The 288358-nt window shown below is 40.3% G+C and overlaps 8 protein-coding genes across 10 annotated transcripts; 6 read left to right on the forward strand and 2 right to left on the reverse strand.

Annotated features, from left to right (window-relative positions):
• Window positions 1-4793: 4793 nt before the first annotated feature.
• On the forward strand, window positions 4794-41445 carry LOC137287590 (transmembrane protein 145-like). The gene is made up of 13 exons (XM_067819965.1): window positions 4794-4944; window positions 13399-13473; window positions 17343-17417; window positions 20959-21174; window positions 30506-30596; window positions 31006-31077; window positions 31461-31610; window positions 33185-33357; window positions 34311-34483; window positions 35285-35405; window positions 35737-35796; window positions 36726-36902; window positions 37117-41445. Exons 1-13 carry the CDS (start codon window positions 4834-4836, stop codon window positions 37273-37275), a joined length of 1653 nt encoding a protein of 550 aa, XP_067676066.1. The 5' UTR covers window positions 4794-4833; the 3' UTR covers window positions 37276-41445.
• Window positions 41446-47335: 5890 nt separating this feature from the next.
• LOC137287676 (beta-1,3-galactosyltransferase 1-like) lies at window positions 47336-50576 on the forward strand. Its single transcript, XM_067820071.1, has 2 exons — window positions 47336-47359; window positions 48917-50576. The coding sequence occupies exon 2, from the start codon at window positions 48955-48957 to the stop codon at window positions 50332-50334; it is 1380 nt and encodes a 459-aa protein (XP_067676172.1). The 5' UTR covers window positions 47336-47359; window positions 48917-48954; the 3' UTR covers window positions 50335-50576.
• A 5441-nt stretch (window positions 50577-56017) lies between these two features.
• LOC137298946 (uncharacterized) lies at window positions 56018-62715 on the forward strand. Its single transcript, XM_067831385.1, has 4 exons — window positions 56018-56118; window positions 60325-60663; window positions 61962-62297; window positions 62705-62715. Exons 1-4 carry the CDS (start codon window positions 56055-56057, stop codon window positions 62713-62715), a joined length of 750 nt encoding a protein of 249 aa, XP_067687486.1. The 5' UTR covers window positions 56018-56054.
• Window positions 62716-94903: 32188 nt separating this feature from the next.
• LOC137287832 (uncharacterized) lies at window positions 94904-126921 on the forward strand. 3 transcript variants are annotated; one of them, XM_067820219.1, is made up of 9 exons: window positions 94948-95505; window positions 103264-103647; window positions 104220-104570; window positions 107551-107595; window positions 108005-108121; window positions 108357-108384; window positions 111465-111525; window positions 115335-115361; window positions 122413-126921. In XM_067820219.1, the coding sequence occupies exons 1-9, from the start codon at window positions 95448-95450 to the stop codon at window positions 122614-122616; spliced, it is 1275 nt and encodes a 424-aa protein (XP_067676320.1). In that variant the 5' UTR covers window positions 94948-95447; the 3' UTR covers window positions 122617-126921. The 3 variants fall into 3 exon arrangements, with proteins under 3 accessions (XP_067676333.1, XP_067676320.1, XP_067676327.1); XM_067820232.1 differs by lacking the exon at window positions 122413-126921 and having other exon boundaries at window positions 94904-95505; window positions 113555-119230; XM_067820226.1 differs by lacking the exon at window positions 115335-115361.
• An 819-nt stretch (window positions 126922-127740) lies between these two features.
• On the reverse strand, window positions 127741-197499 carry LOC137287698 (sortilin-related receptor-like). Its single transcript, XM_067820090.1, has 43 exons — window positions 197217-197499; window positions 193039-193263; window positions 192433-192597; window positions 192033-192100; window positions 191120-191309; window positions 190378-190473; window positions 189666-189835; window positions 188564-188756; window positions 188018-188047; window positions 186116-186301; window positions 184808-184896; window positions 184132-184307; window positions 183426-183615; window positions 182509-182634; window positions 181953-182035; window positions 181438-181610; window positions 180112-180338; window positions 179352-179622; window positions 177761-177902; window positions 176590-176793; window positions 175995-176105; window positions 175358-175474; window positions 174434-174559; window positions 172882-173115; window positions 172080-172226; window positions 171291-171437; window positions 169626-169751; window positions 167032-167166; window positions 164296-164448; window positions 163754-163862; window positions 163274-163443; window positions 161543-161655; window positions 161061-161195; window positions 160032-160275; window positions 158763-158864; window positions 157651-157742; window positions 156891-157086; window positions 147538-147647; window positions 146265-146451; window positions 143558-143670; window positions 139304-139475; window positions 138347-138574; window positions 127741-137162 (listed from the first exon to the last, which is right to left on the reverse strand). The coding sequence occupies exons 1-43, from the start codon at window positions 197481-197483 to the stop codon at window positions 137098-137100; spliced, it is 6603 nt and encodes a 2200-aa protein (XP_067676191.1). The 5' UTR covers window positions 197484-197499; the 3' UTR covers window positions 127741-137097.
• Window positions 197500-210823: 13324 nt separating this feature from the next.
• LOC137299009 (uncharacterized) lies at window positions 210824-216870 on the forward strand. The gene is made up of 6 exons (XM_067831509.1): window positions 210824-210875; window positions 212020-212205; window positions 212925-214177; window positions 215486-216077; window positions 216249-216380; window positions 216863-216870. The coding sequence occupies exons 1-6, from the start codon at window positions 210824-210826 to the stop codon at window positions 216868-216870; spliced, it is 2223 nt and encodes a 740-aa protein (XP_067687610.1).
• A 6711-nt stretch (window positions 216871-223581) lies between these two features.
• On the forward strand, window positions 223582-245402 carry LOC137287730 (uncharacterized). The gene is made up of 9 exons (XM_067820120.1): window positions 223582-223747; window positions 229029-229159; window positions 232232-233913; window positions 235857-235965; window positions 236771-236869; window positions 237827-237941; window positions 240071-240183; window positions 240575-240853; window positions 241067-245402. Exons 1-9 carry the CDS (start codon window positions 223693-223695, stop codon window positions 241112-241114), a joined length of 2631 nt encoding a protein of 876 aa, XP_067676221.1. The 5' UTR covers window positions 223582-223692; the 3' UTR covers window positions 241115-245402.
• Window positions 245403-253899: 8497 nt separating this feature from the next.
• On the reverse strand, window positions 253900-280469 carry LOC137287687 (mucin-2-like). The gene is made up of 7 exons (XM_067820080.1): window positions 280318-280469; window positions 272266-272359; window positions 270918-271047; window positions 270237-270333; window positions 269038-269121; window positions 265579-268640; window positions 253900-264807 (listed from the first exon to the last, which is right to left on the reverse strand). The coding sequence occupies exons 1-7, from the start codon at window positions 280394-280396 to the stop codon at window positions 260869-260871; spliced, it is 7485 nt and encodes a 2494-aa protein (XP_067676181.1). The 5' UTR covers window positions 280397-280469; the 3' UTR covers window positions 253900-260868.
• Window positions 280470-288358: the final 7889 nt, after the last annotated feature.

Here is a 288358-nt window from a genome sequence, read left to right on the forward strand (position 1 = left end):
TACGGATACCTCACAGGTACATAAAAGTCGAAGGACACGTTGAAAATAATTTTGTGATATATTGTAAAGATAATTTTATAAGGCTAAATAAAAAATTGAAATGTTTCTCGGGCATCGGCGCGTCACTTTGTGCGCTTAACAATTTTTTATTGCCATAAAATAAGATAATTTTGACTTGGCTGGGACTCAATCATCAGTTTGTCCACTATAAGAATGAGTGTCTGTAACGACGAGTGTGACTGAATCTACAATACATTAACACGTGGTAAACTTCCAAAGCTGTATCTCTGAGAGTAAAAATATAAAAATGTGTTCCTCCGGCGTCAGATTTTTCCTGTTAAAAATGTTAATAAAAGTGCTACCGCCCCCGTCACTTTTAAACAAAAATGTGCCCGAGAAGCATTTAATTTTTTAAGCAGCCTAAGAGATTCACCTTTGGGAGATATAGCCCGCCGCCTGAGGGAGATACAGTCCGACGTAATGGTCTGTCCTTACATCTCTTCGCAGATGACCTGCAATTATATCTTGCAGTCAAACCCATGCACCGACCAGATATCTATCAGCTCGGCTTTCAGTCGGATGACACCCTGTGCAGAGGACATTAAACACTGGATGGCTTGCCGCTTTTTAAAGCTGAACAGTGAGAAAACGGACTTAGGATCTATGATCTTTTTCCCAAATCTGCGCGACAGAAGTTGAGTCTTCCAGCATTTCACATTGGAGACCATGTCGTCAAACCAGCACAGAAGGCCAGGAATCTTGGCTTACAGCTGAATCATTCATCACCAAAATATGCCGCAGGACAAATGACAGTATCCGCAATATCAACCAAATAAGGAAGTTCATCACTACCAAAGCTGCTGTTTTGATGGTTCAATCATGTGTGGTCTCGTATCGGGACTATTGCAACCCTCTGATGTATGGTCAACCCAAGACCCTCATCAACAAGTTGCAGCTGATACAAAACTCGGTATCCAGAGCGGCGACGAGAACACGGAAATCGTTCTGAAGTGCCTTCGTTGGATGAAAGTGGAACAAAGGGTGAAATACCAAATACTGATGCTTGTGTTTAAGTCAAAACACAAACTTGCTCAACCTTATCCTCAAGATCTCATCACAGGTTATCAACCTTCAGAGCGTTGCGGTCAACTAGCGAGAATCTGGTTGATCCTCAATCTTCAAGGTCAGTAACCTATTGTAGCAGGGTGGTGGATATAACTCTGAGTTGTATCCACATAAATACCATCCTGTCATAATCCCCCACAGTTTCACCATATCCATAAACAATATATATACATATTGTCATACATATTGTCATTGTCATCATTTCATGCTATTTTATGTTGTCCTTGTCTACAGTTGAATGTGAGCCACTAACATCTTCAATCTCCAATACTCTTAGCAGCCTCTGATGTCTCCTGTTTCACCTGGACTTCCCCTTCTCTATTTTTAGAAACTTTCACCACCTGATATAACTTTCTAGCATCTGACATCCTTTTGCAAATATTTAAATAATGAATGAAATAATATTGTAAATAAATATGGGTTTTTTTTACAAGTATATAGCAGTGAGATACCCTCTAACTAAATAATGACGGTTTGCAGAACAAAGTATACAGAGGTAAGACTGTTGAAATCTTCCTCACCTGCAAAGAGAGAACCTCCCTCTTGTACGAGTTCATGCAGAATGCAAGAGGAGGGCAAGTGATGAAGGAAGTTAGACAAGAGGACCAAAAGGTTAATCAAAAGACAGGTAGCATCTGACAGGTGACCGTAGATCTGCAGCAGCAGGCCCAGCACTGTGTAACTCACTTCCAGGAAGCAGGCGATCTATTTCGTATCTGAATGATTTCAAGAATGTCATCAAGACTCACTTGTTCCAGGAGCCATACGAATAGGCACAAAATTATTCCTAGCATTTTATGTATATATATTGTTTATATCCATATGTTGTCAGACTCCAGCAGCGCTTTTGAGCAGTTGAGCTCAGCTGGTAAAAGCGCTATATAAATCTATTGATATTATCTAGAGATGGTTCATCTGCCTCGACGTAAACCCTGTCAACAGGAGAGGTTCTATAGGACCCAAGACAAAATCTTGGACCTTGATTTTGGACAGAATCTAATAGTTGTAAGTTGCCTTTGCGCTCTCCACCATAGAAGATGGAGCTATAACCAAGCATTGACTGGACCAGTGATCTGTATAGGTGGAGTAGCGTAGCTTGGTCTCCACCCCATTTAGAGTTGGAAGCAACTTTTAATAATTCCAGTGTCTCAAAGCATTTATTTTCTGGGCATTTATTATATAATATGATTGAATGTGAGTCGAAAGAAGAACTTTGGCCTCCTTTACAATTTTAATGGGTGTGCCATTTAGAAATAGTTCAGGGTCCTTATGTGGCTCATATTGTCTACAGAAGTGTTGACAATTAGTTTTCTTAGAACATTTAAAGCCGTTTTCGAGACACCATTTGTCTGTTTTGTTCAAACACAACTGCACCATTTTTACCACGACGAAAAATATTAAAATCATCCACGAAAAAGGACCCATCGAATCAACGAAAACCTTTGATCCGGGAAGAATGTGTGCTGAACTAGTGCGTTTGCCATAAGGCAACAATTTAAACATTTAATTTAATCACTCATTCGTATTAATGTCAGGTCAGGTGAAGTATGTTCACCAGCTGAGCGCAGAGGTAAGGCGAGCGTGTTCATCAGCTCAACCCAGGGGTAACTGAAATGTGCACCACTTGTTGTTTTAAGAGATTAGCGCGGTCTACCTGCCAGCAAACTGGGGCCACCCTGTGTATATTTCGGTGCCTTGACAAACTGGGGCCACCCTGTGTATATTTCGGTGCCTTGACAAACGATTTAATGAGCTATTGTTACCAATTTGGTTAATGAGACTGAAGGGCAACGTACGTTGTTCTGACCGTGGATTACGTCCTATTCATCTCAAACGTTGGTCTCCTGGTGTGTAGTTAAACAAAGTCCCCATAGTCGGACTGCTAATGCTGGAATTAGTCTAGGCTGATTACCAGAGCAATAGCTACTTGTTTACCCTTCAATAAAGTTTAACAAATCAGATTACATGTACATAAATTTGAAGAATTCGAAGGATGGGTGTGCCACGCATTTTTAATAATTAAATCACACCGAAACTCACTCATTTTGAAGTATTCACCAGTAATCCCTTATTTGAATTATTCACAAGGTCAATTTATTCAACTTTAATGTGAAACATATTTCACTATTAGCACTAACACGGCTAAAGCGTTAATATTTCACACAAGACAGAATATTATCTCATCATTCGGAATAGAATACAGATCACACATCTGGTGGAACGATGGGTGCGGAGACTTATTGGATGGGTGACCGTGTACGACAGCTTGCCTCTTGTGAGTCTCATGGACATGTACGAGGTACATGTGATACAGGTGGTGGACTGTCTTCAAAATTGCCTGTGTTCACCCAGAAGACCATGATTACGTGGTGAAATAGGTTGTGAGATCGTTAACCTGCTAGCTGCTAGCGCCTATCCCCTCTCTGGATGTGTGCCTTTACGTCAAATGTAAAATGTAGATAATGTTGTGACTTAAATGAGACAGACTAACACCATGTTACTGGACGCCAAGAGTTGGCACAGACACAATATCTCCAAAGACAATGGCGCCGCTCATTCTTATATTGTCGTCTATTACTGTGTTCATCATACATGTGGTGTGGTCCATCCATGAGTTTAGCTTTACGTCGATTTTAGCCATGTTCCAGCAATATCTCGGCGGGGAACACCCAAAAATGGGCTTCGCACATTGTACTAATTGACAAATGCAGGTCCACGGCGTCACCAGCGAATGCTTTAACCACTTGGCTACCTCACCGCCCCCGCAGTACCAGTCAGAATATGAGGAGAAGAAGAAAATTATTTTGTTTGTAGAGGACGTCATGGAAACTTTCAATTACAAATTCCTTGGAATAGGTTTCTACAGTCTAAGACAAAGAGATGTTTATGTTATGAAAGCAAGTTTATCTCAAATTTAGAATCAATTGAATAATCATGTACTGGCTATCAGTATTGGTGTAATTAAACGGAATTGAAGTAAAATTGTACTTAAATGCAATGACGATGAGCGTGTGGTGTACTGCATCTATAGAAATCTCTTTCCCACCCAAGACAGAATATAGTACATTATTAGTTCGCTATTGCTGCATAATATTCTTGTTCTATTTTGTCGACAGGTCGATAATGTAAGCACAATTTGTTCAAACATCGATCGCATTCAATGATGAGTTTTCATGCAAAGAGGTAGAATCGATAACTGTGTTTTGTTATGTTGAATATTTATGTTCTAACCTTGGCAGAAAAAGCGTTCATTCATTACGCCGAAGATCTGGGTTCGATTCCCCATCCGTGTACAATTGATGTGGAAATTTCAGATGTTCCCCGCCCTGCTGGAATACGGCGTAAAGTATACTCCCTCACTATATGGTAGGAAGATATATTTCGCAACAATCAATGTCAATGCATTAACGCTCCCTGGCTTTCCGTGTTCGGGACGAATCACTGTCAATTTAGCCTACTGGCGTTCTTGTCCCGTATCGGACCGTGATTGTTGAACGCTCTGTTTGTAATCTTCTGACCGGCTCGGGGTATTAAAACTCTATCTACCGCAGGATCACCGATGTGAATTAAGCCAGTGATCCGGGCTGTACGACGCATATAGCTTGTTAACAATAACGAGCACCTGTATATTTTGTTGCCATGGAAGCGATCACGTGACACTGTACACTGTCATGGCTGAAGATAGACTTCGTCGAGCGAACAGTTGACATGAGAAGAAAGATGGATTTACGAGTGTGTTTAGGAATTGTTTGTGTTCTCTCTGTGAGTTTTACATCCTCCGAGGCCAAATGGGTAGAAGGGGATTTACAGTCAAATAGTGTAAGTTATTCAAGATCATATTTCAGAACGAAAGCTCCACCAGGTTATTGGCGCGAGCGAATGTCATCAAGTTCAACGTCAAGAAAAAGCGTTTGTTTAGATCTGCCCAGTGCGTTGCAAGACTCTGTGTTTTCATATATATGTTTGTCAGGTGTGTGTAGGAGACTCACGTTAATTGCAAAGTGTAAACAGTTTACAGGTGAGGTATTTAGTCTAATGCCAGCTAGCAGTGTCGAAAATAGGCGAAATATTACAATCACTCGGCTTGCAGCCGAACCACTGATCACTGACTTCGACAAATTCTCACATTAATTGATTTTCACAAACCAGTGGATGATATAATCTTCGATGAAATAAATATCAAGAGGTGAATACATAATCTTATTACTCAAGATTTCACTGCATCACAAGGCAAACAAGACTTTCGATTTGACGACTCATCACAGGCAGGGGTGGATCGCAGAGATTCTAAACTCTTAAATAATGTGTTGTCTTTAGGATAAAGATCTTTGACAGTTTATTGACGTGTTTTACAATCAATAATCAAGACAACAAGGTATGTTTGAAAGGGGCTCATATATCCTACTGTTATTGCAGAATTTTACAGCCAAACAAAGATTTGTTTGTTGTTTCAAAACCGTTATCCGTCATGGGGTCAGGGGTTTATGACGATCTAAAGCAAAAACGTATTTTTTATCTTCAGTATTATTTAATGGTTTTTTATTTATTTTACTAGCCTTGAGTGATAAAGGATCTATTTCACACAATGATATCCAATGTTTCCTACAAGAATCACACTAGTACATGTACTAAGTTACATGGTCCACAGGCCTCCTATGCTGTTCAAGTCAAAGTAAATACAAGTAATCTTACCTTAATATCTTTTCCTGGGTTATGGAGCAATGGCATAATATGAAATGAGTCTATTGACTGTCAAAGGATTGTTGGTGTTTGCTCAAGTGTCTGATTGTATTATACTCTTATTACTTAGTGTGTAAATTTGCTTCTGCCATCATAACACATGAAATGCCAAGAACAGTCTCCTTTGAATTACAAAGTGCAAAAACCTGAGCACTCTTTCCTTTAGGGTCTGTAAGTATTTTATATGTCTTTGACACATACATATGGCAATAAATAATCCAGTTTGAAATCTCAATGAATTAGCCCCAAACTGGACAACAAAAACATCATTTATTGCAGAACTCCATGTGGTGAAAGGAAACCCATTGGCCCCTGATTCCACCTAATATGATTACCTTGATACTTCAAACAATCACAGGTTCCACCTCCTGCTCAACATATAATTACATGATCTACTAGTCATATGTATTTTTTGGGTTTTTTTTCACAACATCATGACAACTAAACTATTCTGGTATGATAATTTTAGATTACTTCATAAAATTTCATAACATGAAAAAAGTGTCTCTCTTTCTATCACTGTCCTAGCCAGTTTTGGTCATCAATCTGTTTCCCAGATGAAGTCTGTTTCACAAAAAATACGTTTTTGCTTTAGATCGTCATAAACCCCTGACCCCATGACGGATAACGGTTTTGAAACAACAAACAAATCTTTGTTTGGTGTGTGTGTAGGAGACTCACGTTAATTGCAAAGTGTAAACAGTTTACAGGTGAGGTATTTAGTCTAATGCCAGCTAGCAGTGTCGAAAATAGGCGAAATATTACAATCACTCGGCTTGCAGCCGAACCACTGATCACTGACTTCGACAAATTCTCACATTAATTGATTTTCACAAACCAGTGGATGATATAATCTTCGATGAAATAAATATCAAGAGGTGAATACATAATCTTATTACTCAAGATTTCACTGCATCACAAGGCAAACAAGACTTTCGATTTGACGACTCATCACAGGCAGGGGTGGATCGCAGAGATTCTAAACTCTTAAATAATGTGTTGTCTTTAGGATAAAGATCTTTGACAGTTTATTGACGTGTTTTACAATCAATAATCAAGACAACAAGGTATGTTTGAAAGGGGCTCATATATCCTACTGTTATTGCAGAATTTTACAGCCAAACAAAGATCTGTTTGTTGTTTCAAAACCGTTATCCGTCATGGGGTCAGGGGTTTATGACGATCTAAAGCAAAAACGTATTTTTTATCTTCAGTATTATTTAATGGTTTTTTATTTATTTTACTAGCCTTGAGTGATAAAGGATCTATTTCACACAATGATATCCAATGTTTCCTACAAGAATCACACTAGTACATGTACTAAGTTACATGGTCCACAGGCCTCCTATGCTGTTCAAGTCAAAGTAAATACAAGTAATCTTACCTTAATATCTTTTCCTGGGTTATGGAGCAATGGCATAATATGAAATGAGTCTATTGACTGTCAAAGGATTGTTGGTGTTTGCTCAAGTGTCTGATTGTATTATACTCTTATTACTTAGTGTGTAAATTTGCTTCTGCCATCATAAAACATGAAATGCCAAGAACAGTCTCCTTTGAATTACAAAGTGCAAAAACCTGAGCACTCTTTCCTTTAGGGTCTGTAAGTATTTTATATGTCTTTGACACATACATATGGCAATAAATAATCCAGTTTGAAATCTCAATGAATTAGCCCCAAACTGGACAACAAAAACATCATTTATTGCAGAACTCCATGTGGTGAAAGGAAACCCATTGGCCCCTGATTCCACCTAATATGATTACCTTGATACTTCAAACAATCACAGGTTCCACCTCCTGCTCAACATATAATTACATGATCTACTAGTCATATGTATTTTTTGGGGCTTTTTTCACAACATCATGACAACTAAACTATTCTGGTATGATAATTTTATATTACTTCATAAAATTTCATAACATGAAAAAAGTGTCTCTCTTTCTATCACTGTCCTAGCCAGATATGGTCATCAATCTGTTTCCCAGATGAAGTCTGTTTCACAAAAAATACGTTTTTGCTTTAGATCGTCATAAACCCCTGACCCCATGACGGATAACGGTTTTGAAACAACAAACATATCTTTGTTTGGCGTGTGTGTAGGAGACTCACGTTAATTGCAAAGTGTAAACAGTTTACAGGTGAGGTATTTAGTCTAATGCCAGCTAGCAGTGTCGAAAATAGGCGAAATATTACAATCACTCGGCTTGCAGCCGAACCACTGATCACTGACTTCGACAAATTCTCACATTAATTGATTTTCACAAACCAGTGGATGATATAATCTTCGATGAAATAAATATCAAGAGGTGAATACATAATCTTATTACTCAAGATTTCACTGCATCACAAGGCAAACAAGACTTTCGATTTGACGACTCATCACAGGCAGGGGTGGATCGCAGAGATTCTAAACTCTTAAATAATGTGTTGTCTTTAGGATAAAGATCTTTGACAGTTTATTGACGTGTTTTACAATCAATAATCAAGACAACAAGGTATGTTTGAAAGGGGCTCATATATCCTACTGTTATTGCAGAATTTTACAGCCAAACAAAGATTTGTTTGTTGTTTCAAAACCGTTATCCGTCATGGGGTCAGGGGTTTATGACGATCTAAAGCAAAAACATATTTTTATCTTCAGTATTATTTAATGGTTTTTTATTTATTTTACTAGCCTTGAGTGATAAAGGATCTATTTCACACAATGATATCCAATGTTTCCTACAAGAATCACACTAGTACATGTACTAAGTTACATGGTCCACAGGCCTCCTATGCTGTTCAAGTCAAAGTAAATACAAGTAATCTTGCCTTAATATCTTTTCCTGGGTTATGGAGCAATGGCATAATATGAAATGAGTCTATTGACTGTCAAAGGATTGTTGGTGTTTGCTCAAGTGTCTGATTGTATTATACTCTTATTACTTAGTGTGTAAATTTGCTTCTGCCATCATAAAACATGAAATGCCAAGAACAGTCTCCTTTGAATTACAAAGTGCAAAAACATGAGCACTCTTTCCTTTAGGGTCTGTAAGTATTTTATATGTCTTTGACACATACATATGGCAATAAATAATCCAGTTTGAAATCTCAATGAATTAGCCCCAAACTGGACAACAAAAACATCATTTATTGCAGAACTCCATGTGGTGAAAGGAAACCCATTGGCCCCTGATTCCACCTAATATGATTACCTTGATACTTCAAACAATCACAGGTTCCACCTCCTGCTCAACATATAATTACATGATCTACTAGTCATATGTATTTTTTGGGTTTTTTTTCACAACATCATGACAACTAAACTATTCTGGTATGATAATTTTAGATTACTTCATAAAATTTCATAACATGAAAAAAGTGTCTCTCTTTCTATCACTGTCCTAGCCAGATATGGTCATCAATCTGTTTCCCAGATGAAGTCTGTTTCACAAAAAATACGTTTTTGCTTTAGATCGTCATAAACCCCTGACCCCATGACGGATAACGGTTTTGAAACAACAAACAAATCTTTGTTTGGTGTGTGTGTAGGAGACTCACGTTAATTGCAAAGTGTAAACAGTTTACAGGTGAGGTATTTAGTCTAATGCCAGCTAGCAGTGTCGAAAATAGGCGAAATATTACAATCACTCGGCTTGCAGCCGAACCACTGATCACTGACTTCGACAAATTCTCACATTAATTGATTTTCACAAACCAGTGGATGATATAATCTTCGATGAAATAAATATCAAGAGGTGAATACATAATCTTATTACTCAAGATTTCACTGCATCACAAGGCAAACAAGACTTTCGATTTGACGACTCATCACAGGCAGGGGTGGATCGCAGAGATTCTAAACTCTTAAATAATGTGTTGTCTTTAGGATAAAGATCTTTGACAGTTTATTGACGTGTTTTACAATCAATAATCAAGACAACAAGGTATGTTTGAAAGGGGCTCATATATCCTACTGTTATTGCAGAATTTTACAGCCAAACAAAGATTTGTTTGTTGTTTCAAAACCGTTATCCGTCATGGGGTCAGGGGTTTATGACGATCTAAAGCAAAAACGTATTTTTTATCTTCAGTATTATTTAATGGTTTTTTATTTATTTTACTAGCCTTGAGTGATAAAGGATCTATTTCACACAATGATATCCAATGTTTCCTACAAGAATCACACTAGTACATGTACTAAGTTACATGGTCCACAGGCCTCCTATGCTGTTCAAGTCAAAGTAAATACAAGTAATCTTACCTTAATATCTTTTCCTGGGTTATGGAGCAATGGCATAATATGAAATGAGTCTATTGACTGTCAAAGGATTGTTGGTGTTTGCTCAAGTGTCTGATTGTATTATACTCTTATTACTTAGTGTGTAAATTTGCTTCTGCCATCATAACACATGAAATGCCAAGAACAGTCTCCTTTGAATTACAAAGTGCAAAAACCTGAGCACTCTTTCCTTTAGGGTCTGTAAGTATTTTATATGTCTTTGACACATACATATGGCAATAAATAATCCAGTTTGAAATCTCAATGAATTAGCCCCAAACTGGACAACAAAAACATCATTTATTGCAGAACTCCATGTGGTGAAAGGAAACCCATTGGCCCCTGATTCCACCTAATATGATTACCTTGATACTTCAAACAATCACAGGTTCCACCTCCTGCTCAACATATAATTACATGATCTACTAGTCATATGTATTTTTTGGGGTTTTTTTCACAACATCATGACAACTAAACTATTCTGGTATGATAATTTTATATTACTTCATAAAATTTCATAACATGAAAAAAGTGTCTCTCTTTCTATCACTGTCCTAGCCAGATATGGTCATCAATCTGTTTCCCAGATGAAGTCTGTTTCACAAAAAATACGTTTTTGCTTTAGATCGTCATAAACCCCTGACCCCATGACGGATAACGGTTTTGAAACAACAAACATATCTTTGTTTGGCGTGTGTGTAGGAGACTCACGTTAATTGCAAAGTGTAAACAGTTTACAGGTGAGGTATTTAGTCTAATGCCAGCTAGCAGTGTCGAAAATAGGCGAAATATTACAATCACTCGGCTTGCAGCCGAACCACTGATCACTGACTTCGACAAATTCTCACATTAATTGATTTTCACAAACCAGTGGATGATATAATCTTCGATGAAATAAATATCAAGAGGTGAATACATAATCTTATTACTCAAGATTTCACTGCATCACAAGGCAAACAAGACTTTCGATTTGACGACTCATCACAGGCAGGGGTGGATCGCAGAGATTCTAAACTCTTAAATAATGTGTTGTCTTTAGGATAAAGATCTTTGACAGTTTATTGACGTGTTTTACAATCAATAATCAAGACAACAAGGTATGTTTGAAAGGGGCTCATATATCCTACTGTTATTGCAGAATTTTACAGCCAAACAAAGATTTGTTTGTTGTTTCAAAACCGTTATCCGTCATGGGGTCAGGGGTTTATGATGATCTAAAGCAAAAACGTATTTTTATCTTCAGTATTATTTAATGGTTTTTTATTTATTTTACTAGCCTTGAGTGATAAAGGATCTATTTCACACAATGATATCCAATGTTTCCTACAAGAATCACACTAGTACATGTACTAAGTTACATGGTCCACAGGCCTCCTATGCTGTTCAAGTCAAAGTAAATACAAGTAATCTTGCCTTAATATCTTTTCCTGGGTTATGGAGCAATGGCATAATATGAAATGAGTCTATTGACTGTCAAAGGATTGTTGGTGTTTGCTCAAGTGTCTGATTGTATTATACTCTTATTACTTAGTGTGTAAATTTGCTTCTGCCATCATAAAACATGAAATGCCAAGAACAGTCTCCTTTGAATTACAAAGTGCAAAAACATGAGCACTCTTTCCTTTAGGGTCTGTAAGTATTTTATATGTCTTTGACACATACATATGGCAATAAATAATCCAGTTTGAAATCTCAATGAATTAGCCCCAAACTGGACAACAAAAACATCATTTATTGCAGAACTCCATGTGGTGAAAGGAAACCCATTGGCCCCTGATTCCACCTAATATGATTACCTTGATACTTCAAACAATCACAGGTTCCACCTCCTGCTCAACATATAATTGCACGATCTACTGCTCATATGTTTTTTTTTGTTGTTTTTTTCACAACATCATGACAACAAGCATTCTCAAACTATTCTGGTATGATAATTTTATATTACTTCATAAAATTTCATAACATGAAAAAAGTGTCTCTCTTTCTATCACTGTCCTAGCCAGTTTTGGTCATCAATCTGTTTCCCAGATGAAGTCTGTTTACATGGACAGTGTGCAAGTAGGTATAAATATCAGGTTACATTCTGCAGTTTTAGGTTGCACCAATGCAAAATCTAATTTTTAAATGGTCAGTCGAGCCATGCATTGAGACACTCAGTACTATAATTTTTCAAAACACACACAGGTCACACAGGTCACACAGGTCAAACAATGTGGAAAACTAGTATGTACAAGTAAAACCCTTAAAGCTCTGCTGAATTTTTCAATTTTGCCCAACCTGAAAAACAAAACAAGTGCTGTTTAGCTGTTTTGATGTCTAAAATAAATGCCGATTTAGAGTGAAATGCAATTACACAAATGATGGGTATTTTTTTGTCCAGTCATTCCAGTTTTTAAGAAATCCATTTACATTCTTACACTAGCTCTTGTTTCATCCATTTCTGCAAAAGGAAAAAGATTTCTTTAGTGACATGTTCAATAATCAAAATTGTCCCTTTTGGGACGATGGACACAGAACATATTATGTTATTGTAATGACATGCTGACATGTATTATCAGAGGTTCATTATTAAGTGAAGTGAAATTCAGGTTTACTTGCAGTTTGAAACCGTAAGTGGAAATTATCAAGAAACCAATGGAGAAGTAACATACCATTATTTGATTGCCCGAAATGGAAACTGACTTGACCCTGGAATCTTTGCAACTGTAATCTTTCCCTTGTTTTTTTTCCGTTATTATGGTTCCAGAATCATCCATGATCCATCATGTTAATCAAACTTAGATTCACTTCCTGGTATTTCAGCGCTTTGTGCATAGGAATGTGAACGCCAGTTATTAACTAATCGAAACGTCTCTCGGCACAACAGAGTTTAATAACTGATCTTGTAGAAACAATGTTGAACTGTATACAGTGTAGTCTATTTTGATTTTAAACAACTGGCAAATTAAAATATTGCAAACACTGTGTGATACCAATGACCAAATTAGACGATGCTGCACTTTTAAATTAAAAATCATAAATTTAAACAATATTTGTGTAATGATTATTATTGTTGGAAGGAGAGTCATGAACAGAGGGTTATAAAAATGGGGAAGGCATTTAAACCATACAGTCCAAAGATCAATTCCACCTCTACCCCTTATAGTATCTCAGCAGTCCCGAATGGTGATTTATTGCACATACTTTAAGCAAATACATATACACATGTTATTTGTAGCATTGAGAAACAACTTTCAGTGGAATCATTTCAAGTTTTATTCCATTTCAGGACTGGGAGTTTCTTGGCAGATTTTGCTTCCTGTCAGCAAAAGGTGCCCTTGTGTATAGTTTTATGTACCCAGTGGTAAGTAAGTTAGAAATGATCTTTAATAAAGCATGCTTGTTTCCCTGTGAAGATCAGGGTTAGAATTAATCTACTGGAAAGCATTCTTGTCTCCCCTGTGAAGATCTGAGTTGGAATTGATCTTCAGTAACCCATGCTTGTCATCAGTTTGGGATCGAGTGTTCAAGGTTTACACAAAAGAAACCATTCTTGAAAATGTTGCATTACTTTGAGTTGAATTCATGGCCATCATCCAGTGTAGACGAATAGATAAATTTGTGGAATTTGGATTTGAGTCTGATTTGAATGAATAATCCAAAGAAGAGCCATCAAAGTGGTTAATTCTTTTATGACCAGTCTCAACAGTACTTGACCTTTCTTGTTGTGTCCTGTCTAGGATGGGGGTGGTGGTTACCGTATTTGTCTGCATTCTTTGTGAAATGTCCAGAAATTACTTTTTCCAGCTAATAGTAATAATAATAGTGCATATATCATGCGCATTAGTCCATGCACAATGCATGCTCGAAGCGCCTAATCAAATCTGATTGTTATTACCCCGATTTAACCCAAGCAGCCTGTTAGGCATTAGAAGGTTAGTGGTTACGTGACTTATTCCACCGGGTACCCATTTTCTGCTGGGTGAACAGAGGCAATTTTGAACAAACTAACTTGCCTAAGGTGAGAGCACATGTGTTATGTACTTCTTTAAGGGGCTGGACCGAAGTCCCAGAAACTCTCAGGAATCAAGCTGACAAACACGGTCACCAATCCAAGGACTGTCCGAGCTCAATGGTGCTAAATTTCAACTGATTTGTGACCTGAGCTTTGCACACAGGACCACATGCCACCACAAAAGATAAAGATAATTTCTAACAGTTCTTTTTGATAAAACGTATCAAGTGATCACTCATACTAGACCATAATTTTGAAATTTTGTTTATGCTGCTCTGCTAAAGTAGTTTAATGTATTTTGCCAAATTTCTGCAGAAACTTCACAACTATCTGCAGACATTCCTCAATTTATGCAGAACCTCCCTAATCATCTGTAGAGATTCTACAATTATCTGCACATTCACTGTAGAAGTTAGATTTACTCAACAAATCAAACATATTTTAGTTGGTTTGAGAAAATGTTATGCAGAAACTGTTGAATGATTTTGTTTGGCCATATTGTAATTACCGCATCATTCTTCCTTGGGTCTGATAGCTGAAACTTTGAGAAGACACAATATCATGAGGACTGGAGATTGTTGAGTTACCTGCATGCTTTTTTTGGCTCTTATGACAAGCAAGACTGCTGAAGACTAGATCATCACAGAGTTTGTGCAAAACAGGACACAGTCTGTTGTCTTATAATGCTAGCAGTGCTTAAAGCTAAGAGACACCCTTTTGTCTCTCCTCTAACAGCACAAAAACAGGATGTACCATTGAATTTTAAGACACATTAACATTGCTGGGAAATTGACAAGATCCACTCTTTTACATCAGAGCACCCAATCACCTTTGATAAACTGTGTCTTTATACCCAATATATCCACAATCAACATCAGTACGTCATATCTACAAAATACACATTCAGACTGCAGATTTGCCCCAAGCAAGAAGTTAATTGCTTCATTGTGTCAGCCTTGTTTGTCGACACCTGCTGTTTGTTGGTTTGCTGCGCCAGAATGAAATGACTGAGACTTTAGATGTGTTTTATGCCGCATTCAGCAATATTCCAGCAAAATGGCAGCGGTCCGTAAAAAATCAGACAATCCAGTGCTCAACAGCATGAGCATCAATCTGGGCTATTAGGAACCAATGACATGTGTCAACCAAGTCAGTGAGCCTGACCACTCTACCTTATGACAAGCGTGTAGTTGCCTTTTGTGGCAAACATGGGTAGCTGAAGACTAGTTCTACCCCAGATCTTCCAGAGTCCAGAATGAAATGAAACATCATGATGTGAGTTGGGGATATAGTCTCCTGAATACATAAAGTCCACTGTTATGAGTGACAGCGTATGTTCAAGACTAAATTTAGTTAATATGGAGACAGTTTATGAAAGGTATTAGTTGCTCTGAATATGATTATTTGTTCAAGTTCTACAGATTTGATCTTCTGAGATAACCTTGTTTGATTGCTTCTTTGAGTGGCTTTTTTAGAAATTGGAGAATCAGGTAATAAGGACAAACTTTATGGATAGACAACTTCTTTATTCAACTGATACAGCATTCTGAGACATACCTACTTGCCAACGATGTAAGAATCTGTATCAAAACATTGCATCACTTGAATGAAGAAGTTGTTTATCCATAAAGTTTGCCCTTATCTTACAATCTTACAGTCGAGCCTGCCTGAACTCTAACACAAAATACACTTTGAAACAAGCACATTGACATAACATTCAAGTTAGGTTAAAAATTAAAGAATAGAATTATCCAACAAGTCGACTACCCCTTAAGCCACATTTGAATATGCTCTCAGATATTCAGATCAATGCACATGCGGTTGATCACTGGATTGTCAGGTGTAGATTTGACTATTTACAGAACACCACCATATAGCTGGAATTTTGCTGATTGTGTCATCTTAAACAACAAACAAAAGAAGCTAGAGCAGAGAGCTAGTCTGATCTTATGTGATCTCTTAAGGGAGATAATTACAATGTTTGCACCATACTCGTTCTAGGTAAACTTAGTTTTTGTACTTTTCGTTACACTCCACTACTGAGTCTAACAAAACCTTATGGGAGGTCACGTCAGTTAGCCTATGAGATTGACCAATCAGAACACAGCTTACCAAATCATGAAAGTGGACATTCGCACATACTTTTGGAACTTTTTATCCTGAAAAGGTTAGTACCCGAACCATTCTGAATGCTATTTAGCATACAATCACTTCTGGGTGATGCACATGGCGCACGTTACAACCATGACAACGGTAAGTAGTAGCCATTGTCTGATTGGTTAAATCTGTTTAACTGTCTCGCTATTGATTGGACGGTTATAGGTAGCTCAAAGGTTTACTTAGACTGGCACTATACTATGAATAATTTGAGAATAAGGTTACCATTTGCAATTTCATAACTTGCCTGAGAAAGCCCAATGATATTTTCAAACTTGTCAAGCGTTACATAATTTCATGGTTAGGCAAGTTGGTATATTAACATGACAGAGCAGAGTTGTGTCCCTTAGTTGCACCAGAAATCTATGGTCACTGGTATGAGTAACCCTGGTTTATTGTTGTAATGCTTCTGTTCATGCGTGTCGCCAAGGCAATCAATGTCAAAGACCTGAATCACTTCACGTTAGAACTGTAGTAAGAGTTTTTCAAGTGTTCAGCAAGTCAGTCAGTTGATCCAATATTTTGTCATGATAGTGATAAAAGTTTTACACAGCTTTTAGCAATATTCCAGCAATATATAGTGGCGACATCAGAAATGGGATTCACACACTGTATCTATATGGGGAATCGAATCCATTCTTCAGTGTGACAAGCGAACATGGACGAAGCCACCACTCTGCCCAATTGTAAGATTCAGTTGCAGGTTGATAGGAGTAAAGTGTGAACCTGTAATTTAGGTGTTCGTTTACAGATGCCATCAGCACACTGCTGGAATATTTCTGTCTGTGTGACAAAGTAACATCAACTCATAGACATACAAACCCATGTATCGTAAGAGGTGACTAACAGGTTAGGGGGGTCAGGCTTGCTGACTTGGTTGACACATTGTATCACAAATGATTGATGCTCATGCTGTTGATCACTGCATTGTCTGGTCCTGACTGGATTATTTACAGACACTCACAATATAGCTAGAATATTGTTGAGTACAGCGTAAAACCAAACGCAATAAGTCAGTCATAAACATGGAGAAAGAAATGATATATTCCCCTCTGTTGCAGGACTATGGAACACAGGAAGTGTTGCTCTATTATGATGCTGCTTCCCAGTGGGATGCTGTGTACAAGACAAATAAGGTAACAATCTCTTCATGTAAAGATATTTTTGAGTAAGGATCTGACTCTGTAAGGATCTCTCTGTGTAAGGATCTGACACTGTAATGATCTCTTTGTGTAAGGATCTGACTCTGTAAGGATCTGTTTGTCTAAGGATTCTGAAGACCCAGGATAGAATTATTCTTCTGTAACCCATGCTCCTCACAAGAGGCAACTAGCAGGATCACTTACTTCAGGTTGCACATTTCACTGTATCCCATTTATGTAGATTGATGTTCATGCTGTTGATCACAGGATCATCTAGTACAGACTTGATTGTTTACAGACCACTGTCATATGGCTGGGATATTAATGAGTGTGACGATAAACAACAAAACAGCACAAATATTTTGCCATAAAATTCCAAACACTTAAAACGATTAGCTTTCATCAGTCACTGGACAAGAAACCAGTCTAAACCAGTCTATTGATTTTTACTACGCACATGTGAAACGTGAATGACCATTGTGACACTTGTTAGAAATAGCTGGATAATATTGGAAGTATCCTTGTTAACCATGGCATGCAACTGCAACTGGTCGCAGTTCCTGTGATAAATGGAAATGATTTACCATCTGACTGTTCCCTGGATTTTATTGGGAACATTTTACAACACAGCACTTGGTCCTTCAGATACGTTACATTGTTGAAACACATCACCATGGATGTCATGTCAGTATTTTAGCCAAACAATAACAGCCATATGTTTTCGCTGTTTACAGACTTCCGAGACAGATGGTTTCAGATAGTGAGATTAATTAATTTCTGTTAATTTTGGGGTAAATGAGTGAGTATGTTTTTATGTCACTTTTAGCAATAACCAGAAATATCATGGCAGGGGACTCCAGAAATGGGCTTCACATATTGTACCCACATGGGGAATCACACTTGTGTCTTCAGCGTGAACATTAAGTGATTTCTTTAACCACTTGGCTACCCCATGGCTCATATTTTGGGTGAGGATACATGGATGCATTAAGTTAACATGGTGATAATTATACTAGAATGTTTAACTCATGTGTGGGATTTTCATCACAAAATGCCCTAATATGTAGAAGATCATGACAATCCACTGAAATGAATGTTGCCATTCACAGTACATACATACTTCCACCTCAAGACTCCGTAACGTAGGGTTGGTCAAAATAATGATGTGTGCAAAAGTTATATTAAGCTGAAGAGTAGTTCAAATTCTGAATGTAGTAGGTATTGCAATAACCTGTCTACATGGGTAAGCGAATTATACCAAGAGTTGTTATTTTGTATATCATTTGACCTAACTTCTTTACCAAAGTTTGTAACCTGTAATGTTCCTCTTCCAAACTGAAGGAAGGGTAGAGACCTATTCAGACTAATACATAAAATGCTGTTTGTTTGCATATAGTGTCCAGTGCCTTGCCTGGTCATTAACTAATGACCTTGACCCCATCCATGTACCTGCTGACCTGTGAAACAAATTGTTATTGCATTGTTACCATAGTGACACATCAATGATCATTCATATAACACAGGATTGGTCAGATTGTATCAAGTATAAACTGGTTTTCATCAGTCATGTTATCAATAAGGGGCTTTAGAAGGATCATTTACATCAGGTTTTGGCTTGGTTGATTTTCCCTGCTGTTGACTGAAAGGGAAGTAATTTATTGGAGCTTCCTTTCACATGCTTGACTGGTTGTATACAGTGTTTGAACTGCATGTTCGTATAATGCATGCAGTTTCAACTTTCAATAGCAATGTCGGGAAACAAATAATGAGTTTTTGATGCAAGTGTTATTTTAGTGGTGTATGCAACCAGTCAACCAGCCTATTGAAGCTGGGACAAGTATTGAACTCCTTGTTCAAGTGTTCACTAGTGTGACTATATTGTCACAGACAGGGTCTTAGCTCTTTACAGAGTGAGTGAGTGGTCTGTTATGCCTCTCGTAGCAATATTCCAGCATTATATCACGACAGGCCGTGTTCACCAAAAATACATACATTGTACACATGTGGGGAATCGAACCAAGCCCTTTCACGTTGATGAGCGAAGGATTTAACCGCCCTGGGACTCCACCACCCGCACTACAGAAGGAAAGGGATGTAATGAGATCACCAAGTTTGTTGTCAGAATTAAACATCTATCACTGTAAATATGTCACTCTATACACTCATTTCAAGATTAACACTTAGTTTATATATATCTATAATTTTGATAGTAATGAATAATCCCATTTAAATTGAAAATGAGCCCAGTGAGATGGGAGATTCAGAACCTGAGGGAATGTAGACTTGCTTCATCAAGGTCTTTAGCATTGTAGGGAGAGCTGGGCAGGAGGAATATATATTGTGGTTCAGTGACTGTGAGACAGACTAATTCTAAGTCTTTGAGTGACATTTAGAAGGCATATACTCCAAACCAATAGATTCAGCTACAACATGAGCCTTAGATGACAAAAATCAATCCTGACATTGATAGCAACTTCAGCAGCTTTGAATATTGTGACTTTGCGATTCGTAGTCAGAATTCAGACTCAGAGTTTGTACTGATACCTTATCCAATTTCTTGTTTATTTCTTGTTGTTTGCACAAGCACCTAAACATCGGCACTCCAATCATATGTCCAAAACTGAAAAATATTGTGGTTCTGATTACACCTGACCCATGAATGTCCACGGTAGAGTAGGCCTTTAGCAACCCATGCTTGCCATGAAAGGCTACTTTGCTAGTTGTAAGAGGCAACTCATGGGATCGGGTGGTCAGGCTTGCTGACTTGCTTGACACGTCATTGGTTCCGAAGTGCGCAGGTTGATGCTCATCAACTGGAATATTGCTGAATGCGGCGTAAAACCAAACTCACTCTGATTACAGTCCTCTTTAAAATTAAATTTGGGGTAGGTAAGTAGGATTTTGTTTTCTCTATTTTAGAAGTAAAGCACAAACTAATAACAGTTTATCAATGTGTGATTGTTTATTCAATCAAACTTGTGGTTATAATGTCAATCTTCTCTATCAGAATGACCATTGTCCATCATTGCAGGGAAAAAACATTGGTACTTGTATATGAAAGCTTATTTTCTTAATATTGCATGAAAAAAAATTGTAAGGTGCTAGAATTCAGGGGTGGGTCTGGTTATCAGAACCACAACATTTTTTTAGGCCTAATGCACAAAAACCTAACAGCACATATAGTCTTTGACCTATCCTTTTGTCTCTGATGACCTTGGCCTTGACCTCCATCCCACTGAGTGAACTGATTCCAGGATAAAGAAAATATATATGCTAAAGCATCGTATGACAGGATTATTTTCTGACAATCATCTGCTTGTGTTTACCCATGATAGTTCCAGTATTGGCTGTAGTCTGTCATTTCAGCCACTGAAACCCACATTTTGTAAAATTCTGTTTGATCTAATAAGCAGCTATGAATATGCATCCATGTAATAATACTAATCTATTAACAATTATTTTGGCCAGTATTATCAAACGTTTTGATCACAGACTGGTTTCCCTGATCGTTTACTGTTACATCTCTTCCTTGCAGAACTGCACTGCGAAAGTGTCTGTATTGAGGCCAGAGAATCACCAGATTATCGCCTTAAATACCAGTAACACTCTGACATCTCGGTACTCTGGCTGTCGCTTCACCCAGCGGGATGGCAAGAACTGGTACAACTGCACCGGGAGTCGAACCTTCAGGTCCATGCGAGAACGATGGTGGTACATTGCTGTGTCACGGTGTGGACGATCCAACGGAAACGTAAGTGGATCTATGTCTATAAATCACTGCAATCATACACTAACCAGTTATATTTCCTTGATTTCATGAAGCCTTTTTGTCTCCTTCACCCAACAAATACCCTCAAACTCGAACCCAATCCTTCTGGATGATATGGTTTAGAACTGGTCTTCAGTAATCCATACTTGTTGTTAGATGAATAACTAGACCAAGTAGTCAGGCTTGATGACTTGGTTGATGTGTGTCATCGTATCCCTGTTGTGTAGGTTGATGCTCTTAATCTGAATCACTGTATTGTCCGATCCACCCTTGATCATTTACAAATCTCCATTGTTGAAATATTGATTAATACAAACCAATACTGTCTGTTCTTTTTTAGTAAAAAATATGGCTTGAAGGTTCAAGAAAAAAAGCAAAATTGCTTTCCAAACAAAAATCTGTGGCCATTTATGTTACCTACTTTCTCCTTGTACAGCATTTTCCTGTTTGATAGACACGTTAAATTTTTAGGACAGAAATTTTATCATTTTAATTCAGACAAAGTCTTATTTTAGAGCAACAGAGCCAACTGACATTCAAAATATCTAACTTTATGTTTTTTAACAAAATGAGACAAAACGCAATCAAACCCTTGTTTAGTGACTCTGCCAAAGTGACTCTTCAGTCTGTCGTGCAGTATGGACATAAGAAAATGATACCTGATACTTGAGGCATGTCATAGATACTGTCAACATAACGTGTCAACACTCTTGCCTTCCCCAGTGTGTACATTAGCAGTGACAAGTATTTGACAACCACATAGCCATACATCTGACAGATTTGGTTTATTTTTTAATGTTCTATACTTGGTGACCATTATTTTTCTTGAAATTGCCTAATTGAGATGTGAATCTCAGGAAGCTGAGAATTAAAAGAGTGAACACTGCCCTAGAGTTGATATAAACTGAGTCAGTATGTCATGTTTTAAGGCATTTTTTTTAAGACTAAGTGTGAGTTGGTTGGGTTTTACACCTTTACAACACTGTACTCTTTTGGCAATACTTCAACAATATCATGGCCGATTACACCAGAAATGGGATTCGCACACTTTACCCATGTGTGCAGTCAAACCCAGGTGTTCAGATTGATGAGTGTACACTTTAACCTTTAGGCTGCATCACCTGGCCTTGAAAGATGGTGCCCTATTCTGATATCACTAGTCATTATTTTACGAGACTGGCCTAATTAACTTGGGAAGGGAGGGGGCTGGGAAGGCTGTGCTTGCCATATTTTGCTCACATCCCATTTAATATTTTCAAGATTCCAAGATTCCAGTTTGGTGTCACATTTTGTTACTTTCACAGAGTTAAAAATTGGGGTTTTTTTGGCAGTTATGTCTGGGGAAAATGCTTCAGGTTGATTTCTTCTGCAGATGAAAACATAAAAATAGCATTTGTACGGAACAAACTAACCTAATGGTAAGGCTTTTGATCATCATCTTGAAGACCCAGGCTCGATTCCAAAATTGGGTACAATATTATGGGGACATGTCTGGTGTTCTCTGCTGTGATATTGCTAGAATATTGCAAAAAGCAGCACAAAACCTTGCTCATTTACTGCCATCACCTCTCAAAGTAATTCTCTTCGCATTTTACAGCATACTTTTTCAGGATTTAGTTTCCTTACTGTTAGCATAATTAATGTATTTATTCGCAACGAAAATTAAATAGATTTCAAAAATCACTTTCGAATTATTTGTTTATATTTTTTTTAAACTGCCAGCTTGTAAAATATGTAAGTAAAGTGAGAGCTGTAATGTTTATGGTCACATTCTATGTTGTTTTTGTTTACACTGACAAGTTATATTGCACATGATGTTATCTGCACGCTTTGGTAAATAAATGTCTCGTCCATTGTGCTCATATGTCCCACCTAAGTGATAAACGTCTGAAAGCTGCATCAGTTCAGGCTGTTTAAGCGTCAGATTGACATGCAGAGATGAAAATGATATACCATCACACTCATTTTAAGGGGCAGTGGGGTAGCCCAGTGGAAAAGTATCTGCTCATGACACTGAAGTCATGGCTTCCATTCAAAACACGAGAAACTTCATTTTAGGTGTCCTGCTATGATATTTCTGGAATATATTAAAAACAATGTAAAACCATACTCACTCGCTGACTGATGTCAGCGATGACTCAATGACAAGAAATACTATAAATCAACAAAGTTCCCCATCGTCAGTGTTTTGCGAGATAAACAGCTCAGCCAGTCCTACATCTTGTTTGTGCACCTCTTAATGATAACAATACTCACTCACATGAATAATCTAATATAAACATGATCTTCATGCTTTAGTGTAGTGAATTGCATTAAACATGTCATGAATTGTTAAGTCCCTTCTTGCTACATGCTGCTGTTATATTAGCTGAAGCATTTGCTTGTCATGTCGAAGTAACAGGTTCATTTCCCTACATATCATTCTTGTGAAGCCTATTTCAGTTGCACCCTGCTGTGATATTGCTGGAGGTTTGCTCAAAGGAACATAAAACCTAACTTAGGTACAACCATAAATATTGTAATTTGGCCATGTACAATGACAGTCCATGCCAAACATTTTGAGTTTGTTGGCCTGAATGTGTTACTTATAATGAATTGAAGAAACTATATGGCTTTAAGCCGTTTTTACCAATATTTAGCAATATCACAGCATGGGACGCCAGAAGATCTTTTGGCCACCAGGCTACACCAGCACCCAAGTAAATATTTGCCATAGTATTTAGATCGGTTCATGCTGACCTAGGACATCAAGACAGTTACTTGACTACTAGAGGACTCATGCCTAGTGGATGTAGTTGCAGACTTCAGTTATTTACAAGAATCCCCAACCTCCCCAAAAGACCAATCAGTTCACTCGTCCAATACAGCCCTGCTTGATAGCAGGTCTCCAAAGTCTCGAATATAGCGCCAATATGTCAGACAGACTGACAGACATGATAGTGTATCAAGTCTCTACACACATCATTTCCTGGTAAAGATATGACAAAACTTCAGTGTTGCTTTGATGAGGAAGTTTTTATGACTCCCTCGGGGTTGCAGGTGCTTCTAAACCAACATTGAAAGTTAGATAATATCTGTCCCAGAAACCTGGTTGATATCCTTGATAACAACTCTCTCTGCGTACATACCCTGTGATTGTCAATGCCTAAAGGGCTTGTGTACACTACTCATAATATAGACACACATATGGAGTATTGTCATATTGCCTATATGAGTGACAGGGATATATTTCACATGCACATTTATGAGTGATTTATTCATAACTCCCAACAAAACCTGTAAGAGCATCTGACCTATCACAAAAACACTTCTGGGAACATATGTCCTGGTTCAAAAATATCCTGTGCAAACTTGACTGTGTGCAAACTTCATAACTATCTGTGTTATCTGTCTTCATTTCCTATGACCCAACATGACTGCTCCATCTCAAAAGTAGCCACTGTGAACTTTTGTCCTGTCTCAAATGAAACCTGTGTATGAACATCTGCTCTGTCTCAAAAGAAACTTCTGCAAACAAATATGTCCTGTCTCAAATGAAACCAGTGTTTGAAGGTCTGCTCTGTCTCAAAAGAAACGTCTGTAAATATCAGTTTCAAATGAAACCACTGTGAGCAAATGTCCTATCTGGAATGAAAGCTGTGCGAACCTATAACATTTCATGAGATTCTTTATGGTTCTTCGAAACAAAGGTAAAGCCAATAGGAAAAGACTACCAATGAATGATCAAATTGTCAGTATGATTCACATTGATACTAAGGAAGTTATCAGTCTCAGTGGAAAGTAAAGGACAACATAGTTTCATAATTGAGGTCACCGTGAAATGTCTATCCAACACATCAGTACACAGCCTTGTAATAAATGGCTTTGCTTTTCAAATTTCTTATCAGCGACAGACCTTATCTGTACATGAAAATGTTCATAATTTATATGTTCAAAGGGTTTCACCCTGCTTGCTGTGATTGAATTATTACTGGTGTTGTAGTTTGAAGCCATTGAGGGCGCTGGGCTGATCGCAAGTTATTGAGAAAAGGGGGGTGTTTTTCAGTCCCTGTGAAACATGGAACTAAGCATTCTGTTTGGGGGAGTTACATTTAATTGGGAGTTACGTCCAATACATGAACATTGGGATGCAAATTGAAAAGCATGTAGATCTCAGAGATCACATTTATGATTTGCCCCAGAACTTTGAAACATTGAAACCATTCAAACCATTGCTGTTAACAGATTTTTTTCATTTTTTTATGGTTTCCATGGAAACGATTTGAACTTAGCCTCAAAAGGAAGGAGTGACATTAGTTTCTGAGCACAGCTCGAAAACTGTTCAATGTCTTTCATCAGGACTTAAAAGATATATCCAACATGAGCTAAAGTGGTGTCTTTTGAGATTTGCCGGTATTTGGCCTTCTTATTTTCTGGGTTTCCTTAGTGGAAACGATTTGGACTTAGTTTCAAAAGGGAGGTGTTGGCTTCGTTTCCAGTTCACAACTCAAGAAATGTTAATTTCTGTCTACAAGACTTGACAGATATATCAAACACATTTCAAAGTAGCGCCATTTACTATTTGCAGACTATGTTTTTCATGATTCCATGGAAACGATATGAAACCAAGTAAAAAATTCAAGTTGGATATTACGTAACTGTCAGACATTAAGTAACTGTCTGATGATTTGTTCTTTCAAATTTAAGAGGGCCAGGGGAATTTGTCATCGTCTGATGACTCTTGTTATAGCTGACAATCACATGTCAACAAAGTGTTGTCACAGTGGGAACAGTGAGATCACATGAAACCACATTGGTGACAGGTCACATTGTTCCATTATGCAAATAATATCTGGCATATACACCAAAGTTGCATGACCATTTTATGACTGTAAATATTTTAAATTTAGAGGTCAAACCTGTTGTCTCTTGTTGGTTCACACACAAAGTGATATAAGGTCTTTTTCTTACCACCAGAAAAACAAGTTTGGTAAAAATGTAACCTGTAGATGAGCCAGACACTTTCTACAACCTTCCTTATTTGATCCTTAAATTTCAGCATATCTACAGCCATATACAGTACTTGTTAACAATGAACAGATGTGAGACTGAGTTTTAAGTAGTTAATCAAGCAAGGATGAGAATGTAAAAATAAATAATTACCAATAGAGTAGATCGTATGGTCTAGTTCATGAGAATCTTATTCTCCTAGCAAGCTAGTGGTAACCTGCAGAGCAGAGAGGGTCACAAGTGCTTTGCAAATGGATGTTGTGATCTTGCATAAAGACACTCGCTCGATCAGTATAACTGTAACACTATACTCTGTACAGTGTTCCACTAGTCAGACAGGTGATTATGAGGGGTATCACCAGTGATAGTATTGTCAGTGATGAGGGTTCTCCTTCATTATGTATAACCAAACGTTTGAGGTGATTAGTTTTCTATGAAAAAATATTTGTCTTTCTTGAATTATTTACAAGTTATTGATCATCGTCTTGCAACGAAAGTACCAGAGCACCTCTGACTGTTAAGGCGGCAGTGGGGTAGCCTAGTGTGACATGCCATTAAACCCACATGGGCACGATGTGTGATGCCCATTTCATGTGTCCCCGGCCATGGTATTGCTGGGATATTGCTAAAAGAAACATAAGACTAAACTCAATCAATCAATCAATTTGATCCTGAGTTATTCTTCCCAATGTTTCAGATATTTCTAGTATTAAGGTTTAAGACATTCAAACCATGTCCAAACTATATGTACAGTTTATATATATTATATTATTATGTTATTATGTTATTATGATTGCTGTAAGATGTGTGACACATGTTATGATGAGACAGGTACACAGTAGGCGAGGTGACAGTGGGGAATATAAAGTCATAACACACTGATAGAATGGATTGATCTACCTACATATTATCCCAGCTTCTATATATAACTGTTCAATAACCACCACTGAGAAAGGGGTCAAACATGTAGGTTTCATGAAAGGCTATTGAAATATATGGGTGTCGTAAGTGTACAAAGCATGTTTTGCCAGTGGGGGACTGGAGAGAGGCAGGGGTCTGATTTATAGGGTTTCTGTGTGGTAATTGTTCTATTGACAACTTGATTAGTCGGTGCGTCTGATTTTCAAGTTCTGGAAAAAACGTATATATGAGATGAATCTCTGGGTGTTTTGGCGACAGTAACCAAGGAGTACATGACTTAGATTCAGGTGTACAAGATGATTTTGTACATAACATGCAAGATGATTACCTACTTTGTACGCAACGTACAGACTTCTCCAGAACAATCATCATCATCCCTATTTGTATGTATGTCTCTTTTTCTGTCTATCTCTGTCTTCTTTCTGCTTTTCCTTGCTGCTTGCTTTTGTTCATATGCACAGCAATTGTAGCATTTTCATGCTGTCTCTCTCTCTCTGATCGAATGTCATCTCTGCTATGACAACCAGTGAGAATGAACAGAGAGAACCTTCTGGAACCAACGTCAGCCGGTCGCCTTCAACAAACAGATCAAGGCTGTCTCTGTAAATTTCCATCATTCCTCTCTCCAGGAAGCAGTTATCTGTGCATGTGTAGCAACACAAGAAATCCATCTTACCAGTACACTCTCATTATTTATTGGACAAAAGACCTATTCACTCTCACTTCTGATGGTGATTTCGTAAATAGATGTCTTAGTGAATATATAACCCAGGTCGATAGTTTCTGCCATCATGTTGGCTCAAGCGTCTAGCACAAAATCTTTATCGATTGTTTCCAAACAATGGCGACTTATGTTTGAATTCTTATGTTTGAATATCAGTTTTGTAGTCTTGCCATAAGCTTGCTTTTACAGTTCCATTTAATTGATTTCTTTAATGATTAATTTCCTGAATAATAGACACTGAAACATAAAACAATGAACAAATATAAGATAAATAATGGTAGTCCCCATTCAGGAAAACAAATACAGTGAAACCAGTTCATTAAGTGAGTCTGTCTGTCTGTCTGTCTGTCTGTCTGTCTGTCTGTCTGTCTGTCTGTCTCACAGTTATTTTCATGGAGGACGCTGTGGCTGACCAGGTTAGGCAGCTGACTTTGAGTGGGTTTGGTGCCCGGATGTCACTCAACCTAAACAAATTACTAGAATCTGCACTTTACTAGTGTTATCCCAAGTATAACATATATACTCTTCAAAAAAAGTAGGGGAACCTGAACTTTCAATTTATATAGGAAGTGTAAACTTTAAGAAATATTTCAAAGACAGACATCTTATGAATGCACCTCCATTTCCCTCTATTACCACTCCTAAACACAACACATGATATGCACGTGCACAAAGTAGTAGCTCCATACACGTGCATGGGGTCCCATTTTTTATTTTTACGTAAATAGGTCGAGAAATCACTTAGAACACTAATTTTTACTCTCATCTTGCATCACACATTTGTTAGTGTTTGTTTCTAGTCATTTGTTTTAAAATGAAAATCGTATACATGCAAATTACATGCCATACACCAATCATCTTTCAAAAGCGACTGCATTCCAAATAACTATGGTAGTAAGGAAGTGCAAATGGTGATGCGCTCTCAAAACATTCAGTAATATCATATCAACATTGATTGACGCCGATAAGTCTCCTAGTTTTAATTGTAAATAAAAAAATATCTAGTTCCCCAAATTTTTTTTTAAGAGTATATTACATCTGACATTGTTGTTTATACAACTCTACTGTAAATCCAGAGGGACCTCAGTCAGCAACAACTGGAGAGTCAGTCCACTGTCCTGAGATTTGATATACAAAGCGTGGTTTTACTTCAATTCACAAACTTGCAGGTACCGCAGACCCCTAATTAGTAGTTTTAAGGGTCCTTTGCTGCAATGATGAGAAGTATCTGCGTAGAGAACTATACCGTTTATATAATTCTTTCGGTGCCGGGAATGAATCATTGATTTTGTTAGTGAGGGCGGGAGTTTAGTTTTATGCTGCACTCAAGCTATATGGCAGCGGTCTGTAACTGAGTCGGAACCAGTCAGTCCAGTGATCAACAGTATGAGCATTGATTGATCATGTGAACTGATGGATGAAATGATGTACAGAACTAGACTGACAGAAACAGCCAAACAGCAAAGTCATCGATGTGTTGTGGGTGCAATAAATAATATTGTGCATCCCTCTGGACTCAGTGAATATTATTTTGCATCCATTGTCTACATTTGAGCTTACTGGATGTACATTTGTATGTCGCTTAAAACGTTGTAGCATTCCGAACCAGTATAACCCTATTGTGATCTTAAGAATGTCATAGTGCATTGAACTCTTTGTGAATCAGACATCAGACTGGTTGTGTTTCATGAGTTTGAATGTTGTGTTTACTCTTTACACGCTGTTATTTCCAAACTTATTGACTGAATATAGGCTGAATATGCAAACAGTATAATAGATTTCAGCCACTGGCTCTGCTTACCCAGATTTTGCAACCCTTGCTTACCTGACATGTTGCTTTACAATCAAATGTACACTCATTATTAAGTACCTGTCTCTCACACATTTTCTATTTGGTATAGGCAGACCTGTTTCATATTTTCAAGTGCCCATAGATATTTTCTTGTGTCCCAATGTCTTATGTGTTTAAGATGTCTTTATGTCTGTTCATTTGTCCGCCTCTCTGTATTTTTCTGTTATAAAGTGTTCAGAAATTCTACCATGTTAATAGCTTGAAAGTCAGGTCCTAGATTACGATCCATTGTTTCATAACCTGGTAGCCAATACGTTATTCATAATCTCCTGGGAATACATTCTGAGTGGAGCAGGATTTATCATTTATCCTGGAGATCTTCCAGGATGTAACCAGTGTAACACATGAATAACAAACAAACTGTCTGGTTCAATGTAAAATGTGGGTGAATGTGGATTGTTAGTCTGACTTCTGCCTTCATTGTTAGTAAAATTTGTGCTTGGAAAATATGAAAAAATCTTACATTGCATCATTAGATTTAGGTAGATACCCTTTTATGATATTTTAGAATGGTTATGGCAAAGTGTTGAGTTTCTTTAAGTAGTTTATATGGAGAACTTATGTTAACTGTTTGCAGTCATTTTTTTTTCACTAATGTACCCTTCATTAGGACTCCTATCAATCACTGTCAGTTTCTGGGAATCACAGTATACAGAAAACATAATTTACTTACGGTACACTACAAAAGATTAGAAAAATTTATATGCTAAGCTGTATAACTATCAGTTCATTGTATGTAACAAAACATTTTACTCACTGTACCCATATGCTGAACTGTATAGCCATGGAATGGCTGCCGTCAATGACTGATGCATGCTGGGTTGTAGGTGCCGGGTCTGAAGCTTGAGTATTCCATGCACATGACCAATGGAGAACCGGGCGACAAGCTCACATATGAGTTTTCTGCTGACGAATTTTGTAAGTAGCAGTATACTCCTGATTGTATATGTTTCATATACTCATAAGTCTAGTTGTCAGAGTGACAGTCTTGAGAGCTGGAGGTTGGGGTTTGATTCCACATTGGTGTTGTCTGTTTGTATCTTGTCTTCAAATGCTAAATTGCGCCTAGTATAGTGAACTGAGTGTCTGGCCAGAGAGCTGTAAAAGATTCAAACCCAGACCACTTCATGCGTGGATATTTCTATGCATAGTTATCTGTATGTTTGAGATTCAGATTTATATTGTTTAGAGAGTTGATATTTGGGAGATTTATGACGTTGATTGATTGATTGATTGATTGATTGATTGATTGATTGATTATGGCAATGATGATGATGATGATGATGATGATGATGATGATGATGATGATGATGATGATGTCTTCCAGATATTCTGCCCATCAACATCGCCTTCCTCCTAGCATACATCAGTCTGCTGTTTGTGTCCATTGTTTGTGCAGGTAAGCCAGGTTTCCTGGGATGGTGGGGTAGCCTAGTGGTTAGAGTGTTCACTTGTCACACAATAACCCAGGTTTGATTTCCCACATGGGTACAATCTGTTTTGTGGTTAATTGTTCATAATATTACTGGAATATTGATAAAATTGGATGAAACTATAATCAGTCACTCAATAACGTTTCTTTCTAATACTGATAAATCAGTGTTGAAATCATCATAAATACCCAATTAGTCCTCCGTACAAAGTGATGGAGAGACTGAGTGACATGGCAGGTTAAGTGTTTATTTGTTTACCTGACAATATGTGAAACCTATTTTTGCTGTTCCCAACCACATTTGATAGTAAAAACAGCAATAAAATCTAACTCTCACTTGATGTTGACAGTGGTACTACGGAACCGCCAGCTGTTCCACACGACATACAAGATGTACATGGTGGCTGTCGCGCTGTGGGTGTTTCACCTATTCCTGATGTGTATTGCCTATGGGAAGTATTCTGACACTGGCCGAGAGGAGAGAGGTACCAAAGTGACAGGTGAGCTTCAGAAAATATTACATCCTGTGCTCATGGCCTGACTTGTCATCGGCTGACTTTATACATTGTAAACCATGAATCATGATTTTCAGTAGCAGGGAAGATCCCGGTTAGAATTGGCCTTTAGTAACCCATGGGATCAGTGAAGATCCCGGTTAGAATTGGCCTTCAGTAACCCATGGGATCAGTGAAGATCCAGGTTAGAATTGGCCTTCAGTAACCCATGGGATCAGGTGGTGAGACTTGGTTAACTCTTTCAACACCAGCCAATCGGAGGCATATGCTGCCATGACATCAGTTCCCAGAGACTCTCAGGTCATAGATGAATATTATGTTTATCAAGGAAAATATCTGCTCATAAATCATTACTACTACATATCATACACCATTTGGAAGTAATACAACTACAACTTAAAAGGTTAACTTTTAACGAAAATGCAACTTACACATTTATAAGTCCAGATAAAAAATGAAGGAACCAAAACTGAGGCGATTTTTTTTCCATTTGTTAAAGTGACATGATATCCCCTTTCCATTTTCTTTTATATATTAATTTTTACTGAATCAGAAAATCATTGTAAGAAGATTTCTGAAATAATATGTATTGTCGCCTATTTCCCATTATCAGTGGCAGTCCACTCAGTAACATGAGGCAACAGCATGAAATACTTCCGTTTTCCAAGCTTTGTACGAATAACTTGTGAGGCCTTTGTTTGATGGCGGGTATCGTTCAATAGCTCTGAACATCAACAATATCACTGTACCTTTGCCAAGAGTATTTTCACAGTTGAAAGAAGCAATTTTATTGGATAAAGATTGGTTTCTAATGATGTTTATTTGCCTTATTCTTCTATGAGGATCGTGATTGGACAATATCAGACATGTGACCTAAGTCAAATAAGCAGTTTAGTGGAAGCTGTCAAAACTGGCATCTGTCCTGTCCGGCAAGGTGTCAACACCAGCATAAAATCTCAGTCCCGTCAGTGGCTTGAACATTTGTCATCAGTCCTACAATCCTGCACTTCTAAACTGGATTATTTCTTCAGTCCCAATGAGTACCGATTTAGACAGCTTCCACTGTAATTGATACTGTCCTCACAAACAAAAGCCTCTACATTCAGACAAAAGTTTTTACTTGTAATTGCTTTACATTTGTTTAATTACATCTTCAAAATATAGTAAATTTGCTCATTAAGAAGTCAGATGTCAACCCATTGCCAGTACATGTGTCCAAGAACCCTTGTTTTTCTTTTTTCTTTTTCAATAACATAGTGAAAAATTGTTTATAATTCTAATACTGTCGATAATGATATATTGTTTAATTACATTTCTAGTGTCTTCCTTGCATGCTTGCATTTCATAGCATGACAGTATTAGTGATATAAAACATTGATTAGAAAAAACCTGTGGAAAAACCCCTTAAAATTGGGGATTATAAAAAAATGTATGTATTTCGGTTATAATCATTGATCGTTCACCTTAAGTCCTCCAATAGTTGAAAGTGGATTTGCTTTCCAATTCCCAACACTAGTCATCTCCACCATCAGTCTAGGACATACATGTTTCCTCCACAGCGCGTGTGTTCTCATCAGCCAGCGACATTGTCTACTTGCTGATGTTGATCCTGATGGCCAAGGGGTACACCATCACCCGTGGCAGACTCAGCACGTCCGGAACCATCAAGCTCACAGTCTTTGTCTGCATCTATGCTGTTGTGTATGCCGTCCTCTTGATCTGGGAAGCTAATGTAGGTGTTCTTGGTGTGTTTTGTTATGATAAATGTTATGTATTCATAAAGATTATTTGATAAAGAGATTAGGTTATTTAACTAGGAAATCCGAGTTACATTTTATCTTCAGTTACACATGCTTGTTCTAAGAGACTTACAGGATCAGGTTGTCTGGCTCCCTGACTTGGTTGACACGTCATCATATCTGAATTTCATAGATCAGTGCTCATGCTATTGATCAGTGGATTTACAGACCGCAATCATATTGCTGGAACTATTGAGAATGGTTTTAAACAATAAACGAAATGAAGAACGTGAAGACCTGACCACCCGATCCTGTTAGTACCTTAGTATGATCAGCATGGATTGTGGAAGACCATTTCTAACCCAGTTGCATAGATTGATGCTCATACTGTTGATCACTGGATTACATTGTCCAGACTGGATTACTTACAGCTAGAATTATTATTTTGTAGCTAGAATATTTGCTAAGTGCTGTGGTAAACAACAAATAAATACTATTGCTTTTGTAAGAACAAGATTCTTTTCTTTTTCTGCAGTTCTTTTTATCCCAATATTGTTCATGTTTACATTGTATTTGTTTATTTTTTGATGTTTCAATGTTATTTTTGTTCTAGCATCTTCATTTTTATCCAAACTCCTCTGTATTACATTTTTTATAATTTTGTCATTACAATATTGCAAACAAATATCATGCTTTTGTAACAATATGCATATTTATAATGTGCCAAATCCTGACACTTAGTCAAAGCTCTATGTATTCACCCTGCCAACAGACCAGGGAGCACTCAGCACTCATTCTCAGTATGGAATATTCTGCTCATGCTGTCTGAAACCCCAGAATGTGACTAGTTACCGGGTACCCATTCAGTGACAAGTGAACAAATTCAGAGAAGTGTTACAATATTTAAAAAATATCATTTTACATTTCCATTCTTGTCCTGTTCCAGTTCTTTGACCCTGGCCTGGTTCTGTACATCTACGAGAGCCCCCCTGGATATGGTCTGGTTGCTATGCGTCTAATTGGATGGGGATGGTTCCTGTATTCTATTTTCTTTACCCTGAAGAATCATCCGGGCAAAGGACTGTTTTTCTACCCATTCCTCATTTTCTTCACGTTGTGGTACGTATTGAAATCATTCAACAAATCAGTTTTTACTGGTCAAGCAGTTTCTACATATTTTGTTGTCTGTTAGAATCATTCAATCGGTCAGTCAATCGCATTGTGGTGTTTTGGAAAATTTCAACCAATCATCCTCGATATCTACAGGATACATGTTCGGCCCAATAATTTTATTACCTCCCTATGCTGACTCTGCAGACTCTGCATTATCACAGTAGCCAGTCTGCGAAGCCACCACTACAAATGAACTTGCTAGTGTCAACAAACATTGCAGTCGCAGATCTAGCTAGATGTGAAGGTTTGTTCTCAGAAAATTTTACGGACAAATGGACAGGTCCTAAATTTTTTTAAAATACACGCAAGAACTCCTACTACCTATTTCAGAGAAACTCTGCATCGTTTGTGTTGCCAGTCTTAATTGAATACAGAATTTAAGAAGCAAAAGTGAGCTGTGACTGGTTCGCTCAACTTACCAGCATAGACACCTGATTGGATAAAAAGCCAACCAAGGGAGGTAATGAATTCTAATCAATTCATGGGGCTGAGCCGTAGATGCATCCAGGGTATAGTGGAGACTTCGGAGTATATACCCTGTAGATATCGAGGATGTCAACCAATCAGTTGATACTGATCTGGTTATGCATAAGAATGAATCAATCAGTCATGTTCTTGACTGGACCAATCATGATTCTTTTTGTGTTAAGCGATCCTGATTTTCTGTTGGTTATTTCAGATTCAGGGCTGGACCAGTTATGATCCTCATTGTGTTCTGTGACGCTGATATTCTGTTTGTAATTCCAGGTTCTGGGCTGGACCAATCGTAATCCTCATTGCCATGCATGTGATGAAACAGTGGACACGGGAAAAGACAGTGAACGGTGTCGAGCAATTCGTGTCGCTTGTCGGACACCTCTTTTTCTTGGTAGGCAATGCATTCATTATGTTGTACAGTAACTTTATGCCAAGATCCCATTGTTGCTGTAAGTGGTGTATGAATTTGCCTGTTCCATATGCTAATGCAAATAAGGAATTGATTGAAAATATTTAACTTATACAGAAGGACCCGTCTGGGAACTTAAAGTGTCAGACATTTTGAAAGGATACAAATAAATGTAGATGAAGCTAAATTTTTTCTCAGTGACACAAATATTTTATCTGATGATATTGAAAAACAATTTCATTTCTTCTGCATGTATTAAAGTAACATATTGAATATTTAGACTTGTTAATAATGATTCATGACTTGTTTCCAGATATTGACTCGTCCCTCTGCAGCCAATTCCAACTTCCCCTACCACATCCGGACATCCCAGGTCAGTATGTACTAGGAAAAGTTTATTGAGATAGTTTGATGTATTTGTTTGGCACCATATTTAATTTGTATTATATGGACTCAAGCCAGTGACCAAAACAGTTTCCAAATTTTGCACGCCAGACTAATATTTACCAGCCCTCAAAATATTCACTAGCCGAAATGTGAATGTGGAAACTAAGCAGAAGATTGCTAAAAATAGAATTTGACGATTTCACTATCAAACACTTCAGTTCCCAAGATATTGCAATATGTGTCTCATCACAGGTGTCTGAACTATGTATCGTAATACATGTCTCATTACAGGTGTCTGAGCTGCTTTGTATTGCAATACATGTCTCATCATAGGTGTCTGAACTGCTATGTATTGCAATACGTGTCTCATCACAGGTGCCTGAACTGCTATGTATTGCAATACGTGTCTCATCACAGGTGTCTGAACTGCTATGCATTGCAATACGTGTCTCATCACAGGTGTCTGAACTGCTATGCATTGCAATACGTGTCTCATCACAGGTGTCTGAACTGCTATGCATTGCAATATGTGTCTCATCACAGGTGTCTGAACTGCTTTGTATTGCAATACATGTCTCATCACAGGTGTCTGAACTGCTATGTATTGCAATATGTATCTCATCACAGGTGCCTGAACTGCTGTGTATTGCTATGTATACAATTCATTTGCTAATACACAGCCCTACACACCATGCCCATGCTCTTTCAAAGGCACGCACACATGCAGGCACACATGCACACACACGCTCACACAATCCCAGGTCCTGCCATGCCATACTCTGCCTTGCACATTGAGGTCCAGGGGTTCACCCAAATGCAAAATATCATCAGAGGCATAATGAATTGTTGTGATACACGTTGAGCATTTCGCTGTGAATGTTTAATATCTGTGCCCAAAAAATCGTCTACTTCTAGATTGGGATCTTGACTGGGGAGGAGGGTGAGACAGCATCTGGAGATGGGTCTGTCCCCATGGGTGGCACAGACAATGTTGGGGGTGGCTACCCCTATGCCACTGCATCCACCTACAATGGCACAGCGCCAGACTTTTCTGGACTTTTTATCGTATCACAGACACACTCAGAGAAGAGGGTCAGTATTTCACATTTCACTGTTTCTAATTTTGTGTCATGGAAATTCTGTAAGAAAAAATAAATATTTTTATGCACTATTATTCGCTCACCAATGACAAGCAATCAAGAAAGCTTCAAACATAAACCTTGAAATAAAAAAACAAATCATGATCCAATACAGCATACTCCTGACATATCCAAGCTTTGCAGACATTTGCTCCATTTTATTTCAGAATGGTCATCTCCCTCCCCTGCCTGCTGATGCTAAATCTTTGCCTCCTCTCGGGAGTAACCTAGGCAGGAATGAAACTCTGCCACCAATACAAGGAGCAAACGTCACACCCTCAGCACCACCTTCCTACGAAACCCTCTTCAGCGCTAACAATGCATAAATATGGATCAAGCTATTTGGGATATTTTTAAATTTGTGTCAACAGTTTCTTTTGAAATATCAGTATTTGGTTGTACCACTGGAATAAATTTTCATGTACGACAAATGTTTAAAAGGATGATATGAATGATGTGATGCTGTTACACACGAAGTCATGTGAAGAAGAGAAATGGGTTTTTTTTATTTAGTGGTCTGATATTTTTTTGTATTTTTGCCCCATGATTTATTTTGGAAATATGATGTAAAGTGATGTCTGTACTGTGAAACAATAACAGAATGTTCCATTTGAGTATTTCTTAAAGGCACACATACTATCACACCACACACATTTTCTAACAATCAATATTGCATGTCTGTTATTGATACAAACTTTCAGCAAAGCTACATTTATTTTGAAATAAAATTACATATTAAGATTGCAATATGAAATTAAAAAGGTTGAGTTAATGCAAAGTTGCATTAAATCGACTGTGTGTCCCAAAGTGTTATGTCCCTTGGAAAGCTCTTTTCAAACGTCCTTTAGTGTAACCTATGACTGAGACCAGTGCGTCATGCAACTGCATGCAACAGTTTTCAATGTACGGAGCAATCATTTACATTCCATATATGGCAAGTGTTATCTGTAGGAAGCTGTTCGCCTCAGAGTTTCAGTTATTGATTTCAGGCAAGTCACAGGGATAATAAGTCTATATATATATCATAGGCCAAAATGTTGCCTCAAAAAAATGTGACTTTGTGCCTTTGAGATTCTCAGTTATATGTGGAATAGTGTCCTCTGTCCCGTGCCTTCTGATTCTCAGATTAATGGATACAAATTTTAATGTAATGTTTTTATTGTTATTATGCTCTTCAGCAGTGTGATGGACATGCCTCCTTGGGTGCAAGTTTCAACAAGAATTGCTTTCTTGCTGTTTTAATGTGAGGTAAAATGTTACATTGTATTGTTTATTTACAATGAGAAAGCATGTGTCAGTGTAGTGGTAAATATTGAGAAATGTGATGAGGAACAATTTCAGAGGTGTATATATTCTGCAGCTGAGTTTAAAATTCAACTTGCCTATTTGTTCTAATCATGAATAGGGTGGTGGGATAGCCTTGCAGCCAAATCCTTTGCTTGTCACGCCAAAGACCTGGATTGAATTCCCCACATGTGTACAAACAAATTGTACTCCCTTATAACTTTTTGTGATGAAAAATAGGTTTTGTTGATGTATTTGTGTAACAAATAGATTTGCAAAAGGGCTTAATTCCCTTAGTTTAAACATGATGTATACCCTTTTGGTGTGTGGAAGTGGGTTTTGAGTGGTGTTAGGTATATATGTACTGGTGACAAAAAAACAAAATGAATTTTTTGGACTTTTGATTTTTAGTGTCAGTGTGGTATGTTTATGTTTTTGAAAACATATACTCGGCAGTATTCACACTTCATGATTGTGTTCTGTAAATAAGCGAACTTGGAACAGACAATACAGAGATTGACAGCACAAGGCTGAAGCCGTGTAATACAGAACATAATACAGACAAAATTTCGTGATCTATCTGCATTATTCAGTCTCTTTCAACCACCTCATGTGGCGACTTTTATTTACACCAAAGTCAACAAACAGGAAGATGACTCTTAAATCCCTTGACATCTCCTGTATTTTATTACAAGGGACAGCCAAGTGGTTAAAGCGTTTGCTTATCATGCTGAAGACCCTGGTTCAATTCCCTACATGGGTACAATGTGTGAAGCCCATTTCTTGTGTCCTCCGCTGTGATATTGCTGGAATATTGCTGAAAGTAGCTTGGGCTAAGTTCACTCCCTTGTTTCTTACTAGAACACTTTTTCAGTCTTATTTCATTACTTTTGAACCACCTGTATCGTAACCTTCAAATGATTATTGCAAGACAGATTACACTAACAGATTGTATGTCTTATTTGATACATTTATTTCACAATGATATTTCATTAATATGTGTTCATCTTTTTGTTGTATGCTGTTATTAATAAGGTTGTAACAAGCACAATAATCAAAGTCATCGCAGTGTTTTCCTTGTTGGAAATCGGTATTAGCCTGAAGTTCTCATAAAATCTCAAGCAGTTGTTGGCTTGGTATGGTTTCTCCTTACTAATTTGGCTGCTGTGTGATGGGTTTTGTGTAATGGTATCGGGTATGCTGATGTATTCTATGTTGATATGTTACAGATTTAAGATGATCAGCAAATAAATGGTGGGGTTTTATCCAATATCCATCCATGAACAGAGTTAGTTCCCTGTGGTGGGCCAGAATTTTATGATCAGTTGGGTTGAAGACCAGACTGAGATGAATATTGGCACCACTAGATTCAGTACTAGAGCAGCACCTATCTTGGACCTAATGGACCTAAAGCTGTTGTTAGATGTACTACGTACATTATCTTGATTTAGAATATAGAAAATAAACGTTGCGTCAGTTGCTTACTGCTTTCGTACATGCAGAATTAAGGTTTGTTTTAGATCAAAGCGTGATCCACTTATTTGATCAGATCTGTTTGATTGGCATGATTATCTGTAAGGTGCTGCAAGATTATCTGTAAGGTGCTGCAATTCCCTGTGCAGCAGTTACCTCCCTTCTTATCAGGATTCAATTCCTCTCAAATGAAGCAGATTCACAGTAATATGACCGGAATACACTTTAGTGCAGTAAAGCCAAAATTACCCACTGATAGATGTGAGTATACAAGTAACCCCCTTGTTATTGGTTGTTGTGTATTTGTTTTGCTGTAAATATGAAAATGAATATTTTAGCTAGATGGAACTTTTATGTGACATTATCATACCTGGTAACACGTGGAATATATGACTATTTTGTAATCGTTTACAGTGCTTTCTGAAGTCCAGTTGATAAGCATACATGTGATGAGCTATATGTGATGTGAGGTATGATAAGTATTAAAGTAGGCAATGCTGATTTCATCTTGTAATCATTAAATCAAAATAATTCAGGTCCAGGGATAATCAGTGATTGTCTCCATTCCAGCTGACAGCACTGATTTAAATTACAAGAGAAATATATTTAACTTGTTAAACATATTTTTTGTGATTTTTATAAATGTACATAAAAGCACTTTTACGAATTCCGTCCAACTTTTAATGTTAGAATTCAACAGTACATTGCTTTTTCTTCATTTCTTCAAGCATTTTATTTCAACTATTTTTGATAGTTTTAATCTTGTCCAAAATTATTTTGCTCTTATCTGTTTTTTCTTAATTTATTATTGACTTTGGCAGGTGTCTCTGTTAACAGTATGACAGCCTGTAGGGGAGGACCATAAAATAATACATATGGTCAGGGAGGGCCATAAAATAACATACATGTTCACAGAGGGACATAAAATAATATACATGTTCAGGGAGAGATGTTTATTACTAATATTATGATAATTAGTGATTATTTGCAGGAAACAGATGATCCTTACCATATTTTGAGTAGTATATTTTGTGATGTCTTGTATGAAGATAAAGGTGTAATGTGAAACCCCTAGTGTCTTTGACTTAATACTTTATAGCATACTAGACTATGGACACTGCTGAGGTCTGCCAGGCCGTGCACCCTGTATTTCAAAGTGCTGATAGATATTTCACTGTAAATACAATGGATGAAGTCCTTTACTTGTTTCATGCAAATTCAAAGTATTTGTACAGTGATTTATTAACAGTTGGTTTCTACCAAGTGACATGTTTCTTGTATTTCTTCTTTCTTTTTTTCAATTCAGGGATAGCAACAGGTGAAAGCGATTTCAGCTGAAAATCAGCTGGGGTTTGGGGACCATAGGCCCCCAACAGGGTCCAGGATTGATTGATTGCCACTTAGATAAGTAGATTTCCATGGATTCGCAGAAAATTGCCATTTGTGTTAAATTGATTAATTCTGTAATTCTTGATGTGAGGGACCAAAAGAGAGTACATGTATCTTCAGGAAAAACTGACATGTGTTAACTTCATACAGTCCTGTACGGAGACCGAGGAAATTATGATTCAAATTACAATTCTGTGTTGACTCGGAGCAGTGACGTATGTATTTTTGTGTCTTTTACTGCATAATTTGAAGAACATATTTTCTAATGCTATCTTTCTCCTCCCTGTCCGATACAATATGGTTCTGTACAGTTGTGTTATAAGAAATAAAGTTTGTATGAAGCAGTGAAACATTTGATGTATTTTATGTTAATGTCAGTCTCAATTTCTTGTCATGGATACCACCTTTGGTCTCTGAATGTAACAGGAAGTCCAAAAGTCCAACTCCTTTAAAATTGATCTTGTTCGGCTCAGTTTTGTTGTTTTATCACATATCACCAGTATTGCCGAGTGTATAAAGTCTAAAAGTCAAAATGGGCCTGCAGATTTCATTCAGGACCTGTAGATTTTAAAGTCTGCAGGCGCTAGCAGGCCCAGGTAGCCAACCGGGAAATTAAAGTATTGCAAACACTGATTACAGCTGGGGTATATGTGATGGCGAACAACTTACAAGTGGATACTGTAAACCAGAGAGGCTAAACCCTCACAAGGTGGTAATGTCTGCTTATCTGTTGCATGGTGTAAGCTGAGTCAGACAAGATGTAACACTGTCCTGTCGATAAACTGAGATACACGTGGAAACAGATGTCATAGCCGATGACACCAGACATGGGATTCACTGTTCACTACTGAGCACACACCACGCACCCTCTTCACTTTTCCTCTCAGCTTCTTTAACTCAGGGATTGTAGGGTGCTGGCTAAAGTACTCTCGTCTCGTCATGCCTAAACCTGGGTTCGATACCCGATACGTGTACAGTGTGAGAAGCCCATGTCTGCTGTTTCTATCATGTCATCCAAATTGATGTTACAAATAAATCTTTTTCTTGATTCCTTGTACCATTATATACTGGACAAAAATAGTTAGGGATAAATGTAGATTTTGAAATCATTAATAGTGATATATTTATTTATTGACACCGTGATAAGATATTGATCATAAACATACCAATATCCCTAAATTATTTGTCCAGTATACATTACATGTACATGGTACCCACGCCTTCCCTTCATCCTCATCCACTCTCTAAGATTTCATCATACCTCCCAGAAGTATGTGGCATACATTTTTTAATGATTGCCCCATTATAGATTACTTGTGCCTTGTACCTTCCTTAATCTGTCTCAAAGTCCCTGAACCACATTATTTTCCCAACTGCCAAGCCCCCTTACAAAGCTCCCATCCTCCAGATAATAGCTTTATCCACTACACCAAGGGAGAAGAACTGAGGGTCAAACCTGGCAATATAATACTGAAACGGTGGCTGACAAAAGTGGATTTAAAGACTGAAACAGTCAAAATACAGATGGAACTAAATGATAGCAAACTCAAATGCCACTAACATTCAGTCTATGCTTTATACAGTTTTATATAAAGAAAATACAGGTTTAGTCAGATGCGGGGTTCATATAAAAGCCAAGAATTACACATGTATTTATCCATTATATCTTAATCACATAAGAGACTCATGCATATATGGTCAACAATCCTCTTTGTTCCACTGGTAATATCCCCCCTCTAAGCGCAATGCTTTACTAGGGGGATCTACTAGTTCTAACAAACTTCTGTATTGTCCATGAATCTTGAACTGTGATTCCAGATATCCAGTTTCCAAGAAGCAATGTTTCAACATACCTTTCAACATTTTTTTCATCGACAAACATTTGTGACAACCACACGAAAACAATTATTTGTAATTTCACTAATCTGACTGATTATATTACTAGTTGTTTAGATAAGATTAAGCCAATCTACGTTGCTGATATATTTTCAGAATGTGGTTCTAGTAGGTTTCCATACTTTCTCTGGTCTCTCCACATGCAGCATTGTAACGGCCAGGGAAGAGCCGTACATTATATCATGGCCAGCTGTCCTAGAACGTGCCAGTTCTTGTTTCAAGGGAAGTACAGTGATGCAGACACATAGGATAGCCATATGTAGAATGAGGACTATGATTTATGGATATGCAACTTCTTTTATTCAATTAGTGCGTCGACATAGATACTAATGTATTTGCTGTTGTCAAGCATTTGCTTGACAACGAAAAATGCTTGACAACGAATGCTTGACAACATTAGTATCTATGTCGAAACGTCGCACTCACGGAATAAAAGAAGTTGTATATCCATAAATCATAGTTCTCATTCTTCATCTACTCAATTTCTAGAATGCCTCTCAAAGATAGCCATATGTAGTTAATACGGTGCATTTGTCATACTGGCTTTGCAGGCGTCATACGGTGGCGGCGGCGGTGCTGACGGAGTTGGCTGCAGCGGTGGTGCTGATGGTTTCGCTGTTGTAGATGCACATGTGTACTCCTGATACGAAACATGCTTTGACCCTGGAACATAACCCAGTTGGTGAGTGAGTGAGTGAGATTAATTCAGAACTTCGTTGTTTAATTCCCCACTCAACGGTATTCAGGCTACATGATAGGGGTCTGAAAAAATATGAAGTCCGGACCAGACAATCCGGTGATGACATCATGAGCATCATGAGTGTAATTTATCTGGATATGAATACAAAGACACATGTCTACCAAATCAGCATGTCTGACCACCCGATCCCGTAGGTCGCTTGTTACTGCAAGCACGGGTTGCTGAAGACGAGTTTTAACCCAGATCTTTACTAGAGAAACAGGCATAGGTCGCTGCGGACCATTTCTAACATAGATCTTCACGGGTATTTCTCTTCTGTTGAGATACTGGCTACAGAGCTCAACGTCTGTCACCTGTCTCCTACAGACTGACCTACGTACCTGTCTGCAGGTCTAGTTGGTTCTGGGTGACCATGTGGTCCTTCTCCCCATCGGGCTCCTGGCTGCAGCACACCCAGAATACGATCACCCCAATGAACATACTGAACATGACAAAGACCACAGTCACCGCTAGCAGGTTGTATCTGTCCAAGCCGGAACTACGGATAAACATGAGACTCATGCATTGTTCACATGAAATGGTTTGCCTCAAACAAATATCACACGCAAATAGCGGACTGACAGATATAACAACCTTGGCCCCAGTACTCAAAGCGACCGTAGCGCTACGACCATCTTAGCTCTACGATCGCTTTGAGTGATTAAAGGGGCCCTGGCCCCGATTTCTCGAAACAAACTTAAGTCTGAGTTTTGACTTATGTTCAAGTTTTTTGAGAAAATGCATTTTCCAGAATGAAAGGAAATTGGTATTCAGCTCAAACATAAAAGACAATCTGAATTTGATGGACAGATTTCTTTAGCTGTTTGGACTTCTTTAGTCTATAAAATGCAGTTGAGATAAAAAAATCAACTGTTTCAAATTGTCAAACTCAGTCTGAGATTTGAATTAAAACTTAAGTTTGTTTCGAGAAATCGGGCTCTGGTTTGGGTCACGGTCGCTCGCTGCATATTTTAGTTGCGGTTATAACAATAAAGTTAATGTGTTTTTGTTTGTTTTTTCATTTTATTTTAAAAAAAACAACAACAAACAAACAAACAAAAAAGAAATAATAAGCTAAAGACATTGGTTTGACAACTGCTTTCTTCCGAGTTATGTCTTGTTAATGTATGTAATATAGCGTTTAATTAAAGCCAGTATTCCAGCGTATACATTCGTTTACCCAGACGGATCATCATACAATGATACAACCATACAACCATACAATCATACAACCTCAGCATATACTCATAAGTGAAGTGACCATGTAATAACTTAACATGCACGCATCACGTTGTGTAAATAATTCTCAACAAACAAAATAATCTTTCAGTCACCCAACTACTTGGAATATCTTAAGGAAATGGGTTTACCTATCTTTACATCGCAACGATTTTATTTAAAAAGATTGTCAATAATTGATTAAAATACATACTCTGAATCATCTTGATAACGTGGCTCTGTATGGAGCTTGTCCATGAAGGTTCTTGCAACTATTTATTGCAAATCGGGGAGCATCGCTTTAAGAGAAACAACAATCTGAAAGTACCGTACCACTGCTCACCTTTCCAAAGGCCACAGAGACATGCTTATTTTACCTATATGTCACGTGAAACTCAAATGACTCAAGTCCCTACGGATATACCTACATGACACAATGGAATGCCCACAAGAAAAGAGTTCAGTATTGCGCAAACCCTTCTATATATGCCCCGGAACTTATTAATAAATCCCCGTAAATGAACACAATAAGCGTCATTGCCCGAGTGTTTCCATAAGTGTTTGCCTACAACGACAAGCAGAATCCCAAGGCTTACAATGACGTTATCATTCAATGTCATTCTTGTGCGTGCGTGCGTGCGTGCGTGCGTGCGTGCGTGTGTATTCCACGACAAGCAGGGTCGTGCGGCAAGATTCGCTGACTTGGTTGACACTTGTCATCGTATCCCAATTGCGCAGATCAATGCTCAAGATGATATTCACTGGATTGTCTGGACGAGACTATTATTTACAGACCGCTGCCATAGGGCTGGGATAATACTGAGTGCGGCGTTAAACAGCACGTCAGTGCGCATTGAAATAGTGTGTGAATGTTACCCAAGCTTACCTGCAATCCAGACACTACATAATTACACAAAATCCAAAAGATATACTCACATTGGGGAATACATCAGGTGATAACGACAGTCATCTTCCTCAACTTCAGCCTGCTGTATGCTGACTACGAAGTGAGTCAAATTTAATTGTTGCTACCTTTGTTGTTTATTACACTGACTTCAATAGATTACACCTCCGGTTGCACATTTCACAGCGAACAACGGTTCTCAAATCGATGATATATTTATGTGAGAAACAGCTGCAGTATATGACATCGAGTCAACAAAAGACTTTGGCCCCGAGATGATTCCTTTTGAAAAAAAAACTTTTTATTCTCACCACGCCGCACGGCGCACTTACAGCTACTACGCACGCACATGCGATTATACACGCGCGCGCACACACTCACCACACACACACATCACTTAAGTTTGATATTGCCTGTTAAAGGCTGTAGCTACATGTGGCGGCAGTCTGTAAGACAGAAAACTGAACCAGACAATCCAGTGATCAACAAATTGAGCATCGATCTCCGACTGAAGTTCGAAGGTCTATGGACACTCGTTGTACGGCCCGACAGAAACCAAATTTACTAAATTCCACAGACGCATACAAGTACATGCCAAGTCAATGTAGGTTATGATTCAGTAAAATGTTTTCATTCATCACTGGATAAACGAAACTTTGTGCTCAATGCTTTTCCCTTGTGTTATAATTGAACCGTGAAAATCCAGGTTAGAACTGGCAACCCATGGCTATCGTAAGAGACGGGATCGGGTGGTCAGATTCGACATCATATGCATCGATCCAAGCAATTTGCTAGTTTGTTTGTTCCTTTGTTGGTCAACACCTCATACAGTATTCCAGCTATACGACGGCAGTATAGGTGATCGAGTCTGGACCAGACAATCCAGTGAGTGACGTCATGAATGTCGATCAGCAAGTCAGGGTCCTGGATGCCGTTGCTCAAAGTGATCTTAACGCCAAGGTGGCCGTACCTCTCATGCTTTGCCATAGGTAGCCTTAGTGCTAAGGTTGTTTTGTATAACCGCACCCTAATCTACAAAGGGTTCGTAAGGTTACGAACGTGTCGTAACTCTATAGTTTATCACTGGCTTACGAATGTCTCACCGCTGCGAACGTTTTGTAGATCAAGGTCCTGACAACTCGATCCCGTTAGTCAACTCTTACAAGCATGGGTTGCTAAATATTTCTGTTCCAGATCTTCACGGGTGTCTACGTACTATGGACATATGGCGCACAACAAAGTCACTTGGAGCCAGTACCTTAATCGTTTAGTCCCTTCATATAGATATTTACCTACTTATTTCAAATCGACAATACCGTTAATACCTCCCGCTAATACAGGTACATGTATTTATGGCAGCCACAACCATCTGTTCCCGCACATGATCGCCGCAGGATCCGCTAAAGCGGCTTTGTAACACCTGGCAACATGAGCTACTGTTCACAACAGCACTTAAACCTGACTACAAGTCCACACAGGACGATGGTGTGCGCGGTGATTCGAAAAGGTTAGTCGATTTCAAACGATGCCATCTACGTTGTATATATACATGGACACTTTCTGCAAATTTGACATTTTTCTGTAAATTTGGTATCACCTGAAATGAATTATGTTTTATTAAGGGCAATAATTACGTTTCGGCTGATCTTTGCTATTTATCACACTGTCAGACTCTGGGATCTCGAAACTACCGACATTTTTATAACTTCGAGATATGCGGATATTCGAGATAGCAAGGCACGTACGACGACGGAGATCAAGTTACAGTATTATTTTCTCTGATCTTATATCAAACACTGATTTTACGTGCGCAGTAAAACAATATACATGTACTACTCAAAAGATGTTTAAGACGCCTATTGTTTCATTACAGCGTCACTACCACCTGAGGCTTATTCATGTTTACATTTATTCACTGTTTGGATATTGCGAGTAGCTTCGCACGGCTTTTAATCACATAATCCGACGTTGATTGTTTTGTAAAACAAGGAGAGTGAAGCCACATACTTACTTATGTCTGCCTACTCACATAGTTGGGGTGATGGGAATCAATAATATTGCCTTTATGACTGCATCAAAATTATTTGTCGATAAATCACATTCAACTGCACTGTTGGTACTCTTTTTGTGCTCTCAGTGAATACATTTGCACATTCCAAGGCAAATGCCAAATTATTATTTTGTAAAATACGTCAAACAATATCATGACGGGACACCAGAAATGGGCTTCACACAGAAATGAGTGAGTGAGTGAGTTTAGTTTTACGCCACACTCAGCAATATTCCAGCTATATGGCGGCGGTCTGTAAATAATCGAGTCTGCACCAGACAATCCAGTGATCAACAACATGAGCATCGACCTGCGCAATTGGAAACCGATGACATGCGTCAACCAAGTCAGCAAGCCTGACCACCCGATCCCGTTAGTCGCCTCTTACGACAAGCTGAGTCGCCTTTTATGGCAAGCTTGGGTTGCTGAAGGCCTATTCTACCCCGGGTGGACCTTCACGGGTCACACAGAAATGAGCTTTAACCACTAAACTACTCATCTCCCTCCGAGCTATTCGGGCCATAAAAAGAACTTATCTCAGCCAATGTGTCCAGGGTATGTAACATGGCATAACGGGGACAGTACAAAGTGGCTAATTGTTTTTCTGTGTTTGTTTTGGTTGTTGTTTGTTTGTTTGTTGCTTTTGTGCTTTTTTGTTGTTGTTTTCTTTTCTTTTCTTTTGTTTTTGTTTTGTGTTTTTGTTTTTGTTTTGTTTGTTTGTTTTTTGGGTGTTTTGTCTACATTTACTATCTCCCTGACTTCAGTACAACTGAAAGAGTCCTGACGATCATGTAGTCGTTTGTAACCGATCCCCACCAACGTTGTCCTTCACTGTGTCCGGGTTGGTGGGGTAACCAAGCGGTTAAAGCGTTCGCTCGTCACGCTGAAGACTCGCGTTCGATTCCCCATATGGGTACAATGTGTGAAGCCCGTTTCTGGTGTCCCCCAACCGTGATATTGCTAAATGATTGCTAAAAGGGGCGAAAAACTAAACTAAACTTTATCTGGTTCCAGGCTTCCTGTACGATGGCTTCCTTTTTGTCAAACGGAGGATGACGCGGCTTTACCGACACCGTTACATGATTGTCGTCGTTGTCGCCATCGTCACTATCAGTCTCGTGGTCATCCGACACTCCGTCCACAATGGGCAGTTGCGTAAACACGGATCCAGTCCGAATCCTGTCATAAAGGGTCAAGGTCAGCTGAAAATAGGTCAAGGTCAGTCGCTCAGTTTCGGTAGATTGCACAGTGATGAATTAAATTATCCGACTTCGAAAGTGATTAAAGGCAAAGAAGGTATTGAAAACAGAATTAATAAGACACTGCATGAAATACTTCAAAACCGTTTACCAAGTGGTTTCAAGGACGACATTCTTAATAAGACACGTGGGAATATCAAGTCCACATTTAGACACATGTTGGCACTGCAACTCCCGGACAAGGATCCTGAAGCTTGGCACAACAACGTCTCCGACTCCGTCTGGTTCGACTACTTCACACCAACGACTTCTGTGACCAACCCGCACAAGTTTGAATTCCTCCTGTCAGCAAAGTCAATGTGTGACAATGTACAGGAGATCGATGTCGTGGTCACCATCCACTCCAGACACCAGAACCGGAAGCGACGTGACGTCATCAGGAGTACATGGGGCGGAGAAGCCAGAAGGGGTCTTTGGATGAACGAAAGCCTTCCAGGAACAGCAAGAGTGGTATTTCTATTCGGGAAAAGCCGGAATAACACAGAAAATATTCTCCTTGAAAAGGAAAACAAGATCCATGGTGATATTGTTCAAGAAGACTTCACGGACGTGTATAGAAATCTGACACTGAAGAGTCTGATGGGGTTGCGTTGGGTGGCTCAATACTGTTCCTCTGCATTCTACATGCTGAAAACAGACGATGACGTGTTTGTGCATCTGTCTCGCCTGATTCGTTTTGTAAAGAAACTAAGATTCAATCAGGCCCCAGAGAAATATATTTACGGCCGACAAAATTATCCTATCCCTGCTCTGAGGTCGGGCCACTGGGGTGTAGACCGGAAGTTGTACCCTTTTAAACGTTTTCCCAAGTACGTAAGCGGCGGAGGGTATCTACTTCCGGTTTCAATGGCACATCCGCTGTTTAACATCTCAAAATATTTCCCACAATTCCCACTGGAGGATGTTGGAGTGACGGGAGTTTTGCGAAAGGCGCTTGGTTATCAGCTGCAGTACCTCCCCGCTCTTATAGAGAGGAGGTACCGGCATCATTCCGCAGTGTGTGATATGGCGAGGATTACAGACTACGTTCTCATTCATGCTGTTGACCCCTCGCTCATGCAAGGCATTTATAATACGTTGGCAATTAATGGGACAGGTTGCCCTGAGAACGTGAGAGTATTCCAACAGCTGAGACGCTATTTGGGGAAAGACCTGCCACTGCGTATTGTGTAAACAATGCCAGACACAGTTACCACATCTGTTTATCTGTATTCTCGGCCCTGTTTCACAAAACTATCTGAGAAATACGGTAGTCATACTGCCTAGATCGCTTTGTGAGACGCGACACTGGGTTGGAATCATCACCTTAACTATCTTATCTATGTGGGGAATCAAACCCGGGCCTTCAGGTAACTGTCAAGCCCTCACCCACTAGACTATCGGGATCGTCCCACATGGGTTCGAGACAATCAAAAGGGTTGTTATCTTCCTACATGGTGGCTGGCTTTGCTTTTGTGTGGGTATAAAACATTAATAACTGTTTCACGGTGTGACTGGACTACAAATGATATCATAAAATGTTTATTCAAGAACCTGTTGTGTTTTATTATCCAAAAATGGCTTCAACTTTAGAACACCTGAAGGAACAGAATTTGGCTGGGATTTTTATATTTTTTTTAAAAGAAATAGTTAATGTGTCAGGTGTCCTGAAAATAAGTTTTTTTACCTCTTTTCAAAGAATCATTATTCAAAGAAAATCTGCACGGTGACATATACTGTCTTTATCATCGATGGGTATTTTCTACCCTCATGTCCAAACATTTTCGGAAAAAGAATATTCCAGTGTTGTGTATTATGGTCACGTGTGACTTGAAATGTTGCAGTCTCTGGGTGACGATTGATGGATCACTTTCATATGTATAACTGTTACCCACGTCGTTGTCAACAAGCACACATGGTATTTTATCAGAGTCACGTGGACCAATCAAAACTCGACATTCTTTCATGAGGCTTCAATGAACCACACACCAAATGGCAATCCTCCCATTCAACAGGGGTACACCACTTAAAGGCACACTCACCGTTGTCTTCAGCCTATAGAAAAGTAAATGGTGCATTAAGTTAGTATCAACTGTCAGCTGATACCTAGAGTAAAGGTGACACTAATCTGACGTGAATATTATTTTGCATCAAATCAGCGTGCCGCACAATGTCGTACACATGGGTAAAGCCATTTCATTTAGCTTTTTTCACTTGTTGTTTATTACTTAGTGGGACCCGTGAAGATCCTGGGTAGAATAGGCCTTCAGCAACCCATGCTTGCAATAACAGACGACTATGCTTGTCGTAAGAGGCGACTAGCGGGATCGGGTGGTCAGGCTCGCTGACTTGGTTGACACATGTCATCGGTTCCCCACTGTGCAGATCGATGCTCATGTTGTTGATCTCTGGATTGTCTGGTCCAGACTCGATTATTTACAGACCGCCGCCATATAGCTGGAATTTATGTCAGTTTCATATACTTTCTCGTGGTACCATGACATCACATAGAAGAGAAACTGTCAATGGAAGTTCTTTCTCCCCTCGGTTATCATATGCTGTGCCTACATTCAGCCTAGTTGAGATGGGTACGACAGCTTAGCTGGTAAATATGACAACTAGCCGTCAACAAGTCGCGTGACCTGCACGGGTTCCATCGCGAAACATGTCCATAGTAAGACATCGTCAGAATTTGTCTTCGCCCAGGGCCGTGACTTACGAAGCTCTCTTAAATCTAAGATAGTCGTAAGTGCCATGCATTAATATTAACCTACGACTATCCTAGCGCTAAGAGAGCTTCGAAAACCTGGGCCCAGGTGTAGAGTCGGACGCTCAAGTCAAACATTCTGTATGTTACCGTAGTGTAACACGGACACCCTACTGAAACACAGTATACTGATTCCGAGCGGACCCATAATGGTGTGAGCAGTGGAGGGTTACGAGCTGAATGTTAGGAGAGAGTGAGTTTAGTTTTACGACGTTTTTATGAATATTCCAACAATAACAGGGCGACGAACACCACAATTGGGCTTCTCACATTGCAGCCATGTTGGGAATCGAACCCGGGTCTTCAGCGTGACGAGCAAACGCTCTTCCCACTAAGCTATGCCACTGCTCCAGTTGAATATTAGGACGTTTAAGACAGGGTAAGTGAAACGTACCACCGGTATCCATTAAAACAAACCCTGTCCACTTCACCATGGCTCCTCTCCATGTGAAAGTACGTCACGTGACGTAGCATAATATTTGAACCGTGACCAAGAGTTGTTAATTTTGATTTGGGGAAATAGATATGGTCTTTTCAAATTCAACACTGGCTAGTGCTGTAAATGATTGGATAAAGCACTGGAGCCGTTGAGTGGGCTGTTCCGGAGGCTGCTAATTCCATGCTGACATCATTTTAGCTTCAATGGAATTTTAAACTCAGTAGATCAGTGCTGGTGGTCATAACGTTGGTTTCTCGCGGAAACGAGATTCAACTTTTGCATGATAGGGTCACGTGCTGCTTTTCCTCATTGCTCGTCAGCGTCAGCCAACTCTGGACACAAAAATAACAGCAACGGCATATGAAGCGTTCGTAAAATATATGATTTGTCAACAGTCTTGTTTTCTGTGAATTTGCCCTAATAGGTTTCATTCGAGTGATAGAGCATTGAAAAAGTTTTTTTGCACCACACAAAACCCAGTCCCGTATCCTCTCAATAGGCATGAAATAACTCAGTACAACACACTGACATGAAATAACTCAGTTCAACATATAGACAGAATATAACTCAGTACAACATAGAGACAGGAAATAACTCAGTACAACATACAGGCATGGAATAACTCAGTTCAACACACAGGCATGAAATAACTAAGTACAACAATGAGACAGGAAATAACTCAATACAACATAGAGACAGGAAATAACTCAGTACAACATAGAGACAGGAAATAACTCAGTACAAAATAGAGACGGGAAATAACTCAATGGAAAGTAAACAGGTAAAATAGCTTAATACAGAATACGTGATTGTTAATAACTTGGTATCCCACAGTTATTTAAAAACTCATTACAATGCGAACCCATATACTACCTCAGTATAACAACGTATGTTGATTAAAGCTTTGATTCGTCATGTTGTATGTATACCCGGACTCAATTCAAGAGCCAGTACACCCTGTCGGTGTGACAAATATAGAAAAGAGAATATGGCACATGCTGGAAAATCATTATTTTTCTAATATTTATGCGAAACATAATGTTTTGTCTTGGCAAACATCTAGCATCCTTATCCTAACGTGCAGCATGTGCAATGAACAGTTTTCCTTTTTCTTTTAAAATGTTCTTTTTTTTTCAAAAATGTGTAAAAAAATTTAAGCGATAAATGTGTGTGTTTAGCAGCTGGTGAAAAACACGCAACTTTCAACAGTACAGAGTAATATACTAACAGATAACAGTTAAACTTAAGTCTTAACAAAGCCTTAGGGGATTCCTCAAAACAGTACCTGTTAATCGAACAATGAAACCTTTAATCTTCTTACAGGCAAATATTTATATTGATTTTGCTAATATTAACACCTCCTTTGAACATTGATCAGGAAACGCTCTTGCCATAGCCTTGATTCTCTTCAGAAAAGTGTCTTCAACTGGCGTTGTTAATCACACTGGGTTATTGACAGGTTGTTCTCTCCGACGTCCGCGCCTCAGGTTCATGTCCATGGTATAGACATGCTGTCGCTTGTGATATGGAGTCATGTGAGAAATCTCGCCTATTAGTGTTCGATTTCTTCGTTTGCTTCAAATCTTGCATCCACGCCAACAAAAGTTACCTCCCTTGATCACAGCTGATCTACCCATTTGGAACCCACAAAATATTAGTGCATCTATATGCATCACTTTTCTTTTTCAAACTTTTTAAGTTCGAGATTTCTGAAACAGCTGATTACTTGTGAAATGATTAAATGTATTAAACTATTTATGCAGTTAATAATATTTAATAAATAAATAAATAAATAAATAAATAAATAAATAATTGCAGACTTGGTTGGCAAATGTCATCGGTTACCCATTTCGCAGATCGATGCTCATGTCGTTGATCACTGGACTGTCTGGTCCAGACTCTATTATTTACAGACCGCCGCCATATAGTTGTAATATTGCTGAGTGTGGCGCAAAACTAAACTCACTCACTTACTCACTCACTCATTCAGTCCCATTAGTGACCACACCATCGTCTTGATAATCATCGCTGTCGTGGTAGTCATTTTAACATCGTCGTCGTCATCATCCAAGTCAACAACTGCAACAGTGCGTTAGTTTAGCCTCAGTGCCAACAGTGATGCATAATACTAATGACATTCTGAAGGACGCTGGTTTCGGGTTTGGCGCCCTTTGAAAAATAATGCCGTATAACTGGCCCGAGATTTACTGTCCTACGTTTGACTCATCCGTTGAGGATACAGGGTCAGAGACCCTGAAGATCCAGGTAAGAATTTGTCTTAAGTAATCCATGTTCGTCGTAAGAAGCGAGTAACAGATCGGGGTCTTTGACTTTGTTGGGGCATGTCATTGTATCCCAACTACGTAGATCGATGCTCATGACCTGTATATATTTGTCTGTATACATTTCCTGTGCATATTTTAAACGTATCTTATGTACCATTAGACTGGCTATAAAATGGATAGTTACAGTGTTCTGAGGATTGTATGAAGCAAACGCTGGTCAACAAAATACAAGACAGATAATGATAACAATGTATGTTTTACGCCTGCCGCTAAAGCGAAAGCGTTTGTAAACAAAACAAACACACAAATGTTTCGCGTGTACTAGCACGCCTGAAATATCCATACATGAAACGTAGTGCACGTGCGACAGTCGCTACGCGTGACAGTTTAGACGACATTGCATGGTTTCTAAACGAGGTCAGGTGACTTATATCACTCGTTATGTACAGACTGCAGTGCATTCGTTGGAGAGAATACTCCTGATTTCCGCTGTCATTGCTTGGGGATGTTTGGGAGATACATTGGTCGCCTATTCAACATGTGAAGTTCGCCATGCTCTTTGGGGTATTTAAACAACTTTGTGAATGAGTGAGTATTGTTTTACGACGCCTTTAGCAATATTCCCTCAATATCACGGCGGGTGACACCAGAAATTGGGTGGATTTACCGCTATATAAATTTTCAGTATTATTATTCATATTACTATTATCTTATACTGTGCTGTAAGAACAATGCTTATGCTGTAGAATTATTATATATTTCAATTCTTCAGCATAATCTGAATATACAATGCGGTTGAAATATACTCGCCATTTATGTACCACACAAGCTAACAATGTAATGTTCACTGGTTTTGATTATCAAGAAATTTTAAGTTTTTAAGGGCAAAGCAAGGCGTAGAAAGAAAACAAATTCAGCTCTGAGCATACAATGTATGAAGTCTGTTTCAGGTCTCAACCGCCGTGGTCAGGCTAAACCATTGCAAACAGCTGCTTACTCGCCCACTTTCCCGCCCACTTACTCGTCCACTTACTTGTCAGTTATTTAACACCAATGATATATTCAATAAATGTGTATAAATATAGTGCTGGTTTCTATAACGTGTGTCATCAATCATTTCGTCCAACTACATCCACACGTGTTCAATCAAGCAAAGCTGAGCGGTCGCTCAAGTTCCATATTATCTACTCTTGTATCTTGCAGTCATGCTGGAGGCAGTACCAGGCTGTCGATGATGCACACGAGTCCCATCCCATCCGCGTTATCAAACTCCCCAACAGGGTGATCCAACTGTGACTCAAACTGTTGATTGCCTGCATCATTCAAGCTCCTTACACTGATCAGTGACGACATTTCAGGAAGTCGAGAGAAGTTTCTTTCAGAATCAATTAAAGTCGCCCAACGGTTCACAGAAGCTTTAACCATGGCGGGAGTAAGACAAAGTTGTGTTCTGGCCCTTATTGTTTTTAGCTGTTTTGCGGGAAAAGGTAAGTTTTTCTTTATGGTTGCTATTATTTAATATCATTGACGTATAATCATGGTTTAGCGTGACCAATTATCCCAAGAGTAAGTTTGATAGCGTCAACCCAAACTTTGGAAAACAAAAGTGACATCACCTTAGTATTTTCATATTTCCTTCTTAAAAGCAACTACTTTAATGCCACAAACAAACTCATTTATACATACAGTAGATTAGGTGAATCTTACTTTGTTTTATCATATAACTGAGTTTAATAGTTTAAAGTCTCACCATTCAAACGCCATAGGTTTTACATGGCATTCGTATGTTTTACATAATTACAGACTTCATGAGAGAGAATGACTTATTTCCTGGGGCACTATGTTCTGTCACATCGGCTTGTGTGGTTCTGTACTTAAACAGCAAGGAGAGTTTTGTGGATATACAACATCTTTCATGTAATTTGTAAGTCCATAGAACTCCCCTTGTTCATCACACCAACATCTAAATGTCACTCAAAGACGTTCAGATCAACCCATAAGGAAACTACATTGTGCATGTATACTGAACACAAGAATAGGGGTCATGAATTTGCTTCAAGGTACATTGTGTTTTATGACATTGTGTTCCCCATTTACACTACAAATAAAACGTACCCAAAATAATGCCTTTCCCCTAACTTTTCAAAAACATTTATCTACATATCAGGGAAGTGATGTTTCTATTCTGACATAAAATACATTCAAGTTTAGCACGTCAGTAGTTAATTTCCATCAAAAAGACATTTAAATTCTAACCTATTATAAGTTCATGATTTCCCGGGACTGTGGGGTAGCTTATTGGTTAAACTCACTCACTCACTCATGATTTCACACAATGCCCAGTCACATGACCCCAATGGAAGTCGAGGAAAGTTGAGCATGGCCAGCTACTGATAAAATATTAATGACTTGGATCAAACAAAACAAATGTTAATGAGTGTCCAGAGACTGAAATACGTAGATTTAGGTAAAATACCAACAATGAGTTATTAATGACCTGGCTTGTTGTATAACATTATATATGCAATCCTGATAGGTGCAGGCGTGTGATCATGGCGGTCTGACATGAGAAATGTTGCGAATGTACATATGTAACATTCATGATTGATTCTTAACATAAACATTTCATCATTGCTACTACTGAACGGCTACTGTTGATTATACTTCTCTGTAACTGGTACGGATGGGCAGTTCAGTGGTAAAAGCGTTCGCTCGCCGGCGTCTGTTTGCTGCTTATCGTAAACCTGGGCCTCGTTCCGTAACGCCACAACTGCCGTAAGTCTATGTTAAAGTATGGGACTTGCGATTATCTTAGTTCTACGATCGCTCTGAGTGAGGAATGGTGCCCTGGACGGTGGGATAGCCTAGTGGTTAAAGCTTTCACTCGTCACGCCGTAGACCAGAGTTCAGTTCCCCACATGAGTACGATGTGTGGAGCCCTCTCCGATGTCCTCATTCGCGTTATTGCTGTAATATTGCTAGAGGCTTTAGGAGGACTGTCCTCAAACATTCGATAACAGACCAGACCGTGTGTACACCATCACATTCAGCAATTTTAGAAAATGGTCGTGACTGTCCAATGCGGTACACTGTCTAAACCGGCATTTTATTTCGGTCTCATGGGGTGCCGGTTTATACACGTTTCACTGTATATACACTCGTTAGTCGCCTCTTACTACAAGCACAGGCTACTGACGACCATTTCTAACCCGGATGTGAAGCAGGTTTAATTGTGATGGTTGTGACGTGTGTCTCGTTTAAACCAAACTTGTGATATATTTATACAGAATGGTGGAGAGGAAGGAAGTCTTAGTCACGTCAGTTTAGAAAAGCGGGTTTCAATTGTGTAGGTTGGTGCATGTATGTGAGATTTCAGGTCCAATTATAGTTACATCCTTGATCGGTTAAACTTTGACCTTCTCTTGTCAGTATGCAACAGGAGGAAGAATATTTCTGTCGCTCATGTGAATTATTCGGAAAACGAAATTCGCAAATTTCTGATTTGAATTTACGTAAACTATCAGCCACCGAAACTATACAGCTATAATGCTTTTGACGTACAAACAACAAATTTCGCTAAACACAGTCGCCAAAAATGTGCACACTTGACTCGTTGTTCGTTTTCCGCTCAGCCATTTTGAAATCTATGAGACTGAGCTTAATTAGTTTTACGCTGCTTTTAGCAGTGTTCCAGTAGTATAGCCCGGGTCGTTATACCCTCGACTATGTGTCTCCAGATTGATACAAGAGATGATATCTTGATGTCTTCCTTGGTGTTGTTCCCAAAGATAGGATGTAGTCGGTTCGGCACAAGCGATAAACGTCGATCTACGGGAACCTTCTATGCTTTCAGTCTCCACACATCTCACAGGTTATATATCACGTCGCATCTCTTCTAGGGTAATGTTTTGTAAGCTCTCTCTCTCTCTTTCGTGGCTGATTACAAGTAATAGTTAGATTTCCCAACAGGGATTCAGTGTGTGAAGCCCATTTCTGTTGTCCCCCGTCGTGATATTGCTGGAATATTGAAAATACCTTCTTCAAACTAAACTTACTCTCAATTAGTAACTGGGGCCGTGGTGTAGCGAAGTTGTGAAAGGGTTCGCACGACACGCCGAAGACCGAGTTCGAGTAAACACATGGGTTCAGTGTGTGAACGCGTAAAAGCAAACTCACTCATTCACTCTGTAATTTCACTCACTGAGCATCAAACTCACTCACTTACTCACTTACAGTATTTGTCATGGGTTTCAGCCGTGATGTTCACGGATGCCAAAAAGCAGGTTTCATTTAATGACTGGTTTCTGACTGATCAATCACACCAGCGTGAGAGGATATAAGAACTTTTGATAACCTGTGCTCATAAAACACAATCTCTTCCTATACTTACTTTGGGCGTTCACGCAGTAACGTCCCATCAATTACTGTCACTTCGTCTCCAAAAGGGCGGCCATGCTTGGCTTGTTTGATCTGACCAGAGGCTGTTGCCGTTACGTCAACTACTACTCAATTGCCGTCAGCTACGACGTCACACGTTGGCGACAGCTCAGTTTCGTGACCTAGTTATCCAGCGTCAGGTCGAAGACGTGGTTCGATTCCCAATGTGTAAGCTTGGTCTTCCCGCTGTGACAGCTGAATATTGCTACCCGCGCGTAAAGCCAAACCCATGTGATACTGGGCGATAAATAAGGAAGAAAACCACCTATCGTCAACAACAACAACTCGAAATGTTGTAGACTGTTACGTAGGCGAAACATCGCCACCCACCAACACCCGAGTGGAAGAACATCGCACCTCCGTTACCAATTCCATCAGGAAATCAGTCATATATGGCTACATCAAAACAAGACCCGGGATCAAATGTTATCAGTTATTAGGTCGAAAGTATTATAGAAAAATCAATTCCTCAAATGATATATTTTTCCAAGGAAGAATAAGTGAGGACGGAGGAATGGGGAAAGAAACGAGCTCAGAGTTATCTCTCTTCTGTTATAGACATGGATGGCTCTTATGTATTAATTTAAATTACTGTCTTAACGAAAATCAATTAGTGATATTGATAGCTACAGTAATTATTTCTGGTCGGGGGATGAAATTAACACCACTACCTGCAGTTGTTGATATTTTTCACAGTTCAATAGACTACACGCTTGTAAATTAAGTTACAAAATGTGCCCTTTTCTTGTCTAATATGACTTTTTTCTATTCGGGTATTTCGAACGGAAGAGGTTTCCATTTCTGTGCTACTTGTATCCCTAGAGGTTCCTGGTTAGAGTTGTTCACTGACAACTATTCTCAGAATTGAATGAATGAAAAAACTATTGTTTGCTTTTGCGCTACGAAGACACAAGATAACCCACTGAACGATTTATTTGCATTAAAGACACTGACAAAATATCGGTGAACCATTTTAAAATGCATCATGCTATTTCAGTCTGCTTCACTATGAATACCCATTAGTGCAAACTAGAGCACACGCACACGCACACGCATACACACCAACGATGCTTCATGAATGAATAATGAATACTTGCAAGTCGACGTTTTAATCCCTTTTCACGTCACAGCATCTATGGCGTCGACGTATAGACAATCATTTCAACTCATTGTCAACATGTACAAAAAGTAGTCCGGTAGAAACATTATTATTTTATACATGCAATTATTTTAATATTGTAACATTGTTGTTTTAGGTACAAGTTTAGACATTTTCGTCCCACACTTGATCGAAGTCTACAACGGCCGAAGTATCACATTTGACGTCATTTATACTCCCTACAAGACAAGCGATGACGTCACAATTAACATCACAAAACAATCACAGAGGTTCGCTGTCATTGAAGTGGCTAATGGCTCGATGGCACAGATTCAACGGTTCGGGAGTTGGTCCCGACGAGTCAGACTTGTACAAAAGGAGGAAAAGTTCTTCGTAACGTTGGATAAGGTTGCCGTTGCTGATGACGGCGATTATGATGTCACGGTCAAGGTCAACGGTGTATCTAAAGAAAAACGCATGCATATTGGCGTTCTAGGTAGGTTTTACTAATTCTTTCAGTGTTACATTTAATACTCACATTTACATGCAGATAATCTCCCATTCAATTTCCGCAACTACTTTGGCTTAGTGTAAAGGGCAGAGGCCTCGCTGAGCCTTGAGGGACGCCACATGAAAGCAGCGCATTCTGAGAGACAGCTTCAGATGACTGCCAGTTGACATCTGTCACAAAGATAGGGGATACGCCACTTATGTACTGTGGCATCAATGTAATAATCCAGTTTGAGAGAATGGCTTAAAGTATGATAGTCAAAGGTATCAAATGAAGCAGAAAGGTTGTCCAGGAGCACCAACATTGCAAACAGGAGAACGTTCATCAGAGTTCAAGGCTGTTCCTGTGCTATGAGCTATACAACGTCCATTTGGGTATCCATGTAATACTGGTATTCCTTAGGGCAGGTATTGTTTCATTGTTGCTTAATACCATTGCCCCTCCAATGTTAATCATTATTCAGTGACACTTTTGTGTAATATACTGAGTACAAACAATGAGGATTTTTAACTTTACGGGCACTGGCCATTGTTCTTAAAGTGTTTTTCAAATAAGATGTATATGGAAATAGAAATATTGCTCTATTGTTCACCACGTGACGTGCGTTCTATCAGATACTATTGTATTTTAGGCTATGAGGCCGAAATAGTGACGAAATACATGATATCATATATCACGGACTTTGGAAAACCGTCTTTGGTATGGATTAATGAGAACAACTAAATAGCGCGCGCACACACACACACAGACACAGACACAGACAGACACACACCTGCGCAAGTGTAGTAATTTTATATATTGCTCCTTTTAAAGGGTTTTCTTGTCTCAATTTCCACGTGGAAATTCATGCCATGGGTTGCAATAAGCACTCGTCCTTGTACACTCAAAGAAAATCGGTCAGCCTGATGGTTTTTATCTATATTTATTGTGGAAAAATCCGGTTCAAAGAGATTCGTTGCGCATCGTAAATTTCTTTCAAGATTACTATTACGGCAAATAACCCATGAAGATCTTTGTAAGAAGTGATCTTCAGTAAGCCATGCATATCGAAAGAGGCAACCAACAGGATCAGGTGGTCAGGATGACCGACTTGATTGACACGTCATTTTATCGCAGTTGCGTAGATAGAAGCTAATGCTGCTTATCACTGGATTGTGTGATCAAGACTCGATTGTTTACAACACACACACACACACACACACTCACACACACACAATGAATGCGGCGTTAAGAACAAACATGGTTGATAAGCATTTGTGCTCATAATATTAACCCTTTTTCAGAGTACCCATCGGATGTCAACATCGAAATCATCAATGTAAATCCCGGATCCTACCAAGTGACAACCCCAGTGCAGTTCATGTGTAGTGGAATCGGTGGAAGGCCATTAGGGGAGATAACTCTCGCAAGAAGAACTTTAGGCGATGTGAATTATGTCCCCTTGGTGGCTGATCTCTTGAACAAAACTGTAGTTGGGCGGGTATTTAACTACACGTTTCAGCGACTCGTGGATCAGCAGGATAACGGATCCCTGTTCGTGTGCCAGATACATAGAGGGCCGTTCTTCCTAGAAACTGGACTTCTTAAGCAAAGTTCTCCCGTGGAATTATCGGTAGAATGTGAGTACATCGTTTATTATTATTTTTCACACTCTTGTATTTGAGGACGATATGTAATGTTGCCGTATCATCAGAACTGGGAGGACATTGTATCAGCGTGGAATTAGTTTATCAGTAATTCATGGGGGGGATGCCTGTTGATTGAAATGTTTCTGTTGAAACGTCAGACATGTATCTGAAGCTGAGAAGGAAGCCTGTCATTCCCAGTTTCAGGCTCAACGAACCGAATAGATACCTCCTATTTCGGGTTTTGAGGGTGATCTTAGGAACCATCTTCAACCGGGTACCTCCAACCCAAACTGACTGACTGAATGAATGAAAGATACGTAGCTGCCGAAGACAGTTTCCATTCCCAATAAAGTCCACCTAAAAGTGTCCTGATTCGTGATGACAATGCATTGTTGCAGTATCAAATTAAACGTACTTTCTATTCAGTCGGAAATATTTTATCATAATGGTTTTGTCATTTAGGGAAGCAAATACACTCCATGTGATGTATATAATGTTTCAGCATATTTGCAGTGTGGTTATATTTCCTGATATTGTCAGAGTCGTGACATTCACAATGATGACAAAACCTATGGAAATTGACCTTGTGAAGGAAACACTTCCTGATACTACAACTACCGTACTGTCATTTTACTCTGATGAGATATCTGTGAGATCACCAAAAGAAGGATGGTAAATGGTAACATCCCAAACCAAACTAATATGCCTCCCTCTGGTGCTGAACAGAGAGAATCATGTGACGGTATTTGTAATACGCACAGAGTTGGCGTACAACCAGAAAACTGTTTAAGCTAATATTTGCATGGTCGGAGTTACCTCCCTTATGCTGTTGCCCATCTGATGTTTTTGTTTTCGATTTGTCAGAACAGATATACACTGATATGTCAGAATGTGTTTTGCATTTAAGAGAGGACTGCAATGCGAGTTTTTCTTCAGTATTGGTTTTATCTACGTTATTTCTGTGTGATGAATTTTCCTGGTAGAACAGATTCCATTTTATCAGTCTTTGGATCACAATCTTGATATACTAAAAGTTTTCTTTGGTTTCCTGGGTAGAATAGTTCTCAGTACAACATACTTAACAGAAAAATGGACTGTCACGGAATTCAACGTTTGTGCCCAGTATAATATCATGCCTGACATGTTTAAGAACTCGTGGGTAGAACAAGACCCGGTATATCATGCTTGACATGTGTAAGGACTCGGGGGTAATCAGGACCCGGTATATCATGCTTGACATGTGTAAGGACTCGGGAGTAGAACAAGACCCGATACATCATGCCTGACATGTATAAGGACTCTTGGGTAGAACAAGACCCGATACATCATGCTTGACATGTATAAGGACTCTTGGGTAGAACAAGACCCGATGTATCATGCTTGACATGTGTAAGGACTCTTGGGTAGAACAAGACCCGATATATCATGCTTGAAATGTGCAAGGAGTCGTGAGTTGAACAAGACCCGGTATATCATGCCTGACATGTGTAAGGACTCTTGGGTAGAACAAGACCCGATGTATCATGCTTGACATGTGTAAGGACTCTTGGGTAGAACAAGACCCGATATAACATGCTTGAAATGTTTAAGGACTCTTGGGTAGAACAAGACCCGATATACCATGCTTGACATGTGTAAGGACTCGTGAGTTGAACAAGACTCGGTCCAGGATATCAAGCTTGACGTAGAAGTTGACATTGCGTTTCTGTAGTAAGCTAGGAGCGTTTGTTTGACATGCACCAGCGGTGAGCTCCTGGGGAAGATGAGCTGAAACAATACTGTCAATACCCAATTTCTTGGAACGGTGATAACTGAAAACTGGTCCGCTCACTACATAGCATGGTCTGCCGGACCGGTAAAGTTTTTGTAACAAAATGGTAGCAGAACCAATACCGACCGAAGATTGGAGTAGCCTAGTGGATAAAGCGCTCGCTCGCGACACCGATGGCCCGGATTCGATTCCCCACATGACAAAAAATGTGTGCAGCTCATATCTGGTGAGACCCGTGAAGATCCGGGTTAAAACTGAACCTCAAAATGGATCGAATGGTAAGGCTTGCAAGCTTAAGTGATAAATGTCATCATACCCCAACTGTGTACATCGAAGGTAATGGTGTTGATGATTGGATTGTCCGGTCCAAATCCGATAACTTACACACCGTCAATATATAGCTTGAATAATGCTGAGGGCGGCGCTAAACAACGAACCACCCAGCCAACCAAATCATATCTGGTGACCCCTTACGTGGGATTTCCTGAATAGTGATAATGCGGCATAAATCCATATTCACCCGAACCCCCCAAGACACACATCCACAAAATATTGCTGTTTGGTCTGACACACTGGATTTGACTATAATTGTCTGAAAATTGAGTGAGTGAGTGCGTGTGGTTTTACGCGGCTTTAAGTATTATTCCAGCAACATGACAGAGGACAACAGGATTTTCCTTTACACCTTGATGCCATGTGTGGGTATCGAACCCGGGTTTTCGGCGTGACGAGGGAATGCCTTAACCACTAGCCTATCAGACCTCCCCAAATATCCAAATACCCAAAGAATACACTAAACAAGCTAAAACAAGGTAAATTCATGGATATGACTTCCTTCTTTCAAACCGTTTAATCAGGGTGCAATCGACATGATGGGACTTTCCTACGAAGTTTTTATAAACTATGTACTGAAACTATAAACGACAACCAACCCGTTCTGATATTATCTCACAACATTCATGTCTCGGCATAAAATCATAGTTTATCTAACAAACAACCTTGATCTTCCGTGTAGTTCAGCAGCCTTGATCTTGTGGGGAGACTTTCTCACGCAACGGGACATTGAGGCGCGCGCGGGAAATGGCACTCTGCGATAGGGACTGCACCGGACGAAAGGTGGATTTATGGGTACATTGTACCACTTTTTTCATTTGATAAAACACATTTAAAATGTAAATACTTCAATTTCAGAATCAGGAGACATTAATTTCAGCAATTGATATATAACTGGAAGTAATATTCATTATTAACCGATTATGTAACCATCTGAGATTCAGAATAAACATATTGCTGCAATTCGGTGTGCTGTGTGGTAGAGTAGTGGTTAAAGCGTTCACTCGTCACGCCGAAGACCTGGGTTCGATTCCACACATGGGTACAATGTACCAAGCCCATTTCTGACGTCCTCCTCAGTGATATTGCTGGAATATTCCTAAAAGCGTCGTAAAGCCATACTCACTCACTCATAACAAATATACGGTATAAACTTGCCGTGCAGCTGATAGTTTGGTGAAATGCTTCTGGCTGTCAACACGCACGTGGTCTCGCCTTTCACGCTCTGCATGCGTTGCGAAAAGCGACTTGCATGCTTTGATCTCGCCGCAGATAAATGAGAAACTGTCGACTTAAAGCGATATTGCTTCATTCCTCGTCTCGAATGAGCAGTGATTATCACAAATTATGCAGGTGAATATAAAACACCCCTACATTTCTGACAGTAAGTATGCTGTTAGACTCTAACACAGTCCCTGAACCATATATTATTTGCACAGTCACTAGTCCCATATATAAGTCATCCTTGCTGGAATTAGTGACTAACAGATTTGGGGAGGAATTCATTTAAGTTAATTATGCACGTGTAAGTGTTTCTATCAAAATTATGCTTTAAACGACAAAGTGCTAGTCTAGTACGGGCGACTGCAGGTGTTCTGTGAGGATAATTTGAATCTCAAGATAGATAGGGACGCTACCGGAGTATGACACAGGAACTGTCTCGAATTTGAAATATGCAACACTGGTATAGAGGCCAGGCCGACGGATTTTATGTCAGTGTTTCATTGTAAACCGCTGTCGGGGGTGGTGGGAGCGGGTATGTCCGTTCTGTCGGATCCGTGACTGTCACACACTTGAAACGTGCGTCCTGCCCTGTGTATCACAGGTGGCGCTTATCATTGCGATATCACATGCCTGTGGTATATGTCATACCCTAGACTTGTCAAATCGTGTTTATGGCGATCAAAAGAAATCAATGCGCAGATTGTGTTCAGGATGGTTCACCTGCGGTACGTCGAACCTCGTTTATCCGGATTACAAGCAAATGGGGTTCACAGCGTTGAGGATATGAAGACTGGTCATATACTCTATGCTACGCAACCCTATTTGCGCTGAAGTGTGCCTATGTCTAGATTAACGAATGCGTCTTCTCTGGATAAACGAATTTCAAGATATTTGAATCTGACCTGGTCCTTTGATGCTGGACCCGTGAAGATCCGGATTAGAACTGGTCTTCAGTAACCCATGCTTGTCGTGAAAGGCGATTAACGGGATTAGGTGTCCAGACTCGCTCATGAAATTACTGTTAATCACTGGCTTGTCTTGTTCAGACTTGATTATTTACAGACCAAATATCGCTAAGTACGACGTTCAACAACAAAACAAAACCAACATGGTATATTAACATACGCAACTTCGGAAATAATACCGTAAGCGTTGGAGGTGTCTCCCGTTACAAAGGACTTTTATCTTATATAGAGGCGAAAACTAAACTCACTCACTCACTCCTCTTATATGGTAATAGGGTAGGGTCAGTATATCTAATTAGTATATCTCATTCCCATGCTCCTTTGTGTATCTCATGATAAATACGTGCAGTGGGACTGGGCAATCTCTCACAGTGAGACGCCATACTGTGTATGTTATGCACGTGCAGCAATTAATCTTATGGCATACGTTTGTTACAGGTGATAAAAATGCGATGTGTCATTGGACAGTCCCTCTGAGCTGACCTGACCTGAGCTTTAAATAGATTCATTCTGTCAACAGCTAACAGCTGTTCGTAAATTTACCGTTTAAGTGGACTGTCACATCTGTTAGCTCGTTACAATACGTGTTTACATAGATGCAGGCTTATGCAGGACTTACTGACATGTTTCACAGTTACACAGAGCTCAGAGTTATTGTCATTCTCTGAGTGAATCCGGTCGATTCTGTAGGAGGCTATGCTAAACCGGTGAGTCATAAATATGACTTATGGTTTCTTCAACCAAAACCGTTCTATCAACGTATACATGTATTTGGTTGTTATTTCTGCCGTTAGCAAGATTAGAATTATGACAAGACTATGTAAATATCGCGAGAGGCAAACCATCGGTTTGTACAGTGTTCAAAATTAAGCTTGTAGAAAATACTTGCGACTGGGTTTTAAAATAGGTAGCAAAATTCCTTACCTGGTAGCAGCATTCTTTCGTAATTAACCCCTCTCTCCTGGTCCCATTGCTGTCTTTGACCATATGGAACTGCATTAGGTGTCCTGACCCTCTCTCCTGGTCCCATTGCTGTCTTTGACCATATGGAACTGCATTAGGTGTCCTGACCCTCTCTCCTGGTCCCATTGCTGTCTTTGACCATATGGAACTGCATTAGGTCTCCTGACCCTCTCTCCTGGTCCCATTGCTGTCTTTGACCATATGGAACTGCATTAGGTGTCCTGACCCTCTCTCCTGGTCCCATTGCTGTCTTTGACCATATGGAACTGCATTAGGTGTCCTGACCCTCTCTCCTGGTCCCATTGCTGTCTTTTACCATATGGAACTGCATTAGGTCTCCTGACCCTCTCTCCTGGTCCCATTGCTGTCTTTGACCATATGGAACTGCATTAGGTGTCCTGACCCTCTCTCCTGGTCCCATTGCTGTCTTTGACCATATGGAACTGCATTAGGTGTCCTGACCCTCTCTCCTGGTCCCATTGCTGTCTTTGACCATATGGAACTGCATTAGGTGTCCTGACCCTCTCTTCTGGTCCCATTGCTGTCTTTGACCATATGGAACTGCATTAGGTGTCCTGACCCTCTCTCCTGGTCCCATTGCTGTCTTTTACCATATGGAACTGCATTAGGTGTCCTGACCCTCTCTCCACTCACCCACCACCTGTTTACTAGTGGTTTATAGGATGGAAAGTTCTAAGTCTGTGTGTCTACAAGTTTGATTTTCATGAAATCTTCAAGGGTATCTGTCTACATTCTACATCTCCAGTCAAGTCGAGATCCTACCTTTGATAATAACGGTTAAATGATGAACGTAAGCAGTTTCACTAAAATACAGGTGTTTTCAAGTGGGAAAATAGGAATTTAAATAGCAACTTTGCTACCTCAAAGCGTTAATTTCGAACCCTGTAATAACATGAGCTTCAGTAAGTGACGTTTGACATTGACAATATATTTTATATCTTTGCAAACCATGGCGTCAGTCCTGGTTTGAATACACCCGCACCAACTCATATCCAGCTAGATATGCAGTATTCCAGCTATATGACATCGAGTCGAGACTAGTGATTGACATCATGAGCATCGATCTACACAACTGGCGTCAAGCAAACCAGACAGCCTGATCGATCCTGTTGGTCGCCTTTTTCAGACATTAACGATGTGGGGACAATTTTAACCCACTTATTCAATCTGAAGACACAGAGAAGGGTGCCCTGAAATTTTGGTACATGACCATTGAAACTCGGGTGAAAATGGGGTGTGAACTCCTCGATGGGTTGTGGCTCATGACATCAGTCACCGTTTTGTCTGGTCCAGACTCTATTCGCCTTCATACATCTGAAATATTAGTGCTGAGTGCGAGGTTAGACAACATTCAACAGTAACAATGTCTCACTTCAAACTACGCCAGTATTGTTTACACGAGATAGTGCGGCGTTATTTGTACATTTGAACCACGCCTATAGTAACACTGGTTCGAGCAGAATAGCATTGTTTAACTCTTCCTGAATGCTTCTTTCATTGACGAAAGCTTGCACAAACGTTTGCTGATAAAAAGCTCCTTCTCAATGCCTGCGCGATATACAACCTTACACAAAGCCTTTGAAAGGTGAAATTCTTTTAGCCTTATTGTATATGTGCTGCATATGTAAGTCTTTCTCACGCTATAGTATGAGAAGACTTACTCTACCGTGACGAAATTAGGGTCCATACACTGAACGATTCACATTTCGCTCGAGAAACGGCGATATTTTTAGCATGGCACCTTCAACAACTTGAACCTTGACCTTTGACCTACGCAAACGGCGATTACAGTGGCGTCGTGACAGTGTGGGTCACCCGTGTTGGTTGGGCAACCTGCGTGCTTTCTGGCGAGCATTGGAGACTTTTCACGGGAGTTTTTTTAAACTTTCATTTCCCAAGCGTCAGCTTTGAAAGTCTCTATGGAATGTGGAAACGCCGTGATATGGAGTTAGTTAAACCAGTGTTGAAGACCTGACAGGTGCTCTGTAACCGTAGAATGTTTACAATCGTCATTGACTCAGACCGAGCTATGACAATTGGAAAAACAGGAGACAGAAATATACAGGTCCATGAGTCATCCGTCAATGCCAAAGAAACTTTACTTATGACTTTACTAAACATGCTATGCATATAAACGCCTTAATGTATTTTCTGACCCGTGATGGTTCCGGGGTAGAATAGGCCTTCAGCAACCCAAGCTTGCCATAAAAGTCGACTAAGCTTGTCGTAAGAGGCGACTAACGGGATCGGGTGGTCAGGCTCGCTGACTTGGTTGACACATGTCATCAGTTCCCCATTGTGCAGATCGCTGCTCATGTTGTTGATCACAGGATTGTCTGGTCCAGACTCGATTATTTACAGACCGCCGCCATATAGCTTGAATATTGCTGAGTGCGGCGTAAAACTAAACTCACTCAATGATGTATTTTCTACTTTGGAAATCAAAGGTAGCAAAAACAAATGCACCACCTTTAGCAGAATTCCAGCGATATCACGGCGGGGAACACCAGAAATGGACTTCACATATTGTACCCATATGGAGAATCGAACCGCCGAGTATTTCGCATGACGATAGAACGATGTTACCACTAGCTACATTACCCTTGAACAACCCCGGTACTAGTGTTAATAGTAGCAGCTGTCGTAGTCGTAATCATAGAAGACTGAGTAGTTGTAGTTGTGTGAGCTGTAACCGTGTTAGTCACAAACGTAGCAGTGGAAGTAGTAGTAGTAGCAGGTGTAGCTGTAGTAGTATTAGCAGTAGTTGTAGCATCATTATGGCTATCATCAGTAGTAGGCGTGTCCTGTCGTCGGTCATGTCGTCGGTATCATGCTTACAGTGACGTTGACATGTAGTATCAGCAGCATGCGGTACGCAATACTAACGGTTTCACCAGCTGACATCAGCTGTTTCCGGATTACAAAATGTCTATGTCACATCATATTACACACCCTCGCACCCGTTGACATCGGCTTATCGACAAGCTTGTCCAGATGGTGTAATACTGGTGGAATTCACGAGGTGTTTGTCATCAGGCCTGGGCAATACAGTATTGACTGCCTTGTGTGTACTCCCAATAAATACATATGGGCGTCTAACGGAACTGTGTGGTCAGGCTTGCTGTCTTTGTTCATGTATGTCATCTTATCCCCACTGCGTAGATCAGTGCTCATGATATCAACCCACTAGGTTGGCTGGCTACACGTCACTGTATGTAGAGAACGCCATGATAAAGATGAAATATTGTTTACACCAGCTTCCATTACTCACGCAGACTACTACTTGCGCTACTGCGTATTCCTTTAAGTTGACATGTCTAGAAAAACTGAAGTCCACTCCGGCGCCACACACACTCATCCACACGTATGGTTTGATGCATACATCTGGGATTGCACAACGTGTGTTTACGACGAACCAGCTATGCGTATAACTGCTGTATAAGGGGGCATGGTAGTATTCAACTACTGTTAAATCTCTCCAGGAAGCTTTGATCGTGGGTTCGAATCCCACATCGTCTTGTTTCCAGGTTAGTCAGCACCATACACGTGGTCTTTACCAAAGTTCACTCACTCACCAACTCACCAACCCAATCGTTAACTTATCAACCCAATCAGTATCCCATACTCGTCAACCCACTCACTCACTTACCAACCCACCCACTCGCTCACTTACCAACCCACTCACTCACTTACCAACCCATCCACTCACTCACCAACCCTCCCTAGCAGACAAACCCATTCACCTACCAACCCATCCACTCACTCACTTACCAACCCACCCACTCACTCACTTACCAACCCACTCACTCACTTACCAACCCACTCACTCACTTACCAACCCACCCACTTACTCACCAACCCTCCCTAGCAGACAAACCCATTCACCTACCAACCCATCCACTCACTTACCAACCCACCCACTCATTCATTTACCAACCCACTCACTCACTTACCAACCCACTCACTCACTTACCAACCCACCCACTTACTCACCAACCCTCCCTAGCAGACAAACCCATTCACCTACCAATCCATCCACTCGCACACAAACCCACTCACTCACTGTATAAGTTACGGTACGGTAGAGTACGGTAACTGCAACTGTATTATAAAGTAACAAATCTGCCAGGGTGATAGCACCTTCAATGAGAGGGAGAACACGGTTTTGGGTTGTAAAACCAGGAACGGGCACCACATGTCCGTCATGTCGTGACTGTCAGTAAACACCTCGATGAGTCACAGTGATCCAGAGCAAAGCTGATTTATCGATCCACTGTCATATTTTCCTTACACATTTTTGTAATACCCTTGCTCATGTCCTGACTGACCCCGACCAGGTCATCATTAGGAAGGATTGGTTCCTGAAGACACATCGAACTAGGACTCACAATTCCAGATTATTACAGTGTCGAACCATTCGTATTTATTCCCAGAATGCGTTCCCAGCAACGTGACCTTGACAAGGCAACCAATCCTTGTTTGGGGGCGATGTGGTTAAAGCTTTCGCTCGTCACGCCAAAGACAAGTGTTCGATTCCCGCTTGGGTACAATGTCGGAAGCCCATTTCTGATGTCCGCCGTTGTGATATTGCTAGAGCATTGCTACAAACCTAACTCACTCTGTCAGTGACTCTAAAACCACTATTCGGCCAAAAGTGGCCTCAGAAACGGAAACGCTGAGTCGTTGAATACCAGGAATGTGACATCAGTCAGAATCTTCGATGCTTGACATATTCAAACGAGAACGTTGAAAGTTTCACAGCAGGTTTCTTCTGCCGTGTTTACACGCTTGTTTCGTTACTTGTTTCGTTCAGGGATTTCGTTAAAGAAACATATGCGGTTGGTATGCTAGGTCACGATACCCTGAGAGATCACTACCTCCAGATACGATAATGATATATTATATTATCTCGCCATTTAATAATCCAGATGTAACACAGCGTTGTTTTATCCTCATAACGCCCAGCCTTTGGTATAGGGCTTGAGTTGGTTGTTGTTTTACGCCACACTCGGAAATATTCTAGCCATATAGCGACTGTCTGTAAGTAATAGGGTCTGAATCAGACTATCCAGTGATTGATGTCATGACCGTCGATTTACGCTATTTGGATACGATGTGTCAACCAATTCAGCGTGCCTGACCACCTGATCCCGTTAGTCGCCTCTCACGACAAGCACAGGTTGCTGAAGGCTAAAGACCACCGCCATATGACTGGAATATTGCTGGATGCGGCATAAACCTAAACTCACTCGCTTTACAACTACTTCTAGAACTACTACTACTACGACTGCTACTATTACTACTGCTCAGCTGCCTGCACTACACAGCTACCTCTACGACTTCCGTTCCTCTTTCGAAGACGACAGCTACTACAACTACTCGTCCAGACTTGCTTTTCTCTCAGAACAATCAACTGTGACCATAACCCATCAGAGCAGGATCATAATCGACCGCATTCCACCCATATAAGGACAAATTGATTTCAACGATTACAGGTGCGCGTTTTGTATGGCACCAGTCTTCCAGGATCACTATATACCAAATTGATCATTAGGGAAAAACTGTCTTAATATGTGTTAGTTTAATGTGTGGACACAGTATATCCATTAGGTTGCCACCGAGTGAAATACCTGTCCTCTTAACGATGGTACGGTCCAGACTCCATTATGTACAGATTGCCGCCATAGAGCTGGAACATTGCTGAGTGCGGCGTAAAGCTAAACTCACTCACTTACTCTTAACGATTAGTAGGGAAGAGCATCCCCGGAACTATGCATTGTACACTATAGCTGTAGAATTCATGGAAACGAATGGGAGAACAGAAAAAGCACATATTATTTATTTTATTCATTTCCAGGATTTCACCCACTGTGCAAATATATGCCTTGTGGGGAAACCGGGAAAAGAACAATGGAATATTTGTACTTGCACGTGTTCCCTTATTCGTTTCCATGTGTAGTTACGCGGTTCATACTCCTCAAAAGAACATCAGATTACGAAGTTGAGTGTTTTCATAGAAATCAGACACGACAGATGAACTGTAGCCAAAAGAAGCCTTCGGGTGTTCCCCTTTTCAGAGGTATGGTTTCCCCAAAGTGACGTCATCGCACGCCTCGCAGTTAGCACATTTGTTATCACCATAATGGTACAATATACATTATGACGTTATAATCAACACCTTAATGTTATGATAATGAACATCTATAAAGTCATGTTATAATCATCATCATCATCATCACCCAAATATGACAACAATGATCTCCCTTAAAGTCGCAATCATCGTCATCACCATCACCACGCCGATAGTATGATAAAGTACACCCCTTAAGGCCGCGCTGTCAACATGATCACCATCACCACGCCGATAGTATGATAAAGTGCACCCCTTAAGGCCACGCTGTCAACATGATCACCATCACCACGCCGATAGTATGATAAAGTACACCCCTTTAGGCCGCGCTGTCAACATGATCACCATCACCACGCCGATAGTATGATAAAGTGCACCCCTTAAGGCCACGCTGTCAACATGATCACCATCACCACGCCGATAGTATGATAATGTACACCCCTTAAGGCCGCGCTATCAACATGAGCACCATCATTATCAGCATTATATCACCACCCTCACAGTTTACCAGTACCCCATTGTCATAATAATGTTTTATGCATCCCGTATTTAAGGCAGGTCACCATCACCTTAACAATGCAACCCTTAAAGTGACGTTATTATGATGACACTATAGATATCCCTTAAGGTGACGTTATTATGATGACACTATAGATATCGCTTAAGGTGACGTTATTATGATAACACTATAGATACCCCATTGAGTGACGTTGTGATGATGACGCTGTAGATATTCCTAAAGTGACGTTATTATGATGACGCTATATACATCCCTTTAACCCCCTGGATGCCGAGTTTTTTTTCAGGCGCACATTTTCATAAGGTTTGAAAAGTGAACGTTGTGCGAGATTTGTGCTCGCGTGGTCCTGGATCTGCGTACGGCTATGAAATTGCACAGACATGTAGAATATTTAATTTCCTATCCGTTGGTATAAATATAATTGCGGCTACCTCAGGGGTTTGAGAAATAGACACTGCTAAAAGTTGTCCAAAACTTTTGTGTGTGTTGAAAAACAGTAAATTTCTCAGTGTTTTATCGTGCACCAATAAAAGCACTCTGCTACGATTTTTTAAATTTGGCATCTTTACGGAAAGTGTGAGCGAAGAAAATACAGCTTGATATCTGAACGACGTAAGTGTATATGAAATGGATGTATGTGCTAATGCATAACGTCATGCTCACAAAATAAAAATGACCCGCAATAAATGTCAAAAATCGATTTTCTACTATGACGTCAAATGTCGACAGAGAGGTCATGCACGTATAAAGGTAAGGGGGCATAACTCCGCTATGGTTTACATTAGGTCAATGTAACTCCGATCACATGGAGAGAATTTGCTATGGATATGGACAGTATATTTTCGTGATGTTTTGTTCACAGTGAACCAAACTATTCCAATACAAATTTCCCCAACGTGAGAGAATACCTTTTGGTAGTTTCACAATTTGTAAGAAAAGATGCCAGTGTACTACATCAAAAAGCAGGTAATAGCGATTTGGATGTCCCTATCCGATACATAATTTAGTTCTTAGATTCCCATATTCTCCTGTTTGTGTAGATGTATTTTGATTAATTTTGCATCATTATTAACGGAGTAACAGCCACATTTTCAAATGTAATGAAATTACTGAAAATACTGCGACATTTTAGTTGACGTCATGGCATGTTTTGTGCATTTTGTGACGTCGGAAAAAGACTACTCTGGTTGCTGATTAGTATATATCTAACCTAATTTCTACTCAATGTGTAAAAGATCTCGGCTTCTGTGTCAGAATTCAACACTTTTTAGCCAAAATATGAAATGAATGGTTTTATCACTGAAATAGTGTCCTGAATATATCAACAATTACACGGTTTTACTACATATCTTATTGTGAGCAACACGCGCACCTGTCTAGCATCAGTTTAGCGTAAATGAAAATTTCACAACACCTGAATATTCATAGAGTATTCATTTAGGAAAAAGACTTTTCTTCTCGTGATTATGAAATCAATTCCCTTCATAAGTATGCAATGAAAGGTACAAAGAGATCGCTTTTTCAGTAAAGAAGTATTAGAAAATGGACGTAAGGCTTGTCCAAATTAAGACTTGACCTGATTTATATATTTTTAACAATTTCCGTATAAATATTGTTTGAGTTAGACATTCTGCCATCAGATATATTTTAATCGCATTTGAATTGACTTTATTATCGAAAAACAATGATAATGAATCATGAAACGTTTTGACAAACTCGCACCTGGTCAATTAATATTCATAATAGTTTTGTCTATAAAAACGACACAAACCAATACAATGAACAAAACAATTCCTTTAAATAGTAGTATGTGTGCCCCTACATTTGATAAAATGTACAAATCATTTTCATTAATATTATCCGTTTTACTTATAAGTTGGAAGTAAATCGCTGTTTATTAACCTGTTCATATGAAACTGCAATATTTGTCCCATCGTATTGAATATTGCACATGACGGGAACTAAAGCATATGTTGCAGTAATGGCTACGTGTGATCTTCCAACACTTGTGTAGAGGCGTAAAATGTGGTGTAATACACTTACTGAGTCAATTTCCCATGTAAATATTATTCAAACAATCAAAAGCTTTCAAAGAATAAAAACGGATACCTTATATCCACACATGATATGGTGTTGAACATGGATATATGTAGATACTGAAATCAATTTCATGAAAAAATATCTGAACGATGCACAAAATATACATCACAATACTAAAAGTGCAATCGGAATGGTATGGGAATTGTGTTTACTCTTGTTCAACCGACCTTCACCTCAAAGAAATTGCCTAATATGTGCAACAATGTTGACGTGTGACATCACTACCGATGACCGATTTCTTTCAAAATGGCGGCTTCGTTGAGAAGGGTACACAGGATTTTGCGACGACTTTTTGCTTGATTCAGGGATCTTTTGTATATAAATGTGAGATGTAAGTAATTAGATTTATTCTGACTATCTGTGTATTGTTATATGTTCTTATCGTTTACATTGTAAATGACGGAAGAAGCCAGAAATGCCGATAAGTACCGTTGTCGTTCTGCGTGATTTTGCGTCAGTCATGGCGTCACGCTGCACTAAAAGTTTGACAGTTTCTTATGAATTACCAAATTATTTCATTGTATCTATTTTCAATTTGCTATTTTTTGCCACGATACTCTTCCCCTGAATATACTAAGCGTATTGAGCCATTGTAAACAATGATTAGAGAGCTGGATGTTGGAAAATTTCCGAAAATGCTAGGCAGTGTAAAATTGGAATTTTTCTTTGTTTACATTTCAGTCAAGCGCTGTCTTTCGAGCACAGCGTTCGTTTTCATACAAAGTATATTTCGTTTCGTTTGTCTAGACAGTTGGTATTGGTGACAAAGACCATTTCTAATTTGATTCTAAGATGCTTGGGGAATTCAATAATGCATTTGTCGTAGCTAACTATGAAGTATACATGATGTAATAGGCTTCTCAATACCGGCCTTCTCGAAACGTGATTTTGTAAACACTAACCAATATGGCGGAAAGCGCACTTCGGCGTTCGTGTAAGTGTATTTTCGAAAACATCCCAACCGATTCTGGGTACATCGGTGACGTTTCAGAATTATCATTCCTGGTTACATGAAAACTTGATATCAGTGATCATTAATATGCTATTTTTGAAATTCATTACTCCCAGTAATTATCCGATTTTCACATTTCAAAACATACTGCAAATAACGCTGTGAATCTCGATTTTGTACAGTTTGAAAAATGGCGACATTTACGATGAAGCCTATTTTGAAAGGCGATTTTAAGCACTTTAGCTTAGTCTGAGTTAATAGCGGATGGTACCAAGAAACTGGGAATTTTCCGCAGAATTCAAAACTGTGAGGTGTTTATATATGCGTGGTATATTTAGAATTTTAATGGACTTCCAAGTGAGGTATGTAGAGGAAGGACATATATGTCCCTGTGGCATCCAGGGGGTTAACGTGACGTTATGATGAGGACAATATAGATATTCCTAAAAGTGACGTTATCATCACTTCTTCATCATCATCGCCGCCGTCTCCACCACACTCTCCGCATCAGCAGCATGTCTGTCGCCAAGGTCAAACGCCCCGGAACTACAACTAGGAGATAAACAATGACAGTTAGTACCTAATCAGCTGCAGCGCTGAGACCCGCGTTGATTCTGATGACCCGTGAAGATCCGGGCCAGAACTGATCTTAAATAACCCATGTGACCTTTCTCAACCAGTGAAGGTCTGGGTTTGAATCGATCTTCAGTTGTCTCCATCAGTGAAGATCAGGGTCTGAATTAATGTTCAACAGCCCATGCATGCTTGTCTCCACCTGTGAAGATCCGGGTCAAAATCGATCTTCAGTTACCCTCACTTGTCGCAAGAGGCGACTAACGGGATGTGATAGGTACGCTGACGTGTTTGACGCATATCGTATTCAAGATGCGTAGATCGATGCTCATGATGCTGATCACTGGATTGTCTGGTCCAGGTTCGAGTATTTACAGACCGCTGTCAGGGAACTTTAATATTGCTAAGTACGATGTCAGACAAGACAACAAACATCGATTCCGGTGCCTTATTCCAAATTTGGCACCTCATTTATACTTAGGATATTCTGTGCCAGGATGACAACCATCAACATTGTGGTATCGTCCTTTCCAAACATGGAGACAACTTAGTAAAGGATGGCAGCTTTTGGGTGTTAACAATGGCTGGAGAGGAAAGCCACATATGGCAAACGAACCTATGTAAAGTTTTGATTTATGATTTCAAACATTCCTATGGGTAGAACTAATACCACATGAATTTTATCAACTGTTTTATATTTCACTCACGCGTTTTCGATTTCAGCATTAATGTTTTACAAATCAGATAAATTTCTTATCTTTGTTCTTCACGCAGATCGGGCAGCAGATCATCACGGTTAATAATACTTAAACAATGGAGATACAATCACACTCGTGGTTCTGGTTAAGTGTTTAATATTTAACGTCCATATATTATTTAACATAGCATGTCTTTCGTCTTAATGTGTTTTCTTTCAGCTCTTGTGAAACCCTTGTGAATTAATTGTGTGGAAATAAACGCTCAATATATGAATGGACTATACTAATCTAGTGAACCAGTGACCAGCCCCTTTAGGGTGTTTTATAGTTCTGTTCAATAGTCTTTGTTTCCTTACGCATTTTAGTTCACAAAACAGGTGTATAGTTTCCTTTTCGAGTCAGTTTACTTGTCACAGTTAAAGTGAGTTCATGAGTGAGTACAATTTTTCGCCACATCCGCAACATTCCAGCTATACGACTGTCGTCCGTAAATAAGCGAGTCTGGACCAGACAATCGCGTGATGAACATCATGAACAATCTACGCAATTTGGAACCGATGACATTTGTCAAAAATGTCAGCGTGTCTGACCACCCGATCTCATTAGTCGCCCCTCAAGACATGCATGGGTTCCTGAAGATCAGTTCCAACCCGGATCTTCACGGGTCACAGTGAAACCATGTAGTATGATTATATGGATAATATGGTTGCCAGGAAGGAATTATTACCCACGACGTTTACAGAAAAGTGGGGTGTAGGCTAGTGTGGGCATGTGTCGTTTCTTTTCTGGGTAACGTTACATCATTAATAAATTGCGATATTTTCTTATCATCTAACTGAATGCGCAGAATGAAATATATCTATCACACAATACGGTCGTCTATTACAGAATCTGGATGTGATTAGTTGGTTGTTTACCGCCACACTCAGATTCCGCTATGTGGCACCGGTCCGTAAATAATCGAGTCTAGACCAGACAATCCAGTGATCAACATGACGAGCATAGTTTTACGCATTTGGAAACCGATGACATATGTCAACCAGGTCTGACCACCCGATCACGTTAGTTACGACAAGCGTGCATGGGTTTGTGAAGACCGGTTCTAACCGAATCTTCTCGTGCACCATAATCTGGAAATATACGAACATACCAAACATTCTGCCAACAGATAATAATTTGACCTTAATGCTATTTTTTATTATGAAAGTGTTTTCTGTTTCAAAGACTGCCAGGGGAAACCGGGCATGGGTTAACATGCACATGTACTGTTGTACGGAATCGAACCGGGACCTCGGCGTAACGAAAAAAACCCAGTCTGGTCCGCTTCGAAAACTTCTCAAGAGTTATTATCTAAACAAAATGCATTTGAAGCATTTGGCGGTGATGGCATTAGTTAAGTGAGTTAGACGTGTACATGCATCCGCCCTTGCGAATATGCAGGCACGTCTTTCCATTTAGGTAACACAGATCCTGTGTCAAGGACAAATTTCGCAACGTTTGACTTGAAATCCTCTGTTGACATAAGCATGTATTGCTGAGCGAATTGCGACAGATATGTACGTTGTAGGCGATAATGCTTAACCTATATTCACTTGGTTACTGTGGAGGTCAAACTTAACGGTCGTGACCCCGCTTCAGGGAGCTATCGTAAGTCTTTGTTACAGTATGTGGAAGGTACGACCGTCGCAGCGCTTTGGTAGCTTCGTGAAATGGGGCGCTAGTGTCGAAATTTAGACACAACTAATATCACATCATGCATGCTGATATTTGACGAGTAAAATACTTTTAGGATATTCTTCATTAGAGTCTTTAACATGTAGAAACATCGTGGGTGGTCTTCTCTGGAAGGAAATGTACGTAGTCGTTGTCGTAAATGTAGCAGAGAGAGTTGTCGTCACGGTACCAGTTGACGCAGAAAAGAGCGAGAGTGATGTAGCAGTTTTTAATGGTGTAGTGACAAGCATTTTATGATGAAATAAAAGCATTCAAAACGTCATTTTAATTTGGGGAAAATATTAGAACATTTTGAGAATTAAATTTCAATTTTGGCATCTTGATTAGGAATTTTTAGCGGTACGCATTAAGAATACCTGTAATGAGTTGAAGAGTAGATAAGGACATTTTAGAGGAACTATAAGGCGTTTGAAATGGATGTAATCATATTAGTAATCAATGTAATCATTTTTAGTAATATAAGGATGTAAGCGTTTTGTAACGAATGTAATTTTTAAGTACGCATGTAATTGCTTTAGAAACACCTATAGATATTTAGTTGTCGACTGTAGTCGTTAGTTTTAACATCTGTAACTAGTACATGTACTGCAAGTTGCTTTAATCGAAGCATCTACATCTACTCTATACTATTTAGACAGTTCTGTTTCCTATAGCGCATTTCCTGATTAACATTTCAAGCGACACGCTGTTGAGACATACATTGTTAATAGTGTATTGTTGTAAGACATTCAACTGTGTTAACATAACAACACTGTGACCCTACCAATGATTAGCGAGTCGTGTAACTTTAATCATAACGGCCCGCTCCCAGTCGATATTTCAACTACAGATATAGGATAGCCTACTTTGTAGCGTCCTCTCATGATATTAAACATGAGGCTTACAACCGGTGGTTATATGAACACCAAATATAGGCCTTGTATATTAATAAACTATTGTTCCATAACCTTAAATAGTTATATCTTAAACATTGATCTGTATTATTCATATGTTTTATAGTAGGAAAAATCGCCAAATATTATTAAATGAAATATTAAAATGGATGTGTAGACACCGGTATGGAGCCCCAGGGTTACACATTCCAGCGTACTGGATATCCACAAAACCCTTCCAACCATATAATTTGGTAAAGAGCAATATTTATATTATATGTTTCCGGGTATCAACGGTGCAGCTGTAGCTGACAAATCTAAATGCATATATTTCCTGCGCTTTAGAGACAGTCGATTATTAACCCAAGGACTGACTATACGAGTCACGTGACAAGTAGACATGCCAAGCATAGCAGGGCGATGACACAGCCGTGCGCGCAGATGTCTCTTGACTGGGCTTCTGTCTTCCTGCATGAGGAAGCGCGCCAAGTTTCAGCGCGAACAGTCAAATTACTACACTGGTAATCGGAGCACGGCTAACAATGCGTTCAACATGAATGGTTCTATTCAAATAGTTTGAGTCGCGTGAGAAGAAAATTTCCCTTGTATAAGCACTCGTGCGTATACACAGCTCTAAACTGCTTTCCAAGCTCGTTTAACTGAACATGTCAGACGTGAACATGTTCAAATGTTTCTGCGAAAAGCGGAAAGTGAATGTTGTTTTGCATCGCGTCTTCACAACTTTCACAGTCACTGTATTTGATGTCAGTTTTTAGATTTAATATTTACGTAAGAGTTGAACATAATGATATGTTTTATTCATTCTTTGTCGAGCATGTGAGTGAGTATGGTTTTCCGCCGCTTAATGCAATACTCCAGCAATAATTACTGTGGAGGACACCAGAAATGAGCTTCACACATTTTTACCCACGTGGGGAATCAAACACGGGTCTTCAGCGTGACGAGCGGACACTTTATCCATTAGGCTACCCCACTGCCCCTTTGTGGGAATTTGTGTGGTCGCTCAAAATGAGACGTCTTGGAAGATCATGGTTAGAACTGATCTTCTGCAACCAGTGCTTGTTTGACTTGTGGCTTTTGATCGTATAGATCACGGTTAGAACTGCTGGCTTGTGTGGTCCATACTCCGACGTTTTTAGACGCCCGTCATGTGGCTTGAACATTGTTGAACGCAGCCTTAAACTAAAGCCAAAACATCAGTAATATTTATAAGAGTCGACTATCATCCATCGTCTGTTTACAATATGGCGGCTTACTGACGGCATAATTATTAATCAACAGCTGTGATGCCAACTGCTGATTTACTGGTCCACACAATCCCCAATGAAACAGGTCTACTTTTCGGCATGGAGAGCTGCGTCCCTTTGTACATTTAGGACCGAGTTCAGAATCAACCCGAGTCTCCTTTCACGAAGCAGCCTTTACTAAGGTTAACCTTATCTCCCATTCTTTAACACTGGACTAAGGTAACCTTAGTGCAGTGTTAAAGAGTGGGAGTTAAGGTTAACCTTAATTAAGGTTGCTTTGTGAAAGGAGCCCCAGATAATGCACATTGATGTGTTATGACCACACCTTTGTCACGTCAAACATGCGTGCCATGTTCAAGCTGAAATAATATCGAATGCTACGCTCGACCATCCACTAGCTCAATCACACACACATTTTCAAGTCAACCCCTATCCACTAACCTATCATTCCATCCATCCGCCCGATTACCCATTCAGCCACTCGATCATTCATTCATTCACTCACTCACTTTATCATGCCCCCCCCCCCCCCGTCACATCCTTTTCTCACCAGTCCATCCATTCACTCGCTCACCCACTCACCCACTCACTCAGTGTCCAGTCAAAGTTACTCACTCACTCTCCGACTCTTCTCCACGCTCTTTCAAACCAGGGTGTATATCAGGGTCGGATACAGCTTTTTGAGAAGACGGGGTGCATACTTCATTTTCACCCATTTTCACGGCTTTTAAAAAATGGCCAGGACAAAAATATAAGTAAGGGGGTGAGGGTGCGCAGACCCCTTAATGGGTCCGCCTATGAGTATGTGTTCCACAAACTTCGTCCATACATTTGACTTCCCAGAATGCAGCTGAGAATATGGTTTATCACTCATTGCTCCACTGATGCTCGGCTTGGATATAATTAAGTACGTGCCTGAACTACTTTCGCTCTTGGTGTGACCAGTACGTACATCTGAGTGCAACCACCCTTGTATGACAGTTGACTGTTTATGAAAACAACGTTTCCCGTAGTCACAACAAATCTAGAACATCCGACAAAATGGCTACGGTCCAAGCGGCCATATTTGATTTTCGGCGTGCGTGCGGTTTCCCGACCTCAACAGGCAAATATTTTTCCCCGCCTGAGGCCAGTAACCAAACAGTGGTTGTTTGCGTATTAATGGTTGATCCAACATTTACATCTTGTTGAACTATCTCGTTATACGTGAAAACTGCTTGTCTGTTTGCTAATATTTGAATGTTACTTCCGCCATCTTGAATTTTATGAAGATATGCACTTCCGCTAAACAGGAAATATCCCATTAGGGAATTACGTTTCGAGTTCTCTTGCGGTTTCTGTTTTAATCAGGATAAAACATGGAGAAGAGGCATACTATTGTTCTCACTATCGCGAATGACATACGTATATGATCGGTTAGGTTTATGCCGTTTTGGCAGTGTTTCAGCAACATCACAGAACGATACCAAAATGTTTCCAAATTTCAGCTATGCGGGGACTCAACCTCAGCTAGCTCTTCGCCGTCTAGAGCGGTAGGGGTATCCTAGTGGTTAACCCCCTGGATGCCGAGTTTTTTTTTCAGGCGCACATTTTCGTAAGGTTTGAAAAGTGAGCGTTGTGCGAGAATTGCGCTCGCGTGGTCCTGGATCTGCGTAGGACTATAAAATTACACACAAATGTAGAATATTTAATTTCCTATCCGTTGGTATAAATATAACTGCGACTACATCAAGGGTTTGAGAAATAGACACTGCTAAATTTTGTCCAAAACGTTTGTGTGCGTTAAAAAACAGTAAATTTTTCCGTTTTTTATCGTGCACCGATAAAAGCACTCTGCTTTGATTTGTTTTAATTTGTCATCTTTACGTAAAATGTTAGCGAAGAAAATATAGCTTGATATCTGAACGACATAAGTGTATATGAAATGGATTTATGTGCTAATGCATAACGTCATACGCACGAAATAAAAAGATGACCCGCAATAAATGTCAAAAATCGATTTTCTTCTATGACGTCAAACGTCGACAGAGAGGTCATGCACGTATATTGACAGGGGGGCATAACTCCGCTATGGTTTACATTAGGTCAATGTTACTACGATCACATGGAGAGAATTTGCTGTGGATACGGACAGTATATTTTCGTTATGTTTTGTTCACACTGAACCAAACTAATCCAGTACAAAGTTCCGCAGTGTGAGCGGATGCCATCTGGGAGTTTTACAATTTATAAGAAAAGATGCCAATGTAGTACATCAGAAAGTAGGTAATAACAATTCGGATGGCCCAATCCGATACATAATTTAGTTCTTAGATTCCCATATTCTCCTGTTTGTAGATTTCCATCATTATTAACGGAGTAACAGACACATCTTCAAATGTAATGAAATAACTGAAAATTATGCGACATTTTAGTTGACGTCATGGCATTTTTTGTGAATTTTGTGACGTCGGAACAAGACGACACTGGTTTGCTGATTAGTATATATCTAACCTAATTTCCACTCAGCGTGTAAAAGATATCGGCTTCTGTGTCAGAATTCAACACTCTCTAGACAAAACATAAAATGAATGGCTTTGCCACTGAAATAGTGTCCTGAATATATCAACAATTAGACGGTTTTACTACGTATCTTATTGTGAGCAGCACGCGCACCTGTCAGGCATCAATTTAGCATAAATTAAAATTTCATAACACCTGAATATTCATTGAATATTCATTTAGGAAATAGACTTTTTTTCTTATGATTATGTAATTATTTTACTTCATAAGCATGCAATGAAAGGTTCAAAGAGATCGCTTTTTCAGTAAGGAACTATTAGAATACGGACGTAAGGTTTGTCCAAATTAAGACATGACCTGGTTTATCTATTTTTAACAATTTTCGTATAAATATTGTTTGAGTTAGATATTCTGCCATAAGCACTTTAGCTTGGTCTGAGATGATAGTGGATGGTATCAAGAAACAGGGAATTTTCCACAGAATTCAAAACTGTGAAATATATATATGTGCATGGTATATTTAGAATTTTATTGAACTTCAAAGTGAGGGGTGAAGAGGAAGGACAAAGGACATATATGTCCCTGTGACATTCAGGGGGTAAGCCTTACTGCTCGCTTGTCACGCTGCAGATCCGGTTCGATTCCCCACACTGGTACATTGTGTGAAACCCCTGGTGTCTGGTGTCCCCCGCTGTGGTATTGCTGGAATATTGAAGAAGAAAAACAATATATCGAAAATGTGGCGTAAAACTCTCTTACTTGTGTTTCAAAAGCCTACGCTTTAACCAAGATGCTACCTCACCGACCCTTTCCACAAAGGAGCAAAGCATATAAAATACGTTATTGGAAGAAAAGAGATGCGACCGAAACAGTTCAACCCCAATTTACCGTTCCTAACCGTGACTGACTGGGTATGGTTTTACGCCGCGTTTAGCAATATTCCAGCAACCTGAGGAAATCTAGACTTGCTACATTTAGGACTTAAGCGTTTCAGAAAGAATTGGGCGGGAGGGAAAACAGTGCACTTCAGGAACTGTGAGACAGACAAGCCCCATAACCCCGTCATAAGGGGGTAAGCAAAGAGAAGAAATGAGGTTATTTGGGACCTGTTCGGCGCGGTATTTCAGCACAGAATTACAGATTGATTCTGATGATCTGGGATGATCCAGGTCAGAATTGTTCGTCAGTAATTAACCCATGTTTGTCTTAAGATGAGACTAACAGGATCAACAGTCACACTCGCTGACTTGGTTGACACGTCACCGTATCCTAATTACGTCGATCGATGATAAATTATTTACAGAGCGCCCGCCGTCATGTTACTTGGATGTTGCAGAGTGCAGCTTAACAAACAACAGAGGATACCTACATAGTTGATCCAGTAATCTGAAGATGGCTAAACACGATAGATCATAAAACAGTGTAACCGGACTGGACTGGACTTGGCTGTGTAGCCTCCATATAATTCTCAGACGGCAAGAACTCTTGTCATACCTCATGTCACCCCCCTCGTGACAGTTTACGCCATTCCTTGTGTAAACAAGCTTCCTACTGGACCAGGTTATGTACAGGAGGATCCCTTTGTTGCACGCGACGACCTATCATGTGCTAGATATGTTCCAAAACGTTAAGGGTTAACCCAGTGGTTAAAGCGTTCGCTCGTCATGCCGAAGACCTGGGTTCGATTCCCCACATGGACACTATGTGTGAAGCCCATGTCTGGTGGCCCCCGCCGTGATATTGCTGCAATATTGCTAAAAGCGACCTAAAACTAAACTCACTGAATCCAAAAGGTTAAGATCGGAATTTATGTAATCGTGCGTTCTGTGTGTACACAATATATAATCAAACGAAATTAACGACCACCTTGTTTTTCTTATCTTAACTACGCTGTCATATCATATCATTAACCGTTTTTGAGTACTATACTTGAGCATAATTAAGTGCTGGATTTTGTTTTCAACCAGTGTTTATATTCCTTTGCGCCGCCGACTTGATAAAACCAGTTTAAAAAAATCATCACATTCCACCCGTCTTAGTTACCTTGGAACGTGTCCCTTATCTGCCTTTTCTAGCACACTTGACTAATTCAAAACACCCACACGCTACAGACGTTGGGAGCCATGGGTCATTAGTACGAAATCGTTTGACAAGCAGTCTTCAGTACTGTGTTTCCACTGGTTATACAAATATTACCAAATGGACGTGCCAGTAGCGACTGTTCTAACATCGGGGTGACAAAAACACACTAGGATACTTTACCATTCTGGTTCTTGTAGTCTGCTGCGCTGCGCTTCGTCGGACAGCTATTTTACCAATCGTCCTTTTTCGTAAAGCTTGTCCCTGAATAACAAGACTGGGCCCCGAATGCTATTTTACTAGCGCAAGAATATGTTTGGCTTTAATTACAGCCATGTTTGAGCGAAGTCCTCGGAATACGTCAATTGTTTTGGGCGTTACATCCAACATGCCGGCACTGGTCAGGGAGGGCTTCTGTATATTTGGTCAGGAGGAAGGCCCAAGGGATCGCTTGGGCGCTTTTGGAGGGATTTCTTGTGTTTTTGTAAACATATTTATCTTTCAATTCAAATAGATTAGAGACACTATACATCGATACGAGACACGAGTGAGCTGTCTTTTACAAGACTTTGTACTATATTTCTTGGTCGGGAACTCAAGAAAATGGGCCTCAGGGTGTTGGTAACCGAACCCAGATCATTAGCGTTACCCTGGTGTGAGAACTAAATCATCTAAAATATGCTATGACCTAATATATTTTGACTCCATGGCAAACTTAAGATATCTCATCTTTGGATTTTAGCTGAGGGTTTCTTAACAATTTGTTGTTTGTGTTGTCCAGACTCAACCATGTACAGGCATAAAACAATAATTCACCACTCACCTCTGTGCACTGAAATAATTAGCATGCACAGTTGGAGTGACATGTTTATTTGAAACAATTTGTATGGTCCGTGTGTACTCGAAACATTAATATTAATATAAATATTCACATTTCTGTATACTTGACTGTATATCACTATACATTTCGTTTTTGTTTGATTATATGGATCGGACTCGCAAGTAAATATTTTTGTAATGTTAGTTTAGTTTTACGCAACTTTTAGCAATATTTCAGCAGTATCACGGCGGAGGACACCAGAAATGGCCTTCACATATTGTAACCATGTGTGGAATCGAACCCGAGTCTTCGGCATGATGAACCAACGCTTTAACCACCAGGCTACCCTAGGTTTGACCTGATCATCTGACGTCATCCTCCCTCAGTCGACGACTTTTGACTTTTGACGTTAAGACCAACAACAAACACCGCTATACACTGTCCGCCTGGATTACAAGTGTCATGGGTTTTAGCCTGGGATATTTACATATGCACATCATATGATTAATGTTGATTTTACACGCAGACGTTACCAGTGATGTGTTGATAAACGGCCTGACAAAAACACTTACAACGTGAGCAATGGCCGCCTATGCAGTCAACCAGGTCACACACCGGTTCCCCAGTTTTTGGCGACCTCGTCCGTTACCAAAGACCGGAAGGTCGTTTTGCAGTGTGTTGGGTCTGAGTTGGGTACCCATATTATAACTGCGTCAGCTTTTCCATCCAACCGACTTCTTCATACGTTGCTGTTGAATGCGGCGTAAAACAAGAACCCGACAAACACACCAACAGAAAGTAGTTCCGTCAGGTGCGCGACATGCCGTAACACCAACTTAACGTCTTACGTAACTTCCTTGTCCGTGTGTGGGTGACAAGCCCTGGGTTCACGCGTCTGAAATAATTCTCATAAAAGTACTGCTTGGGGGACAACAATGTCACCCAAATGACCCCGGGCAAGTCGCCCGGGTCAGTGTGTCGGGAGATCCAGCGGGGAGCGTCTCACACCGACACGTAACGCTCGTGCGTCTTCCGGATTCAAGTGACCAGTCCTCCGGCGGGGTGAACCAGTCGCATCATGTTGTATAGAAGGGGGATCAACAGGAATTTGGTTACCATGGTTACTGATTATTTTCCCCTGAAATATGATTATCTTTGATACATTTCTAACATCACTACTGCTTCGCCCGTAAAGACTTCCGCCCGTATCTCAACCCCCACCAGGTTTTGTTCTAGTCAAATCATACCACCTGTGTATGAAAACACACACACACACACACACACACACACACACACACACACACACACACACACACACACACACACACACACACACACACACACACACACACACACACACACACACACAAATGCCTCCAATGTTTCCTCATTTTTAAAATTGAGGGAGCATACTGCTTCGTGTAGAGATTACCCACATTTTACACAACGAGTGAAGGTTTGGGGCTTGGTGCGATTTAACAAAACACCCGTAGCGCTAGCACCACCGGAAGTCTGTATTAAGGTATGGGAGTTGCGACCCCCTAACGGTACGACTGTACTTGAGTTACGACCCGTAACGGTACGACTGTCGTAAGTCTCTGTTACGGCACTTGAGTTACGACCCCCTAACGGTACGACTGTCGTAAGTCTCTGTTACGGTACTTGAGTTACGACCCCCTAACGGTACGACTGTACTTGAGTTACGATCCCCTAACGGTACGACTGTTGTAAGTCTCTGTTACGGTACTTGAGTTACGACCCCCTAACGGTACGACTGTACTTGAGTTACGACCCCCGAACGGTACGACTGTTGTAAGTCTCTGTTACGGTACTTGAGTTACGACCCCCTAACGGTACGACTGTACTTGAGTTACGACCCCCTAACGGTACGACTGTTGTAAGTCTCTGTTACGGTACTTGAGTTACGACGACTGACGGTACGACTGTTGTATGGATGCGTTACGGTATGGGAGTTACGATCCCGCTAACGGTACGACTGACGTACCTCTATGTTATGATAGAGGGTTAACATCACCTTAGACCTCGGGTCTATGTTGAGATGTGACAATTTAAGATCACCTTAGCTTAGATTGGTTTGCTTCAGGGTCTACATATATTAAGGTGTCTTAGTGCTAAGATAGCCACAAGTGCCATTCATTAACATTAACTTAAATCTAACCCAAGTGGTTAGTGTCTGTCAGGAGTGCGGAAGGTCGCCTTATATCAAAAGACGTTAATCCATGGTACTTAGTGTTGCCGTGCCTCTCGCTCAGTGTTGTAGTGATAAAACAAGGACAGATCTGAGTCGTCAGCAAACTGTGTCTGGGATAACGATAAAAAATCTGCTGCGTGGTATCACGGTAGCAGTACTTCAAACCTGACATAAGTCCACACTACACACGCGCGCAGACGCACTCACGCACGCATACACCGAGTGTCTGTATGCACGTTTACAATTCATAAACATTAACATTATGACTTTCGTAACTGAAATAGTTTAACACGGAGATTACCGCGATCTTTGCATCTATGGGGTGGTGGGGTAGCCTAGTGGTTAAAGGTTCCCTTGTCACTCCGCGGTCTGGTTTCGATTCTGCACATGTGACGTGCCTGACTAGCATCCCTACACGGCGAGTGTGTTGGTAAATCTTGCGCGATTTTAAAACTTCTTATTCTTCAATACATAAACATTAATACGTACATTCAGTGCAGTCAATCTACTTGTACAATTAAGGTTTATCAGTATACTAAATAATATTGAATGTGTACACGCAGAATGTGTATTCGAGTGAAATAATCGCTAGACGATCTACTTGATGGGTTGTTGCCAAAAGCAGCTTGATACTAAAATCACTCACTCGTAATGAAACATGGTACGTAAGTAATCGTATTATCAAAACTGCCAGGTATGATGACAATTCGGTTAACTGCTTTGATTTTATGTAAAATATTTAGTACACTATTCCTTGATTTATAACTACTGACAACCCAGTATCCCCAATCGCAGATGAAACAAAGGTCCAGCTTTAAACACGTATTTTGACAGTCGGAGAAATATGAGAGGTTGTCAAGGCAATTCACGTGACACTGCAATATACAACTGCCCCCGTTCAGACAAACACAATGCATTCGTAACTCACGTGCCCTTTGGCGTTGCATTGTAACGGCCCATGCGGAAATATACAATTTCCACCGCAGCGTGTCACATTTTATTGCTTGCATACCAACCGATAGAGCGACCCTCACCCTGATAAGAGTCAACACGTTTACGGATGAATAACCATGTAATTAGCCTGATAAACCTTAGCAATGTTATCGTTAGAGATAATACAATTAAATAACACTCAAGCAGGTGTATATTGACAATAATTACCAGTATTGGGGAAAAGATTTGGAGACTGCGATCGGGCCGAGAGTATATTGAATTAACCTGTGGTATTCGGTCTCACGGAAATTTGTGTTTCTTATTAATGAGTAAACTTTGTTTCCATTACTACGTTCTTCTGTTTAAATACACAATGAATAAAATCTATGTTCTGTAGTTGTTTATATACTAATCAGAGGAGCTATTCCATTCAATGATAGCTTCCAATCCACAAGGGGTTCGTGATGTTACGGTTTATCTTAACTGTGTCGTTCCTTTTGGACTTACGAATGACGTAGGGCTTTGAGGCGTAGCTGAAGACCCGGGATCGATTCCCCATATAGACACTATGTGTGAGTTTAGTTTTACACTGCTTTAACCAATATTCAGAACAAGTGACATCAGAAAGGACTTCAAACATTGTGCCCATGCAGGGAATCAGACCCTTGTCTTCGGCGTGATGAGTGAACGCTTTACCTACTAGGCTACCCCACCGTCCGTTTGGCCTCAGGAACGGTCAATATATAATAACATTTTGTTGATATAATATTTGTACTTTTTGAATAACAGCAGACGTGCTAAGGAATGAGTCAGCATGGCTTTGTGACATATTTAGACTGTTTATATTACTGGCATGTAAATTACTGGTGGTTGTATCGTTGCGGATTTACATTGTAATATTTGCATTGGCAACTTTTCCTGCTATACATTTTTGGGCTAATAATTCAATATCTTATCGGGGATTATTATATCTGTAGTTGAAAATGAACATAATAGCCATTATATATTCCTTATGCGTGTCCATATGTCCATATTAGTGCGTAGGTAGGCGGAGAGAGAGAGAGTCGGGGAGGGGGGTCAAGAGTGCCACCCTCCACCTCCTTTTTCTCCCGAAAGTTCATTAAATGGCCACTGAAACAGGGATCCATATTTGGGGCCCAGTTGTTCAGTGACACAATCTTTGAGCAGAGTTGCGTCACATGGGCGTGGCAGGATCCTGTGACTCTTTGGGTCTGATTATGTTTTTAGGTTTGTCAATATCTGTGCTAACAGGTTTCAGGTTTTGTTTATGTGTTCTTTAACGCCGCTCTCAGCAATATTCCATCTCTGTGGCGGCGATCTGTAAATAATCGAGTCTGAGCCAGACAATCCAGTGAGCATCGACCTACGCAATTGGGATACAACATGTGCCATGTGTCTCGATCCCGTTAGTCGCCTCTTACGACAAGCATGGGTTACTGAAGGCCAATTCTAACCGAGCCGCAGCACACAGGACATACTGTTTAAACAATACTCATTTATAATAGATATATTCTGTAAGTATGTAGATGTGACGAGTGTCGAAACTTTTAGTGTTAACCCTTGTCCTTCTACTCCCAAATTCGCTTTTATTGTGATAGAGTTTCAGCAGTATCACTCTAGGGCCTAGTTCTTTCGAAGCTCTCTTAGCGCTACGATAGTCGCAAGTCCCATACATTAACATTGACTTACGACAATCTTAGCGATAACAGAGCTTCGAAATTCACGGCCCTGGGACACCGAACTGGGAGTCATATTCACCAAAGGAAGAATCGAACCGGTTTTCGGTGGTACCGGGAAGTGTTTCAACCGTAAGGCTACCCGCCGCAGTTTCAACGTACAAATGCTACCTTACTGCGAGACGTTAACTGTATCACTTGGGGAGACGAAATGGCCAGGCGGCTGGATTAACGGTCGATTCATTGCTGACGATATAAGTCACTGGATTGCCTGGTCCTACTAGATTTATTACCAACGGTCTTCATTTAGCACGATTATTACCGAGTGCATCGTCAAACAACAAACGTAGACAATAAACAAACATAGACATGTCAGTCGGACCAGCCATGCATTTAGGACAGCTTTGTATTAACCTGGTGTGACGACACGTCCTATCTTAGGATATGGACGTTTGTCTTTGCCTTTTACATGTTTTTCTGTAAGTTTTTATATGTTTCTCTGTAAACATTTACTGATGGGAAAGCCCTAATGTTATAAGAGTGTTTAAACATGACTGTTTTATTTTGTCGGAGTACCACCGATTGGCGTCAGAAAAACGTTCAAGTCTCAGTTCCAGAATTATGTTTAAGAGTGAGTGAGTGTAGTTTTACTTTTTACTTCCAGCAATATTCTAGCAATATCACGACACTAGAAATGGACTTCACACATTGTACACATATAGGGAATCGAACCCGAATGTTCGGTGTGACGTGCGAACCGTCTATCCTCTCAGCTACCCCACCACCCCATGTTCAAGAGAACAGGTGTTTTTACTTTTAAGTGTGCACTTTGAGCTAAGTACAAAGTAGTTGTTTTACGTCGCAGTCAAAAAGACTCATTTCCAATTAATGCACTATGTAAATTATCAGAGCCAACTAAACCGGTGATTGATAGCATGAACATCAGAGAATACGATGAGTCAGTGAACCTGACGACCTGACTCGATCATCTCCGATTTTCGACTGGAACTGAAATATTTACACGGCTTCATCTTTGTCACCAGTCCTTTTATTGCAGAGTCGTGTCCCTTAGTCCTGCTAGTATACGGCGATCGATGATTTCAATCCCAGCTGAAGATCGTTGGATTATCATCATCGCAAATGTCCAATACATGCATTACTTCGGGTTTTCCTCCCACACTGTTATGACTGCAATAATGACCAAAGCGTCGAGTGTTCCACTGAGTGAGTGAGTGAGTTGGATTTCAACAATATTCCAGCAATATCACGGCGGTGGACACCAGGAATGGGCTCCACACACTATACCCATGTGGGAAATCGAACCCCGGTCTCAACCGCGACGGACAAACACCTTAACTACTAACCCCCATCTCTCCACGCACCCCGTGTCTATTACTGCTCTCACTCACCGTACGTCGGGGATGAATGATTCTAAGCGACCTCTCTTGGGTAAGAAGATTTGGGACTCATTTGTGTATTTTATGAAATACCCTTCTCCCAGTAATGCTCTCGTACAAATATGTAAACGAGTGGGTAATAGTGTAAAACGTTTTACAACGTTTTAAGCAATATTGCAGCACCATCATGGTAAGGGACTCCATAAATGGGTCTCCCACACTGTACCCATGTGGGGAATGGAACAGGAACACATGAAACTCTGTTGTTAAACACAAACCTGCTTCGTATGGATAAATGTTTTATGTTTGCACGACGTATTACGGGATTAGTGCCCCGTGCATGAATATCCGGGTTCAAGTCTCCAGCAATCCATGCGTGTCAAAAGTGGCGACTAACGGGATCGGGTGGTCACGCGAGCTGACTTGGCTGATACAAACCATCAAGTCCCATTAGCACAAATCGGTGTTTATAACACCACTCACGGGATTGTCAGGTCCAGACTGGATTATTTGCACGCCGTTGTAATATGGCGGGAACATTGTTGAATTTGGCGTAACACAAAATAAAAATAAATATCGCAAGTCGGGGGTATGAATTACCCTATCGCAGACTCAATATCGAAATATAGTATATATGTCTAAATGTATGTGAAACAAAACCTACTCATGCATATTCATGAAGTTAAATATTGGCCGATTAGCGGCCACTTCGTGAGTGTGTCATATCCAATACACAGACGCTCTCTGCATTAGATCATACGCTATAAACATGACTGGGATCGTCATTTCCTTGTATCAGAGCAACCGGAAAGCGATTTATCATAGTCATCGACAAAATAGGGTCGGGACACGCCCCGCAGTCAAGATATATACATCTCTGGTTGATTCAACCATCACGTACGCAAATAACTATCGCAATACGTGTAATTAAAATAGTTTGTCTTGAGCGTGAGCAAATACGTTCAGAGGGCTGTTTTTGTCTATTTCGCTGCCAGCACAACAAACTGATTGCTGATAAACAACAGCCGAAGCTCAAACACTGAAACAGGATTGTCCACCGAGTACCTGTCCAATCCGGGCCTCATCACTACCCAGTGACACGCCGCGCGGGAACTAAGCGCGTGGGATTTTCCCAAACTGCATTTCTTAATCTGTTTTAATCGTCCTTGCCCATCAATCAGTAGCCATTAGCCGTCTAACAGGACTTGGGGACGAAGCAGAGTGTTAATTACCTGAGGGTGATTGCCAATTACCTGAGGTATTCTTCCGCTTATAGAGGTCACGAACAGGTGTGCAGCAGTTGTGCCACTAGGAAGAGATTTGAATGCGGCGTTTTGAAACCTAAATATTCGTGATATTGCGGTGACATATGCCGAAATGGCGTCTTGGATATGTTTGAGTGTCTGCATAATCACAGCGTTCGTTTTGGAACCAGGTAAGTCACCACCTGTCTTGCAGGAGCATTATACACCTGTAGTTGTATCGCAAATTGCGGACATTTTGAAATAGGTCGCTGACACTAGATACCAACGAGACGTTGGGTTTGAATACTGTGTCAAATGGCTTCGCGTTGTACACGGGATTATATACTTTTTGCGTTCATGAATAGCGCAACACTGTGACAGTTTGAAAGTTCCGTTAAAACGGTATTATGTGATGCTTATAGTATACTGACACAATAAATATAAGTAAATAATGTTTGTTGTAAGAGCGTTCAAATCTGACAACTTGTGACTTGCCGTCAAGTGAAATATGGTACAAGCTAGTCGTGTATTGTTCGTTATCGGGATACTTGTCATCCCCAAAGAGCATGGCAACATGTAATTTGTGCTGTTTCATTTCTGAAACTGCAGACCCGTGAAGGTCCCAGGGTAGAATAGGCCTTCAGCAACCCATGCTTGCCATAAAAGGTGACTGTGCTTGTTGTAAGAGGTGACTAACCGGATTGGGTGGTCAGGCTTTCTGACATGGTTGACACATCATCAGTTCTCAATTGCGCAGATCGATGCTCATGTTGTTGATCACTGGATTGTCTGGTCCACACTCGATTATTTACAGACCACTGCCATATAGCTGTAATATTGCTGAGTGCGGCGTAAAACTAAACTCACTCACTCACGCACTCACTCACTCACTCACTCACTCACTCACTCACTCACTCACTCACTGAAACTGCAGAGTGTATCTGTGTATTAGCAACAAATTCGGGTCATTTTACGCTATCACTGGGGTTTTCCTTGTCCCACAAGCACATTTGCAACGCGGAACACAAGTAACAGTCCAAAGTTTACATTAGTTGAATTGTAGGTATTACATACTTAAAAACATTATTCATGAATTCATGGACATGACAAAAGTGAGAGTAACGATTTCAATACTTCAACCGAAATTTGTAGTAGGGAATAGGTTTAATGAAGCAACATTTTGTTTGATAAATTCATCAGGTTTCACTTTCAGGTATGGCAGTTATAGAAACTCCCCATAATAATACTCATATAATTGGTATCTGCTCAAATAAGGATTAACTTGAAATATTTCCCCTGTGTTGCTATCGGAAACAGTTGTATTGAGCCTCTGTTCCTTAATGTAACGACCATAAAATGTTTTGTCTTCTAGTGGGATTTGAACCACAGACTTGATCTGAGACCCAGTGACCAATGATGTCAGAAAGCTGAAAATTTGGGGGTCAAACAATGTACAACCAATAATTATTTTTTCAGGAATATACCTCAAGTGTCTGAATTCTAAAGAGTTATTGTGTGTAATTTCAAATCAGTTTGAAATCCAAAATCGTTTAAGTTACATTTATTACCTATAGCATTGAATTGTGTGGGTGCGTATCACGTGTCATTGCGAGCATTAGAGATTAAAATATATATATATATATCAGACAAGGCCAGACACTTTGGAGTACCCCATCAGCCTGCTTTGCCAAACGCTACACTACCATCGCATGCATTTGATTAAAACTTCATCTAAACATAGTCATGGGTGACTAACCTATCCATCACCACTTATGACACCTACCAGTTCTTTATTGTTATTTCTACAAGTCAATTGAAAGCTGATCATGCTGATTTTGACCCTTAACTAAACGGTCTTGGCAGAAATGGCAAGTAATAGCAAGGACAATAAGGCCGCATAATTGGGGGTCTGGTGAAAGCAAGTCTTCTCATTGGTCAATGCTTGGTATCATGCAGATGCAGATGTGTATCACACAACTCCTGAGAGAATGGTCATAGAGAGAGAGGGTCCCCTGCCTTGATATTGCTGGAATTTTGCTAAAGATGGCATAAAACTTAACCCACTCACTTTTGATTAACAACATAGGTATACTGCATTTGAATCATGGCATTGTTACGGTTAAAAATTGCTGTGACACAGGTGTAAGAAGTCCCCTCAGAACCAGCAAAATACAACACTGAGAAGTCTGACATTTTCAAAACAAAACCAAGATACAAGAATTCACAAGAGAGGTTTCATTTACAATGCAAATGAGTCAAATTTACAGTAATGGGTCACAGTATAATGTCAACTCACCACACCCCCTGGAACCACTGTCCTGCAGAGTGCAGTGATGGGGTGACTGTCCGCTGGTATTTGCAGTGATCGCATGCTTGTTTTGGTGGCGAATGTATGATTGGTGTTAACATCTAGTCACCATTTGTGAAACATGAAAGGTATGGTTTAAATATTAGCATTTCGCGAATGCACAGGATGTGGTGATTATAAATAGGAAGTTTCAAGTTGGTAGGTTAAACATGAGAGAAGCAATCGTCGATTATCGACAGAACATATCTTTTCACGTAGACAAATACTAAGTTTATTTCCTAATGGTTTGATTTTACAACATTTCAGTGAGCAGATATTGTTAATAATACACTTTTCACATATTTTTCTTTGCCCTATTGAATGCATAATATTCATTTGATCTATCTATATGGGATCGTGAAGTGATCACGGTCCAGTGACTGTACACTCATCTGTGCATGCTTGCAGTGATCATATTTTTGTCTTGCCATGATTGGTATCGTACAGTCTTTTCAAAGTAAAAATCAAACATGTGCATGGACCATGTAGAAGTGAAGATGACTGAAATATGTTGTTTGGATCTAAGCTTTATTGGCATAGAATCAGAAATTAAAGTCCCAGCTATTGTGTGAGAAAGGATTGAGACAGCACAGCACACGTTAATGAAAAAATAATGGCACAGCTCAAGTTAATGAAAAAATTACTCTCTCGGCACTTGTGCGCGTGCTTTACGAACACGTGGCTGTCCCTTTCTCTGCACTCCTCCCTCGTAACAAACAGTGAAATGTGTGAATATTTTAATATGACAGATTGTTAAACAACAAAATCCTCAGAGTTGGTATGATGGTTTGATTATGATCAGCGTTTCACTGAGTATGCTATGTTTAACAGTTTCTGAATTAGATTGCAATTCATCGTCCTCTTTTGAGCCAAACGGACTATGGTCATTAATAAAGAGTCAAACGATGTATAGCCTAACACAAGCCTAGAAATGTTTATTAGAAATGATAGAGTGTCATCATAATGTTTATCACACTTCACGCCTAGATGTCACTTTGTTATTGGCTGAGCGCGTAACATTTTCTATGTAACCTGCCGCTGGGAATGCTGAAATCATTTGGAACTTTGTTGTAGTAATTCTTTTTCTCGTGTTACAATGAATCACGTACGATAAACTGAAATTACACATATTTTGCGAATGTAATGGAAGGGAGATAACGCTAAACTTGGCTTTCTTGGCATATTCTAGCTATGGCCACAAATAGTTTTGTACCCTTGCTCCGAACAATTCAAAATTGACATAGGGAACATAAACAAACATCGAGTGTACATCAACCCATGTTCGCCTCCTGACCAGTGAACAACTTGTATTGTGTGTATACTAAAAAGTGGCTGCATGGGTTTGTTAACCTGGGGAGGTGGAGAGGAGATACAATCAATGCCTTGTCTGTCTGTCCTCTGCCTTGGACATGCAAATTGAATCTGCTTTCATCTGTGAAGAGCGCACAAGACCATTGGCCATGATGTCTACTCCATCTCAAACGCGCTTGCCTGTGACGTGGTGTTAGAGGTGGACGAAATGCAAGTCTCCTACAGCAGAGTCCAGTTGCCTTTAAACGTCGATGACTGGTGCTCCTGGATATCTTTACATTGTTAACATTGATGTGTTCTGTTGGAAGATCTGCTGGGTTAAGGAATCGGTGTCATAACGCAGCGTTAGTCATTGGCCTATCTAAGACTGCTCACTAGTTTGAATTCGTGAAATCTCTGTCACAGTCTACCAACAGCACCCTGACTCGTGAAAAAGCAGATAGCAATCTACTGCTGAATTTGACCAGGCCTATGGTCTGACACTCCCACTCCCTGAACCATATTATTTTCCCTACATCCTAGCCTCCTGCAATGCTAAAGTCCTAAATGAAGCAAGGATTAGAATCCCTCGTCTCCCTGGGGCTCCTTTTTAATTTTTTGATATACGTTTGTTGGTTGCCATCAACATTTATAATTATCTATTCAGAGACTAAGCATTAGTCTAGGTCTGACACCTTGCAGCAAGTATCAACAAGTGGTTTTCCATGTCAACATTTTGAATAAAATGTGTGCCATTTGAAACAGAATGTCTTGGACACGTAGATTTGTCTACGTGAAAAGATATGTTCAGCTGATAATCGACAATTGGTTTCTTCATGTTTAACCTAGCAACTTGAAACTTTCTACTGCTAGAAACATATTAGATGATCCTGCGCACTAAACGCATTTGTGACAAGAGAGGCGGTACAACGAATTGGGCGAGTACACTTGGCTGCTACAGGTAGCTTGCCAATTATGCACATGCTATACATGCTAACCGTGACATGAAATCAACACCGCATAATCCTTCGAATGATAAGACCGCAATTTCAGGCATAAGATACTGATATTCCATGCTAACCTCTAGTTACGACGAAGACAAATAGATGATTGGGGCATTGACAAGCATTTAGATAGTTTGTCAAAAAAAACCCCAGGAAAATGTCATTTGCTTCGTGAAATGGATCGGTGGTCGTAAACATATTTGTTCAGTGTATTGTGTTGATTCAATTCGTTGGGATTGTAGCTGTTCCCAAATCGAGTGTGCTATAACAATTCATGCGTGAAACGCATAAGGAAAATGAACTTCTCGATATTTATCAGACAGCCTGTCTCCCTCTTGTTTCAAGTGGATCGTTCTGTGGGGCGTTCCCAAGTATGCAAATTGGGATCATTTGTCAAGTTGTGGATCATCTTATATGTGTTTACCAGTATATGTCACTATCACTATCAGAATCTGCATCCGTGAAATGTTAATATTTAAACGTTTCTGTTCGCGTGTCGCAAATGGTGACTAGATTTTTAAGACCGATCTTACATTCGCCACCAAAACAAGCACGTGAACACTGCAAATGCAGACGGACAGTCACCTGATCACTGCACCTCTGCTGGACAGTGGTTCCAGGGGGTGCACCAAAGTTTTGATATGAGAGTGAGAAACAGTTATGCAGAATGTAATACAGCAAGCGATCAGGCAGCGGTTATGAAGATCAAGCGTTGACGGAGATGCTGACAGATGTGTACTCCAGTAGTCAGTGTGTATTTCCGTGTCAACAACACGGCAACTAGCCTTTATATATATACATTCAGTCATTTCCTGAAAGTTCGAGCACATGCGACCATCGCCGCTAACGTGGCATACTCTAGAACAGTAGTAGTTTCGAGCTCACCTATTTTTTCAAAGGGAGGTAACTCTTAAGCACTTCCAGAAAGCCTGCTGCCATGATACGAATACTGCTGAACATTTATGATACGAAATGTTACCCATAATAATTAAAACAGTAAATGTTGTGACCTAGATAATAATTATTACTTAATTTATAATACAATTTACAGAAAAGACACTCTCATAACAGTATGTAGGTTAAAATTTTGCATGAATATTCTTCTTCGGTCCGTTTCATGCTACATAGACTGAACATAAACTAGGTTAATTCACTGAGTTGTAATATTTTGGTTTTGCTATTAAGTTCTTATAATCTTGAAAGATATAATCTTATGTTAGTTATGTTAATCACACTGATAGTCAAAAATATTATAAGAGATTATGTTGATTGTATGTAGTGTGTATGAATTATTAATATAGCATCAGTTATTCATCATTTCTATAAATGTGTATTGACTGGTTATATACATCCATTTATATGAATATAAGAGTATTGCTATATATTCTGGACAGAATAAGTTGGGGATAGTGGTATTTTCATGGTTGATATTTTATCAGTGTGTCAATGAATGAATAGATGTTTACTCATAATTTCCAAATTTACATTATATGTATCCCTAACTATTTTTGTCCGGTATACTGTGACACCCATAACAGATCTAGTTTCACATCACATATTCTAAGTGTGCATTGTCAGGTGCCCAGTTTCTGCTTATAACATGTATGGAGAGCTGACGATCACGGGTTGGACATATTATCCAAAAGATGTTATATTTGTTGGTCCTTGTTTTGTTGTCGGCATTGAAGGGTAGAAGGAAGACTGGTTGCTTTGGTATCAGTATAATTATGAAAATGTGCCAGAGTGCGGTATTCATGCTTAACTGCGGTATGGCATCACAGTGAGCTAGTGCTGTTAAACCAGGTTAAGTCTGAAGTAGTCCAAGTAGTCACACATACACACACATGTATGTCATCATACAGGGTTCCAGATAATTTTTCAATATAAGAATTATGTATGCCTTATTTTTTCAATATAAGAGTACTGGGAAAAGTTAGAACACTGAATGGAATTTGATGGCGTGTAATTAATCATGTGTTTCGTTTCATATATGCACCACAGTATTGTGTAAACAGGTCAATAAACAATAAAGCAATACTTTTTTGGATAAATACATCCGTAAATGATTCTAAGACCGTACACCATTGTTGTGGTGCGAATCTGCTACTTTCTGATTTTTTTCCCACGGAGTCTTGCATATTTTGTATCCATAAGACACTGATACGGCCCTTATCTGGAGCCCTGATCATATGAGCAAAGTATATTTTCAAGAATGGCATTAAACCCCATTTCCCCACACTTAGAAAATGTTTAAGGCTGCGAATTATGCAAAGACAGAAACATTTTTTCGTTTTTCACTGAACTTGCAGTGTGGTTATATGCTGGTGGGAGAGAGTGCTTGAAGATTCAGGATAATGTTTATGTTCTTGGATGTTGCAGGCATTAATGATCATGGATTCCCTCCAAATCCTGAACATAAACACCTGCACAGCTTTCCTTTTACATAAACAGTCCAGAAAATTTGAAACTGTCTGACTAGCCATATTTTCAAGGGCAACTAATTCGCGATTCATTGAGTTTGAGTGAAGTGAAATATTGCCAAAAACAGTGAAAAAACAAGGGTGCTGACACACCAGCACCATGTTTGATTCAAACACCCAAACACAACTGTCTAGAACAAGTGGAAGACAGATTTCCCATGCAGCTTGTGTCAACTCAGGGCACACACAGTCGTGAATTGGTTCCGAAGGGCTTGGAGCACTTTGTATCAACCATCTGCCGTAGATGTTCTCGTGGATCTTCCAGAGCAAGGTCTGGCCTGGAACCTGTCCCTAAGTCTGTGAATGACAGAAGTAGACACCTAAGACAGCAAGCAACACATCTTAAGGATTCACCATCCTGCAACCCTGCAATGGCGTTGCTTCTGTCACAGGTGCTTTACGATGCGCTGTAACATGATGAAGAAGTTGTGAGGCTTCAGTACTGTCTGTAGCTTCTTCTAAAGGGAATGTTGCCATAGATATGAATACAACCAAGACAGTGAATACAATGAGACTTTCCTCATAGTCACTTTCCTCATTGTCAATTGTTGACATGCAAAATATTATAGACTTAGTCTTACTCTTAGTTTTTGTTTCAGGGATTGTGTGATGGCAGAAAATCATTTTACAAGTACTACAAGCTCTAACCTGAAACAGTGTTTGGATAGCAAAAACTTGTGATGTTGCTGGAATAGTGCTAATAGTGACATACAGCCATACTCACTGATTTTAATAGTGTCCTTGTTAATTTAAATAGGTTGTAGAAATGATTAGTGAAAGGCCATTACATTACCCTGTAGATTATTAAGTTCTGTCTTTCTATTTCAGCCACAGAGGCCAGACTGACCACATCACCAACACAAATAACAATCGGTGGCAGCAACCCAACATCTCAGTTAACTGTAAGGTGCATGCCAGATGCACCTGGGATAACACAAGTGTTTAACATGGAGATTGGCAAGAAATCATCTACTGGCTCTAATCAGCCTATGATCCGAATAACGAACACTGATTCGTCAGTACAGGTAGTGGACACAAGTCTACAACAGCGATTGACACCCTCAGGTTCTATTAGTGGATCAACTAGCAATATACAATTCATCTTGACAGATCTGAGATGTGCTGATGCTGCTTCGACATATTACTGCATAACGTTTTACTTGGCTGGGTCATCGGGAACTGATGAAACAGTTGCCAACATCACTGCTAGAAGTAAGAGAAGAATTATTGGCTTGAATACAAATTTGTAACAAAGATTTGACTGAAATTTGGACCACACTTTTGTTCCTCAGAACCTGACTTTCCCATTTCTGTTGTTTCTGGTCACAGCTATGGTCCATGGTTGCCATTTTTACATTTTGAAGGGCATTATTGACTACACGAAAATGTCCATATGTATAAAAGGCCAATAAATGTATCAGTGGTCTGACTCAGAGGTTGTATGTTGATTCACATAAGGTGCAGTGGGGAAGCCTAGTGATTAAGGTGTCTGCAGGTCATGATGAACACCTGGGTTTTATTCCCCAGGTTGGGACAATGTGTGAGGTCCATTTCTGGTGTCCCCTGCCATGATATTGCTGGAATATTGCTGAAAGCGGCGTAAAACCATACTCACTTGTATCACTGAAAGGTTAAATGTGTCACACTCACAGCATTTATTTGACAGACTATTTTTTACAAACAGTTTTGACTGAAGTGGCATTGTAGCTGGAATATTACAGTCCCAAAGGAGAAACAAATCATTCCTCATTTTTAATTGATCTCTGTTCATTTCTGTCGCACAGCCTACCCAGAGCAGATAGCGATCTTCCCAAGTCCTGATAGGGTCCAGTATGACGATGGTCAGCCCGTCTCATTCAGATGTACAGGCAGGATTGGGAATCAGTTTGATGAGAACAACCTTCAGAACCTGTGGACATGGGAGTGGCGATCTATAGACAACGAGTTCAGTTCCTGGACACGGTACCCCAACGAACAAAACATCACCTACGACCTGCCTACGCCATCAACAGAATGTCAGTATACAGGGGCGTCAACGCTGGTGCACACAGTCTCAAATCTGGACAATGGAAGACAGTTCAGGTGTTCTGTCGTCAATTCGGACTACAGCGCAAACAAGACAGTATATGTTGTTGGTAAGATGTGTCAAAACATTTCATGCTTTGTCTATTAGACCTGTGAACGTCCAGGTTCGTATTGGTCAGCATGTTCAGCTAACTATGCCTGTCGTAAGAGGCGACCAGCATGATCAGGTGGTCAGGCTCACTGATTTGATTGACAATTAATAGATTGATGTTCATAATGTCAGTCACTGGATTCTCTGATCCAGACTCCATTGTTAAAAGAACATCATCATATATTGCTTAGAGCCATGGTAAACAACAGACCACCCAACTTTATCTACTGGCTTTGCATTTTTGTTTCATGATGAATTGTTTTCAGAGGAGAGGGTGGTAGAATTATCTGTGGCTTGTTGCTTATACAATGATGGCAAGTTGTATCAAGGGCTAGGAGATATTGGTAGTTGATATCATGCCTCATTTCAGTTTTAATTACATGTTTATAAACACTATGGAACTAACAGATGCCATTATTGTATTTGTTTTAATAAAATCATTTTCCTTAAAAATATCCGATGTCTGAAGGGGTGTTGGGGCAACCTAGTGTTTAATGCATTAGTGCGTCACGCTGAAGACCTGGTTCTATTCTCCACATGGTACAATGTATGAAGCCCATTTCTGGTGTCCCCTCCATGATATTGGAATATTGCTAAATCATTGTAAAACCTTACTCACTCAGAAGAAAAAATCATATTCCAAGTAACTTTTTAGGATTATAAAAGTGGTTTAACACTGGTTGTGAAGAATTCATTTGTGTGTACAGTAATCCTTAACTTTTGCATAAACTTTCGTCAAAGTAACTTGTATGAATAGACATGTGAGAACCCATTCATTATTCATTTTCAGAATCCTTTAGCTCGTTTCAGAATGTCAGTGTCTTATTGTTTATTTATGTTTTCATGTACCATTGTTCATGTCCTGTGCTGTGATGTTGCTGGATTATTGCTGAAGTGTAAAACTCACTCACTGCCCTGATTGTGAACAGGTTGATAATGCCATTTAGATGAGAGAGGAATACAGCTTTATTCAAAGTTTGCAGTGATGTCGAAAATGCATCATGTTGACAGCTCATACGGTGTAAGGATAACTGTCTGTCTCAAATCCTTCGAAAAACACAACCAACTGTTTTTTACTCTTTTAATGAAAATAATGACATCATTGTCGTCACACACATCAGCATTGACCTCAGAGTCTTAGTGAGTTCATCCTACTAGATTATTACTATTGATAATTGTTTTTAATCCTTCTTTTCGATCGATTTGTTATTATGAAGAAGTGAACACTGACATAAAACTCTGTGGTGTATTGAATTAACTGGAAGAAGGTGGTATTGAAGAACTTGAATTTCTGTCAGATTTCACAGAAAAGACTACAGTCATCCTCGATATCTCCAGGGTGTACGTTCCGATAAGTCTACACTATACACTGGATGCATCCACGACTCAAGTCAATAAAGTTATTACCTCCCTTTGCTGGCTCTGCATTCTCATAGTAGTCAATCTTAGCCAAGCTACCATTATAGCCGAGGTTGCCAGTGTCTACAAACATAGCGGTCACTGCAGCGAACTTTTGTTTGCAATGCAACTCAGATTTTGGGAAAGTTATACAGACAAACTGATAGGTCCGAAACTTATATTAAATATGTGCATGAACTCCTATGTCTTTCAGAGAACCTATGCATGATTTGTGTTGCCAAGTTTAATTGATTAGATAATTTAAAAAGTGAAAATGAGCAGTGACTGGTTGGCTCAACTTCCCAGGATAGACACCTGACTGGATAAAAGGCCTGCCAAGGGAGGTAACAAGATTATCAGGCCGAGCTGTAAATGCATCCATTGGTATACTGAAGACTTACCGGAATGTATACCCTGGATATATTTAGGATGAAGTGAGTTAGGCTTTGCATTTCCATGTCATATATGGTTAGAACCTGTGTGAGTGTACCATTTGACAGTTCAGTAAGTGTTGCACGTTCACCTGTCTTTGACACCAATAACTGGGTCGATCTCTATATCATGGTGCATTCAGTTTCCATTACTTGTGAGATGGTGATTGTATCACCTTCAGTTTTGTTAACTATTTGTGACAGTGTAATGTCATCTATAGTATTATCCCACCCCTAACTAGATGGCAGCAGTCTCAGACGGAATGATTTTGAAACTAAATACCCCTCACAGATTTTGAAATTAGAATGCAGAATGTGGGGATAGTACAAATTAGTTCCTCCATCCTGTCACTCAAGCTTTTTCCAAATACACCTGGTTGTTGTAGATTCATCAATGAATTGTTTGAGTAGCCCACAGCACTTCATAATGTCACCAATCAACAGAGACCATCCCATAGTGTATTTGGACCAAGCTGTTGTATTAGAATGAAATTACTTCTACTTACTCTCCTGGAAATAATTTCCAAGGGAATTATTATCTTTGGTAATTATTTCCACCAGAAGTTTTGTCCTGGGATATTTCCGTTCAGCAGTTTCTCGAGTATCAACATGTAGGGTTGTCACAGTACATAAGTTTCACGAATCATGTTACCCATGTCATGATTCGATATGTATCACAATACTTACTTTTGCAACACTATTGCGTAAATTTAGTTACATTTGAACATTAGTATTTCATATTTTTTAAGTGTCCATGAAAAGATTAACATTTTTTGCACTTAGAGATTAAAGGTTCTAATTTCCCATCATTGTGCTTGGAAAAGAATCATTTATAACTTACATAATATCCAAAAAAAAATGATACAGTTGCAAAATGTAAATGAAGCATAAATATTTTTATGCCAGTACTTTCAAAACTAAATGTTGATGCAGTTTTGAATCTGTCAATAATTGTGTCATGTTAGGAAAAGTATCACTATGTCATGGCATCCCTATGTATGTAAATTTTATTTTCCTTATGAAAATGTATCGTAAATCGTCAAAGCTAATTTTAACTCTATAAACAATAATTATGGTGACGTATTTACAACCATGTTCTTATATTTCCAGGCCAAGGAGGTCCAGTTACTGGTACCACACAACCAACTACAAGTGGTGAGTTTTGTGTTTAAATGTCAGTATACATACAGTGAATGAAGTTTCAAACAAAGAATGGACAGATGAAGATGTCATCATAGAACTGGAATATTCCTGAGTGCAGCATGAAACAAGCAGGAAAGTGAACAAACTTGTAACTTAGTTTTTGCTAAATATATTTTCTCATGTAGTCGCACAGGATGGGACCAGGGTCTATGTACTCTTAGCGGGCAGTAGGTTGGACAAGTGGTTTTAGAGTCTGCTCATTACATTGAAGGTCTGCATCTATTCCCCTCATGTACAATGGATACCCAGTGTCCCCTGCCATGATATAAGCGGCTTAAAAGTGTGCTCAGTATACACAGTTATGGTGATGTTATATTTGCTGTATATATCATTTGGATGAACGTGGGCCCCCTTGTTTCAGATGCCGGAGTGGATGGTGGCATGATCGCTGGTATTGTGATAGCTATCCTGGTTGTCATCGTCGTTGTCATTGTTGTCATCGTCGTCCTGCGCAGGAGGAAAAATGGTGGCGAACACTGTGAGTATACCATCAGGTCATAGGTACAGCATGTGAAGCCCTTTTCTGGTGTCCCTGGCAGTCATATTGCTAGAATCACACTAAACTCAATCACTGTGATCTATAAATGTGGCTGCTTTATTTTATATGTAAATATTTTTGTAAATGAAAATGAATTGTGCAGCATTTCTTAAAACTTACTCCTTTTACCCTAAATATCGGTTGCCTATAATATTTGTGTAATTTCCATATTCAGATGAAACAAAGGAAGAAGATGGGCCAGGGTAAGTGTGCATGCTGTTTTTTTAGATGAAATGAACAGGAAAATGTACCTAGGTTATAACATTTGTGAGGGAAGGACGCCATGGAGAAATGGCTGTTCTCTATTTTCAGATATTAATGTTCAAAATCTAACCATCATTTACTGACTGTTTTATTCTGGAGTGTAAATATATATTACTTAAAATCAGCTCAGTGGAGGGTGAGCAAAAATGACCAATAAACCAAAAGCAGATGTCAATTGTAATATGGTAGACTGAGATCTCGGCAACCCCCCAAACCCCTTCATTATTAGTCAAGAGTCTTGGTGGACAATTCATACTGATCATTGATCATGAGGATGATATGATAAGTTTTCTGTGTCAAAGTTATTCATAATATTTTTTGGTTGACAGTGTCTTTTTCAAGATTTTCAAGATTTTTTAGATTTTTGTGTGTGTGTTTTCAGTAATTTACATCGTCAGTCGAATCAACGTATGTTAAGTGAGACAAAGTATCAATTCATCAACTATGTTGATGCTGATTTGCAAAGTTCTTTGAGCATGTATCCTTGCATTAAAATATCGCTTTAGACCATCCCTGGATATTTCGCGCTTTGATCACGCTATATTCTTTTCATTTCGCCTTGCTGCTTCTCTCCCTTCACGAGGCACTGGAGAAGTCAGTCTAATGGTTGAAGTGGCCGCTCATGAGCCTAAAGACCTGGGTTCAGTTCCCCACATTGGTGTAATGTGTGAGACCATTTTTGGTGTCTTCAAATTGCTGGAATATTGCAAAAAAAGGCATAAAACCATACTCACTTATTTACTTTCTCTCACTTTTCACAAGAAAGCAGATTGCAGATAGACATTAAACGATTTATATTTTTCAAGTCATTGCTCATGCTGTCAGTCACTGGATTCCATTGTAAAGGTCAAATTAAGTACAAATCATGAAGCATGGTAAATATCATGGAAACATTTGCTGTTTTGGCTTCATTTTGACATGGTACTATGATGTGTAGTCAGGCAGCACCCAAAAGGCTACGTTAGTCCGTCCTAATGTCAGACACAGGTGAATTTTGTGGAGGATGGGGTAAAAAAAAAATCTAGTCTGTCCTCACGTCAGGTCAGTTTTAGCAAACCAATGACATATATAATGATTATAACCTTTTTGAATATTACCAAGGGATACTAGAACAATCAAACAGATAAAATTATTGCAAACGAATTTGATGAGATATGTTTATTTTAAGAACAGAGTTCTCTCCCTTAGCTTCTGGAGCTTATTAAGGAAGTGCATGATGGACCGCTTGTCACAGAATCAACGAATAGGAAAATGTGTATCTAGTTTCCCGCCAAATTTCAAACCAAAATGGCACGACCCTCATCAGTCAGTCTGCTGCTTTGACCAGTTTTAAGTTTTGAAATTTGGTTTTATTTATATTTGGAGGACAGGCTAGATTTTGCAGGACTTTTAAATAATTTGACCAACCAGTTGTGTGGAGAGACTAGATTATCTACATCTTTCCTACACTGCAAAGTTCTGTCTGAAATTACAGAAAGATTTACAAAAATACACTCAGTGATTCGTTAAGGGGATTGGCCTTGTAGATCAGATCCCCTCTGTAACCATGGTAGCAGGGATTATTATAAGATTGTGAATCTAGATTGAAATAGGCAGGGATTTACAGGAAGCAAATTCCTGCATCCCATATGCAGAATTAATGGTATGAGTCTCAGGGATCCTTAAATACAGGACCCAAGGTAAATGCCTGAATAGGTATTGAGGAACCTGTGCAGTCTAAGTAAACAGTGTCAATATTATTCGTTAGACTACTATGCTGAGTCTACAAACTCTAGTGGAAGGGTGTAACAGGTAACTTTTGAGAGAGACCTGTTAGAACACAGTGTACCAAATCAAGTTGACACTCGCACATACCCTTTGCACTTTTACCTTGAAAAAGTTTCTACCCAACTCGTTCTGAATGCTATTTTTTATATGATCACTTCCGGGTGATGCACATGGATCACGCCAGAACAGTGAGTAAACAGTCCCTGTAAATAGCGTTTTGACAATATTCAATGATGTCAGCTTGCAGAAATATTAGCTGATAGTAACCATGTCAACAGAAACCCCAAAGTGTATACACTGCAGGTCAAATATCTGTTTTATGTGGATTTTTGTTTGTTGAGAGATCAGTGTCAGTGACCTGGGAATTTTGTCCTACCGAACCTGTAACAGTAGCTGTTGTGTGATTGGTTCAACCCATTTGGCCATCACGCATTTCATAGGTCACCCAAAGGTTGCCTGACGGAACGTTCTACTAGGGTTGGGTTTGTTAGACTCAGTGTAAGGAATAACACAGAGACTAAGTTTACTGTGACTGGGAATCTGTGCTGCTAGGTTGATCAGGGTGCCATGGTACAAACACCTTCAGTGCAACAACTATAGTAAGCGTATGTTAAGGAGTGGGAGACACGATCACCTTAAGGTTGCAGTTGGCATAAGTTTGCTTAAAGGAATGGAACTCTCGATTATCTCAGCTTTAATACTGGTGCAGTCTGTATGAATAACTTAGATCATTGCGTTATGAATATACACTGTAGAAAGATTTGGTAATGTATTCATACACTATAGAGAAATTAATGCGGTATTAATGCTGACTTTCTACTTGCTTCTTCACTCCTGAAATAATTGAGTGCATGCTTGCTAACTGACTAATCCTTGTGTGCAATAAGATGGTCTGTGTTGAATTGCTCAGTGAATACTTGTCATGGTACATAGTAGTGCCATGCTGACAGCATTTAACACATTTTATCAACACATCAAAAATATCGAAACCCCACAGCATACTGACACCTATATTTTGTCAACAGTATTGAAACCACATTTATTTTATGGCATCTTTAATATATGAACAACATTGAAATCACACATCAATCTTACACACATGTTCAATGCAATTATCAGTTTGATAGATTTGACACGTGAGTTTATGCTGCTGTATTTATGTTCAGTATTTTGGTATGCAGACAGATTGGTCTCTGTCCCATGAAACTATTGTTGAAGTACGTGAATATATTTAGCATTTTCTCTTTCACAGTGAAAGGCCGGAAATGACTCCTAATGTAGTGTACAGTACACCAGCCAGCAACGACCCACGGGTAAGTACCTTTAAGAACGTAATTATAAATGTACTATATAAGAACATTCTAGGGTGTAATGTTGTTTTTCATACAATGTCCAACTTTGAGATATCAATGTTGAGATATCAAAGAAACCCCACAGAATTAGAATTATAAACTATTTTTCTCTATTTTATTGGAAACAATTCTCGTACACGTGCATCATCAACGGGACCATATCATCAAGTTGTCAAAGAGCAAATTAACGATGTTTTGGGGAGATAATTAATCAAAGTTAATAAGCAGAAGAATACAATCAACAACAGTACCCGTAAAAGTTGTCAAATGAACATTAGAACTTACTACGTCCATCTTTTTTGCGCGATTGTGTGCCGTACTTCAAGTGACATCTCGGCTTTCTTCGCCTCGAACTTGATGCTCGGACACAATGTTTAGTGATAAAAAATGTGCATAAAGCATTTTTGTCAAAGGTCATAACCTGGCACAGTACATGCACTAAACTCTGTAATGTATGTATAGGTGGTGGTATGTTGTCGATCACGTTCAGAGTAGCATGATTTTACTCATAACTTTCATCTGAATCTAAGTTTACAAAGGATATTATCCATTGCTGTTATCTGATTGGCTGCCATAGGTCATATGTTTGATTTTGACCATTCACGATCCTTATAGCAGACTGTGGCAAATAAGCGTCATTAGAAACTAGTTTTTATCCAAAGAGATTGCTTCTTACAAATCGAAAAATACTCTTGACAAGGTTGATGTTCAGAGCTTTCGAACGATACCCGCCATCAAATGAATCGCTGCCTCGCATGTTATTTGTACGGAATTTCGAAAACCGGGGTGAATTTGCCCTAGTTGTATCCCCGTTACCAAGCGGAAAGCCATTGATATTGTGGAAAAGATGATCATAGATATTAATTGAGAAATCTATAGTAATAATTTTCCGATTACTTGAAAATGAAAATATAAAAAGGTGAAGGGAAACTTAATGGTATCGCATCGTGGCTCTCAGGTCGGGGATATAATGACATGTTACAAATGAATGCCCCTGCTCCAATAATCACTCACTTCTTGAAAGTGCTTGTGCAAACAACAAAACAATTGCAATCGGGCCTCCTATTGCTTGCGTGGCATCTACAAAACAATAGGAAGCAATCACCGTTTGTGAAGTGACAGGAAACAGCAGATCCGATTGGCACGTCAAATGGCGACCGGACAGGATTATAACTTTTTAAAAATTGATATTGTGTGTAAATAGCTAGGTATAGAACTTAATAATGTCTAAGGGCAAAATAATTTGAAATAATGAAAACTGTACACTTCGATTTGTACTTTATTGAGCATGTATAACTAAGTGTCTGTAATTGTCGTAAACTTCCTAGCAGGTGTACCGCTAACCTGTAAGATTGTCCTCACATGGCACTGACAACCAGAAAAATACTTGCGTGAAATTGTGCCTTGTAGATAAGCTGACCCCCTTCTACTGACAACATTCTTTGGTCCTCAAAATTCGGCTTTAACACAGTAATATACGTTATTCCATCCTTGCCTGCTAGCCTATCACAAATGCATAGATTCTTTCCTCCTAAAGTATGATATATATGAATGAATGGGCCACTTAAAAACAGCATAATATTTAAAGTAAATTGTCAATTCTGATTCAGGAAACATATGGGATTTTTTGTATCACTGTATATTTTTAGACCTTTCCTTAATGGTTCTGTTTGCTTACCATGACATTCAAGACTTACAGGTCAATACAGGTCTAATGACCTAAAGGTCATGGTTACAGCAGCCTGAAGGTGATGGCCTTTGTGATAGTGACAAATGTCATGATGACCTATATTTCGTTAACAAAGGTCATGTCAGATTGACATATTCCTGGACACAGGTAACAGGTGGCAGAATTCATTGTCATTTTCGCTCTTACCTTCTGAACTTTACCTCTGAAGAACTGAGTCAAAACTTTCGAATAAGCCCTCATTAACATGGCATGGAAATTATGACAATCTTTTAAATTCTGCCACCTTACCTTGTCTTGCAGGAAGACGATGACAAAAAAGATCGAAATGCTAACGCAGAAGGCCTACATTATGCCGACCTTGACCTTGCTAGACTACCTGAGAAAGGAGAACCACGTGCCAGGCAAAAAGATGCTCCAACCGAATATGCATCCATTCGACTGTTTTGACAACTTTCTGTGATAAAAAAGACATTGTACATTGACATCCACCTAAAAGTTGTTTCTCCATGTTATCTGTTTGGAAGAGTTATTCCCCTTTTGGAATATGAAACATTCAAGGACCTGCTGGCACAGAACCACCCAAGCACTAAGTCTTTTGATAATGTTGTATATTCACTTGTACTTTAACATTTTGAAAGCCAAGAAGTTTAAGATGATCCTTATGATTTAAGACAGTTATGGCACCTGTATATTAATACTTACAGCAGGTACCGATTAACAACGATTGTAGCACCAAGATAGTATTTACAGTCAGGGAATAATACTAACATTATGACAAAGGACATATTAAGACCTTCAAGATTTGACAAAGATAACTATTTTTAATTTAACCTGTGCTTTGTCATGATAGTGTCTAGCAGGCCATTTGATTTGGCATGTTGTTAGGATTATATTATAAGACTAATTGTCAAGAGTGTATTATTTTTTGTATTAAGTGATGGAATTTGGTTTTAAATATTATTGAATGAAAATATATTTTCCAAATGAATATTTATCACAATGCAAAAAAATTGCCTTGTTTAGTAAACTGTTTTGTTGAGTAGACACGGGCAAAATGTTTACACAAAGTGAATGGAAGTGAATTAGGTTATGCAAGAAAGTAACACTTTGACATTGAGAACAAAGCAACTGTATTGTTGACGGTTCCTAAGCAAACCTAACTAAAGGTGGACTTCATAGTTGGTGCATAAGAAGACAAGTGAGTGTTGATTGCTGTCATGGTATGCTGAGTGTATTGAACTTTGCTTATATGTCAATCACATGATTAATGGTATTTCAGATAACAGCTTTGAGAGGCATTTCAGACGTGAGATTAGTTTTATGATGTGATAATATTTGCAAACATTTGATTCTGTGAAATTTGATTTGATGAGATTTTTGTATTTCATAATTTGTATGTTATTTATACAGTATCTTTGCTTAGATATACTGCAAGAGCTTTCTATATTTTGTATAAAATATTCAGGTTTCTAACATGTCTCAGTGTTTCATTATACCCAGACTACCCTGATTCTCTGATTTGTATGATTATGTGCTTTCATCAGTAGTTTAATATTGGAAATTCAGAAATGATGAAAGTACAATTCTCTGAAAATACTTGACAAATCTTAGCAGTCAAGACATACTTAATAAGAGAGGCAGATACTTTTTTTTATCGTGATCATGCAAATTTTAGTGTTCGAGGCCAATTCACGCACTTCAATTAAAAACTGTTATTTCAAGCCCTAAACCATCAACAGAGTGATAACTAATAATACAATCTTTCTTAAAATGCTGAAAAAAGACCAAGCAGAAAATCTGTTCATCCTGTGATGTGTTTCACACTGGATGGTGCAAGGTGGTTGCTAAAAAATTAACCCCATCGAAAACAGGAAAAGAAATGAACTACTACTTATATATTATACATGCAAACAATATCTACATAAATATTATTTCAAAGCCATCAGTACCAATTTTGGTAAATTACATGGTTTTGCCTATGGAATAATGGTGTTAAATGTCACCTCCTACTGTGAATTATCACTCATGTGGTATGACCTTCAAGATATGAATGAAGAGATCACAATTTCTCTCTAAACAGCCTCCCAGACATCACAATCGTAAATCTGTAAGTATTTATGCCCTTCGTCTGCTATAGATGTGAACAAAAAACTATGACAGCAACTTCTTTCAAATGTTGATATATGTATATTTTGTGATCAGATTACGTCCATTACTTGAATGTTATATTTAAAGGTGTCTATTTTGAAAAGGTTTAATAGACTTTGCTTTAGTAGATTCAGCTGTAGGTACTTTCTGTTTCTCAGATCTTTCAGAGTGGAAGTTCTTCTTTTAGATATTTGTCAAATTTACCCTGATTTATTTTTTTAATGGGAAATTGGTCTTTGGTACATAGACCCAAAATATAAACTAGAGTTAACTGTCCCTCTCTAAGCTTAGTATGGAGATGCAATTATATGTTAGATGACAAAGTATGATTAATATCAACATTTGAGGGTGTGTAACAGCGCCTTATTTTGCCTGTTCTTCGCAATAAGACTGAGCATGTCATGGTAGCTTTTGACTCACTAACTTACTCTATTGCCTCCAAACATGTTCATGTATATCTCAGTCGCCATCTTTTCACCACGTCCACATCATATGTTTGAGACAGGTAACTTCATCACGCTTAATCAAAGATACTCACCTCTCTCTGGTACACCATATGCTCATATTTGCATGATGTTTTGCTACATTACTCGAAACTTTTCTGAGTCATTTTTGTCCTATAAAAGAATTAGGGTTGATAAATTTTTATAGACCCATTTTGTTTTCATTTCAAAACTATGTCACATGGCATGGAGTCCACCAAAATGTTGCTGCAAACTTGTGTTTGTCTCAGGGGTTCAGTCAGGAATTTTTTCATACATGATACTCTGTTCAACTTTTGATAAAGATATTGAAAACTGGTGGGGATTTGTTCGGTCTCGGCAAGTGGGTGGAGGGGAGCACAAGTGACCCAGTGGTATGTTATGCTCCAACACTCAGAGTTGCCCCCCTTTGACGAGTCAGAAACTTATGACCCTGGCTAGAATTCACCCTTTTCGTGGTTTGTCTGAATAATGCTTGACTTGTCGCACCAATGTCAAATACATTTGGGACCTCTGTCACTTTAGACTTAATTTGTGTGCCAGGCTAATTTAACTGGAATCACTTTAAAAGCAGCTCCCAGCCATAGTCAACAAATCACAATTTGGTATTAGTTAAACACCTTTCGAAATCATTCCTTTGACTACAAGATGTTGAGTAGTACACTGGTTCAAGTGTTCACTCATCACACCGGATCCCTGGGTTTCAATTCCCCCCAACATGGGTATACTGTCTGAAGGTGGTGTTACTCAAATATTGCGAAAATGAGTCCGCAACACCAAACATGTTGTTGTCTAACATCTCTGGATGAGAACAAGACTATATTGACATGGCTGAATTGTGAGTTTTCATTCTCATAAAGGGCAATCCCTATCAGTAGTTAAACAGTATAGTTTCTAACATAATACATCAAATGTGTGCTGTAGTTAGAGTTTTGCTTCAGGCTAGGTACAGATCTAGGAACTAGATGTAGAAACGTATGCTATTTCTTGCAATAAAGCTTCAAACTTATTGTATTTGGCTCATTTGGCTAAAAGTCAAGTGAGTCTGTGTCGAGGGCCCTGGTCCATGAAGTGATTGCAGTGCTAAGGTGATTGTGACTCTCATGCTTTAACATCTTGTGGCAAGATTATCTTGTTTAATAGGTACTGTGTGAGTCTGGCATAAACATAATCTCCATGCAAACCACTGAGCCATTGAAATTTAAAGTGCTATTATTGAATATGACATCTATACGCTAAGAGGTTCAGATCTGATTTTCAGTATGGCAGGCTTGAAATGTCAATGGACATATCTCAGCTATTTTGGTTCAAAATGAAGTGAAATTTGGGAGTCAGAGAGCCTGAACAGATGTATTGGGTGTGAAGTTTGAAGTTTTCACCTTTATGTTACCTTTACTAAATCCTTTATGGCGTGATATTTTCAAATCTTGGGAAATGACATGTTAAAAGAAAGAAACCTGATCTTTAGGGGATACTAAGAGCAAATAACCGATGTAAGTCGTATTTTACACAACGCTTGTAGTATGTTTATGAGCAGTATGGTTCAGACAGCTTTGATCAATAATCCCCAGCCTTGTATATCATTCAGACTGCAATACTCAGTGATTTATAAGAACCCTTTTGTATATATGGCTATATACTTTCATTAAATAAGTACAAATTAGTTCTTTTGGCAAACACCTTTAGTTTGAGGTGAAATGTCTGAATTTGAAATGTTAGTGTTATTTATGGCAAGTTGTATTATACTATTGAATGATACATTCCCAAGTTTCATGTACATAGTTTCTGTGCTGCTTCTTTACCTATTACCTCCCTTGTACATAACATGTTAAGATCCACAGAAACAGTAACATGTCTTTGATAAATTTATTCCAGAAGACCGTAGCAACTGATCAGTCTGGTTTATTATGATTGTTTGATTTTGTTTATCAGGCCAGACCAACAACAGTTTTTGTTTCTCTGACCAGCTGAAACACTTGTGAGGTTTAAAGATATCCATATAATTTACTCTTTGTAGTAATGATTGTAGCAAGCTGCAAAACCATCAGAACTTGCTTTGATTACCCTGGGTTTTTTGTTCCAAATACATCCAGAATGACTTATTGCACAAAGAACCCAGTCCTCTTCTTTGATGTTTGAAAGATGTTTTTTCCAAGTAAACTTTGTACTTTTTTTCTCATGATTAAATCCATTGAGTACAGTCCTTAAAAAGGGCACTATGTGAATTGTAGATCTGGGCCAAACTTTTTCTTATATCTTGCATTTTGATTGGTTATAATCTCAGTTTGTCTGTTTAAACTTCGATCCCAGTGTGTTGTTAGACTGGCTATCAAACTCTCTCTTTATAATTGTGGGGGTGGGGTTGCATAGTAACCTAATCAATTCCCAACATGGATACAACGTTTGAAACCCAGTTCTGATATCTCCTGCTATGATTGATGTTGCTGGACTATTGCTGAAAATAGCATAAAACCATACTCGGTCACTCATTACAAGAAATCAGATTGGTCTGGTCTGTATAAACCCAGTCTAGTTATCTACAAGAATGTGCCAAATATACAGAGCAGTGTTTGTTGGTTCATGTTTCCATTAGCTTGCCAGCTTGTCTCAATGCACCGTATAGTTGTCTGGTGTGCTGTAACCTAGGAGGGTTCAAATCCCATGTTTGAACTAATATGTGTGGTATAGCTTATTTCCTGACACCAAAACCCTAATGACAGTTTTACCCAAACAGGGAATATTTTGAGTCAGTAACATTGTGTAGATCTGTTATGTTAGCATAGCATGATACTAAGAGCAATACGGTCCACAGCGCCAAATTCAGTTGCTATGATACTGTACTGAGGAAAACAATAATGGATAACATTATATCACAAGTGCAGCTGTAATTGTATTTTCCTCACAAGTTGTGTGATACAAAGGTTGTGAAGAAACCTTGGAAAAACATAAAGGACCACTTGTGTTTGTGTGATCCCTTGTTTTGCCCTCAGTCTTAGTAATCATAAATCTAGTAATAAGGATGTTGAACGTTTGGATAAATGTGTGGACGGTAATTGCCCTAGTCCATTTTGAACAGGTTACCTTTTAAAGGTTAATTTGAAAATTGATTTGACTATATTTTATGGTTGGTGCCTTAAACTGCTCATGAAGGTCACACGTTTCTGAGCAAATACTTTGTGTCAGATGTAAGTTTTCACAGCATGAATGCTATACCATGGAATGGACTGTACACATTCCGTATATTTTTGTTGTTTTCTGACAAGTATTGTACATATTAATGCTTGTTTACCCTTGTATACAACATCTGTTTTGTAAATAAATTTGACATATATCTTTCCTATATAAATAGTGTTTCTTCTTGAAATGCCATAGCTACGTGATAAGTCAGGAGAAATGAACTGAAGTGTTGTTAGGAAAACACTGTCATTTGTTATCGGTCTTACATGGGTACAATGTGTGAAGCTTATTTCTGGTGTCCCATGCTGTGATACTGGTGGAGTGTTGCTGAAAGTGGTGGAAAAACTAAACTCACTTACATAGTTTGTGGTTGATAGAGAAAAAAAGCACCTGCTGGATGTGAAGACATCACTGTGTAGCCATATTCGTTCTTCCATTTGCACATGTTTCACGGGTGGTTCAGGGTCCGTTCCCACACTGCGACAATGTGTGAAAACCCATTTGTGGTGTTCCTGATGGTAGCTGGATGTTGGTAAATGAGGTGTATAACTGTTTTCACCTATCTATTATTGTTCGAGGTGCTTTGTACAGTGGTATGAATGAGATTTCACACATCATGTACACCAGTATAAATGGTATTTCTCACATATGTACAGTGCTATAAATGAGATTCATTCACAATTGCACACATCTTTCCTTGGCTGTGCATTGTACTTGTTTACAATAGCCATGTACGTATGTACATTTAGGATAAATACTATTAATACTAAATCCACATGAGTTGCCTCCATTGCCAAGTAAACAAAACATGCAGATAGCATGAAATAGCATGGCCCTCATTTGATGCACAGTAGCTACAGAGGTAAAGGAATTATCTGCCAAATATCAGACATGTTGTCTTTATCTTCCATAAAGCCATACGTAACCATGGCTTTCTGATCTTTCTCCATAACACAGCTTTTTGTTGTCTGAGGCTGTGAATTAACAATACTTACTTGGCTTGGCTAAATATTATTAAAAGTGTTATAACAAGGATGGCATCAGAAAAATCTACTTAATACTGTCTCATCAGGGTTTTAGACGATTTACAGAGTTGATGAAGTTGAATTACAGTTGGAGAAAATCGGCAGATCTGCCACAAATTGCCATATTTATAAGTTACCTGAGTCACTGATGGATGTACATTGTCATACCCCTTGGGACAGACTGAAGATTGTAGACAAATGAATGACATTTGCATCTGAGGGACTGCTGATTGCAATGCATTAACATACCAGAAACCAAGGAATTTAGGTTCTAATCCCACTTCTCTAGTGTAATGTTTTCAGTGTTAGTGACAGTCATGTCCATATCTCAGAGTTACTTCCCTCACCCATGGGTCCATAGTCCAACAGGGACATCCATGTTGCTGTGTTGTTGGTAACAAGCCCTTCGAGCATCAGTCGTAATAAGTGAAGCAAACTTCAGGCTTGTTCATGAGCTGTCGGCGAGGTAGAGTAGTAGTAGATTCAGATTTGCAAGTCACACCGAAAACCTAGGTTTGATTCCCCACATAGATACAATTTATGAAGCCAATTTCTGGTATCCCCTGCCATGATATTGCAGGAATATTACTAAGAGCAGCATAGAATTAAACTCCCTCACTACAACTGTTTATGTTAAGGTATGGTATGATAACCTTGTCAGTAAAATGTTCATCTGCACCCAGGTTGGAATACAGATGTGTTGATTTCTGCTATTGTTTTCAATCTCTGGTGTGTCTGGTCTGAAACTGTCATGATAGGTATTTCTGAATGGTAAACTAAATTAACTTATTCAGTATAATTTAATGCCTATAATCGTACAACTGTTGACACTCACCTTTGCCAGTCAACCTCTCACCAGGATAGTATGCAGAATTTCTGCACTTATGGTTCCTACATTTGGTAACTTAGATTGTAACTGACCAAGGTAAACTGAACCAAGAAAGAACAGAATACTAGGAATGACAAGTCTTCTGTGGTTGACTTTATGACTATGAATATTGTACCAAACTGAAGTTGATCGTCCGTAAAGTCGTCTTGACATTCCTGTTACATGCTTCTAGAAATAGTAGAATGCCTCTCAAACAGAGCAAAATACTGTAGTGTAATGGATGAGTCAAGGTGTATCTGTCTTTAAAACAGTCAAGTTGAAGAAAGTATGAGAATGGAAGTAAGATTCGAGGAAGTACAGACTGCATTATGATGATATGTGAAACTGTAACACATAACAGTCTTGTGGTTACCATCAATACTGCAATATTCACATCATGCATAACCTATGTTTGTGTCAGGAATCATAATTTGGCTCACAGCCTAAGAAGAATCAGGTTATGTAAATGTTTTTGGTTTTGGAAATTATATATATTTAAATGGAACAAACTGACCACATTGATGTCTGTAAAGCCAAGGACACTGAATAGTATATGATACACAGTACCCATAGTTCATTTCTAGAGTTTGGGTAGCCCAGTGGTTAAAGTGTTTACTCATCATGTAGAATGCCTGGGTTCGATTCTATACATGGATGCAGTGTGTGAAGCGTATTTCTGGTGCCCCCCCACTGATATTGCTGGAATATTGGTTAAAAAGTGTAAAACCACACTTGAATCCCAAATGGTCCTGATTTTTGGTTTGACGTTTCTTAGTGTCAGAAACGTAGAGTTTGTTTCTCTTTTTCCACATTCAATCCATAGGCAGTAATGTTAGTAGAGTGCTGAGTTTAAACAATCATTTTAGACTTCAACTGTTTGTTATACTTAGCTGGCTTGTCCCCTGAAATGAGAAAAGAAACATATTTAACATGAAAATTTCGGCTACTTTGTTTAACATTTGGTGAAAAATAACAAATGTGAGATTTTGTCTCCTTTGTAGAAAGGTCAATAATCTTCATACTCTCGATCTAGCAACAAAACTAGCTATCTTTACATACTGATTTAAAATTGTACTTCTGTGGTTGTGTGGGGGTAGCCTCGTAGTTAGAGTTTTAGCTTGTGACTTTTAGTCTGAAAACTGCTCATGCGGACACAGTATTCACATATTACTGCAGTATTGCTAAAACTCACTCACTCACACACACACACTGTGACTTTGAATTTCAATCTTAAGAACGCTTTGAGCTTGCTGTTCACTTCAAGCTTAGGCATGGATATGTCCACGGTGCATATGCTATTTTTTCAAAAAGCAGCAGCACTAAACTAGGATATTAAATTCAAAAACATTTCCAATCAAAACACCTTGAATTTTGTGATTTGGATTTTGAAGCAACTGATGAAAAGTTCCAAATGTTATGATATCCTGTCTATACAGCAACTGAATTCATTCTTTCCAGCCAAACAGAATGAAGGGACGTGAAAACGACGCCATGGACGTGCCACATGAGCGTAATCCACATAACTACTACCACAACCGCGGCCAGGCTAACCCCGCTATGGATGACAACCTGGACGACAGCAGAGCCAGCCGACGCAGCTACGACGACGACGACAACGACACCAGGATGGGCAGATCACAGGGTTATGGATCAGCTGTATAAGAAGTGGCAGCAGCAGCAACGTCATAAATATACAACATTGTCGTCTATTCCATGGCTTACACAGAGCAGATGATATTCTGAAAATCTTAACATTGAAGTATGCAGGGATGTTTAGTTTTCAGCCAGAAAAATACAGATGTTTGGGAATTTGCTCTCTGTAAGTTAAGAATGAGGCTTTTCACATTGTCGTTATTGAAAATCACGTGTCATTCACTCAAATGTTTTTTTTTGTAAATTCCCTTTTTGTAAATTGAAGTGACATGAAAACGCATAAGTGATCTATAAAACAAAAATCCGTCCCAGTTCCCTGGCTGATGGACAGCAAACATATGAGACTATTTTTGTACTTTTCGGGTTGAAACTTGGCTTCACGTGGTGCATCCAATAAGTTCTGCAGCATTAGAAGGGAAGGAGTACTAGAAGATATTTGAAAATCTGCAAGAAATAATATGATGGTTGGATTTTTTTTCGTTGATATTTTTAGAGTAACTAAAACATATAATCTCTCAGCTTTTATAAATATGGCACAGATTGTGCTAAAAGATTTCCATACTTACAGTCATAGCAACATTTCCAGTGGTTTTTAGCGTAATGTCACATAAGAATGAACTTTTTTGGCAGACAGTGGCTTCAAACTGATGGATAAATGATGTATGCCCTAAACCAGCAAAGCAGAGATTTGAGTTTCCTTGCCCAACATGTATGTTATTAAGGAACCAGGAGGACAGTTTTAAGATCGCCGAAATTAATTTGAATCATGTAATGATACCTGATAATAAGTATATGCATGTTACAATTTAAAATCAGGAAAGATTGGTGACTCCTGAATGGATGCATGTACGCTTTCATAACAATAAGATTGATATTTTCAAGGCATTATTTGTACTGGTATGTTGGATGTGTTATAATCTTGCCTCTGGGTGTCCTGCTGTCTTGATTTATAGATGTGTGTAGTGATCAGTGTGCTCTCAGTCTGGATTTTTATCCAGAGGTCCCAATTTGTTGGCCATTGGTCCAGACTGGTGGTCCCTCAACATGGATCCCAGTTGATGATCCAATGGTCCACATTTGCAGTTCATCAGGTCTTGGTTAAGGGTGTAAATTGTTGAAGAATCTGCATCCTCAAATATCATTTGTCAATAATCTTGCTTTTCACATACATGTATGCTTCTTAGTGTTAAATAATCTTTGATATCTTTAGCTGCTTACAAATATAGAATTTAAAGTATTGTTTCCCCATTTTATTTTCCACCTAGCTGTAAATACATATACATGTCAATAAGAGTGATGACATGCCAGTGTTGTGAGACATGGCTAGTATGTGCATTAGTGAGACCTTAGGCATAGGAGTATTTCTGTCTTCAGCATGATCACTTCTTTCATCCTTTGATGTTAAATGATTTTAGGGTTTTTCATTATGGCAAATTATTGAAAAGAATTCACCACCTTTTGTATTCACGAATTGCAGTAAATATCTCTGCTTCAAAAATGCAATTTTTCTTCAGGAAAAGGGTTCTTAGAGTTTTTCTGTTAAACATCTTGACTGCAGATGTTTGGGGACTTTTTACTTTACAGTAAGCATCACAAGTAAATGTTACTGTGACTTGAAAACCTTGATTCATAACAATGATCACTTGGTATTTTGCCAGGCCTGTGATAAGTTGTATGTCAAGTAGTGTCACAGATACATGCACAGTCAATCTGGTCATAATGCTCAAAGAGATATTGTCCTCCTAAGCAAATTTCCAGATAAACAACTCACTGGCTCCTCGTACAGTCACAGTCCATCTCCCTAAATTGTCTCCCCTAGTTGTCGTTTATGGACAAGGAGACCAGATTAACAAGGTGTCACACTATTGGATAGTGGTGAACATGTTGGAGATAGATAGACATCATGTAACAGTGTAGAAACAATAGTGCTGACAATTGCCCAGTAAGTTACTTACCTACTTTGTTGACAGCTCTGAAACATATACAAGTGCTTTTCTTCATTTTCTCTCAAGTTCTAGTTCTATGATTTGGGTAGTGAAGGGACAAACAGTTTCAAGACTTCACATAATTGTTCTGGATGTTCTATTTCTGGATGTCGTTTTTCTCTCTTGTCATAAATTCTATCTTGTCATAAATTCAAGGGGATAGTGGACTAGACCTGGGCCATCGAAGCCAATGCTGACCCATGGTCAGGCTCCGGTCTCAGCATCTCTGAAAGGCAATCATTGCCATAGAACAGGAATATTACTGAGTCAGCATTTCTTGAAATTGGTTAAATCCTTTGCTCAGCAATATAAAAAATGATTTGTATATTTGATAAGAATCCTTGAAAATGAATTGTATATAGTTGTTGTGTGTCTGGAGAAATGTCTGATTGATTCATTAATTCACTGAATTAATTCATTGATTCATCCTTTCTGTTTCGGAATGAGATTCTGATTGTGTACCAAATATTTAGACATGTATATTACATATATCACATTGTATATAATCATTTTTGTATGTCCTTTATATTTTTACCATGCTGTTTGATGTTATCATGAAAATATCATATTAGCATTTGCGTTTTCATCTTATGCAATATGAAGATATATTTTTTTGTGATTTGTTTTTCCACATTGAATATTTCCTTAGAGGTCTGAACACATTCCATTCTTGTTACCATAGTTACATCTCTGAATTGGTTTGATTTTAGCATGTTAACAATTGCAACAAGCACAAGGTTGGTGACTTCAACAGTAAGATTTCTTTCAAACTCAATAGGCAGTGAATATCCAGATTTTGAAGGTCTCCATTGTAGTAAATACTTGACCATATCTGAATATGATAGAAGTTCACTGATGTTCAGGAGCATTGTTTTTCATGTTTTTTTGTTTAAAAAAATACCAAGTAAATTTTGAATTTCTTTTTGAACTTCTTCACTATTAAAATTATGTTTGGTTAATGATTAATTGTGATACACTTGTATTAACAGGGTGGTTAATTAAAAGCATGTACTGAGAGTTGGAAGGTAGTGACCAGTTATCATTATGTAGAGACACTTGTTTCTTATATTATAATTTGCCAATATTTCCCATGGACCTCAATCATCAGTGTGTCTGACGCCAGGTAGTTCTGTGACCATGAGATGATTTATGCTCATGTTTCCATGGTTGTGAAGAAAGTAACAACATGTACATTAATGAAACATACTATTTGCACTTTCTTGCTGATCCCAAACTTTCACAACTTCACTTAGACAGATTTATCATTTGAAATTTTATCCATTTAAAGCTTAAGAAAAAATAAAGGGTAACCCCTCTTTAGGTAAACAGCCCTTTTATTCTAACCTTATGCACTTGATAAATGATTAACCATAAAAAGAAATTTCATGCCACCAGTGAACCATTTTGCAAACCATGGAAGTGACCGATATTCAACACCCACCAATAGCAGGTAAGGGGACTACAAGAGGCAGTGACATACTGAAAACTTTGATCCATCCTTAGGCTTAGATATTTAAACCAAATGTGACCCCACATCATAGTATCTGTTTTATCCATGATTTGATCCTTAGCAAAGTGTGAGTAGTATATGTGTCTGGACAATTGAAGTTTGGCTCAAAGAGCAAGACTTGTTAATGGTAACAGTTTGACATGAAGTTATATTTTTTGTATTTTTGTTTGTTGTAATACTGACAAATTATTATATATAAAATCACATTTACCAGGTGTTCCTGTTATAATTTGCTTGAAATGTCAGAATTAACTCACCCAGAATTTGCCAGCCAGTATTGATGGTTCTTATTTCTAAACTGAGTGAAGACAAGCATATCCGTGTTTTGAAAATAAGGAAATCCAGCTAGGAAGCATTACTTATTATACAGGAACTTTTGTGCTCTAAACCCATCTAAAACAGAGTGATAACATCACATGGCCATTTAACGGAGATACTTTCTAAAGCTGTGTTGTAATTTGAAAAAGTTGATGCAGACTCATGTCCCTTGTGCATTGTCAGTTCAGTCCCAGATTTGCCCGTTCCCCATTCCCGAGCTCAAAGTGGCTGATGAACGGAATGCGAACACACAGTCATCCGACATCAAGAATACATTGGGGAAAAGTAGTCTGACAGCTTTTACCAGGCAGTTCAACACAAACTGGAGATCAGTTACTACCATGTTGTATGACAATTAAGATGGTTAACAGATTCAAACAGTTGTTGGTTGTTGAAATCATTCTTGTACATTATGAAGAAATTGTAGAAATTAACATGATTTTCATATTTAATTATAAATACTATTTTAGCTATAATCAATCAAAATAAAAAAATGAAAAACAATAGTTTGTTTGTTTGTTTCTAGTGTAGGGTCTTGGAAATCTTGTTTCGAGTATGAGAGAAGAAAAAGTAAACCTCAGCAATTATTTCATTTCTCATTTCTACAGACTCGCACATGGAAGAAGTCAATCTTTTCACACAAAGATCAAATTGCTGGCTTTAAACATTTTTTTATGTATAATTCTGGACTTGCATCCTACAGTTGTGCTCCAAGATCTGATTTGAATGTCACTTCATGTCTTATCTAAAATGTATTGATCTGTTGTGTCACTCGCTTCACCTTATTGGCTACCCTCGCCAATATTCCATCTGTGTGGCAGCGATCTGTAAATAATCCAGTCTGGACCAGACATCCCAATGGTTTTATCATCACTGGATTAAGATGACATGTCGGCCAAATCAGATCTACAGAGTTCATAAATGTTGCATGTTGTATCTTGATAATCACAGGCTTATGAATGTCACAGGCTCAACAAACACCTGTGTAGATAGGACCCTGATCACGCTAGTCACCTCTTATTTATGGATTGCTGAAGACTATTTCTAGACCAGATCTTTATGGTAACCATTTGATGAGGCAGGTAACCTGCAGATGTGTGGTAATCATGTTATACTGAACAGCGAAAGAAATGCAGGTTTGTTTTTTTTTTAAATCACGATTTTAAATAGAAAGCAAATGCTTACTTTTATGGAATTTCATTATTTTTTAAAATTGCATTTCCTTTGTTATTCAGTATAGTTTTAAACCAGCAGGGATGTCTTCTATCTAGTCATCTGGGTATTGATGAATTATTTTGAGTCACAACAAACAGTGCCATGTTAAAAAATGATAGATTTTTATTCTCACAGTGGTGATTGCTCTTAAAATATATGTCCGATATGTACATCATAACAGTGAAAACTAAAGCAAGGCAAACATCAACACAAGAAGCAAACAATACAAACAGTTTTGTGATTCACATCAAATACACAAACATTGATCTCTCGGACAATGCTGAACTGAAACCCAAGAGCCTAAAAATTAGAAAGAGAATTAGTTGTCATTTTAGAAGCAACCATACTACTTGTGCATTTGGTTCAACAGGACTAGGATCCTCAGCTGTTGGACTATTTCCATTGTTTTACATGCATTTTGTTTAATGCCACACTCAACAATATTCCAGCTGTATGACAGTGGTCAGATAATATTTAAGTCTGCACCACAGAGCCAAGGACCAAGTTGGAAAGATGACCGATGAAGACTACTTTTATGGATATGCAACTTCTTTCTTCTGTATAGTCAAGCAAGCCAATGACATTAAAAAATCTATATCTAAATGTTGCCTATACAGGAAGTTGCATATCAATTAAAACAGTGACCAGTGGTCACGAGCATTGAACTCTGTCATTGGTGACATGATATGTTGCTACTGGAATGACATTTAACAAATATTGATCCAGGAAATTTCAGTGTATTAACCAATCAACTTGTATACTGTTCAGTCATGGCTCTTCTGGTACATGCTAATTATAGTACAAAACTCACTGCTATCATAGCGATGTCTCAACAGTTTCTTGGTATCCATTGTCATCAAATAGACCTCTGAGAAGAAAGCTACAGGTCTATTGAGAATAGCTAGTTTCATTCCACAAAGCAATGTTCGGACTCTCACAATTCTGTTCTCCAAAACAGGTCAAGTCATATTGAGAAGATCGATTTGTGGAACAGGCCTAGACTGATTGTGTTTGAATTTCTTCAGTTCAAATACAAGCTACCACCGACGATGCATGCATGCACGCACGCACACACACGCATGCACACACACACAAAAATTGCAAGAAAAGCAAATCGCAGACCAAAAGCTCCCATTCCTGGGCACAGTAAAGCAAATATTACACAACATGAAAAGAGACATTGAGACAAGGGAGTGGGTAGGAGTCTTCAAAATTCACATCAGATTCCAAATCAACTGATCTTGAGAAAAATGGAATAAACTTGAGATTTGTTTGCAATAATTTAAATCTTCTCTCCCAATATTGGTCCTGTGTCAGAGAAATCACATTCCTACTCAAGGTGTTAACATTATTCATAGATATGGAGATTTGAGTGAGTGAAGTTTTACGTCACTTTTAGAAATATTCCAGCATTATCAAGGCAGGGAACATCAGAAATCTGCTTCAATGGAGATTTGAAACCAAATGTCTCCAAGGCAGATGAAGATCCTAGATTCCAAATTCACATGACAATAATGATAACAGCAGAAATGATCATTTCCTTCAACATTTCCATACCAACTAAATCTCCTGGGACTGACCACCTTGCCCCAAGTCAACTACACACACGACAAAAGCTTGGTACATCGAGGGCTGGAATGTTGGAATGAATCAAAGGCCATAGTGAGCACAAAAACACAACTGAGCAAAACACAAAAATTAAAACACTTCTCAAAAACTATGGATATAGATGACACTATCATATTATTGCCTGTACAGAAGATTCTTTAGTCAACTAAATAAACCCATGGTCAATGTCTCTTGGGTATATATAACTATTAGAGCTTTGCATCACTGTTGGCTCAGCCACAGCCTTTCCCATTTCATCTTGAACTTAGGGACATGGCATTAACACAGGCTGTAAACATTAGTAGCTGTCAAGGTTACCTAATGATAAGTTTCTGAAGTCATGATATGGTCCCCACATATAAAATGAACACCTGCTAATCAGAACAACAAAGTAAAAACTCATTTTCTATTTTTTTATAATACATTTTTTTTTTCAGAGAAGTGACAAGTAGTAATTGCCCTGAATGACAGGTTTTCAGATTATCAAAGTCCTGATTAAGTAAGTCCAGTTTAACAAGGTTTCACTTCAGTAGTTGGAAGAGGAGTTATCTACACCACATAAAGCAAATGACGATTCATATCCAATTAAAAAATAAGCACAAAAATAATAAATGAATTATTTCAAACTTTAAGAATGAATAACCAAATTGCAACTTTCTCATAAGCAAAACAAATTAATATTTTTTGGAATTAAGAAAATAACACTAATTTACTAAACAGCACATGTATCTACTACGACACTTCAGTGAAAACTATTGCAGGCAAAAACATCCAACAAGCTCAAAACTACCAGTTCTCTGCACAAAGTCGGAATTCTTCTCCAAGATATCATAAAAATACAAAGCAAATTAATATTTCTATAATTGTGTCTTTTAACGTCAGATGCAAACAAACTAACAAAGTCTGTCAAGAAAATCTCATTACAATATTTGTCATCCAATACCACATATACATATATTATCGTGATACTCCCAGAAGTAATTGGTTACAACAATATCTACAAAACAGACAGGAAGTTCTCCAATGTCTTGTTCACTGATTTGATCAAAATGAAACTTTCAAACTTGTTACATCTTCAAATATTTTTGTCAAATTATTCCCTCACAGACACAAAACATGACCGTGTACTGAGCGACTGCAGATGAAATCTGTACATCTGTTTTTAATCCCTTCTGATTGTCTTCAAGTTCTGTTGGTCCCCTAGACTTGCAGACCTCAGATCTATGGTATAAGGCAAATCTGTGACACGCTTGTAATTAGAGGCAGGAAAGTACAATCCCTTTGTCATGACAAAATATTTTTTGCTAAAATGGAGTTGAAAAGGAACTCCATCAATCAGTTGCTTTCCCTTCTGCGTCTTGGTTCCTGTTTCTCCTTGTTTTCAGTGATTCAACCATATGATTTCACTACACATTCTTTACATTTCACCCTTATCCTTTACAGCTCACCCTTTACATGTCTCACCATTCCACTTCTCCACAACTCACCCTTTACATATCACTGCTGCCACTTCATCCTTTACAGCTCACCCTTTACATGTCTCACCATTCCACTTCTCCACAACTCACCCTTTACATATCACTGCTGCCACTTCATCCTTTACAGCTCACCCTTTACATGTCTCACCATTCAACTTCTCCATGACTCACCCTAAGCATATCACTGCTGCCCTTTCATCGTTTACAGCTCACCCTTTACGTCTCACCAGTTGACTTCTCCATAACTCACCCCATAACATGTTACTTCTTTATCTTTTACAGCTCACCCATGTCCCAGAGTTCGACCAGTACATAACTCACCATTCACATAACTCCTTCCACCTAATCCTTTCACATGCTTCACGCTTTGATTTAGGTTTAGTTTTATAAACAGATTGGAACATCTATATCCAAAAAAACACAACTTTATAAAACACTGACTATCACAATGCAATAAAAAGACCTACCACAGATCCAGATACCACAGATCTGAAAATCCAGCAAGACCATTGTTATGTTTGTTACTGTCATCTTCACTTGACGACTGTCGTATAACTGTTTTTCCATAACAAAAACATCAAACAGCCGTAGTGTGAAGATCTCCAAGATGCACGGATCTTACAAAGAATAAAAATGACTATCAAACGATACCATTTTCAGTAACCCAGGAATAAGTCCACCACTTGACCAGACATACTGCTACAAAGTTTCAAATTGTCCAGTTTATTTACAGCTAAAACAAGACCCAACTCTGATGACATGAGTACACCCTCTCATATACAACTTAAGGACATGTATACATACATCGTGAACAAGTACTGTATTCAATGTATTAAGCACTCTGACACAATAAACATATCACATTTCTTAAGACCAAGTTTCATGTCCTTGACACAGATAGGACACAGAATGTATTTCATCAAGAATACTTCAGACATTTGTACAGACTGTCCCTCCATCACACATGAACACACACGGCTGCCATGAAGCCAACCTTGCTTTGTTCGAGTGAGTTAGCGAGTATAGTTTTATGCAGCTTTTAGTAATATTCCAGGAACATCTTGACAGGAGACACCAGCACTGGTCTCAACAACTTAATCAAATCAGGGTCTTCGGCAGGACAGGCAAACACTTCAGCCAATCTGCTATTGACTACAAAGGGCCTGTGTGTGTCCACGAGCGATAGTGGAACAGATATAGCAATGTATTACACTGCTGAAACATGTCAGAGAACACCCACAAATGGAATGCTTATCTGCAATACCCACCAAACACAGTCTTTACAAACATCAGGTGTTTAGTAACATGTTTTAAGATGAAAATACAAATATATGCAATTCTTATTCCAAAACTGATTTCAAATCAAGCACCTGTAGAGCAAGAATTCTAAAGAGAACCCTTCGAGAGCTTCTAATGACTCGAGTGCTTCAAACATTGAACACTATGATAATGACTCTATATCATAAAACATGAACAACATCAAAAGTGGAGAGCCAAATTCAAAATATACAAACTATTTAAATTACTGAGAAATCTTTGAAATTGCTTATACAAAATGATAAATTTGAAAATCAAACTTATTTGGGACGGTTTGTTTTCAATGGCTTTTCAAAGAGACAACACCAATAGATACGTTTGTGCTGAGAATAAAAAGTGAAAACTATGTTTCCTGAATATATTCACGTCTACATAAAGGTTCCATTTTCCATATTTACACATATGTATACACACATATATATAGGGTATAATATTTGAAGAGTATCTACAAACACTTTCACAATCCTTTCCAAACAATACATATTTACTCTAAATTATACAAGAGATTTCTCTTTGCTTGTAGCTGACAGTCCACAGCTTATTTTTCTCTGCTTAATTTCTGATGGGAGTTATCGTATATTCTGTTTCAAAATACTCCGAAAATGTGCTACACACAAAGTACCAACACTTCAACCACTATGCCACCTGTCTGCCCTACGTAGGAGATTCGTTATTTGTGACAGACTTCAGGGTCGCAATCCACAAAGTGTTCGTAATGATAAGACCTGTCGTAACTCTACAGTTGATCATAGACAAACGAATGTCCTAGTGCTACCGACATGTGGTGGACTGGGACCCTGCATTCTTATCAGGTGCTGAGGAGTACTTGTGGATGAATATTTTAGAGTAAATATGGCAGATTCATCAATGGCGTACATCCAACACTTGCATACATCCCCATCACCAACACCACCATGTCCAGTACCACAGATCCTCTTGTACATCAATAAGTATTGTATCAAAACAAGATCAACAACCCATGTCCTAAAAAAATATGTCATATTATCTGACACCACCCATCTGGGGCTTGGCAACAACCTCCAGTTTTTTCTATAAAGCTACAAGTGGTGTTCATTCTTTTGACCACAAGCTTGTTCACTACTTTGGGTAATGGACTTACTCATTACACTCCCCCTTCTCCTCTACAATGGCCTCTCCCATCTCATTTCCATCCGAAGTTACTTTCTTTTGCACAATGGACTCTCCTATCACAGGTTCCCCTTCTACTGTAGAATGGACTCATCCATCCATTTCCGTCAGCAAAGTCCCTTGTTCTATAACTGACTCCACCATCAATTCCTTTACATCTCCCTTCTAATGAAAAATACTCTCCCATTTCACACCCCAACCCTCCCCACTTTTTACACACTGAACTCTTCCGTCCATCACCAGTCCCCCTTCACTCGGTACAGAGGACTCTCCAATGTCCATGTTGATTCCAGACAATCACTTGATCCAACCACACCACTACTTGGTAGTAGGTGCCTTTAAATAATCTCACATTTGAGAACAAGCCCATCTCGTCTATATATTCAACAACAACTGCACACCTTGTCATACACTGACAAGAAGAAATGGACATAATGTTCGTATTTCCTTTGTCACCATTAGGAATGCAGACAATGATGCGTTACTTAAAGTGGTCAGTATACGATTACATGAATTTCCCCTGTTTAACAGACCATCAAGAACAGTTCTCAAATCCCAGGTGTGTTCATCAGGTCTAACCCAGCAACAGCCAACACAACCACAACAGTGTTCATAACTCACTAATCTCATGGACCCAAGTGACACGGACAAAAAGACACTCTGGAGCCATAACAAATTCTCAGGAGCTGATACAACACAATTTCTTTTCTTTCAAATGTACTGAGAAAAAAAATTAAGGGATCACGTGAAAGAACAAGTGTTCCTTTATCTTTTTCCAGGTTTCTTCACGAGCTTTGAATCACTTAGCTTGTGAAAAATAAAACTGGAAAAAATAAGGGAACATTTATGTTTTCATGTGATCCCTTATTTTTTTTCCTTAGTGTATTTACACAAAATTACATTTTGAAATGTAACTGCAATGTTGCCAAGTTGTCATATTCTAATGTCTCTGAGTATTGTTACTGTGGCAACACAGGACTATATGATCAATATGATGGTACAACAGTTTCAGCTTCTGAATCAGCGACATATAATACTTATCCAAATATATCAGCTTAATTCAAATCCAGGTACTGGACAAAATGACACTGTCCATCAGCTGGAAAAGACAGTTTCTCCTTCTGCTCGATCAGATTGTCCTTGTTGTCTACAGTCACTAGCCTGACTGACTGGAGAACTGTCGTGGCTCCAACCTACTAAGTTACAATACACTTGTAAATGATGTGGGGCTATGGTCTGATGAACATTTTCATCGTATCAGCTGCTTAATGATGAAACCTGTCACTACACTCAGATTTCAGGCTAGTGCACAACGTTTTGTGCTAGCAACTTTCCAACATACCTAGTCCAAATGGCTAGCAAATTTCAGCAACTATTTCGCACACTGCTTGAATCATGGGTTTGAACATAAAAATTAATAATTTTGAAATAAAATGTTTTTGAAACATTTTACACCTTCATTTTACATTTGATATCAAGTTGACCAGATGTCTGAGTATACTGTCAAACAAACAAGCAATATGACCTTCAACTTGGCAACATCCCTGTTTCAAGGTCATTGGCATCAAAAACATTCTCCACAATAAACATGATGGACGAGTGGTTACTTGTCAGACTGGACATTGCAAGAAGACAGTAGACATAGAGATTACCAACATTCTAGACACATAGTACTAATCCTATATTAGACACAAAACACATCTAAAATATATAATCACAGTTCGAGATTCTGTTTATGGGATATCTCAAACTCAACATACAAAATATTCCTCAATACAATGATCGTTACCATACCACATTTTTATAAACTGTTCAAATTCTATTTCTTGCAAAGAATTGATTCAGATAAAATACACTTTTTCTTAAATATTTTATCATATGCATTGAGAAAAGATCAATGAAAAGTTTGAGATAGTCCCTAAAATACATATATAACATTCAAATGGCCAACTCTGTTTCGTAAATATGACAAGTTTTAGCACTATGATTTATATAGACGGTGAACCGCCATCCGATGAACATCCGACGCCTACCGTCAACAAATGTGTTAGAGACTAACTGTCTGAAAGGTGATAACACATTTGCCTGAAGCTATACATAAGCATGAAAAAATCTTTGTTCTGTGGATAATGAGTAAAAAAATCATAATCACCAGCACTGTTAGTATAAAGGTTAACACTAACTGGTTATTTCAAGAAACAAAAGGCACTAATGAACTGACAAGGAAAATGTAATATACTGGACAAGGTAAGGTAGGGATGTTGGTATTTTTATGACTGGTATTTTATCTGTATGTCAATGAATAAATACATCATTACTCATAATTTAAAAAATTTAAATATCCCTAACTATTTTTGTCCAGTATAAAGATCTCAAACAAAGATAAAGATCCCGACTTCCTTATGATTATATGAAAAAAATATATCATAAAGTCTTAAAAAACGCAAAACCAGATTACCAAATATATGAAAACAATGAAACAAAGTAAATAATTCCCAATAGTATCAGATCTGACCTTCCTTAGCACAAACTTTCAAAACTACTTTCAATTTATCAGCTGTTACTGTATCTCAAAACATTTTCCAAAAAATATTTAAGAAAAGTCTAGCCTATAATCCAACTATCACTGTCAAGAGGCAACATCAAATCAAAATTAAACACAGTGTATCAGTGATTACCATACATGTTGAAACTTACAAATCTTCAGTTCAAGAGGATATAATTTAAGCACAATGAATCATGACAGTATTTTCAACAAAACATGGTCTTGGTCACACCAACTCGTGAAATTTGTCCACATCTTGAACATCAAACTACAGTAAACAAGGTGATTGCCAAACATTACTAGACAGCACCAAAAAGACTGAAAGACAATAAGTAGATTGTAAACAAGTACTGACAACATGGAGCACTGTACACAGGTGATATGGATGGGTATGTCCACCTCTCATATTTGATAGTCTACAAAAAATAACTGAAAATTATCAAACTAACTAACACAATACTTTACAAACCATTTTGCTAAATTACATGTTCTACTGATCCATAGATTGGTAATTTAAAAAATGTTTAATACATGAAATGGCTTATGCCTTTTTCTTGCCACATCACTCATGAATGTGAAGGTCATTGAGAAAGAGAGCTAACTCTTCCAATCCTCACCACAAAATGTAATTTCTGCTACAGTTTGTATTACAAATCAGATTCTTACTGAATGTATTCTGCAAACAATATCTGTACAATGAAAACATGTAGAAATGTTACTGACGGTATACAACACAAAGGTTAAACAAGTCAGTAATTTATGAAACAGAGTCACACTATCTGATATTGTGGCATTAAATTATATACACGGGTATGGAACAACGGTACACATATCCATTGTAACAATCATAAGAGGGTTTATCTGCAACTTACTGTAGGTTATATCATCAAATATACAAAGCAGAGGCAAAAAAGAAGTCTGGCTGTCATTTCTTGGTCGACAAATGATTAGTTTCAACCTAAACCTGAAAACTTCATTTGTAAAATTACACATTTAACCCCTGAAACAAAAAACCCTGATTGTTGAAATGAACTTTGCATATACAATTTGTTACATTAGGACAGCACTTGTAATATATATCTCAAGTCTGGACTTGCCTTCCTCAAATATATCTCAAATGGCTACACAGAAAACTCTTTTCACGATGATCTTTGTTTGTGTCAAGATTATTTTACAAACTCAACTTTTATCTTGTAAACAACAAAGTGATGGGTGTCTGACTAATAACGTGTGAGGTGTTTGCTTTAAACATAACTGACGTCATATCTAATTCAGCATTTAGATTTGGGGAGTTATTTTTCACATAAATAAAACAGGAATTAAACTGTGTGGTGTCATGAATCAGCCCGGCCTGCATATGGCATATTACGCAATGACAAGTGGAACATCGTCCGAGAATCCCTGGATCATAGGAGTGTCCTCATCATCACCTGAAATGACAAAAGTGAGTGAGTGAGCGAGTGAGCGAGCGAGCGAGTAAGTTGCCTTGGAACTGTGTCCCAGGGTTGAAATAACCCACTGCCCGACATCTCAGTCCAATGGGTTTTTTCTGTCGGGCAATCAAATTTGTATATCAACCAGTGTCCAGGATGATGGTTTATGTAAAATAAATCAACAAGAAAATATCAATATTTTCCCAGTCACATGTTATCAGAATATACTAGCAATTTTATAGTTATTTTCACCCCTGTGTCCCTAAAGTGAGATTCAGACAGGAGAAACAAACATGACTGGCACAATACTTTGTCAATATAGACCTGAACTCTGCTTCTCAGTATATATTAGGCCATCTCTTCTCCCAGAATAACAGCATTTGACGTTTGGTTTTGTTGGGACAGGTTTTACATTTTGTTAGTAAGACCTCTTCCCAGGTTTTACTTTCTGCAATAATCTTTCCCTAACTGTGTATGATCATCTAAATTCAAATGATATATTAGTGTTTGAAATCAACAGAAAAATATCATTCAAGATTAAGCTCAAAGTGCAAATGTCTTCCCTAGCAAGAAAGGAACTGCATCTCTCATATTTGTAGGCAGACTCTCTACCACACAGCCACAGAGCTAATGAAGAAAGTGGAGTTGAATTATCTACTAATAGTTACAGTCATTAAACCGATTTTACAGACACTTCATTTACTGTCATGTAGCTTCATTAAATGATCATGTACATTGTAATTATCTATTACTGACGGTATATATGTTAGAGAAAACACTTCTCCTCGGTTTTGTTAGACAATGTAAAACCAATGTAACATCCCTCTCCCTCTGGTTCAACATTGTCTGTTTTCTGCTATACATGAAGTGCAAATGTATAATGGTGACTGAATTAGTGGGCATTCAAATTTCATTTTCAGCTTCCTGGAAATCATGATTTAAAAGCGTTAACAGTCACGTTACCAAGTCATCCTACTGGATGTATATTTGCTGCTGACCAAGTGATTGCAGTGACATGACAAAAATTTAACCAAAGAATCACATTACCAAGTCATTCTACCGAGTATCAAGTCAATGCTGGGCAAGTGATTGGAAGGAGGTGACAAAATGAATCAAAGCAAAAGAGCCTGCGGCTTTTATGATTAGCAAATTTGAACTGAGAATAGATTGCTGAGTGTTACCCAGATCATCTGCTGCCGTGAAGGTTGTAGTTCCCGAGCGTGGGTCATAATGGCTGTTTGCGAAGGCGAGGAAGCTGCGTTGTAGTCGCCGATGCCGAACGATGTATACTGTCAGCAGCGTAGAGAGGATGAGGACAATTACGCCAATAGGGACGAGGATGGCGACGAGATTGGTGGTTGTCAGTACACTAGTGCTTGGCTGGGCGTTTGGAGCAGTGACATTGGATACTGGAAAGAAACATTTGTTTGTGTGTTTTGTAGAAGTGATCATTCATATCACGTATATCAGGGCTGGACCAGGCTATACTTGGATCCGACCCTACATTACTTCACCCTCCTGGTTACCTGCTGTTAGTCTCAGGAGTCAGGTACAAAATTGGAATTATTTTACAACAGCACTGGCAAAATGAATTTTATATGATGAAATTAATATTTTATACTTATCCTGAGTCAACTTAAGGTTGGTTGGCTCTGTACATCCCACTAGCTTCTGTATGCAATGCACTGTCACTGGCTTCTAATCCCTTGTCATGACATTGTTACTACACTTCAATACTACCACAAAACAAACCAACCAACACTAAGTGGTTGTACAACTTGTATAAATGTCCCAGCTCTCCTGCTCTGTACATCCCACTGGCTTCTGTATGCTATCTATTGTCACTGACTTCTACATGTAATCCCTTGTCATCACATTGTTGCTGTACATCCCAATTACGTGCTTGTTGTTATTTGGTAATTATTTACTGAAGATATATCATCCTGTCTTTTCTGTCTCATACTTGCTTGACAACGATACAAGAATCTTTATCAAACCATCGCTCCACCTGATTAAAGAAGTTGCTCATCCATAAAGTTTGTCCTTAACTGATTCACCAACTTGTAAACATGCCATTCAAAGAAGTTATGCACTTACTGCCTTGACAACCTGGAAACAAGATGGGAGTAACAGTTTACCTGGACATTGGACTGTAGCCTTTTCTCCGAGGAAGCCATTCTTGGTGTTGTACTCCACGGTGAAATTGTAGGTGAAGCCCACCTCCAGGGTGTAGCTCAGCTGGGTAGCACTGGTGTAGTTGGTCATGTGAAAGTCGGTGTCAGTCCGTGTCACGTCCACCTGGAACAATGCCTACCAGGCAAACAGGAGAAAAGTCACACCTTTCCTTTCTCCTATACACACTTCGAAAATTGTTTTAGGGTGAGCGTGTTTAGCTTTAATCCCCTGGATGCCACAGGGACATATATGTTCTTCTTTTTCATTCCTCACTTTGAAGTCATATAAAAATTCTAAATATATCATACACACAAATATAATTAGACATACCTGTAGAGGTTTCCAATTCTTTGAAGAGAATCGTCCTTGGGGTACATATATGCATTTTCCGCTGCCGGAAAATGTCACATGACAGTTGTATGTTTTAATAAAATATTGTACAATAAACAAAAAGTCTTTTTTGTTCATTATACGGGCCATCACAATGTGGAGTCACGCCTCTGCTGCGCATGTGCAGACAGCCAGGTAGGCATCCAAGCCCATATCATCATTCCTTCTGTTGAATAAATCAGTGAACAGAATTTCAGGGAGGTGGGTGGCCCTACTCCAAGGATGATTCTCTTCAAAGAACTGGAAACCTCTACAGGTTTGTCTAATTCTTTTTCATAGAGATCGTCCTTGGGGTACATATATGCATAAACTCAGACTCCCAAAGACCGGAGGCTAGGGAGGAGGGAATTCTGGTACAATACGTGATGATAGTGATAGTATTTACGAGATATAACTTTACGAAAAAATCTCACCTGTGTACTCCCGATGAGTTTCCATGAGAGACATTATGGGAGGAAACCGACAGGGAGCAACCGCACCGATCCCGACCTCAGAGCTAAGCATGATATAAATAGCACTGTCAAAAGTGCAAACATATACCCGCCCACATTGTGATTCTATAGAGAGCACCGTAAGTTGGAAATATTCGAGATTTCAGTCGTAGTATACGTCAACAGTGGAGACATGCGCTTGTACGCAGTAATCAACTGACAATCAACCATGACTCACTCAGCCAGGGTGGCAGGACACTGTCCACTGGACAGAACAGTATGGCCAAAGCGCACTCTCTCACTTGAGTGCATATCAAGCTTGATAAAAGTGCCTGCTCTAAATAGCAGCAGAGCAAATCTCTTCAATGGGTAGTGCCGATGCGAATGCTTTGGAAGTGGCAACTGCCTGACCGAGCGAGCCTTCAACCCCTCAGGGGGAGGCTTGCCCTTAACCTGGTAAGCAGCACAGATGACTGAAACTAGTCAGCGAGATAGGGTCTGTTTACTAGCCGGCGACCCAGCCTTCCCACCACCATAAGAGCAGAACAGATGGGTACCAGTATGGATCCCTTGATATACGGACATCAAACGGGTGAGTGCTTGTTGCAGAGGTCCCCGATGTGGAAGGCTGTAGGGATGTGAGAGTAGGAAGTTCGATAGGAGCTGTCTCATGGAAAGCGTGATCGATCTTCGGACGGTAAGAATCCGAGAGGCGAATACTGACACAGTCAGGATGAAAGACAGTCAGCGGCGGGTCTGCAGACATGACATGTAAATCACCAACCCTTCTCCCAGACGTTACCGCCTCTAGAAATATGGCCTTCCATGTGAACAGCTGAATGGAAATAGCCGATAGACGTGAGAAAGTAGGATCCGACAGACAATCAAGCACAATTGACAAATTCCAGGGTGGGCTGGTTCGCCTGACAGCAGGTCGAACCTGATGCACACCAGCTAAAAAGCGCTGCACATGAGTGTGCTTCCCCAGAAGAGCACCATTGACAGGGGTGTGAAAGGTGGAAATAGCGGTGGAATAGCTACGAATGGTCGAAGCCGCCAACATTTGTCGAATCCCATCTCGAAGCCAGAAATGTGTCTGCAACTACCGCGGGAATTCCGCGTGCCTCGAGGCTAGACCTGACAGAGCCCAAGCCACCCACTGAATCCTTTGATTGGGATGTGAATGTCCGGTGGCAAAGGTAATAGAACAGGAGGCTGAGCCAGAAACCTGAGAATTACCGGAAACCAGCTCTGTGATGGCCAGAGCGGTGCCAGAAGCACAAGCAACCGAGCAGGCTGGGTGGACAGCTGGGGAAGGGGCGGAAATGCCCACAGAACCTGTCCTGTCCAATCCAGCTGGAAAGCATTGGATGCCAACGCCCTCTGGTCCGGTATTTGAGAATAGAACATGGGTATCTGATTCGTCCCGCCGGACTCAAACAAATCCCCCTGGAACGATCCGTACAACTCGGAGATAACACCAAATATCTGCCGATCGAGCATCCACTTGGGGCCAGGATCCAGCGAGAGAGAGCATCTGCTCGCACGTTCTCCAGCCCCGGGAGATAAACTGGAATCACCTGACAGTCGTACTTGTCGCACCAGAGGAGAAAATCCCATGTCTCCCGAAGAAGCGCTTGGGACACCGTGCCGCCTTGCTTCAGGATGTAAGTCATGGCCGTACGGTTGTCCAACTGAAGACGAACCACCTGGCCCCTGACATGATCCAGAAAGCGCTCAGCTTTCAGTTCCAAGACACTGATGTGAAAACTGGCTTTGGCTTCGGACCAGCGTCCAGACGCTGATAGACTGCCCAGAATGCCCCCAGCCCGTGAGGGACACATCGGTTTGAACTGTAAGAGCTGGCGTCAGGAGCTCCAAAGGGACCCCCTTGGAGAGATTCCCAACTTCGGTCCACCACTGAAGGTGAGGAGACAACCACCCGGGAACTGTGAGACTCTTCTCCAGATCCTCTGAGTGAGCCCACAGACTCGCCAAAGCTTGCTGTATGGAGCACATCCTCAACTGCGCCCGCCATACCACAAACGCCCAGCAGATGGAACTCAGCCAAATCCAGTCGGCTAGTTGGCACTGCAGTCTGGGGATTAGCTAGTGTGATACGATGACGCACTTTCCTCAAGGCCAAGGAAAAGCGGAAAACTCTTTCAGACTCCTCAACCTCCCTGACGTCCACAGCCTCCATCTCCGATCTTGAGGCTGAGCTGGAATCCTCTCAAAACGAGGACCCACACCCGGAACCAGTGGATGATCGAACCATAGCGGGGAAGGAAGAGCCCAAGGCACATTCCACTCCAGTCACTGAACCAGTGCAATCCGAACCCCGAGTTCTCCGCTCTCATGGGGAGGGGTGGCACAGAGAGAAAGGGACTGGGAGCGAACTCTTTGTAAAAGAGGAAATCCGCGGCTTACTGTTTTCGGGCCCGGGGGGAGAAGCCCAAACATAATTCACACACCTCGGGCTCATGGTCCGCCTTCTCCAAGCAGCACATGCATTTGTCATGCTTGTCTGGCAAAGGGATGTTTGTCCCACAAGTGGAACATGCCGTAAAAACCTGAAAGCCAATACACTAAGCATAAGCTGACAGCCGACACAGCAGCACATAATTAACATGTACAAAACATTACGTGAATACGCGCGACATGAACTAGTTGGTACTCGATGCAGTATTTCAATACGCGAGGGTGCCGACTTCCCGCCATGGGAAAGCCAGAGCGAATACAAAGTCACAGACAAACAAGTCAACTCTAGGTTTAAATAAACGTTCTATTTTCTCTATTAACGAACAAATAAACCATACATACAGTCGAGGAAGACTCCGTCATCTTCACAGTACGCATAGTGTGGAGTTTAACTTCGTTGCTTTTAATTTCCAGCACAAATATCTGAACAGCATGGCGACAGGAGAAGGAATGATGATACGGGCTTGGATGCTTACCTGGTTACCTGCGCATGCACGGCAGAGGGGTGACTCTACGTGGTGAGAGGGCCATATAATGAACAAAAAAGGCTTTTTGTTTATTGTACACTATTTGATTAAAACATTGATACAACTGTCACGTGACATTTTCCACCAGCAGAAAATGCATATATGTACCCCAAAGACGATGGACAATCTCTATGAAAAAGAATTCACACTTAGTGAAATCATGAATTTCCTCGTGAAATTCCCTGTTTCTTGACACCATCCACTATTATCATTTTTAGGGCGAGTGAGTGTGAGCGAGTTTATGTTGAAGCTGTATTGGGCAATTTTCCAGCAATATCACTGCAGCAGCAAACAGAAATGGGTTTCACACATTGTACCTATGTAGGAGGATCTAACCCCTAACCTTCTGCTCTACCGGCTACACCTAATATAAATTATAGAGACTCACTTGAGAGCTGTTAGTGACTGGTGGTCTGTCCATTGTGGGCGCCCTCCATCTTAACAAGACCTTTCCTTGTCCTAGGTGTATGGCCTCAAGGTTGATGGGTGCGGCATATGCAGCTGCAAGACAACATCTACGATGATGACATTATCCACACTATATCAGAACAGACTATGTCACCCACGCACATGGAAAGACTGACTGTAGGAACACTGACAATATCCTGCATGTTATCTAGACTATATCACTTACGCACATGGAAAGACTGACTGAACACTGACAATATCCTGCATGCTATCTAGACTATGTCACCCACGCACATGGAAAGACTGACTGTAAGAACACTGACAATATCCTGCATGTTATCTAGACTATATCACCTACGCACATGGAAAGACTGACTGTGGGAACACTGACAATATCCTGCATGTTATCTAGACTATGTCACCCACGCACATGGAAAGACTGACTGTGGGAACACTGACAATATCCTGCATGTTATCTAGACAATATCACCTACGCACATGGAAAGACTGACTGTGGGAACACCGACAATATCCTCCATGTTATCTAGACTATATCACCCACGCACATGGAAAGACTGGCTGTAAGAACACTGACAATATCCTGCATGTTATCTAGACTATGTCACCCACGCACATGGAAAGACTGACTGTAGGAACACTGACAATATCCTGCATGCTATCTAGACTATGTCACCCACACACATGGAAAGACTGACTGTAGGAACAGTGACAATATCCTGCATGTTATCTAGACTATGTCACCCACGCACATGGAAAGACTGACTGTAGGAACACTGACAATATCCTGCATGCTATCTAAACTATGTCACCCACACACATGGAAAGACTGACTGTAGGAACACTGACAATATCCTGCATGTTATCTAGACTATGTCACCCACGCACATGGAAAGACTGACTGTAGGAACACTGACAATATCCTGCATGCTATCTAGACTATATCACCCACACACATGGAAAGACTGACTGTAAGAACACTGACAATATCCTGCATGTTATCTAGACTATGTCACCCACGCACATGGAAAGACTGACTGTAAGAACACTGACAATATCCTGCATGTTATCTAGACTATATCACCTACGCACATGGAAAGACTGACTGTGGGAACACTGACAATATCCTGCATGTTATCTAGACTATGTCACCCACGCACATGGAAAGACTGACTGTGGGAACACTGACAATATCCTGCATGTTATCTAGACAATATCACCTACGCACATGGAAAGACTGACTGTGGGAACACCGACAATATCCTCCATGTTATCTAGACTATATCACCCACGCACATGGAAAGACTGGCTGTAAGAACACTGACAATATCCTGCATGTTATCTAGACTATGTCACCCACGCACATGGAAAGACTGACTGTAGGAACACTGACAATATCCTGCATGTTATCTAGACTATGTCACCCACACACATGGAAAGACTGACTGTAGGAACAGTGACAATATCCTGCATGTTATCTAGACTATGTCACCCACGCACATGGAAAGACTGACTGTAGGAACACTGACAATATCCTGCATGCTATCTAAACTATGTCACCCACACACATGGAAAGACTGACTGTAGGACCACTGACAATATCCTGCATGTTATCTAGACTATGTCACCCACGCACATGGAAAGACTGACTGTAGGAACACTGACAATATCCTGCATGCTATCTAGACTATATCACCCACACACATGGAAAGACTGACTGTAAGAACACTGACAATATCCTGCATGTTATCTAGACTATGTCACCCACGCACATGGAAAGACTGACTGTAAGAACACTGACAATATCCTGCATGTTATCTAGACTATGTCACCCACGCACATGGAAAGACTGACTGTAGGAACACTGACAATATCCTGCATGTTATCTAGACTATGTCACCCACGCACATGGAAAGACTGACTGTAGGAACACTGACAATATCCTGCATGCTATCTAGACTATATCACCCACACACATGGAAAGACTGACTGTAAGAACACTGACAATATCCTGCATGCTATCTAGACTATGTCACCCACGCACATGGAAAGACTGACTGTAAGAACACTGACAATATCCTGCATGTTATCTAGACTATGTCACCCACGCACATGGAAAGACTGACTGTAGGAACACTGACAATATCCTGCATGTTATCTAGACTATGTCACCCACGCACATGGAAAGACTGACTGTAGGAACACTGACAATATCCTGCATGCTATCTAGACTATGTCACCCACACACATGGAAAGACTGACTGTAAGAACACTGACAATATCCTGCATGCTATCTAGACTATGTCACCCACACACATGGAAAGACTGACTGTAAGAACACTGACAATATCCTGCATGTTATCTAGACTATATCACCCACACACATGGAAAGACTGACTGTAGGAACACTGACAATATCCTGCATGTTATCTAGACTATATCACCCACGCACATGGAAAGACTGACTGTAGGAACACTGACAATATCCTGCATGTTATCTAGACTATATCACCCACGCACATGGAAAGACTGACTGTAAGAACACTCATACCAACCATACCAGTGAAATACCAACAATAACTTCCTGCAAGATAACTGGACTGTATTATTGTTCAGTAAGAAAGAGAAACAGTAATGACAGAAGCTGTGCTGCCCGTTGTAAGACTTACGTATTGTTATGCTGAGAGGAGGTGAATATTGAGATCCCGAGGTTGTTGTGGCCACCCTGAACTGGTAAGTGACTCCTCGCTTCAGGTTGATGGCCAGATGAGAGTTGATGAAGCTGGTCGTGGTATTGCCGAGGTCTAGAATCTCAGTCTTACCATTGTGTAAATTCTTTTTCTCTATCTGGTACGACTGGAATGACATAGTGAGTGAGTTACTTTTACTCTGATTTTAGGGGCCTGTTCATAATTTACAGGCGGGAGTGATTAGGATTGTTAGGAGGGTCCCTCATTCTTCAGGTGGAGGTAGGGGTGTCATCAGTTTTGCACACATGACATGGGCGTGGGGTGGGGGGGGGAAGGTTCACCTACTTTGTACATAAATTTGGGGTGGGGGCACAGTCACATTTTACTTGGTTTTCCATAAAATATCATCACCACCCTAGCCATAAACTATGAATGGTCACTTAGCAGCAATATCACAACGCAGACACCAGACACAGTTTTGACATACTGTACCCATGTGGGGAATCAAACCCAGATCTTTGGTATGATGAGCAAACACTTTAACCACCAGGCTATCTCGCTATATTTTGGAATGAGAGTGGAATGGGTGTGAGAACATGGGTGTGTGTAGAAACAGAACATGATGGGTTTTACTCGTTTTGTTATTCAATACTGCACACAGTAGTATTCCAGCTATATGGTAGCTGTTGGTAAATAATTAAATCAAACCCAACAATCCAACGATCAACATCATAAACACTGATTAGGCAATTGGCATAGGAACCAGACCACTCGTCAGTCACCTTGTAGCACTATGACTGTAATAAGTCAAAGTAAGATCTACAACTACTATCATCATGCAGAATGGGGCCCTGCAATTCCACATCCTGAAGATTAATGTAACCATCTGCAACATTAAGTTTCATGGTCGTTTGTAATTAAACCTACCTGGCCGCTCCTTTGATCAAGAGCATGAGGATCTTTCAAAAACCTTCAGTTACGATGACATGAGTCAACTAAGTCAGCAAACCTAACCACCCAATCCCATTGTTGCCTCTTATGACAAGCATAGGTTACTGAAGACAAATTCTAACTGGATCTTCACAGGTAAATTCTGTCTGGGCAAGACAAACCCATGGGCAGTTTCCAGTGCTTTCTAGATCTGAGAATGCTATTCGCCAACTCACCAAATGATGCAGTTGCCAATCACAAGCAAAAGTGGTGGGAACTGCTTTAAACCTTGAATCTCCTATCATAAACACTAAACACTTACTAAGGGAATGCCTCCATAGTAACAGGGTGCCTCCCATGTTATGTTGACAGAGATTTTCCCTTTCTTGTGCACAAAAGCATATCTCAAGTTCTTTGGGGGAGCCTTGGAATCTGTAGGAAAAGGAAGAATTCTTACATTATGGAAAACAATGACATTTGGATGAAGTGTCAAGAGATTGGATAAAATATTGAGGGGTTGGGCGAAGTGTACAGAGGTTGGACAAAGTGTTGAGGGGCTGGACAAAGGGTCAAGAGGTCATACAAGGTGTGTCAAGGGTTTGGACAAAGAGTCAGAGGTCATACAAGGTGTGTCAAGGGTTTGGACAAAGTGTCGAGGGGCTGGACAAAGTGTCAAGAGGTCATAAAAGGTGTGTCAAGGGTTTGGACAAAGTGTCAAGAGGTCATACAAGGTGTGTCGAGGGGCTGGACAAAGAGTCAGAGGTCATACAAGGTGTGTCAAGGGTTTGGACAAAGTGTCGAGGGGCTGGACAAAGTGTCAAGAGGTCATACAAGGTGTGTCCAGGGACTGGACAAAGTGTCAAGAGGTCATACAAGGTGTGTCAAGGGTTTGGACAAAGTGTCAAGAGGTCATACAAGGTGTGTCAAGGGGCTGGACAAAGTGTCAAGAGGTCATACAAGGTGTGTCAAGGGTTTGGACAAAGTGTCGAGGGGCTGGACAAAGTGTCAAGAGGTCATACAAGGTGTGACAAGGGTTTGGACAAAGTGTCAAGAGGTCATACAAGGTGTGTCAAGGGTTTGGACAAAGTGTCAAGAGGTCATACAAGGTGTGTCAAAGGTTTGGACAAAGTGTCAAGGGGTTGGGCAAAGTGTAGAGAGGTTGGAGCAAGTGTCAAGCGACTGGACGCTGTGTTCAGGACTTGGATGTAGTGTCAAGGGTTTGGTCGATGTATCAAGGAGTTGGATGAGTAAGTGAGAGTTCAGTTTTAAATAATCAAGTGCGGACCAGACAAATCCAGTGATCAACATCATGAGCATCGATCTGCACAACTGGGAACCAATGACATGTGTCAACCAAATTATACAAACCTGTAGAGGTTATGAATTCTTTGAAGAATGTCCTCCTTGGGGTACATATATAGCATTAAAATGTCCATTTAAAAATGCCTACGACAGTTGTAACAATATTGAATAAATATTTTACAAAACAAAAAACTCGTTTTTGTCTTGTGAGACCACCCCTACAGGGCCCCCACCCGGGCCCCTTAACAGCCAAGAGCAGGTAACTCTCGCCGTGTACCTCATACCTCACTTTTCATGCTGAGATTGTCAGACAGAATGTGGGGAGGCGGGTGGCCGTACCCCAAGGAGGACATTCTTCAAAGAATTCATAACCTCTACAGGTTTGTATAATTCTTTTTCAGAAGAAGTCCTCCTTGGGGTACATATATAGCATAAGACAGACTCCCAACGAACGTGAGTCGGGAGCGGCATTCTGTCTGCTGATGTGTACCCTACACACACTCTCATACACTGCCGAAGCTGCGAGAGATAGAGAAATACACTTACCCAATCACCAAGCCGCTGACGTCAATCAGGCGGGGGCGTGGCAACATAGGGCCAAAAGAGCCAATCGACAATAACCCAGCAAAGGTGATGGACATATGACCACACCTCATGCCATTCACTGTAAATATTCCCCCAAACCAGCGAAGTAGTGCCGGGAATAACAGTGCAAGGGTAAATATGAGCGTATGTCGACGCTAATAGTGAAAAAAAAACACGTCTATAGGTAGTTTCTCTTTGTGTTTTGTTTTTTTTATATATATATATATATAAAAACACCACCACCAGGGGATATCCGTCACCAATATAACAAGAAATGTTTCGTGAAAACCCACCACCAGGAACATTTCATGATAAACAAAGTCGAGATCTCAGACGCTCATTCAGCTAGGGGAATCACGACTCTGCCCACTGGTGAGAACTGTATGGCCAAACCGAGCACGTTCCCGTGAATGTTTGTCCAGTTGGTAGTGACGGATAAACGTGCTCGGTCGGCTCCAAATAGCCGCAGAGCAGATCTCCTCAATGGGCAGAGCCGCGGCATAAGCCTGTGACGTAGCCACTGCCCTAACAGAATGAGCCTTTAACCCATTAGGGATAGGTAACCCTTTATGAGTATATGCCATACAAATGGCAGAGACAAGCCACCTAGATATGGTTTGCTTGTTCGCCGGCAGACCAGCTCTTCCCCCGCCATAACAACAAAACAACTGGTTATCTTTTCGGATATCAGCAGTTCGTTTGATATAAGCCCTAAGGGTCTTACGGACATCTAAGACGTGAGCACGTCGAAGAGAGGTACCGGGCGAGGGAGGCTGCATGAGCTTAGGGAGCTCGATAGGCGCTGTAACATGAAAAGCGCTGCGATCTTAGGACGGTAAGAATCCGGCAGTCTAATACTGACCCTGTCTTTGTGAAAGACGGTCAAAGCAGGATCCGCTGACATTGCATGAATGTCACCTACCCGCCTGCCAGACGTTACCGCCACAAGAAAGGCAGCCTTCCACGTTAACAGCTGGAGAGAAAGAGACGATAGCTCGTGAAAAAGAGGACCGGACAACCAGTCAAGAACGACTGACAAGTCCCACGGGGGACTAATCCGCCGGACAGTCGGACGGATCCTAATCCACATCCGCTAAAAAACGCTGAACAAGAGGGTGCTGCCCCAAGAGAGCACCGTCAACAGGAATATGGAATGCCGAAATGGCCGTGGAATAGCCCCGGATAGTAGAGGCGGCTAGGCCTGACTCTAACCGGGACTGCAAAAATTCCAGTACTTCAACTAGAGTTGAAGAAAAGGGATCAAGAATCCCCCTGTTGACACACCAGCGCGCATAACAGGCCCATCTATCCTCATATTGAACGTTTGTCGAATCCCTCCGCGAAGCCAGAATTGTGTCTGCAACTGGTGCAGAAATTCCGCTCGCTTGGAGGCGATTCCTGACAGTGGCCAGGCCACCCACTGAATCCTGGGATTTGGGTGCGGCGCTCCGTTCTGGGATAGTAAGTCCGGTCGAAAGGGTAAAAGGACAGGAGGCAATGCCAGAAACCTCATCATTACCGGAAACCAGCTTTGAGACGACCAAAGAGGAGCAAGAAGCACTAACAGTCGAGCTGGTTGGGTGGCAAGCTGTGAGAGGACCCTGGGAATCAGCGGCAGAGGTGGGAACGCCCACAATACCCTGTCCGTCCAATCGAGCTGGAAAGCGTCCTGAGCGATGGCTCTCGGATCCGGTATCCGAGAACAAAACACCGGAATCTGGTTCGTCCCCCCAGAGGCAAACAGATCCACCTGGAACGATCCGAACAACCGGGAGATAATCCCGAATATCTCCCGATGCAACATCCACTCGTGAGGAGCTAAGACACATCGAGAGAGCGCGTCTGCTCGAACATTGTCCACCCCGGGGAGATACACGGGACACACCCGAACATTGAACCGGTCGCACCACTGTAGAAAGTGCCACGCCTCCTCTAGGAGGGACGGAGAAACCGTACCGCCCTGTTTCAGGATATAGGTCATTGCCGTCTGGTTGTCCATCTCTAGACGTACCACACAGCCTCGAACCGTCTCCCGAAAGTGTTGGAACACTAGCCGGACAGCTCTCAATTCGAGCACATTGATGTGCAGGCGCGTTTCGTGCTGTAACCATAGGCCCGAAACTGAATGGGCGCCCAGCACGCCACCCCACCCTGTGAGGGAAGCGTCCGTCTGAATTGAAAGGGTTGGTGAGGGAGCGTCCAGGGGTAACCCCCTGGATAGATTCCCTACCACTGTCCACCACCGTAAATGAGGAAGGAGCCACTCCGGAGTGAGGAGAATCAGAGACCACATTCGCGCCAAGGCGTACTGAATGGATCGCATCCTCAACCGCGCCCTCCAAACAACGTCCACCGTCGCTGCCATGTTGCCTAGCAACTGGAGCCAAACCCGAGCCGAAGCCGAGGGGGACTCGAGGAATTGCATAACAACTCTCTGAACTTTGGAGATCCGATCCGGCGACAAGGAGACTATGCCTCTCGCTGTGTCGAACCGTGCGCCTAAGAAGATCAGATCCTGTGTAGGAACTAGGTCTGACTTCTTGAGATTGATAATCCAGCCCAACCTGGTGAGAATACACATTATGGCGAATGTTGCGTCTCGACTCAAGTGAGCGGCAAGTGCTCGTATAAGCCAATCGTCCAGGTTTGGGTGACAACACCTGCCCTGTGACCTGGCCACTTGCGCTGGGATTAACATAAGCTTCGTGAATACCCTCGGAGCCGTAGCGATGCCGAAGGGAAGCACCCGAAACTGATAGCATACCCCGTCGAAGGAGAACCGCAGGTACTTCCTGAACTCGGGATGCATCGGAACATGCAGGTACGCATCCTTGAGGTCGATGGACGTAAGCCAGTCGCCTCTTTCTACAGATGAGATCACTGACCGTAGTGTCTCCATCTTGAATGACGGTACCTGCAGCATAGTGTTCAGCCGTTTGAGATTGAGAATCGGTCTGAACCCTCCGTCCTTTTTGGTGACCAGGAAATAAGTGGAGTAAAATCCCTCTTGTTCCTGGCCCCCTGGAACCACCTCGATGGCCGCCTTGTCCAGTAAAGACTGAACCTCGGCGCGGAGAACCTCGGCTTTCTCCGGAACTACCGGCACAGGAGTGCGCCGAATTCCGGAAAAGAGAGGCGGGTCTCTCTTCCATAGTGGTAAGTGGCCGTCCCTGAGTGTGGATAGGACCCAGGGGTTGGAGGTTACCTTTTCCCAATCCGACAGGAAGTGGGAAAGGCGGCCACCCACAGGAAGGTTTGGCAGGAGGCAATGAATGCCCGACGTCGGCAGTGCTCCGACTGCTTGATTCGGGTTCACTTGCAAGGGCTCCGGAGGATGACTTACTGGGAAGCCGGGGCCCTACCCTTACCCTTACCCTTCCGCGCCTGCAAGGGCTGTGCCCACTTAGCAGAGTCCTTGGCCGGAGCCGAAGGATAAGCGGAGGAAAGCACCGGGGGACGCGCACGAGAAGTGTGAGGCTGTTCTAACAAGGGTTTAGACTCCTTGAATGTAGACACAGCCTCCGCAGCCTCCCGGACTACTGATGCCGCTCCCGGGAAGAGAGTAGATCCCATCCGGAATGGCAGTGAAAGTAGCGCTTGTTGAGTGGCCGGCGAATACCGTGCCACGGACAGCCACAGTCTACGGAGGCCAATAACTGCAGACATCATCTGACACGCCGAGGACCTGATCGAGTCCCGCGCCAGATGTGACCTCCGTAAGCTGTTGAGCGAGCGTAGGGGAAACACACTCCTCCTCAACACCGCCGCCGTCAACAAGCCGACGCTGCAATACCGAAGTATATGCGGCGTGTATTGTGACTTTAAGGCATTGAGCTGCATTTCGGTACTGCTCCTCAAACGACCTATAAGCCGATTTGAGGGCAGTAACGTTAGAGGTGAACGGAGGCAGGCGGCGTCCTTGCTTAGCCGAAGCTAAGGAGCTGCCAGAGGAACCCCCCAGGGCGACCGATGCATAGATACAGTCGTCGACCACTGGAGGGTTATACAAGTCAAGATCACCCATAAGGTAACGTCGGTCTAGCTCCGGCAAATCGAAGCGTGACCGCGCTCCCGTTAAAAGAAGGTTAATCACTTCTGACAATATAGAAGGGAGGATGCGCAACCGAGAATCCACCACCTTGGCTGGGGCAAAAGCCTCACCCGGCAGTCGGAATTCCTCGGGGTCAGGTGTCGCCGAAGCAACCACGACCTGCGGCAGGACAGAAGCGATACGCTCCCGTACCTGCCTCGGCGAGGCACCGAGCGAAAACGAAAACTCACTCGGCCCACCCCAGTCCTCCCCCTCCTCCATTATCTCCTCGGCGCGATCCCCCATGAGTGACACCTCAGATCTGTCATCTAAGGATAGCTCCGGGGGATCGGTCGAGGGAACATCCGAAAGAGAGAGAGGCCCGAGCAGAGCCGAGCGGCCCGACGCCATAGACCCGACGACCGAGACTAAGTCTGGGTGGCGGATCGCCGGCAACGCTCCCAACATAGGTATGGTCCCATGACCAACACTGGCAACCTCGGAGTGGCTTTCAACCGACTCTAAAGTCGGTTCCTGCGCACCCCTAATGGAAGTCCCCACACCGGCGCCAGAGGCGTGGCTGGGGAGTCCCATGGAAGCCGAAGCCGGATACACACCCGACTCCGGACGAACGCCGATCTCCCGACGGAGACCGGACATCGCGTCCGAAATCAGGGTATGCACCGACGCCATTTGCTGCTGTAACAAAGACGAAAGTAAATCAAATGTTAATGGTTGCGAGGGTTCAGTGGGAGGTGCTGCGGAGGTAGAAGCCACCGCTGGAGGTGGAGCCGAAGTACCCTTCGCTGGTTTTGCCGTATCCCCCCCCGAGACTGAAGCCGAAGACGCCTTCTTAATATCTTTTTTGGCTTTTTTTGAAGGCAGCTCCTGAGCCCAAATATCCCCCCCTCCCTGCCTGGATCAAAGATCTATAAAAGATCAAGTCTGCATGACGGGATTTTTGAGCCCCTGGGGGAAAAGTCCTGACATACGGTGCATCCTTGCTCGTCGTGAGCTTCCTCCGCCAAGCAACACAGGCACAGAATATGCTTATCCCTCGGGGGGAGTTTTGCGTTACAAGTAGCACACCCCTTGAACTGGAAAAAACTGAACCGTGCTATGATTAATAGCAAGGCCCGTTAATCCAACAAACACATGAGTATTTAACAGAAACAATAATACGCACTGGCGATATTTAACCGTTAAATAATAAGAAAGCTATTTATGAAAACATACAATAGCATATAAGGATTTCTTTACCATGGAAAAGAAAGGTAAAAAACCATACAAATATCCGGTTTGTATCTATACATATGGAAATTAATTAAGCAACACCAAATTCAAAGACACATAAAAACTTAACAAAGTTTAACGAAGTAATTTTGATGATTGATTATTCAATTTTGATGTATTGACATACAGCATGAGCTTTTCATGGGTTGATATGACGCGCGTGAAGCTTGCACAGCGCACGTGCATTGCTTTAACCTCAACTTTCGAAAAATGCACTTTTTCCCTGGGGTGTTTACAAGCGCAGGTTGTCGATTGCATTCGGTTTTTCATTCATTTCAATGTCATGGCACGTAGGAAATTATCAGAGGCCACTCGTTGGCAAATAATCGGCATGAGGAATGCTGGTATGTCTCTAAGACAAATCGGGACTCAAATCGGACGACATCATTCCATAATTTCAAAACTTTTGAAAAAATACCGGGCCACTAATGAAGTTAAAGACCTGCCTAGACCAGGAAGACCCAGGAAGACCACAGTCCGGGAGGACAGAGCTTTACTGAGACTTGTACGGCGCAGGTCCTTCGACTCGAGCTCTCGGTTGAGACAGGAGTGGCTTCCAGGGAGACCCATCTCGAACAGGACTGTTCGGAATCGTCTGAAAGCTGCAGGATACCGGGCAAGGAGGCCAATCAAGCGACCCAGACTGTCTCCAGCCCATAAGGCAGCCCGACTGGCCTGGTGTAATGACCGTTTGCACTGGAACATTGCCTCTTGGAGGAAGGTCCATTTCTCAGATGAGAGCCGGTTCTTGCTGCACATGGTGGACGGTCGTACTCGGGTCTGGAGGCAGAGGAACACAGCAATGGCTCCACGGAACATCCAGGAGACTGTGGCCTTTGGGGGAGGTTCCGTTATGGTATGGGGGTGCATTTCCATGAACTGCAAGTTGGATATCATTACCATCCGTGGCAACCTTAACGGTGTTCGTTACCAACAGGAGGTTCTTGACAGGGCTGTGGTACCTCATTTTGAGAACCATCCTCTGGCAACGAGACCCATATTTATGGACGACAATGCTAGACCTCACAGGGCGCATGCTGTAAATGATTTTTTGCGGCAAAATGCAATTGACAGAATTCCATGGCCTGCCATGAGCCCTGACCTCAACCCCATTGAACATTTGTGGGACTTTATTGGCCGTCGTGTGAGGCAGAGAGACCCACCAGTCCATAATCTCAACGAATTGACGGCTGCCCTGCATGAGGAGTGGAACAGGATCCCCCAGAATCAGATCCGGAGACTCATCCAAGGAATGAGGAGGCGTCTGGAATCGGTGGTGCGTGCGCAGGGAGGACACACTAGATATTGATGAAAGTCGGTGTGCAGACTCTCAGATGACTGTTCTTTCTTTCCATGTGACATTTGTGTTAATACACCTGACAACAACGTCTGTGGATGAATAGTAAATTGTGTCCATTTTTTCATGAATTTAAGACAGTTTTAAGAATTTGGATTTCGTTGCAATAAAGCAAAGTCTTGATACTTTTTCCCTTTAAGTTGTTTGTCAGAGATCGTCTGTTGAATAAAAAAGTGTCAAACTATATCAACCCGGCATATTTTGATTGTCAGAACACTTCAAAGTTGCTCCAATAGAAAAAATTGGGGTGTTGCTTGATTAATTTCCAGGTGTATAAAACCACCTAAAAGAATAGGCAGAAGAAATAACCACCAGGTACGTGCCGCCCGCCATCTTGTCAGCCACATGGCTGAAGACCACGGTAGCCACGGAAAATTACAACATTTCATGAATGAAAAAGAGTGAAATGTGCATTCCTAATACCGCCCGTGCGTTAAAAAGGAACCATACATACGGTTTTCGTAGCTTTCTCACTCATTTCTCTTCAATTCGTAGGTTCTGGCTCTAAATATGAGAGCTTGCTGATGGACGACTGTCCTCAATGACGACAGCATGAAAAGTGAGGTATGAGGTACACGGCGAGAGTTACCTGCTCTTGGCTGTTAAGGGGCCCGGGTGGGGGCCCTGTAGGGGTGGTCTCACAAGACAAAAACGAGTTTTTTGTTTTGTAAAATATTTATTCAATATTGTTACAACTGTCGTAGGCATTTTTAAATGGACATTTTAATGCTATATATGTACCCCAAGGAGGACTTCTTCTGAAAAAGAATCAGCAAGTCTGACCACCTGATCCTATTAGTCGCCTCTTACGACAAGCACAGTCACTTTTTATGGCAAGCATGGTTTGCTGAAGGCCTCGTCTACACCGAACCTTCACCAGTCTAAGGAGTTGGATGACATGAGTGAAGTGTCGAGGAGCTGGAAGAAGTGTTAGTGTCAAGGGGTTGGAAGAAGTGTCAAGGGGTTGGAAGAAGTGTCAGTGTCAAGGGGTTGGAAGAAGTGTCGAGGAGCTGGAAGAAGTGTCAGTGTCAAGGGGTTGGAAGACGAGTCAAGGGGTGGGACGAAGCGTACAAACTTTGGAAACCGTGCACAAGGCGATAAGACATACCTTGGTCTGTCTCAATGGAGACCACAGGACCAACTGGACAGCCTTCCACTGTTCCCACTCTGAAGAAGTAACGTTCACATGCCTGAAGCCCAGAGATGAAGCTCTCCTTCACTGGTCGCAGAGGCTTCCTCATGGCATGCTGCAAGAACTCCTGCAGACCCATCTCTCTGTGCACCATGTAATACACGATGTGGGACTGAAGGAGAACACACACCCTTGTGACCTCAACTTTTAGTAAGCTAGTGAGCATGACTGTATGCCACATATAGCAATATCACAGCAATATTTTAAGTTAAGAGAAAATGGCAAAATTATTGATGGTTTAATTATTTACAGACCACCCATAAAAGCTGAGATATTGCTGAGTGCAGCATTAACGGACAACCAGCCACAACAAGCTGAGCCACGAAACGTCTGACAGTATTTTCAAGGAATATTCATCCCAACACAACTTTGGGGCAGTAAAAGTATGCCGTCCCCATCCCAACCACAGCACGTCAAAACAAAACCGACCTTTCAGAACCTTTCAAACAGGAAGCAAAGTGTTTCCTGTCAAAAAAATATACTATGCTATATATTTCAACATACATGGCAGAAGAGTGAGTACTAGCCTACACAGAATATCCATAAAAATAGTCCTCATTCTTTAGGCCAATAAGCATATGAAATAAGAGACAAGCAATAGAAGCTCTGTTCTTCCTAATGCCAGGACTCAATGGTAAAACTACTCTGTCCAAGGATACCTAAAAGGAGAACTTACTCTCTTTGCTTCAGCTGCGGGGAACCGGATGTTGACCTGGGTGGCATCAGACTTAGTGATGTTGACATTTTTGGGTGCCAGGACCTTGTTTCCTGCATCAGCAAGTAACCAATGAGATTATTTTAAACAGACCAGGAAGAAGCATATACAAAGATTGAATGAAACCTCTCAAAATTGTCATTCGTTGGGACTGGCAAAAAATGCTGGTAAAAAGGCTGTGCTGGTTTAGAGAAGTTTTTCCTTCCATTCACTTGACTGGTTGAGCCATACTGACACAGTGAGCTAACTGACACTCACAAATAAATTGTGACAAATGGTGACATGACAATAAATTTATAATACAAGTGACATGTGTCACTCACAAATTTAACTCCTCTACCTAGGCCTAATCCTTATCCATATTCCTTTTATCAGGCAACATCAATGAGCTTAATGGCGATGGTAATCCATTGTTATTATCAGGCAACATCAATGAGCTTAATGCTGATGGTAATCCATTGTTATTATGTTCAGCCAATCAACAGGAGTGCCGACATACTGGATGCCAGATGTGTGGTCTTTGTTGTGATGGAATACAGACTAGACTGATACTGGATTAAAGGGTTGGTAAATGATCATAAATCAACTATCTTCTGTCTGGCATAATTCTTGTGCCAATATTGAGAGAATGGAGGGCTGCCGATTTAGAGGACTTCCACTATAATATTTTATCATGCTACTATTTGAAGTTAAGCAACACTGAGTATGGAGAGTCCTTGGGTGGCTGACCGGGTTTGGCAGCTTGACTCCTGAGGGTTTCCAGGACTTTTTGGTCCTGTCCCACAACAAAGCACATGTGATACATGTGGTCTCCCCTTCGGCAAGTGAGTTTGTTCAAAATTGCCTCTGTTCACCCAGCAGAAAATGGGTACCTGGTGAAATAGGTCATGAGACTAATAACCCTCTAGCTCCTTACACGCAGCTTGGGTTATCAGGGGTAATAATGTGTTAGCACTGTGAGCATGTACGAGTATGTGGAAAAGGTGCGGTATAAATAGTCATTATTATTACATGACACACTTCAGAAGGCATGTGGTACTCTACACCTTCTTGACATACTTATAGGCAAGTACCTTCAGTGTTCTTGTAGACGACCTGTGATGGCACCCCAGGTCCGGCCTTGAAGATTGGCTGCACGATGAAGGAGTAGGCTGTCCCAGGGCAGAGATGTGTGACTGAAAGAAGATCAGTCAAGTCATCAAGTCATCACCATACTTTTGGAGTATGATTTGGTTTAACAATATTTCAAACGTAATTGGGAGTGTGAGCTCAAAATGGAGTGAAAGATGTGTCCCACTTGGGTGAAACAAATAGGTCCCCCTCTGCAGATTTCTTCAACAAGAGCTATCTCCCCTCATATGTTACACTGGTGTCCCCCACTGTGATATTGCTGGAATATTGCTAAAAGTGGCGTAAATCTATACTCACACACTCACTCACTCATGTTACAGTGGCATTCTTCAAGCAGAGCTATCTAATCTGAATAAGTAATGAATCCTCTACAGATTACTAACATATGACAGTAGGATTTTTTAATGAGTTATCAACCCTGTTCTCTTGACTGAGAATTCACATGTGTAAGCAGTGTTCACGAATAGCATCTGACCCTCTGGCAAATCTGGTAGATTCACCAGTGGTCAGGTAGAAATCACCAACTCGCCAGCCCCAGTGTCTGACTGATTATTTCACAATGTCTTTGTGTGAAGTTGTTATTTGCATCATGTGACACTTGCTTGCTGTATAAAAATTTTGTGTTTGTTATCATATAATGTTAATAATTTCAATGCCATTGCAAATTATGAGAAATGCTAAATCTGAAATGTTTGTCTAACTTTATTCTATGGTTCCTGTGAATTTTCAGTGGGTCAGACAGAAATCTGGAACTTACAGCACCCAATGTCCTGTTACTTTGAAACACCATTGTGAACTCTGTGTAAGTTGTTTCTCCTGGATTAGGTGTTATCCCCTCTAGTGACAACTCATATACTACAGTTACAATCATCCAAAGTGAGTTATCTCCACTATATGAGATAATTCCCCCTCTACTAATAACTTGCTTGTCATATTCAACACAAGTTATCCCCCTTGACACTTTGTCCAACAGTGAATGTGGTATTTAACAAGAATCATCTCCCCTGCATGAGTTATCGACCACTCCCAGTACCAATTCACATGCTACTGAGTTCTCTCCCCTGTGTGAGTTATTCTCCATGCTCCTGTGACTATTCATGAAACGGTTATCCCCAGATCGTATGAGTTATCTACCCTTCTCTGTGACAAATCACATGCCAAAGAATTATCTCCCCTGTATGAGTTATCTTCCCCTCCCAGTGACAACTCACATTTCACAGATGCAGTCTTCACCGTTTTCTTTGTCTCCATGTCATCATCATACGAAGACAGCTTGTGCCGCATGGTTGCCACATATGAGACGACGCCTTTGATTGGTGTCCATGACAGTGTGATGCTGGTACTATTTGACTTGGTTACTTTGAGATCTTGCACTGGCTTCCAGTTCTGGTGTTGGAAGGTGATGCTGGTTTTATTGGTGGGGTTGCTTTCTCCTCCATCAGACACAGCAGTCACCTGTAGAGACAACATTGAAGAACTTCCTCACTCAGTTTCTTGTTTATCATCACACTCTTACGAAAATAATCCACTGGCTGACATTACCTTTCAACGCCATGCATCAACCAAGTGAGCTAAACTCACCATCCATTCCTCCTTACAAAAAGCATCAACACAAAAAGTTGGTTGGTTGGTTGGTTGGTTGGTTGGCTGGTTGGCTGGTTGGCTGGTTCTTTAATGCCACTCTCAGAAGTATGCCACCTATATGGACGTATATACTAAGAAAGTGTAATCCCAAATATGACATAATGTTACGTTCAACCACTTACCAAAAGGCATAGTGTAATCATAGCCAATTTACCCATATCAAGGGGTACACAAAGTACACAATCTAGACTACCAGTTGTCTGACTTCCACTTTTGTCAAAGTCGCGGTGGCTGAGCTGGCTCAGTGGTTGACTTTGAGTACTGGCGATTAGATGCCTAACTCTTTGGGTGCGGGTTCGAATCCCAGATGTGACTCAACCTATAAAGTACTAAAATTTGTACTTTACTAAGAGAGTGTAAACCCAAATATGACATATGTTAATTATGTAGGTGGACTGTAAAATAATCAAGTCTGGACCAGACCATCCCTTGATCAAGAGCATGATTGGTACATGTGTGGCTGTCACTCACTAACACACAGCTCTGATCTTACCGGTAAACATGGCTGTCAATCAATAACACACAGCTCTCATTGGTAATCACAGATGACAATCACTCACACCCAGCTCTGATTGGTTCATCCAACTGTGACTCACCCAGATAATGTAGTGATGGTGTTTCTCCAGCTGGGAGGAGGTCAGGGTGTAGGAGTACTGTCTCCTGGTAGTGGCACTTGTTGTAGGAATAATCTCCATCCTGTCACCAGTCTGGGCAGTGTCCTTGTAGTGCAGCTAAGGAACAAAAGTTAACATTGCTTACAAAGCCAGAGTATCACATAAAGTCCATCCAACCAACAATGATAAGCTAGATTTCTGACTGATGATCTAAATTTACAGCTAGCCAGCCTGAAGGACTGGTTAAAAAGTTCAGATGTTCCATTCATCTGAATAACTTCACCACATCTTGGTTTCTGGTTTGGTTAAATAATTTGGGCTTACTTCATACACTGATAAAACTTGTGGTGGTGTGGTTATAGGGGTGTGACTGAGTGTGACATAGGTCTACCTACCCTGTACTGATACACACCTCTGGACAGAGGTGGGGGGGGAGAGGTTGTGTGTGACATAGATCCACCTACCCTGTACTGATACACAGCCTCCGGACGGAGGTGGGGTGCCTTCCACTGGACTACCACCTGCAGACTGTCTCCCTTCCACATGTGACACAAGAACTGGGTGGGTACTCCGGGCTCTGAAAGTACATGCTGTGAGTAAGTCTGGAAACATCCAAGGTTTGACAGTATTTCAGTCATATTAAGTGAAGCAAGTCCTTGATACTAAAGACATCTTCAAACATTCTGATCCTGACCCAGACTGAAAACATGTCTCTCCACAATCAACCACAAATACTCAAAACAATATCACAGTGGGGGAGAAAAGAAATGGGATTCACAACATAAACCTTTGTGGGGAATTAAGCCGAATCTTCAGTGAGACAAGTGAATGCTTTACCCACTGGACTACCCCATGACTTGTGACATACAAGAACACTCAGTGGACATGTAACATCTCTAGAATGCTCATGTCTGAGATAAAAAACAAGAGTCCTCAGAAGATGACCCCCCACATATTTGAAAGGATAAATCATCTGACAGTTACTTGATGTTTTTTTAGACTAAGTTTGAATTGTTTCCATGGAAATCATGAAAAGTATAAATGCCATATATCTGTAAACAGCTAAAGGCACAAGTTCAAGATCTGTCTCATATATCAGCCAAGATCTGTTGAAAGATATCAAATGGTTTTCGAGTTGTGCTCCGGAAACAAAGCCCATCCCTCCCTTTTGAGACTAGGTCCCAAACGTTTCCATGGAAAATGGGAAAATGATGAATCACAAAAACCTGTAAATCACAGAAGGCACCACTTTGGGATCTGCCTCACATATCTGCCAAGTTTTGCAGAGAGACATTTAGAAGTTTTTGAGTTCTGCTCTGGAAATGAAGCCCATCCCTCTACTCTGAGACAAAGTCTGAATCGTTTCCATGATAAATCACAAAAACCTGCAAAAGGCACCACTTTGGGGTCTGCCACACATATCTACCAAGTTTTGCTGACAGATAGTAAAACGTTTTTGAGTTGTTCTCCGGAAACGAAACGCACCTCTCACTTTTGAGACTAAGCCCAAAACGTTTCCATGGAATCCCTGAGAGAATAAATCACAAAAACCTGTAAATACCAAAAAGGCACCCCATTACATTCTGACTGGTATATCTACCAAATTTTGCAGAAAAATATATAACGGTTTATGAGTTCTGCTCCGGAAATGAAGCCCATCCCTTGAGACTAAGTTCGAAACTTTTCCATGGAAACCCAGAAAATAATAAATCACAAAAACCTGTAAATACCAAAAGGCACAATGTTACGTTCTGACTGGTATATCTACCAAATTTTGCAGAAAAATACTGAACAGTTTTTTAGTTCTGCTCCAGAAACGAAGCCCACCCAACCATTAGGCTAACACCAAAACGTTCCATAGAAAAACAAAAATAATAAAAATGCCAAAAATCTGTAAATAGCTAAAGGCACAACCACAGGTTCAGATTATTATATCAATCAATTCTGACCTAAGAATATTGAACGGTTTTGGGGTTATGCTCTGGAACCAAAATGTTTACAGATGGACAGACAGACAAGGCGTGGACGATTAAAAGAACAAAATCAAATCTTATGCATATTTAAAAGACCATTTTAGAAGCAATATTTAAAATATCAAAATAATAACAAAGAAACCAGGGCAACCAAAACAAGCCAATGCTTACATTCCTCTTAATGAGTTATCATCCCTCCTTGAGTGTTTACCCCTTACTCACTTCCTTCCAGTGTTGTGACAGCAAGAACGTTGGAGTGCCGATGGATCAGTGCACCTTCTTTCTCATACACAGCCACCTTGTACGTTGTGACAGGTTGCAGATGCTTCAGAGTGAACTGTGTCACATCATGCACTGTTCTGTTGAACCACTTGGTACTGTCGGTAGTGTCTCTGGAACCAAAACAGAGTGAGTGAAAGAGCGAGCGAGCAAGCAAGGCAATATCATTTTACGCAACAAGCAAATGACTCAGCCACTAGGCTACCACACACTGTGTGCACTAAATTAGGAGTGAGTAAGTAAAGGTAGTACACCACTTGTATCAATGTTCCAGCAATATAACAGAGGGGATGGGAGGGGAGACACAAGAAATGGGCTTCACATATTGTATCCATGGCTGGAATTGCAGATGGATTCTTGACTTAATGAACTAACAATAAAATCAGACAAGCATTAATATACTTGGTCCATACTTGTACTTACAGACATGAGACAATAAACTGTGTTCCTGATTTCAATTTTTCTCTGGAATTCCAGGTGACCGTGATGTTTTCATTGGAAGCACTCGCTGACACTGATAACCGATTGGCGGCTGTAACAGATAAAAGACAGAGACAATTAGTACTGATAAACAGCTGACTCCATATTGATAAAGTATAACCACTGCTAAAAATACTGATAAACAGCTGACACCATTCTGAAAAACAGCAGACTTCACATATATATTTACAGCTTACCTAGCATAGCCGCTTATGCAATATTCCAGCAATATCATGGCAGGGGGAACCAGGAAAAGGCTTACTGTGCCCATATGTTGAATCAAACCCGTACCCTGGGCCAGAGAACACTTTAAAAACTTCGCTATCCAACACCATCACTGGCCTCCTGAAGGACCATGATACAGTTTAACGTGGATACCTGACTCCAAGAGTATATTGATGCATGGTTAACTAGTCCAGTTTTTGTTTCTTAACTGTTGCATATACAAGCTGCATGTTTAATGCCTGTGGGATTATACAACATACCTGCTGTGCAGATGGGAAGGTTCTCATCAGCCTGATCCATGCAGTCAGTCTTTCCATCACACACGTACAACCACAAGATGCAGGTTTTCTCCTGGGGACACTGGAAGAACTTGTCAGGGTGCTGGCAGGTGCTTGATGGGGGCAGCGGACTCACTGGAGGGAACATTGAATGATTAAATGATTGAATGATTGATTGCTTGATTGACTGACTGTCCAATCGATTAATTGATTTGTTGCTTGATGCACGAGTACTTGAGTATATATGTATGTGGGATTGATCAGGAGAGAGTGATGGGTGGATGGATGGATTTCTGCCAGAATACTTGAGTTAAGTGGGATTGACAGGTGATGGATGGAAGGATGGAAGGATGGATGGATGTTGGATTGTTGATTGGTCCATGAGTACTTGAGTTTAAGTTGGATAGGAGAGTTTGGTTAGGCTTTACTAACATTTCAATGGCATAAGTGTCTTGACATTTAGTCATTAAGTGAGGGAGTGAGGGTCTGCTGGTCAGTTTAATGTCTGGAGGATCCCCAAATAATGAATTTTGTTGTTTATGAATAATGATATGACTGAAGCATTGGTTTGAACATATCATCACAGGATTCTGGCATGTCAAGGGAAACAACTCTGCACAGCAGTTCCTCCGACAAGTTAGATATTGTTTACACGATGCCATTTAGAAAGTGGTCAAATGCAACATATGTCATATTTGGGATTTCACTTTCTTAGTAAAGTACAAATTCTAGTACTTATTTTTCGGTTGAGTCCCATCCGGGATTCGAACCCGCACCCTCAGAGTCAGGCACCTAATCGCCAGCACACAAAGTCAGTCACCTAGCCCCCTCAGCCACCGCGACTTCCACAAAATGAAAGTCGGACAACTGGTAGTCTAGACTACGTACTTTGTGTACCCCTCTGATGAGTGTAAATTGGCACGGCTCCCACGGCCGAAAGCTATGATTACACGATGCCATTTAGAAAGTGGTCAAATGCAACATATGTCATATTTGGGATTTCACTTTCTTAGTAAAGTACAAATTCTAGTACTTATTTTTCGGTTGAGTCCCATCCGGGATTCGAACCCGCACCCTCAGAGTCAGGCACCTAATCGCCAGCACACAAAGTCAGTCGCCTAGCCCGCTCAGCCACCGCGACTTCCACAAAATGAAAGTCGGACAACTGGTAGTCTAGACTACGTACTTTGTGTACCCCTCTGATGAGTGTAAATTGGCACGGCTCCCACGGCCGAAAGCTATGATTACACGATGCCATTTAGAAAGTGGTCAAATGCAACATATGTCATATTTGGGATTTCACTTTCTTAGTAAAGTACAAATTCTAGTACTTATTTTTCGGTTGAGTCCCATCCGGGATTCGAACCCGCACCCTCAGAGTCAGGCACCTAATCGCCAGCACACAAAGTCAGTCGCCTAGCCCCCTCAGCCACCGCGACTTCCACAAAATGAAAGTCGGACAACTGGTAGTCTAGACTACGTACTTTGTGTACCCCTCTGATGAGTGTAAATTGGCACGGCTCCCACGGCCGAAAGCTATGATTACACGATGCCATTTAGAAAGTGGTCAAATGCAACATATGTCATATTTGGGATTTCACTTTCTTAGTAAAGTACAAATTCTAGTACTTATTTTTCGGTTGAGTCCCATCCGGGATTCGAACCCGCACCCTCAGAGTCAGGCACCTATTCGCCAGCACACAAAGTCAGTCGCCTAGCCCGCTCAGCCACCGCGACTTCCACAAAATGAAAGTCGGACAACTGGTAGTCTAGACTACGTACTTTGTGTACCCCTCTGATGAGTGTAAATTGGCACGGCTCCCACGGCCGAAAGCTATGATTACACGATGCCATTTAGAAAGTGGTCAAATGCAACATATGTCATATTTGGGATTTCACTTTCTTAGTAAAGTACAAATTCTAGTACTTATTTTTCGGTTGAGTCCCATCCGGGATTCAAACCCGCACCCTCAGAGTCAGGCACCTAATCGCCAGCACACAAAGTCAGTCGCCTAGCCCGCTCAGCCACCGCGACTTCCACAAAATGAAAGTCGGACAACTGGTAGTCTAGACTACGTACTTTGTGTACCCCTCTGATGAGTGTAAATTGGCACGGCTCCCACGGCCGAAAGCTATGATTACACGATGCCATTTAGAAAGTGGTCAAATGCAACATATGTCATATTTGGGATTTCACTTTCTTAGTAAAGTACAAATTCTAGTACTTATTTTTCGGTTGAGTCCCATCCGGGATTCGAACCCGCACCCTCAGAGTCAGGCACCTAATCGCCAGCACACAAAGTCAGTCGCCTAGCCCGCTCAGCCACAAAGTACGTAGTCTAGACTACCAGTTGTCCGACTTTCATTTTGTGGAAGTCGCGGTGGCTGAGCGGGCTAGGCGACTGACTTTGTGTGCTGGCGATTAGGTGCCTGACTCTGAGGGTGCGGGTTCGAATCCCGGATGGGACTCAACCGAAAAATAAGTACTAGAATTTGTACTTTACTAAGAAAGTGAAATCCCAAATATGACATATGTTGCAAGTTAGATATTGTACACAAAGAACAGTATGTTTAGGTTTTAACAGTGAAATCTGATTTTCCTGAGACCAGAGAAATGTCATCGGAAATGTCATATTGTGAAATATGTCTTTCTGGGTGTACTGTAAGATATCGTTTCTTTTCTGAGGTACAGATGATAAATGTTGGTGAGCTGCTCACTTGTTGTGTTGGTAGCACAGCCATTCTCATCAGAATGATCCGGACAGTCCACTATTCCGTCACACACTTGTCCTTGTGTGACACAGCCATAGGAGTAGGTGCACTTGAACTGATCGGAATCACACACCAACCCGCCTGCAACAGTTGAGAGGAAGTGAGTGAGTATAGTTTTACGCCACTCTCCATTCCTGCAATATGTCATGGGGGACACCAGAAATTGTGAAATTGCTTCACACATTGTAGTGAGTGAGTCTAGTTTTACGCCATTTTCTGTATATTCCTACAATACCATGGCAGGTACACCAGGAATGGGTTCACACACTGTACCCATGTGGGAAATCAAACCAATCTTTCTGCATGACGAGTGATCACTTTAACTAGTAGGTTACCTCATCACTCCTCTATAACTGAGAAATATTCTGGGACGTAAAGATCAGCAAACATCTGTGCAGGTGACACACAATGTATTCAGGAATTGGTGGTGAGGGGAGGACCCTCTCACATTGTTTTTATGGAGTATGGTGAATTGAGTGAGTTTAGTTTTAAGCTGCACTCAGAAACTTTCCTTCTATATGGTGGTGGTCGGTAAATAATCGAGTCTGGCCCAGACAATCAAGTGATCAATAGTATGAGAATCGATCTACACATCTGGCATATGATGACATGTCAACCAAGTCAGCGAGCCTGACCACCCAATCTCATTAGTTGCCTATTATGACAAGCATGGGTTACTGAAAATCAATTCTAAAAAAACTTCAGGCAACATTATGTAAGTATTCAGGATACACTTTTTCAAGCATTTCCTGGGACTGTTTTCAATTTTCTATTCATTCAAAGCACCTTTATCCAGTGAGTGAGTGAGTTTGGATTTCCAGCAACAACACAGCAGGAGACACCAGAAATGGGCTTCACACATTCCACCAACGATGGAAATAGGACCCAGGTCTTTGGTATGACAAGCGGCTACTTTAACCTGATGGCTACCCTACAACCTTATTCAGAATATGAAAGGGTTGTTCCTTGTGTCTTACGTTCAGGACAGTTAAACAAATGTACAGATGTGACAAGTTCAAAAGTTTCCTATTACAACCCCATCCCACCTACCCCGACCATTCCTCCCAATCATACAAGATAGTAAACATTCTGTGTGAAACATAGGAATCCATCGCTTCCGAACAGAGGACTGATGTGTCTGGTGCAGTTCAGTTTGTATCTTCTCCACATCCACCTGTTTGTAACCTGGGTTTGTACAAATTATCACCTACCAAAAAATAGCAAGAAACATACAACTTTATGGATTACAACTTCTTGTCTATTATGTTGAGCGACTTTTTCATGCCGATTCTTACATCGTTATCAAGCTTAATAAAGCTGCATGTTTCATTTTTGACTCACCAACTTATAGAATGCCCATCAAACAAGTACCAAAAATAGGATCTATAATAATTTCAGTGTAAAACATAAGCAGTTGAACAAACAGACATTGTCATCAATATCCCGTGCAATGGTAAAACACCCTTCTTGAATATGTCTACTAGTTATGATGATGTCAAATATTTTGGCATGTATATAGCGAAGTGGAAGGACAGTATTGAAAGGTTTTCAGGTTCTTGTGCAAAAAAATAGGCAGGCTACCATCAAATTCATTCCAAGTCAAACATGTTGCCATGGAAGTGCAAAAAAAATTTTTTTTTCAGAAATCTAAAACTACCAAAGGGCATTAGTACACAATCAGATATATGTGCCAAGTTTGTGGAAGAAATATTGAAGAGTTTTAAAACTGTGCTCTGGGAAACAAATATGCACACGGAAGTGCTAATGGGCAGAGTCCATTTTAATACCCCCGTAAAATGCATTTCGGGGGATAACAGATACAAGGTTGGTTGAATTTGGGACTGACCGTCGAAAGCCAATAACTTAGGCCTACATCACTGTGAGGGGAAAGTTTTGTTCTGCAATGGAGATGAATTAACACACATTATCATACCTTTTATGCATCGTCTTTTTCCGTTAAGTCATAACTAGACAAGTTTTGCTTAAGTTAGGGCAAACCACTGTTTCAAGACTTAAATGAGTTTAGGGCCTTTGCTTAGGGTAAAAGGCAGTGTCTGAAATAGTGTCTGCCTGGTGGCCCGTTGCTTGCTGGTTGCTTGACAGGCTTACAACTGTATTTAATAGCCAGCTCTGTGCGCCAATACATTTTCCAAGGGTATACATTTGACCATGCCTCTGACTACGGCATATATTTTGAAAATAATTTACAATTGTGGTAGCCAGATGATGTCTTTATAGTACATGATCAATCAAACTGTAACTCCTCAGATCAACCTAGCCATTTATCTAACACTACATGTGACAGGTCTGGAGAATGTTTTCTGCCAATGAATAAAGTCGTTCTTTTCTGATGGCAGTGACCACCATGTCATGGTTTTATTAAATTTGATTTTACATACGTTTAAGTTTACCTCGCTACAAGTAATTTTATTAATTACGTTTTTTGAAGGAGCTTCATACACTGTAAAAGGTTCATATTTCAGGCTTTTTCCAGTCTGCACAATCCTTGGTAAAACTCAAATCAAGTACTGTGTACTTACTGCAGTTGCGTTCATCCTCCCCACTGCTGCAATCCTCCATGCCGTCACACACCCATGAGTTCCTGATACACTTGGGTTCAGTGGTTGACGAGTAACACAAGAACTCAGAGGAGCTGCATGTCGTCTCTGAAACCGGCAACAATGACAATATAAACAAAACATTCACTTCCTGTCATGATGTTGGTGAAGAAGAAAGCCTGGGTATCACCTAAGACGGTAAGTCAAAAGATCCACTGAATAGAAGTGACATACCATTTTCAAAACATAAACAAACTGCTGCTAAATGCAAACTGCAATATACTGAACATCATGGCTTCTGGAAAGAGACTGGGATATTACCAGGAGAGGTAGAGGTGAAATAAGCAATAGTTACTTCTGCAGTAGCCTCCATAAAGTTGCCTCCCCTCTTACAACTCTTACACCTTCATGCATGCATGCACTCTTTCTTTGGCAGCTCCCATCTACCTGTTTAGTCTTCCTTCAACTACCTTGTCCCCTACTCCACATGTAGCCTCTACCCTAAACCCTAGTACCCTGTCCCTTACTCCATACGTAGCCTCTACACTAAACCCTAGTACCCTGTCCCTTACTCCATACATAGCCTCTACCCTAAACCCTAGTATCCTATCTCTTAGTCCCTGTGTAGCCTATAGTACTCCCATACCACCCTATCCCACTACTCCCTATGTAGCCTCTACCCCAAACCTAGTATCCTAAACATTAGTCCCTGTGTAGCCCATAGTACTCCCATACCACCCTATCCTTACACTCCAAGTAGCCTATTCACTACTGCCTATGTAGCCTCTACCCCAAACCTAGTATCCTAAACAATAGTCCCTGTGTAGCCCATAGTACTCCCATACCACCCTATCCTTACACTCCAAGTAGCCTATTCCCTACTGCCTATGTAGCCTCTACCCCAAACCTAGTATCCTAAACAATAGTCCCTGTGTAGCCTATAGTACTCCCATACCTCCCTATCCTTACACCCCAAGTAGCCTATTCCCTACTGCCTATGTAGCCTCTACCCCAAACCTAGTATCCTAAACAATAGTCCCTGTGTAGCCTATAGTACTCCCATACCACCCTATCCTTAGACCCCAAGTAGCCTATTCCCTACTGCCTATGTAGCCTCTACCCCAAACCTAGTATCCTAAACAATAGTCCCTGTGTAGCCTATAGTACTCCCATACCTCCCACTCCCCAAACCAGAGGTCTGTCCCTACCTCTCCTAGTAGCCTATGTCCCATACTAACCTAATAGCCTATCCTATTGTCCCCTAGTAGCCTGTCCCCACCTCTCCTAGTAGCCTGTCACCTTCTCTCCTAGTACCATGTCCCATACTAAACTAATAGCCTATCCTATTGTAACCTAGTAGCCTGTCCCCTGCTCTACATAGTAGTCTGTCACCTTCTCTCCTAGTAGCCTGTCCCCTGCTCTACATAGTAGCCTGTCCCCTTCTCTCCTAGTAGCCTGTCCCCTGCTCTCCCAGTAGCTTGTCCCTACTCCCCTAGTAGCCTGTCCCCTACTCTCCTAGTAGCTTGTCCCCTACTCCCCTAGTAGCCATTTCTGGTGTCTCCCAAAATGGTACTAACATTGCTAAAAGAGGTATAAACTCACTCCCTCACTTACTCCCATCTAGCATTTAACAACAAACAAACTCACCACAGCTGATTTCATCACTGCCATCGTAGCAGTCGTTCTTGTTGTCACAGTGCTGGCCTATGTTAATACACTGTCCACTTGTACAAGTCCACTGATAAGCGTTGCAGGTGCCTGGTCGTGGGGAAGTTGTGGTGCTCAGTATGTCCCCTGTCATAAACAAACATCACTCAGTTAAGTAATATACAAAACACTTTCTTGACAACAAGTTAGTTTACTGGTAAGTTAGTTGAAAGGACTGGTCACATGATATTCATGTTGCCATGTCAACCATGTACCATCTGTCCTCACTAGTAATGCAAAATCTCAACTGAACTGATAAAAATAATGCTAGGGTCATGAATTGGAATATGAAGAAAAGCCCCAACAATATTTAAAATGATTCAGACTCATGATCTGGCTCACAACTCTGCAGATCCAAATGACACAACTCTATAGAGCCAATTGACATATAACACTGCAGTACCAATCGACACAACTCTATAGAGCCAATTGACATATACCACTGCAGCACCAATCGACACAACTCTATAGAGCCAATTGACATATACCACTGCAGCACCTATCGACACAACTCTGCAGAACCTATCAAAACGCTCTACAGAGCCAATCAACACAACTCTGCAGAGTCTATCAACACAACTCTGCAGAGTCTATCAACACAACTCTGTAGTGTACTGGAGAAAAAAAAATAGCTTCAACAAAGAAGTTTTTCCCTACATGTCATCAAGGGCACTGATTGTTACCTCCAAGATACAGTCTTTGATAAACTCATCTGTCTGTCACACTCACCACAATCCACTTCATCCGAGTTGTCTCCACAATCGTTGAAGCCATCACACCTAGCAGCATGCCAGATACAGAAGGTGTTCTTGCACGTAAACTGCCAGGAATGACATGACGGTGGGACTGTTGAAGGTGCAGTAGTAGCAGTTGTTGCTGCAAACACAATAGTAGTAGCAGTTGTTGCTGCAAACACAACAGTGGTAGCAGTTGTTGCTGCAAACACAACAGTGGTAGCAGTTGTTGCTGCAAACACAACAGTGATAGCAGTTGTTGCTGCAAACACAACAGTAGTCGAAGTTATTGCTGCAAACACAACAGGTAGATCAACATTTGGAATCATTTGGTACCAGACTAGAAATCCTGTTTCTGAAAACACCAATGAACAATGATTCTTGTTTTGTTACATTGTTGTTTAAGACTGCCCTTAGAACTATTCCAGCTATATGGCAGGAGTCTGGAAACAATCAACTTAGGACCAGACAATCCAGTGATCATCATCAAAAGCACTGATCAATGTAACTACCAAATGATGTTAAGTGTAAACCAAGTCAGCTAGCCTGAGCATCTGATTGTTGCCTCTCACGACAATAATGGGTTACTGAAGACCAATTCTAATGATCTTCATGGATACCAGTTCCAGGGCATGTTGATCAAACTTGGATATGACCTGTTGCAGATGTAACACCTGAGGACAAGATGGATTCCTTGTGAGCAGGCTTCCATTCCATTTGTGCATGAGTATCACTGTTGGACTATGTGTGTGAATGTGCATGCATGTGCATGTGCGGAAGACAAGCACCAGTCTCACTTTCACAGTGCTCCTCATCGCTGCCATCAGCGCAGTCATTCTCCCCATCACAGATCCAGCTGAAGGAGACACACTGGTTGCCGGAGGCACACATGTGTCGCCAGGGTGGGCAGGTTGTCTGGCTGCAGTTGTGTTCATCGCTGTGGTCCTGGCAGTCGAAGATCCCATTGCAGTAAACCTGAGAGCTGACACACTCGCCGCTACCACACTTCTTCTCCCATGACCTACATGGAGCTGTGGGCAAAGTCGGACATTCAGTAGGGTCACATGACAAGAGGAAATGTGACTTTGGTTCTACCCTGCACTCAGAAATATTCTAGCAATATCTGCACTCAGCAATATTCCAGCAGTCTAGTAATAAGCAATTCTGGACCAGACAATCCAGTGAGCAGCATCATGAGCACTGATCTATACAAATAGGATAAGATAACGTGAGTCAAACAAGTCTGCAAAGCCTGACCACCAGATCCTGTTAGCCACCTCTTACCACAAACAAGAGTTTATGAATATTAATTCTAACTCAGATCTTCACGGGACAAGAATGTCAAACTTTATCCAGTTGGTCACAGGTCTTAAGCTGTCAAAATCTGATCAATGGTGACTGTGATCTATTCCATAGTGAAAGTATATACTCACTGAACACATACATATCACACTGAGAACAGATCATTCTAACTGCAAAAATGTTAAATGTCCTGAGCTCCATTAATAATACAATCACAAAAGTTGGATGAACCTGGCTTCCATACTTTAACCCAGACGGACTTAAAACAATCCCACTTTTACAATTACTAAGTGGAAGTTCCGCACTTCTAACAGAATGCAATATCTTATTACTCTCTAATCTGACCAAGAAAACAATTCTGTACAATAGAGTGAGTTTAGTTTTTCACCGCCTTAGGCAATGTTCCAGCAATATCAAGATGGGACACCTGAAATGGGCTTTGCACACTGTACACATGTGGGGATTTGAATCTTGTCCTTAGGCAGCATGAGCGAATGCCTTAATCACTTAATCAAGAAGCATTCATGCTTTCAAAACTGACAATAACACATTTTACTGAAATCCCAACCTTGTCTTTTGAGCAAAAACTTTTCAAGGCAGGGATCTACCCAAAGTCAAGATCAATGCAAGATTCATGACTATTTTTCACTACATCAAAACCATGACCTTGACCTTCGGTGACATATGAAAACATTCAACAAGTCCAAATTACCTCTGTGCAACAGTCAATAGAAAAATGTCTTGTAGCAGCAAACAAGTTTCAACAAAAACATCAGTTCACCTTAACTGGGCTGGTAATAAGTTTTTTCAACAACACTACTTCATTTATGTTTTTCATATTAAATTTCCAAACTGAAACGTCTGCACAGTTGTCAAAGTCATGCATTTTCTATCATAGCTTAACTCTCCATTCTACAGCAAAAGAAACTCAAGTTTCATAAAATGGAATCTCATTGAAGTAAGTGTTCATGTTTATGTCTTCTTAAACTGGACAAAAACCAGGTATTGCATTTCTTTTACTGTTCAGTGTTCATAATTGCTACTGACCCATAGTGGTGCAGTTTGCCTCATCCGAGTTATCGTGGCAATCATTGTCGTTGTCACACACCCACATTTTGGGAATACAGCGGTTGTTGTTACACTGGAACTTGTCGGCAGTGCAGTTGGGGTGATCTGAAATGGTGACAGATGGACATGCAGGGTAACATATCTCTCTCAATCTGTCCCTCTCTTCCCTTTCTCTAATGTATCTCCATTCTTCCCTCAGTCATGTCAATAAACACTTTATGCACAATAACTTGTTATTTCGTTTTGAAGCAGGACTGTTACATGTAGTGGAGAACATCAATATGAAGGATATATATATATACTGAAGGTATTAAGTGAGTGAGTGAGTGAGTGAGTGAGTGAGTGAGTGAGTGAGTGAGTGAGTGAGTGAGTTTAGTTATTTCACCACTTTTAGCAGTATTCCTGGATGTGGGGCTGGACACCAGAAATGGGCTTTACACATTGTACCCATGTGGGAATCAAACCTGGGGCCAGTTTCACAAAACTCTCGCAAGCCTAAGATCTCGTAACTTTTCTCGTAGCTCTTGTACCTGGCATACTGTAACATAGGAGGTGCAAATGCTACGAGAAAAGTTACGAGATCTTAGGCTTACGAGAGTTTTGTGAAACGGGCCCCTGGGTCTTTTGCATGACAAGAGAACGATTTAAGAAGGGTTTCTCACTACTCTGGATTTAAGGAAAAGAGTGAGTGAATAAGTTTAGTTTCATGCCACACTCAGCATTATTCCAGCTATGTGGAATCAGTCTGTAAATATTCAAGTCTGGATCTGACAATCTCGACAGTAACATGACGAGCACTGTTCTAACTGGAATAGGTCCAGGCAAAGAACAAAAAGAACTTCATGAAAGTGCCTGTTAATCATACCTCGTTATATGAAAAATGTTTGAACTAAGAACACTTACGACAGCTGTGTTCATCAGAGCTGTCCCCACAGTCGTTGTCGAAGTCACACCTCCACTTCTCTGGGATACAGTGTCCATTTGTGCACTGGAAGCTGTTCTCTGGACATGTTGCATAGGCTGGAGAAAAGAGGGAAATGTGTTTCACTGCTATCAGCAAGTCCATCAGTAACACGAGTTTCTCCAGAAACACTTTGCAATGGGTGTGAACATGTGTGACAATGACAGAAATGTAAACACAGAAGCGAAAAGTAACTGTGTCTATCAACACAACTAAGTCAAAGGACATCAACAAAATTAAGTAAGATGGGAAGAAAGCAACTTGACAATAAACCTAAGTACAAGCAACAAAACAATAAACCACACATTGAAAGTAACTCAACAATAAACCTTGGGTGGAAAATAACACTTAGGACAATAAACCTTAGGCAGAAAGTAGCCTGAATGACAATAAACCTCAGGTGGAAAGTAACACCAAGCAAGTAACACTTAGGACAATAACCCTCCTGTGGAAAGTAACACTTAGGACAATATACTGCAGATGGAAAGTAACACTTAGGGCAATACACCTCACAGAGAAACTAGCCCTAGAACAATCAACCTGAGGAAGAAATCCACCAGAGTCAGGTATGACACTTACGACAATCCACTTCATCGCTCCCATCACTGCAGTCGTTGTCGTTATCACACTGCCAAGTGAGGGGGATACACCTGGAGTTCCGGCACTTGAATCTGTCAGCAGCACACGTGGCTGGAAACATAGAGGATCAGTGAAATGTAGGACAGTGTTACTCATCATGTTGCTAGTGTTACTGCCATCAATCACTCTTCCTCACAGGGTGGCCCTCAAGGACTTCTCTGTACTCATCCATTCTGCCATTTCAATAGGGGTACACATGACTAGATGTCACATGACCGGAAACTAGCGACCTGTCAAAATTACACTTACATGAATGAGACAGACCATTCTTCAATATCATCCAGTTATTTATTGTGCACATATGAGAAGTATTTAGGCTCAAAATGTTTGAATAACCTCTCGTAGGATACTGAGTAAACAGGATGAAATGTTTTCTCTCTCTCTCACACATACAGAGAGAGAGAGAGAGAGAGTATTCACAGCGTTCCAACTTTAAGTGGGCAAAAAGCTTGAACTGATGCAGGTCAAGGTCAAGGTCCTGAGATACAATATCCTGAAAATAGTCTCCCTTATACAGTTTAGAAGCAGTGCTCACTACTAGAGTTGTGGGTACAGATGCCCCCTTGATTGTCGACCTCTCCGGGCTCACACATGCACTGCTCATCTCCACTCGGGCTGAGGGAATGGAACACTCCATCCCCACACTTGCACGTCCTGTTGTGGTGAGACTTGTGGTCAGCTGGAGGGGGACGGGGCATGCATAGCTGGGTGCAGCTGTTTAGTGTGCAGGCACTGTCTGCTGCAGAAATAGAACCATTTATCAATAAGTTTGTGATGTCTTCAGTTACAAATTTTTTTCTGCTAATCGTTTAACGCCACACAGCAATATTCCTGCTATATGGTGGCAGTCTGAAAATAATCAGGTCTGGACCAGACAAAGCAGTGATCAAAAGCATAATCATTGATCTATGCAAATGAGACACGATGACATGTCAGCTATGTGAACTATATTCTGTTTGCCTCAAAATATTGAAGCTGTGCTTTGATAACCCTAACAAGATGATTTTTCATGATTTTGCCACAAAGAGTATCACTACATGAACTTAAGGGAGTGAGCGAGTTTAGATTTATGCTACAATATTCCAGCTGTATGGTGGCAGTCTGTTTATAATCCAGTCTGGACAAGACATCCAATGATCAGCATAATCATCAATCTGTACAATAGGGATTTGATGGCATCTGTCAACCAAGTCAGCCAGCTTGACCACTAGTCGCCTCTTAGAACAAGCATGGGTTGCTGTAGAACAATGGTGGCGGTCTGTTAATAATGCAGTCTGGACCAGACAATCCAGTGATCAGCATAATCATCAATCTGTACAATAGGGATTTGATGGCATCTGTCAACCAAGTCAGCCAGCTTGACCACTAGTCGCCTCTTAGAACAAGCATGGGTTGCTGTAGAACAATGGTGGCGGTCTGTTAATAATGCAGTCTGGACCAGACAATCCAGTGATCTAAACGAACTTAGAGAAATACTCACTGGGGTGAAAAGAGAAGCACCATTCATAGCACATCTGTGCAATAGAGCCATTTTAACAATTATATGACATACTCATAGAATCACACAAATGATTACCTTGCAACATGCATTTTATTGGTTCACTGGGAATAGTTACTTCATAACTCTGACTGCTTTGTTTTCAACTACAGTAAATTTTGTTTTTGACTCTCAGATCCATCCCCCCATCAATCTGCCACCCGCTCACCATGCTGCGAGGTGTGTGAGACCACCTTCAGGTCCAGGACGTTGGACGGCAAATTGCTTTTGACCCCCATGATGCCCCAGCCATGCTCCTTGTCTGCAGTCAACACTGCATCCTTGGACCAGTCTGCCCAGTAGATGTTGTTCTGGAATCATAGGGAATTGGGTGAGACCTTAATAGTCAGTTAAACCTTGTCATAGGGAGTTTGGTTAGACCTTGTCATAGGGAGTTAGGTCAGACCTTGTCTTTGGGGGTTAGGTTGGACCTTGTCATAGGGAGTTTGGTGAGACCTTGTCATAGGGAGTTTGGTGAGACCTTGTTAAAGGGAATTTGGTTAGACCTTGTCATGGGGAGTTTGGTTAGACCTCGTCATAGGGAGTTCGGTTAGACCATGTCTTTTGGGGGTTAGGTTGGACCTTGTCATAGGGAGTTTGGTGAGACCTTATTAAAGGGAATTTGGTTAGACCTTGTCATGGTGAGTTTGGTTAGACCTCGTCATAGGGAGTTAAGTTACACCTTGTCATAGGGAGTTTGGTTAGATCTTAAGAGTGAGTGGCCTTGTCTTAGTGAGTTAGGTTAGAACTTATTTTAGTGAGCTAGGTTAGACCTTGTCTTAGGGAGTTAAGTTAGACCTTGTCATAGGGAGTTAAGTTAGACCTTGTCATAGGGAATTTGGTTAGACCTTGTCATAGGGAGTTTGGTTAGACCTTGTCATAGGGGGTTTAGTTAGACCTTGTTTCAGGGAGTTACTTTGGACCTTGTCGTACAGAGTTTGGTTAGACCTTGTCATAGGGAGTTTGGTTAGACCTTGTCTAAGGGAGTTGGGTTAGACCTTAATAGTGAGTTAAGCATTGTCATAGGGAGTTCGATTAGACCTTGTCATAGGGAGTTAGGTTAGACCTTGTCATAGGGAGTTCGATTAGACCTTGTCAAAGGGAGGGAGTGAGTGAGTGAGTGAGTGAGTGAGTTTAGTTTTACGCCGCACTCAGCAATATTAGAGCTCTATGGCGGCGGTCTGTAAATAATCGAGCCTGGACCAGACAATCCAGTGATCAACAACATGAGCATCGATCTGCGCAATTGGGAACCGATGACATGTGTCAACCAAGTCAGCGAGTCTGACCACCCGATCCCGTTAGTCGCCTCTTACGACAAGCTTGTCAAAGGGAGTTAAGTTAGACTTTTTCATAGGTAGTTTGGTTGGACCTTGCAATAGGAAGTTGTTAGACGTTGTAATAGGGAGTCGAGTTTGCAATAGGGACTTTGTTTAGACATGGTAGTAGGCAGTTGAGTTAGACTTTGTAATAGAGAGTCGAGTTAAGATTTGGAATAGAGAGTTTGGTTAGACTTTGCAGTTGGGAGTTGAGATAGGCTTTGTAATCAAGAGCTCTGTTAAACATTGTTATTGTGAGTTGAGATGACTTTGAAACAGGGAGCCATGTTGGACCTTGTAATACCAACTCGATTTAAACCTTGTAATAGGGAGCTGGTTTGATCTAGTAATATCAAATCGACTGTAATATGGATCTGACAATATTATAGCACAAAACTAAACTGCCTAAAATGCCTGTAATCAGAAGTGTTTTTGTTTCACCTTGTAGACCCCAATGGAGAACGGATGAGGAGCATTCAGCATCCCCCGGACCAAGGTACGGATGTTGTGACCCTCCAGGTCTGACACAAACAGTTTGTGGAGGCCGGCATCAGTCCAGAACAGCTGCTCAGAGGGCAAGTCAATGGCCAGGCCATTTGGCCAGCGAACATGGGAGCCGTTAACAATGGTCTGAACGGAGCTGTTGGTGCCGTCCATCCAGGCGCGGGCGATCCGGGGACGGTAGTATGACCAGTCAGTCCAGTACATGTATCTAGAGTGTGAGTAAGTGAGTGAGTTAAGTTTCAGGAAGCATTTTAGCAATATTCCAGCAATATCACAATGGGTAACACCAGAAATAGGCTTCACATATAACTTCTACATGTCAAACATGGGCCTTCAGCAACATGAGCTAATTCTTAATAGGTCACTAATTTCATGGCTGAAGCAATTTTTCAAATAAAAAAATGGCAACATGTTCTCATATGTTTTGGTGAGTGAGTTAGTGAGTATGGTTTTACATTGCGTCAAGCACTATTCTAGCAATATCACAGTGAACGAGAAATGATCTCCACATTTTGTACCCATGAGGGGATTCGAACCTGGATGAGCAAATGCTTTAACCACTTGGCTACCCTACCACCCCTTTATCTGGTGGGAATGATGGGAATTGAAACCAGGTCTTTGGAGTGATGCCAGAAGACTTTGACCATTTGGCTACCCCCTTGCCCCATCTGATGAAGAAGTCCAAAACATGACATACCCATGATGAGGGTCAAGGACAAGAGCCCGGGGCCGATCCAGCACGTTTACTCCCTTGTACAGAGTCCGTCTGTAGCGGCCGCTTGTGTGTACGACAGAGATGCTGTGGTTCTGGGAGTCGACCCAGTACAGGGTGTGTGCTGTCCAGTCCAGTGCCAGTGCTTCCACGGTGTACAAATCTCGCAGCACAACTGCTGTCACAGTGTTGTTGCCGTTCAGACACAAGCGCTGCAACAAAAACAGGTTTCAAAACATGTGCCTCTGATAGGCTGATATGAAAATACAGAAAAAAAAGAGATCCATCAATCAGGTTCATTAATCAGGCTTTACAAACAGGAGTGAGTGAGTGACACCAGAAATAGGCTTCACACAACACTAGCATGAGGAGAATTGAGCCCTGGTCTTTGGCACGACAGATGAATACTTGAACCCCTAAACTACCCACCACCTCTGTATCTGCCCAGAAGAAGTGATTGAGTGAGTGAGTTGGGTTTACAACACTTTCAACATTATTCCAGCAATATTTCAACAATATCACAGCAGGGGAAACCAGAAATGTTACAAGCATGAACTGCTCTTGTTGGCATTTGTTCTTAAACATCCCCCTCAGCAATCCTCTAATTATCTGACATAGGTGTGACAAAATCATGTCTGGGCCAGGCAATCCAGTGACTGACATGATTAACTCCATGCCACTGAGTGAGTGAGTGAGTGAGTTTTATACCGCTTGCAGTAATATTCCAGCTAGAACCAGGTGGTGAGCACCAGAATGAGCTTCACATATTGTACCCACATGGGGAATCGAACCCGGGTCTTCACCGTGACAAGAAGAAGACTTTAAGCACTAGGTTATCCTGCTGTCCCAGGCTATAGAGATGCAATGACATCATCAACTAAGTCAGCCACTGCCTAAAGATAATCATGGATTCCAGATGACTCTGATCCTCAAGAACAACTGTGAACAAACACTGAAAGACCACATACAACACCTGATTGTCTGAAACACTTATACTTAAGGGCACATGAGAAAAAAGTGGCCAGGTAATCTGAGACAGCCTAATTCTCTATGCAGATAATGCTGCACCAGACACTTCTGACTGGAAAAGCCTGACATTGCTGGAATATTGCTGAAAGGGGCATAAAGCCTTCTTCACCCATGCAATTATTTTCAGTACATTTTAGTATTAATATTCAAACATGACCAATGCTTCATAAGCCTTATCACACTAAAGTCAAACAAAGGACATGTAGCAAAAGTCACAGGCAGGTGTAGTTGTGTCCCTCTTGTGTGAAAGGATCTGGGTTTCTGGGTTCAAATGTGACTTACGTTGATTCTCTTGATTGCTATGTCAGCCCAGAACACACAGTTGTTGGCGTAGTCAAACTCCACTGCTGTCACATGCTCAGTCCCTTGACTAACTATTGTCTCAAAATGGTTGTCCTCAAGATTGATGATGTTAATACTGGTTCGATTTGTAAACAAGAGAAACTCCTTCCTCTCTGAAACCAAAAACATTGCCAACAGTGAGGTAAATCAGGGTCTGTGTTTACCAACAGCAAAAAAAACAAGTTGTCTTGTGTCACAGTCAGTATCAGTCTTCTGTTGTTTTTTCTTCGGAGTTTAGAGGTATCGAGGTGGCTATTCCCATTAAGAGCTGTTTGCTGCCCAGGGAGTTGAGATTGATAATATGACGAGCAGCTGAGCTTGATACCGGCGCTATACAAATGTTACAATAATACAACAATAATTTTAATAAGTTGTCTTATGTAGCAGTCAGTACAAGTCATGTGGTTTTTTTCAGTCCAGGTTTAAAGGTACTGTAATGGGTATTCCCTTCTCACCTCTGATTGGGCACGAATACATGAGGGGAGCAAATCTGTGTTCATCGCCATAACGACAAGTGTCACCAGCAACCTTGCGGTAACTGAAAAATAATAGGTTGCTTAGCAACAGGTATTTTCGAATTCTAAACCCACTGGCTTTCTTTAATAACAGCAAAAATGAATATAAAGAAATCAAAACTTTTCACACACATTCAAACCCTGGTCACAGGTCTCTGTGCAAGGGATGCAACACTATGAAGTTAGCAACAGCGCTCACAACTATTAAGCCATTTGTGCCCCCTTTCCCTGGCTGATGAATTTGAATTTTTTAATGTAATTTTGATCTGATTTTCCAAAATTCTAAGCGATTTGGTCACTACCCTTTTACTGGTCCCGTCATCTGTGATAAACCTCCTTAAAGCAATGGTATTCAATAAAAGTGAAACATGAATTGAGAACTTATAAATTTCAATTTGGGAAATTGCATTGATACAGTGAAATTTTGAGGCCATAAACTAATGTTGAGCAGGTGGAGATATACAACAAAGATAAAGTGAGCAAACAGTGTACTGACCCGCGGGTATAGGGGTAGTAAGAGTCAGGAGGACACGGAATCGGCACACGGTGGATGTCAGCAGTGTTTACACGTGGGTCCTGTATGCAGTCATACGATGTGTTCCGCTGGACGAAGCCGAAATCACTGAAATAAATATGTGCAACAATTTGGTGTGCTTAGAGGAAAATATATTATTATTCTGTCTGGGATTTTCCTAAAAGGTTCAAGGTACTGGGGACATATTCTGTCTGGATCTTCATGGACCCCCAGGCTACTTCGGACGTTTTCTGTCTGGATCCAAATGGACCTCCAGGGAATTGGGACATATTCTGTCTGGGATCCAAATGGACCTCAATGGTCCAGGGGGCATATTCTGTCTGGATCCACATGGACCTCAAGGGTATGGGGACATATTCTGTTTGTGATCCACATGGATCTAAAGGGTATGGGGACATATTCTGTCGGGGTTCCAACTGGACCTCCCAGGTCCAGGGGACATATTCTGTCTGGATCCAAATGGACCTCCAGGGTATGGGGACACATTCTGTCTGGGATCAAAATGGACCTCCCAGGTCCAGGGGACATATTCTGTCTGGATGGACCTCCAGGTCCAGGGGACACGTTCTGTCTGGGATCCAAATGGACCTTCCATGTCCAGGGGACATATTCTGTCTGGATCCACATGGACCTCCAGATATTTTCTGTCTGGGATCCAAATTGACCTCAAGGGTATGGGGACATATTCTGTCTGGGGTCCAAATGGACCTCCCAGGTCCAGGGGACATATTCTGTCTGGGATCAAAATGGACCTCAAGGGTGCTGGGAACACATTCTCTCTGGGATCTCCTAGGACTGTCAAGGTGCTATAGATCCCTACAGAATGTCAAGTACTTTCATCCCCATGGACATTTAAACAAACGGGTATTGATACCAACCATTCATAGTCCATCCTGGTGCAGGGACAGTTCTCAAGACGGACCTCTTGGACATAGTCATAACCATTGTAGCACACAGTCTGCTTGATCCTCCTGCGGTAAAGTGTGCGGCGGCCCAGCAGGCAGCCCTTTACGTCGTTGACCATTGTGAATGACCACATCTTGTAGGCATCATCTTTACACTTGGACTCTAAAGCAAAGGATGCATCAGCATCACAAACAAGAAGCAGCAACAGACAACAGTAACCTTGATATTGATTTCTCTCAGCACGTTATCGCATTGTTGGAAGGACTGACAAAGTGAGTGAACGGTATCAATACAATGGTCAGGTGTTTTTCAGAAGTTAATGACTGAAGTTTAAGTCACTGATGTTAACCAATGTGGCGTGGATTGGAACTTTTGTCTGTTTGTTTGTTACTTAACACTGTGTTTGCTGTTCAACACTGTAATTACAGCATAATTCCACCAAACAGAGCCCCACTGATGTCACAAGCAATGATGGACGGCAATAAGACATGGTGACTTAACACCACTGTTCCTATCCTCAGTGTCCAAAGATCACTTTTGACCGGAGAATTACATGTAATACTCAGGCGTATCTTGGGTTTTATCCTACAAGGGTTCAAATAATATAACACATATTTTCATTACCTAAGGATTAGACAAATAGCTGATTAAAACGTTTTGTGTTAAACAAGTACTCACTTAAAACATTAGTCATGTTGAGCTGACTGATAAGCCAACTGTGACGGCCTGTGTGTGAACCAAATACAGAAAACACAGTAGTTGCCTCCCCTGGTTCCGTCAGAATGCCATAAATACGGATGGATGTATTTGTGAACTTCTGGCCCCTCCATGTGGTGCCTTCATCAACAGAATAGCTAGAAGAGACAAACATTGTTTGTTTGTTTGTTTATATTTGTTGCTAATGTCACTATCAACAATATTCAAGCTGAAAGGTGACACTCTGTATATTAATCAAATTTGGACCAGATAATCAAGTGACTGACATCAAGAGCCATGATCTCCGCTTTTAGCAATATTCCAGCAATATCACTGCAGCAGCTTCACATCATGTGCCTATGTGGGGAACTGAACCAGGGTCTTCAGCATAACCAGCTAAAAGGGTCATGCCACTGTAGATGAAGTTTTTTTCTCAACACGAAGTCCAAGGTCTGACAGCTGATATGGGTACATTGTGCGAGGATCATTTCTGGAATCCCTGCTGTGACGTTGCTGAAATATTGCTGAAAGTGGTGAAAACCTCACTCACTTGATGCTATTCCCTCTCTTTTCTTCCACTTGCAACAAGAATTCATATCATGACCTTTATTGTGCCTTATTCTACATATACCTCAGCTATGATATGAGCCAAACTTACTACACAGTGTCTGTGACATCAAACTGTTTGGCTGCCAGGAGAATCCCACCATGGTCAGCAAATGTGTACAGGTATTCGCCATGCAGCACCTGTAACGAGGGAACCAGGTCATTTCTAGACAAAACCAACAACAGCTCGACTGATTAGGAAGAAAATACAAATGGTTTATCATGTTCATCTGAATAAGAAACCAGAAACTTGAATTTCTTTTAAAATCCTTCATACAAAAAGGCACTAGTCCCAGACTGAAACCTGTAGAAAGTCTCATGAAACACATACTGCAAGGACTTTGAAGAATGGAAAGGATGAAACAGACCTTACTTTAATTTGATCTACGACAAATTTGTCACCACAGCAACTCAAATATCAAATTGATAAATTCCTACATAATGAAAGGTACCTGTTAAAGGTCACAAGCAACGTAAAAAACAACTTTTCAGATTCGGTATGTACTTACCAAAACAAATCATCAAAAATGCCAATTCAACCTATAGAGTTGAAAAAAAAACACGATGAAATAAGCCCACAAAATTGGAGTTCAAACGATTCACTAATTTCCTCCCAGCGCTGGGGAAAAAAGTGGTTTCAACAACTATGCAATCAGCACTCATAACCCATGAGCAGTAAGTAGGCTTGCGGAGCTTGAAACAGTACGCTTGGCCAGAGTGAGAGGCCATGAGCAGTAGTCGATCTTGCTTGTGTACACAAACAAGTAAATATCCTACTCGTCACATGAAAAAAAAACAGTTGATTGTGATAAGCAGACTCTGTCACAAACAAAACTCTATGTCTGGTTTATTGACTCCTATTTGTCTGCCTGCCTGTTTGCTAGTGACAATATGCAACGCACAACTTCAATCACTGACCACATGCAATTTGAAATCAACACCTATCGGGCTTATAAGCCATAAACACAGAGCCAGCTAAGTGTATCAGAACCTGAACCAGTGGCCAATGGCAAGGCATCGTTACATGAGTGCACACAAATCGGCTCTCACTGGGTTTGGTATCGTTGCTGCTTCGTTTCATGGAATATAACCCTAAGTACAAAATATTGTACTTCTGATTTGCGATTATACGCGTGTAATTTTGTTTATTTGTTTTTTCTTAATCACCCATGCATTTTATACATCATGAACAAGTGATGACTGTGTTTTAATTATGTTTGACTTTTTGGTTGCATGTGACCTTTAATGGGAAGAGGAATATATATGCAAAGTATGATAAGAAAATTTCAGAACAGTCTTCAAGCTATGCCTGAGGAGAAGCATTAACAGCAGATGGATGAGTGGTCAACATCCCTCGTACCTGTGTCCATGAGTATCCAGCATCGGAGGACACAAACACATTGGGGTTGTGTTTGATCTTGGTCCCAATGACCCCCGATGCCATGATAATACCCGGGGCAGACTTCCGGGACATGATGAGAGGGGTGCGGGTGCTTGGGTAGAACCGGTGTAGCTGCTGGGTGACGTGGAGCGAGCAGTTCGTAAGCTGAAGGATATAAAACATGCAAGTTACAAAATTAACAAGCTCGGAACCGAATCAGTGTCCAACACCTGACTCCTAAACACTCAGTTCAATATCAAACTTGATTCCAATCAGTTGCAAATGTTTTCAAAGTTTATAATCAAATGTTAAACTAAATATTAAGGTGATCATGTGTACCAAGTACTATCAAATTAAAAAGAAATTTCACTTTATCATCTACAAAAGCCATAGAAGCCTTAGTAAATATAAAACCAATGATCTTTGAAAAGTTTAAGCAAATTGGAATGAAAACATGCCAAATCATCATTACAAATGACATGGAATGTACGAAATATGAAAACAATCATGCAAACAAATTTTATTGATTTCCTACCACAAAATCTCAAGCTACTAGCAGACAAAATATGAAATCTCTAAGTTGCCAGTGAGCAGGTGGAAAAACCAACTGCAGCTGCGGTCAAATTTTCTTTTAACAAAGGAACCATTCACTGAGGGTTGTTTGATAGTACGGCAAACACATACAACAGGAAACAACAAAACTTTGGAAGAGAGAAACAGCACAACTGAAGCAGAATAAATTATTTAATAATCAATGAGTATGATTTGACACTGCTTTTAACATCCTCCAACATCAGACACTCTCAGGGACACCAGAAATGGGCCTCTGACACTGGTGTGATATGGGAATCAAACCTGTGTTTTTGGCATGATAAGCAAACACTTTAACCACTAGTCTATCACACTTAAAATGACAGAAGTCACAGCTGTGATGTTTTCGTGGAAATAAAATTTTATCACTCAAGCTTTCATCAGTATGGAAAATACATATATTCAGGAGAATAAATAAGGGAACATGCAGAGATACAGAAAAATATTCACATGTGTCTTCAAAAGCATAACAGAAGTAGTAAAGATGTTTAAATACACTATAATTGATAGATACTATCCAAAGAAATTAAGGACACTCAGTTCTCTCATTTGACAACTAATCTGCTTGGCTATCCTTAACTATATGTTTTAGTAGTATTTAATTGTCCTTTGTGATATTGATGTAAGCTTTGAACTTTGATAAAATATCATACTATGTTGATGATACCTGACACTAAATTAATAAACACAGAAACATTACAAGTAACAAAACTCCCTCGGCTAAGATGGATGAGAAGGCAAGATTATATTCTTGAACATTCAACAAATCAGCCATTACTCAGCCTAGTTCATTTTGAGCATTAAATTGAAGGTCTACTGAAAATTACCATGTGACTTACCATATTTGATTTATCTAACCTAAATATTTCTGTCTGGACCAGTACTTGTATAATAAGTTGTCAGAAGTTCTATAATTGTGATGACAAACTGATGACTAATGACACATTTAATGTTAAATATGTTAACGATGGCATTATTCATCTGTGCATGGTTGATCAACGAGTTGGGACTCCCTTATCTAACCCAAATTTCCTTCAGAGTGATAAAATGTTGTCTGAACTTAAAAGCAATTCAAAAGTAGATGTAAATCAACATAATGCAATGACGAACTAGGCCAATACAAAAAGTAATATACACATTATGTACAGCTGTTTTCATGGTAATACATCAATAAACACAAAACATACTAAAGTAAATTATTATTTGAACACATTCATTTAGGTATTATCCACATTGAAGCACAACCAACTTGGAACCAAACAGGAAACAACAGAAATACAGAACTATTACCTCTCTAGACGACCAAGGCGTTACTTTAACCTGAACGGTTAAACAAAAGTAAGAAATATGGAATTAGTTCATGATGAAAATGAGAGTTAGATGATTGAATGAAATCCACATAACCTGAAACTGTTACCATGGTTATGAAAGACAGCGATAACAAAAATCAATGCTCAAAATTAAGGACGCCCATGATCTTCTGGAAGTTCACTAGAGCAGGGACCTATGTGTTTTTTTAAAATCAGTGATTTTGGGAGGACAAATTGAAATAAAATCATAATTTTTTTCAAAACTGGAGTTTTCTGTGACATTTCTGTCATTTATTTCATATTTTCTTTATTTCAAGTGTAATAATACAGAAATAAGATTCATCCTCTGTAATGGTTCTGTAATTTTCGAAATGGAGTAAGTATGATTAAGGCCTGTGATAATTAACATAAAAATAAACAAATATGAAATAAAAGCAGTACAAGAACTGGATATTGCGCCCGTATTTAAACGCTACATATGATATCATGGCCTCACCATGGTTACATCTGTACAAGACTATCTCACCTGGGAGCAGTTGGCATCTCGGTCACCGTCAGCAGGTGCTCTGATCAGCTGCCACTCCCCTCCCTTGTCAAAGGTGATCAAACTCCGCTGTTGGTCAATGTCCAGTGTTCCTGTTAGGAGCTGGGATGCTATGAAGATACCTCGCATGCCATCGACTCGATGAATGTCAGCAAAGGTTTCATTTGTGTAATACCTGGAAAAACATCAAATTTATTTGGAATTCAGACTTTCTTGGAACAAGTATCAGTTCTATCACAGGGATCACTTAGGGCTGGGATTTGGGGATTTGTACCCACTGAAATACAAACAAGAGGACAAAGTCAACAATATCCCCTGGAACAGCAAAATATCCTTCATGAATATGTCTACAAGCTATGATTATACCAAAGTTTTGACGTGTATATAGAAAAGTGGAAGGAAAGTAATGAAAGCTTTTAAAAGTTCTGCTCCTGAAAGGATCAAAACCACCAATTTCAGGATAAGTCAAACTTGTTACCATGGACAAGTCAAGATTTCTTAATCAGAATTCAAAAACTATCAAAAGGCACCAGTACACCACTAGACCAATCCATGTGTCAAGTTTGGTGAAGAAATAGTGAACGATTTAAGAATCCTACTCCGGGGAGGAGCACTACCACCAATTTCAATCAAAATCAAACTTGTTGCCATGGAAATGCAAAAAAATATTTCACCAGTACACCACCAGATCTATCTAGACCCAAACTTCCAAAAGGTACCACTACACCACCAGATCTATGTATGTGCCAAGTTTGGCGAAGAAATATTAAACAGTTTTAACATTCTTCACCAGAAAAGATAAATGTGCACAGAAGGAACGGACAGATGAATGAACAGAGCAAATTATTCCATTTCAATTTGAACATACGGGCAATCAAACCTGGGTTTTCTGTGTGAAAAGCGAATGTTTTAATCATTAGGCTACACCATCATCCCCAAGAAATCTGAAGAGGAACTAGGTTGAAAAAAAATAGAAGCTTCAGCTTCTGACCAACATAATCAAAATGAATCTTGGATTTGAACCAACACTGACATACAAATATCCATCAACAACAATGGAGTGATGACAAGTGGAGATACCCACCTGAGCCAAGTATCTTTGTTAGCTCCCTTGGGGTTGAAGTAAACCACCCTCTCCAGTGACAGTGAGAAGCGGAGGCCCTTCACCTCGGAGATGTACAGGTTGGTGGCGCTGCTGTTGTGGAACACACAAACCATCACCTGGTCTTCTGAAGCATCTGCTATGTAATACTCCTGCAAATGTCAGAGAGTGCAAGATTCCACAGAAAGTATATCCCATCAGTGGAATATAAAAAAGATTGAATAATGTTTGAATTCAGTTTTCTCATAAATACATGTACATATAAATAGAGTATCATTTGGATTGAAATAAATAGATATTAGATAAAAAGAAAGTTGTTGAGCATCGGACCCACGTAATACTATAGGTACATAAATGGGATATGAAGAAATGGGTCAACCACGTCCTTTAGCTGCCCCTGACAAACATGGATTGCTGAAGATCTGAAGAAATTCTATCCAATATATTCACGGGTGTGATGCATTAAGTCAAGTGTGTGAAGAATTGGACCTGTGTCTCGAAATTGGACTTGCGTCTCAATTTAGACATGAGACATCTCAACTGCTCACAAACTCATGACATCAGATGCATTCAGATGAGAACCAATAAACCAAGGCTGATAAACCAATCCATTTAATCTTCATGACAAATATAGTCTGCTTCAGAGATACTCATTTCAAGGATGTTTTTTTAACACTGCAGTTACAATACTTACGTGGTTGTGAGGGGAGGGGAATTCAGCTTTGAGGAAGCGCCCTCTATCAGCGGACACCCACAGTTGAGTGTACTGTTCTGTTGCCCCTAATAGCCGCTGCAACACACGCAGAAGCTTGTGTTGAACGTAATGTTGAGGCATTTTCTTCAAATTAATTTGCATCAGAAAATACTCAAAAACAAAATTCGTATAAGGTTTTTAACAAGTTTTTAGATCAAAAAAGAGTTGTGGAAAGAAAATCAGTAACAACATGAATATGTCCCGTTACATAAAAACAAGTCTTAAATCTGGTAATTTATTTATGATTCAAACTTATATATGATTCTGAACTAAGTGCCTTTGCTTTGGCAATCAAACTGAGAAAACAAACTGTGATTCTGACTACAGTAAATTGTTTCTAATGTTCTTATTTTCATAAATTCTGAGATATTTCTGAAAAATTAATTTTGGAGTTTTCTTTGTCATATGATAACTTAGGGTTGAACAGAGAAAATGTAGATCAACATCTGCTGTGACAACAAAACCGTTAAAAATCAAACACAAGATTGATGGCCTGTAAATATTCAGTTAAAATAGATAACACACTGTGTTTGCAGTGACATTTGGTACGATGATGACACCTCAATCATGTCACCAATTTAATGAAGTCACCTGTCAGGATCAACCAAGCTAGCTAAGGACAATTTTCTTGTCCATGCACCCAGAACAGGTGTGAGAAATGTGACCAGAAAGCATGACTTACCACCTTTTTCGTAGCAAACAGGTATTTCCCTCGGACTTCAAAGTCCTTCACGTCAGAAATGACAGTAACCTTATTGGCAGACGTTCGGAATAGGTCTGTGCTCTTGTACACAACATCTAACATTACAAATCCATTCGGTCGCTCCTCTTCCACATAGATCGTTGTAGACAAGTCATAAGGAGGTACACCCCTGGAATCATAGAATTTGTGAGCGAGTGAGTTTTATGCCACACTCAGGTCTATTCCAGCTATAGGGCAGCAGTTTGTAAATAACAGAGTCTGGACCAGACAATGCAGTGATCAACAACACGAGCATCAATCAAGCAATTATGATGAAATGATGTGTTGACCAGTCAGTGAGTATGACAACCCGATCCTGTTAGTCACATCTAGCATGGAGTACTGAAGAGCAATCCTAATCAGGATCTTCATTGGTCTAGCAAGTGTGTGAGTGAGCAAGTGTTTGAGTGAGAGAGTGAAAGTGAAAGACTAGCAAGTGGAAGAGTGATAAAAAGAGATAGCATGGATTAGTGAGTCAACATGTTAATGAGAGTGAAAGTTGGAGACAGACTAGTAAGTGACAGAGAGACAGAATGCGCAAGTGGGGGAGGTGAGTGAGTGAGTTTAGTTTTACGCCGCACTCAGCAACATTCCAGCTATATGGCGCGGGCTGTAAATAATCAAGTCTGGACCAGACAATCGAGTGATCAACAACATGAGCATCGATCTGCGCAATTGAGAACCAATGACCTGTGCCAGTCTTGACTGTTAACACTTTATAAAAACACAAGACAAAGCTAAGCCACCAAAATAAATTATAGTCAAGGCCTGTCTTGAATCTGAACGAAATCATAGGATTCTAATATAAAAGATATGTCAACCTGGCTGGCTGAATGTGTAAACTCAGACTTACCAGTAGAAGGACTTCACATTGTCGCCAATCCTACGCCAGGTGAACCCAAAGTCCTCAGATATGAACAGCTGAAAAACAATGAAAAATGCTGAAATGAAACAGTTGAAATGGATGTGTGTCTTTAACTCAGTCTGACTTTTTAAAAGAGGAAAACCCGGAAGAAAGAGTGAGCAAGTGAGTGAGTTTTATGCCACTTTCAGCAATATTCTAGCCATAAAAAAGCAGGGAACACCAGAAATGCTCCCAAGTGGGAATCAAAAACAGGTATTTAGCATGACATGTGCATGCATTGATCACTAGGCTACCCCATCGCCCACAGAAAGAAAGATGAGTGCATAGGCTATTTCCACTTTGTTGAACAAGCTCTTGCAAGCTGACTGGTATAATCTCTAATGTGCACCTCTTTTGCTGAGCTCTCTTCGTCCATGGCAAGAACCAAGTTTGGGTTGATACTGTTGATGGAGATCTGCCGAGGTTTGAAGGCCATGTTACAGTATGTGTTGAAAGTCCTTGCATAATCCCTGGTAGTGAAGATGCATCTGTCCTCAATGTCTGTGAAGATGTACTGGAAATAAAGACAAATCTGATCCATTAGCATCTTGATAGGTAAACTTGCACCAGTTTAGGGGGCATTTAAAAGTCAATTTCCAGAACCTTTAAGGGGAGACAAACATAGAGTACTAGGGATGTGTTCTGACCTTGAAGCAAATTTAAGACATAAGCAAGAGGTAATGGTGACCACTTCTGCCCCTGAGGGAGTTAAAAAGTTCAGTTTTATGCCATATGGCAGTCTGTAAGTAATCAAATCTGGACTACCCAATCCAGTGATAAACATCATGAGCACTACCTATGATGTTTCAATGACATAGGTCAACCAAAAAATGTTGATGCTCAGAAAGAGGTAAATTAATAGTGTTATTTTACCCTGAAATTGTGAACTATTCCACCCAAATCCTAATTGCTAGCAACTGTCTTGCCCCTTCCGCTCGACACTGTCTGTACTTACATGGCTGTTGTGTGAGGGAGTGTTGTAGTAATGCGTGATCTCGGCCTTCCCTCCATTGTGCTGCATCAGGTTGCTGATGTTGCTGAACGTCTTCCCATAATCCCTTGATACAAACACCCTACTTCCTGAACTTCCACGGCCATTCCTGGCCAATGCTATGATGACATCGCTATGCTCCCCTGCCCAGTGGACTACTAGCGTAGTGTGGTTGTCATGGAGATCAAACTGTAAGTACAAAAACACATATTTCATCACAAGATACCTGTGGCACGCAAATCTATACAAAACCATTGAAAATTGGAAATTTTCATTCAACATATTCATAAATTTTCAGGTATTCCACACACATTCCATCACAAACAATACAGTAAACAAAAAGAATTCTGTTTAATGTGATGTGCTAATCCATGAGATTACTTAATTATGACTGAATAAATATGCAGATGACATCTAGCAGGAACTATTTACACCAAGACATCAACTGACGTATGTAACTTGCTCCGTAAACAATTTCATCAGGTCAATTAACAATAGTATAGGGCCGTCTCTGATTCTCGTGGTAAACACATTTTCTGCCAAGATCGCCGATGCGTGATACTTAGTGGTTGTTTACATCACTGACCGGTAACTAGGAAGTGGCCAAAGTCTGTGAATTATTTTATTTTTGCAATGCAATGAATATTCATGAGTTGTAAACAGCTTGGAAAAACTTGGTAACTTTTCCCCGCCCTTGCCAATAAGATTCCCCTTCCTTAAACCTAATAGCGTTATTTTCTCGTTATGTCGCGAGAATGGGAGAAGCCTTGAAAATTCTGCAGCGGACGACCATGTTTTTCGTCGAGCTCATGTGTGATAATACACCTGATGGATCAAGCAGCTGATAGATGCAGATGTTAGAGGAAGAATCTCTTCATTTAAAAACAACAAGCATACATACGAAAAGAACTGTTTGTATTATTTTTTCAGCCGATATCCGTAAGAAGCGCGAGAATAGGAGATGCCAATATAGTCCATCACATCTACCATATCCATCACTTTTATCATATCCACACCAAAAATTACACATTACATGCATAGGGAAAATCGAAACTGGGTCTTCGGTGTGACAAGCAAACACTTTAGTTATTTTATTTTGTTATTAATTAAGTATTAATTATTATTGGGTCACAACGTTTAGTGTTTTGAATGATAATTATGATGGGTCACATTTCGTATAATAGGTGGTCAGCACTTTTAGGATTTTGGCAGCACGCTTTCCGGAAGTTGGGAGTTATCTGCCCATGACTTTCTATTTGTTTACTACTGGGAGACTATTCGAGGGCATTCCAAGTGAGTGGCGATGTTCATGTGTGCTCGAACTGTTGTGAAATGACTGAATGTATATATAAAGGCTAGTTGCCGTGTTGGGATGGACATGTACACACAGAGATTAACTGGAGTATACATCATCAATCGCTGCCAACACTTCATCTTCATAGCCATCAAACCCCTCTCGCTGTGTTACATCCTGCATAACTGTTTCTCTCTCGCACTATGACTGATGAATTTGCTATATATATTTTGTGACCCATTGCCTTAGATTTTATCTCATTTGTATTGTACTTGAAATCGGTATTGTGAAATTGACTTGTGACTTTGTATAACTTGCCCTCTTTGCTAAATAATACAATATATGAATGTTTTAGACCTGTCTTTGTTCTGTTTTGCTGGTTCACAGGGCATTTCTTACACCTTTTGTCATGGCAAAAATTCTTAACCGTAACACTTTACAGACTACCCAACAACTACTAATTCCATGCACTTGATGGGATCTACTGATAAGCATATATCATACAAACTTGGACTGTCTCTATCTAAAATATTCACCATAAAATCATCCTCAAAAACTGAAACTTAGGGCATGCTGGATGATATGATTGGAATTTATGTATTATGGGCCTAAAGTCTGGTTACAGAATATGTTTGTTTGTCTTTGTCTAAAATCACTAATCCTTTACTGACCCTGCAACAGAGTCCTAGACTAACAGTACACATTTTAAACTTTTTATTCATCTAACATTTTACATGTGTAATTGCAACAACTATATTTCAATGTGTAATTGGCAATTTTCTATGCATATTTTCCCCAGATACGCAGCTTATCTGGGCCTCTGTCAAGTCACATATAAACTTCAACATGGTGAGGTCATTTATACTCTACGGTAAATGTCATTTCTTGTGTACTTAATGGGCACTTTAAACGACAAGTTACAACTTGCAATGAAGCAACCAGTTCAATATTTATTGGGACTGAGTGAAATGAAACGTTGTCAAAAACAGTGAAAACAGGGTGCTGAAACATGCCAGCACTATGTAAGACTCCAAAACCCAAACACAACAACCTAGAGCATGTGGAAGACATATTTCCAATTCTATCCTTTTAAATAAGTAAGTCTGAATAAGTGGATAGTACGTCTATGGGCGTCTGTGCTTTTCAGCTTTTAGTGAAGTGTTATTGCCTTAGAGATTTATGCAAATCATCACTACGTTTTTTATACATAAAAATCCGGGATAGAAACACTACTTTTCAGGGTGACCTTCAGCACCAGACAGATTATATCCTGGATTTCCTGATATGAAAACAGGATTTCCTGCTATGGACACTGGCATTCAACATGACCATATATATGTTAAGCCATAAGACTGCGTCACCCATAAATAGTTTGATTGGTTGTAAAAATAGCTTTGTATCATCTGAGCCTGTCATATTTACTGCATTTTCCATTAAACCAATCATGTTGTGTATTATTTTCATAATTTTAATGTGCCACTATATCAATGAAAATATTTAACAGTTTGTTAAAATCCTTATAAATAGTCTTTCAACTACCTGATAAATGCTTGAGCACAGTTTGCTGAGCAGATTATTATAGTACTTCAGCTATCAGTTATTCTTAAAAACAAACCGATATTTATGTCTAAATGCACCAAAAGCATGGCTGAATTTTTCAAATTAAAGTTTCACTATTCGAAACCTTTCTGCTTTACAGACTCTACAACATCATCAATTCCATTCTTGAATGTAATTAATAGTAGTGGTCCAATAAACTTAAATAATCAAACACTGGTCGCAGTGACTAATTAAACGAGCACACAGGATCATGTTTTCGCATGATCGAACACGAACAATTAGGTAAAACTAGTTTGCATTAACATCAAGGTTGGTTTTGTCTGTATCTTAAATTTACATTTCACAAGCAATCCAAGCTCCTTTCAAGTCATGATTGAATTTATCTTAAAAACTAAAGAAAATTTATGTTCCTAACATACTAGTGATCCTTTAAAGATGGGAAAGTTGCACAAAATGCATTTTAGGCAATTTGAAAAAAAAATACCAAAAGAACTACATGTTTTTTCTTTAATATTTTGTGCACATAACAAATTTTAAATTATTAAATGCCAATTATTTTTTATGTTTGATACGTTGTAATTAACCAACTGATCATTTTTGAGATTTAAGCAATTCCCAACACTAGTAATTACTCTCTTATCAGCCTGACATAAACAGTGGGTGCTTCAAGAGTACATATAGATACGAATTTAATACTAATTCAGCAATATTCCCACACACTAAAAATGGGCTTGTACTTATGTGCAGAATCAAACACCATTATTCGGCATGACAAGTGAATCTTGTGCATGTAACACTTTTAACAAATGTAAACTCAATAATTCCATATTAGTAATGCACATGGCATCGAAATCTTGAAATTACATTTCAAAACTCAAAATTTACTCAAGATATCAGTATCTATCACTTTAATGTAGTCGTTCCTATATGTAAACACAAAATATGACCTGACAACTTCAACACTGACGTCTGATGTATGAATAATCTATTTGTGGACGACGGTGTATACAAGGAATGGCTGTTCAAAATTTATTAATACACAGTATCCGACATTACGTAACATATTTTGTAGATCGCTGAGACTGCGCAGTAACCTCAGGTAGATCCCCTATCAAACACAAATACGGAAGTAGTTCAGGTCCATTATACACAGATAACACGCACTGAACCGGAAAAAGAACACCCAGTCAGCGCGCATAGCGTTGACTTAATTGTTTAGTCAATTAAATAGCAACATACTTTACAAAGCAGACATGAAGTTGTAATAACAATATAAAAAGAAGCGTACTATGCTTGTTTCCGGGGCATCCCCTGCAGTGTCGCTGGGTGGTTGCGTTGGTGCCGATCTTGTATATCTTCGGAGGAGCTGATCCACCTCGTCTTCAGTCTTTGACGCTAATACTTGTATGTTATACCCCATTTTCTCGCCTTCGGAAAGCGGTGGGAAGAAAAGTGTGTCTGCTACCCGACCGAATCGCGTCGCATGACAATCATTGTGTAAGAAACTGCACAACAAGAACAGGGCAGGTACCCAAATCCTTGCTGCTGCCGCCATGTTTATCTCTGAATCTTGAATTACTTTCCTCAAAACTGACCAACTACCTGTACGTACTTCTTTACTTCTTTATAAAAAATCATTTGTATATTGAGAGGGAAACTTTTTCTAAACTATGTTATTGTCTACTGGGAAACTACACTACTTTCTTGGTTCAACTCGGTAGCATTTTCCAATCTTAATCAAAAGAGTTCGTTTCAATGTATTATTTTAAACATTCTAGGGGATACGTTTTAAGTGAATAATCAACATGTATTTTGTATCTATAACTATACCAGAATAAAATACTAACGTAACATCCAATTTAGGAGTTGCATTTCATGCAAATCCTCAACATTATCATTCATTTTTCTAACTACATATTGCGTGACTGGTAGTAGTCGTTAGGAATCTAGCATATTTCTGAACAAGTTTTACCTCGTCACATTGTCAACATCAAAGCGCCCCAGGTGTGATGAGATTTCAGTTTGACTAGATCCTGAACAGAGTTTTACTGAACCACAAACAATATTGCACAAGATACGTGAGGACCATTTGAAAAATGGTAATTAAATGTAACGATAAAGGGACTTTCGAGACTATTTTATTTCCACAAGCACAATGATTTTTAATATGATTTCACACATATTGGATGTATGTCATTTTCAAAGGAATGATATGTATGAAATTATGCAACAGACTGATATCGTATATGCTGCAGTGCAATATGGTGGAGGAGTGATACAGTATCACTGACAAATTCGGAAATAAGACACTCTCTGCAACCTACAGCTCGACCTAGCTAACATGTATAGACTGACTACAGGAACAACATCTTGACAACACTGTTCAGTACGTGACCCAGACTAGATGATAGGATGTCTGACGCTTTGAACGATGGGATGATCAAATGGGTCAGTCGCAAACGAGTTGAGTGATGTGCGAGTGAGTGAGTGCAGGGGTGGGACGAGAGAGAGAGAGAAGAGAGAGAGAGAGAGGAGGGGGGAGGGTAGCGGAGGGAGGGAGAGAGTATGTGCGAGTCAGTGAATGACTGAATGCTTAGTGAATGGCACGTGGTTGATGTGAGTTTTGGGGTGGATGAATGAGTATGTGCATGTGTCTCCTCGGAGATGTGAGTGTGTGTACACGTATGTGTGAATGGAGCTATGAATTAGTAATCGAACGGACACTGATCCGTTGATCCCGTAGTAGCCAAGTGGTTAAGGCGTTCGCTCGTCACAATGAAGACCCGGTTCAATTCCACACATGGGTACAGTATGTGAAGTCCATTTCTGGTGTCCCCATATAACTGGAATAGTGCTAATCTTTAAGTGCCGTAAATACCTTTGTGCAATGAACCTTACGGCCCGACCCCGTTACTGCGCGTTAGCCTCCTCTTACGACAAACATACGTTGCTAACCCGGATTTTCAAGGGTAGTTGTTGGCTGAATCTTCGTTATTTTGAAACAACAGCAATATAAATACATGTATATCCCATCAAAATAATAGACTCACCTAAACCACTTACCATAATTATGTATAGTTACATCGGATATTGATTTCTCCACCAACAAGTACCATCCACTTTGGGAGGACCAACTGCAATCGTTATGCAGATGAATTACACGAGGATTACGCATGAAATTACTTAAAAGATCAAATATCGTACATGTGAACAGCTACGTTTTGGTGCATTTTTTCCTAAAACATTCGCATATTTTCACTGATTTTATCATTTACTGAACTCATGTCAGTAATCGTAACGAATGTGTTTAACTATACATCAGTTCATGTGTAAACACTATCTTCAAACAGTATGGAATATTTTGCAACAATAATATTTTAGCTAGAACAGTTGCCTGAAGTCAGTGGGTATGATTAATTACACAAGTGAGCCTAAGCTTTTGATGGGAAGTATATATATTTTCGAATACCGCCGTTAGTAAATCTTTATGTCTGTGAATCGTCGATATACACTTGTGAAAACCTTGAGTTGATGTTTACTCCAGTTCTTACAGGTGTTTTCTAATAAACAATGTTTGTTGATAAGTTGTCATGTTTAGCTCATGTATAAGAATATCTTTGACAATTCAGATATTTGGTTTGTGTTTTTTCATACCAGCGACAATAAATGTATACGTGAAAACCACATACAGTGTATGTAAAGCTGATTTTCGTTACGGGTGAAGTTATAGGTCTGCTGTAGGTCATTCGCATTGCTGGCATATTCTTCTTTAAGGGTCGGTCACAGTTTACTGAACTAAGAGCTCGCGGTCAATAAGTAGCAGTTTTGCGATTACAAATAATACATTTGCATCATCACGGCCTGGCACCATTATATACCGACGACGCTTCGCTGTCTGACACAACCTGACCTTTAGCTACCCTGAAAATAGGGAAAATGTAAAGTAAGCTTTCCCGGCTGACACCGTGGGGTTTTCTAGTCTTTAAGTGATGATGATAATAAATCATTTACATATTATACGCCTTACACCCATCATAGAGATGCTTAAGCTTCGCTGTGACAAGATTGGTGAAGGAATAGTGCATATAGGTTTAGAAGAAAGACCGCATGGAACTGGTGATTTACCAGAGATTAAAGAGTTGCTTTCGATGAAGTATTCACGATTTCCGTAGGAGGAGACCGAGATCTCCAGTTGACGGTTGGCAAATGAAGGCTCGGTCAGACATTTGGTTTGGAGATCCGCGTTGGGGACTTGCTGGGGTACTACACAGAAACGCGTTGTTTGAGGTAGTCCATGAAGTTATCGTTTTAGAAGTAGTCTTAGAAATTGTTGTACAGATGAGGAGCAAGAGACTATAGTACTGGGGCGGTATGGTCATGGCGAGGTTCGATTCCCACATAAGTACAATGTGTGTCCATATCTGGTGTCTCTCGGTGTGATATTACTGGAATATTGCTGAATGTTTGGTAAAACTCACCCGATCATGCACGTGTGTTCGCTTGCTTTTACCAGCCCAGACATATTTTAATGGTGCCAGACCACTCAGATACAGATACCCGCATTGAGTCTATTCGTCCTTGTTTAGCAACGTAATGCCGAGCGTCAGACAACAATAAAGTAACAACATGTACCATCGCCTATTCCCTCTCCGTATGGTGAAGATAAAAATGCAAGTCATCGAATCTCCGAGTGTTTGGGCTGCATTGGTTGAATGTGACACACCAAGAGACGCCCCGTGCAGCCACACAGAGGAAGCAAGTACTGGACCATGCAACCTAAATAACAACCATTTAGTTTTGAATAAAAACATTTTCACTGTGTGCGTCTCAGTGTTACATTTGTGACTGCAGTACGTTCTGTTAAATAAGGATCATATTGCTAGGACCGTAGTACGCCGTGTTATATAAGAGTCATATTGATTGGACTGCAGTACGTCTTATTAAATAAGGATCATATTGCTAGGACCACAGTACGCCGTGTTATATAAAAGTCATATTGATTGGACTACAGTACGTCTTATTAAATAAGGATCATATTGCTAGGACCACAGTACGCCGTGTTATATAAAAGTCATATTGATTGGACTGCAGTACGTCTTATTAAATAAGGATCATATTGCTAGGACCACAGTACGCCGTGTTATATAAGAGTCATATTGATTGGACTGCAGTACTTCATGTTAAATAAGGATCATATTGATAGGATCACAGTACGCCGTGTTATATGAGTAACATATTGATTGGACTGCAGTACTCCGTGTTATATATGCATCATGCTGATTGGTGTGCAGTACGCCGTGTTATATAAATGTCATACTGATTGGACTGCAGTACGCCGTGTTATATATGTGTCATGCTGATTGGAGTACAGTACTCCGTGTTATATAACTGTCATACTGATTGGACTGCAGTACGCCGTGTTATATATGTGTCATGCTGATTGGACTGCAGTACGCCGTTTTATGTAAGTGTCATGCTGATTGATGTACAGTACGCCGTGTTATATAAATGTCATACTGATTGGACTGCAGTACCCCGTTTTATGTAAGTGTCATGCTGATTGGAGTGTAGTACTCCGTGTTATATATGTATCATGCTGATTGGACTGCAGTACCCCGTTTTGTGTAAGTGTCATGCTGATTGGAGTGTAGTACTCCGTGTTATATAACTGTCATACTGATTGGACTGCAGTGCGCCGTGTTATATATGTGTCATGCTGATTGGACTGCAGTACCCCGTTTTGTGTAAGTGTCATGCTGATTGGAGTGTAGTACTCCGTGTTATATATGTGTCATGCTGATTGGACTGCAGTACCCCGTTTTATGTAAGTGTCATGCTGGTTGGAGTGTAGTACTCCGTGTTATATAACTGTCATGCTGATTGGACTACAGTACCCCGTTTTGTGTAAGTGTCATGCTGATTGGAGTGTAGTACTCCGTGTTATATATGTATCATGCTGATTGGACTGCAGTACCCCGTTTTATGTAAGTGTCATGCTGGTTGGAGTGTAGTACTCCGTGTTATATAACTGTCATACTGATTGGACTGCAGTACGCCGTGTTATATATGTGTCATGCTGATTGGACTGCAGTACCCCGTTTTATGTAAGTGTCATGCTGATTGGAGTGTAGTACTCCGTGTTATATAACTGTCATACTGATTGGACTGCAGTACGCCGTTTTATGTAAGTGTCATGCTGATTGGAGTGTAGTACTCCGTGTTATATATGTATCATACTGATTGGACTGCAGTACGCCGTGTTATGTAAATGTCATACTGAATGGACTGCAGTGCGCCGTGTTATATATGTATCATACTGAATGGACTGCAGTGCGCCGTGTTATATAAATGTCATACTGAATGGACTGCAGTGCGCCGTGTTATATAAATGTCATGCTGATTGGACTGCAGTATACCGTTGCATTAGTGTCATCTTAATGACTGCAGTGCACTGTGTTAAATAAGGGTCATATTGCCTACAGTGCATCGTGTTATGTAAGTGTCATGCTACTGGCAACAGCCAACCATGTGCAATAGGTGTCACACTGCATGATGACAACAGTCATGTAACAAGGTGTCGAATGAATTACTTCAGTGCCACGAGTTATACATGTGTCATAGTAATTAGTATACTGCGGCGTATAATGAAGGTGTTTCATGGATGACTGTTTCCTCCTACCCAAGAAGCCTTTATTCCCCATCATCCTCGACTATCAAGGGTACAATATTCATGAAGATTAAAACCAGACACATTTTCCATCGTAGTCAAGTAATGAGTTCCAATTTGGAACTGCACGGCGCCAAAAACTATCAGTTATGGGGAGATAAGGGACAAGTGGCGTATCCCGGCTTTACTGGGTCAAGGGTGTTCAACAGGGTTATAAGGTGGGATTGCCGAGCACCAGGTATGCCATAAATAACAATATAACCGTCACGGATAACGTTGTTTGTCTTATGATACACTGAAAACAGACTTTTGCACAAGTCTCATCCGGGGAATTATTTTTAGTCTAAGTCCTAGATAAATGATAAGATATAGAGATTAATACACTCGCGAGTGTGTCATATTGTGTTTACGCTCGCTCGGGAAATATGGATTTTGTGACACGTAAATACAGTTTCTTAAAAACAATATGATACACTCGCAAGTGCGTTAATTTCTTTATTATCCATTTGTATCTAACCTTTTTATTTCTAAACGACTAAGTCCACGTGAAACGAAATAAGCTGTTGTCGCTTGACTTAAAGGTTAAGGTCGCGTAAGAATACAGTGATACGGCACTATGGACGTAAACTCCGTGTGTAACGCTACTAAGTAAAGAGCGCGATATATGGACTAGCTACTCATGCACGAAGCCCAAAATACAAACACATTTTGAATTGAAATTTAATCTTTATCATTTTAAGTAACTGTTAGAATTGTAAACATTGCAGTGGCGGATCCAGAGGCGTCACTGAGACGAGAGCGAGCAACAGGGCAATTTGTAACGGGCTCGGTCTCTCTCACTGCCATAGAGAACTTGCCAATATTGATGTAGAATGTCCCTACGTATATTGGACCTCCGAAGGTAGTGTGAACAGTATCATTATCGAGCCGACTCTATTTTTACCTTTTCTTGAAATCTTGAAAAAAATGTATGTTTGTAATGTTTCGTATTCGATAGCATTTCACTGGTGTGTTCTCGTAGTACTTAGCGAGACAAAAAAACGTATATACGTCTTTGGCGAGACTGAACATTCGTGGTAAATTTGTAGTAAAAAGTTATGAATGAAAAACGTAGTTCCACATTCCAATGGAGTCATGGAGGTCATGGTCGGATAACTGACCAATGAAATTCGTTTTACGGTTTATTACACGTGTGCAACATATGTACTCTGTTATGTTTCACTGTATGGATAATAAATATCATTAATTGCCCGTGGAAGATACTGCAATGTGATGTTATATTATTGCAATAGTCTTGTGTAATACCGCTAGACGCATGACGTCATAACGTCATAACGTCTCACAGTTATGAAGTCACAATGGGAATGCCGCTGTCGCAATGGTACCAGGCCTTGCTTGACTCGCAAAAGCTGGGAGTCTTCACCCTGTAACGTTCGCTCGTTAGATACCAAATCATTAACTCGTTGAATGAATATGGTATTACACGGAAGGTCGCTTAGTATCCTCTATTTCTCCTTGTGTATCACTTGCTTGATAACGGTGTTGGCCTCTACTACGAAACGTCCCATTCACTGCAATAATGGAGTTGTGTATCCATACGAAATCGTTCCTGTTCATCACACCAGATGCTAAATGAGAAATTATAAGAAGTTGTCCCGAGATACCCGTCGACCCGTGAACATCGGGGTTAGAACCGATCTTCCGCAAGCCACGCTTGTCGCAAGAGGCGACGAGAGGCGACTAACGGGGTCGGATGGTTAGGTAGTCTGACAGATGAAACCTGCCATCGTATTACAATCGCGCTGATCCAACCTCAGTTCAACATTTACTGCAACAACACCACCACCACCAACAACAACAACAACAGCAACAATATCTAAAACATTCACAACAAAGAACACAGATTCTAGTAACTTTATACCTCAACAACCTAAACGTATATGGTCGGTACGTGACTTGCCATAGAGCTCGATTGAAAGCCAGCCTGTTATTTCCGAATAATATTTTATTGAATAACGTTTTAAACCATTATAAATCTCGAGAAAAGGGATGTAAATTATGCAACACCTGGCAAAGCTGCCCTGACCTTGACTATTCACATGACTAAGCATATGCCTAGGTGACTCTAAATATAGTTATGACGTCATTCAGCAAACCCAAGCATGCGTACTAGGTTTGAGCGTGACAGTGGTAGCGTTATGTAGTGCAGAGCAGCTATTGATCAATACCTACTACAACTTAATTCCCAGACAGGGATCGATGCCAAGTAACTCATCGATCGCAATTAACCTGTGGTTTTCAAACTCGTCGTGATTGCCTGCTGTCGTTGGATCCGAATAAAATAGTAGTGTATAAACGTAAAGATAATACATACATAAATATATATTTTTTACCTATACTCGTATGACCTTGGGCAATTATTTCTATTAAAAAACCCCATAAAATTGGACTTTTTTAATAATCTTTTATAATCTGCCTAATACATCACATGCGTATTAAACAAATATGCCCCACCGGTGTAAGTCGTTTAATCACCCCCACTGCGGTAGCTATATACAGAAGTACCTTGTAAAGGTGAATAGCCTATTCGTATTAACCCGTTTCACTGCCCATACGCAAATCAACAAATAATTAGATGAGATAAGATAATTCTTTACTATCCCCAGGGAAATTTGTTTTGCATCATATACAGTCCTCCAGATGTTTCTTTCATAAAGAAGACATGCTTAACATTTCAAATGGTAATCATAAACCTATTGTTTAAGATAATCAGTATATGCATTCATCAGTTTAGTACACAAACATAGATACTGACTACAATTTTGACAAGTGGAAGACAAGTCGTTCACTGAATATGGAGTTAATATTTACGTCTAATACTGCCAGAAGCAAATAAGTGGCGAACCCTGTTTGTTCTAAAAGGACGGCATACGCAGCCTGCGTCCATAAGTCAATGATGAATGTTGGGAAAAGAACGTGTGAGTAGAATCACTTAAACGTTTGTTTGTCTTTTTTTTAAAAAAACATGCTGCTCATAACAACTGCCGATACTTTCAACATTAAGCCCAATAATTTTAGACGCAGTGTATACAGTTTTTGAGAGTTTGTTTTGATTCTGGACAGACAGGCTCCCGAACCAACTGTAGAAATTAAAAGGTTATGACACTTTGAATAAATGTTATTGCAAAATAACATCATGATAGTTTGATCGATTTCAGCTTCCACAGAATGTGCAAGCGCTGTTGTCCCTTTTCATATATTTCTTGTGTTTTTGTTCGAGGTGAGTTTCGAATCCAAGACCCAAATTCAATCATCTTCATCTTCAATATTCAAAAATAAAAGTTTAACTTACACCATTCTACAAATGATTACGGTTTGTCTGGAAATTTTCAAGGTCCCAGGTCCAACTACCATTTAGAGCACACAGTTTCTGACTGTAGCAGAATGAACTTAGTTAACAAATATGTTATATTGCCAGGGGCCGAAGTGCCTTGTTAGCACCATTTTGAAGACAACGACAATCTCCACGTACTTCGCTGCCTCGCATATCGTCGTTACGCTGTCACGGCCAATTGTTAGTAAGAGAGTTAATTCTTCCTTGATGGAACACGGAAGGCAGTCCGTTTCCAGTTTCCTTGACAGTTTTTAAACTGGGGTTCTTTCCGCGAATTATAAAAATACGTGTGATACCAATTCTAAACCGACTTTTACAAACCATTGTCAAAGTACATGAGCAGTTATCACCTGGGCAACCTGGGTGGCCATGAGGCACGTACACGTCCTAACGGTCCTCGATCTATCTTCACTCTGATAGAGTGTCTTCACGACGACAAGGACTGCGCGATGGCTGAATTCAAGATGGAAGACTGTACGTTTACTGTAAAAAGATCACGTGACTGGTTGAAATTTGAGGCTGGAACGTTACCAAATTACGAATAGTACGTGTAGTAATTATTCATTAAAACGTCGAATTTACCGACTAATAACTATCACCAGAACAAGTCTTGACTCAACAATTCCTGGCTTACCGATATTCTAAGATGGCCTCCATTTATGAAACACTGTTAAACCAGGGATAATCTACAACATAGTCTCCCTGGTTAAACTTAGCGTAATTATTTCACAACCATAAACAGTTGCTTGTTAGAGACTCTGTGCTTTTTAGAGATCTATGCAGTGCTTTGTATATGAAGCCTTTGTACACGTGCTTGAGACCTGTTGATTAAACAGAAAAGGAATATTTCGGGGCAGTCTATTTTAAAACGCCTTAGAGGAAATACGGCAATGCAGGGCCGCGCCAGCAAAATGACCGTTGCTACAAATAACACTCGTCAACCTCCGGGACAATATCAACCTTTAGCGTACAGCCACGTGATTTGCTGCCTGGTGAAACACAATGGGCTAAGTTTATGACCATGACGTCAGTAGTTCAATATATCGACACACACTGGGTCATACACACGAGTGTATGTGTCATACGCTTTGGGTTTAGTAACATATGGAATTGTACGAAGGGGTTAAGCTAGACTAATGCTTAGTCTCTGAATTATATAATTTTGATACTAACAAACAAACCCACTTTAAATGAAAAGGGGCCCTAGGGAGATCAGAGATTCAGAACCTCAAGAAATCTAGACTTGCTTCATTCAGAAGTCTTGGCAGTAGGCAAAATAATGTGATTCAGGAACTGTGAGACAAACTGGGGTTAAGGCACGATGATAATGTTCCAACAAGAGACCCGGAGCAAACCATATTTTTCGTGCAAGCCCCGTACATTGCAAAGATTTATATTTAGATGGCACTGAGGACTTGCCATGTTTCATAGCAAATATATTTTATATTTTATATATTTTATGTAAGCCATGGCTTTCAAATAGTGGTAGCCACACTCCTAAATAACAAATGAGTAATGGACTTGGTGTCGTTGTAACAAAGAATCTATTCCAAGGTAAGAGAGTAACGATCAGTGAGTCTATTTTAAAGGGAGTTACAATCAGTGAGTCTATCAGAGGGTAAGGGAGCTACGATCAGTGAGTCTATTTTAGGGTGAGGGAGTTACGATCAGTGAGTCTATCGTAAGGGAAGGGAGTTACAATCGGTGAGTCTATTTTAGGATATGGGAGTTACGATCGGTGAGTCTATTTTAAGGTATGGGAGTTACGATCGGTGAGTCTATTTTAAGGTAAGGGAGCTACGATCAGTGAGTCTATTTTAGGGTGAGGGAGTTACGATCAGTGAGTCTATTTTAGGGTGAGGGAGTTACGATCAGTGAGTCTATTTTAGGGTGAGGGAGTTACGATCAGTGAGTCTATTTTAGGGTGAGGGAGTTATGATCAGTGAGTCTATTTTAGGGTGAGGGAGTTACGATCAGTGAGTCTATTTTTGGGTATGGGAGTTACGATCAGTGAGTCTATTTTAGGGTGAGGGAGTTACGATCAGTGAGTCTATTTTTGGGTATGGGAGTTACGATCAGTGAGTGTATATTTGGGTAAGGGAGTTACGATCAGTGAGTCTATTTTAGGGTAATGGAGTTACGTTCACCCCAGCGCTAACCTCGCATTGTATAGGGTCTTACCACTTACCTGACTCATATTTTTTCAATCTCTTTCTTCCTCCCCTACCCCCGCGCCACACGCACACACACACGCACGCACGCACGCACGCACCTGCGTTCGCTCGTCCCTCAGGTTGGATTCCGTACATGGGTTACATGCGGGAAGCCCATTTCTAGTGTCCCCCGCCGTGACATTGCTGGAAAATATCTAAAATCGGCGCAACACTAAACCCATTAACTCGCACAAATGCGTAGATAACAGTTACTGGGTTGTTAGGTCGGGATTCGATTATTATAGCATTAAACAACAAACAAACTAAAAACAAAACAATTCCCCGTCCCTGAGTAAAGATTTTACGTCCGTTTTATTTCGCTTTGTGTTTTCTAATCACAAATCCGTCTCGTTGTGATTCTTAGTCACAGACCATATCTCCAAGGTGTGGAATCATATCTGTTAGCTGCCATATAGATGACGTTTACCTGGCCGAACCCTGTACCTGCGATGGACGGGCCCTTACCCGAACTACGGTATACCCCCGTACTTCGGTCCTGACGGTAGGGGATATGCGAGAGGTACAATGTCAGTACCCGGGGGCCCTTGGAGCTTTACCGTAGTAGTTCCTCCAGCAACCACAAAACGGTGATCTTCGTTCAATAGTTTATTTGAAAACTGTGTTGCTGAACAACCCACTCTATGGTCACTCTATAAGTATATTATAACCACAATAATAATTCCTCGGCCATGATTCGCTATTATTATAATAATCATAATTCCATGCCTCTGATACATACGTGGTCGTGGGATTCTCCATATCAGCATATTCATACGGCTCAACTTGACGAATACGGGTTAGATTTGGCTCCGGGTACAAGTAACCTATGTTTGAAGAGGTGAATAAATGGATCGGGTGGTCAAGCTCCGTTGTCCTCGTACTCATGGTTTGGACCGTAGCCCACAACACCAATCACTGGATTGTGTGGTCCAGATTCGATTAATTAGAGAACATCGTTATGTAACTGGGGTATTACAGAGTGGGGCGTTGAACAACAATGGAACAATGGCAAGCATTTCCTCATAACACTCAAGGGGAGGGATCGGCTTGTTGGAGGAACCGTCGTCACGATGAAGACCAGGGATTGATTCCCCACACAGGTACGATTTAAGGAGGACATCTCTGAGACCCTTGGAGACTCCTTGTGTAAGAATAGGTCCCTACCGACTCAATGACTTTGCTACCTGCGTTCCGTGGTATAGACGGATGTTCACACTTAATCTGGCACACGCCTGTCTCGATTATTCATAAGCCTTCGTTGGGCGTGAGGTAGCCTAGCGACTACAGCGTTCGCTTGTCACGCGGAAGAACCCGGTTCGATTTTCCACAGGGGTACAATGTGTAAAGCCCTTTTCTGGTTCCCGCCACCCTGAACTTATGGAATATTTCTAAAGTATAAGACACTGCTCACTCATTCACGTGTTGGACACAGCAGAAATCTCATTGTTGGTAAAACTCCAAAACGGTAAAAGTCCTGGACATGCATCGCTTATATACCGAACTGAGAGGATATAACTTGAAAAACAGCTTAAAACCCATCCGCTCTCTAACTGTGATCAGACTGACTAGAACATCCACACACTAGGATACTATCTGCAAAGGAGACTTCATTGATTATTATTACCGCACCGCCTCATAGCCTCATTGCCTCATAGCCTCATAGCCTCATAGCCCACATACAGTTGTAATACAATACGCTGATACGACCATTGCTGAACACTAACGGAATCGTTAAATTTCTTTAGCGGTCTGAGAATCGTTCAATTGAGACGTCCTATCACTTCATCGTACAATCGTCTAGGCGTAATGATCACTTTGTTAAACAAGTTATTACTATGTTTGGTTTAAATAACGAGGATAGTCCTCTTATGACCCAAGTACATGTAGAATCCGAACGGTTACGGGTTTAGATAAAACTGCCTTCATAGTTAAATGTCCGGATTTATTAAACACAACATTTCGCTGAGAGTAACATATCAATGATCTTCACTCACTGGATTTTTATTGTCAGCACGTCAACGTCTACCCAAGCTCGACTGCATATGCTTTTACGCCGCTCTAGCAATGATCAGAGCGGGGACAACAGAAATGGTTTTACAAAACCACGAACGCTTTAACCACCCCATTGAATGTTTATCCGAACCACGGATATCCGGAAATCTCGCTTAAAAAGTCCTTAAAACGAATTCACAGCGTTGTAGGATTACACACCTATCTGGATCCGGCTTCCGCAACCGGACGATTATTTTCATATACAAAATTCGTTTATCTGGACAATATAAATATAAACACAAGTGTCCGGATAAACGAGACATTATTGTATACTTGGTATTTCAAGTAATGGTTCTTATTTAATTCATATTCACGAAAACGAGTATCATCCGGAAACAAGGTTTCCACAAGGGTAAGTAAATATCCTAAAGCCAAAATGCAATTAATGAGTTTCCATATGGTTGACAATACAGATTAAGGGAACATGAGTTTATTTCCTGAAAGCACCGTATTGTTTTGATGGATTGCATTGTACACATGACATGACTGTATATCGAAGACTACATACCCTCCGGTATACACCTGTATCACCTATCATCAGGCTGTATCACACACAAGCTTGCTACACAATGGCTCTAGCTTGGCTGTTCCTTGTGATATCCTTACATTCAACGACCGAAGGTAAGTGTCGGAGTAAGCGAGTGTGTTACAATATCTAGTCACATCGGCAGTATTTCAGCCAGATGGTGACTAAAACAGGTCATACGTTATAACAGATACTATTACAGTATGTGCCGACAAAACGTAATAACACAACTAGAATGTCATAATTTGAGATGTTAAAACGGGCATTTAAGCTAAGATTACATAGCTATTCGGGACTATACAACACAGCCAATATATTCCCAGCATAGGAACGTGCATTGGTTACGTTACCTGCTTAGACCAAGTGTCTATGTTCACTGCTAGTACTGACCCTACTGTTCTCCTGTTGTTACATGATGTTTCTACATTTACTGCCAATGCTCACTGGGTCAGCGGTTAAGCTTAGGCCAGCTTAGTGGTTCAAGCGTTCGTTCTCCACACCGTGGGTTCAGTTCCCCACATGCCGTTGTTCCTAGTTCGTACAACGTTGAAGCCCATTGTTCCCTTCTGTAATATTGCTGGAATACCGCCAAAAGCGGAGTGAAACTAAACTCACTCACTCACTCACTAATACTAACCTCTTCATTAACCTTTTCTTTCGTCGGGTGGGATTAGTTTGTTCTTCCCTTGCTCAACGTGAAAAAAACCTTCTTGGTGATAACCTTACATTTACTAATGACAGTTACACTTCACTAGAATGTTCTACGTTTAAATTGCGGATAGTCGGGTAGTTTTTTTGTCCCGACACGCCATTGGTTTGTTTGTGTTGAAGACCGCAGTCAGCAATTTTCCATCTACATGACGGCGGTAATCGAGTCTGGTCCAGACAATCCAGTGATCAAGAGCATGAGCATCGATCTATACTGTTGAGATACGATGACATGCTTCATGCATGTCAGCGAGCCTGACCAGTCGATCCCGTTACTCGCATCTTACGACAAGCATGGGTGGATGAAGATCAGTTCTCCCCGGATCTTCACGGATAGAGGTATTTTTGTATAGTATTTCGTACAATACAAAGTGGAGATTTCACGACAGGACATTCCAAGCACAGGTATTGGATAAAAATAGAATGTTGTTTGATTACCTGACAGCTCCATTGTCCAGATACCACTCGAGTAATTTCAAAGAAGGCATTTCGTTATTAACAATTTAATCACATCCGGGTTTCCTTTTCCAGCTTTACAATGCAACCGGTATCGAGAACGCACCATCATGAACGTCGCCATGAACAACAAATGCTACTACGCCTGGCCAAGGATGCGGGGGACCTACAACGAAGCTGTCAAGCTGTGTCAAAAGGGAGGAACCCACGTCTTGTTCACTGAAACAAAGGAAGAACACCATCGTCTCCTAAGCAGGCTAGGTAGGTGACAAACTAAACATGTATATCAGACGCATATTTAGGTACCAGGTGTAGTAGATTATGCATCCGCCCCGAGAACAGACTGGTACCTAGTTCTCTTCCCATGGCCATAGTGTTTGTGTTTTGTTATGAAACTGGGATACGTATTAACATGTTGTACGGAACCGCAACTCATTCTCACCAATTGGTACAATCTGCACGTCGCTTTGCGACTTTAAACCGAATTTACGGTTACTCTTAACTTCAAAGTTAAGACTTGCCATTGCTGTACAGGACTACAACTGTTTGCAGAAACCTCCTATTTTTATCGGAACAGCTTACGAGGGCGTCAAAGAAATTTGAATTTTGTCATCACTGTATTTCTGCTCGAACATAAGTGCTTGTGCATATATCATTATTGTCTTCCATATTGTGAGTGGGTGAGTATGTTTAGTTTTAGGCAGCTTTTAGCAACATTCGAGCAATATCACGGCGGGAGACACCAGAAAATGGGCCTCACACATAGTACCCAAGTGAGGAATCAAACCCGGGGTCTTCGGCGGGACGACTCCATACTGTGACGTCCCATGGCTTGGATGCGCTGGAATGAGAGCATTGTATGAATAAAATTTCTCCTTCAGAGATTGGACTAAGTGTATATTGCTATTATCTTCCAGTGTATATTTTTCTATCTTGGTCTAGAAAACAATGTTCATGTCTGTATAATTACTATCTTCCAGGCCCCGCCTTCACAAGGATTTGGATTGGTCTGGAGCGAAATGGGTCTGAATGGAGGTGGCAAGGCGGTCAAGGAAGTCGACCAGTTCAGAAGTTGTTGTTTGCCGACAACCATGATGCCACAGAGGGACACAACGCCATTGTCAGTAAATCAAAGGGGAAGTACATCTGGCAAGTCCAAAACCCCAACAATAAATTTCAAATCGTCTGTGAACAGGATCGGGACAAGAACACAGCTGGCAGGGTCTTTAAAGATTCATTATCTGATACGCAGTATGAGACCACTGGGACCTTGGGTATCTCTGAGGCAGCTGATAACGCCATCAGCACGGCAACAGACACGTCTTCACTGTATGTTGTCGGACAAGGAACTCCACATGTACTGGGAAGTCTCACCGAACCTGTTGTCATGGTGACTGGAGAATCTTCGGAATTGGAGGGGATAAAAAGCTCTATAATAGTATCGGAGACACAGATGCCCTCTGGAATATTTGACCATCGATTTGAAATAAAGAAATACTCAAGCAGCTTAACTGTACCATCAGGGGTCAACGTTGAAACGGTTGCTATATTGAATGAAGAGTTTACAGTATTGACAGATGCCATAATTGGTCGTGCATTGAGTGCTGAATCAAGACTGGAACAATCGGATGTTCACGGACATTCTATCGAACTCGGTATATCTAGGAACCTCGGAGCTGAACCTATATCCTCCCTTACACCGGGACAATTCAGCATTGCGCGGAGATCTGTTAACTGGGAACAAACCATGAAAATGGAGCAAACTTTTACCTTGGAACAATCCAGTAAAGTGGGTGATTATAGCTTCATAGGACAAGATGTTAACCCAGCACAAATGATCAAACCGGAACAGACTTTTAACTCCAAACAGTCCAGCAGACGCGGATGTTCTAGTTTAAAAGAAACAAATATTATTTCAGAACAAACTATTGACCAAGGACGACCTATCTACATCGGTCATTTTACCTCTGAAGCGCACTCAAGCAATCCTCAACATGCTAGTGTCCGTCAGCCACATAAAACTGTCACACAAGACACTCTCGAAGAAGAGTCGACTCCGGTGCCAGACCACGCAACATTATCCTCTTCAGAAATACTTTCTGTAGGTTTTAGTGCAACAGCTATTCCAACATCAGCCTCTACAGCATTACTTATAATATCATACCAAGGCACAGAATCCTTGCCATCAGTGGACGGTCTCATTTCAAGCCCCATCCGCTCTCAGATACTCTCGGTAAGCCATACGACTGGGGACAGGACTTTCTCCGTTGCTGTACCAGAGAGCAACCAGCTGTCCAATCCGATTCATTCATCAGTTAACGCTGGACAAAATATCACTAACCTATCCGTCAGGAGTACATTTTCTACTACATTTGTTGGACCTTCTTTAATTACCGAGATCAGTTTCAATAACCGTCCAAAGTCTACAGTTTCATCAATAGGATCATTCAGAATTAGCCCAGACAGTAATCTTATTGAGTCATCTGTACAGGAACTGACCAGTGATGTGAAATCTGGACCAGATTTGCGCTGGTCCTTGGGACTGTCAAGTACCTCTGGTACAAATGGGTCAGCAACAAATTTTGAGATTTTGTCGACTGCTTCCGGGGTCATTGGGCCGACAGCCTCTGGTGCCATTGTATTGTCTGCTTCCGGTGGCGTTTTACCGTCGTCAGTTCCTGTTGTGATTAGAACTATGGCTGATGGAGCAATTAGTTCGCAATCTCCTACTGTGTTTAATTCAGCCACCTTGTATAAAACTCTGTCATCAACTTCTGATGTGACTGTGGCATCTGCGTCTGATATGACTGGCTCGTTTGCTTCCGACACGATTAAGGCGCCTGCCTTTGGTGGTACTGAGTCGTCTGTTGTAAGTCTGATTAGACCTACTGCTTCCGGTGTCATTCAGTTATTTTCATTTGGCATGATTGGTTCGGCTGCTTCAGATATAACTGAGTCGACTGCTTACGGTCAGATTAAGCCATCGGCTTCTTTTGTAACTGAATTGTTTTCTTCCGTATTCAGTGGGTCACCTACTTCTGGTGTGATTGCGCCAACTGCTTCCGGTGATATAAGTGGGTTGTTAGCTCCCGTTGTTGTTTGGCCAGCTGAGGCTGGGGCGATTGGTTCACTTGTCCCTAATGTCTTTACATCGAACACTTTGGATAGAATCTGGTCATCAACGGTTGCTTCTGATGTCAGTGTTGTATCTACCTATGATCTGCCTGGAATGTTTGTTTCCGGCACAACTGAATCGTCTGTCTTTGGTGGTATTAAATCGTCTGCTTCAATTGTGATTAGGTCGACTGCTTCCGATGTCATATGGTCACCTACTTCTGGTGTATTTGCGCCGACTGTTTCCGGTGATGTTGGATGGTCAGCTTCCGGTACCATAACATCGTCTACTTCCGGTGGTGTTAGTGGGTCTTTAGCTCCCGTTGTACTTTGGTCAGCTGGTGCTGGGGCGGGATTGTTTGGTTCCAGTGTCAGTCTATCGTCTTCTTTGGATATGATTTGGTCAACACCATCTGATGTGATTCAGTCGTCTGAAGTGACTGCATCGGTTGTCACTGATGAACCACCGGCAGCTTCCCGTCTCAAGGAGCTGTCTACTTCTCATGTGATTGAATCGTCTGCTTCCGGCATCATTGAGTCGTCTGCTGATGATATGATTGAGTCGTCTGCTTTCCATTCGACTCGGCCGTCAGCTTCTGTTACTAGATCGTCTTCTGGTTTAAATGAGTCGCCCTTTTCGAGTTTGAGTACGCTGTCCGCTTCTGATATGCCTCTCTCTGCTACGCTCGTTTCCGATGTGATTGGATCAGATGCATATGATTCATCTACCTTTCCAAAGACTGGGTCGGCTGCTTCAAGTCCGCTTTCCTCACGACTTGTGTTTAGGGCTACAGTTGAAGGACCAGCTAATGGCACCCGTATTCAGTCCATATTTTCTTCATTAAGCCTCGCTCCTGCAGTTATAGAGAAGAGCAAGTCAGATTCCACAAACCCTTCTACGGTGTCCATACCTTTCAGTTCTTCACACAGTTCCTTGAAACCGGCATCGCTGCCATTGGACACGCCTGCTTCATCCACACAAGAACCACTGGCAATAGGTACACCCGACCCAGTTCAAGGTACAATATCGACTTCAAAACGTGTTTCAGTAACTGTAAGAACGAGATCTTTTGACGCTTGGACAGATATCCCTACATCTTCAAGACCAGTTTTAGATACGATCACGACGAGTTCGGTAACCATGGCAACAACTGTTTCTGATGCCATGACAACTTCCTCGGCTGTTTTAGTCGGTTTAGCTCCATTTCAAAAGGACAACGCTACACTGACTTTCTCCTCTCCAGAGCACATGGGCCATGTTCAAGACAACGTGTCGGAAATACTTGAGGCTGGATACTATGTGGCGGCTAGTTCATCCGATTGTAAGTACACATACAGAGCTCCAGATAATCTTTCAAGCAATTGGGTATTGAATCCCATGTCTGTTTATGTATGAGAAACTGCACTTTTTGAGGAGTAACTAGCATTTTGTATACACCCACTAGTTTAAAGAATTGAGGTCTTTTACACAGAGTTTCTTATCCTTATTTGGTACTTAGCCCTTTTAAGGACATAAAACAATGCTTCTCAATAGACCTAAGTTTTTAATAGTTCTTATATTGCAAAATGGTTGGCAACCATTTTCAAACAGCATGGAAGTCACGTGACTGCGACAGGAAACTCCAGACAGTGGCTACGGCTGTAATAGCAGGCATTGCTTAGCATTTGGTAACGCCTATGTAGAGTTTAGGCGCCTCAACGAATTGTCACACGCTATCTAGTTTCGTTAAATGAGTAGAAGTACGGAAAGTATAATATACTTTTTTGGTGTTAATTTATTCTTATGCCTTTTTTGTACTCCCAGATTTGTAATTAACGGACTAAGTATGATTTTTATTGTGTAAAATACCCAAATACTCGTCTTATCTGGAGCTCTGCGTGACATAGGTGTCTATAGTGTCACCAGCTGATAACACCAAGAAGTGTATATACTAACCACTGAAAACAGTCACTATATATTATGTATGTATATAGGGTTACATCGAAGATTTATTTCTCTACTAGCTTGGGGAAACCAACTGCAAATGCACGAGGGTCAAGCATCAAATTGCTGGAAAGTATGTGAACAGCTGCGTTTTGGGGTAGATTTTGTTAAGAATTCGTAAATTTTCACGGAGTTTCATCATTTATAGAACTCATAAAAATAATCTTTTCAATGATAGAAATTTGTTTTACAATACGTCAGTCCATGTGTAAACAATCCCTTCAAACAGTATGGAATATTTTGGAACTCTAGTTTAGAACAGCAGACTAAAGTAAGTGGCTACATTTACACTAGTGAGTCTAAATTTTGGATGAGTAGTATATATGCGTACGCGTGTACGTGTGCGCGTTTGTGCGTGTGTGCGTGCAAGCGTTAGAACAGTAGCTTACTGTATATCATTCATGATAATAACGTAGGTTGAGGTATAATGTTCATTTTATTATTGGGCATTCTTTTACTGAACCACTGGTAGAAGTGGGTAGATCTAGTCATTATAAACATATTAATACCCACTTAAATATGATACGTTGGTTGTATTTCCATTCACACGGCATCATGTTTATCTCATGCTTTAAGATCTGACCTGATCTCATGTGGAAGTCTAAGGTTCAGTTGGTGTATGACTATTGATATGCCATGAAGTGATATAACTGATAATATCACCTTACCGTCGTTACCCCATACTCACGCACGGAAGTTACTATTCGCATGCCGAGGAACTATGCACTACACTCCGACGCAGTGTTGACATGGCATAACGTAACTGCCATAGACTAATTTGCATATCAAGTCACCGGATTTTTTTTCTTGATTATAAACAAACGCGCATATTCCTAAATAAGAAGAGACTAGCCAAAAGCAAGCTTTTCGGCGCGGTCCTTATAATGTTTTACATTGTTACATTAACAGTCTTCTACAAATTCGACAGTAAGGTTTATGACAAAACATCTTTATACGAGGGGATGTCAATACGTTTCGAGCCTTGCATAGAAAAACACAAAATATTGGTACAAACCACATTTATTTTTCAACATAGTCCCCTTGTCAGTCAAGACACTTGTGCGGCAAGATTTCGTACCCGCATTCCTGGACAACAGCGGCTGCAACGCGAGAGGTGTGTACTGGTGCAGTGTCTTGATGTAGAAGAATACCACGTCTGATCTTGCCCCGGCGCTTCTCCTTGGTTGACTGTCGCACTTGCCTCAACAAGTTAGCGTAATATTCCCCAGTCATTGTTCTTCCTTTTGGTAAGTAATCTATACCTTTGCTATTCCAGAAGATTGTCGCCATTACCTTCTGCACTGATCTGGAGGCTTTGAACTTTTTGGTCCTGGGAGAAGTGACATGTTTCCATTCCATGGATTCTTGTTTGCTCTCAGGATCATAGTGGTGAATTTAGGTTTCATCACAGGTTACTAACCTAAAGTGAAAATCTTCTGGATTCTTGTTGTATCTGGTTAGCATGGAGTTGCTTAATTTGACCCCTGTTTGCTTCATTTCATCTGTAAGCATTCTTGGGACCCATCTTGCGCACACCTTAGACATGACGAGATGTTCATGAAGAATTGTCTCGATGGATCCGTGGGAAATGCCTGTGGTCTCCTCTAACTCATGGAGTGTGATTCGACGATTTTCCAGCACAAGTCTATGCACTCTGTCAATGTTTTCCTGCCTAGTGATTGTTGTTGGGCGACCTGGACGGGGGTCATCTTCAAGACTCTCTCTACCATGCTTAAATTCATTGACCCATCTTTTGATGGTAGCAGATGAAGGGGAAGACTTCCCATAAACTGCTGAAAGCCTTTCTTCAATGTTCTTCGCCGAGTTTCCTTCAAGAACTAAAAACTTAACGACTGCTCTATACTCAACTTTATTCATTTTCACAGCCGTGAGGGGGGGTCTCTTTCTGTCAATGTGAGCTGTTCAATAACTTCTGAGAGTAGGATACCAAAACTTATATATCACATCAGCTACGCCCCAAGGTTCAATGTCGTACCATAGGCTGTGACACCTGGGTATGAAAAATGCTCAAGGCTCAAAACTTATTGGCATCCCCTCGTATATAAAACGGGCTGCATCGTTTGTTCTCACACGGTTTCCATGACAGTTCGTTGAGCCGTACAATCTGTGTTAACAAATGATCGCTACGCTAGTCGAATAGTTTTAGGATATTTTTCTCAGTGAAACGTAATCATTCTATAAAAGTTTTTTTTCAATTGGATGTGTAGACTCGCCAAAACTAAGAGAGTTAAGATATATGCACATAATATTGACTGTACTCTGACAGAGGTACCATGCTGGTCGCATGATATTCTGGGCAGGAGACTATGCACAGGATTCGGGATTAAGTAGGTTAACATGGGTTACACTTGACCACTTTCTAAATGGCATTGTATCTTCATAGCTTTCGGTCCGGGAGCTGTGCACTTACATACAGTCCGTGATGTCCTGACAACCAGGGCCCTTATTCTCGAACCATTCGTAGCCCTAAGAATTCTTAACTTTGATCGTAGTCTATGTGTTAAGAATGGGCTTAAGAGTGAGTGTGAGTGAGTGAGTTTAGTTGTACGCTGACCCTGAGAGTGTGGGTTCGAATCCCGGATGCGATTCAACCCAACAGAAGTACTAGAATCTGTTCACTACTGAAAAAGTGTACATCCTAAATATAACATGTGTTACATATGACCACTTTCTGAATGATATTGTGTGGTCATTACTCAAAAACGGCACTGAACTAGTGTCCAGTATGAGTGAGTTTGTTTTAGCACCGCCTTTTTAGCAATATTCCAGCAATATCATGGAAAGGAACACAAGAAAAGGGCTTCACATATCGTACTCATGTGGGGGATCGAACCCGAGTCTTCAGCGTGACGAGCGAACACTTTAACCACTTGACCACCCTACTAGCCGAGCCCTGTATGAAACTAAGACTTAATTTACTTTTATCGATAACAATCATTAACTCCTAGGTTGATAAATGTCATAAAGTTTAAAAGCATGGATATAACAAAAGTAAGCACACATGCTTTACATAACATAGCAGTAGTTGAGCAGTGAGTTACTCAGCTTTATGGCGGCCTGTAAATAATCGAGTCTTGACCAGACAATCCAGTGATGAGCAATATGAACATTGCTATATGCAATATTGGGATACGATGACACAGGTCCCGTTAGCCACCTCATACGAGAAGCATGGGTTGTTGAAGATCAGTTAATACTCACATCGCCACAAAGTGAATGATGCTTCCATATATTCATACTCGTTTATTCAGTTTTGTATTCGGTGATATCCTTGATATATTTTCAGACAGAAACAACATTGAAACATTCGCCTTCAGAAAAGTAACGGCCATCACTGACGTTTCCATCATGACAACCGCGTTTCCGGCATCTACCACCATTGATTGTGCCCGTCTGTGCGCCAGTGGGCAATATGAGTGTAATGTCGTTGTGTTTAAGGATAGAACATGTAGGTTGTATTCCCTGTAGGGGTGCTCTTCGGTACGGGAGTAAATGAAAGTATAAGGCTAGATCCTCACAGTTCGATATTATATGGACAATGTCAGCGCCGAGTTTTCAGCATTAAAATGAGCTTATATGGTATCTCATACTATATATAACATATTTCCATACAGCAGTGAATGCATGTTCCATTCAGGAACCAAGAACCAAATATAACAGGCTTTATTGTGTATTCACATTAACAATAAAATACCTGAAATTTCGAATGCTGCACAGTGCCTTTACTATTTCTCAGTTAGCCAATGTCTTATTCATTGTCGTACTCAGCAATATTCCAGCTATATGATTACAGTCTGTAAATAATCGAGTCTTGACCAGCCAGTCTAGTGATTGACATAATGGGCACTGATCTAGGCAGTACCCGGTCCCATTTCATCACGAAAATGGTTTGGTGAAGAACAATTCTAACCGGCTCTTTACGGGTAAATCTCTTATCCAACAATACATGGTCTCTCCTAGGGAATCAGGGAAAATACGCTGTAAAACGTGACCTCTCATGACCACGTCCCCTGCTACGCCGGGTATGAGACGTGGCAACATGATCTACTTCACACTTGCACACACATGTTACTAAATCTCATTTTGATCTTGATGAACTGATAGATTATTAGGAACAGAATTATTCTGAAATCTGTCAGGGAAATCCTGTAATAAACAGCGTCCTTCTTGACCATATTTGTCGTTGTGTTGTCCGTTAGTAAACACATAAGCATATCCTTATACGGGCACTTGCTGGGACCCATAATGAGTGCTAGTGCGGAAATACATTTTAGCGCAACCATTAAAATATTACATTTCTACAGCAACAAATCCGTGTGTATTGGCCGTAGATGGCTCCGTGAATGCAAAAATTATTTGACTGTATATTCATAGAGCTTGAGCGCTGAGAAACCATGTTGCAGGTTACCATGGATATACCTCACTCAGAATATTGACGTGCACCAAGCCTCTTTATCCCATAAATGTCTAGCCAAGGTAAACAAACAAGTACCATATTTTAACGCCATTTGGTGTGGCGTAGTCAGGGATCGAACCACCGCTGTCCGGGCAAGCGCTCTATCCACTTGACCACTGTGGCAGTCGAATCCAGCACGATATTCGAGATTAGAACCATCAGAGTGCATAACCGTTGAAATGACATGTAGATTATGTTGGGACGATGAATAAATTTCGTCTGAATCGTGTTTTTGAAGTGAAATAACTTTTATTTCATTTTCAATGAAGAGGCAACCCAAGTAATATAATTACTATATTTGTTACATTCTACTAAAAGCTGATCTCATAGTTTTTTTACAATATATACACACATGTACGTATGTATAGGACTATGTTTTCACATAAATGTGATAAAACCGCCTCACATCACATTTTATCTGCACACCCGTTATCACGGATATCATTGGGTGTGGACATTCTTACCCTTTACCATGAATGCGGATCGTTACACTTTCCCAACTATTCGGAACATTCTCATCAGCAGGCCGGGCCACCGTGGTCGTCTTGGTATAACTTACGAGGCTAGAGGAATATGTTTAAGGTAATCCAATGCACCATGAAGTATATATAAATTACAGTACTGCAGAAAGAAATTCTGTCTACACATTACACACTAAAACTGTTTATTATACAAAACCGTGCTCCAATGGAGATATTACTTGTGTGAGATCAAACGATATGCCCAAGGAGATATTGTTTTGAGGGTATTTTTATTTTGTAAAATGCCCTGACGTCATCAATTACATGTGAGATCACAATGCTTTGACATCATCAATTACATGACTCACAATACAATGACGTCCAAACTCTGATGACATCATAATGCTATGACGTAATAATCTTGACGACGTCACAATGATATGGCATTGCAAGCCTAATTCAACGTGTACCGTGTTTTCCACTGAAAACGAATGAAGACCGATATTCATGATAAACAGAGTCTAGCTATCGTGTCTTCTGACATCAAATATATCAATAAAAGTTGATAAAGTGGCAAATATCCGGGACTTAAGTGAGATGATCTGTAGTCTTAGTTTCAGGTGATGAGGACAGAGAACGTCCCCGCGTGAAGATATGGTGCTGTATTCTAAAGGTGCTCCTGAATTAAACTGAATCGATTGGATGAAATCGCGTTTGCAGCGTATGCTTTTGAATTTGTTGCTACGACATTTTCTGTTTTGAAATAATAATGCACTGCATATAAATGTTTTCAAAATAAAGGTGTTTAAATTCCGACATGATCTCGGCTGGAAAAATGCCGATGTGACGGAAAACCCACCTCAGTTCACCTCAGCTCAGATGAATTTTAATTCAAGAAATCATTTCTATTGAAGTCCATTCTAAAATGTTGCTGTTCATCTTCACGAATATCGGCACCGTGTATTTTAATTCTTTTGCCTATCGCGCCACATGCTTTCGTTGTCTGAAACATATGTTAACATCACTAAACCACATACACTATGGTCACAAGCCGTTCCACGATGGTAAAACGTCGATGCTACATGGCAACAGGCTCTTTCATCACGAGGTGTTATCTATACTGCAGGCCAAACACACGATCTAGAATGTTGAACATATCAGAGACCATATGTATATTGCACTTTCCTTTGTAATTCTATATGTGAAAAGGTTAGACCTTCCGCAGACAACTCATGTACGTTTACAGGCGCGTATAAAGCCAATGTTTTCGTGTAAGCCCGACAGGTTGCAAAGATATATATTGAAGTCACCATTCGTTAAATAAGGTGTTATCATACCCTTCAGGCAAAGCAAAGTTGCGAATGCAAGCTCTTAGTCACTGCATTTCCTACCATGGTCACTCGATACACGATATCCTTGTAGCACATCCATAAGCTATGACATCCATAGCGCATCCACAAGCTATGTGAGGAGCTTTTCAAATGTCGCGACTCAACGGAGCTGGGTTCCGTCTCTAATGAAGCACTATCACAGGAAACCAGGTAATAGTGAGAGCAACAGCACTACCATGCGAAGGGCCCAGGAACCAGTCTTTCAACCCGGAAGTTTTCTAGTTAAGCGAATACACGAGTAGGAGTGCGGGAGACTGACTGGTGGATTCTACAAATGTGCCGTTTGTGATTTTCTGCTGAAAGTGACAGCCCGATAAAACCATGCTTCAAGATAGTCTGGATCACGGAGATGTGGTGAAGGGACCACCCGAAATTGGTAAATCATTCTATTTTTTCATTTGAAAAAAGAAAACACGGCTTTTCCCAAGATGCTATTTTTAGATTGTTCCGTCACACCTTTAGAATTATATATTTTCTTCAGCTATATGATGAAATAGTATTTATGTTTTTTTCGAAAATATTGTCACTGTCTTATACTTTGAAAGAGTGACGAGTGTGTGTTGTGTCTTTACGTAGGTCCCCCATATCATGGCTTGGTCTGTGTAGGACGCTGGTTAATGTTTAAGAAAAAGGATGTTATTTCATTTTTGTGATAAATTTTGTTTTATGTATTTCGTTTGTGTCAGCAACTTTTAACATATGGCACAAATCATTTTTGTTTAAAAAAGTCTACAATTTACATGTTCTTATCATGTAGCCATATCAACCATATCGTGCAGCAAAGACTCTTAACGTGATTAAAAAAGCCAGCAAAATCGCACTTGAAAAGATTGACTAACTTTCTCCCAGCGCTGGCAAAGATGTGTGCAAGGACTGTTGCTTCGGTCGAAGTTGGAAGACAAGAGATTTTCTTGTGATTACAAGCACCTTGGGTCTGCAGTAATAAATATACACTGGTCCCATACATTAGGTTTGCAAACCAGGTTTTCAAGAGAGTGTAGCATTTATTAGAAATGCTAATTTCATTGCTAAGAACTGCTCAGCTTGAAAGCTGAAATGTTTTAATACATGTCTATGAAAACAAAAAAATATGTTGATTGTGGAAAAACTGTCTGTCACTGACAAAACTCAATGTCAGTGTTATGGACAGTGTGCAATACACAACTTCAATTATTGACCACATGCAATTTGAACACCTATCAGGCTATATACCATAAACAGAAGACATTGTCTTATGGCCTGTGCACCTGGGTTCTGTTTCTGTCACATTATATAATTACACAGACAGGCAGGTGTGATTCTTGTACACATGACATGTTATTATGTCTGTGGGTTGCAAACAAACTGCATCCATTTTTCCCGCATGACTGGGTTGGACGGAAACTGGAGCAAACTCAGATTGTCAGTTTCAAGTGCTGCTTTGTACTTGGTCACATGACAGTTTCCATCTATGCAGTCGTTCACATCTCAGTATTTGTTGATAGAACGGAAATGCAGAGAGCATGTATTTACAAAACCCAACATCACTATATACATTATTTATGATTCTTATACCAATATCTCTCTTGCTTGACAATTGTATATGAAACGCAACGTATACAATGAAAGAAGTGGTTATCCATAAAAAATCTTGCTACCATACTTCTGAAATGCCAATCAAACAGATTGTTTTTATCTACACACAATGAGCCTTCTGCATGCCGGCAAAAGAACCAACCAAAGAAAATCTTCGTTACACTTGAGTGCACACTCACCCACTCTGAGCGGGTTTGGTCTCCCAGGTGCTTCGTTTTGAGGGAAGAAAACCCAAGTACAAAATGTTGCACTTTTCATTCATTATTGTACACTTATAATTTTGTTTCTTTGTTTTTTCACAATCAGCAATGTGTATTATATGTCATGAATAAGTGATAATTGTGTTTTAATTATGCTTGTTTGTTGTTGCATGTGACCTGTTGCATGTGAATTCAATGGAAGGGAGGTATATGTTTTGATAAGTCTCCACTATACCCTGGACACATCTATGGCTCTGCCCGATAAATTTATTACCTCCCTTGATTATCTTTTATCCAATCAGATGTCTATGCTGGGAACAAACCAATGACAACTCACTTTCGTTTTTTAAATTATCTAACCGATGAAACTTGGCAACCCAAACCATGCAGAGTTTCTCTGGAAGAGGTAGAAGGAGCTAGCACGGTTATAACGGCGGCCTAGCTGATTGGCTGCTGTCAGAATGCAGAGCCAGCAAAGGGAGGTAATAAAATTGTCGCGCCAACCCGTAGATGCGTCCAGGGTATAGTGGAGACTTATTGAAAGGTATACCCTGGAGATATTGAGGATGAAAAAGTTATTATCCAATATCAAAGTTGCTCCTACAGACATTAATCTGACATTTCTTTCTGGCTTGACCATCTGCTTGCATTCTACCTATGAGTAAATTTGGCTATGTAATATTAAACATGGCTTGGATTTATTAAATTATTATTGTTGCAGTTAATCAATTTCTCAATTCTATTTCCATTTCAAACCTTTTCATCTCTCTTTCTATATTCCATTCCTTCTCTGAATTTGTAACTGAACTTCAAGTTTCTTTATTTCCACTTGATCTGAACATTCCTCTAGATCCATGTCCAAGACTTCATGTCCAAATACTCCTTCATCAATTTTCAAAATTTGAAATTTCCTCATTGCGGGTTTGGCCTCAAGTTTGAAATGTGAAGAAATTTGCAATAAGTTTGATTTGCGCAATTGACTGACTGTCTCAGAGTCAGGGGATTGAGAAACTGCTCAAGTTCAAACACCATTTTGCTGGTTTCCACAATAAACTTGTAGCAAAATGGCAAAACTTTTAAATAAATTTCACAAAAGGTCTCAAATGTCTAGTTTCTAAATGAAAGTAGTTTCCACAGTGAGCAGTCAGGCACAGTGTGTCAATCTTGAATGTGACATATGTTGTTGACAAACACTCGTTGTTAGGCAGAGGCACACCACCCCAGTAATTCAGAGTGTAAGTCCATGTATGTGCGATCTTCCGAGTTGCACAACACAACAACCATATATACTACATGCAGTCAAGAACATTTGAGCAAAATACGTCTGTCGCCATTCACTTAGAACTTTCTTGCACAGGAAGTAAACAATAGATTGCCAAGGGCAGGTAACCCTGGAGCGCTATCTAAAAAGGCTAAAAACACTATTGCAGTGATATGAAATTTGACCCACAACTCAAACTCTAAACATTTGACCCAATGATAACTATCGTCTAATGACAATACAAATTATATATACTAGTATATGGAACAGTTGAGTGTTCGTTATAATATATATAATACAGCATTTGAGATTTCTGTCTGCCTGACCATCCAGAATGGTGTGTTTTCATCTCTGTCAAATTTCATAATTAACCTGTCTTGTGGTCTGGTAGATATTTACCCCTAACAGTAAATATTTTATAATATCAGGTTGTTTGGTTGTTAGTTTGCAGTGTTTAAGGTATTGTGAAAATTATGTTATACTACTTACGATTGGACAGTTCATGTTTTGATAACCAATCACACCACATGTATTTTCAGTTAACCTGAACGCTGTTCATTGGCTGTTAGTGCTATGTAGGTCATTTTGATGCCTACAAACAGTAAAGAATTCAGAAACATAATGTTTTGTTTGTTTTTTATTTTTGGTACATGCAAGTTTTTGTCTAGTAATTTTTTTAAGTTACCAGTGTAGCCGTCTATCTCACAATTTGGGGAGTTAATATGGTGCAATATCACCATGAAGGCAGCAAAATAAAATGTTGTGTTCTCTTTCTTAAATTTTGTGAAAACTGTTCCATGTATATACGAGGGGTGTCCCAAAAGTGGTCAGCCTCACTATATTCTCTATGTGCAATGTTAGAAAGCATTAGTAAAGGCATATCCAGAATTTAACATATGTGGTTAATGTTTGCGAAATATTTGTCATCACAACAGGTTGGGGTGTAATATTTCTTTAAGCATTGCAGAAGGTGAAAAACAATCTGTCGTTTGGTACCTCTTGGATGATGGCATGCCCTCAGATAATTTTATATTCAGACGAGATGATTTCTGAAGGACACCCTCATTTTAATCTTTCAAAAGCATTTTGTACAGACAATTAAGTGGGCACTGTTTACAATATACTGAGAGCTTACATTTGTGTGATCATTCAGTATTTTGTTTGAACCCTTTGGATCATGCATGAATATGTGGAAACATTAGAATAAGTTATGTCCTTTTGATTAACACATTTGAAAGTGGGGGTGGATAGTGTCTCCAAAACAAGCTCTGTCATTAAACATTTTGGGGGAAGTTACTTTAACAAGCGATTATAGTTTCAAATTGCATCTTTGTGCACTTAAGTATCTACGTTTGATTCTAGTGGGCTTCTGCTTATTTCAAACACACAAAATGTTTCTTTCATGTTTTGTTTCCTGAAGTTAGTGATGCATTTATTGCCAATTTTGGAATTTGGGGGGACACCAAGATAAAAATTCAAACAAAATGGTGTTCGTGAGTCTGGAACATGGCAAAAACAATTTGTTTCAGCTTAACAGATAATAAAACATAAAAGCAGATGCATTTTTATAATGGACCACTTTTGGGACATCCCTCACCTGTAAGAGAATATTCTTCAGTAATCGACCAGGTAGAGTGATGCTTTGTTGATTGTGTAAGTTCTCTGTTTCCTTCATGTTATCTGCAGTGACTGTTCAGCACGTGTGGTCTCAGTTAGTTTACAGTGTTTTTTCTGACTGCCAGTATCTATCTATCAGAGAAGGATGTTAAATGGTATCATTGTGTGCACGTTACTCACATTGAGGAAAGAAAATTGATCAAATATGGTAATTCCTCATCTGTCCTGATGTGGGTAGTGGGAGGTTACACAATTCTGTTCATAGTCATTGTCACTTGCAAACTGTTCAGCTATGTGGAGAAAGGTGACATATTTTCTTGGAATCATCGTTTGACTGACCCCCAAAGACGACGACGACTACTACTACTACTACTACTACTACTACTACTACTACTACTACTACTACTACTACTACTACTACTACTACTACTACTACTACTACTACTACTAAAGGCGACAATGCTTGTCGTAAGAGGTGACTAACGGGATTGGGTGGTGTACTACTACTACTACTACTACTACTACTACTACTACTACTACTACTACTACTACTACTACTACTAAAGGCGACAATGCTTGTCGTAAGAGGTGACTAACGGGATTGGGTGGTGTACTACTACTACTACTACTACTACTACTACTAAAGGCGACAATGCTTGTCGTAAGAGGTGACTAACGGGATTGGGTGGTGTACTACTACTACTACTACTACTACTACTACTACTACTACTACTACTACTACTACTACTACTACTACTACTACTACTACTACTACTACTACTACTACAACACTTATGGGAACTACTACTACTACTACTACTACTACAACACTTATGGGAACTACTGATACTACTACTACTAGTAGTACTAGCACTATACCTCCTATGGGAACGACTGCAACTTCTAGTTCAGCTACTACTACCTCTATATGCCATTATTCTCGCTGCAACAACTACCATGACTGACTGTGTCACACCCTGGTGTAGTTACTCCATGTGCTGCAGGTGAGGATCTCACAGAACAGCTGCGTCTGCTCCATCTGGCCAGGGAAGATGACACTGCTGACATACAGCTGCAGTCGGATATAGACCAGAGTGCCATCGATCTTGAGAGACTGGTCATGAGACAGGAAGCCGTAAGTTGACAATAGGATCTTTATGCTGCATGTGGTCACACAGGGGAAACACTGGGGTCACTCGGGGTTCACACTTGGGACAAGCTGTAGTCACACTGGGAACACCCATGTTGTTCTGCACTGTCAACATTCAACACCCATGTTGTTCTGCACTGTCAACATTCAACACCCATGTACTGCACTGTCAACATTCAACACCCATGTTGTAATGCACTGTCAACATTCAACACCCATGTTGTTCTGCACTGTCAACATTCAACACCCATGTTGTTCTGCACTGTCAACATTCAACACCCAAGTACTGCACTGTCAACATTCAACACCCATGTTGTACTGCACTGTCAACATTCAACACCCATGTTGTTCTGCACTGTCAACATTCAACACCCAAGTACTGCACTGTCAACATTCAACACCCATGTTGTACTGCACTGTCAACATTCAACACCCATGTTGTACTGCACTGTCAACATTCAACACCCATGTTGTACTGCACTGTCAACATTCAACACCCATGTTGTTCTGCACTGTCAACATTCAACACCCAAGTACTGCACTGTCAACATTCAACACCCATGTTGTACTGCACTGTCAACATTCAACACCCATGTTGTACTGCACTGTCAACATTCAACACCCATGTTGTACTGCACTGTCAACATTCAACACCCATGTTGTTCTGCACTGTCAACATTCAACACCCAAGTACTGCACTGTCAACATTCAACACCCATGTTGTACTGCACTGTCAACATTCAACACCCATGTTGTACTGCACTGTCAACATTCAACACCCATGTTGTACTGCACTGTCAACATTCAACACCCATGTTGTTCTGCACTGTCAACATTCAACACCCATGTACTGCACTGTCAACATTCAACACCCATGTTGTTCTGCACTGTCAACATTCAACACCCATGTACTGCACTGTCAACATTCAACACCCATGTTGTTCTGCACTGTCAACATTCAACACCCATGTACTGCACTGTCAACATTCAACACCCATGTTGTAATGCACTGTCAACATTCAACACCCATGTTGTTCTGCACTGTCAACATTCAACACCCATGTTGTTCTGCACTGTCAACATTCAACACCCATGTTGTTCTGCACTGTCAACATTCAACACCCATGTTGTTCTGCACTGTCAACATTCAACACCCATGTTGTTCTGCACTGTCAACATTCAACACCCATGTTGTTCTGCACTGTCAACATGCTATTTACAGGCATTGATGGTAAGCAACTAGTGTGACTACAAACCATAATTTTAAATAGTAATCATCCAAATCTCCAAAATGAATGGTTCTGTAGAGACTGTTAGCATACATTGTTAACAGTGTTAACATACATTAACAGTGTTAACATGCATTGTTAACATACATTAGCAGTGTTAACATACATTGTTAACAGTGGCACACTGGAACAACGTGGGCTATTTCAACTGTGAAAGAGGTACTGCCAAAATAGTCTGCATTTGAGTGGATGTTGTGTCAAGCATATCAAATAAAGATTTGTACTTCATCTTGAGATGGTTCCTCATGGTAGAGATTATGTCACTCTTGAATGACAGTTTTATGCCACTTAAGAAGCATTCTCTTTTCAGCTTGTCTTCAGATAGCTTGAAATAAGAGCAAACGTTGAGCATGATTGCACTACCATGTTGGGGCCAACACAACTACACGTTGAGTGAGAAGGGAGATAACTCTCCTTTGACGAGTACACAAGTAGAATGTTACTACTCGAGTGATGCTACTACCCGCCTCATGCTCGAGTACCCAAATGCCCGATTCGGCCCTACTGCACTGTCAACATTTAACACCCTATAGTACTGCACTGTCAACATTCAGCACCCTATAGCGCTACGCTGTCAACATTTAACAGCCTACAGTGCTGCACTGTCAACATTCAACACCCTACAGAGCTACACTGTCAACATTCAACACCCTACAGAGCTACACTGTCAACATTCAACACCCTACAGAGCTACACTGTCAACATTCAACACCCTATAGCGCTGCATTGTCAACATTCAACACCCTATAGCGCTGCACTGTCAACATTCGACACCCTATCGTGCTGCACTGTCAACATTCAACACCCTACAGTGCTGCACTGTCAACAGTTAACACCCTACAGTGCAGCACTGTCAACATTCAACACCCTACAGTGCTGCACTGTCAACATTCGACACCCTACAGTGTTGCACTGTCAACATTCAACACCCTATAGTGCTGCACTGTCAACATTCGACACCATATAGTGCTGCACTGTCAACATTCAACACCCTACAGTGCTGCACTGTCAACAGTTAACACCCTACAGTGCAGCACTGTCAACATTCAACACCCTACAGTGCTGCACTGTCAACATTCAACACCCTACAGTGCTGCACTGTCAACATTCAACACCCTATAGTGCTGCACTGTCAACATTCAACACCCTACAGTGCTGCACTGTCAACATTCAACACCCTATAGTGCTGCACTGTCAACATTTAACACCCTATAGCGCTACACTGTCAACATTCAACACCCTACAGTGCTGCACTGTCAACATTCAATACCCTACAGTGCTGCACTGTCAACATTCAACACCTTGTAGTACTCTCAACTGTCAACATGTAACATCTTTTTGTACTGCACTTCCAGCATTCAGTACAATGGTGTATTACACTGTTTACATTCACTACAGTCATTGCAATGTTAACACACAATTAATATTGACCTTCAACATAAAATGCTAAAATTAAACACAATGACTGCACTGTTAACACTCACCACAATAACTGCACCGTCAACATTCAACTCAATAAGTGCACTGTCAACATTCAACTCAGTAAGTGCACTGTCAACATTCAACTCAGTAAGTGCACTGTCAACATTCAACTCAATAAGTGCACTGTCAATATTCAACTCAATAAGTGCACTGTCAATATCCAACTCAGTAACTGAACTGTTATGTTTCAGTACCATCTGCTTCTGAGCTGTTATTAACAAGCTTTGTATTACAAACATGCTATCATTTTGCCATTCAACCCTGATAACCTCTTGTTTGCCATCAGTTACCACGAGGAAAAAGGGACGAGGTGGATGGACTGATCCCCCGGATGATGAGACATGGAGGGGTTATACAGAGAGATGGCCATGTGCCCTTGTCCCCTCCCCCTCCATACCCAGGAAGTCATCCCTACCAGCGTCCGGCACCCCAACAACGATCGTCTCCCCCACAGTCACATCAACTACGGCAACATCATCAGCGTCAACATCATCAGCAGGCCGTTCGAGATGGACAACAGTGCATACCTAGGCCACAGTTTGTTTCTCAGGACAATTTTCATTTATATAGTGCAGCAGCTCAAAATGTTCAACAAAATCTTCATCCAGACAGACATGCTATGAGCCAAGGAATACAGGAGTCTCGTCAGACACTACCACCCCCCTATCCTGGAGGAGTTCCAACTGAAACTCCACTAAGACTAAATGCCACCCACAAACAGCAGTCTGAAACAAACACAGTAAATCTAGACGATGTCCTCTCTATCCTCAAACATGATTTGGAGACAGATGGAGCATCAATACCCCTGAGGTCCATTCCAAACATGGAAACAACTGCTGATATGTGTGGATCCATGTTGAAGAATGGTCAGTCTGATTGGTTACAGAACACTTCAAAGCCCTCCAGTGGGACTGCACCAGTAGTGCCGAACATCGACGACATCACATCACAGATGCTGCACTCGGGTTGTTCCACATTAAATACAGACCATGAGTTATTGTTTCAGGGTGAGGAGTCAGGTTCATTGCAGTATCCTCACTGTAGTGATAGACAGTTTAATCAACATGCTGTCATACAGAACAATAGCTCAGCTTACACACCAATAAGACCTCATCCACCATCCAACCTTTGTGCTTATCAATCATCAAGGCCTTGTGTGAACATTAACAGTTCAGCATTGGTGCCCTGTCACATGTCCAACAGCTCTTGCCGTCCTTTCTTTGAGGATAATTTGGCTCTTAAGCCAGATTTACTGGTATGGTCAAGAACTGATTCTCCTGACTTTCGACAACAAAATACAGGATTCAGCAAATCCAGGGCCTTGTTCAAACCTAGCAAAGACAGAACCTCCTTGTTGGATCATGGCACAGTAGTCAAGACTGCAGGTTCTAGCCAACAATCTTTTGGGTTCTTGCCTGTTCAGAATGGTGCATGTTGTGGAGGGGCTACAGTTTGTCATCCAAAACAAGAAAGGTTCTCTCCTGAGCAGAACAAGTCTCTGAGTGGAGAAACTTCAGTGTTTAAACCACCTCAAGAAACATTCTCAGTGAATCAGGACAAGACTCCATGTGGAGGAGCTCCAGTCTTTCAGGGACCACCAGAAACATTCTCACCAGAACAGGACCAAGTACCACATAGGGGAGCTCCATTCTTTCTGGGACCTCCAGAAAGATTCTCACCAGAACAGGACAAGACTCCATGTGGAGGAGCTCCAGTCTTTCAGGGACCACCAGAAAGAGTCTCATGTGTCCAGAACAACCCACCGTGTGGACAAGACCCTGTTTTTCCATTGTGTCCAGACAGGCTCTCACCTGAACAGGATGGAAGGTGTTCCAATCTTCGAGAGGCTTCAGGAGGATCTCCTTGTTCAAGTACCTCCAGTCATCACAGTCCCCATGGGTCAAGTCCAGCATGCTCCACAGAGTATTCTGATGATGAAGATGAGGATATAAATCATGAAGAAAACACGTGAGTGTTTTTCTCCTGATTTAATAAGTTTTAAGAGGGTCACCGATGGCTAAGTTAAGTTAAGTTGCATATAGTATCTAAGATGAAGTATATGAAGGTTTGAATCCCAGATTTACCTCTAAGATGTTTTTTGGTTTGTCTGGACCATATCAATGCTTGCAGTTTCACTAGATTTGAAGACATTAAACACTTGTATTACTGTCATACATGTTCAGCTGATGTGATGTGATGTGATGAGATGTGATGAGATGTGATGTGATGTGATGTGATGTGATGTGATGTGATGTGATGTGATGTGATGTGAGTGAGTGAGTGAGTGAGTGAGTGAGTGAGTGAGTGAGTTTGTGGCATTTTTAACAATTTTCCAGCAATATCACAGGTGGGGACACCAGAAATAGGCATCACACATTGTACCCATGAGGGGAATTGAACCTGTTTGTTCATCATGATAAGCTTTGGGCTAGCCCACATCTGGCTAGCCCACACCCCTGTGTTGTGATTAAAATATCATTGGAAGACTTTTTGTCCCACCTAACCCACAAAAGCGCCATAGGTGGAAATTATTTTTGAAAAATATTTCATGTGCTAAGTTGCTGCTTATGTTTGTTGATGAGTTTCTTTGTATATACCTAATGTGGGCTCTATGGACAAGGTGTTCACATGATGAAATAGAAAAAATTGGCAGAGATGGATAGTATGTCACCCAAGGATTTAGCTATTTGGCTAGGATTTCGAACAGAGCCCTTGAGCAATTCTTAAGCTTGCTGTTTCTCAGGAAAACCAGAAATTGCATTGAATATTATGTTTAATAAGTTCTAAAGTAGTCTCACTTTATTTCTTGTGAAACTGACAAGTCACCTCGGCAACACCAACATTGGTTATCATGGGTTCGAAATGAATCTGGGAATTTTTTAATTGTGATGGGGGATTAATATGGTTGGATAGTCTGGTGGTTATAGATACAAATTCAAAGCCAGATAATTGTGAGATACTGGAAATATTGAAATCGGTTTGTGCTAATTTAGCGATTTATTCAGGTTAGTTGTGTGAAATGCGTTCGACTGTCAATGAAATAATTGCAGTAAATTCAGGAAAATTTACATAAATTATGTTTGCCTTCTCACTAGCCTTTGTATGTGTGAGGTTATCTGGATAGTTTTGGAAAATAATCTTCATTCCTTGTATTATCAAATATTTTTTCAGCTGACCCTTATTTAATGGCACATAGACTGTTTAAAATCACCCACCTTCTTAACAATGCCTCATGCCGAAATTAATTCAGCAAGCTAAAGGTAAAAGATTTCGCGTGTAAGTCCCAAGCCCTGGTTATGATGCTAGATATGGGTTAAATACACAAAGTCTGTTTCTAGTGTATTATTGCGGGAACATTGCATGAAGTGGCGTAAAACCATACTTGCTCATTCAGTCGGAAATTCGGGTGAAGTAAACCAACTACTGCTTTTCTTCCTTATTGAGTCAGTGATGCAGGATTGTAGCGTCAGTCTACATGATCTATGAAAGGCTTAAGATGGAAAGGGGTAAATTTATGAGCGTCAACTTCTGTGATATAAGGAACATGATATTTTGAAGCATGTTCTAGCTCCTTTATCAGGTAAATGAAAACTATGATATTGATGGTTTGGAGAATTAATGTGTATTTTCTGACAGAATGCATACTTTGCACAAAGATAAGTGAGTGAGTGAGTGAGTAAGATGTTATGCTCCTTTTCACAATATTCCATCAGTATCACGGTGTGGAACACCAGTCACACCGTGATGAAAGCTAGGAAGCAGATCGTTACAGATATACATATATCTGAAAACAACAACTATCAGCAGGAAGCCAATCAAGTTCCTCATGGTGCAGATGTGGGCGTCCATACTTTTTCTCCTATATTTGATCTGTAAATGTCAATGATTGTAGTTGTATCTTTCTTCAACAGAGTGGTTCATTACTTTGCGGATCTGGGAGTTCAGCAAGTGACAGAAATCTACACAGACAACAAACAATTAGTTGAAAACAAAGTCAACAACCTAAATCATCAGCGGCAGGTGAGTCTTCATTTTAAGACAATGTTCGTATTTCAATACAATTTCTATGTATAAGTAGGCAGGGTGTTGTTTTTAACAAACTTGCAATTACCTTCTATAGGCCTGTCAGTGTTTGGTATGATTGTGAATAAATGAAGGTCTTTTTCAAAATTGGAATTATGTTATATGTTATTATCCATATGTGTTCAAATAACTGATGATATATTATTGATGCACAATGCATATGTAATAAACCATAGAGGTCATTTCATTGGCCAGTAGAGACAACCATGTGACACTGTGATGCGAGATTAAGTTTTTTGTTCATAACTTTACTACGTTTACTACAATCAACCCTGCCCTTGAATTGTAAGGTACTATGAGAAAGTCAAGTTTCGCTTTTGGGAAATATAATTTTTCAGTCTGTTGTAAATACAATATGACATATATATGCTTGACTATTATTCTCTATTTGCCATGCCTTTTAGTTAGAATTGATCTGCAGTAACCCATGATTGTCATAACAGTCAAGTAACTGGATCAGGTGATCAGACATGCTGACTGGGTTGACAGATGTCATCACATCCCAGTTGCGTAGATTGAGGCTCATGCTGTTGATCACTGGATTGTCCAGACTTGATTGTTTGCATATGCTGAAATATTGCCAAGTGTGACGTTAAACTCACTCACTCACTCACTCACTCACTCACTCACTCACTCACTCACTCACTCACTATTATGTAGGTAGGTGATTTGTAATAAATGTACCATACTTGTCAGTTTGGATGAGAGTAGTCCCCATTTAATAAATGGATGTGGTTTACAGACTGCCCTCTACATTGCTGTGACGTTGCGGAAATATAACATTGTACACTTCCTGATGCAGATCGGGGCTGACCCCAACATTCAGTGTGTGGAAAGTAAGGTGAGACATCATCATTTGAACATTTGTCGTTTTCAAAGAAAGTAAGAACACAATCAATCATAGCGCTACACCCTTTCCATTCATTGTTTTCTCACCATTGTTTCCTGGTTCCCAAATGGGGTGAATGTGTTTCAGTTGGAATTTATTGAATCACACTGCCCAGTGGTAAGGTATAACCCTACCCCTAAGGATTGTAAAGGGTCCTTTGATTCTAAAGATGCATCATCTCCCTAAGAATTGGAAAGGGTACCATACCCAAACCCTGAGGATCATAAAGGGTTGTTTGACTGAAGATGTGTCAGCTCCTTAAGGATCAGAATGGGTACTTAACCCTAAACCCTAAGGATGGTTGACTGGCAGTGGAGGGAGATGGAGACAGCGAAACAGGGCTGAAGAGCAGTAGCACTAATTGATCCTCAGCAATTGCTCGGTCTTCACACTTCATTTATAACCATGTTGGGGACTGAACTATGGTCTTCGTTGGACTGTGTAAACACTTTAACCACTAGGCTACCCCTCAGATCTAGTGTGTGTTGACCCAAGAGATGCCACCCTTGCACTAGATAGACTGATGAAGACTCGGGTTAGAACTGGTCTTCATCAATCCATGTTTGTTGTAAGAGGCGACTAATAAGATCAGGCTCGCTGACTTGGTTGACACTTGTCATCGTATCCTTGTTGTGGAGCTTAATGCTCATGCTGTTGGTCACTGGATTGTCTGGTCCAGACTCAATTATATACAAACCCCCACTGGTGGAATGTTGCATAGTGAAGTGTTAAGCAACTAACCAACCAACCAAATTATTGACAAGGATTTTGCATTGGTCAGTCAGGCAAGATGAGTGGAAATGTCGCTAGAACAGTTTTGTCACTGGCAGGCACGTGTCTATTTTGATCCCTGCTGTAGGTATCTATCTGTACCATTCATGGTGATGATTAATGTAACAATGTCTCCAGAGTGGCACAATGCAAGCCCCTCTTCACAAGGCCATTGAACTTGGGGACACACAGATGGTGCTACTACTGCTTGCCAACGAAGGCCTGGACATTGAACTGCAGCGTGTCTGTGATAGTGAGTAGTCTCATCATTAGTAAGTAAGTGTGAGTGAGTGAGTGAGTGAGTGAGTGAGTGAGTTGAGGCCAGGACATTGAACTGCAGTGTGTCTATGATAGCGAGTAGTCTCATCATTAGTAAGTGGGAGTGAGTGAGTGAGTGAGTGAGTGAGTGAGTGAGTTGAGGCCAGGACATTGAACTGCAGTGTGTCTATGATAGCGAGCAGTCTCATCATTAGTAAGTGGGAGTGAGTGAGTGAGTGAGTGAGTTGAGGCCAGGACATTGAACTGCAGTGTGTCTATGATAGCGAGTAGTCTCATCATTAGTAAGTGGGAGTGAGTGAGTGAGTGAGTGAGTGAGTGAGTTGAGGCCAGGACATTGAACTGCAGTGTGTCTATGATAGCGAGCAGTCTCATCATTAGTAAGTGGGAGTGAGTGAGTGAGTGAGTGAGAGTGAGTGAGTGAGTGAGTGAGTGAGTGAGTGAGTGAGTTGAGGCCAGGACATTGAACTGCAGTGTGTCTATGATAGCGAGTAGTCTCATCATTAGTAAGTAAGTGGGAGAGTTGAGTGAGTTAGTGAGTGAGTGAGTGAGTTGAGGTGAGGCCTGGACATTGAACTGCAGTGTGTCTATGAAAGGAAGTAGTCTCATCATGAGTGAGTGAGTGCGTGTGTGAATTGAGACCAGGAGATTGGATTGCTGTGTGTCTGTGATAGTAAGTGGTCTCATCATTAGTGAGTGAGTGAGTGAGTTGTGTGTGAGAGCTGAGGCCAGACCATAGGATTGCTGTGTGTCTGTGATAGTGAGTGGTCTCATCCATAGTGAGTGAGTGAGTGAGTGAGTGAGTGAGTGAGTGAGTGAGTGAGTAAGTAAGTGAATGAGTTGAGGCCAGAACATAGGATTGCTGTGTGTCTGTGATAGTGAGTGGTCTCATCATTAGTGAGTGAGTGAATGAGTTGAGGCCAGAACATAGGATTGCTGTGTGTCTGTGATAGTGAGTGGTCTCATCATTAGTGAGTGAGTGAGTGAGTTGTTTGTGAGAGCTGAGGCCAGAACATAGGATTGCTGTGTGTCTGTGATAGTGAGTGGCCTCATCATTAGTGAGTGAATGAGTGAGTTGTTTGTGAGAGCTGAGGCCAGAACATAGGATTGCTGTGTGTCTGTGATAGTGAGTGGCCTCACCAATAGTGAGTGAGTAAGTGAGTGAGTGAGTGAGTGAGTGAGTGAGTGTGAGTTGAGGCCAGAACATAGGATTGCTGTGTGTCTGTGATTGTGAGTGGTCTCATCATTAGTGAGTGAGTGAGTAAGTAAGTAAGTGAGTTGAGGCCAGAACATAGGATTGCTGTGTGTCTGTGATAGTGAGTGGTCTCCTCATTAGTGAGTGAGTGAATGAGTTGAGGCCAGAACATAGGATTGCTGTGTGTCTGTGATAGCGAGAAGTGTTAGCATGAGTGAGTGAGTGAGAGAGTTAGTGAGTGAGTGAAGGTGGGTAAGTAAGTGAGCGAGTTCAGTATTTGGGTGAGTTAAGTGGTTGAGTGACCAATATTTGTTACTCTATATAGTCGTGTATGTCACAAAATGAAATACATCTAATACAGTATGACAGTTCCAATCAAGGAAACGACATAGTGCAGAATGGAATGGTCTTAGTGTACTTCTGTGTATTCTGAGTTTAGATGGGTTACACATCTGTAGTACTTGTGCTGACAGTGACCCCTTCAGCAATGCTAACAAGTCTTATAAGTATAAAAACTGTCACATAGTATCAACATTTTAATCATTAATTTGCTTGTCTCATGTATATTATATAATGTAACCACCGTTACTGAAGTGGTCTATCTTCCTGTCAGTGTGATGGGCATGACATTTAATTTGTGAAGAACCAGATAAGAACTGATCTGAAGACACCCATGCTTGCCGTAAATGGTGACTAATGGGATAGGGTGGTCAACTGACTTGGTTGATACATGTCATGGTATGTCCCTATTGTGTAGATGCTCATGCTGTTGATCCCTGGATTGCCTGGTCCAGGCTTGATTATTTACAGAGACTGCTATGTAGCTGGAATATTGCTAAGTGCATCATTAAACAGCAAACCAACCAACCAATCAACCAAGGACATGACATCTGATTGGTTTATTGTTTCAGAGAAGACACCCCTAATGTTGGCTCTCCATGGTCACATACCGGGCAACGAGGAGCGAGACAGACGGGAAATTATTCATCACCTCTTAGACTACGGTGCATGTATTGATAAGTTTGTAAGCATCCATTCTTTGCAGTAAGTCTTTTACATGTGGAAATCAAGTGGGAACCTGTAATTTGGGTTCAACTTGTTCCTCGTCAACTGGGGTCAGTTCATTGACATTGTTCAGTGTCATAAGGCACATAAAGACAGATAAAACATACCAAACAAGCACAATACATTCTATCTTCAGTCAGTCCAGAAACGACTGTCAATAAGCATAACCTAAATGGGTTTTTTTATTTATGGAAATATAACCCAGACAAAATTCTTTTATCCAACCAGAATGATTTGTATTACTGGAATATTGATAAAAGTAGCATAAAACATTATGCTCACTCATTATATTGCTTGAAAAGAAAGGTGTACAATTTTTTTAGTTCACATGTTGTATTATATTTTATTAGAATGAGAGCAGCGACAAAACAATCCTAATGATGGCAATTGAGACACGGGACGTGTGCCTCGTAGAACACTTTCTGGACAGTGTTGGTGTCGAGAGGTCACGTGACTTGATCAACCGGGCCAACAAGGTTAGGAATACAAGTCTGCACATTGCTGCGGGGATGAAGATGCTGGACAGAGCAGATCACCTGCGTCTCCTGACGATGCTTATACACTTCGGCGGGAATACTGATGCAGCCAATCAAGATCTCAAAACACCAAAAGACTGGAAACGGAATCTGGTAAGTCTGAAGGTTGGGAGTAAATACATAGTCTCTGCAAGATGGCTTCATGTTACTGGTGGGTGATTTTCATCATGATAATGCTAGTGGTGTATATTGCCATGTATAAGGTTAGATTACCTCAACAGAGGCTTTTGAGTTAACTAAGGAGATGTGATCATATTCCTGTTGCGTAGATTGATGCTTATGCCATACTCACTCACTCTTTTCCAGTTTGATGAAATCAAAAGACAGCACCTGATGTACCAGAGTCGCTACTGAAGACTCTCAACATCTCAGAAATGTGACAGACAGAAGTCATACACAGACCACAGTTTTGTCCAACTTTTCAAATGACTCCAATGAAAACAACAGAAGAGGAGAAACAAAAGGTGAAATTCAAAGACCTTAGCTCTTCCGCAGAATACCTCAGTCTTTTCTCCATCAATACCTGTCACATTCCTGCACATGGCAGGTCAGTTTTGACCAGGTTGTAGAATTTTCATAAGCATTCATTATGTTAGTGGGGCAAAACGAGTCCATTTTATACCTGCTAGGTATGCATTCATTCTATTTCTGGGGTTCCCTGACATGATATTGTTGGAATATTGCGAAAAGTGGTGTAAAACTAAATTCCCTCACTTGCTAGCAAGGAAGAAGAATTATGTGTTTGTATTTATGATTCTGCTTGTGTCAAGGTCCGCAATTAGAGAGTAATACTGGTCTTGCCTTAATGACAATTTCTGTGAATTGCACTGAAATAAAATGACCACTGGCGCCTGTTCCAAGTTTGGAACCAATTCTATGCGTCTGCAACTGGAGCTCCCAATTTTTACTACTGACCCACATTCCGTGTCTGTATCGAGAGTTGATACGAAATATTTTCACCGTTACACTCAACATATGTTAAATGTTCAATGAATGAAATAGGCTGAAATGCATAATTTATAACTATCTATATTTTTTTTGTTGTTAAGAATATATTTTATGTGTCCTATTGTTATGGTTATTCCGTATAAGCTAGAATAGACTAACATCTAGTCTCTGAAATGAACATATTATACTGAAAAAACGTTCATAGTGAAAAAAATAATATAGTGAAATGGAGCCCTGAGACTTTCTTCATTTTCTTCCTGAAGCTAAGGAAATCTAGACTTACCACATTTTCTAGACTTGCATGGGCTTTCTTGGATATGTATACTTCAGGGTCTGTACGACAGACTAAAGCTAGAACATAGAACCATGTTCTTGTAACAGTGTTTTTATATTGAGGAGTGATGAGAAAGTTACATGCGTATGATAAGGCTGGATTTGCTCTTTCTATGACACTTAGGGGCAGGAGGAGCCTGATGGGTATAACATTTCCTTTTCATGCAGTAGGCCCACGTTTGATTCCCACATGGGTACAGTATGTGAAGCCCATTACTGGTGTCCCTGGCTGTGATATTGCTGGAATATTGCTAATAGCAGTGTAAACCTATACTCACTCACTCACTGCCACCTGTTAGTTCACTGACAGTTAAAATATTGATGGTGTCTACTTTTTCATGTTACAAGTGTTTGAATGATATTTGCACAGTCAGAGGATCCATTTTAACAGCAGGTTTGGATTCTCACAGAAAATTACATATATTGTTATAAAACAAAAGAGCTACATTTTGGCATTGGGCTCATATTTATTCTAAGTCGTATATGCAATTTTCACCTTTCCATGGAAACACAGGATCCTTGATGGAAAGCAGAATATGTCCATGGAAGCTGATACAATGAAGGCAATTCTGAAAATATACATACATTTTGTTATGTTTATGTAATGTACATTAATAATCTGTCCTATTTTCTTAACAAATTTGAATGACGATCACTGATGTATACCTTGAACATTCCGTCCTAATAAAGTGCTGTGTATAAATACACTATACAGTCTTTAATCAGGTGTTTTATTCCAGTTTTTATGTCTCTTTAACTAGAAGCCTTGTTATCAATTCATTGCATCTACATTTGTTTTTGAGAATTTAATTTTGTATTAGATATCAGTTAAAAAACATTTGTTCTCATTTTCTGTGTGACTTATTTAAATATGTGTACAGGCATTTGAACAGTTATCACCTCATCACAGTTATTGCCAATACGTCATTATAACCGATACAGGCGAGGATACACAGCTGATTATTTTTGTGATATTCAAACATGTGCTTTTCAGTGATTCTCAACATTGATTGATCAGCTAAACAGAGAAGAAAAATGATTGGTTGATGAAACTACTTTTCATGATCCAAGTTCACTGACAAATTTTACTATTTTATAGATAAATAGAATGCATTGTACTCACACAATCCGATGTTTAAAAAAGAAAGCATGTAGGTTAAAAATGTGAATACTCTTCTTATTAGTCCTTTTAAGCTAAATAAAAAAAACAGCGAAAAAACAACTGTTTTCATTGTTTGTAAACAAGCATGGCAGCCATTACACAAACCCAGATCAAGGTCAGTGACCTGGTTCAAGTTCAGACAGTGATCTAATAGGAAGAGTGACAAGAATTTTACAGCCATTTAATTCCTACAACCTGTTTGTTGATAAACCTGAATTCAGGGAAATAGAAGCAGCAAGATAGATACCTACTAAAGGTGTTACATGACCAATGACGTGACTGTGTCACACCTTTCAGAGAAACAACTATTGCTCAGTCTTCAAACTTGTTGAGTTTCTTGACTGAAAAAAAGATGTTTTGTGGAATGGTTGGTTGTCATTTAGATTTCCCAAGTTTTAACTGTTGACTTTCCTAAAAACTGACCGAGTTTTGCTGGAGCGTGTTTCAACACTACACTGCCACCCACCACTAGGCACTTGTCACTTATGAATGAACTTTGTTCCAGGGCACTGACTTGATCTAATAACGTTTTAGCTGTTGTTAAGTTCAATGATATTGCATGATCATTTTTATCATATTAACGAATGTTTATAAATTATTCCATAAAAATTGTTTTTGTTATATTTAAAAGTAGTTTTACGAGGTACTACTTTCCACAGCATAGTTATGTTGTTACATCTGGAGAAGTTAGGCTTAATGTGTACATGAATGAAAATCAGCTGTTTGAGGTAACAAGTTCTTTCTATGTGTGGTTTTTATTTTGTGATTCTTCTTTTAAAATTACATTATGCGTAATAAATAGAATATCGCACTCAGTATCAGTGATTATGGGAATATGCCCTCACTAAAATAATTTTCAGTGAACATTGAACATTATTTCAACTCTGGCATATTTTCCGTTATCAGTCGTATCTCCTTGATTATTCTGGAAGTAATATACTTTTGCAGTTACAGTTGATTACAGTTCTAGTATTTTTACTGCATTATTTGACAACAATAATGGACAGCAAAAGAAAATTCTTCACTGCAAGTAATATAAGGGAAAAATTAAAGATAAAGTTATGAACCCTATTAGAGGTGTTTCGATTAACTGAAATAATCAAAGATTGACCAAACGACCAAGCAGCTGATCACATATTTACATAATCGAACATGAAACATTTTGGAACTACTGCTTCAGTTGACCATCAAATTTTATGGATCAATTTTCTTTAATCTTTACTTCTTTAGCTAAGTCCATAAATATCATAGTCATCTACAACAACTTCTAAATGCTCTTAGTTGTGAGGAAACATGTGTTTGTACTGTCATTGTCCCTTTCCACCATTTTAGATAAAAACGATACCGGCAGCCATGAATTGCACATCACTGAATAGCTAATTCAGTATCATGATTAATTCTGTTTTATTAACTGAATGAATGCTGGTGTAATTTTGCAAATACCACTAAAATGTGGTGATAACTGTTCGTCAGCCAGCACCTATGTTCATATGTTTTTTGTTTGCATTATTTGTAGTATATGCTGTAATCATAGTGTTGATAATTGCCCAATGTATACATTTCAAAAAAAGAAATGCACAAACTGACATGCAATATTGTATTGCATTCAGTTAAATGTACATATTTCATTCAGGTTTATTAAAACAAGAAAGTAACCTAGCAAGATGAGAGTTCCATGTTCTGTAGACATAATGGTGAATCTGATTTCTTGTAACAAGACACACGCGTCCCTGAAGGAATGTTTTGATCATATCAGGTGTCATTACCATTGAGTCTGGTAATCAGAGGACTTGAGGTGAATGATTATCAATTTTAATTGAAAGATATAATTTTTAATATAATCACCAATTTTAAGGGTTCCCCCAGTTTTTTTCTAATCAGTGTTTATGTATAACTAATACTGTTATGCAATGAAATGCACACATTCAAGAAAGACACCGGAATTGTAATTAAACAATAAAAGTGCTTTAAACTAAAATCCTCATCAGAACATCTCATTATGTTTACAATAGATAGTATTCATAAACAGGTTACATTAATATTTGCTGTAGTTTTGAATACAAAACTATGCATGCAATGAAAATATCTTTACACTGTTGAACATATGTTTGTTTGTGAATATTTGTCAAATAATGCTTCATTCAAGTGTTTTGTGCTAAAATGACAAAATTATGATTAATTGAAGATATCTTTCTACAACTGATAATTGTTTTTGATCTTTTTTCTCTTTTCAATTTATTATTATGAAGAGATGAACAGTGACATAAAGCTCTGTGGTGTATGGAATTAACTGGAAGCAGGTGATATACAAGAACTTGATTTTCTCTCAGATTTCTCAGAACAGACTCTAGTCATTCTGGATAGTCACCAGGTTATATATAAATCTCCACCATACCCTGAATGCATCAACGGCTTGGCCAGATCATTTTTATCTCCTTTTGTTGACTTTTTATCCAATCTGGTGTCTCTGCTGGAAAGTTGAGTGTACCAATCACAAGGCTTCTGTCATAATTCATTTTTCACTTCTTTATCTAACTGATTCAACTTTGCAACACAATTGTTGCAGAGGTATTCTGAAAGTGATAGAAGGTCTTGTATAAATTGTTTAAGGTTTCAGACCTGTCAATGTGTCTGTATGATTTTCCCTTACATCTGAGTCTCGCAGCAAGCAAACCTTCACAGCTACAGCCACCATCTTTGTTGACACAAATGTAATGCTGGGGGATATAGTCGACGCCTCGTCTGTCCGTCCATCCCCCGTCCGTCCGTCCATCCGCATAACTCAGAAACCGTTCAATATTTTAGACCAAATTTGATAGATATAGTAATCTCAGCCTATGGTTGTGCCTTTTTTGCTATTTACAGATTTTTGGCATTTATATTTTTTTTGCTTTTCCATGGAACAATTTGGTGTTAGTCTTATCGTGGGGTGGGCTTCGTTTCCGGAGCAGGACTCAAAAACCGTTCAATATTTTTCTGCAAAACTTGGTAGACATATCAGTCAGTACCTAAAGTGGTGCCTTTTGCTATGTACAGGTTTTTGTGATTTGTTGTTTTCTTGGTTTCTATGGAAACGTTTCAGACATATTCTCAAAAGTGGGAGGTGTGTTTTGTTTCTGGAGCAGAACTCAAAAACCGTTCAATTTTTTTCTACAAAACTTGGTAGATAAATCAGTCAAAAGCTGAAGTGGTGCCTTTTGCTCTTTACAGGTTTTTGTGATTTATGATTTTCTCAGTTTCCATGGAAACGTTTTGGACATGGTCTCAAAATGGTGGGATGGGCTTCGTTTCCGGAGCAGAACTCAAAAACTTCTTAATATCTGTCAGTGTTAATTGGTAGATATGTGTGGCAGACCCCAAAGTGGTGCCTTTTGCTATTTACATGTTTTTCTGATTTATTATTTTCTCCGTTTCTATGGAAACGTTTTGGACTTAGTCTCAAAATGGAGGGATGGGCTTCGTTTCCGGAGCAGAACTCAGAAAACTTTCAATATTTTTTCGCAAAACTTGGTAGATATATCAATTGGAACCTAAAGTGGCTCCTTTTGCTACCTACTGGTTTTTGTGATTTATTATTTTATCTGTTTCCATGGAAACGTTTCGGACTTACTCTCAAAAGTGAGAGGTGTGTTTCTTTTCTGGAGCAGAACTCAAAAACTTCTTAATATCTGTCAGTGTTACTTGGTAGATATGTGTGGCAGACCCCAAAGTGGTGCCTTTTGCTATTTACAGGTTTTTATTTTCTCTTTTCCATGAACACGTTGCTGACTTCGTTTCTGGAGCACAACTCAAAAACCATTTGATATCTTTCAACAGATCTTGGCAGATATACAAGACAGATCTTGAAATGGTGACTTTTTCTGATTACATATATGTAGCATGTATATTTTTCATGAATTCCATGGAAATAATTCTGACTTGGTCTAAAAACACAATAAGATGATTTGTCCTTTCAAGTTTGTGGGGTCGGGGGGATATGTCATCTTCTGATGACTCTTGTTTGAGTGGCTGCTGTGAGAATGTAGAGCCAGCCAAGGGAGAAAAGCCAGATTTATGGATGTTAACTTCTGTATTGTGGATAACACAATGTTATGGAGCATATGGGTCTGCTTTCATCAACCAAGGGAGGTAATAAGGTTACCTACCTGCTGTAGATGCCTCCAGGGTATAGCGAAGACATATACCTTTTGAGATTATCGAGGATGACTACAAGTGAGAGTTCCATGTATGCAGTTCTTGATTTAATTCCCACCTCTCACAGACGATTGCTGATTGTGGGTAAATTGAGTTGGGTATACAGATCCTATAACCTTGTTCCAATGTTTACACTTCATAGATGATTGAGACTGAATTGAGTTGAGTATACAGATCCTACAAGCGAGATCTTGTCTTCAGTGTACTTGAAAACATCTCCAGACTTGGGCCGCAGCTTCAAGATTCTCTGGCTAATGACGAAATGTTGAGTTGACATTTGACCTATTGCATTTCTGTTTTATGTTTTTATTCAGGCTGGTCCTGTAATTTGGCAGCAGCAGATACAACACAGAAATGATTTTATCACACCTGTTGACCTAAATATTTATTAGGTGAAATACACATCACAACTATGTGGCTGTTTTTATTTTCCAACAGTCTGGTGCTTACATATATCTTTATTGCATTTCCTAGGACAAAATATTTTGTAATGGCCCAGCATGGCCTCCAAACATATCTTTTGTTGAGTATCAACCAATCAAACCATCATTGGTCACCATTTTGGATGTATTATGTCCCATCATGACCTCCAAACATCAGCCCTTCTTAAATTTGTTTTTCCTTGGATCTTTGAATGACAATCACAACAGCACAATATATTACCAATATTAACACAATGGAGATCTTCCAACTTTAGCAGGCACTGGACATGTTGAGTTAATGTGTCTTTCCTATCCTAACGAGGTACCCATTCACAGCTGGGTGGACTGGGACACATAGTCACTGTACTTTGTCCAAGCATACTGCATGTTGCTGTACCAGCAACTAGGTGTGAGCATGTATTCATGTGGCCACTATCTGGTTATTTACTAACAAATTCGTGGGAAGGGTTGTGTACTGTACACTAGGGGTTGTGACAACTTTGAAAGAGTCTGCACACAAAAGTTTTCACACTCGGCCTCAGATGTGCTTGATCACGGCACCTCAAACTTGCTGGATGACTAGCCTGGCGCCTTGAACAGTTTGTCCACCATCATTAATCCTACAGATCATATATACATATCTATATTCATCTATTTAATAGTTTATCACTATCTTGGAATCACCAGAGACTGTAACAACAGTTATTATCGATATTTAATGCTTGAAACTTTCTTTTCGGTGGGATGGGGTAGCCTAGTGGTTAAAGCGTTTGCTCATCACGCATACTTCATATGACATACATACTTCATACAAACTCCAACATTCTTCTCATGCAAAGATGATGACGAATGTGTTTTAAATTTCATAAAATTTTCATGAGTGTCCATAAAGTTGTATTTGATACCAAGTTTTGTAGATGTGTATAACTTGTTTTATTATATACAGCTCAACATTTTATTGGGATTGTGAGTGATTTCCTGATGTTCAAAAACTGGGCCCCGTTTCACAAAACTTCCGTAAGCTTAAGATCTCATATACTGTAACATTGACTTATGACAGGCTTTTCGCTACAATAGCTTTGTGAAATGTTGCCCACAATTATAACTTATAGTGTACATGTGTTGTTTAACTTAAATGTGCTGAACACCAAGTATGCTTCAGATACTTGTCAATATAAAATATTGATCTCATGACAACTTATCAAAAAAATGCTTCATATTCAGACCTTAGGTGAACACTCAAATTCCCCTATCAGTGAGTTTGAGTAATATGTATCGAGCTGGTCCAGTCTGAACGAAATGCATAATGGATGTGTCCAAGAATGATAAACTCTGTTCAGAGTGGCATCAGTTTTGCCCATTTCAAAGTGAATTATGTCCCTTTGGTGTGCCAGGATAATGTGATAGTTGGTTCCAAACCATGGTTCACCTTGTTTATGATTTGTTTGTGACTACCATGCCCATTTTATGATTAGTACAAAAGTACCAATCATCTGCCTTCATTAAACCTTGCGAGGATGTAAACATTCTTGCTTTTGTTAAACCTCCGAAGTACTAAACATTCCAGCCTTCATTAAATCTACTCACTGTGGCATTTATGGTTTGTTTGACCACCCGGTGCCTTTAATGGATGCCATTATGAGGGAATGTACTTTTACTATACATTTGAATATATATTTTTTGGTGGTGTATCATGTTGATTTTTTAAATATCTGTCGAATTAGTCTGTGAGTATTTTAGTATCATGTCATAGTTGTTTATCTTACTGTCAATGCCAGTTAAACTCTGTTTTCTCTGAATGAGAAACCATTTCATATTATCAAACGAGAACAAATCAGATAAAATTGAATGTATTGTGAAAGTGAACTGACCTTTTCATGTTGTGTAGGTAACAATTTAATATTTTATCAAGTCTCCTTGAGCTTCACGGCACAGTCTAAGACGGGTAGGCATACTTCCTATCAGAGAGGTTAGTGTCTCGTGAGTTATGCTGTCCCAGTATCGGACCACTTCTCTCTTCATGTCTTCAATTTTTGTCAACCCCTTTTGATTCACACATTCCTTCATCATCCCCCAAATGTTCTCAATGAGATTTAAGTCAGGACTATATGCAGGAAATGGTAATGCAGTCACATTTTTCTCCTGAAACCACTGCTTGGCATGTTTTGCGGTGTGTTTAGGATCATTATCTTGCTGCAAAATCCAGTCATTTCCATAAAACACATGTGCACTTGGAAGGAGAACATTATCTAATATGTTAGTGTAGCGTTGACTTGTCAGATTTCCCTCAAACACCCACAGCGGGGTCGTTCCTAATAAGGATATCCCTCCCCATACATGACACTTTGGGCTGTATTTAGGTCGTCGATACAACGGTGCTGACGCAGATTTTGTCCATATTTTCACATTATTGGGATATACCCATATTGAGCTTTCATCAGTAAAAATCACATTTTCCCAGTCAAAGTTTTCATGTGCCAAACACCACTCAACACGCCTGTCTTTATGTTCTTGTTTCATAGGAGGAGAAGGAATTCCAGTCTTTTTCTCCCATCCAAGATCAATCAAATTTCTTCTAACTGTAGATTTTGATACAACTGTTGATCCCCTTTCTATCATTTCATACCTGATGTTGGAGATGCTTGCCCTTTGCTTTTTAGATGCTAAAATTCCCAGCTGGACGCGATCTGAGAAGTCCAATTTTCTGTGTCTCCCTGCTCCTTTCTGGTGCCCAAAATCCTTTCCCTCGTTACAATTCTTCCTAATCCTATACACAGTAGAAAGAGGAGTTCCTGGTCTCTCTGCCAATGTATTTACATCATCAATTCCTTAATTACACAACTCAAAAATCAACCTTCTTTTATCTTCAGCAGACATTGTTGACAGTGCTGAGGAAAATGACGTCTGCTACAAATTCAGGGGAGGTAACTCTAATTGTACTATACTCAGTAGGCCAAGAGGAGTTACCTCCCTGATACCATTACTTAGTTTTAAGTATCAGTGAATCAGTTGAGGTGTTAGGATAGCTCAAAGTAAGAAGAAAAATTCTCAATAATTATGAACCAGACTATATATTTACTAATGTACGGAAATGTTGAGATGAAAGTTGACCTTTCAACGACAGCATATCGCATGGACACAAATTACATCAGTCAAGCATTAAAGTGAGATTCAACCAGGAATTATTTTCCTCCTTTCATGCCATGATGCTGGAGTTCCATCTGATCTTGACCCAAGGACTCACTTGTTGCAAAAAGAGGGAACTCCAGTATTCACGCCTCACCCGAACACATTTCATGTGCGATTCCATGTCACCAATCAACCCGTGCTTCATAGCATAAAATCTCCTCCTTCGGTATTATTATTTGGTATTATTGATTTGTATTACAGGGGGGTACGCGCAGTAGTTTGAACAGTAAAACAAATGCATGTGCAATACGTGATGAGCGTTAACTTTGACCAGCCCTACCTGTTTTCGGTGTTTCATTTAGTGTGCATACCCCCTTATAATACAAACAAATATAGCGTTTTGAAACTGTCATGGTTTGTTAAATAACTTTTGTACTTTGTTGAAAAAAAAGCTGAAATTTAAAGGTTCAGTTGGCAAGGTAAAAATCATGAGGATTCGCAATCTCAGTTTCACTTTATTCGATGTACTTTTTGGTTAAAAGTGACATTCATCGGTACGTTTTCACTGCAAATAGGCAGCAGTTTTAATATCAGTCTAAGTAAACTTAGTCTCAGTGTATTTCGTTACACTCCACCACTGAGTCTAACAAAACCTAGTAGAAGGTCACGTCAGGTAACCTTTGAGGGACCTTTGAGGGACCAATAACACAGTTATTTGACCTGCAGTATATACGCTTTGGGGTTTCTGTTGACATGGTTAGCATTACCTGATATTTTCGCAAGATGGTATCCTTGAATATTGCCCAAAACACTGTTTCAGTGACTGTTTACTCACTGTTGTCATGGTTGTACGTATGCTGTATGCATCACCCAGAAGCGAGCGCACGCTAAATAGCATTCGGAATTGTTCGGGTATGAACCTTTTCGAGATAAAAAGTTCAAAAGGTATATGCGAATGTCCACTTTCGCGATTTGGTAAGCTGTGTTCTGATTGGACAATCTCAAAGGTTACCTGACGTGACCTCCCATAAGGTTTTGTTAGACTCAGTAGTGGAGTGTAGCGAAAAGTACTTAGGATAAACTTAGACTTTTTTAATATCAATGAAACAACACACTAATTTACTTTGTGGTTCACACACTTTCCATTAAGTGCTTCACATATATTTGTCTTTTATATATTTTCTTATCATTGATCATATCCTATTGAATTCAACAGTAGATTATGAACATAGTATATATACAAAGATATTAACTGACATTACCTGTATTTTTGCATATTTTGTATGAATGTGTGGATAATACCATTTCTTGTCTTACTGGTTGATAGTCGAATGATTTGCATTATTAAAATCTTTTTTTTTTGTGAATTAAACAATGTTTGTATTAATTTGGTGGACAGATTAAATGAGAAAATGATTGTATATTGTAATTTTTCCAGATATACCGAACGAATGTGAATAAAGATCATAAGTATATTCAGGAAAATATTTTCATGGTGAAAACTGAGTTTTCTGTAGATGTGTCCAACATATATGACTTTTCATAATCCTGAACTATTTTTGTTAAGTATTTATATATATATATATAATTGAATATGTGCGTTTTCTGTAAAGAATCAGTAAACCAAGATCAGAGATGCCAACCACTGCAGAGTTACTCCGGTTTTCAAATACAAAATCTGCTCTCCAATTTGTCTTTAAAAAAAACTCAGATTTTTCAGGAAAAAAACTGAATTTTTTTAAAGTATGCGATTTCATAAGCCACCGGTGATGCATTTGAGGACATAAAAGCATCCGGAAGCTTAGCGTGTGATATTTTCAGTCTCGAGTGTGAATGTCATTGACGGTGAAGTTTCACAAAGTTTTTCCAAATGCATGTCATAGCCTGTATGTAAGTGAAACAAAATGGTAGAGCACACCTTCAGTGCTTGGACTTCGCTTCCAACGTGTCTGCTTTCACTACATTCAGGGTTGACATCTCTGCAATATAATCTGGAACATAAAATTTGGCCTGAGCATGAAGTATTGGGACATGTTTCTCTTTAACACCTCTGTGAGTGAATGGGTTGTCATCTCTGGTACGCGTATCAGTTGCTTTATTTCAGGTTGGTTTGCTCACAGATTACTATTAAAGCGTATCTTGTGGTATGCATTTCCACTTTGTAACTTGAAGGTATGTTCTAATTGCTTTGCTAATAAAATTTTGCATTAGATGCATCATAAATTGACTGTTTGCCTTATACATGATGTTCATGTTTGACTGTTGTTTTAATGCCAAAGTCAGGAATATTCCAGATATATAACGGCAGTCTGTATATGGTAAAGTCTGGGCCAGGCAGTCCAGTGCATGAGCATCAATCACTGCACTTGTAATACTATGACTTGTCAGTGAGTCTGACCACCTGATCCTGTCAGTTGCCTCTTACAAGAAGATACGAAGACCATTGGTATTCGAAGGACAAGATGCCCGTCTCAGGGTGTGGGTTTGAATCGTGGATGGTACTTTACCAAAACAAAAGTACAAGAATATGTGCTTTACTAAGAAAGTATAATCCTAAACTAATGTTTCACTTTCTGACCACTTTCTAAATGGCAATGTGTATTCAAGTTCACTGAAACACTGTTATGGGTAGAAGCACTTGTGTTGTGTTCTCTAATTTTCAACCAGACATAATATATTGTGTGATTAGTCCTCCTCATTAAATTGGACATGAACTAGATAGCTGGAAATGTGGCTCACTGTTGAAAGTTGTCTTCCATTAGATGAAGTTATTTTCCAAGTAAAGAAGTGATTTCATTATAGTTGTAGTGAGCATGGTGTGGGAATCAAACCCAACTCGACTAACACAATGACACAATGAAAAGCATGTGATCCTCCTATATTACATCTCTTCCTATTAATAGTCTTGGTTGCTGAGGACCAACTGCCCATACAAAACAACACACAAGAACTTATTTAAACAATTTCTTTACTCTTCTGTGTACAGAAAATGTACATATTAAATATCTATTTACATGTCATGAAAAGTCTAGGAGTTATTACCTACACAGACACTATACAGGGAGTACTTTGTACAATAACGTATGGCAGCGGCAGCAACATCATCATCAGCAGCAGCAGAACAACGCGAAAGAAACCTTCAAATATACAAGACCTGCCATCAACAGTGTTAATCTGTACAAGTATAAACATTAGGTAGAAAGTCCATACAAACACCACAGACTTGACAGAAATAATCACACCACATTATGTAACGTCAAAGCGTTTGGGGACAAATCTGAACTTAATCAACGTTGGGCCACAACAGTGAATATCACAAGAGTTTGAACTCTAGGTGCCATTGTTTAAAACTACTACACAAAACTGAACACAAAGCAGACAGCAATGCCACAATCTCATGTCATAACGCTATGTACTACTCAACAGAAGTTAAAGATCACACAATTCTTTCATATCACAATTGTCATGTCATGAAATTAATGAACCAGTGGTCTTTAACTTCCTTTGAGCAGTATATCTAGGCAAAGCATAAAATGAAATATCTTTAATAAGAACTTCGTTTATAGCTTGTTCATTATGTACACTTGGACATGATTTTCTATGGCAATTGAGGAGACAAATACAAACAACAGAAATTTTAAAAATACTTCTTTTGCAGTCATGTATGTGGTCAATATTTCATCAGTTTGTATCCAGGGATGAGAATGTGGATGAGTAAAAATGAGGCAGGGGCCTTAGGGTCAATTCACAAAAATGACCCCAGCGTGCTCAAATCTGCGTAAAATTCTCATCCCTGTGTGCACATGCCATCATGTTGAACTGGGTGGCGGGTTTTGTGTTGGGTTAATGGTTGACACAGGAAGTTAACATATACACACCAACGAAGTACTACCAGCGTCCAACCAATCCTGTAACTTTCAAATAAAATGAAACATTTAAAGCTAAAAATAACCAGGAGTACTCTGTATAGGGCAATTTCTGGTTTAATGTTTATCATCAATATTTAAATTCCACGCCAGACGGTGGAATTCTCAACATGAAAGTCCCGACAGTGCAACCTAGTTTAATTGTCCAAGGTATTTGATCTGTGAGTTTGATCATTTACCCAAATATATGAAATGATAATATCAACAAAATCTTGAGCAAGATACATGGTTAATTTCTATATGTATCTACTAAATGAATATGTGACAACACAGACAGCCTTAACCTTCCATATGAACATAACAAGAGAGTGTTAACTTGCTAAGTGACTATCTAACATATTGATAGGGTTAACGTACCTAATGAACATCTAGAAACTAACTGAAGTGAGTAAGTGAATATGGTCTTATGTTGCTTTTAGCAATATTCCAGCAGTATCATGACGTTGGACACCAGAAATGAGCTTAAAATATTGTTCCTATGTTGGGAAATCAAAGCCCATATGGGGAACGAACACTGTAACCATCAGGCTGCCCACTGCCCCAATCACATACTGAAAGGGTTAACTTACTTAATGAATATTTAACAACATATTGAGCAGTTGGTTGGTTACGTAACTCTGAGTAACATACTGTCTCTAACTGGTTCCCCTCGTGTTTTGTAAACCAAATTCCAAGTTACCCTTAAAGTGTTCATATGATCAGGGTCCCCTTGCAAAGCACCTATCTCAGCTCTAGAAGTATTGTTAAGTCTCGGTTAAGATCGTGCCAAGACATTTACAGCCTTAGAAATACTGTCAACATAGCGCAATCATCATGTTATGCAAGTGAGTATGGTTTTACCCCACTTTTTGCATTATTTTATCAATATACAGGTAGAGGATCACCGGAAATGGGCTTCACAGATAGTACTCATGCAGGGAATCGAACCAGGGTCTACAGCGTGACGAGCAAATGCTTTAACCACTTGGCTACCCCACCACCCAAGAGGATCCTTAAGCTATTAATCAAAGTAGTGGAACAGAGAATTTAACAGAAACCATTGCATCCTCCCCCAAATTTCATGAAGGCCTAAAGTAGTGAGTAGGTGCTTAATGCCGCTTTTAGCAATATTCCTGCAACATCACAACAGTGGACACCAGAAATGGGCTTCACACATTATACCCATGTAGGGAATCAAACCTAGGTGTTCGGCACGACAAAGTTTTAACCACTAGGCCACCATCTGATCCCAGGCATAAAGCAAGACAGGGACTTAACTTGTAACAAGGAAATTTACCCTAAAGTCTAACACACAAACCAAAACTACTAAGGCTACTGTGAAGTACATTCCCAAGCATAACCTGAAACTTTTAAAAGCCACTTGGGCTTTTACCATGTCTGTATATCAGTCTTGGTGTGACATAGTGTTACTTATTTTTCTACAAGTCTTCAGTGCAAACATCATAAGACATATTGTTCAAAATAAGTTAAGGAAGACCCAATTCATTCACAGTGCTATATCTAATTTGTCATGGCGTAACAGGTCAAACATATAAAATCTTCATTAACTTTAACATCTCTTGAGTAGTATATATTTTCAGTAAATAAAGAAAAAAAAAACACACTTCATACATGTTCAGTGAAAATACAAGTTTTTAAATTTTCACCTCCATAATCATATTTTTTCCTTAAAATGCCTTAACTTGATAGTTTCACTTTGACATATACAGCTCAAAAGAAGTTACAAAATGGCCAATTTTTTTTTCTTTTGGTAGTTTTTAAATATCATAGCACATCGATATTCAAAGCACAATCTCCCAACAATGTTCCTTAACTTCCTTTGAGCAGTGTATCATTTCACAATACAAAATATCAAGAAAACTATTCCTGGACAAGGAACCGATCTGTTGTGAATGAGTAAAATGAATCTGAGGAAGTATTGTTGTCAACAACACAACAAGACTAAATAAATAGATTATCAACACAAAAGAAGCATCATGGCAGAGAAAGGAACAGACGGCCGGCCGTCTTCGGCCCATTGAAATCACAAAGGATGAGGATGGAAAAGGATCTTGTTCTGACCACCAGAACTGTTAATTTATATTTTAAAAAATGATTCAACAACATTTTTAAAAAAGTTTTCTACTTTTCTTGTATGTGAATGTTTTAGATTTGTGTCAGTTAACTGACAATTTTGTGATAAACCTCAAACAAAGACTTCCAATTTCCGAGATTTGAATCATTTATCAAATGGATCCTGTGAGATATACTGATCGTATTAGAAATCATGTCTTTTAAATATGATTTAAAATTTTCAACATATTACATTATATGTGAGACAAGGGGTCATGTGAACACCATGGAGGTAACATTCAACAACACACACACTACATAGTCCCACCCAATATTCCCTACTCTCTCTCCATATCATGCTTTAACATTCAACGACACACACACTACATAGTCCCACCCAATATTCCCTACTCTCTCTCCATATCATGCTTTAACATTCAACGACACATACACTACATAGTCCCACCCAACATTCCCTACTCTCTCTCCATATCATGCTTTAACATTCAAAATCTCTTTATCTCAGTCGATTTGAAAAATAAAAATAAGCCTGGTCTTTTCAGAAAGACAATTTCAGATTCAGCTTTTAAGAAACTCTGAGCTCAGCGTTTACTTTTCTACAAAATATTTTTTTTCACACATTCACATTGTATTCCATTACCCTCTCACAAGTCAGCATTTTTTAAATACAATTCATCTTCTTTTTATGCATTGAAGTTTGTAAAGGTCTGAAGCAAAAAAATAAGAAACTACTATTTCTCACTCATGTAAAGACATTCTTCGATTTCAAAAATGTTCTTTATTTTTTACATCAATTAGATTTTGCAATCAAAGATCCTTTTCAAACCCATCCTTTGTTTATCAAAATAAGACAATATATAAAAACATCAAAACATGGGCCACAATGGACAAAGGCAACTAGTGCTGCTTAAAGGTAAGAAAAATACACACATAAAACATTTCATTTACAAATCACATATTATGCAATTCATATTCTCAAACAAATATACAAACAAGGTGTTAGAATATAATTCCATAATGATCAATATGTCCTCTGTCCTCAGTACCCGCCAACAGAACTGATAGTGTCACTACACCACACCAATACGACAAAGAGGTCAGTGAGTTTTCATCCGTTTTTAGCAATATTCCAGTATCTTGGCATGGGGACACACACTGCACCCTTGTGGGGAACTGAACTCATGTTTTTGGCGTGATAAGCAAACACTTAACCTCTAGGCTACCCCACCACTCCAATACATTTTACAGCAATTGTATTACACAAATTTGCTGAATATTGCAGACAGAATGTTGATACAGCAGCCGTTTCCTGCACACTGTTTACATAACCAGCTTTCTTCTCCCTGGATACTGAGTTTTCTTTGGGTGCTAGTATTAAGTGGATGTTTACTCCACTACATCCATTTTAATGAGTATTTTCAAATGAACAAGTAGTCTGTTTTAAAAAAAATGTTTAGAATGTCGCTTGACCTGCATTCAAACTTACATCCATTCACAGCATATTGCAAGTATGTAACATCTTTAAACATCAAATCTTGTCTACGCTACAGAGAGAAAGTAAATCAAAACACTACATTTGATATTACTAACTGGTATCACTGGGTTTAGAAATCTTGCATGTGTATTTGTCTCAGTGAGCAACATTTACGGAGTTATAGTCATATATTTCACACATTCCAGGCAAATATGCAACTTATCTTGCACACCCCAATTTGTAACAGTAAACGCAAACAATGGAATTTACAGGTTTACTTCGGCAAGTTAATGGACAATGTCACTGTACAAAAGGCACACTCATCATCATCATCATCATCTTATATACACGGATACCATTTGATATCAAAAGCTAAAATACACATAGAAAAATACAACTTTTCATATATTCTTTCGCAGGTTTCAAACTTTCTCATCAACACTGCTTGAAGTGAAGTCTCCTTGCCACAACACTATTTAACATCTTTGTTTCTTAATCATGGCCTGCATCCGGTTCCTTGTGGAGCTAGAAAGTCCCCCAACTCATAAAACCCATTAGGCATTTTAATACAAATACTGCAAACAGTTCTATAGATAGAAACATGAGTAAGTGGTCATGGTTTTATCCTGCTTTTAGCAATGTTCCATTAATATCACTTTTGGAGACACCAGAAATGGCCTTCACACTTTGTACCCAAGTGGCAAATTGAATCCAGCTCTTCAGCATGACAAGCATGTGTTTTCACCATTAAGCTACACTACCACCCCAGGTATAAGCATGATTTAATATTGTTCCTTTGTGATCATTCATTACATACAGCACAAGAAGTACAGTGTACATTATTATCTGACTTCAGGCACAAAGATTTGATTATTTATATATTTACACATTTCTTGCCCTATCCTTAGGGCTGGTGAGACAGTTTTCCATCAAATTGAGGTATGTAAGTTTTGGTATAACAACATGGAGAATTATTTTTGTAGGAATAATAGTCTGCATTGAAGCAAATTTGGGTAGAGACAGCTTCTGTAACTTAATGTCATTTTGTTATCTAAATCACTTTAGTAATGATTTGGTTAAATGAGACAAAACTGAATATTTTAGACAAAATCACATATTTCAACTATGATTTATTCAATATTCAAAAAGGAAATTTGGAAATATATAAAAAAATACCTTATAGCATTTGAATTATTGGAGGTCAACACATACCCATAGAGCAGTGAAGATGTGTTCCGAGGCAACTTTTAATACACAAAAGATGAACTCACTTAAGTCTTTTGTTGAGATGACAATGGATGATGTTGTATCACATTTATCTAAACAATGAAGCACTTTGAGGTCATATGACTTTAACTGACCAAATACCAGCTAGCACTTATAATCTTTAAGAAGAAATACTGGTAGTCATAGCACACAATCATTCTAAAGTACACCTTCTCTGGAGCAAAATAGACAGTGTTCTTCACACCAATAAAGGCTGGAGAAATGACACCCACAATCCCAGTTGAACGGACACATGTAACAGAGGAAATATAGAACATACAATCGGCTGTAAATGAATTGACACTTGCAAAATAAAACTGTCTTCTTATGCATGTACCACGAGCTACTGGAGACCCCAACAATGCTCACATGGAAAAGAAACGCACCAAAGATCATACAGGTTTGTGATGAAAAGTCATCATTGGATTACTAAATCATATTATCATCATCAGTCCGAGTTTCTGAGCAGTTTGGTTGTAGGAGTGGAAAACAATGAGGAATGAGCGTTTCTTTTGCAGGTGAGAATATATAGAAATGAACAACACATGCTCTTATTGGGCTAAAGAGACTAGGTCATAGGTAAAGCAGCTATACCAGGATACATATAAAAGCCATTTTTTTCTCACTATGAACACAAACTTGATAAAGCATACAGGTGAGATGCACAGTTTCAGTGAACGATGAAATGTCCTCCCTAATTCCAAATCACAAAACTTTCCTTAAATTGTTCTTATAAAATATAGGGAGCAAGAAAGTAATTACATGTGTATTTGAGTGAGACACTTCTCAATGGAGTGCGAGTTTGAATCAGAAACACCTGTTCCAAAATTTTGGTCCAAGGACAAAATTTTCAATATCAATTCTCATTAGCTTATGGTTCAACAAAAAGATCTGCCCTAAAATTATAATAATTTACTGAGGAGAAAAAGATATGTTTGTTACAAATATTGTCAATTTTAACAGAGTAAGTTCACTTATATCCCATTTTCAGAACAGGACATCTTGGTATATAAAATCACGAACAATAATATACCTTAGATTAGACAAACAATAACATGCACTGGAACAGGTGCTTTGGTTGCAAATCTCAGCCAGAGCATACCAGGGGAGGTAACTCTGTAATGAGAGTCTGCTCCATTGGTGCTCAAGGGTACACTCAAACACTAGGGAGGACACCGATACTAATGCTCATGCATTGAGAAATTCAACGGCGGCATTGAAAATGACCCTGGATGGCCTGCCCCATGAAAGGGTGGCGTGACAGAACTGTTAATAGGTTGGCCCATTGGCCTGACATCGAAGCCATGAGGGTTGTGACCTAGGATACTGTTGATGCTCATGGCGTTGTGGATGACATGGGGCTGTGGTGGCTGGCTGCGCTGGTGGTAGAGTGACGACCCCTGGTGGGCATGTTGGAGAGAGTTGTGATCCATCCCAGCCTGGGGTGGGAGGATTGTGTTACCGTGAGGGAACTTAATTGGGGAGATGTTCAAAGAGTCATTCTGTCCCCCAGAGTTGACATCAGACAAGAAGTTGAGGTTGCCCAGACTGAAGTTGGGCATGTGAGGGGTGAGGGACACGCCCCCTGAATGAGAGCCCAACTGAGGGCCATTAGATGGGTTTCCAGGGTTCATACCAAAGGTGTGTTGAAAGTTCAAACCCAAACCATTCTGGGCTCTGCTTGGAGGAAAAAGGGGGTTAAATGGTGGACCAAGTTCAGCATTTTTATGCATCCCAGGTCCTGAATTTGATATTGGTCGACCACCTGCACCAAAGAGATTCCCTGGTAGGAACGAGGGTCCCTCGTTGGACATATTTCTTGAAGGGGAGGGAGGCAGATTTGGAATTTGAAAATATGTTGCTAGACCTTGATTGCTGTCAAATATCGAATGAGCTAGGTTTGTGTCCATCTCACTGTTATAGCTCTGCTGTTGCTGCTGCTGCTGTTGTTGTTTGGACGCCTTCTTGCTTTGTTTCCGTGATTTCTGGGGCCGCACTTGGGCCACTGACTGAGACATTGGGTGGGCTGACTGTGGAGGAGGTTGAGAAGAACAAGATGAGTTGTGGGAGTTTGATGGAGTGTGACTTTGAGGAGCTGCAGAGATTACACTTGGAGGTTGACTCTGTGGATGGGACAGAGGAGGAGTTGGTTGTGGAGGCTGTTTGCTTCCCTTAGAGCCACTCTGATTGGCTGATTTCCTTGAATCAGAGTTTGGATTGGACGAATGTTCAAAGGACTGAGGAGGGTTACACTGTCTGTTGAAGGGCCCTTGTACTGGTTCGTAACGGTTAGCAACAAAAGCCATGGAACCCATCGACTGAGAAGCACTAGGGAAGTTGGGTTCATAAGGACCACGAGGATGAGCAAGTCGAGAGGACTCTCCACTTTGAGCAGGATGATGATGAAGAGGTGGTGTGTGAAGGGAAGCTGTACAAGTCTGAAAGTTGGGAGGGTAATAGGAACCACTGTTATTTACATGTGGAGAACGCTGTGACGTTGGGATATTATGATCCAGTGTTTGAGAACCCTGGATTGTTCTACTAGGAGGCACATTGGCCTGTCTTTTCTGTCCGTTTGCACTACCACTAAAATGAGCATTTTTCTCTGGCATGCTTATCCTTGGTGGTTCTGGAGGGACATTTGAAGGCCGAGAATTTATGTCCATCAGGTGGAAATTAAAGGAACCTTGCCCCTGATGGTTACTGTTAGGTGGATGACGGGCTGGGGGACCAGGACCCTCCAAACGCAAATCCACCCCTAATGCCAACATGTTGGGTTGTCCCCCTTGGGAGCCAGTAGCTGTGCCACCAGGTGGCAGTGAAGTCTGTTGTGAAACTGGAGGATGGAGAGGGTAAAATGAGAATTGATGATGATTGTGTGAAGGGACTGGCCCCGAACTGCTGCTGGCTGTGGTGGTTGTGGTAGTGGTGGTGGTCACAGGTGTCAAACTAAACGAAAACGGAGTTGCAGAGTTTGAGGAGTTTGTTAGAGCTTCTGGCAAGCTGTTGCTTGCAGTGCTGGATGTCAAGTTTAGACCTATGCTTGTAAAGTTAAAACTCTCATTTGTCGAGTCTGTCGGTAGGCGTCCAAACCCATTACCACTGCTGTTCACATTTGCAGAAGACGTTTGTGACCTTGTTTCTGCATTGCCACTGTTTCGGCTTGGCTGTACAAAATTGTCTGCAGAGTATATGCTATTTCTTGACCTCTGGTTCGCAGAGTTGTCTGTGGCGTTCATAGGCTTGCTCGTTTGACTGGAAGGAGGATGAGTGAGTTTAGGCATGGAAGACACTTGTGGTGGCGAGTTAAACAGCTGGTCTGCTGAGCCAGGGACTTCGTGACAAGGAGATCGCTGGAAGGAGGAGACTTGACCTTGACCTTTATTTCCAAAAGGCGACTGACTCTCCTGACCTCCTCTAGAACGAGGTGGTGCAGGTGGGGACACCATGCTGGTGGAAGATGGTGACTGCTGCATTGTGCTGGATTTCTGAGATGAAGGATAGTTGATTTGTTGCTGAGGCGGTAAGTTTGCCGATTTACTTCTCTGACTTGGCTGGTTCGGCAAGCTTTGATTGGAAGGCTGGTTGTGTGGATGGATTTGTGCTGGCTGCTGTTGTGAAGCTGGCCTTGAGCTCGGATTCGGCTGTTGCTGTTGAAGAGGAGGAGGGGCAGCCATTTGTGGAGGATGGGAGGGAGGTCGCTGTACCTGTAGAGACTGAGATGGTGATTGTTGTAAGGGAGGAGGGGACTGCCAAGAGGTTGCCTGTTGTGGTGTTGGCTGTGGCATGGGCTGCTGTTGAGGGGTCAACTGTTGATCGATTTGTGGCTGGTATGTCGGAGAACTCTCCATTATAAGAGCACCTGGAGAAGGAGATGCTGAAGGTGTGGCTGTCAACTCCGCAAGAGCATCAACTCCACTGGATGAGATTGCAGCAACAACCATGTCAGACATCTGACCTTGAGCACTACCGGCTGATGCAGGAGACAATATTGAACTGGACACAGCGTTCTCCATCAAGTCTGACTTCGGGGTAAGGTTGGCGGAGACACCACTGGTCTTCTGTGTAGAGTCATCAGAGCTGGTAGCTGTGATAGGCGAAGGTTTGGAGAAGATCTGATTGTCTGTGTGAGACAGTCTAGAACTGGAGCTTGTCTGGGAAACATTGCTAGTAGTATCTGTCATTGGATTTGAGGGAGTTGATGAAACAGACCCACTAAATGACTGAACACAAGATTCTTGAGCATCATTGATCTCCATATTTTTGTTAGTTTCAGAGTGCGTGAATGGAGGAGACTTTACACTCTCTGTTGGCTGAGACGTACTGGGCTCAGTCTGTAGAGGCAGAGCCTGAGACAAAACAGTGTCCAACAGGTCAAAGTTCTCAGCAGCTGTGTTTGCCTCCTTTGTCAAGGGAGGTAACACCACAGGCGCCTTCGGGGTGGGAGGGTTAGTGGTTTGAGCTGGAGCTGGTGCTGGAAGTGGGGCTGGGGGTGGGGCAGGGCGTGTAGGGGGAGTCACAGACACAGGGAGAGAGTTCTGATTATGGAGAGGACCAAGACTTCGTCTAGTTGGAGACACTTCAGGAGGACTGTCCTCATCAAAGTCAAAGACTGACAATGCCTTGTTACTCTGAGCTTGGGAGACTGGCACTTTCTCCTTTTCCTTGGCAGAGTTCTTTTTCCGTTTTTTATTGGCAGGCTCACCACTCTCTGCATCAGATTTACCTTTCCTGCTCTTCTTCTTCACTGGTTCTACTGGAGCACCAAAGCTTTCAACCTGGTCCAGCACATCTGATATCTGACTGACACTAAATTCAATAGTGTCTGGTAAGTTCACAACCTTAGGTTCCGGTTCTGAGTTAACTGGTGGTGCAGGTGGGGGTGGGGGTGGAGGTGTGGGTTGTTGGGCTGCTTGCTTCTTTTTCTTGCTAGATGACTTTTTGGATTCTGATTTGCCTGTTTCTGGGGTAGTACTCTTGGTCTTGGATTTTGATTTTGACTTGCCCTTTTTGGTTGGAGTTGAGGTAACCTGTTCAGGGGCTGGTGGTGTTGGAGGAGGTAACAATGGGGATTGAACTGGGGGCTGTGCTGGAGGCACCACTGCAGGGGCCTCTGGTGGCTGAAACAAAGGGGAGAGTGAGTGAATTAGTGGCTGACAGTAGCACCCTTGATCAACCTGTGTAATCCATGACAACAGACCCGTGAAGATCCTCGTTAGAATTGGTCTTCAGCCACATATGTTTGTCATCGGAAGTGACTAACAGGACCGAGTGGTCACGCTCACTGACTTGGTTGACATGTCGTTGTATCCCAATTGTGTAGATCAATGTTCATTTAAGGTGTTTTAGACTGCACTCGCCATGCTACATGGTGGTATACATCTATCAAGTCTGGACCACACAATTCAGTGATAAACAGCACAAGCATCGATCTACACATGTGGGATACAATGACAGGTGTCAACCAAGTCATTGAGTCTGACACGATCCCGTTAGTTGCCTCTTATTACAAGCATGGGTTGCTGAAAATCAATTCCAACTCAATCTTCAAGGGTCCATCACTTTAGAGAAATGCGAATGCACCTTTAGTACTGGTGACAAATAGCAGAATATGAAACCATAGCTCATATCTTTCTCTCCACAGTTTTGCTGTATGCAATTTAATAACAAATGAGTCAGGAATGTTGTAAATGAACTTAAGAGGTGAAAGTACAGTATGAGCATTGTATGAGTACTGTATGAGCACTGTATTGAAACACCCTACAGATCTCATCTGCGTACCCTGTCCGAGACCATTAGACAGACATGGGTTGGTTAACACCAATTCTAACCCTAATGTTAACAGGTCTAAGGCTCTGTATAATTTTATTTATTTGCTTAACAATACTAACCTTCTGTGCTGGGGGCACAACAACCTGGGGAGGGGCCATCTCAGTGTCCTTGCTGGGGGTGCTTTGTGGGTCATGAGTTGCTTTGACAGGGGACACAGTACTGTTGTCTTCGTCTCCATCCCCTACACTGGTGTCAATGTGGAGAGGATTGTCCTCATTTGCAGGATTGTAAAAACTAGGACCAGGAGAGATCTCGGAAGGGGAGGGGGAGAAGATGGATTCCGCAGCCTTAGCTAAGATGTCTGTGGCAGCTGCAGCAGCTTCTGCAGCGCTGACAGACGTTGTTGATGCCTCTGTGCTTGTGCTGGAGAAATTGGTCTTTGATTCGGAGAAGGTTGTACTTGTCACTGCCATGGTTGCCTGGGACATGGAACCTTCTGGGAGGGAAGCTGGTGCGCTTTGCAGTGGTGAGGCTGAAGTCAATGGTGGTGGAGCAGCAGTTTCTGTGGGTAAGGCTGTTGAAGTGACTTTGCTTGTGGTGCTGGATGGTTTGGGGAATATTGCTCTCTGATTTTTCTTCCCCGATTTCTTCCCCGCTGAAGCTGGAGGTGTAGATGTAGAAGTGCTGGCTGGAGGAGCTGTTGTTGCTGGAGTCGCTGGATTTTGGTTTGGAGCCACAGTTGCAAGCACTTGCATTGTTACAGGATCTATTAAGACGTTCATCTGCTGGCCGTTCATAGGTACTGACAACAGCACAGGGGCTTGTGGTCCATTCTGGGACTGGTTCAGAACAAGACCCTGCGGTGTGGTGACAGTACTAGCTACACCAGCAGGAGCAATGGGTGGCACCGATGAGGTCAAGGTCTTCACTGTATCACTGCTACTTTTACTTCCAGATTCGAACTCCTGCCCACTCATCACACTGCAAGTGTTAGACACAACTTCTTGAGGATTAGACAAAGAGTTTGCAGTCTGGACAACATTAGACGCTGTGGCCGAGGCTTGTACCTGTGTGCTCATTACACTCTGAGTTGAAGATGTGGGAACAACACTTGTGCTTAAAGTGGCGCAGTTGTAGACTGGAGTCTGGGCAACTTGAGATGACGCAGTTGTGGTTAGAAGCAAACCCATGTTTTGTTGCTGAAGGCTCTGTTGTTGTTGCTGGAGCTGGATCTGAAGTTGCTGTTGCAGAAGCTGTTGCTGTTGTTGAAGCTGTTGCTGAGGTGTCTGCTGAATTTGTCCATTAGGTCCAATAATCATTTGAGTCCCAGCAGCAGGGTTGTTAGGATCAATCCCCAACACTGTACTTGGCACTGCAGGCCTAGGCTGCATCTGAGGCGGATACTGAAAAGAGGGAGCTCCTGGATTGGATAGAACTTGCACATTCCCATTCATTGACTGAGCTTGTTGATTCACAGTCTGGGCATTGGTCACTACAGGGATTATTTGTCCATTAGGAAGGATGAGGGCAGTTGGGAGCTGATTGGGCTGACTGGGCATGGTGTTCAAGGTCAACAGATTCCCGTTCTGGCTGACCGGCATCGCCAGACCTGGGTTCTGGATGACTTGCTGGTTCATGGCCAGTTGACCATTGAGTTGTTGCTGGTATACGTTCTGACCAGAGGGTAAAGACACCTGGGGTTGACCCTGGAGAGTCATGGGCTGGATTCCCTGGGGTTGTAACATGGGGTTCTGTTGGGCAAACATTGTCATGGGGTTCTGCTGCTGGGACAAATTAGGGGGCATGACTGACGGCTGGGTTTGGGAGGCAGTCACTGTTATTGTATTAGCACTATTGACAATCGGTTCCGATTTACTGGACACTAAGGAAATGTTCATAGCACCAGTATCAGTTTGTTCTTGAGCACTTGGTAATATTACTGAGGCACTGTTTGATACGGAGGTGCTTGTTTTTGATTTCTTAGAACTTTTTGACTTCTCGGCAGGTTTGCTTGTTGGAACAGGCTGCTGTGATTGCGGCAACAATGGCTGTTGGGTCGGCTGTGGCTGCTGTTGGTCATTGGGCTGCATGCTCGGCATTACAGGCATGCCTTGTTCATTTATCACTATCATTTGACCATTCTGGTTTATCACAAAGTTCCCCATCCCATATCCCCCTAAAGCACCATTCTGAAACATGCCTGGAGCACTAGGTTGACCAGGGTTCATGATGGGCATATTTACAACCATGTTCCCTTGCTGCATCAACTGTGTATAGTTGGGCTGCTGACCAATGGACATGACAGTATTGACTGCTGATGTGTTGGTGATGCCCACTGAGGTCTGACTGACGATGGAGGCAGGAGCTTGAGGCACCCCTGACATCACTGAGCACACTGCAGCACTCTGAGTATTAGAGGCCACGGAGGCCAGTGTTTGTAAGGCTGAAGCAGAATTGATATCATCTGTGGATCCTGACACTGAATTTGGTGTGTCACTACCCGATGAACTCGCTGAAACAGGCTTTGTTTGGTTGAGAACATCCGATGATGTGGAACCAACAGGACTGGGTTGTCGTGAATTATCTGACTGGGCTGGTCCAATTCCGGCATCCTGCATGGCAAGTTGCAATAACCCTAACCCGCTAGCAGCCATGTTTCTGTCCCCTTGAAATATCATCCCAGGTGGCTGAACACTGTTGCCAACACCTGCACCAGTTCCTGCCGTAGACATGGGTAGAATCATCTGTCCATTCCCATTCATCACCACAGTACCAGGATTAGCAAATCCAGAGTTCATCAGCAGGTTCTGGTTGGCAAGCACCTGCTGCCCAAGTCCAGAGAACATCTGGTTCATGAGAGGCATTCCTCCATTCCCCATGAAGCCTGGTCCAAACATCGCTCCTGCCATTGCCTGCGCTGCTGCTGCCTCCTGCAGCTGTTGCTGTTGTATCTTCGTCTGCTCCAGCTGGAAGCTTACTGTGTTCTTCCTCTTGTTCTTCGCCAGTTTGGACTCGTCTTCTTTCTGGGAGGACGAGGAGGAGGAACTGATGTCAGCGACGAAGGTGTCACTTGGCACTGATGAGCAGCTGGGTTCACAGTCCATGGATGTGGCTGTACTGTCTGGCTTGCTCTGGTTGCGGGACTTCCACTGGTAGGATGGGTCCTGCATTGCTGACAGACCTAGAACAAAAGGAGATTGTGAGTTTGGAGGAGACAGTATTTGATTGAGATAGCATACACCCAATATTATAACATACAAAAAAGCAAAAACAGCAAGTTTCATATTACTTCATTTAATCTGTAAAGCAATGACAGAAAGAATATGAATGAACTGAGTAGATACATGTACTTTGACTAGTCTACATCATATTTCAGTTATACCCTGACATGTCAGTATTTCCATTTTATCAAGGAGTGTCATTTTTTCAGTTACATCCTGACATGTATGTCAATTACAGCATGTATGGATTTCAGTTGTATCAGATGTAATAATGTATGATCAGGTATTTAGGACAAATAAATACAAGGTTGATTGGTCTTATTCCAGGAAGTCATTGCGAACACAAGATGACTTCACCTGCATTTCTGATGATCTCAAGTAGCCTGTCTCTCTCAGCATGTACATCGGACAGCTCCTTCTTTAGTTTCTCAATCTCCTCCGCTGAAAGAGGCAACCATACTGGGATTTGAATTGATCTTTGATGGATTAGACAAAATCAAACTTTGTTGAAATTAAATGTAGGTTTGGAGAGGTCTGAATGTGAGTATAGTTTGGGTGTAGCTGTGGATGTGGGTGCAGATGGTGTGTGGGCATAGTTGTGGATGGGATGTAAATGTGGGTGGAGTTGTGTGTGAGGATGTTTGGGTGGAGTTGTGTGTGAGGATGTCCTGGTGTGGTATGGAGTATGCTTGGGTGGAGGTGTGTGTGAGGATGTCCTGGTGTGGTATGGAGTATGCTAGGGTGGAGGTGTGTGTGAGGATGTTGTCCTGGTGTGGTATGGAGCATGTTTGGGTGGAGTTGTGTGTGAGGATGTTGTACTGGTGTGGTAAGGAGTATGTTTGGGTGGAGTTGTGCGCAAGGATGTTGTCCTGGTGTGGTATGGAGTATGTTTGGGTGGAGGTGAGTGTGAGGATGTTGTCCTGGTGTGGTATGGAGTATGCTTGGGTGAAGCTGTGTGTGAGGATGTTGTACTGGTGTGGTATGGAGCATGTTTGGGTGGAGTTGTGTGTGAGGATGTCCTGGTGTGGTATGGAGTATGCTTGGGTGGAGCTGTGTGTGAGGATGTCCTGGTGTGGTATGGAGTATGCTAGGGTGGAGGTGTGTGTGAGGATGTTGTCCTGGTGTGGTATGGAGCATGTTTGGGTGGAGTTGTGTGTGAGGATGTTGTACTGGTGTGGTAAGGAGTATGTTTGGGTGGAGTTGTGCGTAAGGATGTTGTCCTGGTGGGTATATGTCTTCTTGACATTTGGGTGTGTGTGCTGTAGATACAGGGAAACACAGATTTATCCAGGCATTACAGAAAAATACATCCAACACAAAGTCTACATCAATTGTCCTTCATAATCCTCTAATTGCATTGAAAATGTATTTGCCAATTCAGCCTCTAATAATTAAATTTACTTATGTTACATTTTCAAAGGTGGCCTACCTCTGAAGACGTTATGAAATCTTTACAAGACTATAAGTAGGGGTAAAGACACTTTTTACTGATTTTGTCTGAGGCTGCATGAAATTGTAGAGATCATGGCCACTACTGTTGACAAACTGTGGCCTACCTTGAACTTCGCCCCCACAGTTCTGCAGCAACTTCTCATTCTTATCTTGTAACTCCTTGATGTAGGAACATGCCTTCTCCATGATGTCTCCATGACTCTGTAACCATGGAAACACAGGTGCTCCATTGTATAACATCTCAAGATCATTTCCCTACTGTAATCTCACTGTACAAAGCCTACTAAAGTTACTACTACTCTGGTACCCACGGCTCGTCTGTATACATGGGTACAAAATGGCAAACTGGGGAGTATTTTTCAGAAATCCCTCTAAAAAGTATTCAGATACAAGAAAAAGCAATCTGATTATGAATACACTGAATCTTTATCTTCCCTTGATATGAAAGTGAGATGGAATATTCACATAGTCAGAATCATGAACATTAGCAACATACAGTCTAACCTATTTTCATTGTCATAACAAGCAATCATGTGACTGACCACAGATGCCTATTCAAGACATATCAAACTAGTTTTGTATCATGATCTGGGCTATTAAAGCTGATCTTGTTATTTAAAGCTGCACTCGGCAATATTCCAGCTTTATGGTGCCAATCTGTAAATAATATCCCATTTTTGTTCCATTTACACCACAACCACATCCTAAACTTGAAATATTAGGATTGTGTAATGGACCCTTGATTTTCATATTTTTTTTCCCCACAAATATACAAGGTGACGTACCAGCTTCTCCATTCCCAGACTGAATTTGGGCAGGAGTTCTTTGATCGCCACAACCCAGCGCTTGATCTTGTCTTTGCGACGTCTCTCCAGGACATTGTGACTGAGACGTTTCCGATCCTTCTCCTCCAAGCTGGTCACATAAACAACAATGTTGTTAGACTAAGTGTATAAGCATGCAAGAGAGCGAGATTTTATGCATCCCTCAGCAACATTCCAGTAATATCAGAGTAGGAGGTCAAATGGGTTTCAGACATTGTACCAAGTGGATGCATCAACCACTCAGTTACTGCATCCGCCTGCTGCGTGCCTGACTATAGTTAACACATTGACTTTCTACCACCAGAATGCTTGTGTTATCAAATTTAATAGAATTTGCTACTACAAGTTATCTCATAGCTACATGAGATGAATTTCAAAATAAATTTCAGATATTGGCAAAATAGCCACAAGAAGTAATTCTCTCCTGGTGGCAACAAAGGTCTCTAGTAACTAGTATTCCTGATCTTCAATGGTTTTTCAATTTGTTTCTCGGGGGTGGGGGACTGCAAGGGCTGCTTCCTTGTGTCCACTCCATGTTGTTAGTCATATCACTGGTTGGTCTGACGTGACCTGTAATGGTGTTTGGTCAGATCTTTGTGTAGTAAGAGGAAGCACTAACAAAATGACCACAAAATTATTAACATTTTTAAAGTCCATCATCTGCAAGTGTAAATGTAGGTCCAAACATCTTAAGAGTGAGTGAGTGAGTGAGTGAGTGAGTGAGTGAGTGAGTGAGTGAGTGAGTGAGTGAGTGAGTGAGTGAGTGAGTGAGTGAGTGAGTGAGTGAGTGAGTGAGTGAGTGGGTGGGTGGGTGAAGTTTCACACCGCTTTTTAGCAATATTCCAGCAATATCACGGCGGGGGACACCAGAAACTGGGCTTCACACATTGTACCCATGTGGGGAATCGAACCCGGGTCTTCCGCGTGACGAGTGAACGCTTTAACCACTAGGCTACCCCCATCACTCCTCTTAAGAGAAGAACAGAGCACACCACTGAAAAATGAAACAAATTCAACCAAATGAAAATATAAGATACTACTTTGAAGAATGAAAATAATCTTTTCCTCAACCTTCAGACAAGAGTGTATGGTTTTACGCCACTTATCAATATTCCAGCGATTTCACAGTGAGAGACATCAAGAAAGGACTTCACACCTTGTAAAAAATTTGGGGAATCAAACTGGGTCCCCGGCTTAACGAGGGAGCACTGTAACTACTCATCTAACCAATGCCCCTACCTTCAGGAAAGGAAATTCCACAGCGGAAGTCAACAAAATCAACTTTAAGAGAACAAGTGTTGGTGCTTACTTGGAGGAGTCCTCTGGAGCATGTATCCAGAGCTGTTGGTCATCTTCCAGATCTCCGTTCATGCTGATGGGACTGCTGCCATCTTCCCCACATCCTGCAGGAGAAACATAAGTGAGTGAGAGAGAAAGTGAGCGAGCTAGCTTAGTTTTACGCTGCCTTGAGCAAAATTCCAGAATCTTTGGTTTGGGACACTTTAAAATTATGAAAAATGAAACTCATTCAGCATCATATTTGCATGAGAAGATTGTAGAAGCAAGTGAGTGAGGTTTATTTTAAGCAACATTCTAGCAATATCATGGTAGGGGGACATCAGAAATGGGGAATCAAAACTGGGTCATCAGCATGATGGGTGAAAGCTTCAACCACTAAGCTACCCAACCGCCCCTTGTGTTATGTTAAAATTATTATAATTATTGATGACTGTGTCGGTACAACCAATCATTCGTCAAAATTAAATGGTTAGTGTCATTTATCAAACTTTTCTGGTCTGTTTGTATAAACACAAAAAGAAAGAATACAGAAATAACATGTACAGTCGAACCCTGTTTATCCAGACGTTTTGGTTTTACTCGAAAATTGTCCGGATAGCAAGACGTTCGGTTTACTGGATCAAACAGGCAAAATGTGAAATTTAAGTGAAAACAAAAAATTTTCATGTACGTCTATCAGTAAATGCACACTCAATAGTAATAACAGTGAATCATCATAACATATAAGTGTACCAATAATATATGGAAGGCAAAATGCAGGTTACAAGTTGTCAGGTTGTCTCAGACGTAATCATGTAGCGTGTGGAGCTTCAGGTGGTAAGTTAGATGAAAAATGTAAATCGTTGAGAAAAAGTCTCTATTTTGCCAAATGCATATTCTTTTTTTATAGTTATAAAGATGCATTTCTTGCCCTAAAAACATACGACATCGAGTCAAATTTACGCTGTCTGCAGAAAGTAAACTTCCAGATGGGATCACATAACTTAGATCATGTGGTAGGCTATTTTTAACTTGCATCGTGACAGATAGTAGGGGTCGTTTTATAAGCGATATATACTGTACAATTACAGTGTAGTTTACCTTAATCCTACTTAACATGTGTTTTCGTTACTGATGAGACATTCTCACACCCGCCAAATCCAAATGAACCTGAGTGACATGTGTCCCTAGTGTTTTGATGGCTAATTATTAATTCACACCAAATGCCTTCCGACAGATTAAGAATTAAATCACACAGTCGTGTGGTTAACGGTATTGACGCGACACATACACATGCATGTTGCACAGATCTCTCTGTCCGGATAACTGGATCATTTTTCCATGGAAATCTATGGGAATGGTTTAAAAATTCACTGTCCAGGTCCGGAAGTGTGTGGTCCAGTTAAGCGAGTTTCACATAAAAATCATCCATAAGGCGGGGCTTCCAGATATGTGGGGTCCATGTAAATGGGGTTTGACTGTAGTTGTTTGAATTTTTTGGCACACTGCACAAAATGCACATTATGAAAGGATGACCAGTATGTTGTGAACATATATTTTTTGAAGTCTTTAAGATAAATGCAATCATGACTTGGAATGACGTCATAGTGCTTATAAAACATAAATTTAATGACAGACAAAACCAACATTGTGAAAAATATTGCAAACAAGTGTTCCACAATTGTTTGCATTCAATTATGAGAAAACATCCTCAATTGCTCGGTTGTTTAGTCACTGTGACTGATCTTCGATTATTTCAATTAACTGGACCAACAAAAACTGGAATGCAACCATGGTAGCATACATCAAGCACAATGTACAGATCTACAATCCAAGCAAGTCACCACATTTGATTGATGACATTGGATCCCAGAGTGATGATTTGTTGTCAATCACTTGATCCTCAGGTCGATCTTATTTCCAGACAACTGTCACATGGCTGGAACAGTGCTGTGCTTCAGCTAGAAATTTGTAGTGAGTGTTACCAATTGGCACCTTAACTAAGTAGGCCGGAAATACTTGGAAAATGTGTTTTGGCTTCAATATGATGATCAATATGATGAATTTGGCATTAGATAAAAGCACTTATTTGATACACACAACTCACCCATTTGGATATTAATGCTCAGATGAATAAATGCACTTAAGAGGTGACATCAAAGGAGAAATTTAAATGTTTTAACATCTGTAAATATCTCATGTACAAAGTGAGTTTTGAAATACAGACTATACTTATTCATATACCCTCAGCTATTAAATAACAAATTATTGTAAAAATATTTTGATTTTTTTAAACATCTATATGAGAAGCAACTCTTATGGTAGTTCTATTCAAAATAATTACGCAAAAAGTCTGCATATATAATTTTGTTCACTCATAGAAGCTTCAGTCTGTGTGTGAGCACTGACCTGGCAACATGCGACTTATCAGCAGAACAATTAATTTTCAATTTATACCAGTATATTTCAAAGGGGGGAAACCTCTCATCAGCCATGACAGTGTTTACTATAAAATGTGTAGTCCATAATTTGACATGTAGTCAGGTTTACAAACATGTAAACAAATCAGTTACCTAAGGGTTCGTGTCAAAATCGACGCCAGGTAGGAAAGACAAACTGGATAGCTTTAATAAAGGTACCATATGACATTCAGTTTACAAACAGAATGAACACAAAATCCCACCACCGTGTGCTAAAACACAAGACAGAGATCAAACTTAGGTTTTCTTCGAGTGTGCCTCATGGGCACTGTCATGATAATTTAAGTGTGCCATTTCCATTTCAGGTGTGCCATAAATTCATGGTCTGTTAAACTGAATTTCAAAACATTACATGACTTGAAGTGAATGTAAAAGTTGTAATTGTATTATAACATTCACTTATAAATCATGAGTAACAAAACAATGCTAGGTATGTAGTTTTCTTTAGTTATTGACCTAAGAACTTTCAAAAGACATTGATGAGTAGCTGTCTGTCTGACCTGTACACTTTATCACTGATCTCATTTCATAATTTCACTTTAAATCATGAAAGATAATAATGGTTAAAACATACTTTAATGCACTTTCACAACAGGCACACAGGTAAGAATTTAACCATGGAATTTAAATCTTAGCCGTGTCATCGGTACAATGGCACTAACAATTTTGATCCCTACAAGATGAGATCTAAGATACAATAAATGCCTTGAAAACCCTTAATGTAGCTCTGGTAGAAATGGAGTTCAGGTACACCAAAAGCGGGGATGACATGAGCTGTGTTTAGAGAAAAGTACTCAATCCTGTCCTTACGACAAGTTTTTCTCACAACAGCTGAAGAATACCACACTGTGGGATTTCAAATTGAATACCTTCATGAAACCTGATGTAATTAAAATCACTCAATCGATTGGGGATGTGGCCTCCTTTAGGAGGTTTTAAGGTGCCAGTGTTACCATGAGGCAAAGGTATATGCCTGATCATCCTGCATGATGGTACATGGAACTGTAAGCACAAGACAGAGAGGAGATTGTTTTTGAGACTATGTTTTAGAGGCTATGAAATCTGACTGGTTATCATGGCGAAATGAATGGGCAGGTATTTTGGGATTGGTTCAAACATCAGCTGGACAAAACAAGCGTTATCATTTCTATAACGCCAGCTACCATAACCTGCATGTCCCTGGTACCCTCACACCCACCATGAGCTATCTCACGGCTCAGCTGCAAGATTTTCTCAATTCATGTAATGTGGCTTAAAGGCAATCAGACACAAAGCCCCAGTTCATGGGAAATATTCTAGCAGCACTAGAAACAATCCAGTACATCACTGCAAAACAAGGCCACATTTGTACACCGGTACAGCACTGTGACCACAAATCAGCTGAGCTGATCTGGGGTAACTGTATGAATTTTTGGCTCGCAATCATTAATCATTCCACATTCAAGCTTTCAGATGTTGAAAGAACTTAACTATGCTTCTTTCGCAAGAATTACCGCGGAAGTGTGGCAAAAGGCTGAAGACCATGTTCTCAAAATCGAGGATGAATCCCATGTGCAGGACGGCATTTATGTTAGCCAAGTTGCATCTTTTGTAATTCTTCTACAGTCCTTGACTAGCAATGATATTGACACTTGATAGTTTGAGATGGTCCCTGAAATGCTCTTCGTTGCATAACACTGTCACGCTGTCCAGTGGGTCACAGTATATTTGTTTCTAAGAAGTGTTCCTACCATGGATTTGTAGCTAAGTGTTTCGATATTTTAAGAGTAATCATTAAGATAAGGGAATGAATGGTACATTGTGATTACTCATGTGCAATAATATGTCGAGGTGGTATGATCATATATGAGTTTTGAATCTGAAATATTAACCATAGTCAAAAAGTATTTTCCACGCATTTCTGGCATTGCTAAAAATGTGAGGCAATGCAGTGGCGACTTTTGTCATTCATGAAAACCATGGTATAGAAGACGTGTGGATTACATTACATTACATTACATGTTGGGCCAATTGATATGGTCTAGCATTGAAAAAGAGTAGCACTGTATATTTTTTGTGTGAATGGCGCAGTGGTGCTGCCTGTCTGAAGCTGTGATAGTGGAGTACATCATTAAAAAAACAAACAAAGATATGTTCAATGTGCCTTTGGAACCAATGGGTATCCAAGTCCTCATAACCTATGTAATCCAGTCTCTCTCTGTCAGGGGCCTATGTAAACATTTTCAGAAGCCAAAATTACACACAAATCTGCAGCAAATATTACAATTTCCAAACTGGGATCACAGATTTTCATTTTGAAGATATACCACTCTACATTTGCTTTATATCACATCTTTGACTAAACAAAGTGATTATTATCTCAAGTAGTACGAATATCTAACGTTTATCTTTCTGGTGTTTTCGAGATAACTTGTGTTTCATTAATGAAAGGGCTAATATATCACATATGTTATCATGGTAAGTATTACTAAGATTTTATTACTAATCTTGTCTGCGGCAAATGTCAATAAAAATTCCCAAATAACAATTACATAAAATTATTTCCCACTCTGTGTAAGTACTGTATATCATACATCTTGGTAAAGGAAACTATACATATAGTCCATTGATTGCAGAACCAAAATAAACAAGTGGCTTAATTTTACATTATTGTAATAAACAGTGATACAATGAAACTATAATACCTAAGAAAATAAGAACTTTATGAAAACCCAGTTTCGAACAATTTGTGTGCCTAGGCAATCTAGTTTAGCATCTAGGTAAAACCCTGTCTTCAAAAGAACTGTATACAATCTCAAAATATAGTGCAAAAATACAGCTGAGTTTGCAGAACTTTAAAAAAAATTCACAATTTATTACAAAATAATAATAAAAATAAATCACAAAATCTGGGATCAAAATGAAAGCTTTGAGGAAGCAAATTTGATACCTGGTATTTTAAAGTGAAATCACTTACGTTCATGAATTCGCTGCCATTTTCAAAGGAAAGGCCTCCCCTTGTGCACTTTTACTCGTAAAGTTACCAGTGCTCATCGTAGCTTTTATTGGTCACGTAGGTATGGCAATACTCACATAATTACGACAGACAACCAATCAGCTCAGTGCGCATGAACAGGAATATAACATTACAGCTTCATATGTTTGATAATGGACATTCAACATTTTCTCATGCGTAAGTGACGGAAAACATCTCCTAACACATGTAAAATTAGTATTTTTGCATAATTTGATACACACCCGTGTGGAGAGGTACTTAACATGCTATGTACTGATTATATGATGCATTTTATGCTATAGGAAAATTGCTGCTACTGGGTAAGTGACTAAGCTACCTATTTTTACACCAGGTCGTGAGTACTTCCTACTTCCTAAAAAATGTAATTTTGAACACTGGAAATGATAAATCACAGACATATAATAACAATCAAACAGTCAAAGACCGAGCATTAATGTCAAACAATAAAAAATTCAATTTCTTTTTACAAAACTTAGTAATTTAGCAAGGGCAAAACTATGCTAATTTTTAACAAAATTAAGTTTTTTGGTTTGACAGAAATAAACAAACTGTGTGACTCATGGCTGATGCTGAAAGGAGTAGTGCTTGTAAACTTTTCACATTTGGGCAAAACCTGTTAGTGTGGATAGAGACTTTTAATACTTTGGTGAAATGAGTGTGCATAGCTAGAATGGATCTCTATCAGGGAAAACAGATGTCTGCACCATCAGCTCCAAATGAGTACAATTCTTCTGAAATAGGAACACTGCAGCAGGTTTGTCTTGACAGTTCTATTTACTGTGATGATATCTAATTAAAACAAAATGGTGTCCCTTGAGGATTCCTTTTCCATTTCATTAATGTTATTTGCAACAAATCCTCCTTGTTCACTGACAGGGTCATGACAAGCACAACCGACTTTCAAGTAAAATATCTAATTCCTTGCTATCTATTGCAAATGGAAATACTGAATTCTAGAAGCTGATACTTGAGTGAGTATGTTAATGTTTGCAATTTAAAGCAATACTGCAGCAATATCACGGCAGAGGACACCAAGTGGGCTTCAGACAATTTCGATTTTGGGACTTCGACTCAGAAGCGAACCATTCATCCATATTAATCTTGATCTAATAATGTTCAGATTTCTGTCACTATTGCAAAACAAAACAAACCATAGTTTGTCAGTCTTCCAAACTCTACTGGCTCAGATGGCAAGCAATTAGTGTTGAGTGAGTGAGTTTAGTTTTATGCCGCTTTTTAGCAATATTCCAGCAATATATCACAGCAGGGGACACCAGAAAATGGGCTTCACACATTGTACCCATGGGGGGAATCGAACCCAGGTCTTTGTCGCGATGAGCGAACATAACAGTGGTGAAGCACATACATGAAAACTACCTTTATAGAGATACTGGTTACACTTAGAGCTGACAGTGTGTCCACAGTGTTGATGAATAGCACTGAACCCGAGGACAAGTCTGGCAGATTTTCAGATGGTCAGATGTAAGTCTACAACCTGCCAGGTTTCAGAGCCTGACTGTATATTTCACATTGACTTTGATGAAGCTTTTGTATGTGACATGTCACACTTCTTTGCCCTTATAAATTTTTCATTTGTTATAATGTCTTGTAATGTCAATTACAAGAAATGTTAAATCTGAAATGTGTGTTCATATTTCATTCTATGGGTCCTGTGAATTTTGAGTCGGTCAGACGACATCAGAAACACATAGGACCCAATGTCCTGTTACTCTGGAAGACCATTAGTGAACACTATGTCCACTGGGTGAAAATTTGATACCAGTAACAACTGTCAACAGTATTATTCACGTTTTGTACTACCTTTCATAACATGTTCAGAAAATGCATCAACACTGATACCTTTTAAACAATGAGAGTTTGTGAATTTGTTTGACAACGGTACAGTTTCTGGCATTGTCTTGTTTTACACATATATCCTATTCTCTACAAGTGACAGTATACTAGCTATGACTGTCCAGTACTTGTGCTCTGAATGACACATTTAATAATACGGAAACTGTGCTAATTTTGTAAAATTTACTGTCCTCTTCTATTTCAAATGTCAACATGTCTTGTTGGATATATTTCCCTTGTTGAGACGAAAAGTGATATGTGACAGCCGTTTTCTATTCACTAGACACGATGGCTAAGTTCCGTTGAGGCATGAGGTGTGTTTAAGTACCTGGTCACCGACCTCAGGTGTGATGCACTACAGCGATGGGATTTTGTAAAACTTTCCCGCTTTCCGGGAATTATGTTAAAAACATACCTCGGAGAAAACCCTCCCGTTCATCAGGTACAACAATAAGAACAGCAGGTTTCTGTAAAACGTTCAGAGAGTTGTTGTTTATCACGGATTTGCTGAGTGTTTCCTTGCTATCATTATACTGGCGAAGTCAACTAACGAGCAGCGTAGTTAACAAGGCTCGTGTATATGACGGAACCAACCACTGTTTGCAACTGCGATCGACAATTATTCAAATCTAGTCGGAATTTCAGCTCACTTGACAGGTGAGATAGAAATGGGTCACCTAGAACAGGAGCTGATCTTTTGCGCGGGAACAAGCATGTCCTCAGTAACACATACCGTCCTTTTTAGAAGATAAGCCTTCTTTTGAGCGACTGCCATCTTTGTGTAATCCTTTGTTCTTTGTTTTGCTAGCCATAGTTCCATTATCTCAAAATTCGTAACACGGGACGACATCTTTCTCTGGAGGCCGCCATTTTCTTTAGAAACACATCATGAATATGTATTAGCCTCGTTTCCGCACCCGGGGAACTCCTTTGACGTCAAGGAATTTCGGGGTCATTGAGTTCAAAAGTCGAGACACCACTTTCAGAAATGAGAGACGATTCCATGAAACTCGACTGAAACATTTAATGTATGACTGGTCACGTGATTTTAACTTCTTTCTAATAAGGTATGAAATATGGAACAGATGCTACAAAAAGCTACAGGAGCCCAACGAGATTTGAATTTGAAATGTCAAACATTTGGTCATTTGGATTCTTTTTCATAACATGATTTATCATTTGGCCCAAATCTTTGACAGCATGTGAATGTTTGTATGATATGACATAATTATGATCACTAATGCATCGTCACCACGTGTGTATCACAACTTGGCGCTACGGATCGTCCCGTTTGAATGCCAGAATGAATATTGTACCAATGTAGAGAATCGAACCCGGGTCTTCGGCGTGACGAGCGAACGCTTTAATCACTAGACTATCCAACCTCCCCTCAAAATCTATGGTTCGATCACAACTTCAAAAACTCTACATACTAGTATTTCATAAAACACAGTGTGTATTTTGTGTATTTTGTCCTTATCTGATTCACCAACGTCTAAACATGCCTCTCAAAGAAGAGAAAGGATTTATGAATATTAGGGACATATGTGATGAGAATGGATTACTGTCAATAGAATCTTTAAAAGAGAATTATCATATCCAAGGTACTTGTTTAGATTTCAGATACTTACTGAACATACTACCTGAATCTTGGAAATATACTTTAAAGTCGTGTCACTCTATTCCAGTCAGTAATATGAATATTACCCAATGCCAGAAATATTAAGTAAACAGGTCAAAAGGCCGCAGAATCTTTTATGATAAACGTATTTGTAATGATAAATATCCAAACGTTTGTAATACATGGCAACTTTTATTTCTCGAAACTGACTTTCATTGGAAACACGTATAGCAGTAATATCTCATCTGTACATTATGTAACTGTAATGCTTTAAGCCGTATATATTACAACCTTGTACTTGTATATCAGTATTATTTTGATCCTGGGAACCAATAAAAAAACAAAAAAGAAAAAAAAATCCTGAGCATTTTATTGGCGTGGTGTATGAAAGACGTAAGTATGTGGTGTGTGAAAGACGTAAGTATGTGGTGTATGAAAGACGTAAGTACGTGGTGTATGAAAGACGTAAGTATGTGGTGTATGAAAGACGTAAGTATGTGGTGTATGAAAGACGTAAGTATGTGGTGTATGAAAGACGTAAGTATGTGGTGTATGAAAGACGTAAGTATGTGGTGTATGAAAGACGTAAGTATGTGGTGTATGAAAGACGTAAGTATGTGGTGTATGAAAGACGTAAGTATGTGGATATAGAGGCATTATTATCACCAAAATTTAAATGTTTTTCAATAGTGAAGACTCAGTTTAAAATAGAAATATGGTCTTTTTCGTGACAAGCGGTGACTTTAACCACTGCAGACTATCACTAACAATTAATGAACAGGTGTGTGGACATAGGCTTCAGGGATTCGAAAAGAACTTTAAAGTATGTTTTGTTCGGATATTTCGGTAGGATTCAGTGAAAACAACGACACGCGGGCTGGGTATAGCCTAGAGGTTACAGGGTTCTCTCGTCACGAAAGGGTTCGATCACCTACAATGTGTGAATTCTTTATTTCTGGTGCCCCTTTCATGATATTACTGGAACATTGCTAAAGGCGGCGTAAAACTAATCTCACTCACCTACTGGCGTTACCTTCTTACGACCTGACCTTTCTTCGCGTCTTTTACCATCTATTTTCCAAATGAGAACAATGAAGTGCAAAGTGGCTCAAAATCGGGATCAGTCATTTAAATGTCAATATGGAACTTCTTAAGAAATACCTTGAACCCAACAATATCTGCTTTTGTTATTTATATACCCATTATTGAAAAAAAAAGTTGTTTTAAGAAACTAACATGCTCATGTTTAAACACGTTGTCATCTTTAATGGAATTATCCTGTCATGTATTGTCCCGTTGATTCACGAAATCGGAGCACCTGGCCGCTAAAGGAATCAAACTGTGTCTCTTCCTGGATCGTGTTGTTTATTGCAGTTGCCAAATATCTGACCCCCATCCCATCCATGACTGTAAACTATAAAAATCTTTTTTTTTCTGCTTTAACAATTTTAATCGGTTTTTGTAATCAGGCGTAAGACTGGTAGTCCCATGAACGCCCTACATTTCGTTATTTACTTCTCTTATATCTCATCTCATTGTTCAGTTCACCTATGCTACTCGTCAAAAGTTTAAACTCACCAGTTTCAATGTAGCCACTTGCTTTAGTCTGCTGTTCTAAACTATGTTTTGCAAACAATATTCCATATTGTTTAAAGGGGCTGTTTACACATGAAGTGATGTTTTGTAAAACGGATTTGTAACATTGATAATAATTACTTTCATGAGTTCAATCAATGATGAAACTCGGTGATAGCTGGCGAAATTTTAACCAAACTTTACACCAAAACGTAGGTATTTACATGCACGATATTTGCACATGCTTTTTGGCGATTTGATGCATGATTCTCGTGTAAGTCATCTGCATAAAGTTTGCAGTAGAATATTTGCCGAATTAAACTGATATTAGATCACCCTTATCCTCAGGTAGACAATCCCTTCACCCCTACCATCAACACGCCGTTCTCATCTGCCCTCAAGCACACACTCATCATCACTTATCCTTTGTGTACACACCCAGCCTCAGCTGCACCATTACCCTTGCTTACATACCCACCCTCATCTGTACCCTCGCCCTACCCGTGAAGATCACAGTTAGAATCTGTTTTCAGCAATCCACGTCTGTACTAACGGGATTGGGTGGTCTGGTTTGCTGACTTGGTTGACACATGTCATCGTATCCCAGCCGCGCAGATCGATGCTCGTGCTGGTAATCACTGGGTAGTCTGTTCCAGACTCGATTATATACAGAGCGCCGTCATATAGCTGGAATATTGCTGTGTGCGGCGTTAAACAACAACCAAACACACATGTATATAGCCTCATTCTTATGTACACGCTGATCACCACCATCACCACCATCACCGTCATCACCACCATGACCACCATGACCACCATGACCACCATCACCACCATCACCATCATCACCGTCATCACCACCATCACCACCATCGCCATCATATACACTTAATCCGTCATACATGCCCCGAAGAAAACCAATACAGACCATACACGTCTAGAATATGGGCAAGTCTAGATTACCATAGTTTCATTTCTGAAAATGACGAACGTGCTCCTGTGCATAATTGTTTTTGGATCATGCTCCAGGAACCGTATTTTCAGTAAAATATGCTCATTTCAGAGATTAGATGTTAGTCTAGTACACACTTGCATTTACATATACCCCAGTTCCCACCCCACACTCCCTTATCTAGACCCTACCCTAACCTACTCACTCACAAACGCCTCCACCCCACATACTCCCTTATCTAGTCCCCATCCTAACCTACTCACTCACAAACGCCCCCACCCCACATACTCCCTTATCTAGTCCCCCACCCTAACCTACTCACTCACAAACGCCTCCACCCCACATACTCCCTTATCTAGCCCCCCACCCTAACCTACTCACTCACAAACGCCTCCACCCCACATACTCCCTTATCTAGTCCCCCACCCTCACCTACTCACTCACAAACGCCCCCACCCCACATACTCCCTTATCTAGTCCCCCACCCTAACCTACTCACTCACAAACGCCTCCACCCCACACACTCCCTTATCTAGCCCCCACCCTAACCTACTCACTCACAAACGCCTCCACCCCATATACTCCCTTATCTAGCCCCCCCACTCTAACCTACTCTCACAAACGCCTCCACCCCACATACTCCCTTATCTAGTCCCCCACCCTAACCTACTCACTCACAAACGCCTCCACCCCACATACTCCCTTATCTACTCCACACCCTAACCTACTCACTCACAAACGCCCCCACCCCACATACTCCCTTATCTAGTCCCCCACCCTAACCTACTCACTCACAAACGCCTCCACCCCACATACTCCCTTATCTAGCCCCCACCCTAACCTACTCACTCACAAACGCCTCCACCCCACATACTCCCTTATCTAGCCCCCCACCCTAACCTACTCACTCACAAACGCCTCCACCCCACATACTCCCTTATGTAGTCCCCCACCCTAACCTACTCACTCACAAACGCCTCCACCCCACATACTCCCTTATCTAGACCCTACATCCCTCCTACTCACTCACAAACGCCTCCACCCCACATACTCCCTTATCTAGCCCCCCACCCTAACCTACTCACTCACAAACGCCCCCAGATACTTCCTTATCTAGTTCCCCTCCCTCACTGTGTTAATAAAGCTGCCTTCAATTCCTAATGATCGAAGGTTCACAGTCATAAGAAAATGAATCTCAGTCAGGTAAACGTAGATATTTTACAACCCTTCTTATCAGGGTGTAAGACAGAGTTATCACCCTTTAGACGCAAACCTCCCGATGAGCACGTGGTATCCTGTGTCACCTTCCTAGTGCTGTTCACTGCTTGTTGTTCAACGCCGCAATCGGCGTGTCTGAACCACACAATCCAGTGGTCGATATCGTGAGCACTGATCCACGACTCTGTGGTACGATGACACATTTCACCAAGCCACGAAAGCTGACTATCGGATACACACTGTAACATCGGACGACCAGTACTTACAGCATAGGTTGCTGTGGGTCTGTGCCAAATAGGGATATTAGTGATAACTATGTTACGACTGTCCCACCGTCACCGTCCCACCAGATTCAGCATTGTTCATAACGTTAAATGTCGGAGGCACCCCAACTCGCTTGGCACATAGCGTGGTAGGGTAGCCTAGTGGTTAAAGGGTTCGATCGCTCGTCACGCCGAACACTCTGGTTTGATTCCCAATATGGATACGGTATGAGGCCCCATTATGGTGTCCCCCGCCGTGATAAACGCAGCGTAAAACACAACCCACTCACCCTGGACTCTAGGTATACCACGCAGTTTGACTTGGCATTTATTGCATTTACTGACTTATTTCCAGTGGGATTTCACACAGAATGTCTGAACATGCATGCTTATTAAACACACTACGTATAAGCATCATTTCTCGTGTCCGTTGTGCCAGTTTACATCAAGTCACCGCAGAAGCCCATTTCATGGATGCTGGCACAGAGTAAGTCCCTGGTGATTATTCTGGTCCAAAGAGGACTTTTTGGGCATGGTTGATAAAATAACATAGAATTCCGACGATCAGTGTTGACAATGTCGATCACTGGATGCTCCGGTTCAGACTTTATTGTCAACAGGCCGCCGTGTTAAAATTGGAGCACTGCTGAAAGTGACATAAACATTGAAACAAAGTAGTTCAAAGCAAATAAGTTACATTCATGTATTCCAAAATATACTGAACATCATTGAAAACGCACCACCCCTAAAATTGTGGATTTCTAAGAGCAGAAGTGAGCAATCTATGTAAATTTTACATATTTGTGTAGACCAATGTTTGATAAAGAAAATAAGCAAAAAACAATCAAGCAAAACAGTGAAGATTTAATGCAGCTGACAATGAAATAAAGATGGGGTCAAAATGGAAAGTCAGTAGCGTGTATGACCCCCGTTAGCAGCAACACAAGCTGTGCAACGTCTCCTCATTGAACGGATAAGTCTCTGAATAAAGTCCTGAGGCACTGCATTCCACTCTTGCTGCAAGGCATTGTCGAGTTCCCCAAGCTTGTTGATCTGAGGACGACGTGCGAGGCGTTGGCCGATGTAATCCCACAAGTGTTCGATGGGTGACAAATCTGGTGACAATGCAGGCCAATGAAGTAGAGGAATGTTGTTGTTAGCCAGATACTGTATCGAAACACGTGCAGTGTGGGCTCGTGCATTGTCATGTTGAAATGTGTGCAGATCTTGATGCTGGTGAAAGAAGGGAACGACGTTGTTCTGAAGAATGTTGTCACGGTAGTAAACGGCATTCACTCTGCCACGACAAACAATCAGAGCGGTTCTGTGATGATAACTTATCCCCCCCCCCCACACCATAATGCTGCCTCCACCCCACCGATCGGTTTGCACAACACAATCCTGATGATAACGTTCACCCCGTCGACGCCATACCCGTAGACGCCCGTCAGCATTTCGCAAGTGAAAACGCGACTCGTCGGAGAACACCACACCATGCCAACGTCGTAACAACCACACACGATGCTGTTCAGCCCATTGTCGGCGTTCACGGCGATGCCTGTCAGTCAAGATGGGTCCAACGTAAGGGCGTCGACAACGTAACCCTGCCGCACGGAGACGGCGTCGGACGGTGGAAGCGCTGATCAAACCACGTCGACCCTGGACAGCGTTGGCGGTTCTGGCAGCGGGCAAGGTTCGATCCCGAATATGGCGCCGTACAATGTCTCGATCTTGACGAGGGGTGGTAACACGTGCCTGGCCTGGGCGTTGCCGGTCCCTGCTGGTTCCTGTTTGTTGGTATCTGTTAGCAAGCCTCAGAATGGTCGAATGATGACACCCAAATCGTCGTGCAATGTTTCTGCTTGAAGCGCCGACCTGCAACATACCCAAGGCCTGTTCTTGTTCCTCTGGTGACAATCTTGGCATGGTGAAAAAACTTTACTTACGAAAGTACTGCGAAAATGAGAACGGTTTTGTGCCGAAGGTCATTTATACCCCTGAACAGCATGCTTTCTGCATGCAATTTGTGCCCTTCGTGTGTGATGTGCATGAATTTTGTTGTTTTCATGTGATGTGTTCGATGATGTGTTCGAACGATCCGTTTTTACTGTAGAGCGTTATTTACGATCTAGTGTGTTATTATCAAAATTCCCACCATTAATTTTCCATTTCCAATAGATTCTATTGCCTTATTTCAAAATTTACAGGTGGTGCGTTTTCAATGATGTTCAGTATATAATGTATCGAAGCGCTCATAAAATCAACAAATACAAGTCAGGATTCGGGCGATTGGGAAAATATTTTCTTGAAGCTGGCCTGGGAATGTTGATAATAGCCAAACGTACCATACGTCTGTAGGTGGACTGATAGAAAATCGTCCATGACGCACTCGGTAACTTGAACAAGAAAGCAACCAACAAACTAGTAATAGAATTGGCTGCATTATTACAGAAAACAGTGTGATATATAGTCATCATACTACAGACAATGGTGTGATATATAGTCATCATACTACAGACAATGGTGTGAGATATAGTCATCATACTACAGAAAACGGTGTGATATGTAGTCATAATACTACAGAAAACGGTGTGATATATACTCACTGCAGACAACGTTATCCTATAGTAGTAGAAATAAGCCCAGTCAGACATGAGGGCTGCTAATATCAAAATGTTACCAGCCCAAAAATTTACCAGATGAGACAATCCAAAGAAATTAGCTCTGTTTTAGTTACAATGAATAATTGAATAGACCTAAGACATATATTTACTGCAGACAGGTGTCGTTGTAATAAAGATATTATATGTCAATTTTGAGCTTGCGATTCTATAGCTAAGTGTTCAGTCAGTAACTGTCAAGTCTAAATGTAACACACCATTCGAAAAATAGCTTTTTAGATATGAACATGTTAGAATATGTTTATTTAAATTTTCTAACGAGACCATCGGGGTGAATAGATGTTCGTCAGAAATATGTCCCGTCGGACGGGTCGTATATCATAGCCTGCTGATACGCATAGGTAAAACGCAGCCAGGTTGGAACATTATACCGCTAACAACATGTGAAATATTTCCACAATAGTGCTGACACTAGAATATTACCTAGTGTTAACACCAAGAAAACTGCGAAGAAAGTGTGACTG

Source organism: Haliotis asinina, chromosome 1 (genome assembly GCF_037392515.1).
Source record: "Haliotis asinina isolate JCU_RB_2024 chromosome 1, JCU_Hal_asi_v2, whole genome shotgun sequence".
Taxonomy (NCBI): Eukaryota; Metazoa; Mollusca; class Gastropoda; order Lepetellida; family Haliotidae; genus Haliotis; species Haliotis asinina.

Excerpts from the sequence above, each read along its gene's own strand:
- LOC137287590 (XM_067819965.1), top strand. The coding sequence starts at position 4,834 with ATGAGAAGAAAGATGGATTTACGAGTGTGTTTAGGAATTGTTTGTGTT. Across the intron at positions 17,418-20,958 it reads CTGTGTACAAGACAAATAAG|AACTGCACTGCGAAAGTGTC; the intron begins GTAACAATCTCT and ends TCTTCCTTGCAG. Across the intron at positions 21,175-30,505 it reads GTGGACGATCCAACGGAAAC|GTGCCGGGTCTGAAGCTTGA; the intron begins GTAAGTGGATCT and ends GCTGGGTTGTAG.
- LOC137287676 (XM_067820071.1), top strand. The coding sequence starts at position 48,955 with ATGACGCGGCTTTACCGACACCGTTACATGATTGTCGTCGTTGTCGCC.
- LOC137298946 (XM_067831385.1), top strand. The coding sequence starts at position 56,055 with ATGGCGGGAGTAAGACAAAGTTGTGTTCTGGCCCTTATTGTTTTTAGC. Across the intron at positions 56,119-60,324 it reads TAGCTGTTTTGCGGGAAAAG|GTACAAGTTTAGACATTTTC; the intron begins GTAAGTTTTTCT and ends TTGTTGTTTTAG. Across the intron at positions 60,664-61,961 it reads CATGCATATTGGCGTTCTAG|AGTACCCATCGGATGTCAAC; the intron begins GTAGGTTTTACT and ends ACCCTTTTTCAG.
- LOC137287832 (XM_067820219.1), top strand. The coding sequence starts at position 95,448 with ATGGCGTCTTGGATATGTTTGAGTGTCTGCATAATCACAGCGTTCGTT. Across the intron at positions 95,506-103,263 it reads AGCGTTCGTTTTGGAACCAG|CCACAGAGGCCAGACTGACC; the intron begins GTAAGTCACCAC and ends TTTCTATTTCAG. Across the intron at positions 104,571-107,550 it reads CAAGACAGTATATGTTGTTG|GCCAAGGAGGTCCAGTTACT; the intron begins GTAAGATGTGTC and ends TTATATTTCCAG.
- LOC137287698 (XM_067820090.1), bottom strand. The coding sequence starts at position 197,483 with ATGGCGGCAGCAGCAAGGATTTGGGTACCTGCCCTGTTCTTGTTGTGC. Across the intron at positions 164,449-167,031 it reads CTGTGCTACCAACACAACAA|TGAGTCCGCTGCCCCCATCA; the intron begins GTGAGCAGCTCA and ends TGTTCCCTCCAG. Across the intron at positions 163,863-164,295 it reads CCTTCCCATCTGCACAGCAG|CCGCCAATCGGTTATCAGTG; the intron begins GTATGTTGTATA and ends TATCTGTTACAG.
- LOC137299009 (XM_067831509.1), top strand. The coding sequence starts at position 210,824 with ATGGCTCTAGCTTGGCTGTTCCTTGTGATATCCTTACATTCAACGACC. Across the intron at positions 214,178-215,485 it reads TCCGCTCTCAGATACTCTCG|TCGTCTGAAGTGACTGCATC; the intron begins GTAAGCCATACG and ends GATGTGATTCAG. Across the intron at positions 216,078-216,248 it reads TACACCCGACCCAGTTCAAG|TCGGTTTAGCTCCATTTCAA; the intron begins GTACAATATCGA and ends CGGCTGTTTTAG.
- LOC137287730 (XM_067820120.1), top strand. The coding sequence starts at position 223,693 with ATGCTTCAAGATAGTCTGGATCACGGAGATGTGGTGAAGGGACCACCC. Across the intron at positions 233,914-235,856 it reads ATAAATCATGAAGAAAACAC|AGTGGTTCATTACTTTGCGG; the intron begins GTGAGTGTTTTT and ends TTTCTTCAACAG. Across the intron at positions 240,854-241,066 it reads AAGACTGGAAACGGAATCTG|TTTGATGAAATCAAAAGACA; the intron begins GTAAGTCTGAAG and ends ACTCTTTTCCAG.
- LOC137287687 (XM_067820080.1), bottom strand. The coding sequence starts at position 280,396 with ATGGCTAGCAAAACAAAGAACAAAGGATTACACAAAGATGGCAGTCGC. Across the intron at positions 270,334-270,917 it reads GTCTGGGAATGGAGAAGCTG|AGTCATGGAGACATCATGGA; the intron begins GTACGTCACCTT and ends CCATGGTTACAG. Across the intron at positions 268,641-269,037 it reads TGAGATCATCAGAAATGCAG|GTCTGTCAGCAATGCAGGAC; the intron begins GTGAAGTCATCT and ends CTTTTGTTCTAG.